Raw genomic sequence first — 272,534 nt, forward strand, 5'->3', positions numbered from 1 at the left:
CGCCCCTGTCAATCACTAGTGAAAGGAAAAAAGTGATCAGTGTAAACTGTCACTTTTTTTTTTCACTGGTATTGACTGTTAGGTTTTAGGGATAGTTTAGGCCCCTTGGTTAGGTAGTTTAGGGATCAGTTAGCGCCCAGCCCACTGCACCGCAGTCACTTATTCGCTAATCAGCATTTGTACTTTTATAGTATCTGTAAGTGATCAAAACTGATCACGGTCAGATCTATAATAGTATTAGTGTCACCTTAGCTCGCCCTCCACCCAAAACGCAGTGTTTGCCCGATCAGGCCTGATCGGTCGCCCACACGTGCGTTCACCCACGCCCGCCCCACCGCAGTGACAAAAAATTTATTTTTTGTGATCACTGCACATTCACTTTACACGCGCTGCGGCGATAAAAAAATCTGTTTTGATATTTTTTATCAACCGCAGCGGCCTCCGGTACTTCGGTAGCCTCCCATTTGTAAGACAGGCTTGCTTTTTTTCTTGGGTAGTCTCAGGGAATACCCCTAAATTTAGTTGCCCAAATGTCAAACAGGGGGTATTCTTCTGAAGAGGCCTACAGGATTCTGACCCAGTCGGATGAGGAGTGGGAACCCTCATCTGATGAATCTAGCGGGTCAGAATATGAACCTGTAGAAAGCAGTGGCTCTCTGACCCAAAGTTCGGACGAGGAGGCTGAGGTCCCTGATAGCACCAGGCGTACCCGGCCCCGTGTCGCTAGACCACAGGTTGCGCAGGATCCGCTTCAAGAGCAGCAGAGTGGGGCTGGCGCTGCCGGATCACGTGGTGAGGCATACACCAGCAGCGCAGCCCTTCCTGGACCTAGTACCAGCACTGCCGTACAACATGGTGAAGTAGCGAGCACCAGAAGGGCAGTTGAAGCTGGTACGGTGGCATGTGCAGTAGTTACTCCGTCGCAGCCACCGCACAGACAGGCCCGTAGAGCCCCTAGAATCCCTGAGGTGCTGGCAAACCCTGATTGGCAGTCACCAACTTCAGCCGCACCATTAGTTCCCCCTTTCACCGCCCAGTCTGGAGTTCGGGTTGAGACGGCTCAGATCGGTTCGGCCCTGGGATTTTTTGAGCTGTTCTTGACTGCGGAGCTCTTAGACTTAGTTGTGGCAGAAACAAATCGGTATGCCACACAATTTATAACCGCCAACCCGGGAAGCTTTTATGCCCAGCCTTTCCGGTGGAAACCAGTCCAAGTTTCCGAAATTAAAATTTTTCTGGGCCTTCTCCTCAACATGGGTCTAACTAAAAAGCATGAATTGCGGTCATATTGGTCCACGAACCCAATTCATCACATGCCCATGTTTTCTGCTGCTATGTCCAGGACACGATTTGAGACCATCCTGCGTTTCCTGCATTTTAGCGACACCACCACCTCCCGTCCCAGAGGCCACCCAGCTTTTGACCGGCTCCACAAAATTCGGCCCCTCATAGACCATTTCAACCAGAAATTTGCAGATTTGTATACCCCTGAGCAAAACATCTGCATAGACGAGTCCCTAATACATTTTACCGGGCGCCTTGGCTTCAAACAATACATCCCAAGCAAGCGTGCCCGGTATGGGGTCAAATTGTATAAGCTCTGTGAAAGGGCCACAGGCTATACCCACAAATTTCGTGTCTATGAGGGAAAAGATCAGACCCTGGAGCCGGTCGGTTGCCCTGACTACCTGGGGAGCAGTGGGAAGACAGTCTGGGACTTGGTGTCACCCTTATTCGGCAAGGGGTACCATCTTTATGTGGACAATTTCTACACAAGTGTGGCCCTCTTTATGCATTTGTTTCTAGAACAGATTTGCGCCTGTGGCACCGTGCAACCTAGTCGCCGGGGCTTCCCCCAACGGCTCGTTACCACCCGTCTTGCAAGGGGGGAGAGGGCTGCCTTGTGTAACGAAGAACTGCTCGCGGTGAAATGGAGAGACAAGCGTGACGTTTACATGCTCTCCTCCATTCACGCAGACACGACAATCCAAATTGAGCGAGCAACCCGTGTCATTGAAAAGCCCCTCTCAGTCCACGACTATAATGCGCTCATGGGAGGGGTGGACTTCAATGACCAGATGTTGTCTCCGTATTTAGTGTCCCGCAGAACCAGACGCTGGTATAAGAACGTGTCTGTATATTTGATTCAATTGGCTCTGTATAATAGTTTTGTTCTCTACAGTAAGGCTGGGAGAACACGATCCTTCCTAAAATTCCAGGAAGAGATCATCGAGAACCTCCTGTATCCAGAAGGTTCCGTGGCCCCATCCACCAGTGTAGTTAGCCGTCTACACGAGCGACATTTCCCTAATGTCGTTGCCGGTACCTCAACCCAACCGTCACCCCGAAAAAGATGCTGTGTCTGTAGCAGGAGTGGAATAAGGCGTGACACCCGCTATTTCTGTCCTGACTGTCCTGACCACCCTGCCCTATGCTTAGGGGAGTGTTTCCGGAAGTACAAACACCAGTAAGCAAAAAGGTTAATGTTCAGTTCAAAAAGTTAAAGTTTATATGTTCTGTTCCAAAGTTAATAAAATTATTGCGTTGCGGTCTGTTTTTTTTTTTTTTTACCTCTTGGTGGACCAACCGATCGACTAGCTGCAGCACTGATGTGCATTCTGACAGAAGCATTGCGCTGCTGTCAGATTACACGCAAGTCGGTGTATGCGGCGCTGCAAGACGAGATTTCTCCTCTGCAGTAAAAGATACGTTTGCCAAGGCATATGAGCTGAGGAGGTGGCGGTGTTCCTATGCTTTGGCAAACACTTTGTATATAAAAAATAAATAAAAAAATCCCGGCAATGATTTATTCATCCACATCGATTGATGTGAATGGAGAAATCTGGTTTGCCAGGGCATACGAGCTAAGTGGGTATGGATGTTGGGCGGAGCTCCTATGTTCTGGCAGACGCCTTTCCCCTCCTTTTTTTTTTTGGCAGAGATTTTTTCATCCACATTGATCGATGCGAATGAAGAAATCTGTGCCGTTCATTTTTTTCTTTCAGTCCAGAGGCTGAACGGAAAACAAAAATCTCATTACCTGTATGCTCAATATAAGGAGAATAGCAGAAACTCCGAATGCTGGCCATACATGTAATGATTGCGGAGACCCTCAAATGCCAGGGCAGTACAAACACCCCACAACTGACCCCATTTTGGAAAGAAGACACCCCAAGGTATTCGCTGAGGGGCATATTGAGTCCATGAAAGATTTAAATTTTTGTCCCAAGTTAGCGGAATGTGAGACTTTGTGAGAAAAAATAAAATAAAAATCAATTTCCGCTAACTTATGCCAAAAAAAAATATTTCTATGAACTCGCCAGGCCCCTCATTGAATACCTTGGGGTGTCTTCTTTCCAAAATGGGGTCACATGTGGGGTATTTATACTGCCCTGGCTTTTTAGGGGCCCTAAAGCGTGAGAAGAAGTCTGGGATCCAAATGTCTAAAAATGCCCTCCAAAAAGGAATTTGGGCACCTTTGCGCATCTAGGCTGCATAAAAGTGTCACACATGTGGTATCTCCGTACTCAGGAGAAGTTGGGCAATGTGTTTTGGGGTGTCATTTTACATATACCCATGCTGGGTGAGAGAAATATCTTGGTCAAATGCCAACTTTGTATAAAAAATGGGAAAAGTTGTCTTTTGCCGAGATATTTCTCTCACCCAGCATGGGTATATGTAAAATGACACCCCAAAACACATTGCCCAACTTCTCCTGAGTACGGAGATACCACATGTGTGACACTTTTTTGCAGCCTAGGTGGGCAAAGGGGCCCACATTCCAAAGAGCACCTTTCGGATTTCACCGGTCATTTTTTACACATTTTGATTTCAAACTTCTTACCACACATTTGGGCCCCTAGAATGCCAGGGCAGTATAACTACCCCACAAGTGACCCCATTTTGGAAAGAAGACACCCCAAGGTATTCCGTGAGGGGCATGGCGAGTTCCTAGAATTTTTTATTTTTTGTCACAAGTTAGTGGAATATGAGACTTTGTAAGAAAAAAATAGAAAAAATCCTCATTTTCCACTAACTTGTGACAAAAAATAAAAAGTTCTATGAACTCACTATGCCCATCAGCGAATACCTTAGGGTGTCTACTTTCCGAAATGGGGTCATTTGTGGGGTGTTTGTACTGTCTGGGCATTGTAGAACCTCAGGAAACATGACAGGTGCTCAGAAAGTCAGAGCTGCTTCAAAAAGCGGAAATTCACATTTTTGTACCATAGTTTGTAAACGCTATAACTTTTACCCAAACCATTTTTTTTTTACCCAAACATTTTTTTTTATCAAAGCCATGTAGAACAATAAATTTAGAGAAAAATTTATATATGGATGTCGTTTTTTTTGCAAAATTTTACAACTGAAAAATGTCATTTTTTTGCAAAAAAATCGTTAAATTTCGATTAATAACAAAAAAAGTAAAAATGTCAGCAGCAATGAAATACCACCAAATGAAAGCTCTATTAGTGAGAAGAAAAGGAGGTAAAATTCATTTGGGTGGTAAGTTGCATGACTGAGCAATAAACGGTGAAAGTAGTGTAGGTCAGAAGTGTAAAAAGTGGCCTGGTCATTAAGGGTGTTTAAGCTATAGGGGCTGAGGTGGTTAAGAAAAAGTGGTTAACTTCTTAAGACCAGTGTTTGATATAATGATTATAGTAAGCCCATGTGCCAGTTGTGGTTTTGCAAAGTTTTGGACAGCCGCTGGCTCATACATTACTAGGACACTTCCCCCAACCTTTCCAAAGGTCGGTCAGCTAACTTGCAGACATACCTTATAACCATTATCTACTACTAATGGATGTCTTAAACGATTAATGAGACATTCGTGCCGGACCCTTCCCTTAACCACACATGCCACGCTGACTTTATAAAACCTATTGTGAGTGTGCAAGAAAGAAGACTAAGGCCTCTTTCACACGGGCGAGATTTCCGCCCGGGTGCAATGCGTGAGGTGAACGCATTTCACCCGCACTGAATCCGGGCCTATTCATTTCTATGGGGCTGTGCACATGAGCGGTGATTTTCACGCATCATACTCTATTTTTTGCATTTTTCACGCAACGCAGGCCCCATAGAAGTGAATGGGGCTGGGTGAAAATCGCAAGCACCCGCAAGCAAGTGCGGATGCGGTGCGATTTTCACGCATGGTTGCTAGGAGATGATCGGGATGGGGACCCGATCATTATTATTTTCCCTTATAAAATGGTTATAAGGAAAAATAAAAGAATTCTTAATATAGAATGCATAGTAAAATAGCGCTGGAGGGGTTAAAAAAAAAAAATAATAATTTAACTCACCTTAATCCACTTGTTCGCGCAGCCCGGCTTCTCTTCTGTCTTCTTCTTTGCTGTGCAGGAGGAAAAGGACCTGTGGTGACATCACTGCGCTCATCACATGATCCATCACCATGGTGATGGATCATGTGACGGACCATGTGATGAGCGCAGTGACGTCACCACAGGTCCTTTTCCTCCTGCACAGCAAAGAAGAAGACAGAACAGAAGCCGGGCTGCGTGAACAAGTGGATTAAGGTGAGTTAAATTATTTTTTATCTTTTTTTAACCCCTCCAGCCCTATTTTACTAAGCATTCTGTATTAAGAATACTATTATTTTCCATTATAACCATGTTATAAGGGAAAATAATAAAATCTACACAACACCTAATCCAAAACATTCAGATTTTTCTCATGCGCGTTCAAAATGCATTAAAATGTTTTGCACTCGTGCAGAAAAATTGTGCATTTTACCGCGGTGCACCCGCATCTTATCCGGCCCTAATCCATGACACCCGTGTGAAAGAGGCCTAAGATTAAAGGCAGACCATGTTGTGCAACTAAATGTGCGCACGATATACACATCCATAGTTATATATTATTTTTGTAAAAGATTACTTTAAATTCAGGAAGAAAACAACAGACAGTATATTTTTTTCAACAAATTGCCTTTAATCACAAATCCATTAACTCTCTGGAATAACTACCCATTGGGTAAGTAAAAATGGTGGAGCCCTCTGTAAACTCGAGTTCGGTCGACCTAGATGTAGGTGGCTGATACCTCGATTCAGCCAAACAAGGTGCAGTGGAAGTTTGTGGTTCATTAAGCCGCTGTCGCTCAAACTCTTAAAAGCGATGTCTTTCAAAGGGCCAGGGGTGATGCAAAAATGTTGATAACTGCGTGCAAACTTGACGCACATAAGTTTTGGCGATCAGGATGAAATATTTACAAAAATGATGCCAGCCCACACACCATATTGTCCCCCCGGCACTTAATCCTGTTTCGGTTCAAATACTTCAGAATATGCGAATCAATCATCTCTCGAGTTGTTTGACCCGAAACAGGATGAGGCTGGGAATGTCTTCTTGGTGGCCAGCTAGGAAGTGTACCTCCTTGTTCCTCTGCTTGAGGTGTTGTTAGAATAGGTGGTGTTGATGGTATTGGTAGAGTTGAAGGTATAGGTGGTGGCAAATTGGCAATGGTGATGGTCCTGGTGACATTCTTGCCCGTAGGCTTTCCTGTCCCAGTGGATTTTCTGCTACACATTGGCTCTAGCTCTATCCCTCTGGTTCATCTAGTAAGTCTACTTTCACACTGGCGTTTTGGCTTTCCATTTGTTAGATCCGTTCAGGGCTCTCACAAGCGGTCCAAATCTGATCAGTTTGCATTCTAATGCATTCTGAATGGAAAAGGATCCGCTCAGAATGCATCAGTTTGCCTGCGTTCCATCTCCATTCCGCTCTGGAGGCGGACACCAAAACGTCTGATGAAACTGAGCCAAACGGATCCGTTCTGACACACAATGTAAGTCAATAGGGACGGATCCGTTTTCACTGACACAATCTGGCACAATAGAAAACTGATCCGTTCTCCATTGACTTTTAATGGTGTTCAAGACGGATTCGTCATGGCTTTGTTATAGATAATACAAACGGATCCGTTCAGAACGGATCCAGGCGGTTGAATTATCTGAACGGATCTGTCCATGACGGATCCGCACAAAACACTGGCGTTTCTGCGTTCGATTGTGAGATCCGTTTCAGGGCTCTCACAAGCGGCCCAAAATGGATCAGTTAAGCCCCAATGCATTCTGAATGGATAAGGATCCGTTTAGAATGCATAAATTTGGCTGCGTTTGGTTTCCGTTGCGTTTTTTAGACGGTCACTAAAACGCAGCTTGCTGCGTTTTGGTGACCGTCTGACTATGCAGAGCCAAATAAGTCAATGTAAGTCAAGACGGATCCGTTTTGACGTAGACTTTTTTTTTATGAATAATGCAAATGGATCCGTTATGAACGGATACAAGCGTTTGCATTATTGGTGCGGATCCGTCTGTGCAGATACAAGACGGATCCGCACCAAACGCAGTGTGAAAGTAGCCTAAGCTGTATATAGTCCTATGGAATTGAAAACAATTAAATTTTTTGAATAAACATTTCCAATATTTTTTTTTAAGGGGTTCTGCACTGATCTGGCGATCAGCTGTTTGAGAAGGCAGCGCCGCGGCCTTCTCACTGTTTACCGCCGGCCCACTGACGTCACGACTAGTATCAACTAGCGTGGGCGTGGCTAAGCTCCATTCAAGTGAACAGATCAAGCCCACGCGGTAAACAGTGAGAAGGCCGCGGCGCTGCTGGAGCGCCGCTACCTTCTCAAACAGCTGATCGGCGGGAGTCGGACCCCCGCCGATCAGAAGCTGATGATCTATCCAGAGTATAGATCATCAGTTAAATTAAAGTGCAGAACCCCTTTAAATAAGCGATGTTGGGCACTTGACAATGGCCAAACTTGAGGATTGTTCATGCTAGGGATCAGCCCGCTGTATCAAAAATACCGTGTTCTGATAATAGTTCATCAAGCCAACTAAATACTGTCACTTAGCGGTTTGTGGCGGACATCTGGATGCAACACTGCAAATGTTCTGCTAAGTGCATATTACACAACAGCTAAATAATTTTTTTGGTTTAAAGAGGACCTTTCACCGATTATTACACTATGAACTAAGTATACAGACATGTAGAGCGGCGCCCGGAGATAATACCGGAGGGAATAGCGGGAGAACGGAGCGGCGCCCGGGGATAATAGTAAGTGCAGTGAGATCCCCGGGCGCCGCTCTCCATGTCTGTATAGTTAGTTCATAGTGTAATAATCGGTGAAAGGTCCTCTTTAAGCACACTTCTTCTCATACTTACTTGGTTTCTGCAGGATCGCTACCTTTTCTGCTTTAAATTTGGGACACACATTTAAACAACTATTTTATAAAAATATATCATTCTGATATTATCAAAAATAAACTTACGGATGCATTTCCAGAACCGGGTTGAGAAATTGTAAGGCCTCTTTTCTGCACTGGTGCGATGCATGAAGTGAACACATAGCACCCGCACTGAATCTTGACCCATTTATAGGACATGTTCTCTATTTTTTGTGGTACCGCGGAACGGAACAATGGATGCTGTCCGCATCTTTTGCGGTCCTATCGAAATTAATGGGTCCGCACCCATTCCTCAAAAATGCGGAACGGGTTCGGAACAAAACATACAGCCGTCTGAATGAGCCCTTAGAGCAGTGAGACTATGGAACTCTCTGCCTGAGGAGGTGGTGATGGTGAGTACAATAAAGGAATTCAAGAGGGGCCTGGATGTATTTCTGGAGTGTAATAATATTACAGGCTATAGCTACTAGAGAGGGGTCGTTGATCCAGGGAGTTATTCTGATTGCCTGATTGGAGTCCGGAAGGAAGTTTTTCCCCTAAAGTGAGGAAAATTGGCTTTTACCTCACAGGGTTTTTTTTCCTTCCTCTGGATCAAGTTGCAGGGTAACAGGTTGAACTGGATGATGGACAGATGTCTTTTTTCAGCCTTACAAACTATGTTAATATGTCTAAAATAAGATGTGAAAAATTAGTAAATGTGTAAATAACTTCTTGCCTTTTTTGATCATTTTCCACATTTACCCAAAAGGAGGTTATTGATCCTTGCGGCTCTTGAAAAACAAAAGAGAAAGACAAGTCAACTGGTATATAATCTATGCATGTTTAAACTGACGGCCCAGGCTTTCTTTTCTATGTGTGCCTGTATCTTTAAGAGGAAGCATGCAGTAGCTGAGAGGCGTATCAGGAATTAACCAATCAGGAGCTTCCTCTCTGTCCTTTGCTGCATGCAAAACCAGCTGCGGTCATCTTGCTGTGTGCATCTGAACCTCATCATGCCTTTCTTGGATTTTGATACCAACCTTCCCCATTTACCAGAAGACTTTGCTGAAAAGCTTTCTTCAGCTGCTGCGTCAATTCTCGGCAAACCTAAGGAAGTGAGTAAAAGGCTTGGAAGTGCAGACTGAACCCTTCTCACTAGGCGTTGTGTACTTGGGACTGAAAAACACTAATTTAGGACGGTTTCACACAGAATTTTTTAAAGCTGCAATTTTTGGAGCAAAAGCCAGAAGCGGATTCAGAAGGAATGAGAAATATAAAGTAAGGACATCTACTACTCCTTCCTGCTGAGTCAAATCCTGGCTTTCGCTCAAAAAAACGTTATCAAAAGATATGGCTTTTTTTTTAAAAAGCTATGGGTGAAATCAGTTCACATCAGCGTTCAGCCTTTCCGTTCTCCTGTTCCGTTATAGGAGCAGGAGGACGGAAAGGACGGATTCGGCACATAACGGAGCCTAAGGACGCCATAGACTATAATGGGGTCAGTTAGGTTTATGCTCAGAAGATGATTTTGGAGCGGAGACAAAAGTTGTGCGCACAGGACTTTAGACCTTATTTCTAAAACGGAGGTGTTCTAAAGGATCACTCCAAGAAAAACGTACAAATTGGCAAGATTTATTAAAGGGGTTTGCCAGTTTCTAAAAAACACACTATTATCTATTGTTATGTATGACTTAAGGGTGGATTCACATCACGTTTTATGCATCCATTTGACGTAAACTTTACCAAAAAAAAAGATACAAAAATGCAGCACACCATGTTATTGTATCCTGCCCAGACCAGTAAAAAATAAAGTATACTTTTTTTTTTTTTTACAATGGAACTCTATGTATGGCATCAGTCTGAGGCATCCCTTTAACGTATACGTTTTTTGTATACGTTGAAAGGATGGGGAAAAACGTGATGTGAACCCACCCTAAGGCCTTATTCACACGTCCGTTGTTTCTTTCCTGATCTGTTCCGTTTTTTGCTGAACAGATCTGGACCAGATCTGGACCCATTCATTTTCAATGGGTCCTGAAAAAAAACGGACAGCTCAATGTCTGGGTTTTTTTCAGGACCCATTGAAAATGAATGGGTCCAGATCTGTTCAGCAAAAAACGGAACAGATCAGGAAAGAAACAACGGACGTGTCAATAAGGCCTAAGTCAAATCATAACTTACCCCCACTGTGCAGCAAAAGGCCGCTGGGAGCCAATCCTCGGGCATTGTGCACACAGGGCGATGGTGATGTACTTCCCCCAACTGACCCTCTTTTGCGCTTGCACTGAAATGTTCATTTACTGTTCAGCAAATTCAGAAAAGAGGATCGGCCCAGGGACAGCACAGAAAGCGGTGTTGTGGGTCTCCGTCACCATCTAATCCTCTATGGACACAGTGGGTGAGAATCATAGGACCTTTTATAGCCCACAGGTGAGGACCTTGGGACCTTCAGCTGCACCATGGGGGTAAGGTATGATATGACATACAGATGACACCCAAAAAATATATTATGGGGCATTGGGAGATATTTTTACAAATTGGTCAACCCTTTAATACTGGCACACCCCACATATCCAACTACAACTATAGCTGACAACAGACTTGTTATTAGGTGGCATTTCGTATTTATGCACTTTCACAGGGGTCTTATCAGGAGGAAATTAGGTTGTTTATGTCACTTTTTTGCTATAATTTATGCAATCCCTGCAAAAGGCATGGAGCAATTTTTACAAAAACATTGTTTTGCTGCAACTATGAAAATCGGGACAAAAAAAACCCAAATACCTGTAATTATTAAAGAATTGGGACATAGTTCAGTGTTGCTTGAAATGGAGTTAGGAACCAGCAAAACAAGTTATCATTAAATGGACGGTGCTCAAAAATGTCATGGACTTAGGTGACATTGATATCGTCGAGTTGAAATACCTTTTTAGTTGCAACATATTTGTTTTAGGTTGCTTTCACACTTAGGGTACTTTCACACTAGCGTTTTTCTTTTCCGGGGCTCTTGAGTTCCGTCCTCGGGGCTCTATACCGGAAAAGAACTGATCAGTTTTATCCTAATGCATTCTGAATGGAGAGCAATCCGCATGCTGCGGTTTTATCTCCGTCCAAAATTCCGCCATTTTTTCCCATTGAAATGGGATCCGGCCCCGAGTGTTCCGGCAAAACGGATCCTGCATTGCGGTCTGCGCATGCTCAGACCGCATAAAATATGAAAAAATAAAAATAAATGCCGGATCCGTTTTTCCGGATGACACCGGAGAGACTGATCCGGCATTTCAATGCATTTGTCATACGGATCAGGATCCTATTCAGTCTGACAAATGCCATCAGTTTGCATACGTTTTGACGGATCCGGCAGGCAGTTCCGGCGACAGAACTGCCTGCCGGATTCCCTTTTCGCAAGTGTGAAAGTACCCTTAGCTTACTGTGGCATTTTTCTGCACTTTTGCATGTCCACACATAACTTCACATGACGTGTGGATTTTAACTCCCTCAGTTATCATCCCAAATGGGGCGGGGGAGGTACTACAGAGCCTGGGATACTAAGAGTTAAATTAGCCCTCCCCCTTCAGTTGGCAGTGATGTCAGCTAGCCTGGAGGAGAAGGGGGGGGAAGCTGCTGACAGGCTGCAGGAGACATAGATCCTGCTCTTTCCCTGTATATACATATTAACAAAGAAGTGCTGCAAAAGTAAGAACAGACCATTGGTGTCAAATAACTCCCCATGTTAAGAATTGTCTCTACCTAAACATTTTTGCAGCCATGACCACAACATCACAGACATGAAAGTATTGATATTAAAGGGACAGAGGGACAGGATAATCTGGAAATACAAGTTCATGATAACCTTTGACACAATCAGATCAGGAATAAGTGTGTCTCATGGATTTATATCCGTCTACATGTCTTAAAGAAGGTGGCTCTCAGATCTCCTGGATTCATAGCATTCACAGACACAACATCAATTAGAGGACAATAAAACTTTCACACTTATCTATAAGGGTACTTTCACACTTGTGGCAGAGGATTCCGGCAGGCAGTTCCGTCGCCGGAACTGCCTGCCGGATTCTGCCATCTGGACGCAAACTGATGGCATTTGTCAGATGGATCCGGATCCGTCTGACAAATGCATTGCAATACTGGATCCGTTTCTCCGGTGTCATCCGGAATGACGGATCCGGTATAAAAAAAAAAATTTTGGCCTTTTTTTAAAGTCTGAGCATGAGCAGACCGAAAAGCCGGATCCGTTTTGCCGGAACACTTAATGCCGGATCCGGCCCTAATACACTTCAATGTAAATTAATGCCGGATCTGGCATTCCGGCAAGTGTTCAGTATTTTTGGCCGGAGAGAAAACTGCAGCATGCTGCGGTATTTTCTCCGGCCAAAAAATGTAAAAAGGGACTGAACTGATGCATCCTGAACGGAATGCTCTCCATTCAGAATACATTAGGATAAATCTGATCAGTTTTTTTCCGTTATTGAGCCCCTAGGATGGAACTCAATGCCGGAAAACAAAAATGCTAGTGTGAAAGTACCCTAATCCTCATGTATAATTGCTCTAACAAATTACTATTACAACAGTTTGTTTCCTCCTCCACTCACATTGATCTGCTTTCCATCACTTGTCTCATCTACCTCATTAGTCCTATGCACTTTGGTGTATAAATATGTGAATCTTTAGACACTGTCTTGATGCCTGATAAAGAGGCCCAAGTAGCCTTGAAAGCTTGCAATTTTGTCATCCATTTTTTTCATTTAGCCATTAAAAGGCATCAACCACTGAGGAATCTCAATCTACTTTCATCTCATGTTAATCTGTGCATCAATACAGTAGTCCCTCAAGATACAGTGGCCTCGGGATACACTTTCAACATACAATGGTCTTTTCTCACCCATTGTAAATTGAAACTCAACATACAATGCCTCAGACTCAGATCCAACCAATCAAGGCCACTTCTCTAGTAAAATAGTTGTATTAGTTACTATTGAGCAGCTTTTCCTGACTGTTATACACTACTCACAAAAACTTAGGAATATTTGGCTTGTGGGTGAAGTTTCAGGGTGAACCTAAAATGCACTCTAACCTTTAGGCCTCTTTCACACGGGCGTCATGTTTTTTGCCAGGATAAGATGTGGGTGTGTTGCGGGAAAATGCGCGATTTTTCCGCGCGAGTGCAAAACATTGTAATGCGTTTTGCACGCGCGTGAGAAAAATTGCCATGTTTGGTACCCAGACCCGAACCCGGACTTCTTCACAGAAGTTCGGGCTTGGGATCGGTGTTGTGTAGATTGTATTATTTTCCCTTATAACATGGTTATAAGGGAAAATAATAGCATTCTTAATACAGAATGCATAGTACAATAGGGCTGGAGGGGTTAAAAAAAAATAAAAAATCATTTAACTCACCTTAATCCACTTGATCGCGCAGCCGGCATCTCTTCTGACTTCTTCTTTGCTGTGCACAGGAATAGGACCTTTGATGACGTCACTGTGCTCATCACATGGTCCAATCACATGGTTCATCACCATGGTGAGGGACCATGTGATGTGACATCACCACAGGTCCTTAGCCGGCAGCTCAACATTACAGAAGAAGACAGAGATCCGCAACTACGCGATCAAGTGGACTCGGTGAGTTAATTTTTTTAAAATTTTTAACCCCTCCATCTCTATTGTACTATGCATTCTGTATTCAGAATGCTATTATTTTCCCTTATAACCATGTTATAAGGGAAAATAATACAGATCGGGTCCCCATCCCGATCGTCTCCTAGCAACCATGTGTGAAAATCGCACCACATCCGCACTTGCTTGCGATTTTCACGTGGCCCCATTCACTTCTATGGGGCCTGCGTTGCGTGAAAAACGCTGAATATAGAGCTTGCTGCGATTTTCACGCAACGCACAAGTGCTGTGTGAAAATCACTGCTTATGTGCACAGCCCCATATAAGTGAATGGGTCCGGATTCAGTGCGGGTGCAATGCGTTCAACTCACGCATTGTACCCGCGCGGAAATCTCGCCCGTGTGAAAGGGGCCTCACAGGTCAACTTAATGTGACCTTCTCTAAACTTTTGAATGCACATGTCCAACTGTTCAATGTCAGTACTTTTTGCACAACGTGCTGTTCTCTAACACGTCTCTTAACGGCAAAATTCACAACAGGTGTTTTGATCCGTGAATCACCCAAAAAATGTACTGGTTCAATTATAATTGGTATTTAAACTGTCCTTCTCATCATGCTGTTCATATTTTGACATCATGAGACAAAGATAACTCCTAAATATTGATCAACAGTATCTCGCCATTGCAAGGCTTCAAGCAGGATGTTCTCAGACAGACGTGGCCACTGAGCTTCCAGAGTGTCATCAGCAGGTTGCAGCAGAGATACAGAGAGACTGGAAGAGTAACAGGAAGGCATAGAAGTGGACGTCCTTTGGCCTCATCCCACACTGATGACAACTTCATTGTGAACAATGACCTGCGAAACCAGATGATGAATGCCACACATCTCCAGGCTCATTTAAGGGAGGTGAGAGGCACCGAAGTGTCATGTCAGACCATTCAAAACCATTTACATCAGCATGGTCTGTGTGCTAGATGACCTGCAAGGGTACCTGATCATACCACCAGGCGCAGTCTTGCATGGCCTACGGAGCATCTTCGCTGGAAGAGGGGCCAGTGGGCCTCAGCGCTGTTCACTGATAAAAGTCGATTCACGCTAAGCAGAAATGATGGCCGCCAACGATGTTGGTGATGACAAGGAGAGTGTTATGCATTAGTCACTGTCACCAGATGAGCATTTTGTGGTGGTGTTACAATGTGGGCAGGTGTGTCTAGTCAATACAGAACTGCCCTACACTTTGCGAATGGTACCGTGACAAGCCCATACTACTTGAATAACAACATTAATCCAGTCATTATGCCTCTGCATGAACAACACAGGCCTAATTTAATCTTCATGGACGACAATGCGCCAGCTCATCAAGGTCGCATCATTAGGGAACGGCTGCTGGGGACTGGGGGACCTCAAATGGAATGGCCTGCACTTTCTCCAGACTTGAATCCCATTGAAACCCTATGGGATCATCTGAGTCACAGTGTAGACGCTCAAAACTGTGTACCCCAGAACCTCAATGGTCTGAGGGCCACTCTTTAAGATGAGTGGGATGCCATGCCTCAGCAGACAATAAGTCGACTTATGAACTGCATGAGACGTCAAGCTGTAATTGATGCTCAAGTTATTGAGACATTGACATTTTTTGTGGGGGTATACCCACCACTGTTGTTGGCTTTTGTTTCAATAAATAGTTTGAGATGAGGAAATAACCATTGCATGCTTCTACTTAAATGCCTTACTTTCATGATATAACATCACTGTAGCGTGAACATTTTACGTTTTCCATAAATTACACACGAAACCCAAACATTTCTAACTTTTTGTGAGTAGTGTATGCAAGGACTTCTTGTATGTGGTTTAGTTATCTGCTTATTTTTTTATTTTTTGGATGAAGTTTTGGGGTTTTGGAACTGATTACTCAACTTAGAATGGTTTCTACATACAATGGTCGTCCTGGAACCAATTAATATTGTAACTTGAGGGACCACTGTACTAGAAAATTAGTAGAAAACCCATGGTGGACCTGCTATGTATGGCTGTACCCTTAGGCCTTCTTAACATGACAGTATTTGGTTTGTTTTTATAATTGGCATTGGTAAACCAATGCAAAGAGTGGTTCCATAACTTGCAAATATTTCCATTATAATTTTTCTTTGTGTATTTTGCTCATCCGCAAATTGCGGATCAACATAACACAGATACCGGCCGTGTGCATTCCATATATTGCAGAACACAATGTCCTGGCCATAATAAAACAGTCCTGTCTGTAATGCGAACAAGAATAGGACATGTTCTACATTTTTGTGGTCGCCACGGAACAGACATACAGAGGTGGACAGCACACGGTGTGCTGTCTGCATCTTTTGCTGCCCATACGTTTGTGTGCATGAGCCTCAATTGTGTGAAAGTGGCCTTGGGAACCATTTACACAGGTAATCAGTCCAATTATCAGGAACGAACATTTGTGCGAATGCTCGTTCCCTATAATTGACTCCTGTCTGGTTCAGTCGTTTGTGCAGCATACAGTATCATCATATGTTGGCAGCACATTGCCTTGTGTAAACAGGGAAATGTGGCTGACAAGCAAACTGTATGAGGGATGAATGATCGTATTAGTGATTACTCATCCCTATACAGCAGTGATGATTACTCAGTCTACATGCAGGTAATGAGAAGGCAATTATTGAGAATAGGGTTCCTATAAACATTTGCTACTGATCATGCCTCACTGTATCGGCCCATATAAATGGCCGCTTAGTCACACAAGTCTGTGTGTGTGTGACAGCCAGGACTGGCTCCTGTCAAGGGAGAGCATGAAAACCTTTTGTATAAGGCTACCTGCACAAGATACAGATTTTCTACGCAGACAAACTGCAGTGTTATACAGTATCATTAATGTGAATGATCAAACATGTGTGCACAAATTGACCTGCCGTGCGGATTTAGAAATCTACAGCATGTCAACTACATTTGCGGATCTTTTGTGTGGATTTCACCCTTTTCAATGGAAGGGTGCGGTAACACCCAGACCAGTGGGACCAGTTATTTCTAACAACATTCCCTGTTTTTGAATTTATTTTATTTTTATATCCTGGACAAACCCTTTAAAGTGACCCATTGGTTCAAGAAAAAAAATTCACATAAACAGGGAACAAACAGACCACTTCCCTGGTGCTCTCTCAATTCCCAGGCTCCTCGTCTGCTATTCAAGATGGCCTCACTGCTGGTCAGACGACCTGTCGCGTACTATGCATTTTATAGCCCAAGACACTTCCTGCTGCTCTTGGATTGGCCAGCACTGCTCATGTCAACAGTGCAGGCCAATTCAAGGAGTGCCTTGCGCTACCGATGCATAGTCTGCAAAGGGGTGGATGGCCCAAAATTTGAGGATCTGCACTAAAAGATGAAAAGGAGGGTACCAGGTAAGTGTTCTGATAACTTCCCACTCCCAGTTAATTAAAAATTTTTCTCTTGAACTGGAGGGAGGCTTTTAAGGTAAAAAATCACTGAGCTTTCCAAAAACTTTGATATGTCGTAGCAACATATCAAAGGTTTTGATCGGTGGAGGTCAAGCACTGAGACCCCCATTGATTGCTAGAACGAATAGGGGGAGAGAGACACTTACATAGTGCACTCTCTCTCCTCACTAATCGATGACTATGAGCCCACCTTGATTCCATCTCCTGCAGCGAGGAGAGAAAGCATGATATGTGAGCTCTTCTCTATGCTCACCCTAGGGTGCGGCGAAGTTCTCAGGATTAGACCCCCACCAATCAAAACCTCTGATATGTTGCTAGGATATAACAAAAGTTTTTTGTTTTTTTTTGAAAGCTCAGTGACCCTTTAACAACAACTGTAGCATAAAAAAAGCTGTGTTCTATGAAATGACCTGCTTTAATTTGTCTCCACAGCGAGTCAATGCAACTGTGAGGAGTGGCTTGTCAATGGTGATAGGGGGCTCATCAGCCCCATGCGCTCAACTGATAATCTCTTCCATCGGAGTTGTGGGCACTGCCGAGCAGAACAAGGAGCACAGTGCTAAGTTTTTTGAGTTTCTAACACAAGAACTATACTTGGCACAAGACAGGTAACAGCACATACTGGAGAGAAAAAAAACTGCTGGATATGAATCAATGTTCAAGAATATATTCTTGGGAGATTATACCCCATACGTCTCATGCATAATGCCATATTATGGGTCCAGTTTGGAAATTGGGGGGGTATACGTGCATGTATGCGTCAGATTTCATAATATAGGCTTGTCTGTCAGATTTGACTCTGGCTGGATAAAAAAAAAAAGTAGCATGGGGAGAGTATGCCATACATATGACTTGTGACAAAAAAAATCAGTAGGTATGGATTTTTGGAGAGTTGTGCCATGGTTGCATTATGTGTTGACCACATTGACAATCATTAGATGTGATGTTCCAATGCTACATTGGCACCTTCTTGCTGTGTTTGACCAAAATCGCCATGCAGCCCTGGCCCAAAGGTGGCCATACATACAGCTGCAGACCATGAAATGTGTATCAGGATGCCCTTGATTTCCCCTGATGTCAGGCTGTAAGTGACTGGGCTGGTGGATTTTCATATGCCCAACCCTGTTGTCCTCAGGAAAGATACGCCACTGCCTTCAGAACGAGCCAAGCATGCATGTGCATGGGGGCATCAGGGCAAATGCTTGGCAGCCAAAGAACTATCTGCCAGTCTATGTATGATGCAATAAGTGTTGATGCTGGAACTGATACTATTATAATGATTACATATAATACTATTTTAAAATTCTTAATGTTCTTTTTCTAAAGGATTTTAATACGCTTTCACCCTCTGGAGCCTTGGCAGATAGGAAAACATGGAACAGTTATGACCTTTTTGTGATGCCTTCATCAGTCCACAGTGGGACCATTTCCTAGAACCTATTCCTGCCTCTTGTTTTACGGGTCTAACATAACATCTATGATTATCAACTAAGAAAATGTGTAATAGTGGAAGACTTCAACGTTATGCAATCACACTCATCACTTTCTAATACTGGATGTTGGAAGGAATTAGTAGCTGTATAATAAAAAGAATAAAGTATGGTTTATCTGGATTCCATCTGCTCTATCTAGATATCTGTATTCATGAATATGTTTTGTGGAGGGGATTCTATGAGAACATTTTATTAATAAGGTGCCAGGAAATGAAAGGTAACGAAACAGTTACTTTTTTCCCCTGCAGTTTATACAGTTGGGTTATAACGCTGGGTGTCCACAGTCGGGTTTTGTTATGCAGATTTTGAAGCCAAAGCCATGAGTGGTTTCAAAAAGAGCATAAGGCCTCATTCTTTTCACTGATGATTCATTTCTGTCTTTGGCTTCAAAAACTGCAAATTTATACATGCACAGCTCCTCTAGTGTCTATATTGCCTTTCACAAGACGGAAAATGCACATTGTGCAGTAGGGCTGCACGATATGGGAATTTTGTGCGATTGCGATTAGGGCCCTAAAAATTGCGATAACAATATGCGATGCGATATTTTAAGGGAATTGTGCTAGAGGTCTATTTGCTTGGATTTTCCCATATGAGCCGCTGACGCGGCTGGGTATGACATAGTTATGGGGGATCTGTGGATGATGTACTGTTATGTGAGGGATCTGTGGAGGGCGCTGTTATGTGGGGGATCTGTGGATGACGCTGTTATGTGGGGGATCTGTGGATGACGCTGTTATGTGGGGGATCTGTGGGTGACGCTGTTGTGGGGATCTGTGGATGAAGCTGTTATGTGGGGGATCTGTGGAGGACACTTATGGGGGACCTGTGGATGACGCTGTTATAGGGGATGTGTGCTATGACACATAGGGCCATGAGGGGGGCCAGCATAAGACACACATATAGCATCTTATGCTGGTCCCCCTCATGGCCCTATGTGTCCTAAACTGCGCACATAACTTTCCTATTGATAAAATGGCCAGCCTCTGTACTCACTTTCACTATGAATGCACTGTAGCGAGCGGGCCGGCCGGCGCGTGACTGACGTCCCTGTCACGCTCCTCCCACTTAGTCACGCTCCTGCTTCCTGAATTAAGTGACGTCAGTCACGCGCCGGCTCGCTCGCTGCAGTGCATTCATCGTGAAAGTGAGTACAGAGGCTGGCCATTTTATCAATAAGGGCCCCTTCATATATAATCGTGGCATTATCGGGTCGGCCATATCGCATTTGGCGACTATCACGATCAGATTTTTTTTTTTCGATATATCGTGCAGCATGCCAGACCAAACAGGGGAATTATGTGTGAGGTCACGTTGTGAGCAATAGGTGGGCCGAGGTAAATACAGTTCTGGTTAAGTCGTCCCTGGGCAGGCCTGCATAAGTGAAGAGGAGAACGGCACAAGAATTCTCTGGGGCACACTCTGGTGTAAGGGACACAAGCCAGATGGTAGTTTGAGGTGCCCTTGATGGTCTGTATTAATGTGCCAGTGGCAAGGTACCTTGTAGTCGTGACGCCAGTACCTTTTGTGGTGGTACAACCAATTACTGTAGTGTTAATTGAGGAACTGAAGACGGAGACAAGGATGGTGTAATTCAACTGACAACTTTTACTGAACGTTGCTCCTGGTAACAGTAACATCCAAGTATAGTACAGACTCATTAAGATGGACAGGGGAAAAACTGCAACAGGTCCACTGCTGACAGGTGTAATGGGTGTTTCTCTAGCTATTAAATGATATAGGTTTGTAGCCTTACTGGTAGAGGACTTCTAGGCCGGTCCTGGTTATCCCAGTGCAGGTTAGTGAGGTTGGTTGAATCCAAAGGTCCTAAGGCGCTTGTGGAGATGGCCGTAACCCTTTGGGGGTCTCCTTCTTTAGAATTTAATATCCTACTGAGTGAATGGAGCCCTTCAACTCAGGGATAAAGACTCCAGACTGAACTGGACAGAACTAGACTCTAGACTGACACACCCAGACTGCACACTTCTGCTAGACTGAACACTCCTAGACCAGGCCTGAGCTAAGCTACATATATATGGGAGGTATTATCTCCCCCTAGTAGTAGGCTCAGTGTAATGCAATCTAAATACACCTGTAAGCAGGGATTATACATAAAGATGCATTGCAGCATAAAAACAGGATATATAAGAAATACAAAGCATTACACAACAACTTTGCAGTACCCACAAGGGTAGTGGGACACTGCAATTGGAAAAAACATAATGTGTATTTTCCAAAGCAGAAATCTGAGACTGACCCTTGGCTATCTGTAGTTTGAATGCAGCAGATCCTAACACGGATTAGCACCATTCAATAGAAACTGACATGTTGCTTCTTGACACAGTTTGGAAATCCATGTAGAAAAAAATCCACCGCTGTGTAAACGGCAGCACGGATTTCCAATGGGTGGCAGATTCTGTGCATAGTAAATCCACCCTGTGAACAAGCCCTAAGGATTCCTTAACGTCTACACTAGAATTTCCATTGTTCTGTTCCAGGAGCAGAACAATGGAAATAACGAAAGTACCGGATTAGCTGCATGACAATCACAAACGGTGCCCGGCGGAACCATTGGATCCCAGCATTTTATCTGACAAAATAGAGTTACATGCTACAGTGTTCTGTCCACAATGGAGGCTAGCGGAACGGCTAATGCAGATGTGAATGAAGCACCATGGATCTCACCGGGCTTGCTCTGTTATCTAACCATACTCTGGCCAGTAAAGAGGTGAAAAGGAGGTGAACTACTTGTGCCATGCTGCAGTGTATTCTTCACCATGCTTCAAAACTGGGGCATAATTGGGCGCTGTTAGAAGTTGCATCAAATTTGTTAAGGATGTCCTGCAATTTCTGATGAATAGGGGATCGTTTTCAATATACAGCATATGTTGGAGCATGCAGACACTTAAAGTTGTTATCTCACCTCTGGGACACACTCCTATCTCCAGAACAGGGCCCCCAAAGTGGGGGAGAGTGCACTGCGGAGGCACGGCCACCCTCCATTCACAGGTGTAGGTGTTTTTCAAAAATAGCCGAGTGCTGGCTCAGCTATTTCCGGCAGTCTCATAGCGGTAAATGGAGAGGTGGCCGTGCATGTTTGCTGCACTTACATTCACCACAATGGAACTTCCGAAAAAGGCTGAGCACGTTTCCCATCGTAATGAATGGTTGTCATGCCGTGCATGCGTGGTGCACTCTCCTCCATTTTGGGGGCCCCGTTCTGGGGATAAGAGCGGGTCCCAGAGGTGGGACCCCCACCCGATATTGGTGGCATACATTAGCCTGATATGTATTCAGTGTCTGTATCACACAAATCCCAAATATACTCATCTACATAGCCTTTAAGCTAACCAACATGACAACTATGTTGCACAGGATCCAGACATAAACCTGCCAAAAGGATGCACATTTGGTATATGGCATGTCTGCAGTATACATTTCTTTGGTATACACTTGCTTGGCCCCATTATTCTTGGGATTGATGGTGGTCCCAGCAGTAGGACCCCCTACTGATCTGAAAGTGATGATGTACTGCTTTCTGTGATTTGAATATCCCTTTAATGAGTAAAAAATAAATGCAAACACCGCATGTAAAACTGTGTGAAACCCGCTCCACACAACTGCGCTGTAGCATCTGTATTACAGCCGTAAAGCCCACGGTTTTTCTGATTCAAACTTAGAGCGTTGGTTATTTTCTTATGTGTGTATTCACACGTAGCAGTTAAGGTGTGGTTAAAAATATATCCAGTTTTTACTGCAATTTGCTATACAAAAAGTGTGGCAAATTAAGCGGTTTTAATGCTGCTATGCCACAGCTATGTGCAAATACACCCTAAGGCCACCTGCACACGTTGTGGAACACACGCGGTTTACCACACGGATTCCCGTGCAGACAAACCGCGGCGTAGTACGGTAGCAGCAAATCTTATGTACACTTTGCAGATTGTTTGTGTGGAAATTGTCCTGCATTTCGGATTTCCAAACCCGCAGCATGTCAAATACGTTTGCGGTTTTAGCTGCGGATTTCACCCTTTTTCAATGGCAAAGAGGGAAAAAAGAGCACATATCCAGAGAATGCTGTGATTTAAAAAAAATATGCCATTGACCAAAAAAAAAATGCAAAAGTGAAAAAAAAAGAGACTGTTTGCTCTCCGTTTAACCCCTTCCCGATGGCGGATATCAGGTCTTTAAAAGATGGCTGGTGGGTCCCTGCTTTTTTGCATGTGACCATGGCATTGCAGCGACTATTTACCTGGAGTGCAACGCTCCTGGTGACCGAGAATGTGGGAGTCGTTTGATTCTTATGGCAGTGTAGGGCCTTCTGAAGGCTCCCAGGCCTGCCATAAGCCGCATTCACAAAAAAGTATGGAAATCTGTGCGTATTCCTCCTCCGGAATTCATATGGATTCCAGATAATATACCATCCAGGACTGCCATCAGTATTGAATCAGTAATTCATCCACATTTACGTGCGTATCCCGTCCTTTATTTTTGAAGCACAGCCATAGACAATAATGTGTGTATTTGGAAACAAATACGCACAAAACTCGGACATGCTGTGGATTTCGCATACTGACGGAAATTATTCGCCATGTGAATAGCCCTATTCATTATCATTAGCAGCGGGTTCCAGTACATAGAATCCAGGCCATGTACAGCTTACAAATACGCTCGTGTGAAAGAGGACATAGTAACGTTTTTGCACTGCGATTTTCCCACTGTCGGCACTGATCACGTTAGTCCCCTGGAGGGTCTAAAACTAAAAGGAAAGAAAGCTTTTACAACAAAACGCATTACAAATTCAACTAATCCTCCCCTTCCCCATATAACCAATAAAACGAACAACAAAGAAATAAAAAAATGTCATTACTAGCGCTGGGTCCGAAAATGCCCAAACTATTAAAATATAATAGTATTTTTCTTGCACAGTGAATGGCGTAACGGGAAAAAAAATAGAATAAAAAAAGAACAAAAAGTAATCAAAAAGTCATACATGCTCCAAAATGGTATTAATAAAACCTACAGATCGTCCAGTAAAAACGGAGCCCTCATACAACACCGTAGACGTAAATATAAAGATAAAGGCAGAATATGCCAATACAAAGCCAGTTTTTTCGTTTTTCAAAGTATTAAAACACAAGATAAACTATAAAAATGTGGTATCGCTGTAATGGTACTGACTGGAGGAATTATGCTACCATGTAGTTTTCCATAGGCTTTCATGCACCTCTGGAAAAAACGCAGCATAAAACAGCAGGAACCACATGTACAACTTCCCTGTACGTGGCCTGGACCGTTCCAGGAACAATGCATTTTGGCAGGCTTCTAGCGCCCTCTACTGGAAGTCACAAAACTGCTATTTGCGGAGACTTCCTCTAGAGGGCGATGTTGCTTCCGTCGCTTTCACACAGTATAGGTATTTCCGGGCGAAGGCTTTTGACGTCCTTTGCGCCTCACGATTTGGTTGGCTTGCAAAAAAAGGAAGGCTTTGATTGGTCACGTTGTGTCTGGGAGCCTTAGCCTACAGGTCGCCGCGATACTGCTGAGTGCAAATGGTCCTGCACGGATGAATGCAGGAGGCGGTTGCCGTGGTGACCAGAGGTGAGCTTTACGGTTTCATCCCGGTAAATAATTCTTTATTCTTGAGGAGAAGATACAGCTGTGAGTGCTACGGAAGCCGGAGGCAGCCAGGTGCACCGGGGAGAGGGGGAGGTGCTCCCAGACTGAGCGCCCTCATTTACTTCACTTGTTGAGAGCTGGCGTCATACAGCAGCAGCAATGTATCTCCTGGGCTGTGACGTCACACCTGATCGTGTGTGCAGGAGGTCATCATGGGACTGACTGGTGGCTACCTACCTGTCCATCTACTAGCTAGCTATCCCGTATGTCTGACTACAATCTGCCTGTCTATTGTCACTGTCCATCTTAAATCCGTCTATCATCTACCTACAGATCTCTCTGTCCGGTCATCTGTCTATTGTCTATCTGTCTGTCCATTAATTTGTCCATCTATTGTCTACCTGTCTGTCTCTGTCCATCTATTATCTAGCTAGCTATCTTATATCCGTCTATCTACAATCTACCTACATATCTGTCTGTCTTTCCATCAGTCTGTCTATCTCCTATCATCTACCTACTTCTCTCTCTCTCTCTCTCTCATCTACACTTGTTGTGTATGGCATGCATTTCTTCTGCAGGGCCAGTGACTGCGCTGTCTAATTACTAATTGGTAGCGATGAGCGAACTTGTGGTTTGAAGCTCGGCGTACAAGGTTCAGATTATCTAAGAACGCCATAATGGCTTCCGCTACCACGGACCATAACTTATGCTCCGCTGCAGTGGACCCATAACTGAATTCTTCGATAACCCGAACCTTGTACGCCGAACTTGAAACCACAAGTTCGCTCATCGCTACCAATGAGGCTACTTTCACACTTGCGTTGTTCTTTTCCGGCATAGAGTTCCGTCACAGGGGCTCTATACCGGAAAAGAACTGATCAGTTATATCCCCATGCATTCTGAATGGAGAGTAATCCGTTCAGGATGCATCAGGATGTCTTCAGTTCAGTCGTTTTGACTGATCAGGCAAAAGAGAAAACCGCAGCATGCTACGGTTTTATCTCCGGCTAAAAAAACTGAAGACTTGCCTGAATGCCGGATCAGGCATTTTTTCCCATAGGAATGTATTAGTGCCGGATCCGGCATTCAGAATACCGGAATGCCGGATCCGTCCTTCCGGTATGCGCATGCGCAGACTGAAAAAAAGGTGAAAAAATAAATGCCGGATCCGTTTTTGCCGGATGACACCGGAAAGACGGATCCGGCATTTCAATGCATTTTTTCGACTGATCAGGCATTTTTAAGACTGATCAGGATCCTGATCAGTCTTACTAATGCCATCAGTTAGCATACATTTTGCCTGATCCGGCAGGCAGTTCCGGCGACGGAACTGCTTGCCGGATCTCTCTGCCGCAAGTGTGAAAGTAGCCTGAGCTGGTGGTGTTATTTTTCTGCGCTGCATCAGGTAATTGCAGGGGAGATTACCCGATGAGCCTTGGGAAATGTCCGGAAGCAGATGTCTTCTCTGATTGCTTGCATTCATATAATCCCTTTAGGACTGATTAGGGTTGGGCGATATCAAAAATATTCAGACGATAACGATATTAAGAAATTTATCATGATAACGATATATATCGCGATAAATACCCGTTTAAAAGAAAAAAACACAAGGAGAGGTTATACTGTATGGGGGCAGCTACAAGGAGACGTTATACTGTATGGGGGCAGCCACAAGGAGACGTTATACTGTATGGGAGCAGCCACAAGGAGAGGTTATACTGTATGGGGGCAGCTACAAGGAGAGGTTATACTGTATGGGGGGCAACCACAAGGAGAGGTTATACTGTATGGGGCAGCCACAAGGAGAGGTTATACTGTATGGGGGCGGCCACAAGGAGACGGTACACTGTATGGGGGCAGCTACAAGGAGAGGTTATACTGTATGGGGGGCAGCCACAAGGAGACATTATACTGTATGGGGCAGCCACAAGGAGATGTTATACTGTATGGGGCAGCCACAAGGAGAGGTTATACTGTATGGGGGCGGCCACAAGGAGACGTTATACTGTATGGGGACGGCCACAAGGAGACGTTATACTGTATGGGGGCAGCCACAAGGAGACGTTATACTGTATGGGGGCAGCCACAAGGAGACGTTATACTGTATGGGGCAGCCACAAGGAGAGGTTATACTGTATGGGAGCAGCCACAAGGAGAGGTTATACTGTATGGGGGCAGCTACAAGGAGAGGTTACACTGTATGGGGGCAGCTACAAGGAGAGGTTACACTGTATGGGGGCAGCTACAAGGAGAGGTTATACTGTATGGGAGCAGCCACAAGGAGACATTATACTGTATGGGGGCAGCCACAAGGAGACGTTATACTGTATGGGGGGCAACCACAAGGAGAGGTTATACTGTATGGGGGCAGCTACAAGGAGACGTTATACTGTATGGGGGCAGCTACAAGGAGACGTTATACTGTATGGGGGCAGCCACAAGGAGACGTTATACTGTATGGGAGCAGCCACAAGGAGACGTTATACTGTATGGGGGCAGCCACAAGGAGAGGTTATACTGTATGGGGGCAGCCACAAGGAGAGGTTACACTGTATGGGGGCAGCCACAAGGAGACATTACACTGTATGGGGGCAGCCACAAGGAGACGTTATACTGTATGGGGGCAGCCACAAGGAGACGTTATACTGTATGGGGGCAGCCACAAGGAGAGGTTACACTGTATGGGGGCAGCCACAAGGAGAGGTTATACTGTATGGGGGCAGCCACAAGGAGAGGTTACACTGTATGGGGGCAGCCACAAGGAGACGTTATACTGTATGGGGGCAGCCACAAGGAGACGTTATACTGTATGGGGGCAGCCACAAGGAGAGGTTACACTGTATGGGGGCAGCCACAAGGAGACGTTTTACTGTATGGGGGCAGCCACAAGGAGACGTTATACTGTATGGGGGCAGCCACAAGGAGACGTTATACTGTATGGGGGCAGCCACAAGGAGAGGTTACACTGTATGGGGGCAGCCACAAGGAGAGGTTATACTGTATGGGGGCAGCCACAAGGAGAGGTTACACTGTATGGGGGCAGCCACAAGGAGACGTTATACTGTATGGGGGCAGCCACAAGGAGACGTTATACTGTATGGGGGCAGCCACAAGGAGAGGTTACACTGTATGGGGGCAGCCACAAGGAGACGTTTTACTGTATGGGGGCAGCCACAAGGAGACGTTATACTGTATGGGGGCAGCTACAAGGAGACGTTATACTGTATGGGGGCAGCCACAAGGAGACGTTATACTGTATGGGGGCAGCCACAAGGAGACTATATACTGTATGGGGGCAGCCACAAGGAGACGTTATACTGTATGGGGGCAGCCACAAGGAGACATTATACTGTATGGGGCAGCCACAAGGAGACGTTATACTGTATGGGGGCAGCCACAAGGAGATGTTATACTGTATGGGGGCAGCCACAAGGAGATGTTATACTGTATGGGGGCAGCCACAAGGAGATGTTATACTGTATGGGGGCAGCCACAAGGAGATGTTATACTGTATGAGAGGGGCCACAAGGAGAGGTTATGATAAAGTCTTGTGGCCACAGGCCACCATACATACAATAATACTTTACAATATACTTTTCCCGCTGCTGCTTCGCTTGTGTGCTCCGATTCTGACATCAGATGTCGGTGGGCGGAGATTTGAATATGGGAGCAAGGAGGAGGGAGAGCCGGGGGCTGCGGGAAGTAGTAAGTTTGTAATTTTGTAATCAGAGCAGACGAGCGAGGCAGCCGCAGGAAAAGTCTCTCCAGAGACACCCAGTACTCACATAGAACCGGCACGGGTGGGTGACGGACGGTGATGTCAGATGGTGGGTGGAGTCTGGAGATTTGAATAAGGGAGGCGAAGCAAGAAGGAGCCAGGAGCGGGAGGAAGTAATGTGTTGTACTTCTCAGCGCTATGCAAGGTGCAGGGGTGGGCGGACGCAGATTTAGAAGCGGTCAGCGCACATGAACGTTTTGATGACGTCATAAAATACAGCGGTAATTAGGAAACAATGATATCGTCGTTTTTTAATACCGCGGTATATATCGTGAACACCGTTATCGCCCAACCCTAGGACTGATTCACATTACCGGTCCGCATATCGGTCGTATCTCCCATGTATCTGTTCACAGGTCTAATGTGAGTACAGTATAATAGATCAGCAATCTGATAGCGTTTTATGACGTAGTCAGTTCCTATGATGCATTCAGTTCAGGTCAAGGAAGCCGCAGTCACTGCTGGAGATGCGGCCGACACATGGACTGTGTTTCCCGGACAACGCTCAATGAGTGCAGTGCAGTGATTACAGGGAGTGGCAACGTAAAAATAAATACATTTAAAAAAAAAATATCTCTATCTATCACAGGGCTGTGGAGTCGGAGTCGAGGAGTCTGAGTTGGAGGCAATTTTGGGTACCTGGAGTCGGAGTCGGCAAAAAATGAACCGACTCCGACTCCTACTAGATTTAAATTGGAATAAATAAAAAAAAGCAAGTTTATATGTCCCAATTCACAAAAAGTTATAATTAATTACCGTATTTTTCGCCCTATAAGACGCACCTAGGTTTTTGAGGAGGAAAATAAGAAAAAAATATATTTTGAACCAAAAGGTGTGCTTTTGGTGGGTTTTGAACTAATGGTGGTCTGTGGATGACACTATTATGGGGGATCTGTGGATGGCACTGATATGGGGGATCATTGTGGGGGCATCTGTGGATGACACATATATAGCATCTTATCTTATGTGTCATCCACAGACCCCCCCCCCTCCCCCATAACAGTGTCCCTGTGTAGTGAATGGGGGCCGGCATCTGTTTCTGTAATGGCAGCGGGGCCCGGTGCCTGCTTCATTCATACAGTGGGTGAAGCAGGCGCGTGACGTAGTGAGCTACGCTACAAGGGCCCACCTGGCCTCTTGACTGCCAAGAAGTTAGTAGTAAGTAGTACAGTGCTAGATTTAAGATGATTATAATACTTTAACAATACCCACAAGTTAGATATGATTACCGTATACTACAGTGAGCGGGGCCCGGTGTAGTACAGGGTGGGCCATTTATATGGATACACCTTAATGAAATGGGAATGGTTGGTGATATTAACTTCCTGTTTGTGGCACATTAGTATATGTGAGGGGGGAAACTTTTCATGATGGGTGGTGACCATGGCGGCTATTTTGAAGTCGGCCATTTTGATTCCAACTTTTGTTTTTTCAATAGGAAGAGGGTCATGTGACACATCAAACTTATTGGGAATTTCACAAGAAAAACAATGGCGTGCTTGGTTTTAACGTAACTTTATTCTTTCATGAGTTATTTACAAGTTTCTGACCACTTATAAAATGTGTTCAATGTGCTGCCCATTGTGTTTGATTGTCAATGCAACCCTCTTCTCCCACTCTTCACACACTGATAGCAACACCGCAGGAGAAATGCTAGCACAGGCTTCCAGTATCCGTAGTTTCAGGTGCTGCACATCTCGTATCTTCACAGCATAGACAATTGCCTTCAGATGACCCCAAAGATAAAAGTCTAAGGGGGTCAGATCGGGAGACCTTGGGGGCCATTCAACTGGCCCACGACGACTAATCCACTTTCCAGGAAACTGTTCATCTAGGAATGCTCGGACCTGACACCAATAATGTGGTGGTGCACCATCTTGCTGGAAAAACTCAGGGAACGTGCCAGGTTCAGTGCATAAAGAGGGAAACACATCATCATGTAGCAATTTTGCATATCCAGTGGCCTTGAGGTTTCCATTGATGAAGAATGGCCCCACTATCTTTGTACCCCATATACCACACCATACCATCAATTTTTTCTTCCAACAGTCTTGGAGGGATCTATCCAATGTGGGTTAGTGTCAGACCAATAGCGGTGGTTTTGTTTGTTAACTTCACCATTCACATAAAAGTTTGCCTTATCACTAAACAAAATCTTCTGCGTAAACTGAGGGTCCTGTTCCAATTTTTGTTTTGCCCATTCTGCAAATTCAGTGCGCCGATCTGGGTCATCGTCGTTGAGATGCTGCAGTAGCTGGAGTTTGTAAGGGTGCCATTTGTGAGTAGCTAATATCCGCCGAAGGGATGTTCGACTAATGCCACTCTCCAGTGACATGCGGCGAGTGCTACGCTGTAGGCTCTTGCTGAATGAAGCTAGGACAGCCACTGATGTTTCTTCATTAGAGACAGATTTCATGCGTCCACATTTTGGCAAATCCAACACTGAACCAGTTTCACGAAACTTAGCAAGCAGTTTGCTAACTGTAGCATGGGAGATGGGTGGTCTCGTAGGGTGTCTTGCATTGAAATCTGCTGCAATGACCCGGTTACTGCGTTCACCAGACATCAACACAATTTCTATCCGCTCCTCACGTGTTAACCTCAACGACATGTCAATGGCTGTAAACAAAGAGAAACTTGTAAATAACTCATGAAAGAATAAAGTTACGTTACAACCAAGCACACCATTGTTTTTCGTGTGAAATTCCCAATAAGTTTGATGTGTCACATGACTCTTCCTATTGAAATAACAAAAGTTAGATTCAAAATGGCCGACTTCAAAATGGCCGCCATGGTCACCACCCATCTTGAAAAGTTTCCCCCCTCACATATACTAATGTGCCACAAACAGGAAGTTAATATCACCAACCATTCCCATTTTATGTATCCATATAAATGGCCCACCCTGTAGAATACAGTGACTGCACCGGGCCCCGCTGCCATTACAGAAACAGATGCCGGCCCCCAGCCCCTCCTCCCTCTCAGCCTATTCACCGGACGGTCGCAGCATTCGCCCCCATAAGACGCACTGCTATTTTTCCCCCACTTTTGCGAAAAATACGGTACTTCTATACTGTAAGAATAAAGGCCAATGCATGCAGTGCGTCACGTTACCGTAAAACGAAGACGTTAAGTGACCATGAAGAAGCATGCTTTTCATATGCTTCACTATATGGCACGCAACGCACAGTATACCTATACTTTCCCTTGTGTTGTGTTCCGCTGTTACAGGGAACGCAACGCCCATGGTTAACCTAGCCTCTCACTGATAACTGATTAAGGCCTCATGCACACGACCGTTGTGTGCATCCGCGGCCGTTGTTCCTTTCTCCCTTTTTTCTCGCGGACCCATTGGCTTTCAATGGGTCCGTGGAAAAATCGGAAAATGCAACGTTTGGCTTCTGCGTCCGTGATCCGTTTTTCCAGTCCGTGAAAAAAATATGACCTGTCCTATTTTTTTCACTGACAACGGTTCATGGACCCATTCAAGTCAATGGGTCCGTGAAAAATCACGGATGCACACAAGATAGTCGTCCGTGTCCGTGATCCGTGTCCGTTTTACCTATCATTTTCAATGCAAACTTGACTTAGTTTTTTTTTTTCACTTTTCATGTCCGCGGATCCTCCAAAAATCAAGGAAGACCCACGGAAGAAAAAACGGTCACGGAACAACGGAAATCCGTTTTGCGGACCGCAAAAAAACACGGTCGTGTGCATGAGGCCTAAGTAAATATGTTTTTTGCAGGACTAGAGACACTTGTATAAGTGAAGGGAATGGATAGTCAATAGTTCAAGACTGAAGCTGTAAACCATTTGAAAAACTGCTGTCATTCAGCTAAGGCTATAAAAACTTGTAAACTCAGATTGTTAGCTTAAACTTTGAACATGACTATGGGATTCTACTAGGGAAGTCAAGTTTTACAATAAATGCCCCGTCCTGGATCCCCCCACTGCCCGATCAGCAGAAGATCAGCACACAAAGGAGAAGGCAGCAGCTTCCTGGCCAGCAGTTCTGTGGGAATGACATGTATGTTGCCTTTCTTTCCTTCAAGGAATGTATAAAATACATTCGCATATTAAATACAGAGGAGTCGGGGAGTTGGAGTCGGAAGTACCAAAAACTGAGGAGTCGGACCATTTATCTTACCAACTCCACAGCCCTTATCTATCTATCTATCTATCATATACATCATATCTATCTATCATATACATCATATCTATCATATACATCATATCTATATCATATACATCATATCTATATCATATACATCATATCTATCTATCATATACATCATATCTATCATATACATCATATCTATCTATCTTATACATCATATCTATCTATCATATACATCATATCTATCTATCATATACATCATATCTATCTATCATATACATCATATCTATCTATCATATACATCATATCTATCTATCATATACATCATATCTATCTATCATATACATCATATCTATCTATCATATACATCAAATCTATCTATCATATACATCAAATCTATCATATACATCATATCTATCATATACATCATATCTATCTATCATATACATCATATCTATCTTATACATCATATCTATCATATACATCATATCTATCTATCATATACATCATATCTATCTATCATATACATCATATCTATCATATACATCATATCTATCATATACATCATATCTATCATATACATCATATCTATCTTATACATCATATCTATCATATACATCATATCTATCTATCATATACATCATATCTATCTATCATATACATCATATCTATCTATCATATACATCATATCTATCTATCATATACATCATATCTATCTATCATATACATCATATCTATCTATCATATACATCATATCTATCTATCATATACATCATATCTATCTATCATATACATCATATCTATCTATCATATACATCAAATCTATCTATCATATACATCAAATCTATCATATACATCATATCTATCATATACATCATATCTATCTATCATATACATCATATCTATCTTATACATCATATCTATCATATACATCATATCTATCTATCATATACATCATATCTATCTTATACATCATATCTATCATATACATCATATCTATCATATACATCATATCTATCTTATACATCATATCTATCTTATACATCATATCTATCATATACATCATATCTATCTATCATATACATCATATCTATCTATCATATACATCATATCTATCTATCATATACATCATATCTATCTATCATATACATCAAATCTATCTATCATATACATCAAATCTATCATATACATCATATCTATCTATCTTATACATCATATCTATCTATCATATACATCATATCTATCATATACATCATATCTATCTATCATATACATCATATCTATCAATCATATACATCAAATCTATCAATCATATACATCAAATCTATCATATACATCAAATCTATCATATACATCAAATCTATCATATACATCAAATCTATCATATACATCAAATCTATCATATACATCAAATCTATCATATACATCATATCTATCTTATACATCATATCTATCTTATACATCATATCTATCTTATACATCATATCTATCTTATACATCATATCTATCTATCATATACATCATATCTATCTATCATATACATCATATCTATCTTATACATCATATACATCATATCTATCTATCATATACATCATATACATCATATCTATCTATCATATACATCATATCTATCTTATACATCATATCTATCTATCATATATATCTATCTATCATATACATCATATCTATCATATACATCATATCTATCTATCATATACATCATATCTATCTATCATATACCGTATATACTCGAGTATAAGACGAGTTTTTTGGCACATATTTTTGTGCTCAAAAAGCCCCCTCGTCTTATACTCGAGTCTAGGTCTGTATTATGGCAACTTACATTGCCATAATACAGACCATGACATGTTGGGGGCCGGAGAAGCTGTTACTTACCTTTACAGCTGCTCCGGTCAGCTCCCAGCACGTCCGCGCGGCACCTCTGTTAAGCTCCCAGTAGGAGCGATTTGGCCGACCCGAAAATTATATGGCCGCGATTATATATGAAGGGGCCCCGCTCACATAACTGGCTTTGTGTGTAAAGTATTTTACTAGTGTGTAAAACAAGCTCTCTCCTATTGATAACAGGCCCAGCCTCTGTACTCACTTTCACGATGAATGCACTGCAGCGAGCGGCCCGGCCGGCGCGTGACTGACGTCACTTAGTAACGCTCCTGCTTCCTGAAGTGGGAGGAGCGTAACTAAGTGACGTCAGTCACGCGCCGGCCGGCCAGCTCGCTCCCGCTCGCTGTAGTGCATTCATAGTGACAGTGAGTACAGAGGCTGGCCATGTTATCAATAGGAGAGAGCTTGTTTTACACACTAGTAAAATACTTTACACACAAAGCCAGTTATGTGCGCAGTTTAGGACACATGAGGGGACACATAGGGCCATGAGAGGGACCAGCATATGATGCTATATGTACCCTAGTCTTATACTCGAGTCAATAATTTTTCCCATTTTTTGGGGGTAAAATTAGGGGCCTCGGCTTATATTCGGGTCGGCTTATACTGGAGTATATACGGTACATCATATCTATCATATACATCATATCTATCATATACATCATATCTATCTATCATATACATCATATCTATCATATACATCATATCTATCTATCAATCTGTCTCAAATTTGAATGTTCGACAAAGGTGTTTTATGAAAAATAAAAAAATAAAAGGTTTAAGAAAAAAAAAGCATACTGGCAAACCAAATCATAGCGACCCCATTGACTATACATAACATTTATTAATATGGCTATACATTTGGGAACCAAAGGTTATACTGTGTAGCCTACACTTCCAAATGTAAAAAAAAATAATTAAAGAAATAAAAATCTAAAGTCACAGGGTGAATTTTCTGCAGCTGATATTCTGCTTTCTTTTATATTCTGCACCGTACGTCCATTGGTGCTAGATTCCTCTACATGTGGATGAGATTACTTGAAATCATCCAAATTGTTGCTACTATAAGACGTTACAGATTTGCCACAAGTAAGCCCTCGGCAGCACGTGCACAGCGTCTCCATCTCGTATGGACGCACCCTACTGTGCTTTTTTTAACTATTTTTTTATTGAGGCAGTACTTGTACAAAAGTATCATGCATGTAATACATAGGCTTGTCATTCCAGTATGCATATATCATACAAGTCTGTCTCATATTTTCTATTTTAAAACAAAGAAAACATCAGAACAAAAAAGAAGTAGTTATGAATAGAGCAGAAACTATGTATTAGATAGCACAATGAACACAGAACCATACCTCATAGTATTTTCTCTCCCCGCGTGGTAGACCACTCAGATCTAGGGATTAAGGCTCAGTTCACACCTGAGCGTTCTGAAAGGAGCGCTCTGTATGCGCGATTGTACGGGCGTTTACAAGCGCGCATACAGAGACTAGTGTGCACACAGTGTCGCGCGTTCCCGAAAGTCTATGTACGGGAACGCGCGACAAGCGCCCAAAAAAACGCTCCTGTACTTGTGTGAGCGTCGGGCGTTTTACAGCGCGATCGTACGCGCTGTAAAACGCCCAGGTGAGAACCATTCCCATAGGGAAGCATTGGTTTCTCCTTGTTGAGCGTTTTACAGCGCGTAGGAACGCGCTGTAAAACGCTCAGGTGTGAACTGAGCCTAAGGGTACTTTCACACTAGCGTTTTTCTTTTCCGGCGCTGAGTTCCGTCCTAGGGGCTCAAATCTGGAAAAGAACTGATCAGTTTTATCCCCATGCATTCTGAATGGAGAGTAATCCGTTCAGGACGTCTTCAGTTCAGTCTTATTGACTGATCAGGCTTTTCAGAAAACCGTAGCATGTTGTATTTTTACCTCCGGTCAAAAATCCTGAACACTTTGATTGAACGCCAGATCCGGCCTTTTTCCCATTGACTTGGATTAATGCCGGATCCGGCGCCGCGTGTTCCGTCAAACCGGATCCAGCTTTTGCATGTTAAACCCGAACAATGTGAAAAAAAAGTTAAAGTCCATAAATGGCGGATCCGTTTTTTCCAATGCATTTTTTCATTGTGATCAAAATCCTGATCAGGATTCAAATGTAATCCGTTTTCACACGTTTTTCCGGATCCGGCGGGCAGTTCCGGCGACGGAATTGCACGCCAGATTCAAACAACACTAGTGTGAAAGTAGCCTAAGCCCAACCTGCGGCCCTCCAGCTGTTGCAAAACTGCAACTCCCAGCATGCTTGGATAGCCTACAGCTATTTTAGGCTATCCAGGCATGCTAGGAGTTGCCGCAGGTTGAGCATCCCTGGTTTTAGCAATAGAGACTTGACTCCCTATAAACCAGGTTACCCAATGCTTCTCAAATTTGTCTATGCAATGATTTCTAAGGGCCATGATCCTTTCATATGTACATGTCCAATATATTCTGGACTTATTTCCGCTATACAGGGGATGTCAGGTGATTTCCAGTGAGAGACAATTGCTAATTTAGTGGCAAGACATAGATGTGCGCTGATTACCCTCCCTTTTAGGGCTCATGCACATGACCGTATGTAGTTAGCAGTCCGCAAAACGCAGTTCCGCAAAAGAAAAAAAAATCCGGGATTTTTTTTTTGTGGATCCATTATAACAATGCCCGTCCTCGAAGAATAGGACATGTTCTATTTTTTTGTGGAACAGACATGCGGGTGTACGGAAACAGAATGCACACAGAGACATTTCCGTTTTTTGCGGACCCATAGATGTGAATGGTTCCGCATACGGACCTGTAAAAAAAAAAAAGGAAACGGAAAAAAAATATTGGGATATTATCTAAACCGATAAACAAAAGTGGGAGGGAGAAATCAGAAGAAAGAAAAGACCTCTTGCCATAATTGAGTGATGTGTGGGCATCCCCTTAGTATAAGGAACAGGGTTCCTCGACCCCCGCAGTCTCTTCAGCACTCCGCAGAAACTCCTGGAAACATACGTTGTAGTCTTTCTGGGGGGGTAATACCAACTCAGTTTTCACGTCTGACGGGGCTACCTTTTTAAGCTATTCCTGCAAGTACAAGTGGAAAGAAAGGGATGCAAATGAGCTCTTAACAAGCTCTACCTCTGATGCCACCAGATGTAAGGCAGCTATCCTATAAGTCAATGTTCGACCCTTTAGATAGGCCTTGAGACATGACTCGGATATTAAATAAGCCAGCATCTCATCTGCAGACAGCTGTTTCGGGTGATTGCCACTCATCAGTGCAGAGCAGAGAGTACTGGCTTAGGCTACTTTCACACTCGCGTTTGGTGCGGCTCCATCATGGATCTGCACAGACGGATCCGTTCAGATAATACAAACGTCTGAATCCGTCTCCTCACACCGATTAAGGCGCTCTCTCCACAAGGAGAGATAGTACCCCTCAAGTACAAGAGGAAACATGGTCATTTTAGCTTCTTATTGTTAAAATGATCCATTACCAAACAGATTGTGGGGGATCCGAGCTCTGGAGCCTTCTGCAGTCAGCTGAGATTTTCCTTACTTATTTTCCTTACATGGTGGCTGATAAAATAAGTCTGCTAACTTTTAACTGTTCTGGGTATTAGCATTATTTTGAATCTGCCTATAATATTAGTAATATAATTCTTTGTTATTTGACAATATCATTAGTGGAGCACAGTAACATTCCTCTAAACCTGTTTCTCTCTTTTAGAATGGATTCCTGTCCATAGCTGGAACAAGCCCCACTGACTCCTTCAGAATGGTAATTTAAGTAGCTATCAAGTTTTACATTAGAGGGGTTGTCCAAGTTATTTTTGTTATCAATGACCTATCCTCAGGTCCTCGTTGGGGTTCCAACCCCTGCGGATTAGCTGGTTGAAGAGAAGACCACGCGCTGTGCCAGCGCTGCCTTGTTCTCCTGCTCACCGCCGCAACTGCAGCGGTGAGCGTGTTTAAAGGTACTCTGTCACCTCGGTTTAGCTTATAGAGCTGCGGACATGCACGGATAGATCGCCGCTAGCACGTCCGCAATATACCTGTCCCATAAAGCGGTGTCCTTTTATTGTGTTTAAAAAATGATTTTATAGATATGTAAATGAGCCCAAGGGGCTGTACTAACCTTCTTGGAGCCCAGCCACGCCCCCCTGTGGAGGAGCCCAGCACCGCTTTATCTCCTCCTTGCTCACAGTTAGATTGCCGTAATCGCGCGATCTGTGGGGTCGCGCATGCGCAGTACCAGCATAGTGTTCCTTCCCTGTGCTGGCATCAGCCTCAGGGAAGGAACTGTGCATGCGCGAGCTCGCAGCGATCTAACTGTGAGCAAGGAGGAGATTCGGAGGACGCAGGCGGTGCTGGGCTCCAAGAAGGTTAGTACAGCCCCTTGGACTCCTTACCAGGCTCATTTACATATCTAAAAATCATTTTTTAAACACAATAAAAGGACACCGCTTTATGGGACAGGTATATTGCGGACATGCTAGCGGCGATCTAGCCATGCATGTCCGCAGCTCTATAGGCTAAAACGAGATGACAGAATCCCTTTAATTAAACCTAAGCTGTCCCATTCACTTCAATGGGACGGCTCGTTCTTATACACCTGAATAGGAAGAGCCTTCCCATTGAAGTGAATGAGATGACTTCTTGTAATTACACCTGCTCACCACTGTGGTTGCGACTGCGAGCAGGTAAACAATGAAGGGAAGGTTGCGCTGGCACGGTGCGTGCCTTCTCTTCAACCAGCTGATCGTCGGGGATGTCGGACCCCCAGCGATCTGATATTGATGACCTATCCTGAGTATAGGTCATCAATAAAAATAACTTGGACAACCCTTTCAATGTTCTTTTTTTTGCCATCTTACTTATTTGCATTATTTTGCTGTCAGATTCGAATTGCAGCCTTAAACGCTGCCTCAACTGTAGAAGGAGAACATGAAGAAACTTTTAAAGGTCACAAAACACAAACCAAAGAGGCCCAAGTAAGTGGAGCAATGTCATTCTTTGAAGTTGCCATTGTATGCCAATATATGCAGTATTAGTGATTTGTCTTTTGTTTGTAGGAAGCAGAAGCATTTGCACTTTATCACAAGGCTTTGGATCTACAGAAGCTTGACCGCTATGATGAGTCCTCACAGGCCTATCACCAGCTGCTAGATACCCGTCTTCTTCAGGAAGTGAGTGGAATGATTTCTGGTCACGTACATGTACCGCAGTGACAAGCATTGGCGATAACACAGAACCCAGTCTTTTAAACCCTCAAATACCATTGTCAGTAGGGACCGTGGCATCTTTGGGGTTAGGCCGAAGGAGGGGGTTCCCTCTGCCTTCTAGTAGTAGCCCCCTCGCGGTGGAATCGCAGTGCTCCAATTGGTTGCCCTGGCAGCCTATGGCGGTTCCCAGTGCTGTCATAGATTTTACATGTTAAACCTAGCAGACCCTATCTGGGTATACGTATGTTGCCCAACACCCCTGAGGAAGCCAGTTTAGCTGGTGAAACATGTTGGGGGGGCAGTTTATAGGTTTTTAGATTTCTGTCCCTTGTCTATGTTTGCACAGTTAGCAGTGGTCTGTAGAGATGCCGAACTATCAGTGTGATATTAGTTGCCAGTGGAGTAACTGGTAAATTGTCAAATGTATCCAGAAAACGTGATATCATAGCAGGGAGAGTGCACATCCCTGCATGGGGAAAAGAGAAACGAAACACACATCTATTAGGTATCATAGACAGGGCACAGTTTATTTTTAACCCTTTATTTGCTCACCTAGCTATTTTAGTAACACGATTAAAAGTTATGTTTTATTGAGAGATATATGTCTGGGTCAAGTTAGGTATTCAGCCATTCAGGCTCCTATTTATATTAATTCAGTCCTGTCATAGCCAACTGCCTGAAAGGCTGTGCCTCTGGCACAGCTCGGCTGGCAGTTTCTCAGAATCCAATAGAATGCAATAATACTCTCTTGCAGTATGTCCAATAAAAAGTGATTAAAAAGGTGTCAATAAAAACTGCAGTTTGCCCCACAAAAAAACAAGCCCTCATACAGCTGTGTAGACAGAAAAAAATAAAATTAAAAGTTATGGGTGGCAGAAAATGGCAATGCAAAAAAAAAAATATGAACAGCTTACCGTTGTCTATAATGTATGGTCAGCTTACCGCTGCAGTGCTCCAGGTGGCGACCAAAATGGTTGCCAATGCGACTTAGAATTGCAAAATGGCGACAAGACTTTGTAGTCTTGTCGCCATTTGCGCCTAGACCTTCCGTTGCTCTGCGTCTAAGAAAAAAAAGGCTTTCATCCAGCAGACGTCTGCTGGGTGAAGATCCGCCCCTCACACTACCTGGCATAGAGGCAGGGCCGTCTTTAATATTGATTGGACCCTGGGCAAGAATTTCCTTGGGCCCCCTGAAATGCTAAGGTCCATCCGTCTTCTTGAGTGATTATCGCAGGGAAGGCAGGTTAGTTAGTGTACCCGAGCATTAGATTTTAAGACGCCTCTGGCCACCGCGGGGGCACAGGAGGCAGAAGCACAGCTCCCGCACAGACCGTCTCCCCTTTTCAAATAGAAGACGGGTGGCCCTTAGCAACGCTCATTTCAGAGAGCGCTGCTAAGGGCCATTTCAGCCACAGTTTTCTACTAAAATTAAAAGTTTTGGCTAAATAAACTATATTCTAAAAATGTTACTTATCACTTGCCCTACACTTTAGCAAAAAAAATAATTAAATGGCAGTTACACTTTAGGCTCTTCCAAGCGACGGTCGTCCTGAGGATCGGTGATAAACGCCTGTCATACGGTTGCTAATCACTGCAGGGACTGTAAGCACATGCAGTCTCAGGAGTGGTCCACACCACACCCCTGCCTTGCAGCCTCACAGGAGTACAGGACCAGTATCTGTACACGTATGTATGGCTTAATTAATGGAATGACACATCACACATAACATGACATGAGTTACCAGGCTGCCTGGTAAAGACCTGTGTCATTCCATTAAAGGGCTTCTGTCACCCCACTAAACTTTTTTTTTTGGGTACTTATAATCCCTATACTGCGATTTATCCATACATAATGTAATTAATCATTTTAGTTCAGTAGATACTGCAAAAAACGTACTTTTATAATATGCAAATTACCTGTCTACCAGCAAGTAGGGCGGCTACTTGCTGGTAGCAGCCGCATCCTCCTCTCATAAAGACGCCCCCTCCTCATGTTTATTGACAGGGCCAGCGGACGCGCTCGTTCTGTGCTGGCCCTATCTGCATTCAAAATCTGGCGCCTGCGCCGTTCCTGTCTTCAGTCGGCGCAGGCTCACTGAGGGGAGGACGCTCGCTTGGCCGCTCCTTCCTCAGTGCACCTGCCCCGGGTGTAGATGTGACATCATCGACGCAGGCGCATTCAGGATGGAGCGGCCGAGCGAGCGTCCTCCCCTCTGTGAGCCTGCGCCGACTCAAGACAGGTACAGCGCAGGCGCCAGATTTTGAATGGTGTCACCCGGTACGGTAGAAAATGGTGTCACCCCCCCCCCCCCCCCCCCTTCCAGATTATTTTCTGTCCGCCGCCACAAAACAATGGTGCTTATAGAACAGACTACACAGTGTAGAGGTATACTGTATATTGTGTAGCACAGTGTAGCGGTATACTGTATATTGTGTGGCACAGTGTAGAGGTATACTGTATATTGTGGGGCACAGCGTAGGCTATATGTGTATAACATAAACATATTTCACATGAAAACTTACAATTACTTGGCTTGGCCCTTGGGGATCTCGGACGCCACTTCAACACTTTGGCCGGGGGCTCGGTGGAGCTGATGTTGTGTTTTATCCTAATGAGAAAGATTTCATAATAAGGATTTGGGGAAGGGGCAGAGGGATAGCAGAGCAGGGAGAGGCTGGTGCTGCTACTAGGGGGCTCATACCATGGGGGAGTAAAAAAAAGCCCACCATAATGCCCCCCCAGTAGAAATAATTCTCCTTTTAATGTGACAGTGCAAAAAATACCCCCTTGTAATGCCCCCAGTTGAGCTAATGTCCCCATAGTGCCCCCATAATGTCCCAGTATAAAATACCCCTATATAGTGCCCCCAGTAAATTCCCCCATAGTGCTCCTCTCCCTCCTTCCTGCTAGTGCCCCTCATAATGTACCAGTATAAAATGCCCCATATATAGTGCCCCAGTAGATGCCCTCAGTATCCGGCCTCTGATAGGCTGCCGGCCTAGTGTCCCCCATAATGCCCCCCAATAATGTGCCAGTAAGTGTCCCCATAGATGCCCCCCCCATGTGCCAGTATCAAGTGCCTCTCTCCCCCCCCATGTCCCAGTATCATAGTGCCATCTCCCCCCCCCAAAAAAAAGTGCCAGTATCAAGAGCCTCTCTCCCCCCCCATGTCCCAGTATCATAGTGCCATCTTCCCCCCCCCCAAAAGTGCCAGTATTAAGTGCCTCTCTCCTCCCCCCCATGTCCCAGTATCATAGTGCCATCTCCCCCCCCCCCCCCAAAGTGCCAGTATCAAGTGCCTCTCTTCGCCCCCCCCATGTCCCAGTATCATACTATAGTGCCATCTCCCTCCCCCCCCCCCAAAAGTGCCAGTATCAAGTGCCTCTCTCCTTCCCCCCAAGTGCCAGTATCATAGTGCCAACCCTCCCCCCCATGTGCCAGTATTAGGTGCCAACCCCCCTCCCCCCCACATGTGCCAGTATCGGGTACCTCCCCATGTGCCAGTATCATAGTGCCAACCCTCCTTCCCATCCCCCCATGGCAGTAACAGTCGGGTATTAAAAAAAAACAACACACTTTTATACTTGCCTCCATGTCAGCGATGCGATGCAGCCTCTTCCTGTATATCCATATATGGAATCAGTGCTTGTGTATTCTAATTTAGCCTGTATTTCAGAAAAGTTTCTGCTGGGATTCAAACCCACGACCTTCTGTATCAGAAGCAAAGCACTTACCCACACAGCCATAAGAGAGGCATTGCCACTGACTGAAAAAATATGAGACTTCTACTGTTATAAGTGGCTAACTGTACATCTATACACATGACAGCTGCCCTAACACACCCAGCACTGCTATATCTCTATATGACAGCTGTCCCAGCACACTCAGCTCTGCTATATCTCTATATATGATAGCTGCCCCAGCACACCCAGCCCTGCTACAACTATTACACATGAAAGCTGCACCAGCACACTCAGCTCTACTATATCTCTATATATGACAGCTGCCCCAGCACACCCAGCTCTGCTACATCTAAATATCTCTAAGTATTGCTATACAGTAGATAGATATATAGAGATATAGCAGAGCTGAGTGTGCTGGGGCAGCTGTCATGTGTATAGATGTAGCAGAGCTGGGTGTGTTTGGGCAGCCGTCATGTGTATAGATATAGCAGTGCTGGGTGTGTTTGGGCAGCCGTCATGTGTATAGAAGTAGCAGAGCTGGGTGTGTTTGGGCAGCTGTCATGTGTATAGAAGTAGCAGAGCTGGGTGTGTTTGGGCAGCTGTCATGTGTATAGAAGTAGCAGAGCTGGGTGTGTTTGGGCAGCTGTCATGTGTATAGATGTAGCAGAGCTGGGTGTGTTTGGGCAGCTGTCATGTGTATAGATGTAGCAGAGCTGGGTGTGTTTAGGCAGCTGTCATGTGTATCTCTATATATGACAGCTGCCCCAGCACACCCAGCTCTGCTACATCTATATATCTCTAAGTATTGCTATACAGTAGATAGATATATATAGATATAGCAGAGCTGAGTGTGCTGGGGCAGCTGTCATGTGTATAGATGTAGCAGAGCTGGGTGTGTTTGGGCAGCTGTCATTGTGTATAGATGTAGCAGAGCTGGGTGTGTTTGGGCAGCTGTCATTTGTATAGATATAGCAGAGCTGGGTGTGTTTGGGCAGCTGTCATGTGTATAGAAGTAGCAGAGCTGGGTGTGTTTGGGCAGCTGTCATGTGTATAGATGTAGCAGAGCTGGGTGTGTTTGGGCAGCTGTCATGTGTATAGAAGTAGCAGAGCTGGGTGTGTTTGGGCAGCTGTCATGTGTATAGATGTAGCAGAGCTGGGTGTGTTTGGGCAGCTGTCATGTGTATAGATGTAGCAGAGCTGGGTTTGCTGGGACAGCTGTTATATAGAGATATAGCAGTGCTGGATGTGTTAGGGCAGCTGTCATGTGGTAATGCAGCTCTTATAGCTGTGTGGTTAGGTGCTTTGCCTCTGATACAGAAGGTTGTGGGTTCGAATCCCAGACACATCTCTTCCTCTCCTGAGGACGGCAATACAAATTACTATGCCTGAGCGTCCATACCGTAGGGACGCAAGGGCAGGGTCGGGAGGAGGAGCTAGCATGGCACTGGCCGGCAGACTAGGCAGTAAGTAATTGTAAGTAACAGACAAGTCCTTCACTTCTAATGCGAGCAGCGAGCCACACGCCGCTCGCTTACATAGACAACAAGTGAATGTGGGGGTCGGGAAACGAAGCTGCCTTGGGCCCCCAGGAGCAACTGGGGCCGGGGCAGCTGCCCCTTTTGCCCTGCGGCAAAGACGGCCCTGCATAGAGGGTGGGCGTGGCTTGGGTTCCTGCGTCTTGGGCTCCTGACGGCGCCTTCAGCAGTCTGGCAAGTATGAATCCGTGCTGTGGAGCTGAGCTGCTGGTCGAAGTGAGCTTCTGGAGACATGTCAACTAGGGACGCACAGATCTCCCGCACAGTCCGTGGCTGATAACAAATCATATAATCTATTATCATTATTCAACAAGACAAGTGTCCCCCCCCCCCCAAGGGATTCGCTCAGCAGTCCCAAGGCATGCAGATTAACAAGGAGAGATTGACGCCTATACAGGGACAGCTATGTTAGTGCACGGCTCCTTACTGACATGTGAGGTGATGGGCAGATGGTTAGGTGCTCCTTTCTGCTCCATAGACATGTAGTGAAGTTAAAAAGAGGGATAATTACACTAAAGCAGCCTATAAGGGGTTAAGCACAGGCTAGTTTAGCTGCCAGAGGAGGTCTCCTACCTTTCCCACACCTTGTGTTATTGAAGAACCATGTGTTATTGAAGAAGGTTCTGATCCACACTTGCATTCACTCTGCCATGTAGCTGTATGAGGGGTCCAACTCCTGCTGCAGAAAACATTCCCCAAACCATGACACTTCCTCCTCCATCTTTCACTGACTTCTTTACACACTTTGTTGTTCAATCTCTTTATTAAGGACAAAAAGTAAGTGCATAGGCATACAACCACAGGCCAAAATAACATACCAGTTCAATGACACAGCAGTATGAAAATACAGAGAGTGGTTGCGTGCATATTATACATAAGGCGGTCCGTTAATAAGGAATCGCAATTCCCATACAATCAGACCCCCACCCGAAAAGAGGACAAGAACACAAGGGAACATATAACAGACACAACGAGGACAGAAAGAAGGGAGAGGGAAGGGTGCCTAAACCAGTACAGGACAAACAATATCATGCATTGGTAGAAACGTTGCTCAGCCACGTTTGATAAGTCTGGGAACCCTTGAAGAGCAACCAAGGAGACCAGATCTTAAGATATTTAGCCACATGATCCCCATCCTCAGCAATGAGCTCTTCCGTTCTATGAATCTTTTCAAATGTGTTAAGCCATTCCCCGAAACGTGGAGTCTCCGTAGACTTCCAATGTCTAGGGATAACCAGGCGGGCAGCCTGTACAAAAAAATCTCAGGAGACCTCCCTTCAGGGAGGAGAGGGAACCGGGAAACATGGACAATAATGCGCCCTCAAACGACCATCTTGCGGTGTTACCGCTAACTAGACCATACAGCTCATTTATTTTCTCCCAAAATGGGGATATGCGATCACACTGCCACCGCACGTGTGCCATAGTGCCCTTCTCCCTCTCACAACGCCAGCAAATATCCGGGCATGTGGGGTAGTAGGAATGCAACAAAACAGGGGTCTTGTACCATCTGGAAAGAATCTTGAAATTCTTTTCTTGTAAACTACAACTGACGGACGATTTGTGTGACAGTATGAACGCCCTCTCCCACTGTTCGGAAGAAAAAGATTTACCCAACTCCCTCTCCCATGCTCCCACATAAGGTAGGGATGAAAGGGGTCCTCCCCCCTCCTGGAGTAGCCCGTAAACCAGTGACACTAAATGTGTGGGTGGCGTATTCTGGAGACAAAGAGACTCGAAGGCGGTAAGATCTCTAGAAAGGATTTCTAAGGGGCCTAATGTGTGCAAAAACTTTTTTATGCTGTGATAATGTAACCACGCCCCCCCAGAGGTTGGGTCAGCGAACGATTCCAAAGGTCTAACGGCCCCACCAACTATCAACTGCCTAACCTGTGGGTTTTCTTCGCTTCGGAGCCCCAACACAATCCGATTACCCTTCCTCAGTGGGAACCCTGGATTATTGAATATGGGGACCATCGGTCCCGGGAAAGTGGTAAGCCCTAGGGCTACCGCGTGCCTGTCCCAAACCTTGCGGACAAGAATAGGACATGTTCTATATTTTTGCGGAACGGAAGTGCGGACCCGGAAGTGCAGATCCGCAATTCCGGATCCGAGCGGGACAAAGTCTGTCCCCATAGAAATGAATGAGTCCGCAATTACATTCCGCAAAATGCGGAACAGAATTGCGGACGTGTGAATGGGGCCTAAGGGTCCCTTATCACCGCCAGTTAGTTAGCCACTTTTTAGGTAGTTAGCGCCCACCGCACCGCAGTCACTGATTAGCGTCATCGCTGTCGCTAATCAGCACTAGTACTATATAGTATCTGTAAGTGATTAAGACTGATCGCATTCAGATCTATATCAGTACATTAGGGTCACCTTAGGCTCTGCGGTGGGGCTCCCCCAGATTTGCCACTATATTTCTGTGTTTGTGTCTTGTTTTATATGTATTGAATGTGCCTTTACCATTCAAACACTCTTTTGCACCTGGTAACCTCCATCACACGGTCTGATATGGGTGTGGCTTACAAGTCTGGCTTTATCCACATTGCATTAGTTGTCCTGCTATGCGGTTGTGTGGAAGCTTGGCTGTGAGCTGGATTTAATCACCTTCAGACCTTGTTCACACCATAGGTAGCTTAGTGGTAGGACCCTTGCCATGCTGAGTGACCGTGACGTGGTGCATGATGGGCTCCGATGTGTTCCTGACAGGAATATATTGGCAAAAGTCTCAGCTTTTAAAATCTGCATATATGACTAGCGAGTATAGTCAGTGGCATATCCGTTTTGGTGCATTTTTTTCTGTGATTTATATGATTATATTTTCATCCGCACAATGCGTTTTGTGTAGGATGCCTTTGTGGTGCATGTGGACCGCGCCGACATCCTCCACCGTATGCATTTTTTTGCTGGGGATAGTCATTTGCTGCGGTCCACATGCGGTGGGGCTGTTCCCCAATGAAAAACACGCTACAGTGTTAGGGGTTGAGCAGCTCCCCCAGATTTGCCACTATATTTCTGTGTTTGTCACCTTAGGCTCTACAAAAAACGCAGTGTTCATCCGATCAGGCCTGATCTTGTGCGCACACTTGCGTTCAGTCCGCCCCACCGCAGTGACAGAAATGTTTTTTTTCTGATCACTGCAAAAACACCGTAAAATCGCTGCGGCGCTATAAAGATCACTTTTGAGCTTTTTGGATCTTTATTAGCGATCGCAGCTTCTTTTTTTTTTGCATATTTTTGGGCAGAAATTTTTTAATCCACATTGATCGATGCGAATGAAGAAATCTGTGCCGTCCATTTTTTTCTTTCAGCCCAGAGGAAAAAAAAAATCTCATTACCCGTATGCTCAATATAAGGCCTCATGCACACGACCGTGCCGTTTTTTGCGATCCGCAAACTGCGGATGCGCAAAAAACGGAAGGCGCCCGTGTTGACTTCTGCAATTTGCGGAACGGAACGGGCGCTGGCAATATAAATGCCTATTCTTGTCCGCAAAGCGCGGACAGGAATAGGACATGTTATATTTTTTTAGCGGGGCCGCGGAACGGAGTGCTGTCCGCATCTTTTGCGGCCCCATTGAAAGGAGGGCATTTTTAGGCCATTTTTTTGTTTTTTCTCACAAAGTCTCCCTTTCCGCTAACTTGTGACAAAAATTTCAATCTTTCATGGACTCAATATGCCCCTCAGCGAATACCTTGGGATGTCTTCTTTCCAAAATGGGGTCATTTGTGGGGTGTTTGTACTGCCCTGGCATTTGAGGGTCTCCGCAATCATTACATGTATGGCCAGCATTAGAAGTTTCTGCTATTCTCCTTAGGCCTCATGCACACGACCGTTGTTTGGGTCCGCATCCGAGCCGCCGTTTGGAATATGAGACTTTGTAAGAGAAAAAAATAAAAATAAATCGTTTTCCGCTAACTTGTGCCAAAAAAAAATATTCTAGGAACTCGCCATGCCCCTCACGGAATACCTTGGGGTGTCTTCTTCTTTCCAAAATGGGGTCACTTGTGGGGTATTTATACTGCCCTGGTATTTTAGGGGCCCTAAAGCGTGAGAAGTAGTTTGGAATCCAAATGCGTAAAAAATGCCCTGTGAAATCCTAAAGATTCTCATTGGAATTTGGGCCCCTTTGTGCACCTAGGCTGCAAAAAAGTGTCACACATGTGGTATCGCCGTACTCAGGAGAAGTAGGGCAATGTGTTCTGGGGTGTATTTTTACATATACCCATACTGTGTGTGAGAAATATCTCTGTAAATGACAACTTTTTAAAAAAAAATTATACAAAGTTGTCAATTTACTGAGATATTTCTCTCACCCAGCATGAGTATATGTAAAAAGACACCAAAACACATTGCCCTACTTCTCCTGAGTACGGCGATACCACATGTGTGACACTTTTTTGCAGCCTAGGTGCGTAAAGGGGCCGAAAGTCCAACGAGTACCTTTAGGCTTTACAGGGTTGCTCACAATTTAGCCGCCCAAAATGCCAGAACAGTAAACACACCCCACAAATGACCCCATTTTGGAAAGTCGACACCCCAAGGTATTCACTGAGGGGCATAGTGAGTCCGTGGGAGATTTATTTATTTTTTTTTGCCAGAAGTTAGCAGAAATGGAAACTTTATATATATATTTTTTTTTTCTCAAAAAAGTGTCATTTTCCGCTAACTTGTGAAAAAAAAATTAAATCATACATGAACTTACCATGCCCCTCCGCGAATACTTTATGGGGGTCTTCTTTCTAAAATGGGGTCATTTGGGGGGTATTTATACTATCCTGGCATTCTAGCACCTCAAGAAACATGACAGGTGCTCAGAAAGTCAGAGCTGCTTCAAAATGCGAAAATTCACATTTTTGTACCATAGTTTGTAAATGCTATAACTTTTGCGCAAACCAATAAATATACACTTATTGGATTTTTTTTTTAATCAAATTCTGCACAATAAATTCTGACACAAACTTGTATAGAAATATATAATTATATTTGAACAATTTAACCAGAGAAAGTTAAAAATACCTTTTTTTTGAGAAAATTGTGGCCTATTTTGATTAATATCGGAAAAATGAAAAATCTTAGCAGCAATCAAATACCACCAAAAGAAAGCTGTATTTGTTAGAAAAAAAGGAGGTAAAATTCATTTGGGTGGTAAGTTGTAGGACCGAGCAATAAACCGTGAAAGTAGTGTAGTGCAGAATTGTAAAAAGTGGTCTGGTCATTAAGGGGGTTTAAGCTAGGGGAGCTGAGGTGGTTAATGGAGGAACAGTGAAGGGGTGTGATGAAGTACGGTGAGCCCCAAGATTAATGGGGTTAGAAGAACGAATCCAAAGGAGAGACATATGGGAAACTGCACAAGGTAAGACAAGTCTTTTAGCTCTGTCTATAACGTATGGCCAGCTGAGTCCGTCTATAACGTTTTGGCTTTCCGTTTGTGAGATCCGTCATGGGCTCTCACAAGCGGTCCAAAACGGATCAGTTTGGCCCTAATGCATTCTGAATGGAAATAGATCCGCTCAGAATGCATCAGTTTACCTTCGATCAGTCACCATTCCGCTTTGAAGGCGGACACCAAAACGCTACTTGCAGCGTATTGCTGTCCGCCTGACGAAACTGAGCCAAGCGAATCCGTTCTGGCACACAATGTAAGTCACTGGGGACGATTCCGTTTTCTCTGACCCAATCTGGCACAATAGAAAACTGATCCGTCTTCTATTGACTTTCAATGGAGTTCATGACGGATCCGTCTTGGCTATGTTACAGGTAATACAAACGGATCCGTTCATGACGGATGCCTGCGGTTGTATTATTGTAACGGATCCGTTTTTGCAGATCCATGACTGATCCGCCCGAAACGCGAGTGTGAAAGTAGCCTCAGCTCTCTATTGTTTATCATTTTTACATTTGGATCTTTTACTATGACTTCCTGGGTCTATCAGAATTCTTTGTTAACCCCTTAGTGACCAAGCACATTTTTTAAAAATTGCATTCCAAGAGCTAGAACTTTTTTGTTTTTTCATAAATGTACTTGTAGGAGGTCTTATTTTTTGCAGGACAAGTTATAGTTTTTAATACACCATTTTAAGTACATGTAATGATTGATTAAAGCCAGCCGTTTAGCTAAAACCCCCTTTGTTTACGTCAGTAAAAACACGTATGGGTGGTCACTAAGGGGTGGCCATTATAAGTAAACTCCTTATGGAGTAGACAGAACTTGCAGTAAGGCATTTGCAGTCCATTATTTGATCCCTTCTTCTTGGGTGTGGTCCATGCTGTATCTTATCCTTGGTCTGTTTTCAGTTGTCTTCCATAGACGTAATATCAGACTGCTCTAAAGTAATCTATGTGGACGCACTGATCACATTTTCAACCTTAATTTTATTTTTCCTTTACTTTAGTTTTTCATGATATTATCTAAATCACTTGGATTTGAATACTTGCTATGAAAAGGATTAAACTGGGTGATAAATGGGATCTTTGTTTCAGCAGGTCCCTTTGAGTGAAGAAAGAGAGCGTCTGAAGCATCCTGGATTAATGCTAAAGTATTCAACCTTTAAGAACTTAGCTCAGCTTGCTGCAAAACGAGATGACTTGGAGACTGCAATGGAATATAACCTAGAAGTATGTACTGATCACCTGCTTCTGTGGCCCACATGATCATTGGAGTTGTCCCTTTTGGCATTTCCTCTGCCCTGTGCTTCTCCTATTCTGGCACTGTGTAGAGAACAGCAACACCATCCTACTGAAATGGAGCAGAGTTATAGTACCTCCTTCCACCTAGTGACTGTGGATTTTTCAGTGGTCATACGCCCACGATCAGGAAGTAATGGTGTATCTTGGTGTTATGCCATGATTTACTATGGTGGAAAAACTCTTTTTTTTTACCCCCTAACAGCTTTGAGAAAAGGCACTAGCTGTTCAGCCTGAGCAGGGGGAGTGGGAAGGCCTGTTTAGGCTTTAAAACGAGACCAGAATCGCAGCATGATCACCTCTACAACCTGGAAGGTGGCTGTTAGAAATTGCTTGGGAGTGATAGCAGCCTAAAGTGAAAGCAGGTTTCAGCTGCTGCTTTATTTCCCGACCTGATTTCTAACAGCTACATGTCCCGATGTGGAGTAGATAATACAGCCATGATCTGTCAGCTTTCACACAAGACCAGTTCCATATCACTAGCTGTAAACAAGCCTGAGATATGAAGAGCTAAATCAGCCCTCCCCTCTTCAGCTGGCTGTGGGAGAGCTGATAGGCTGCAGGGAGAAGAGAAAAACATATATACATTTTGCAGCATAATCATACTGACCCACAGTATAAGCTTATCATGTTATTTATACCACACAGTAAACGCCGCAAAAATAAATCCCACAAAATAATGTTAAATTTGCATTTTATTTTTTTCCCCCTTAAATGGAACGAGTACTTGTAATCAAACTACCAAATAGGTTCACTTCAGACATAAATTCAAAATTTACAATAAAAAAGTTATATTTTTTGTAGGGTTTTTCCAATATTAAAAGGGTTGTCTCACTTCAGCAAATAGCAATTATTATGTAGAGAAAGTGAATACAAACCACTTACTAATGTATTGTGATTGTCCATATTGCTTCCTTTGCTGGCTACATTCATTTTTCTATCACAATATACACAGTTTTTTCCATGGTTACGACCTCCCTGCAATCGAGCAGCAGTAGCCATGTTTGCACACAAGAGCTCCCACGGTCCCAGCCACCAGAGAGGCCAACACTTTATTCTATTGTATGCAAGTACGACCACTGCTGTCTGATTGCAGGGTGGCCGTAACCATGTAAACGAGCAGTGTATAATGTGATGGAAAAATGAATCCCGCCAGTAAAGGAGGCAATATGGCTAATAACAATACATTAGTAAATGCCTTGTGTTAACTTTCTCTACATGATAAATGCCACTTACTGAAGTGAGACAACCCCTTTAATGTTAGTTAAGGGGGTTAAAGTCTCCAATTTTAATATGACTGTTGAGGGGTTAAAGTGGTTAACATTTTTAGCAAATAATGGTTATTTCTTTTGTAATAAAAAGTCATACGGTATTTCAATACACTTTCAAGATCACTGCTTGCTCCTTTTTTTTTTACTTTCCGGTTTGACAATTTTAACGTTTTTAATGTGCAACATGCAGTAAAGCAAAAGGAAAAATATAAATGGCACCTAATTTTATTTACAGTGTTAAATCAGCTCACATCAAAAAAATACTAGATATTTATTTTATTCAATATTTCTATATTGCTAATTTTTATTTTATCTCAGGCTGTCATGTTGGACTCCACTGATGTTAATCTGTGGTATAAAATCGGTTGTCTGGCTCTTCGCCTCGTGCGCATTCCACTAGCAAGACATGCATTTGAAGAAGGACTTCAGTGTAATCCGGATCATTGGCCTTGCCTGGATAACCTGGTCACTGTCCTATATACTATCTGTGATTATAGCAGTAAGTAGTTACGCGGGCTCACTGTGAGGCAATGGTGGTGGACTCGATAAGTGTCAAGGGTAGTTGATGGTGCCGAGAGATTGCAAGTGGACCGAGTCAGTAGAAAGACTTGTTAATTGCCCATTAGGACAACTTCTCTCCATATGCTTTTAGGGCATATGGACCCCATGGAAAGGGTCTACCTGATTGGGACCCTATTCTATCAGGCAGAGTGAAGAGCCACTGCAAAGTCCGTATCTTGCTCTGGAGGACTTACTACGACCGTGTCTTGGTCTTACCCAGTGTCTTTGTTTGCAGCCTGTTTGTACTTCATCTGCAAGGCTTTAGAGAGAGACTGTCGTTACAGCAAAGGTCTAGTACTAAAAGAGAAGATCTTTGAAGAGCAGCCATGTCTAAGAAAGGATTCTTTCCGCATGTTCCTGAAATGGTAAGTTTTTTGGGGTAAATGTAACCTCTTTGTACAGCACATGGCATTGGTATTCTCAGTAGAAAAATACTGCTTTTGTTTTGTGATAAGACTCGGATAAGTGTAAATGGTTACATAAAATACAGATAAATAAAATATTTAGGTCTTTAGTATTGCGTTTAGCAACAATGCTAGCTGTTATAGAAAACTGAAGCTGGTGTCACCATTCCCAGACCTGGAAAGACTCCGGATATTCCACAAAGTTTAGACCCATCTCTCTGCTGAATACAAATTTTAAAATATATGCGAAAAGCATTGACAGCGATCAATCTGGTTTCTTTAAAGGTTGACAAATTATAGGAAGTATGAGAAGGGTGTTAAACATAGTGGACTTTGGGCTTGAGGCGGTCCTGGTCACACTGGATGCCGAGAAGACTTTCGACCACGTTAACTGGTCATTTGCCTTTTCGGTGTTGCAAAAGATGGGAATCTGTAGTGCCTATTTGGGAGCTATTCAAGGTTTATATAGTAACCCCGCAGCAAGGGTATATGTTAATAACACCCTGTAGTCAGATTTTACTATCGCGAATGGCACCTGTCAGAGTTGTCCTTATCTCCCCTAATGTTTATCCTCTCAATTGAACCTTTGGCGCAGACCATTAGACTTTCAGATCAGGTCCCAGGTGTCAGTATTGGAGGGAGAAATCATAAACTTTCCCTATATGCAGTATTGATCTTGCAGTAGAATCATGATGTGATCTTGATCCTTAGCTCCCCGGAGAAATCTCTCACTGCTGCGATGAAGATTATCCAACAGTTCAGTTCTTTATCCTATTATAAAGTCAATAAAAATAAATTCCAAACCTTACCTGTTAACATCCCGAATGCTTCCCTGATTACCCTTCAATCTTGCTTTTCACTGGATTGGCAAACTGTTCAATATTTAGGCATGCAGGTCCCCAATAAGATTAAACACTTGTGTCACCTCAGTTACCTTCCAATATTAGACAGGGGAAAGACACCTGCGTGCAGTATTCCTTACTCTGGATAGATCATCATTATCTGATAGGTAGGGGTCCGACACCCCGGACTCCTGATGATCAGCTGTTTGAGAAGGCATCGGCGCTCCTCTTAGTGCCGTGGCATTCCCACAGTTTACCATACATTATATAGCGGGTGTGCTTGGTATCGTGCTCAGCCCGATTCACTTGAATGAGCTGTTCCTGGGCCACGTGAGCAATGAACGTGACATCACTGACCTTGGAAAAGCAGAGAGAAGGCCTCAGTGCTCACAGGAGCGCCAGTGCCTTCTCGAACAGCTGATCGGCGGGGGTCCCAGGTTTCGGACCCCCAACGTTCAGATACTGATCATCATTAAAAAAAAATCTCGAAAAAAAACCCTATAAGATAAACGATAGTAGCTCTTTTATATTAATGTATGTGGGTTGTATGTATCTCATTTAGTGACTTGTCCATTCATGATGTGGATGTTTGTGAGGAGGAAGCAAACAGAATTGTGGAGGAGGCATTAGAATTACGCAGGAAGAGACGAGCTCTGTCTGTAAAGGAGGAAGAGCCTGATTTGAAGCTGCCTCAGCCTCTCCCGTTTTTCACGTAAGGATGATATATGATAGCTGATGAGACGGGTATGACTGCAGATATTATTGTCTGACGCAATCTGCTTTTTGTTCATAGGTGGAAATGTCTTGGAGAGAGTCTGCTGGCCATGTATCGCCACCTTACAACATGTGAACCCCCTCGTCCAAGTTTGGGGAAAAGGATTGACCTCACAGACTACAAAGATGTAACACAACAGGATCATGTTCCGCCAAATCCCCCCCTTACAGACAAAGTCGCAGACACACCCAGCACCTCCACTCTTTCAGCTCCAGCTGTGCCAGTAACAGAGCCGACCCCCATTATTTCTACCCCTAATCCAGTTGTGTCCTCCCAAACCATAAATGATTCTACATCTGTCCAAGGTGAGCACCATGCCACATATTAAGAAGCGGCTTAGCCCTAGGAACCAGTTTACCATTGTTCAGCTTGGTTTTCTGTGGGTCTCTCTTCTTGTTGAGCTAGTTACCCCAAAAACCCAGTGATCTGGTTCTTTTAGCTCCACTAGCTCGTTTCTGTGAAATGCTCTTATATTCACATTGGAATACACTGCAGATTACCTGTTTGTGTATGCATTGTCTGAAGCGTGCTTTTGCTCATCTATACGTATGCGGTTTGTATTTATGTGAAAGGGTCACGATCTAGCCTTTTTGCAGAGATGAATAACATAGCATAAAAGACCATTTAGGCCAATTTCACATCTGCGGCTATCTTCTACGGCAGGCTGTTCAGGCACAGAACAGCCTGCCAGAGTTCTCCAGATCCGGCATTGGCAGATACTGCCACCTGCCCGCTATAATGGGGTCCAGCCGCTACTTCTGTCTGGAATCAATCAGACAAAAAATGGTTTTTCTAGCCATTTGTGCCGGCACAGCCTCCGGAGAGGACAGCCGCAGGAGTGAAACTAGCCTAAGTAAAATGAATGTCTATGGTAGTGAATGTCTGGAAACATTTGGTTGAATTTTATATACACATAGATTCCCTGCTTATAGTGAACACCGACTCACCATATGCAGGTCGATTGGTGCTCATTATTACTTTCATTCTGTTCTGTGATTGTGAGGGGGGTTGAACTCCATTCCTGTTGTACACTTTACATTATTTTACATCGGGAAGTGTGCTGCCAATAAGCAAGCATTTTTTGCGGCATAAAAGATGTGATCACCTATGCTAATCCTCATTTGTCAGCTAATCGATGGACTTTTCACACAAGGCAATAATCACAGACGAACATTCCTATGAAGGTTTGTCCATCCAACCATCTGCCCATGTAAAAGGCCTTTAAAGGCGGTATTACACATCCTGATGTTCTGGCAGTGCGAGTGCTGGATGGTTACACAGACCAATGCAAAGTGAATATGGGAGAGAGAATTTCTACTCCCTCGTTTAGTTCGATTAATTATTGTCAGGACATCCCTAATGACACAGGGAGATGTGCTGCTGATAATCAGGAAGCTGTCATCCTGATGGAAGAAGCCCATCAACCGACAAGTGAGCGTTTGCTCATTTATCCACCGACTGGCTGCTCGGTTATACAGGCCAGTGATCGAAAACGCGCTTCTTGTGGGCGCTTGTTTCCAATAATTGGCTGAAAATCACGCTGTCTAATAGGGGCTTTAGTGTTCTTGTTTCATACAGTGTTAGATTTTGGCTCTGCTACAGATCAGTCCAGTGCAGATAAGATCAAGAAAGGAGTGAAAAGGAGGAGAATCACGGAGGACGCAGGAGAGACTGCCAAGAGACGCTCTGCTCGTGTGCGCAACACTAAATGCAAGAAGGAGGAAAGAATTGATTTTCAAGAATTACTGATAAAGTTCTTACCATCCAGGTAAAATAGTCTTTGCTATGGTAAAGGCTTCCTTTTGGAAAGAGGTCATTGTTTAGAGAGTACTTTTTCCAGATGGCCATTGACTGTTCAATATGCTCCGATCCACTATTCGCTATGTTGTAATTGGTTGTTTTCACTTTACAATATATCTGCAACAGTTAATTTTTTTCTGTGAAGAATAATTCCAAATTCAGTTTATTTGCTTGGCTGCGCATGCATTTCCTTGTAGCACAACCAGTTATATGCCACAGTGTTTAAAGGATAACTGTCGTATTTATATATATATATATATATATTTTTTTTTGAGTATTGGATTGTGGTGATTAATATCTCCTTGGTGGCCCTATTTCAACTTTTCACTGTGTATTCAATTACCCCTTAATTCCACATTTTTGTTCCCTGTACTGCCTGCTTTTACCTCTGCTTAAAATAGGGTTGCTAGGCATGGTCCGTCCTGAAGGACGGAGGACGCGTGCAAGGTCAGATTACTGACAGCCAGGGACTGTAAGTAAATGATTAAAGCCAGGTCCTCCCCAGCAGCTGATAACAGTGCCTGGGCTGTGTGCACTTCTCCCTGTCCCTGCGCTTGGCAGACGCTCCCTCACTCAGCAGAGCTGGAGAATGCAGGGTGGAAGCAGCGCACACCAGGGAAGGGAGATCTGCCATCTGCTAAGTGTATAAATGAGAGCAACATGTGGTAAGAGGACCCCTTTATGCTGCAGGAGATTAACCCTTTAGGGGGGAGCTCTGGTTACTGACACTTTTGGGGGGCTATTGTTACTGGCTAGTGAGGGCAGGCGGGATTAGTCTCAGGGTGAGGGCAGTGGCGGCCATCTTAACTGAATAGTGAAATTGCAGTTTTATGCAGACTGGTTGCTAAGGGCTGAATCTTATTAAATATGGGGTAAGTCAGTCTAATAGTAACTGATTCTGGAATATCATGTTATTTGTAACTACATATATGAAAATTGAAATTAGGGTCTAAGTGTGACAGTTATCCTTTAAAAGCACCCTGTCAGCTCTGTTATGTTTCCCCTCCTCTGTACGTTAACATGAAGCAGTTCTAGATAAATGATGTTAAAATTGTGCCCTATGTGACGGTGTGTATATGAAGAAAACAGGGGGCAGGGGTAGCGTGTATATCGTTAGACTCCTCTCTGGTAGTGCTGGCAAGAAGTTCTGAGGACCTTTCACTAGAATAAAACATCTAAACTAACTATACAGTATACTATTATACCTGGGCGCCGCTCCGTTCTCCGGTTATAGCCTCCGGTATCTTCATAGTTAGGCTCCACCCAGGCGAACCTGCCGGGGTCTCCTTCTCCCATGCTGTAGCGCTGGCCAATCGCAGCGCTCAGCTCATAGCCTGAGAGAAAAAAAAGCCTCTCAGGCTATGAGCTGAGCGCTGCGATTGGCCAGCGCTACAGCATGGGAGAATGAGACGCCGGCAGGTTCCACTGGGTGGAGCCTAACTATGAAGATACCGGAGGCTATACCGGGAGAATGGAGCGGCGCCCAGGTATAATAGTAAGTGCAGGGGGATCCCTGGGCGCCGCTCTACATGTCTGTATAGTTAGTTTTGAGGTTTTATTCTAGTGAAAGGTCCTCTTTAAAACTACTTAATGTTAACACACGATTGCAGGACCGTCACTATAATATGCCTTCTTCAGAGAGGGACTCTTTTTAATCTGCTCAGACACAGTTCTAAAGCAAGCCCCCAATATGTCACAGATCTTTCCCAAACATATCATTAACCCTTTTGTGGCCAGGCCTAAAAAAAAAAAGGGCCTTAATGGTCAGGCAATTTTTTGTGATTTTGTGCACTTGGTGGTTTAGTGACCCCAACTTTATTTGTTTGACTACCAAAATAATTTTTTGCAATGTCTTTTTACTTGACACTTAGGATTTTTTTATCAGCATGTTTTTTATTTAGAGATTTTTTTTTTTCCCTTTTTTTTTTTTTTTTTTTTTGGTTTAATTTGGGGAAAATCTTTTTTTTTATTATAGCTTTATATTTCTTAAATATTAAAACTGACACAAAAATGTATTATTGCAGTGGGTTCCCTATTTTGTGACGATCGTTTTTGATATATAACATGTATAGGTTTGAGTCAACAGGAAGACTGTGGTGACTGTTTCCATTAGTGATGGCATTTTTTTTTAAAAAAATTACTTTTTTTTTACATTTTTATTTATTTTTGGCACATAATATGTACAGTACAGACCAAAAGTTTGGACACACCTTCTCATTCAAAGAGTTTTCTTTATTTTCATGACTATGAAGGCATCAAAACTATGAATTAACACATGTGGAATTGTATACATAACAAACAAGTGTGAAAGAACTGAAAATATGTCATATTCTAGGTTCTTCAAAGTAGCCACCTTTTGCTTTGATTACTGCTTTGCACACTCTTGGCATTCTCTTGATGAGCTTCAAGAGGTAGTCCCCTGAAATGGTCTTCCAACAGTCTTGAAGGAGTTCCCAGAGATGCTTAGCACTTGTTGGCCCTTTTGCCTTCACTCTGCGGTCCAGCTCACCCAAAACCATCTCGATTGGGTTCAGGTCCGGTGACTGTGGAGGTCAGTTCATCTGGCGCAGCACCCCATCACTCTCCTTCATGGTCAAATAGCCCTTACTTTCAAAGTTTTCCCAATTTATCGGCTGACTGACTGACCTTTATTTCTTAAAGTAATGATGGCCACTCGTTTTTCTTTACTTAGCTGCTTTTTTCCTGCCATAATACAAATTCTAGTCTATTCAGTAGGACTATCAGCTGTGTATCCACCTGACTTCTCCTCAATGCAACTGATGGTCCCAACCCCATTTATAAGGCAAGAAATCCCACTTATTAAACCTGACAGGGCACACCTGTGAAGTGAAAACCATTTCAGGGGACTACCTCTTGAAGCTCATCAAGAGAATGCCAAGAGTGTGCAAAGCAGTAATCAAAGCAAAAGGTGGCTACTTTGAAGAACCTAGAATATGACATATTTTCAGTTGTTTCACACTTGTTTGTTATGTATATAATTCCACATGTGTTAATTCTTAGTTTTGATGCCTTCAGTGTGAATCTACAATTTTCATAGTCATGAAAATAAAGAAAACTCTTTGAATGAGAAGGTGTGTCCAAACTTTTGGTCAGTACTGTATGTCCCCCAAGAGGTCATTAAAGGGCTTTTTTCCTTTTTTTTTTTTACTTGCACAGTTTCCACTGTACCCGGGTCAGCCACAGGAGCCCCAGCTATAGGGGAAAACAGCCACCTGAGGGGGCATTACACACAGGCAGAGCTGATCAGGGTCTCCTTAGACCCTGCGGCTCGGCCACTTCCTGCGCACATGCAGCGCTCTTCTGCTGGCACTGGAGAAGGCAAGAGCAGTAATAAACCGCTCCTGTCTTCTCCTTTAGAGTCCTCACTGTGTCTGACAGCCAGGACCCCACCTGCTCCTGGTAGATTGCTGTACAGAGCTGGGATTAAAGAGCTGCCTGACCGGTTATATACGTGCTATCTGCACGGGGTATGTGCAGATAGGACGTATATAGTCAGTGGGCAGTCGAGAAGGGGTTAAAGGGGTTGTCCCATCCACAAGATAGGGTATAAGTGTCTGATCAGTGGAGGTCCAACCGATAGAGCCCCCACTTATCATTAGAACGGGGCCCTATCTTCTACGTTTTAATGGATCAGCAGACATCCATACATGTCCGCTGCTCCATTCAGCTCTATGGGGCTGCTGGAGATAAGCCAAGTACTTGTAGTAGACATCTCTAGCAGCCACATAGGCTTTAATGGAGTGATGGACACGCATCATTAAAATGGGGAACATGGGTCCCCATTCTAGTGATCGATGGGGCCCAGGAAGCCGGACCCTTGCAGATCAGACACTTATCCCCTATTCTGTAGATAGGAAATACGTTTTACAATTATTGTTCTATCTTAGATAATTGTGTAGCTTGGTTATTATCTCTTTCACCTCATAAGTGAAGACTTCTTTTTTTTTTTTTTTTTTTTTATATACTTAATATTGTTAGTGCTGGTGGCTGTTTTCAGTTGCGGACTCAGATATTGAGTGTTTGCTGCTATTGGCAGAATGTGATATTCACATTAGTGTCTTCTTGTTTATTGATACATTTTTAATGTATAATCACTTACATGAATTTAAAAAAGTGATATATTGTTTTAGAGTACTTCATATACACGACTTTTGGATCGGTTCACCTTATAGTTTGCGTTTCCATGGGAGTGTACATAATTGTCTCTTGCATCCGATATAGGCTCCGTAAACCTGATTCAGAGGAGGAGGAGGATTCTTTTGGCAACTATGAGATGCAATCGGATTCAAAACCAGGAAATTTCCCAACTGGAGACCAAGCCATGTCTTTTGATTCCACTACTTTCATGGAATCAGGTTAGTACTGAGCTTGATGCTGTAAATGGGCTAAATACCGGACTGAGAAGTGTTTGGTCATTTCATGAAAAGTATCTGCTGTTTGGTGTTTGACTACACTGTCTATACTGATGCGGTTAAAGGATATCGGCAGAAGAAAGCTCCCCTTTTGAAGTATGTCTCTCAGTAAACGTAGTTTTCTGGAAAGCAGGTCAAAATAATTAATGGGGTTGCCCATCACTAGAAGTGGCAAGAAACAGTCTAGTAACGCAATACTGGGCAGCTTTGCCAAACCTTGTTGTTTAATTTTTGCCCTTTCCATCATACGCTGGGTTGTCACAGCACCACCTGCTGTTCAGTAAGTATACCTACATGCAGATCCTGCTATTGATGCCTGTGGTCCTGGTCATGCATGCACTGGTCAAGTTATTGGTTCAGCTGGATTCTCCAAGAGCAGCGCAACGATATATATGTACTTAGTAGATAAGCTGTCTCTGCTACATCAGCAGTACTCTAATGAGGAGGGAGACACTAATGCTGTAAGCAGCAGTACTCTAATGAGGAGGGAGACACTAATGCTGGCAGCAGCAGTACTCTAATGAGGAGGGAGACACTAATGCTGGCAGCAGCAGTACTCTAATGAGGAGGGAGACACTAATGCTGGCAGCAGCAGTACTCTAATGAGGAGGGAGACACTAATGCTGGCAGCAGCAGTACTCTAATGAGGAGGGAGACACTAATGCTGGCAGCAGCAGTACTCTAATGAGGAGGGAGACACTAATGCTGTCAGCAGCAGTACTCTAATGAGGAGGGAGACACTAATGCTGGCAGCAGCAGTACTCTAACGAGGAGGGACACACTAATGCTGGCAGCAGCAGTACTCTAATGAGGAGGGAGACACTAATGCTGTCAGCAGACAGCAGCAGTACTCTAATGAGGAGGGAGACACTAATGCTGGCAGCAGCAGTACTCTAATGAGGAGGGAGATACTAATGCTGTCAGCAGCAGTACTCTAATGAGGAGGGAGACACTAATGCTGTCAGCAGCAGTACTCTAATGAGGAGGGAGACACTAATGCTGTCAGCAGCAGTACTCTAATGAGGAGGGAGACACTAATGCTGTCAGCAGCAGTACTCTAATGAGGAGGGAGACACTAATGCTGTCAGCAGCAGTACTCTAACGAGGAGGGACACACTAATGCTGGCAGCAGCAGTACTCTAATGAGGAGGGAGACACTAATGCTGTCAGCAGACAGCAGCAGTACTCTAATGAGGAGGGAGACACTAATGCTGGCAGCAGCAGTACTCTAATGAGGAGGGAGATACTAATGCTGTCAGCAGCAGTACTCTAAAGAGGAGGGAGACACTAATGCTGTCAGCAGCAGTACTCTAATGAGGAGGGAGACACTAATGCTGTCAGCAGCAGTACTCTAATGAGGAGGGAGACACTAATGCTGTCAGCAGAAATTGAGTTTGCTGAGAAACTGTAAGTGCATGATGAGATTTGTAGTGTGAACAGACTGAGTTGGAGGTCACGGGTGCCACATCTTCATCCAGGCTACAGCTTTCCCCTTCAGCATTGGGGGGAGTGGGGGGTTGATAGAGTGAAACATACACTAAGAAGCTTAGAAAGTTCTGGTGTGAAAGTGCATAATGGGAAAACCCCTTTTAGTTCGTGAAACATTCCCTTAGCAACCTGCTTGTGCAAAATGTTATAAAACAAGGGCATATAATCAAACAAAAAGTACAAAAGTTTTTTCTCGCCCAGTTTCCTTGGGGGACACAGAAGACCTTGGGTATAGCTCATCTCCCTAGGAGGCGTGACACTAAGTGAAGACTGTTAAGCCCCTCCTCCACAGCTATACCCTCAGCCTGGAGAGAGAGACTGACAGTTTTTTGCTTAGTGTCCAAGGAGGCAAGACACTCCCTGCTCTGCAGGGCTGTTTTTCTCCTTGTTTAAATTTTAGATTTTTACTTTTTTATTTTCTTTTTGTTCCAGATCATCAGGGACAACAGAGACGCACTAGACCTCTCTGTTTCTCCCGGGGTTGAGCTGCGCCAGTGCCGGTCACCCGCACTGCTGCCTCCCCCACAGAAGGCAAGGTGGATCAGGGCAGCCCAGCTCCCCTACATCCCGCCAGCGCAAGGGTCGCCCGCACGCCAAGTCCCTCTTCCAGCGTCTTGCCACTACGGTGCCAGTAGCTGAAGGGGCGACCCTGCTGGAACGGACCGAGGGTGAAGACGGCTGTGGTAAGAGAGAGGCTTCTCCAGCCCTACGTCCCCGTCCCCCCCGGTCTCCTGCGTGCCTGACCCCCATACTGGGCCTATGGACCCTTCTGTCCCTGCTAGACCTAGGCTGGCCCCTGGGCTGCCGCAGGGCGACATTCTGCTCCCTCTCTCCTGGCCTCCATAGGTCATTGGCACCCTTCTCCCTACAAGAAGAATGCCTGGGGAGCTGCAGAGGTCCGCAACTAGCTGCCCCTGACGGAGGGGTTATGCAGGCGTCCCACCCTCACAGGCACCCGGTCTCAGGGTCCCCCTCCCTCTTACCGGCTACTGCTTCAGGGCCAGAGCCTTGCTGCCCCTGACCCTCCTCTGCCCTCACTGGCACCGGCCCAAGGGCAAGGTGGTTGTGGCTGTCGGCCACATGGGGCGCTGTTATAAGCCAGGGCCCGCTCCATGGGTAAAATGGCTGCCGAACGCAGGGTCCTCGCTTCCGGGCAGCGTGGTGGGCACCCGCGGCCTGCAATATGAGCGCTATGCTCCAACAGCCCCAGGCCGACCGTCGGAACATTCCGGTCGGCCGGGCACCGCAGGCTTTGCGGCCGCGATCCCGGCGCTCTATCCGGGTCCCCGGCTCTTCCGGCCCGCGGGGTGGGCACCCGCGGCCGGCATGTGCATGCGCCGCTTCGTTCCCCGGCCGGTACTTGAATACTGTGCGGCCCCGGTCAGCCGGGCGCCGCTAGAAATTTAGGCCCCGGCTTCACGGCCTAGTAACTGTTACTAGGCCGCAAAATTCCGGCCTCTGTTGGAGGGGGCTGGAACTTCTCCAGGCGGGAATTCTTCCCGCCGTGAGGTTCCGCCGCCCTCCAGGCCGGATCCCTGTTAACCCTTTGGGTACAGGCCGGCTTCAGATGGGCCTGTATGGCTGCCCCCAGGGGATCGCAGCGCCGCCCTCCAGGCCGGATCCCTGTTTAACCCTTTGGGTACAGGCCGGCTCCAGATGGGCCTGTATGGCTGCCACCCCCCCCCCCCCCGTGCCCCTGTAGGTGGCTCCCCTTTCTGCCTCAGTGAGGCTGTTATATATATATATATATATATAAAAAAACAAACAAAAAAAAACATTTTTTATTTTTAATATATATATATATATATATATATATATATATATATATATATATATATATATATATATATATAACTTGTGGGCTGCGCAGGACGCTGCAGCCTCATGTCAGTACATGCCCCCCTTCCGTAGGCGGCATGTCGCGCTCCCCGGCTGCGGCGCTGCCAGGGTCATTTTACCCTCCTAGCCCTCTCTCACGATACGGCGCTGGTCAAGTGCATGCGGCCCTTTCTGTAGGCAGCATTCGTCACCCTCTCCAGTTATGGTGCTTGCCATGTGCAGGACCCCCCTCCTGGGCGGGATACTGTACTCTCCCTGGCTGCGGGTTGGCCTTGTGCATGATCCCCCTTTCATTGGCGGACTACTGCAGTTTCACCGGATACGGTGCTGGCCATGTGCACGACCTCCTTCCATAGGCGGAACGCTACACTCACTAGATTCGTTGCGATCTGTGCATGACCCCCTTTCTTAGGCGGAATACTGCACTCTCACCAGATACGGTGCTGGCCATGTGCACGATCCCCTTCCATTGGTGGAACGCTGCACTCTCACTGGATTCGTTGCCGATCATGTGCGTGATCCCCTTCCATAGGCGGAACGCTGCACTCTCTGGATTCGCTGACGCCCATAGGCATGACTCCCTTCCGTGGACGGCATTCGGCACTCTCACTGGATTCACTGCCAGCCATGTGCATGACCACTTTCCATAGGTAGTATGATGCACTCTCATTGGATTCACTGCCGGCCTTGGGCATGCCTCCTTCCCTGTGGCGGCATACATACACTCCTTCGGTCGGTGATGTTCTCTCGCCGGTACGTTGTTGGCCATGTGCATCAACCCCATACATGGCGGGGTGCTTGCACTCTCACTGGATCCGCTGCCGGCCATATGCATGACCCCTCTTCCGTGGGCGGTGTACGCACTTTCACTGGATTCGCTGCCGGCCATGGGCATGCCTCCTTCAGGTGACATACACACATTCTCACCGACTGATCGCACTCTCCCTGGATGCGATCCTGGCCATGTGCATGACCCCCCCCTCTTTTCTGGGCGGCATACTACACTCTCACCGGATACGTTGCTGGCCTTGAGCATGGCCCTCTAACATGGGTGGAACGCTTGCGCTCCATTGGATACCGTGCTGGCCGTGTGCGTGACCACCCCTCATTCCATGGGCGGAATTTTGCACGCTCACGAGATTCAAGGCTGTCCTTGTATGTGCCGTATTGGACTTGCCCATGTTCCCCTTCATTGGGAGTAGTTACACTCTCACGAAGTTTCGGTGTTGGGTGAATTGTTGCACACTCACTTAATGCTAGGATAGCCCTGTGCATGTCCCCCTTTCACTAGGTGGACCTCCTGCATTCCTGCTGGATACTGTGTGGCTATGTGCATGGCGCCCTTCGGGGCGAATGGTATGCCCTACTTCTCTGACGTAGGTACGGCCTTGGGCATTCCCCCCTTTTTTGGGGCGGGCTTTTGCACCCTTGCCGACTGCAATTTGCCAGGTACATTTCCCCCCTTTCGGGGCGGTCAGTTTTGCTTTCCATCGCATACCATACTAGTCTTGTGCATAACTCCTTTTCAGTTTGCACTTTGCACTTCCGTAGATACTGTGGCACTCTGGCTGGCCTTCTTCGCTGAGTGCTATTTTTGCAGTGAGCGGACGTTCTTGTGCGTTGTTTGGGCCGTGTATACCTTCTCGTCCCGTAGGTGGGTTGGCCTTCTCACTGCTTACGGGGCTACTCGTACGTATGCCTCCTTTCCTCCTGCGACATATTTTTTTTTTTTTCTCTTGGGAGACTGTGTTTGCAGCAAGCCTTGCACTATTCTCTAAAGAGATCATTCTGTCCACCTGTGTAAGCCTAAGGTGTTGTCCAACAAACAATAAATGAATGCCTTATATATAAGTAGACGGCCTCTACCTGCTCGCTACTGCTCCGAGCTGGGCGGTGCTCATTCATTTCATTGGCCCTTCCGCCGGGGAGTGTTCGTGGTTCCTAGACACGTACCCATTCGTCTTCCCGCAGCATTGTTTCCCTGCGCTAGTGGTCACATGGTCGAGAGTGCTGTCTGCAGCGCCCTTCGCATTCTATGTTGGCTCTGGCGGGACTACGGTCCCCTTGCCTACTACTATTTCCTCCTACCAGGTTCGGGCCGCTCTTCTTGTGAAGGTCACCCAACTTCTCTTGGGTGCTCGCTTACCCAGGTCCGGAGGACCTCCACCTTGAGTTCTTCAGGGTATTCGCCTTCTGCGAGGCGGTGAACCGGGCGTCTCAGTGTAGCGGGGTTCTGCTTTTGAGCTGTCCTATGGCTTCTCTGTTGCCCACTCCTCCTTTCTTTTGGAGGGTGTTATCCCGGCCTCTGTCTCGACTGCCTTTTCTCGCCGGTTCTGTTTGGCTCCCACTCGGTTCGGATCTCTCCGATGTGGCTTCTGTTCCGGCCACGCTTCAGAGGATGTTCCTTCTCTGCCCTCCCCTCTGGGAAGAGCATGGTTGTTCATGTGGATGGTTCTGGTGTTCCTTTTGGCCTCGTACTGTCCCCCTTGTCCACACTGACTGTACTAGCTGTGTGCCTATCTAACGGGTCTACCGCGTTCTGTCCTCCCGCTGGGTGCAGATTGCGTTTTTTCCATTCTAGGCAATGTTTCTGCTATGGATTTACCTTCTCGGTAACTTGGGAGGACTACCATTTAGTCCGTCCTCCTGTGGTGGCTACATCGGCTTGGGCTTTAGCCTGTCTTGTCCTGGCATCGGGCGGTTGCTGGGCGGACCCTTCGGTTCCTGTCCGTCTGCTCCCCCACTCCGGGTGGATACGGGACAACTTTGCTCGGGGCCAACGGGACCAGTTCTACCGACCGTTCTGCCCGTGTTACTGATCATTGGGTTTTCGCCCGCTTGCCCAGGCGACTCTAGTGGGCTCGCTAGTGTTCGCTTCTAGCCGAGTTTTCGTCCAGGATCTGTGGTAGGACTTAGGGCTTTACCTGGGGTTCTGTGGGAAGCTGGGCGTTCCCCCACTCTGCCTTTCTCTCCATGGTTCTGTCTTTCTCCAGTCCGGCCTGGACCTGGGGCTGGGACTCTGTTGCTTGAGTTATCAAGTGTCGTTCCTGTCCTTCCTCTTTCAGCGTTCCCCGACCCTCTGGGCCTGTCAGGAACTTCTTCCATGGAGCGGCTCTTGGGTTCCTTTGTACTGCCCTCCGTTACCGTCCTGGGAACTACATACTGGGCTCTTGGCGCTCCAATTTTTCCTTGGAGCCGTTACAGAAGTCCTCTCTACTCCTTCTGTCCTGTACAGTTGGGTTTCTGTAGCCATCGTGTCTCTGACGGGTGCCTGAGTGGCGGCCCTTCTTGTTCCGAGCCTTCTGTCTTCCCCCAGGACAGGGATGTTCTCCATTCCGTCTCTTCCTTCCTTCTGAAGGTGGTGTTTGTCCTTCATTTCATTGAGGCAGTCGTCCTCCCCTTCCCACCCCCGGGAACGGACACTTCACCGATTTGGACGTTGTTTGGGCCTTGCAGTTTTTACTTGGAGATCTCCGACTCTTGTCGACGTTCGGTCTCTTGTGTTTCCAGGAGGTCCGCGCAAAGGGTTGACGGCCTCCAGGGTGGCTTTCCTCCGCTTTCTCAGAGTGGCTCTTGCTGTGGTTGCCGCACCAAGGGCAGGGTTCTGCTTTTGGTGTCACCATTCATTTTGCCAGAGCTGTCGGTTTTTCCTGGGCCGGAGGCATTAGGCTTCGGCCATGCATTTGTGCAAGGCGGTCACTGGTCTTCCTTGCACACCTTACCGAGTTCTACAGGGTGCATACTCGGTCTTCGGCGTATGCTGCCTTGGGCCGCCTCGTCTGCAGGCGGCGGTTTTTTGATTCCTTCGGGTGCTTCGCCTTGGTGCTGTGGTCCCTCCCCTTTTGGACTGCTTTTGAACGTCCCAAGGTCTTCTGTGTCCCCCAAGGAAACTGGGCGAGAAAACGAGATTTTTGTATAACTTACCAGTAAAATCTCTTTCTCGCTCTTTCCTTGGGGGACACAGCACCCACCCATTCTTTGTTCTTCTCTGACTGTTTCCGAGTTTGTTTTACCCTTTGGGTAGTTGGCTTGTTGGTTCCACTTTTTGGACTTTGCCTTTTCTCACTACTTGGACACGCAACTGGCAGTCTCTCTCTCCAGGCTGAGGGTATAGCTGTGGAGGAGGGGCTTAACAGTCTTCACTTAGTGTCACGCCTCCTAGGGAGATGAGCTATACCCAAGGTCTTCTGTGTCCCCCAAGGAAAGAGCGAGAAAAGGAGACTTTTGTATTACTTACCAGTAAAGTCTCTTTCTCGCTCTTCCTTGGGGGACACAGGAAACCATGGGTATAGCTCTGCTCCCTAGGAGGCGTGACACTAAGTGAAAGCTGTAAGCCCCTCCTCCATCAGCTATACCCTTCAGCCTGGAGAAGAGACTGCCAGTTGCGTGTCCAAGTAGTGAAAGATAACCACCAACCGGAAAAAAGAACTGTCGAGCCCCAACGGGGGCAACCAAGCCGGAACCACAACTGTAACCCAAATGAAGGGCGGGTGCTGTGTCCCCCAAGGAAGAGCGAGAAAGAGACTTTACTGGTAAGTAATACAAAAGTCTCTCCTTTTCTCGCCCATATTCCTTGGGGGACACAGGAAACCATGGGACGTTCCAGAGCAGTCCCAGAAGGGAGGGACCAGAACAAACTAGACCAACACCAGAGGCATCAATCAACTGCCGCCTGCAACACCAGACGGCCTAAAGCAGCGTCAGCCGACGCATGAGTATGCACCCTGTAGAACTTGGTGAAGGTGTGCAAGGAGGACCAAGTGGCCGCCTTGCAAATCTGCTCCGTAGAAGCCCGATTCCTCTGAGCCCAGGAAGCCCCGACCGCTCTAGTGGAGTGAGCGGTAACACCGAGGGGCGGAACCTTGCCCTTGGCGAGATAAGCCTCAGTAACAGCCATCTTGACAAAACGGGCGATAGCAACTTTGGATGCCGCCATCCCTCTGCGCGACCCCTCCGGAACCACAAAGAGCGAGTCAGTACGCCTGAAAGAGCTGGTTACCTCCAGGTAAACCTTGAGCGCCCTGACAACGTCCAGGCGATGAAGCTTCCTCTCCCGCGGGTGGGAAGGGGAAGGACACAAAGAGGGGAGAACGATGTCCTCGTTCAGATGAAAGGCGGAGACCACCTTAGGAAGGAAGGAAGGGACCGGGCGAAGAACTACCTTGTCCTGGTGGAACACTAGGAAAGGTTCCAGATAGGAGAGTGCAGCCAATTCGGACACCCTCCGAAGAGAGGTGACGGCTACAAGGAAAATAACCTTGCAGGACAGAAGTCGCAAGGAAACCGTCCGCAGAGGCTCGAAAGGAGAAGCCTGGAGCGCTGAGAGAACCAGGTTCAGGTCCCAGGGCGGTACCGGAGGGCGGTACGGGGGAACCGCGTGAGCCACGCCCTGAAGGAAGGTCTTGACAGGACCAAGGGGGGCCAGTGGGCGCTGAAACAAAATGGACAGCGCAGACACCTGACCCTTCAAAGAACTAAGGCCCAGACCTTGGGCAAGTCCGCTCTGCAGGAAGGACAAAACGGTGGGGAGAGAAAAGCGGAGCGGAGGAATCCCCAGATCGGCACAGAACCCCAAATAGGTCCTCCAGGTCCTATAATAGATCCTAGAAGAGGACGGCTTACGGGCGCGGATCATGGTGCGGACGACGTCCGCAGAAAAACCCCTACGTGTCAGGACGGTGGTCTCAACAACCACGCCGTCAAACGTAGGGACCTTAAACGCGGGTGGAAGATTGGTCCCTGAGAGAGAAGATCTTCCCTGGCGGGCAGCGGCCAGGGCGCGTCTGCCAGGAGCAGCATGAGGTCGGCATACCAAGACCGGCGGGGCCAGTCCGGAGCGACCATAATCACCGAGACGCCTTCCGCCGCGATCTTCCGAAGGACCTTGGGCAGGAGAGGGATGGGAGGGAATATGTATGGACGCGCGAAGCCTCGCCAAGGAAGAACGAGGGCGTCGGCTCCGCAGGCTCCCGGATCCCTGGCCCTGGACAGATAGGCGGGGACCTTGTGATTGAATTTGGAGGCCCTGAGGTCCACGTCCGGTATGCCCCAACGAAGGCAAATGGCCTCGAACACCTCCGGGTGAAGAGACCACTCGCCGGGGTCGACGGTGGTGCGACTGAGGAAGTCCGCCGCCCAATTGTCCACCCCTGGAATAAAAATTGCAGATAGGGCCGGGACGTGGGCTTCCGCCCAACGGAGAATGCTGGTGACCTCCCGCATTGCTGCAACGCTGCGAGTGCCCCCCTGGTGGTTTATGTACGCCACGGCCGTGGCGTTGTCCGATTGCACACGAACTGGATGACCCTTCAGCAGATGAGTCCAGTGTCGCAGAGACAGAAGGGCCGCTCTCAGCTCCAGGACATTGATCGAGAGTTTGGACTCCGATGGAGACCAAATGCCCTGGACGGATCGGGGAGGAAACACGCCTCCCCAGCCCAAGAGACTGGCATCGGTTGTAACCACCAACCAGTTGAGCGGCAGAAAGGACCTGCCCAGAAGAGGGGACTGCAACCACCAGCGGAGAGATGACCGCACCGGAGGCGATAGATGGAAGAGATGATCCAGAGACTCCGGCGATTTGTCCCAGGAGGAGAGGATCGCCCGTTGGAGAGGGCGGGAGTGAAACTGCGCAAATGGGATCGCCTCGAAGCAGGCAACCATCTGCCCCAAGACCCGCATGCAGAAGCGGAAGGACGGTCGACGGTGGAGAAGGAGACCCCGAATCGCCCGACGGAGGGTCAGTCGTTTTTCCGAGGGAAGACTTACCTCCGCCGCTTCCGTGTCTAAAAGCATTCCCAGGAAGACCAGTTGTCTGGCGGGAGGAAGGGAGGACTTGGGGAAGTTGATGACCCAACCGAATCTCGCCAGAGTCTCTAGAGTGAGATCCACGCTGGCAACCGCTTGGGAAAGGGACGGAGCCTAGATGAGGATATCGTCCAAGTACGGTAGCAGAAAAACACCCCTGGAACGGAGTAAGGCCAAAACCGGGGCCAGGACCTTGGTGAACACCCGGGGGGCTGTTGCCAGCCCAAAGGGAAGGGCGACAAACTGGAAGTGGAGGTCCCCCACGGCGAATCGGAGGAAGCGATGGTGACACCGGGCTACCGGAACATGGAGGTAGGCATCCTGTATATCGATGGAAGACATGAAATCTCCCTGCTCCAGGGAAGCCACCGCGGAACGGAGGGACTCCATCCGAAACCGTCGAAGGAGGAGAAAACGGTTGAGCTTTTTGAGGTCCAAAATGGGCCGCACCGAACCTCCCTTCTTGGGAACTACAAAGAGGTTCGAATAGAACCCTTGGAACCTTTCCTCTAGAGGGACGGGGGTAATCACCCCCCTGTCCAGTAAGGCTTGAACAGCCGCGGAGAACGCAGCCGCGCTTTTCGGGTCCCGCGGGGGGCGGGAGCGAAAGAACCGATCTGGAGGGAAGGACGCAAATTCGATTTTGTATCCTGAGGACACAATTTCGAGAGCCCAGGCGTCGGAGACGTGAGCCATCCAGATGTCCCTGAAAAGGAGGAGCCGGCCCCCCACCCGGGTGGGTGGGGGCGCGCCTTCAGGCAGAGGACTGCTTTGCTGCGGGTGTGCGGGCAGCCTGCGGCCTGCGCCAGGAGGGCTGCGCCCGAAAAAACGGCTTCCTACGCTTATCCTGGGGAGGGGCCGAAGCGGCAGCTGTGGGGGGAGCCCCAGAGGTCCTGCGGGAGGACCGAAAACGAGACGCACCGGGGCGTCCGCGGGGGGCGCCCCTGGCTTGGGGTTGAGGAAGATGGGTGCTTTTACCACCCGTGGCCTCCGAAATAAGCTCGTCTAGGCGGACCCCGAAAAGGCGGGAACCCGCAAACGCTAGCCCCGCCAAGGAACGTTTGGAGGCAGCGTCCGCTTTCCAAACCTTCAGCCAGAGTTCCCTCCTGACGGAAACCGCCAGGGCGGAGGAGCGTGCAATAAGGGCTCCCGCATCAAGGGAGGCCTCACAAACAAAATTCCCGGCCCGAATAATAAGCTGGGCCAAGGAACGTAGGTCCTGGATGGGGACGTCCGAGTCCAACTCCTGTTCCAGCTGCGCACCCCAAGCAGAGATTGCTTTACCTGCCCAAGCAGAGGCAAAAACCGGTCTGAGGGCAGAACCGGAGGCAGCAAAAATGCCCTTGGAAAGGGTCTCCATGCGACGGTCCTCCGCTGACTGAAGAGAGGACCCGTCGGGAACAGGGATGGCCGTGTTCTTTGACAGACGGGCCACAGGGGGGTCCACCTTGGGTGGGGACGACCAGGTGGCCACGACATCGGCTGGAAAAGGATAGCAAATGTCCAGCTTCTTGGGATTGACAAAACGGGCGTCCGGGCGAGCCCAAGCCTTAGACACCACGGAGGAGAAATCAGAGTGGATTGGAAAGACTTTTGAGGCCTGCCTGGGTCTGATAAAGGAGACGCTAGCTGCGTCAGAGCTAGGGGGGTCATCTTGCACCTTAAAGGTGTCACGAATATCCGAGATGAGTTGACCCATCGCTGAGGCTAGCTTGGACGGCAGGGCCGAGTCCATTTCCAAATCTGAAACCGCCAATTCACCTTCAGAGAGCGAATCCTTTGGAGAGGAGAGGCTCGTCTGAGTGCGCACGCGTGGCGGGGAGAGGGAGGCATCCGAGGAGGAGGCTCGCTCTACTCTAAGACGCTTCTGAGAGTGCCTAGCTCGGGAGGGGTCACTAAGAAGGGGTGAACCCGCTGCAGCGGCAGAAGCGGTGGACCCGGAGGGCGCGACAGTAAGAGTGGCGTCCTGCGGGGTAGGCGGCCTGTCTATTAGGCGGCCCACGACATGAGTGAGGCTTTCCACGGCCTGGGACAGGGATCTAGCCCAGTCAGGCGGGTCAGAGGAAGCAGGGAGCGACACAGCGGGCGACTGAGGCTGCGGTGGAACTCGGCATGCAGGACAGTGCGGATCAGACTGCCCCCGGGGAAAGGGTTCCCTACAAGCAGTACAGGCATGGTACCAAGGCTTGGCGGCTGCAGAAGGGTCTGACATGGTGGAAAAAATGTTGCCTTAAAGTGGGAGACCCCAGGGCAAAAGGAACGGGGATTACACCCAACAACAGTACTGGTGGCACGGAGGGGGTTAACAGTCCTACCAGACCCGGATGATGCAAGCGGCAGCAGCAAGGGGAGCAGACTGAAGGAGGCTGTGGAGGAGAGGCAGCAGGCACGGGGATGAATAGCTTCAGGATCGGACGCAGAGAGGATTCCACGCAGCACTATGCGATGTGGAGCCCGACGAAACCGGAAGTAGGGGAGCGCTGTGAAGCTCCGCCCACCCCTTGCCGCGCTGAAAGAGACGCAGAGCCGCGCGCGCGGCAAAATGATTTTAACCCCCGAGGTGGATGAGTGCCGGCCAGATGAAATGGCGCCGTTCGCGCCAAGAAAACGGCCCCCGCCGCGCCTGATGTGGCAGACGGCCTCCTGCATACAGCCGTCCCCTGAAGGCAGAGTTCGTGCCCTGCCGCTAAATAAAGGATTTTTCCCAGATAAAGTCCCCCCCAAATGATACCCGGTAAGGTTGCCGGTACGATATGCCCATGGGGGGGGGAGGGGGGATGTAGCAGCGGTGGGAGGAAGGAAGGGGAGGCTGGAGCAGCCACTCTCACCATACGCTGTCTTCGCCCTCAATCCATCCAGCAGGGTCGCCCCTTCAGCTACTGGCACCGCAGTGGCAGGAAGCCGGGGGAGGGACTTGGCGTGCGGGCGACCCTTGAGCTGGCGGGACGCAGGGGAGCGCCTCGTCTTCTTGTCTTCTGTGGGGGAGGCGGCAGTGCGGAATTACCGGCACTGGCGCAACTCAACCCCGGGAGAAACAGAGGGGTCTAATGCGCCTCTGTTGTCCCTGTAAGTAGAAAAAAATCGAATTAAAACAACAAAAAACGCAAAAATAAAAATTATAGGAAAACAACCCTGCATAAGCAGGGGGTGTCTTGCCTCCTTGGACACTAAGCAAAAACTGGCAGTCTCTTCTCCAGGCTGAAGGGTATAGCTGATGGAGGAGGGGCTTACAGCTTTCACTTAGTGTCACGCCTCCTAGGGAGCAGAGCTATACCCATGGTTTCCTGTGTCCCCCAAGGAATATGGGCGAGAAAGAGATTTTACTGGTAAGTTATACAAAAATCTCGTTTTTCTAATTGCAAATCATTACCTCATGTCAGATAAATAAATTAGAAGACTGGGATCTATGGCTCCAGGACCAGGGGTGGCAGCTACCCAGGAATATCTGGACCCGGAGCCACCCAAAGACAACATACAGTCAGGTCCATAAATATTGGGACATCGACACAATTCTAACATTTTTGGCTCTATACACCACCACAATGGATTTTAAATGAAACTAACAAGATGTGCTTTAACTGCAGACTGTCAGCTTTAATTTGAGGGTATTTACATCCAAATCAGGTGAACGGTGTAGGAAGTACAACAGTTTGCATATTTGCCTCCCACTTGTTAAGGAACCAAAAGTAATGGGACAAAATAATAATCATAAATCAAATTTTCACTTTTTTATACTTGGTTGCAAATCCTTTGCAGTCAATTACAGCCTGAAGTCTGGAACACATAGACATCAACAGACGCTGGGTTTCATCCCTGGTGATGCTCTGCCAGGCCTCTACTGCAACTGTCTTCAGTTCCTGCTTGTTCTTGGGGCATTTTCCCTTCAGTTTTGTCTTCAGCAAGTGAAATGCAAGCTCAATCGGATTCAGGTCAGGTGATTGACGTGGCCATTGCATAACATTCCACTTCTTTCCCCTAAAAAACTCTTTGGTTGCTTTTGCAGTATGCTTTGGGTCATTGTCCATCTGCACTGTGAAACGCCATCCAATGAGTTCTGAAGCATTTGGCTGAATATGAGCAGATAATATTGCCCGAAACACTTCAGAATTCATCCTGCTGCTTTTGTCAGCAGTCACATCATCAATAAATACAAGAGAACCAGTTCCATTGGCAGCCATACATGCCCATGTCATGACACTACCACCTCCATGCTTCACTGATGAGGTGGTATGCTTAGGATCATGAGCAGTTCCTTTCCTTTTCCATACTCTTCTCTTCCCATCACTCTGGTACAAGTTGATCTTGGTCTCATCTGTCCATAGGATGTTGTTCCAGAACTGTGAAGGCTTTTTTTAGATGTCGTTTGGCAAACTCTAATCTGGCCTTCCTGTTTTTGAGGCTCACCAATGGTTTACATCTTGTGGTGAACCCTTTGTATTCACTCTGGTGAAGTCTTCTCTTGATTTGTTGACTTTGACACACATACACCTACCTCCTGGAGAGTGTTCTTTATCTGGCCAACTCTTGTGAAGGGTGTTTTCTTCACCAGGGAAAGAATTCTTCGGTCATCCACCACAGTTGTTTTCCGGGGTCTTCCGGGTCTTTTGGTATTGCTGAGCTCACCGGTGCGTTCCTTCTTTTTAAGAATGTTCCAAACAGTTGTTTTGGCCACACCTAATGTTTTTGCTATCTCTCTGATGGGTTTGTTGTGTTTTTTCAGCCTAATGATGGCTTGCTTCACTGATAGTGACAGCTCTTTGGATCTCATCTTGAGAGTTGACAGCAACAGATTCCAAATGCAAATAGCACACTTGAAATGAACTCTGGACCTTTTATCTGCTCATTGTAATTGGGATAATGAGGGAATAACACACACCTGGCCATGGAACAGCGGAGAAGCCAAATGTCCCATTACTTTTGGCCCCTTAACAAGTGGGAGGCACATATGCAAACTGTTGTAATTCCTACACCGTTCACCTGATTTGGATGTAAATACCCTCAAATTAAATCAGTCTGCAGTTAAATCACATCTTGTTCGTTTCATTTCAAATCCATTGTGGTGGTGTATAGAGCCAAAAATGTTAGAATGGTGTTGATGTCCCAATATTTATGGACCTGGCTGTATACCAGCCCCCAGTAGGAAAGTTAGTGCCATATAGCACCTAATGTTTCACTATAAAAAATAAGGACTTAAACTGCGACCATTTCCTAACGCTTCCTCTGCTAGCTTTTTGTATTCTCATATATTTTGCTCTTATGTTGTCTATCTAGAGAAGCAAGATGTGCACCAATTCCTTTTGGATAACCTAGAAAATGGGGGCATATTGGAGCTTATGATGAGGTATCTGAAAGTGATTGCTCAGAAGTTTTTGGTGAAGTGGCCCCCTGCTCTGACGGATGTTGTGCTCAATATATACACTAGCTGGAGAAAGCACAGCAGTGGTCTTCCCAATCCTTTGCTTAGGGACTGCAAGAACCAGCACATTCGAGTAAGTGTTTGCTCCCAGTCAGCTTTATTTCTAATCTACTGTTCGTTCTATATCATAGTTCTTATTGATTTGTGACCCAACATTTTACTTCTCCAACTACTGGTATACGTAATAAACAAGATACCAAAGTGATACCAAATTCTGCTTGCTTCTGAATGCTATTATGAGTGTTACTGAGCTTTACCACCTATGTAGCTGCATAAGTTGAAAAAGATATTTACTTGTGTCGGCAACAGATTCCAATGTCTTTTTTGAAAATTCAAAAAGAAATAATTGTAGTCGACTAACTATAGAAATCTTCCAAAATCCAGTAAAAGTGGGTTAATGTATTCCAAACTAGTAAAATCCATCAACCAGAAGTTAAAGGGAACCTGTCATCAACTTTATGCTGACCTCGATGAGGACAGCATAAAATAGTGACAGAAATGCTGGTGTCAGCGATGTGTCACTCATGAGCTAATAGTAAGTGGTTGCTGAGAACCAGCATCACAATCACTGGAGACCAGGCCCTGAAAAGAGTCACATCTACCTGAGAAGAGTCAGAGTTATTCATAAGCTCCTTCTCTCCACTTATCTGCTGATGATTGGCAGTTCTCTTCTAGGGAGAAAACTAGGTAGAAGTCTGTCAGTCATCAGCAGGTGGGCCGGGAGAGCAGGAATTCATGAATAACCATGACTCTTCTCAGGTGGCCGTGACTCTTTTCCAGGCCCCTTCTGCAATGATTGTGATGTTGCTTCTCGGCAACCACTTACTTTTAACTTATAAATGACAGACCGCTGAAATCAACTCGCCTGTCTCTACTTTACTTTATGATGCCGTTAGTATGGGCAGCATAAAGTTGATGACAGGTTCCCTTTAAAAAACCCTCATTATGCCTTTAGGTGTCAGTCATAGCAAGACCACACCTAGAATGGGGCATAACCATCTAAGTTGTGTTTTATTTCTATCTGGATTCTTCACTACTTTTCCTTAGCGGTTCTTATGTTATTCTTTAATAGGACATGATGGTTATGAGTTTGACCTGTTTGGAACTGCAGCTTGATCAGTGGCTTTTGGCCAAGGTGAAGACTGGAACAGGTAATGTTGGACGACTGAATTTCTCTTATTTTCCACGTGATTTATCATGTGTTCTTTTTTTCATTACCGTAATTGCTTGTCTTTTTTTATTTTTTGGAATTTTCACCTTATATTTTTAGTGTCTCCACGCAAGTGTCCTGCTGGTATCCCTGACGAGAACTTAGGACCAGACTTTCCTGGCCCTCACTTTCTGGAAGATCAAATGATGATGGGATTTGCAGCCTCTCAGCGTGACCTGTTTCCAGATGGGTGGTTAAATTATGTAGTGAGAGTATACTGGCTGAAAGCAAGGTTTTTGGCTTTGCAGGTGACTTATGTGATAAAATGCATTCATGCATGTATTGCAGGGGTACATTTAAAAATAATTGAGAAGAGAAACAAAAGAAATGCCCATAGAAACCTATCTGCTTTTATTTTTCTACACAAGCGGTGTAATCTGATTGGTTACTATAATTATAGCCACTGTGTACTATGTAAACTCCTTATTATGTAATTCCTGGTCTGCCACTATTTATTTGTGAAGTAACATGCAAATCAAGAGTGTAAATACTACAGGGGATTTATTTTATATGGGGCCCTTAGAAAAGTGGACCCAGATCTGGTTTGCTCCATCCTTGTTTCCGTTGCATGAGAACCTAAGCAAGGCTTCCCTTTTAACATGGTGTTTAATGGTTTAACCACATTACATGTTGTACATGGCAGATCAGAGTGTGGAGAGGGGGAAAGCATCCAAGGAGGGCAGCTCACGCAAGGTGTATATTAGGAGGGAGCACACACAGCTGCCAGTCAGAGGCTGACACTAGGACAGAATAAGTGTTGGCTCCACCCAGGTGGGTTATACACTGTCCATAGATGCTAGTCTAACCAGTTTTAATCTAGTGTCCATAGGCACACACCATCTGATTTTTCCTTTAGGTATTACTGCAATTTTTCTTTTTTTTTTCTAACTCTCTGCAGGCTTTCAGACTGCGGCAAAGTATTTTCATCATGGGCCACCACTTTAGTAGTACCCCTGTGGGCGCGTACTTTAGTGCCCCACTAGTCACCCAGTCCCCCTTACTGCATCCACAGTGGATTGATGGTAATCCCACTCTGGTGCGAGGGGTGATCCTGTGGCGCCTGAAGATGCCAGAAGGCAAGTATGCTTCCTACCCCGGTTAGAGACTCTCTTCTCCCCTCCAGGGCCCCTTCCCTTTCTACTCTAGGGTATTTTCCCCTTTCCAGGGTTGCCTGGCCGCCATTTCCCCCTCCCTTTTGGGCTGCCCTTGGTCTCCAGTCCCCAGCTCCTTCCTGGGCTAGTCCTGATTGCTCCTTCCATCCTCCTTTGGCCCCCCCTGTCACTGGATTCCGCCTGGGTTAGGCTGCACAGTTTCCCATCTCCACTCCAACTCCTGGATCATCCTTTCTCTTGTGCAGGGAGGGTCGCTAGGTCCAAGCTACCCCATCTAGCCTTCAACCTTAATATTTCCCTTTTATACCTCCAACAGTGCCCCAGCCATCCCACTGCCTCAGGCCCCTGGGAGTGCCTAGTTTTCTTCCTTTCTAACTACTCTAGCCCCTGGCTTTTGCTGGGGCTGGCCACATTTTGTCCCTCCCTCTCTCCGTCTTTCTGGGCTTCCAAGGGGGCTGGTCTTCTTCCTGTTGGACATCGGGAAAGCTTTCCTCTCCTGCCCAGTCCTGCTTTAGCACAGGCTTTGAGGAGGGAGTTTTCTTCTATTTTCATTTTTCCTGGGCACCATTTCTCTTCATATCTTCAGACGACAGCTACTCCATCTTTTGTCTTCTGTGGGCTCTCTCAGCACCTTCAGCTTCACTTAGTGGGACACAGCATCTCTGAGTCTGGTAGTCTAACCTCTGACTGCTCTTTTTTTTTTTTTTCTTTCCTGTGGACTTATTTTTCTTAGCTTCATGTCCTTCTCTAGGGAAGACCCCCAGAGATGGCAAAACCCCCGTCTCCCTTTCCCCGGGGTGCTATATACATCATAAGTGCCCGCATGTGAAGTTACCATGCAGACATACTGAGCCCATTTGCTCTCAGGGCCTTACTACCAGGCCCCACTGTCTAGGAGTTGGTTCCCTTTGGATTAGTCTCTTCCCTCTCTCTGGCCATAGGCAACATTTCTCAGCTCTTCCAATCCACTCTTGCCCACTCATATTGCAGTAGGTTTTACCCTTCCCAGGGAGTCACCTTTTGAAACGCCTTGCTCTGTATCCAGGAGCAGGTCCCATAAACATCCTAGAGCCTCCCAGCATTAGGTACTAGTCATCCTCAGCAGCGTCAGACCATTCACAGGACAGAATCGACACTGGTGGCACCACCCCTCCTACAGCTCACTCCACCTCTTTCTTTCACTGTACCCGGCATTCATTTCTGATCTTCTAGCCAAATAATGGAACCATCCAGTCAGCTCCTCCTCGTTTAGACCCTCAGGTGGCCCACCCTTCTAGAGCCACTACTTTTCGCCTTGCTACCACCACTTTCCTCTCTGATCCTTTGGACAAAAAGATTGATTCTGTGTCCAAATCGACATTTCTCGCCCATATTCCTTGGGGGACACAGGAAACCATGGGTATAGCTCTGCTCCCTAGGAGGCGTGACACTAAGTGAAAGCTGTAAGCCCCTCCTCCATCAGCTATACCCTTCAGCCTGGAGAGAGAGACTGACAGTTTTTTGCTTAGTGTCCAAGGAGGCAAGACACTCCCTGCTTAGGCAGGGTTGCTTTCCTATAATTTTTTTATTTTTTTGCGTTATTTGTTGTTTTTAATTCGGATTTTTTCTACTTACAGGGACAACAGAGGCGCACTAGACCCCTCTGTTTCTCCCGGGGTTGAGTTGCGCCAGTACCGGTAATTCCGCACTGCCGCCTCCCCCACAGAAGACAAGGTGGACCAGGGCAGCCTCGCTCCCCTGCGTCCCGCCAGCTCAAGGGTCGCCCGCACGCCAAGTCCCTCCCCCGGCTTCCTGCCACCGCGGTGCCAGTAGCTGAAGGGGCCACCCTGGATTGAGGGCGAAGACAGCGTATGGTGAGAGTGGCTGCTCCAGCCTCCCCTTCCCTCCCTCCCACCGCTGCTACATCTACGCTTGAAGCCAAGCGTTTTTTCCATCATCAACCCCCCCCCCCCCGCCCCCCCCCCCCCCCCCCCCCACATGGGCATATCGGGGCCGGCAACTTTACCGGGCATCATTTGGGGGGGACTTCGTCTTCTTTAGCGGCAGGGCATCAGGGGGACGGCTGTAGGCAGGAGGCCGTCTGCCACATCCAGGCGCGGCGGGGGCCGCTTACTTGGCGCGAACGGCGCCATTTCACTTGGCCGGCACTTCACTACCTCGGGGGTTAAATCATTTTGCCGCACGCGCGGCTCTGCTTCTCCTTCAGCGCGGCAGGGGGGGGCGGAGCTTCCTACATGAGCTCCGCTACTTCCTGTTTCGTCGGGCTCCACATCTCTAGTGCTGCGTGGAATCCTCTCTGCCGTCCGATCCTGAAGCTATTCATCTCCGTGCCTGCTGCCTCTCCTCCACAGCCTCCTTCAGTCTGCTGCCCTTGCTGCTGCCGCTTGCATCATCCGGGTAGGACTGTTAACCCCCTCCGTGCCACCAGTACTGTTGCTTGTGTGTAATCCCCGTTCTGTTTTTTCCCTGGGGTCTCCCACTTTAAGCGCAACATTTTTTCCACCATGTCAGACCCTTCTGCAGCTGCCAAGCCTTGGTACCATGCCTGTACCGCTTGTAGGGAACCTTTTCCCCGGGGGCAGTCTGATCCGCACTGTCCTGCATGCCGAGCTCCACCGCAGCCTCAGTCGCCCGCTGTGTCGCTCCCTGCTTCCTCTGACCCGCCTGACTGGGCTAGATCCCTGTCCCAGGCCGTGGAAAGCCTCACTCATGTCGTGGGCCGCCTAATAGACAGGCCGCCTACCCCGCAGGACGCCACTCTTACTGTCGCGCCCTCCGGGTCCACCGCTTCTGCCGCTGCAGCGGGTTCACCCTCTCTTAGTGACCCCTCCCGAGCTAGGCACTCTCAGAAGCGTTTTTAGAGTAGTGCGAGCCTCCTCCTCGGATGCCTCCCTCTCCCCGCCACGCGTGCGCACTCAGACGGGCCTCTCCTCTCCAAAGGATTCGCCCTCTGAAGGTGAATTGGCGTCTTCAGATTTGGAAATGGACTCGGCCCTGCCGTCCAAGCTAGCCTCAGCGATGGGTCAACTCATCTCTGATATTCGTGACACCTTTAAGGTGCAAGATGACCCCCCTAGCTCTGACGCAGCTAGCGTCTCCTTTATCAGACCCAGGCAGGCCTCAAAAGTCTTTCCAATCCACTCTGATTTCTCCTCCGTGGTGTCTAAGGCTTGGGCTCGCCCGGACGCCCGTTTTGTCAACCCCAAGAAGCTGGACATTTGCTATCCTTTTCCAGCCGATGTCGTGGCCACCTGGTCGTCCCCACCCAAGGTGGACCCCACTGTGGCCCGTCTGTCAAAGAACACGGCCATCCCTGTTCCCGACGGGTCCTCTCTTCAGTCAGCGGAGGACCGTCGCATGGAGACCCTTTCCAAGGGCATTTTTGCTGCCTCCGGTTCTGCCCTCAGACCGGTTTTTGCCTCTGCTTGGGCAGGTAAAGCAATCTCTGCTTGGGGTGCGCAGCTGGAACAGGAGTTGGACTCGGACGTCCCCATCCAGGACCTACGTTCCTTGGCCCAGCTTATTATTCGGGCCGGGAATTTTGTTTGTGAGGCCTCCCTTGATGCGGGAGCCCTTATAGCACGCTCCTCCGCCCTGGCAGTTTCCGTCAGGAGGGAACTCTGGCTGAAGGTTTGGAAAGCGGACGCTGCCTCCAAACGTTCCTTGGCGGGGCTACCGTTTGCGGGTTCCCGCCTTTTCGGGGTCCGCCTAGACGAGCTTATTTCGGAGGCCACGGGTGGTAAAAGCACCCATCTTCCTCAACCCCAAGCCAGGGGCGCCCCCCACGGACGCCCTGGTGCATCTCGTTTCCGGTCCTCCCGCAGGACCTCTGGGGCTCCCCCCACAGCTGCCGCTTCGGCCCCTCCCCAGGATAAGCGTAGGAAGCCGTTTTTTCGGGCGCAGCCCTCCTGGCGCAGGCCGCAGGCTGCCCGCACACCCGCAGCAAAGCAGTCCTCTGCCTGAAGGCGCGCCCCCACCCACCCGGGTGGGGGGCCGGCTCCTCCTTTTCAGGGACGTCTGGATGGCTCACGTCTCCGACGCCTGGGCTCTCGAAATTGTGTCCTCCGGATACAAAATCGAATTCGCGTCCTTCCCTCCAGATCGGTTCTTTCGCTCCCGCCCGCCGCGGGACGCGAAAAGCGCGGCTGCGTTCTCCGCGGCTGTTCAAGCCTTACTGGACAGGGGGGTGATTACCCCCGTTCCTCTAGAGGAAAGGTTCCAAGGGTTCTATTCAAACCTCTTTGTAGTTCCCAAGAAGGGAGGTTCGGTGCGGCCCATTTTGGACCTCAAAAAGCTCAACCGTTTTCTCCTCCTTCGACGGTTTCGGATGGAGTCCCTCCGTTCCGTGGTGGCTTCCCTGGAGCGGGGAGATTTCATGTCTTCCATCGATATACAGGATGCCTACCTCCATGTTCCGGTAGCCCGGTGTCACCATCGCTTCCTCCGTTTCGCCGTGGGGGACCTCCACTTCCAATTTGTCGCCCTTCCCTTTGGGCTGGCAACAGCCCCCCGGGTGTTCACCAAGGTCCTGGCCCCGGTTTTGGCCTTACTCCTTTCCAGGGGTGTTTTTCTGCTACCGTACTTGGACGATATCCTCATCAAGGCTCCGTCCTTTCCTCAAGCGGTTGCCAGCGTGGATCTCACTCTAGAGACTCTGGCGAGGTTCGGTTGGGTCATCAACTTCCCCAAGTCCTCCCTTCCCCCCTCCAGACAACTGGTCTTCCTGGGAATGCTTTTAGACACGGGAGCGGCGGAGGTACGTCTTCCCTCGGAAAAACGACTGACCCTCCGTCGGGCGATTCAAGGTCTCCTTCTCCACCGTCGACCGTCCTTCCGCTTCTGCATGCGGGTCTTGGGGCAGACTGTTGCCTGCTTCGAGGCGATCCCATTTGCGCAGTTTCACTCCCGCCCTCTCCAACGGGCGATCCTCTCCTCCTGGGACAAATCGCCGGAGTCTCTGGATCATCCCTTCCATCTATCGCCTCCGGTGCGGTCATCTCTCCGCTGGTGGTTACAGTCCCCTCTTCTGGGCAGGTCCTTTCTGCCGCTCAACTGGTTGGTGGTTACAACCGATGCCAGTCTCTTGGGCTGGGGAGGCGTGTTTCCTCCCCAATCCGGCCAGGGCATTTGGTCTCCATCGGAGTCCAAACTCTCGATCAATGTCCTGGAGCTGAGAGCGGCCCTTCTGTCTCTGCGACACTGGACTCATCTGCTGAAGGGTCATCCAGTTCGTGTGCAATCGGACAACGCCACGGCCGTGGCGTACATAAACCACCAGGGGGGCACTCGCAGCGCTGCAGCAATGCGGGAGGTCACCAGCATTCTCCGTTGGGCGGAAGCCCACGTCCCGGCCCTATCTGCAATTTTTATTCCAGGGGTGGACAATTGGGCGGCGGACTTCCTCAGTCGCACCACCGTCGACCCCGGCGAGTGGTCTCTTCACCCGGAGGTGTTCGAGGCCATTTGCCTTCGTTGGGGCATACCGGATGTGGACCTCATGGCCTCCAAATTCAATCACAAGGTCCCCGCCTATCTGTCCAGGGCCAGGGATCCGGGAGCTTGCGGAGCCGACGCCCTCGTTCTTCCTTGGCGAGGCTTCGCGCGTCCATACATATTCCCTCCCATCCCTCTCCTGCCCAAGGTCCTTCGGAAGATCGCGGCGGAAGGCGTCTCGGTGATTCTGGTCGCTCCGGACTGGCCCCGCCGGTCTTGGTATGCCGACCTCATGCTGCTCCTGGCAGACGCGCCCTGGCCGCTGCCCGCCAGGGAAGATCTTCTCTCTCAGGGACCGATCTTCCACCCGCGTTTAAGGTCCCTACGTTTGACGGCGTGGTTGTTGAGACCACCGTCCTGACACGTAGGGGTTTTTCTGCGGACGTCGTCCGCACCATGATCCGCGCCCGTAAGCCGTCCTCTTCTAGGATCTATTATAGGACCTGGAGGACCTATTTGGGGTTCTGTGCCGATCTGGGGATTCCTCCGCTTTTCTCTCCCCACCGTTTTGTCCTTCCTGCAGAGCGGACTTGCCCAAGGTCTGGGTCTTAGTTCTTTGAAGGGTCAGGTGTCTGCGCTGTCCATTTTGTTTCAGCGCCCACTGGCCCCCCTTGGTCCTGTCAAGACCTTCCTTCAGGGCGTGGCTCACGCGGTTCCCCCGTACCGCCCTCCGGTACTGCCCTGGGACCTGAACCTGGTTCTCTCAGCGCTCCAGGCTTCTCCTTTCGAGCCTCTGCGGACGGTTTCCTTGCGACTTCTGTCCTGCAAGGTTATTTTCCTTGTAGCCGTCACCTCTCTTCGGAGGGTGTCCGAATTGGCTGCACTCTCCTGTCTGGAACCTTTCCTAGTGTTCCACCAGGACAAGGTAGTTCTTCGTCCGGTCCCTTCCTTCCTTCCTAAGGTGGTCTCCGCCTTTCATCTGAACGAGGACATCGTTCTCCCCTCTTTGTGTCCTTCCCCTTCGCACCCCCGGGAGAGGAAGCTTCATCGCCTGGACGTTGTCAGGGCGCTCAAGGTTTATCTGGAGGTAACCAGCTCTTTCAGGCGTACTGACTCGCTCTTTGTGGTTCCAGAGGAGTCGCGCAGAGGGATGGCGGCGTCCAAAGTTGCTATCGCCCGTTTTGTCAAGATGGCTGTTACTGAGGCTTATCTCGCCAAGGGCAAGGTTCCGCCCCTTGGTGTTACCGCTCACTCCACTAGAGCGGTCGGGGCTTCCTGGGCTCAGAGGAATCGGGCTTCTACGGAGCAGATTTGCAAGGCGGCCACTTGGTCCTCCTTGCACACCTTCACCAAGTTCTACAGGGTGCATACTCATGCGTCGGCTGACGCTGCTTTAGGCCGTCTGGTGTTGCAGGCGGCAGTTGATTGATGCCTCTAGTGTTGGTCTAATTTATTCTGGTCCCTCCCTTCTGGTACTGCTCTGGAACGTCCCATGGTTTCCTGTGTCCCCCAAGGAATATGGGCGAGAAAAGGAGACTTTTGTATTACTTACCAGTAAAGTCTCTTTCTCGCTCTTCCTTGGGGGACACAGCACCCGCCCTTCATTTGGGTTTACAGTTGTGGTTCCGGCTTGGTTGCCCCCGTTGGGGCTCGACAGTTCTTTTTTCCGGTTGGTGGTTATCTTTCACTACTTGGACACGCAACTGGCAGTCTCTCTCTCCAGGCTGAAGGGTATAGCTGATGGAGGAGGGGCTTACAGCTTTCACTTAGTGTCACGCCTCCTAGGGAGCAGAGCTATACCCATGGTTTCCTGTGTCCCCCAAGGAAGAGCGAGAAAGAGACTTTACTGGTAAGTAATACAAAAGTCTCCTTTTCTGGCAGTGGGCTCAGGTCTCCACCCTGCCTTCACTGCCTGCTAGGACACTAGGGCATGTACCAAACGACTTCTCGACTTTTCCACAGTTTGTCCTCAGAGGTCCTTCTGGAGGATCTCTCTCTTCTTGCTTCCCAGTTGCTTCAGGCATCTAAGTATCTCTATGATACATCCCTAGAGTCCTCCCGCTGCCCCAGCAGGGCTGTGGCTAATTCTGTAGCCATTCATCACTCTGTACTGCTACATTCCTGGGCGACCTATGCTGCGTCTAAAAAGCCCTTAGGTGAAAATCTGGAAAGCGCCTGAAAGAGCTTATTTCTGAGGCTACAAAAGGCTAAAGCTTCCTTCTGCCCCAGAACCACCCTCGGCGCCATACAGTTTTGAGACGGTCACAAAGTTTGCTTCTTCAATTCTTATGGTGGCACTGGCAAATTGCATTAAGTTATCAGATGAATTGCAATTAATTGCAAAGTCATTCCTTGTCATGAAAATTAGCTTAATCACAAAAAACTCATTTCCACGACATCTCAGCCTTGCCGCACCTCCAAATACATACTGCAAAAACAAAAGTAATGAAAGAAATGCGGTGTACGTTACCGTGGCTGAAAATACAAACTGAACATAATGCAACAGCACTCTGCAAGCATTGACTTTATGAGTGAATGCTATATGCACTATATAGATGAATATGTGGTACTGTTCTTTCTCTTCAAACAGCTGATCGTCCGTATAGTTCTGGGAGTCGGCCCCCGCCAATCTGTGTTGATAACCTATCCTGAGACTAGGTCGTCAACATAAAAAAAGCTGACAACTCTTTTAAGGCCTCTTTCACACTTGCGTTGTCCGGATCCGGCATGTACTCCACTTGCCGGAATTACACTCCGGATCCGGAAAAACGCAAGTGTACTGAAAGCATTTGAAGACGGAACAGTCTTTCAAATGCGTTCAGTGTTACTATGGCACCCAGGACGCTATTAAAGTCCTGGTTGCCATAGTAGTAGTGGGGAGCGGGGGAGCAGTATACTTACAGTCCGTGCGGCTCCCGGGGCGCTCCAGAGTGACGTCAGAGCGCCCCATGCGCATGGATGACGTGATCCATGTGATCACGTGATCCATGCGCTTGGGGCGCCCTGACGTCACTCTGGAGCGCCCGGGGAGCCGCACGGACGGTAAGTACACTGCTCCCCGCTCCCCACTACACTTTACCATGGCTGCCAGGACTTTAGCGTCCCGGCAGCCATGGTAACCACTCTGAAAAAGCTAAATGTCGGATGCGGCAATGCGCCGAAACGACGTTTAGCTTAAGGCCGGATCCGGATTGATGCCTTTCAATGGGCATTAATTCCGGATCCGGCCTTGCGGCAAGTGTTCCGGATTTTTGGCCGGAGCAAAAAGCGAAGCATGCTGCGGTATTTTCTCCGGCCAAAAAACGTTCCGTTCCGGAACTGAAGACATCCTGATGCATCCTGAACGGATTTCTCTCCATTCAGAATGCATTAGGATAATCCTGATCAGGATTCTTCCGGCATAGAGCCCCGACGACGGAACTCTATGCCGGAAGACAACAACGCAGGTGTGAAAGAGCCCTAAGGAGGTCATATCTGGATACTTTTTGTTACTATCATAATTCTATTAAATAAACTTGTCATAAGAGGGGTAGAAGAGAGTGAGTTAATTCCGAATGCTATGTGATGTGAAATGCAATAGATGTCATCATTGATTGCTTTATTAATGTGCTTATTAAATGTAAAGGGTTGTCGTTAAGAAGTAATCATTCCCCTTTTGTTGTTTGCAATGTAGGGGGACATGGAGCAGGCTTTAGAAAACTTTGATATATGCACGGACTTGCTACAGAGTTCAGAGGCTAAAGCGTACAAAGGGAAAGAAAACGAAGACGTCATTGTTATCAAACTACCCAACCTGCAGCTTGACTCCACAGTATCTGTAGAGGAGGTGAGGTTTTAAGTCATTGAATCAGTACAGATTCCTCCAAATTGTGTTTGCAACAAACCAACCTTTATTGCATGTTAAGCCAGAAAACCTGAAAGTCTAAAACTAGGAAAACACTCGCACTATGGACTAATTTATCCCAAACCAGTAATTAGAACCAGAGCCAGCGACACCATGGTGTAGCTTATGGGCCTCGTTCATGCCACAGATCGATCCCCAGATCTCTCCCTCATCAACAATGTCTGGGACTGGATGGGGTGAAGGATCTCCCATGCACGACAGCCAGCAACCACTTTAGCTGAACTACAGCTCCCAATTTAAAAAACCTCAAAATGACATACCACAGGAGGATATCCAGCATCTGTATGACCGTTTGATGGGGAGATGCCACCTAATAGTAATGGGACCCTACCTCAATATACAGTATACCCTGCTGCAGAACCCAAAATTAAGGGTGCACCACCCTGGTTGTGTGATCATTTACCAAGCACCACTAGCAGTTTATACTTTGTCAATCTCAGCTCAGTTGCATAAAGTTTTCCAGGTAGTCATTTTTTCACTTTCTGCCAGTTTCTCTTTGGGAATGTTTGCCTATTCATCCAGAAGAGTGAGGTCAGACACTGATGGTGGACAAGACGGAATGGCTCACAGTCTCAATTCTAGTTCATCTGAAAGGCGTTTCATGGGGTTGAGGTCAAGGCCCTGTGAGGACCAGACAAGTCCTTCCACACCAAATTCACCCAACCATGCCTTTATAGACCTTGCTGTGTACACTGCGGAGTAGCCATGCTGGAACAGAAAAGGACCTTCCCAAACTGCTCCCACAAACTTGGAAGCATGCAATTGTCCAAAATGTCTTGATATGCTGAAGCATTAGGGTACATCTACATGGTGAATTTGGCTGTGACACATGTCGTACACCGTGTTACGCCCAAGTATCGCAGCGTAGCAAGGCAGCCATCGCAGCAAGGCTCGCATGTTTGCTGAGACTGCGACATGCGAATCACAAAATGTACAGCAGTGTTGGATTTTTTGCGGTTTGCGTGTCATGGTCACAGCAAAAGTGAGTCACACCATAGCATTATCCCTCTTCCACCAAACTTTACACATGGCACAATGCAGTCAGGCAGGTGATGTTCTCCTGGTATTATTCAGCCCTAGACTCATCCATCAGAGAATTGTGATTCACGTTTCCACTGCTCCAGAGTCCAGTGGCGGCATGCTTTACACCACTCCATCCAATGCTTGTCATTGTGCTTGGTGATGTGTGGCTGGCATGCAGCTCACCATAGAAATCCATGCCATGAAGCTCGCAACACACAATTTTTGTGCTGAGGAGGAGTTTGGGAATTCTGTAGTTATTTGGAAGAGATTTATCAAACTGGTGTAAAGGAAAACTGGCCTATAGCACCCAATCAGATTACACCTGTCATTTTGCCAAGGAGCGCTGAAAAATTAAAGGTGGAATCTTATTGGTTGCTATGGGCAACTAAGCCAGGTTTTTTGACCCCAGTTTTGATAAATCTCCCCCATTGAGTCAGCAGAGTGTTGTCGACTTTTGTACACTGTGACTCAGCACTTGGGGCCGCAATATGCTTTACATGACGTGTTTGATGTGTCCACCATTCTGCCGGATGCACATGGGGAAAAGTTTGATCCAGTCTTCATGAACTTCTTCATAGCACTTTTGGATTCGCCATTTCTGGTAAGCCATATTGGCCCAACTAAAATGGCGAATCCTGCAGTGCCGTGAAAAAGTGTCCCCTGCGGTTCCTCAGCGTGTTCATGAAGACTGGATTAAACGTTAAACCATGTGCATCCAGCAGAATGGCGGACACATCGAACACCTCATATAAAGCACTTTAGGAAAAGGAAACTCGCGTAACCCCTAAACAGGTAAAGATGGGTCAAACTGTGTTTCGGAGTAAATTCTAGCCAAGACTAATATATTACATGACCCCCCCCCTTTCTACTAGAAAAATCTGGGCTGAATTCAATACGGTGGATTTCAAGATGGAGGCAGAAAACGTTTCCTCCACCAAATAATGCAGTCTCCCTTCAAATACTTTCTCACAGTGGAAGTCAAATTTCAAAAATTAAACCAGTTTAAAGGGTGTGACCAGACCTTTGCCTCCCCCCTGAATATGAATATATATATAAATATGAATGAATATATATATATATATATATATATATATATATATATATTATATTCTTTAGAAATATACATTTGTAACCAGCTAGAGGTTAATGCTTTGGCTGTATTTTCTTCTAGATTGAAAACAGTCTTAAGTCCCTGGAGAGATGCCAGTCACTGGAGGAGATTCAGAGATTGCATGACATGGGGGATTATTCATCAGTGGTCCGTCTCGTGTGCCCTACCTTGTGTTCGAGTGGTTACAACAGAAATAAGCACCTTGATTTGATGACTTCTCCTCCAGAGAGACCGACTCAGCTACTTCTTATGCAGGTGAGGAGCAGCAAGTAATCATAGCCATGAATTCATATGCCTGAAATCTTCATCTTTGTGCTCCTGTGAAGCCGAAACCACAATTTACTTCTGCATAGCGATAGTAAATGAATACTTGAGATTCTGCGGGAACAGAGAACGTATCCTCATACCCACATACGGTGGATCTGATCCGGGGGCATAATGCACGAGTTCTGAACTTAGGTGTCAGCCTTCCTTGCAGGATGCAGCATTTTGGGAGACAAACAGTCCATAGCCTGTCCAATCCATCCCTAGATCTGACCAAATCAGAAATGTGCTATTCCAGGAGGCCTTTGTGAGCGTTGTGACAAAATAGCAGACTGCTTGGCTCTCTTATTAAGAGACAGCGTGGTGTAATGCATCTTTCTGAATCTCCTTAAAGAGACCAGTCCTGTATGGAGAATTATTGGCAGTGCTCCATGGGAAACAAACGTGCAAAATGTGTTGCCATTTGAAAAACACCGACTTGATTCTGTAAATTACATGGCATCTGTGAGATCTAAAATGTCTTCTTCTTGATGGCCAGGATTCCCTGTTGAAGCTGTCAGATTTCAAGCAGTGCTTCCAGTGTTCAGAGGTTGCTCTGAATGAAGCTCTTCAGCAGATGATGAACTCAACGTCTGGAGCGCCCAAGGAGGAATGGGTTGCCACAGCAGCCCAGTTACTTACAGGGATAGACCTTTCCCTGTCGTCAGACAGTTGTGCTTTACAGGTGTCCACAGTCGCCCATCTCGTACGTCTCTGCAGTAACCTCATACAGGTAACCGCCAACTATGCACACTAAATATACAATGCATAAAAATGCTTATGCCGTATCTGACCAGTAAGTGTCCATGCATATCAATGTAGTGATGCCAGCTTTACCCATTATGTACCAACATGTAATGGCCTTGAAGGCTGGCTGCACTCTGACCTGTATAGTCAAAGGAATTCACAAATATACTAGTATTTAGCTTGGCTTGTAAACAGGGCTGCCAACCTAAATTTTTTTTTTTTTCTGGACAATTTATTAAAAAATCACAGACAAATTGGAAAAGTATAATAAACTATAAAGATTATCCATAAGACATGTCGATAGGTCACATACTAATACTGAACACATTACCAGCCTTTACGGTGAGCTTTAAAATGCTGAGAATTACAAAGTGACCTGCTCCAGTACCCAAAAAAATCACGGACACATGTCATTTTTTTATGGAGAATGGGAAAAAGTCCCCTTTATTTATGGACTGTCCAGGAAATTCTGGACGGTTGGCAACCCTGCTTGCAAATGGGGAATTGAATCTGAAAGTATAAGGCTAGTTTCACATTAGCGTTTTCAATTCCGCTATTGAGATCCGTCATAGGATCTCAATAGCGGAAGAAAACGCTTCAGTTTTGTCCCCATTCATTGTCAAGGGGGACAAAAGTGAACTGAACGAAACGGAGTGCACTACAATTCTGTTGGTTGCGCTCCCATCACGGACAGAATAACGCTGCAAGCAGCGTTTTTCTGTCCGCAATGTGGTGCGGAGCAAGACAATGTAAGTCAATGGGGACGGATCCGTTTTCTCTGACACAATAGAAAACGGATCCGTCCCCCATTGACTTTCAATGGTGTTCATGATGGATCCGTCATGGCTATAGAAGACGTAATACAACCGGATCCGTTCATGACGGATGCATGCTCTTGTGTTATGGTAACTGAAGCGTTTTTGCAGATCCATGACGAATCCCAAAAAAAGGCTAATGTGAAAGTAACCTAAATTGTAGATTATGGAGCAAGGGAGGTTTCCCTTCACCCAGTGGTGAATTTGTGTATTGCACTAGTGCCGAACATCTGGTTTCTATAGTGAGCAGTTTTTAAGTCCCACAACTCCTTATTGCCTATAGAAAATGATGATACACTGCGTGCAGAATTATTAGGCAAATGAGTATTTTGACCACATCATCCTCTTTATGCATGTTGTCTTACTCCAAGCTGTATAGGCTCGAAAGCCTACTACCAATTAAGCATATTAGGTGATGTGCATCTCTGTAATGATAAGGGGTGTGGTCTAATGACATCAACACCCTATATCAGGTGTGCATAATTATTAGGCAACTTCCTTTCCTTTGGCAAAATGGGTCAAAAGAAGGACTTGACAGGCTCAGAAAAGTCAAAAATAGTGAGATATCTTGCAGAGGGATGCAGCACTCTTAAAATTGCAAAGCTTCTGAAGCGTGATCATCGAATAATCAAGCGTTTCATTCAAAATAGTCAACAGGGTCGCAAGAAGTGTGTGGAAAAACCAAGGCGCAAAATAACTGCCCATGAACTGAGAAAAGTCAAGCGTGCAGCTGCCAAGATGCCACTTGCCACCAGTTTGGCCATATTTCAGAGCTGCAACATCACTGGAGTGCCCAAAAGCACAAGGTGTGCAATACTCAGAGACATGGCCAAGGTAAGAAAGGCTGAAAGACAACCACCACTGAACAAGACACACAAGCTGAAACGTCAAGACTGGGCCAAGAAATATCTCAAGACTGATTTTTCTAAGGTTTTATGGACTGATGAAATGAGAGTGAGTCTTGATGGGCCAGATGGATGGGCCCGTGGCTGGATTGGTAAAGGGCAGAGAGCTCCAGTCCGACTCAGACGCCAGCAAGGTGGAGGTGGAGTACTGGTTTGGGCTGGTATCATCAAAGATGAGCTTGTGGGGCCTTTTCGGGTTGAGGATGGAGTCAAGCTCAACTCCCAGTCCTACTGCCAGTTTCTGGAAGACACCTTCTTCAAGCAGTGGTACAGGAAGAAGTCTGCATCCTTCAAGAAAAACATGATTTTCATGCAGGACAATGCTCATCACACGCGTCCAAGTACTCCACAGCGTGGCTGGCAAGAAAGGGTATAAAAGAAGAAAATCTAATGACATGGCCTCCTTGTTCACCTGATCTGAACCCCATTGAGAACCTGTGGTCCATCATCAAATGTGAGATTTACAAGGAGGGAAAACAGTACACCTCTCTGAACAGTGTCTGGGAGGCTGTGGTTGCTGCTGCACGCAATGTTGATGGTGAACAGATCAAAACACTGACAGAATCCATGGATGGCAGGCTTTTGAGTGTCCTTGCAAAGAAAGGTGGCTATATTGGTCACTGATTTGTTTTTGTTTTGTTTTTGAATGTCAGAAATGTATATTTGTGAATGTTGAGATGTTATATTGGTTTCACTGGTAAAAATAAATAATTGAAATGGGTATATATTTGTTTTTTGTTAAGTTGCCTAATAATTATGCACAGTAATAGTCACCTGCACACACAGATATCCCCCTAAAATAGCTAAAACTAAAAACAAACTAAAAACTACTTCCAAAAATATTCAGCTTTGATATTAATGAGTTTTTTGGGTTCATTGAGAACATGGTTGTTGTTCAATAATAAAATTAATCCTCAAAAATACAACTTGCCTAATAATTCTGCACTCCCTGTATACTGTCATTATCTTCTGCTTTTAATCTTTATGATCAGCTGGTTGTGGAGGAACGCCCTGAATCCTTGTAATGTACATATGAGCTGGATCCTCGAGAGGGAGAGTCACTCTTTGGAGCAACTCTTATCTCTGTTATTGAGGACCTGTCAGTTCTTCTGACATGTCTGTTTTTAGCAAATAATTGTATTCCATATGAGATTGCAATTCTGGATCATTTTATTCTTGTGACTGTATTTTTTGCTGTTCCTCTTTAATTCCTGCTAGAAGTTTATGAATAAAGGTACAACTAGGTGTTACCAGTTAAGGGTGCATCTCCTGCACAGTCTGACATTGTCCAATTAGTTCCAGCAGTGTCACACTGCAGGAACATCCCACCAACTGGACACAGTATTGCTAAACCTCTAGCAGGAATAATAGAGGAACAGCACAACATAGAGATATAAAAATAATGTTATCTGACCAGTAAGAGTTATAAGAGTAGACGCTCCAGAATAGTTATTACATGAAGAATGGAAGTAGATAGTAAAACAGACATGTATGGAGAGGTGACAGGTCCACTTTATGGTGTGTTCATGCTTAGGTTTTTAGAAGTAATTGTGTGCACTTGTTTTTGGTGGTGTTTTTTCCGATACAGACTCCAGCTCAATGTTAGCTGAAAGTATGTGGGAAATCTGAAAAGCAGGAAACATAACATAAGCGTTTGTTTACTACTATTTTCCATTTCATCCACCATGACGGCTACAAATGAGATTGACCCCTTGACCTCTATAGGGGCAGGAATACACCAGTGATAGAGAGTTTAAGCCCCCACCCACTCTCTCCCTTCAGTGTTTCCTGTCCCTACGTGGGCATTACACAGAGAGGCCTCCCAAAAGGGAGGTGGATGAGTTTTAGTTTTATTAATTTGTTCTTTTTTTATTTTTATTTTTTCCTTTAAATATAACTGGAGGTTGGCTTATTACCAATCTTCTCCTCTGCCCTCCCGCTGCTGCTGCTATAGCTGGGCAGAGGAAATTAGGGTTAATCTCGTCCCTGAGATCGGAGGCCTGTTCTCACCCCTTGCTGCATGGTCTCCCTTCCCTCGGGTGAGGAAGCAGATCTGTAAGAGCAGGACGCCAAGATCTAGCTCTGGGATTCCCGGCGAGGTCCGGAGGGGGCGGAGCTCCGGGACACGTGTGGGGACACGTCATCGCGCCTGGGATGTGGGTTAATGACGTCAGACGCCACTCCATGTGAAAAAGAGCAGGCAATTCTGACAATGCTGTCTCCACTGACTCCAGCAGCATGTCAGCTCCTGGGACCCGCATGGACAGCACAGACCCACCTTCGGACGCTCCTTCCGTGAGTTCCCCTGTCGGGAATGTGCAAATGTTTTCTTTTTTACTTTTTTTTTACTTTCTGATACCTGGTTGCTCTTCTCTTTTTAGGGAGTGAAAGAAACTAAAATCAAATCTAAATATATTAAATGTACTACTTGTGCTAAGAAACTCCTAGAAAGTTACAAAAAGAAACTATGGAAATCTTGCATTACGATTTACGATCGGTACAGGACGAAATGTTTGGGGGATTGCATGCAAAAAGATCCAAAGTAGTTCCCATTAACGAGAATATTAAGGACATGATCCTCGATAAATGGACAGATCCAGAAAAGATGACGCACTGTTATGGGGGATCTGTGGATGACGCACTGTTATGCGGGGATCTGTGGATGACGCACTGTTATGGGGGGATCTGTGGATGACGCACTGTTATGGGGGGATCTGTGGATGATGCACTGTTATGGGGGGATCTGTGGATGACGCACTGTTATGGGGATCTGTGGATGACGCACTGTTATGGGGTATCCGTGGATGACGCACTGTTATGGGGTATCTGTGGATGACGCACTGTTATGGGGTATCTGTGGATGACACTGATGGGGGGTATCTGTGGATGACACTGATGGGGGGTATCTGTGGATGACACTGATGGGGGGTATCTGTGGATGACACTGATGGGGGGTATCTGTGGATGACACTGATGGGGGGTATCTGTGGATGACACTGATGGGGGGTATCTGTGGATGACACTGATGGGGGGGTATCTGTGGATGACACTGATGGGGGGGTATCTGTGGATGACACTGATGGGGGGGTATCTGTGGATGACACTGATGGGGGGGTATCTGTGGATGACACTGATGGGGGGGTATCTGTGGATGACACTGATGGGGGGGTATCTGTGGATGACACTGATGGGGGGGTATCTGTGGATGACACTGATGGGGGGGTATCTGTGGATGACACTGATGGGGGGTATCTGTGGATGACACTGATGGGGGGGTATCTGTGGATGACACTGATGGGGGGGTATCTGTGGATGACACTGATGGGGGGGGTATCTGTGGATGACACTTATGTCATCCACAGATCCCCATAAGTGTCATATACAGATCCCCTATCAGATGCATCAGTGTGGAGGGAGGAGTCGGAGACACTCACGGCGGGGCCCGGTGCGGTGACTCTACTCTAATACACCGGGCCCCGCAACTGTTAAATACATTCAATTCGATCTATATCTAAATGTATACCGCACTGTTCGGTACTTACTGTAGTACCGTAAGTATAGCATTAAGATGGCGCACACTGGCAGCTTCCTCGGTCATGCACCGCCTGCCGCAGCTCCCTCCTCATGCGCCGCCTGCCTGCTTATCTCACTTTATGAATGAACAGGCAGGCGGCGCATGAGGAGGAAGCTGGGGCAGGCGGCGCATGACCGCGGGAGCTGCCGGTCTGCGCCGTCTTAATGCTATACTTACGGTACTACAGTAAGTACCGAACAGTGCGGTATACATTTAGATATAGATCGGATTGAATGTATTTAACAGTTGCGGGGCCCGGTGTATTAGAGTAGAGTCACTGCACCGGGCCCTGCCATGAGTGTCCCCGCCTCCTCCCTCCACACTGATACTTCGCTAGCCGTGCTGTGCAGCATAGCGGCCAGCGAAGTATCCGCTTTATAAGATGCACGGCCATTTCCCCCCCACTTTTTTGGGGGGGGGGGGAGTGCGTCTTATAAAGCGAAAAATACGGTAAATTTCCTCAACTCTCCCAAGAAGATTTCAGACCACCTCCCACAGTTCCACCATTTTATCAAAGATATGGCAGGGCGTTCTAGAATTAAAAAAAATCAGGCGTAGGGAAAAATGTTCCCGAAACAGAAAAAGGAAAAGGTTTCTATTCAAGGCTATTTCTAGTCCAAAAACCAGATGGATCTTTCCGTACTATCATAAACTTAAAGGATCTAAGCAAATCTATAATATACAGAAAGTTCAAGATGGAATCAATTTCGTCCATCGTCCCCTTAATCAAAAAGGGAGCCTACATGACATCTATCACGCTGAAAAACGCATACTATCCTATTCCCATCCATCTAAACTCACAAAAGTATCTCAGATTTGCACTAAGAGACCCCGAGGGCATATTGCATCATTTCCAATTCTCCTCCCTTCCATTCGGTATTTCCTCAGCCCCAAGAATCTTCACAAAGTTGGTACTTGAGATGATATCACCTCTCAGACAGGAAGGACTCTTAATCTTCCCATACTAGGATTATTTCCTTAGGTCCCTTTCACACGAGCGAGTTTTCCGCGCGGGTGCAATGCGTGTCGTGAACACATAGCACCCGCACTGAATCCTGACCCATTCATTTCAACGGGTCTGTGTACATGAGCGTTGTTTTTACGCATCAGTTCTGCGTTGCGTGAAAATCGCAGCATGTTCTATATTCTGCGTTTTTCACGCAGCCCTGGCCCCATAGAAGTGAATGGGGTTGCGTGAAAAACGCATTGCATCCGCAAGCAAGTGCGGGTGCGATGCGTTTTTCACTGATGGTTGCTAAGAGATGTTTTTTGTAAACATTCAGTTTTTTATCACGCGCGTGAAAAACGCATCAAAACGCATTGCACCCGCGTGGAAAAAACTGAACAACTAAACGCAACCGCAGACAAAACTGACTGAACTTGCTTGCAAAATAGTGCGAGTTTCACTGAACGCACTCTGAACGCATCCGGACCCAATCCGCAACGCCCGTGTGAAACCAGCCTTATAGTAGGAAGTTCAGAAACAGAAGCAGTCAGACAAACAGACTATTTTTTTGCAAATGATATCAGACTAGTTGGGATATCGGGTTGGTTAATAAACATAAAAAAGTCTTACTTAATCCCATCATCCAATAGAAAGTTTCTGGGAGTACTGTTGGACTCGGTATCCCAAACATCATCTCTCCCGCAGGAAAAGATAGAAGCTATCATAGCAAAGATAGAAAACTTCCAATCTCTAAACTGGTGCTCTACCAGGATGGCTATGAGCATTCTAGGTCTTATGACATCCTGCATAACAGCTGTAGCTTGGTGTCAGGCCCACACCAGAATTATGCAAACCTGGATCCTAGGGAGTTGGAACAAAAAACAGTTGTCCCTAGACAGAAAGATAGTCATTCCATATCCAGTAAAGTCAGATCTAAATTGGTGGAAGAAAAAGATAAATCTATCAAAGGGCGTCCTTTGGCTGAAAGACCCAGAGATACAGATTGTGACAGACGTAAGCAGTGTGGGTTGGGGAGCCAAAGTAGCCTCCTCAACCTGGCAGGGAAGGTGGTCAGAAAAAAAACAGATCCTCAAATTACAGAGAGTTGCGTGCGATCTGGGAGACTCGAAAGGTGACTCAAGGTCTTCTAAGCAAAAAACATCAAAAAATATTTTCAGACAATACAACAGCAGTCGTCTAATTAAAACATCGGGAGGGTACAAGGTCCCCAAGTTTGAGATATCTAGCGAAAAAAAAAAATTCTGGGCAGAAAAAATGTCCTATCCATTACAGCGGTTCATATCAGGGGATCAGAAAATTATAGATGCAGATTTCTTGAGCAGAAAAACCCTAGACCCGGGGGAATGGTCTTTAAATCAAAGAATCTTTCAAGAAATATCCGCCAAATGGGGCTTACTGCAAATAGACCTGTTCGCCTCAAAAAGAAATGCAAAAGTCAAGCGTTTTTGCTCCTTAGATCCCAGAAAAAAGCCATGGGCAGTAGACGTTTTTTTTTCCATAAAATGGACATGGGATCTAGCATACGCCTTCCCTCCTTGGGCTCTAATCCCTCGTGTTCTACAGAAAATTCTAACAGACCCAGTAACGGTGATATTAATAACCCTCTACTGGCCCAAAAGAAGCTGGTACTCCATTCTAAAGAAAATAGCGCTGGAGGATCCTTGGTTAATACCCTTTCAGAAGGATATTCTTTCTCAGGGCCCAATTCTTCATCAAAATCTAAGTCTTGGATCCTGAGAGCGAGGTCTTAAGGAGTAAGGGACTCTCAGACAAAGTTATATGTACATTAAAGGCCGGTAGAAAGAAGGTTACTTCAGCTATCTACCTAAAATCTGGAAGAAGTACTGTAGTTGGTTGTGGGAAGACTCTCCAAATATGTCCTCCCCATGTATTCAAAAGATTTTAGATTTTCTTCAGAAAGGGCTAAACCTAGGTCTTAGGCCAAGTACCCTAAAAGTACAGATCTCCGCCCTAGGTGCATTCTATGATACAAATGTAGCTGATCATAGATGAGTTAGAAGGTTCATAAGAGCAGCATTCATACTTAGACCATCATTAAATCCTAAGGTTCCTCAATGGGATTGAAATTTAGTCTTAAATGGGTTGACAAGAGCACCTTTTGCTCCCATTTCAGACATTTCCATTAAGCACCTCTTCTTTAAAGGGGTTGTCCGGGATTGGGGACATTGTTCTAAGTGTACAACAGTGACACAAATATTACACACATGCCTATCCTACCTTTGCCACACATGTCTGATGCCCCTTTTTCATATAGCAAGTTCTCGGCCGGAAGTGCCTATTTTCTCATAGTCAGTGACGAGGGATTGGCGGTAACTAAGCTGGAAGACATCGCGCTAAGCCACGCCCCCCCTCCGGCCCAGTGACTCACCATCAGCCTCAGTAATTATGCAGATTGCAGGGAGGGGCGGTGACTTGGCTGGAAGACATTGTGCTAAGCCACGCCCCTCCGGTGATGTCACCGGGCATGGCACTTTCTAATGAATGAAGGAGGCGGAATATTAATGAGGGGGCAGAGTTACGGCGGAGATGGTAGCTGTAACCACGTGATGCCGCGCTGCGCTGGGATCCACAGGGCAGTGCGGCAGGAAGTTAGGCAAAGATAAACCTAGATGTAAACAATGCGTGGGAGACCGTCGGAGCCCTTTAGAAGTGGTGAAAATATTAAAAACATATTGGGGAAACTTTAATCAGCTCTTAATAGTGAGTACTCTTTAAAAAAAATTATAATAATTGATCCTGGACAACCCCTTTTTAAGACTGCTTTCTTAATAGCCATAACATCAGCTAGACGCCTGGGAGAAATCCAGGCCCTCTCATGTAGGGAATCTTATCTTTCAGTTTTTTCCGACAGTATAGTTCTAAAATTAGACCCGGGGTTCCTTCCTAAAGTGGTTTCAAACTTCCATAGGGACCAGGAAATTGTCTTACCATCTTTCTGTAGTGACCCAATACCCCCACAGAAGAACAATTTTATCTTTTAGATGTGAGGGAGACTATTATCCAGTACCTGGCGGCCACTAAAGCTTTTAGAAAGATGACAATCTATTGATTCAGTTTGCAGGACGCAATATGGGGAAGAGGCTTTCCAAAGCATCCATAGGTCGCTGGATAAAATCCACTATATCATGTTGTTATTCCCTATTGGGTCTCACTGGTCCTAGAAGAATAAAAGCCCACTCCACCAGAGCTATGGCTTCTTCATGGGCAGAGAAAGCTGGTGTGTCTCTTGATCAGATATGTAAAGCCGCTACATGGTCCAGTATCAATAGATTTAGAAAACATTATCATCTAAATATCTTGGCTTCTACAGATCTAGCCTTTGGCCAGAAAGTTCTGCAAGCAGTAGCCCCCCCTCCCCCCCTACTGTATAATCTGTTAGTTCTTATCTGTAGCTGTCATGGTGGATGAAATGGAAAACCGTAATTAGACTTACCAGTAATTCTGTTTCCTTGAATCCACCATGATGGCGCGTATATTCCCTCCCAAAATAAATTTGTGTATAAATATATATAGATATATAGATATTGTTAACACTTGATAGCACCCACTTAGGTAATTTGTAAACACTGAAGGGAGTGAGTGGGTGGGGTCTTTTAAACTCTCTATCTCTGTGTATTCCTGCCCCTACAGAGGTGAAGGGGTCAATCTCATCTGTAGCTGTCATGGTAGATTCAAGGAAACAGAATTACTGTATTTTTTTGGGGGGGGGGGGGGGTGTTTGGTATTTTTTTTTATTTTTTATGCAGATTATTGAAGCTTTTGTAATTTTTTTTTTCTGGAGTTATGCCCCCGTTTTCGTGTAATTTTAACTTTTATTAAATGCAAATGAGCCTCTAGGAGCAAGGCTCATTTGCATATAATAAAAGTTAAAATGATACAAAAACATGGGGGGATACTTAAATAAAAGAAATGCAGAGTTAAATTCAGGTGACCTTTTCACATCACATCCCCCATTGACTTTCATTGGTGTTCATGACGGATCCGTCATGGCTATATAAGACATAATACAACCAGATCGTTCATATATTATTGTAACGGAAGCGTTTTTGCATATCCATGACGGATCCACAAAAAACGCTAGTGTGAAAGTAGCCTAACAGGTCAGCCAGTTTCATAGGTACAAATCTATATACACACACACACACGGTGAGGCTCCGGTGGTGGTATTCCCATTGAAACTGGGGCTATTATGTCAGCTTGTAGCCCCGCTCTTGGCGACCACAAACCATATGTCCCCTTTATCATATCTCTTTAAAAATATTCTCTAGTATAAAAAAATAAACCAAAAAATACTCATTTAAAATTACATTATAAATAAAGCCTATGTATCACTGAGAAAAAAAATAATATATTGAAACAACAACCGAAAAAAAAGTTATGGCTGTTTAGGTTCCATGATAAAAAATAAAAAAAGTTACTGTGTCTGTCTGGTCAAGAAGGGGAAGAATGACCCAATGTCTTTTGTTTTTCTTGATATTTAAACAAGCCTTTTACTTTTTATCAGCTAATTGACTGCAGCATGGCGGTCCATGAAGAGGCCAAGGAACCTTCATTGTCCTCTGTATTGCCATGGATAATTTTACACCGAGTTATCAAGCATGAAGAAGAGACCTTACATTCCATGCGCCAAAAGTCCGATTTTAAGGAAGGTAATTGTTGAATTTGATGAATTGAAAAAAATTTAAGCACAATGGCTTCTTCTATTACTTTGCAGAAAACATGCTGATACCCAGAAAACTGATGTTTTTGAATATTGTTCAATATATACAGTTGAAAGAAAAAGTATGTGAACCCTTTGGAATGATATGGATTTCTGCACAAATTGGTCATAAAATGTGATCTGATCTTCATCTAAGTCACAACAATAGACAACCACAGTCTGCTTAAACTAATTACAACAAAGAATTAAATGTTACCATGTTTTTATTGAACACACCATGTAAACATTCACAGTGCAGGTGGAAAAAGTATGTGAACCCCTAGACTAATGACATCTCCAAGAGCTAATTGGAGTGAGGTGTCAGCCAACTGGAGTCCAATCAATGAGATGAGATTGGAGGTGTTGGCTACAGCTGCCCTGCCCTATAAAAAACACACACCAGTTCTGGGTTTGCTTTTCACAAGAAGCATTGCCTGATGTGAATGATGCCTCGCACAAAAGAGCTCTCAGAAGACCTACGATTAAGAATTGTTGACTTGCATAAAGCTGGAAAGGGTTATAAAAGTATTTTCAAAAGCCTTGCTGTTCATCAGTCCACAGTAAGACAAATTGTCTATAAATGGAGAAAGTTTAGCACTGCTGCTACTCTCCCTAGGAGTGGCCGTCCTGTAAAGATGACTGCAAGAGCACAGTGCAGACTGCTCAATGAGGTGAAGAAGAATCCTAGAGTGTCAGCTAAAAACTTACAAAAGTCTCTGGCATATTCTAACATCCCTGTTAGCGAATCTATGATACGTAAAACACTAAACAAGAATGGATTTTATGGAAGGATACCACAGAGGAAGCCACTGCTGTCCAAAAAAACCCATTGCTGCACGTTTACAGTTTGCACAAGAGCACCTGGATGTTCCACAGCAGTACTGCCAAAATATTCCGTGGACAGATGAAACCAAAGTTGAGTTGTTTGGAAGAAACACACAACACTATGTGTGGAGAAAAAGAGGCACAGCACACCAACATCAAAACCTTATTTCAGCTGTGAAGTATGGTGGTAGGGTCACCATGGTTTGGGGCTGCTTTGCTGCGTCAGGGCCTGGATGGATTGCTATCATCGAAGGAAAAATGAATTCCCAAGTTTATCAAGACATTTTGCAGGAGAACTTAAGGCCACCTGTCCACCAGCTGAAGCTCAACAGAAGATGGGTGTTGCAACAGGACAACGACCCAAAGCATAGAAGTAAATCAACAACAGAATGGCTTAAACAGAAGAAAATACGCCTTCTGGAGTGGCCCAGTCAGAGTCCTGACCTCAACCCGATTAAGATGCCGTGGCATGACCTCAAGAAAGTGATTCACACCAGACGTCCCAAGAATATTGCTGAACTGAAACAGTTCTGTAAAGAGGAATGGTGAAGAATTACTCCTGACCGTTGTGCACGTCTGATCTGCAACTACAGGAAACGTTTGGTTGAAGTTATTGCTGCCAAAAGAGATTCAACCAGTTATTAAATCCAAGGGTTCACATACTTTTTCCACCTGCACTGTGAATGTTTACATGGTGTGTTCAATAAAAACATGGTAACATTTAATTCTTTGTGTGTTATTAGTTTAAGCAGACTGTGATTGTCTATTGTTGTGACTTAGATGAAGATCAGATCACATTTTATGACCAATTTGCAGAAATCCATATCATTCCAAAGGGTTCACATACTTTTTCTTGCAACTGTGTGTGTGTGAATATCTATATATATATATATATATATATCTATATCTATACATCTAATCACTGTTTAGGTTTGAGATGTGAGATGGACACTATACGCAATGATTTAATAAACTGAAGCCCCCTGGTTTGTCAATTTCTCCAGTTTTTTTTTATTAATTTCTAATCTGGAAATTAATATTGCATTCTCAATGGGCACGAAGTCTTAAAGTGCCACTAAACCATACAAAAAATATAAATCACATAAATGCATTCAATGCATAGTTCTCACACCACTATGTCTACAAAGTGTTCCCCAAACTACTCTCATAAGCAGTTTAGGAGAGATCTTGCAGATAAAGCATTTTGGGGGTTATTTACTATATTAGGCGTATTTCTGGCACAGATTGCTGCGCAAAGGTTCTTTTTGTCGCAATCTGTGACTTTTCCCTGCTCATGCCAGGTCTACAAAAATGAGGAGGGAGGTTAACGGGCCAGTAGGCCTGTCTCATTCATTGTTTTGTACGCCTGTTTTAAATGTAGAAAATCGTGTAAATCTATACCAACAAAGGAGCTGGCGTAGATTTAGAAGGGGCGGTGGATCTGCCGAAGTTATGTAGAGGCTAGTGCCTCTACATAACTTCGGCAGATCCACTGCCAGCGCAGGGCCTTTAGACCAGCGTCTAAAATGCTGGTCTTAATAAATGACCGCCTTTGTCTTCCCCTAGTCCTACCCTATCTTTGGCTACAGAATGGCTGGATAAAAGAGCCTGACGTCACATACACCTAACGGGAAGTTCAGCCTTCACCAGACAGAAATGCTAGCAAATTGCGGATCTGCAAAACACTGGCACCGGCAATGTGCGTTCTGTATTTTGCGGACCGCACATCGCCGGCACTCTCATAGAAAATGCGTTTTCTTGTCCGCAGTTGTGGACAAGAATAGGACATGTTCTATTTTTTTGCGGATCCGCGGATGCGGACAGCACATTCCGGCTTCATTGAAAATAAATGCGTCCGCACCTGTTCTGCTTGCAGAACGGATGCGGACCCATTTTGCGGACTTGTGAATGGACCCTTAGGAGTCTCTCTGGCATTCAAGTAACATTCCTCAGTGTGTGGAGTGGCGGGGCTGCCTGTCTCCGGGAATTACAGTCACAGTGCTTAGAAGAGGCGGCCGTGGCAGATAGGATCAGTGACAGCAACGTCACTGGAGCACTGATCATCATGCCTGATCCTGGGAAGTAAAGTGGAGAGGGCCTGGCAATAGCAGGGAAAGCTGAACCTTTAGGAGTAACTACAACGCCCCCGTTGCTCCTAGAGGCTCATTTGCATATATTAAAACATCATTTTTTTCAGCATAGAGCCAACACAGATACCTTCAGCTGCCAAGCACACATGCAACAGGTCAGCCAGTTTTACAAATCTGCTTACAGATGCCCATTAAAAACGTTATTTTCATATTAATATAATCTAGTTCATTTTTGAGGAGATGTAATAATGTATTGCCTCCCAGTCTGAGACTAGTTTCTATGGGCAGCAATGTTCCTTTTTCTCTAAAGCAGTTTTGGTAGATGGGACCTATAAAGTATAATTGGAAGCACTGTAAAGGTCCACAAAGTGCTTTTTAAATTGCTGATGTTGACTATAGCTACAGCTACATTGGTATTCCAGAGTAAAGAGGATTTTCGACTTTCCTTCTCTATTCATGGGCTGCTCAGGGTGTGTTAAATTGTCTTATTTGAATTTAGTCGTCTAATTTGAAAATCTGTGCTTTTCATTGTAGAGGATTCAGGTACTCCACTGCTTCCGTCATCTCTTATGCTTCTCAACACAGCCCATGAGTATTTGGGCAGGAGGTCGTGGTGTTGTAACTCAGAAGGAGCCCTTCTCAAATTCTATGTGAGTTTTGCATTTGTGGATATTCATGGTTGTATTTGATGTGCTTTAAAACAGGGTGGATTTGATTTAAATCAAACTGATGTAAATCACGATTTAAATCACTAGTCAGTAAGGCTTGATTTAAATCATAGTTTTCTACATAAAGACTAATTCTTGCTGGTATAACTTATAATATGTAAGTAGATGAAGATTTTTAGAATGACAACTTTTCATATTAGTTTGATTAGGTTGATTCTGTATTCATTGGTTTGTGTAGAAGTTAGGATTAAGGTTTTTTTCTCAACTCTGTTCATGTTATAACATTTTTGCTGTGAAGAAGAGGCATGTGATCTCTGCTGAGTCAAATTCAGTTTTGAGAACTGCAAAAGTAAACCAAGCATCTGTGATAATATCTTGTAGGCAGAGAAACTGCCCAATAATCTTACAAAAACCTCTGGAAGAGCATGACATTGTGAATGGATTAATGGAATTTATTTACCAAAAAAATTAAACATATACAGCCTTATTCTACATAATTAAAAAACGAATCTTTATTTCATGATGGAATAACCTTTGGATGGTAATATATTTTCCTCAAAAAGCATTTTATATAAAAAAAAAATCCAATAAAAAAAAAATCCAAATTAAATTAATAAATTTTTTTTTTTTTTTAAATCATTGATTTTTATCCACCCTGCTTTAAAACCTTTGAAACTAGCAAGTATCTATGATGTCCACATTGTGTATGGGCAGCCTTATATTTGGTAGGAAATAATTGAGGTAAATCTATTCATTTTCATTGTGAGGTGACTTACCATCTAGTCCAAAAGCAAATTTGTGTTTATATTACTCCCCTTTGCAATTCTAGAAGACATTATGTAAACTGTGTTCTTAATGGAATCTCTCCTGTGATGAGCTAGGCAAATATTGTGTAGTATAGCTGGGGAAATGCAAATCTGCAACTTGAATAAGCAGCTTTATGATTATGGACAGTTTTCTAAAGAGCCTCTGTCAGCATGATCAACCCTATTAAACTAGGCATATTGTCTGGTAGGCTTGATCATGCTGAGTAAAAGGCTATATTTCTTTGGTGTAACTTAAAGGGAACCTGTCACCTCCCAAAACCATCCCAAGCCGCCAGCAGTGTGTTTCTGATGATGCCTTTCTTCCTGAAGGCAGATGCAGCAAAAGTACTGAAAACGTTGTTTTATCCCCTGCCCGGCGCGCTTCTCCACACATGATTGAAGTCACGGTAACCATGCCCCCTTCCCTGCCCCTTCACTGTGACTGACAGCGCTTATGCAGAGAGTTCGGCAAACCAGCTGAACTGCCAGTCACAGCGAAGGGGCAGGGAAGGGGATGTGGTTACCGTGACTTGAAGCAAGGAGGCCGCTGCCTCCTTGACTTCAATCATGTGTGGAGAAGCACGCCGGGCAGGGGATAAAACAACGTTTTCAGTACTTTTGCTGCATCGTCCTTCAAGAAGGAAAGGCATCATCAGATACACACTGCTCAATACTCTCCCCCTCCACTTTGATTGACAGGGCTAGACAAGGTAGCCCTGTCTTCTCATGCCACTGTGCCTACCAATAAGATTTTTTGTAAATATAATTGTAAATCATTGGTGGCAGTGTATTTGGGCAAATCATGCATTTTGCTAATGCTGTATGGCTCATATTTCGATGTATATGCTGATTGGTGGTGTTGTAGAAATATAAATAGTTGTAATCTGCTCTCCAATGTCTTTGTGTAAGGAAAGGTAAAAATCCCTCAACCACAGTCAGAGTCAGACACAGGTGTTACCATCTTGCTGAATTCTTGCTGAGCACTCCTCCTCCTCCTCCTGCCCAGTCTGTTTCTTTTATTTACTCACAAAAGGTGTAAAAGGGGCTGGCCCATGACAAGGATGCAGGAAGTGATGACAGACAGGAAGTGATGACATAGGAAGACAAGACACCATCATTTAGAATAACCTAGCCAGCTAACAAACACATGTATACAATAATCTACCATTACCACTGGAGTTAATTTTATCCAGCCTTGCTCAGAGATCAATGCCAGATAAAATTACTATGATCCTCATGCATGTTTATTTACAGGACAACGTCATTATCTCCAGCGGCTGATCAGGCGCACTAGAGACAACAAACGCACGTTCCTTTCATTATATTGTTCTCTTAACAAATGCATACACGCCAAGCCAATAAATCCGCTTCTTGCGCGGGGCCATAGCCGGCGTCCATACATCAGCCAACAAAACACTGCTCTGCTGAACACATCAGTCTACCCCGGCCCACAGCCCAGTGCTTAGCACATGGACCATTCGCTGACGGAGACCTCTGCACCCAGCAGCTGTGACAGGACATACACGGGAAGATATCCATTCCAATGGTTTACCCTGACACTGAGAGACATGATGACAATACACAATATATTAAATACACATCCTAATAAAATTTCCACAACAGTGGCTGTGAAGCCTCCACAGAGGAGAGCGAACGCTGTGCGGAGACAAGAGAACATTTAAAATCCTGTCGCTTCCCACATAGACTGCAATGATTGAACATTGCAGCATATGGGAGATTCAGCAAATGCCTATCAAGCCCTGCCACAGGCACAGCTGGATGTGAACTTTGCTGTGGCAGGCTCGGAGCCTTCAGAAGGCAGGAGGCTGCCATAACAACTGAATGGCTCCCTCGATTTCAGAAAGGGGAAAAGACAGCTCAGATGCCGTGGTCGAAATTGACCACTTTATCTGAGTCTATTAAATAACTCGGCCTCTGGGTATCTGCTGTGTAAAACAGCAAGCCTCTGGTACTTATTGCGTCCACTCAGGTTCTGAGCGGGCACCATCTTTGAAGACCCGACTTTTTGTCGAAGTTCCAGAGATAGCCGAGCACATGCCTGACCAACCACACATGGAATATGGGGCCCCCATTCTAATCTGTAGAAAGGGAATAACTTTATATTACTGTATTAGTCCTTTAAAGGGATATGTTTGGAATGGGCTGCAAATCGTGTTAAAAAAAACCAAAGCCTATGTTGTCCCCGCCGATTCTCATCGCTGTCCTTCCAACGATGCAAAGCTTCCCACTGCACACCACTTCCTTTTCCTGCCCTGACACAGCAGAAAATGACTGTGAATGATGTTAAGCGCGTCTCTGGTTGAGTTGGGTCATCGCTCCTTCTAGTGATTGGCTGTGCGGTATTCAGCAGCAGGAGTTCCGTCTGAGGAGTATAAGCTTTGTTTGTTTTTTTGGGTGTTTGCAGCCCGTAACAAGCCTATTTTTCCACTGGAATATCCCTTTTAAGTGTTATCCCATGACTAATGCTAAAACTGAAAATCAGTTTATTACATGCAATTGCAAAAGTGTTCAGATCCAGGTGCTGGTTTGAAAACTGTAAAATATTTTTCGTGGGACAACCCCTTTAAGGACTGTTAGCATTACTAGCCATTACTAGCTGATTTTAAATAATAGCGGCTCAAAACACCAATAATAAATAATACATCCTTCTTTTATTGCTCTATTTCTCTTATATGCTTCTTTAACACTGAAAGGCAAAAAAAAGTCTGCATAGTATAGAAACAGGTCTACTCTCCTATTAGCCAAAATGGCACAAAAATACTATGCTATTGGCTAATAGGAGAGATCAGAGAATACCCTGGTTCACTTTACATTCTTGCGTACTGACAATTTCTTCTTTGTTGGCAGTTTTCTGACATTTCTTTGCAGAATCCAACATTCTGCTGCTGTGTGTACTGTACTGTAATTGAATCCCATATCTTTCCTATGTGTATACAGTTACGTGTTCTGTTGAAAGAACTGGCGGCGTCCACAAAGGATGATTACCATCCCTTTAAGGAGGAGCTGGAGACTACACTAGAACAGTGCTTCTACTGTCTGTACGGCTACCCCAGCAAGAAGAGCAAGGCTCGGTACTTAGAGGAGCATTCTGTGCAACCGGTAACTGCAGGCATTTAACAATTAACTGGCATATTACTTATTAGCCTGGCACCTAAGCGTGTAGGCTCACCTTTGTACTTGTATATTTTAGCAGGGCAGCAGCAGTGGATTTAAATTTGTTATCCCTACAGTGCGAGTCTAAGGAGTTGTCCAGCACCTAAGTAGTGATGACCATCCTCAGGATGGGTCATGAAAGGGGTCATCCAGGAATGGATAATGATGACCTATCCTCAGGTTAGCTGTTTCAGGGAGCAGCCGGCTCCTGGCAACTCTCCAAGCACAGCGCCGTACATTGCACCGTCGCCATGCATGGTATTGCAGCTCAGCCCCATTCGCTTCAATGGGACTAAGCTGCAAATAGGCCATGTGACCGATCAACGGTGATGTCACATGGCCCAGTAAGAGGTCGCTTCTAACAGCTGATCAGCAGGGGTCTCGTGTCGGACCCCCTCTAATCTGATATTGATGACCTATTCTGAGGATAGGTCATCAATATTAATTACCGGATAACCCTTTTAATATCAGATTATGGGGGTCCAACTCCTGACCACCTTCATTTTGAGGGGATGAGCTGCAGAAAGACCATGTGACCAATGGACGTGAAGTCACAGGCTGAGCAAGAGGCCGCAGCATTTGCCGAGCATCTCTGGCCTTTCCAACAGCCTATCAGCGGGGATGCCAGGATTTAAACCCCCAGTGTTTAGATATTAAAGGGGTTGTGCAGTGTCAGGATATTGATGATCTGTCCTCTAGATAGATCATCAATATCAGATCGATTAAGGTCCCATTCCTGGCGCCCGGACCAATCAGCTGTTTGAAGAGGCCGTGGCGTTCTTCAAAGTTTACCTGTATTCTGTCTGCCTTATAGCGGCGATACAGGTTAATTACACTTTCCTCTCCCATTCACTTGAAGGAGGGCGTAATTACACTGCACCATTGCTACAAGGGAGACAGAACGCAGGTAAACTTTGAAGAGGATGCAGCGCTTAAACGAGCGGTATGACCTTTTCAAACAGCAGATCAGTGGAGGTGCCAGGAGTGGGACCCCCGCTGATCTGATGTTGATGACCTACCCTGAGCATAGGTCATCAATATCCTGAAAATGCACAACCTCTTTTATGTAAAGACCTATCCAGAGGACAGGTTGTCAATATTTAACACTGACCTTTGGCACTATGTAATTACATGGCGGTGTGCACCCTATTTCCCAGGATAACATTCATGGGTTTTCTCTCACTATTCTTTTCAATGCTATTACACCAGTAAACTGTAGTCATTATTACTTCTTTTATATGATGGAACAGAAGGTAAGAAATGGTCTCCTTGGCTTTTATGGAATTGATCTTTCTTATAAGGAGCAAAACCTAAAATATAATAGCCTATAGCTATATTTGCTCTTACAGATAAATCTGCAGGGCTAGAATTGCGGGTGACATCATGTGTAATTGCTCTAGACCTAAAGACAGAATGTCTCAGTAAGGTCCCTTTCTCTGCAGGTGGAGTTGCTCTGGGAAGATGCCCTCATTTTGTTTGACTATTTCAAGCCAAAGTCTCTTCCTGAATTTGACAGCTATAAAACCAGCACCGTCTCTGCAGACCTGGCTAACCTGTTGAAAAAAATGGCCACCATAATACCTCCCTCAGATAAGCCGAAGCTAAGAATGGACAGTGTGGCAGCTTACATCGAAGGCACAAGCAACAAGGTACAAGTTTAGTGCGTTCTTCTGACTTAAACCTCATTCACACATCAGTGTTCCACAGACGTGTGCTCCACGGACAGCACTTGTCCCCATTCATTTTAATGTGTGTATTCACACATCATTGTTTTAGCAAGGTCCGTGGGTCCATGTTTTAAGCACGAAAGCATGCTCTATTTTGTCCGTGTTCATGGATCAATCATGCTCATTAAAGTCTATGGGTCCGTGAAAATCACGGATGCAACAAAGATGCCATCCGTGTTTCAAGGATCATTAGGAAGAGATGCTTTAAAAATTAGTTTTCAGCTGTGCATTGTCAGTGAAACACGGATGGCACACGGACAGGAAAAAAACGGACACGTGGACCCAACACGGACCCTTCATGGACATCTTCACTGAGACATCACTGACCACCTTCTCACGGATTTAAGCATGGACGTGTAAATGAGGCTTTATTTTGTGCTTTCAGGACTGGATGATTCCCCCCCCCCCTCCCCCCCCCCCCACTACATAGTTTTTTTTTTAGAACTTTGTTTTAGTACTTTAGCACAATAAAAGCTTGTTTCACCAAAAATAATCTTTGTCAGTGCTTTCCAAGAACTAGGAGGTTCCTCAGATCCAAGCAGTGCCAGTGGGACTTTGGCTGTCAATCACAGCCTTACTTCCACTCAGGAATGTACTTTTACTTTGTATTTCATTTAGAAATGATATACTTTAATTTGCATCATGCATATTATTTTTGCTTGCTGTCACTAAATGGAAGCATAGTTCTATGTTTCCAGATACTGGATAACTCTCCTGATGTCTAGTGACATAGGTGAAGGGTTTGTTCAGTGAGTTAGGCCAGACACGCGCGAGCGAGTTGGATGCGATAAACTCACAGCGTCCTGACCTCCGCTCCTCTGACAGGATTGCACAGCATTATACCGATTTATACAGTCAGGTCCATAAAAATTTGGGACATCAACACAATTCTAAAATTTTTGGCTCTATACACCACCACAATGGATTTGAAATGAAACGAACAAGGTGTGCTTTACCTGCAGACCCGTCAGCTTTAATTTAAAGGTATTTACATCCAAATCAGGTGAACGGTGTAGGAATTATAACAGTTTGCATATGTGCCTCCCACTTGTTAAATGACCAAAAGTAATGGGACAGAATAATAATCATAAATCAAACTTTCACTTTTTAATACTTGGTTGCAAATCCTTTGCAGTCAATTACAGCCTGAAGTCTGGAACACATAGACATCACCAGACGCTGGGTTTCATCCCTGGTGATGCTCTGCCAGGCGTCTACTGAAACTGTCTTCAGTTCCTGCTTGTTCTTGGGGCATTTTCCCTTCAGTTTTGTCTTCAGCAAGTGAAATGCACGCTCAATCGGATTCAGGTCAGGTGATTGACTTGGCCATTGCATAACATTCCACTTCTTTCCCTTAAAAAACTCTTTGGTTGCTTTTGCAGTATGCTTTGGGTCATTGTCCATCTGTACTGTGAAGCGCCGTCCAATGAGTTCTGTAGCATTTGGCTGAATATGAGCAGATAATATTGCCCGAAACACTTCAGAATTCATCCTGCTGCTTTTGTCAGCAGTCACATCATCAATAAATACAAGAGAACCAGTTCCATTGGCAGTGATACATGCCCACGCCATGACACTACCACCACCATGCTTCACTGATGAGGTGGTATGCTTAGGATCATGAGCAGTTCCTTTCCTCCTCCATACTCTTCTCTTCCCATTACTCTGGTACAAGTTGATCTTGGTCTCATCTGTCCATAGGATGTTGTTCCAGAACTGTGAAGGCTTTTTTAGATGTCGTTTGGCAAACTTTAATCTGGCCTTCCTGTGTTTGAGGCTCACCAATGGTTCACATCTTGTGGTGAACCCTCTGTATTCACTCTGGTGAAGTCTTCTCTTGATTGTTGACTTTGACACACATACACCTACCTCCTGGAGAGTGTTCTTGATCTGGCCAACTGTTGTGAAGGGTGTTTTATTCACCAGGAAAATAATTCTTCGGTCATCCACCACAGTTGTTTTCCGTGGTCTTCCAGGTCTTTTGGTGTTGATGAGCTCACCGGTGCGTTCCTTTTTAAGAATGTTCCAAACAGTTGTTTTGGCCACGCCTAATGTTTTTGCTATCTCTCTGATGGGTTTGTTTTGTTTTTTCAGCCCAATGATGGCTTGCTTCACTGATAGTGACAGCTCTTTGGATCTCATCTTGAGAGTAGACAGCAACAGATTCCAAATGCAAATAGCACACTTGAAATGAACTCTGGACCTTTTATCTGCTCATTGTAATTAGGATAATGAGGGAATGACACACACCTGGCCATGGAACAGCTGGAAAGCCAATTGTCCCATTACATTTGGTTCCTTAACAAGTGGGAGGCACATATGCAAACTGTTGTAATTCCTACACCGTTCACCTGATTTGGATGTAAATACCCTCAAATTAAAGCTGACGGTCTGCAGCTAAAGCACATCTTGTTTGTTTCATTTCAAATCCATTGTGGTGGTGTATAGAGCCAAAAATGTTAGCATTGTGTGGATGTCCCAATATTTATGGACCTGACTGTAATGCTGTGTAACCCTTCCTAGAGTCTACTTAATTCCATTGATACAATGCTGTCAGTGTAATGCAATAGATTTCTGGACTCTCAGGGTTAGGGGCTCATGTGCCGGCCGGGCCCGTGCCGTGGAATTTACTTGGGGCAGTCAGGAAGGGGTTAATCTTCTAACTGGTTTAACTCGCTGACATTAAGCTGAGATCTTGAAAATGGTGAGAAATAAGATTGAAATTACAGTATATATATTTCCATAGAACAGAAACCCCCTTCAAATTTGGCCTCTCTATACAGAATTGTGGACCTATCTTGTTGGCAATGTTACTAATGTTTGCAAAGCTTTTGTCAGAAACGACAGCCTGATTTCAGCTTCATCATTGATATCTGAAATTAATTGCAGGCGCCACAACTCCCGGAAGGAGCAGAAGACTCACCTGAGGTCGTGAATGAGCTGTTTTACCTTATCGCTGACTACCATTTTAAAAACAAGGAACCGACCAAAGCCATTAAATTCTACATGCATGATATCTGCAAGTGTCCCAACAGGTAAGTAGTTTTTTTTTGTCTTTTCTTAAAATGTATATGTCCATTTATAAATGTTTCCGTATTTTAATGTTTAATGTCCTTGTTTACTTCCTACCATTCAAGGTTTGATTCTTGGGCTGGCATGGCCTTGGCAAGAGCAAGCCGTATCCAGGACAAACTAAACTCCAATGAACTGAAGAATGATGGCCCCATATGGAAACATGCCACTCCTGTACTAAACTGCTTTAAACGAGCCCTGGAAATTGATGCCTCAAACCTGTCCTTATGGATTGAATATGGCACAATGTCTTATGCTCTCCACTCGTTTGCTTCCCGACAGCTTAAACAGTGGGCGACTGAGCTGTCCTCTGAGGCGGTGGCACATGTGAGTTGCTATATGACGTTTTATAATACTCAAAATATACAATAATACTACGATCGTTATTTTAGTATACTTCAGCATGAAAAACGAGTTAATTTACTTTGTTACACAAATGTGAGACATTCTCTTTGCGTCATTATGATGGCAACCCCTGTAGAGTAATGTGCACGTCCACCCACAGAGCTGGTCACACATGCTGTGATAGCGAGAGAGATGCAGCAGAAAGGTCATGCCCCCTGATCTGTGATAAAGTGAGAGGAGCTGCAGCAGAAAGGACACGCCCCTGAGCTTGTAGCTTGGAAAGAATCTAGCTTAGCAACTAGAGCAATGAATGGGGATATCGTTGCCTCCATTTGTGGTACAGGGCTGGTTCTACTCTTTTTAGTAAGGTATTGTCATGTACTATATGATGTCTGATTTTCATTTCTTATATCAATCGTGTCATAACCCCTCTAAAAAGTTAGATGTAATCACACAGTAAAATACATTACCCAGACTACTTTGCACCAATAAGGCACTCCTATACATAATATAATTGTTGGACAAAAGGCAGTGATTTTATTCTAGTGCTTCTTCTAAAGAGGAAACGTGATCACAACTTCTATGATCTGTGTGTCAGATTTAGGCAAGAGGCTGCAGACATTATATCGTGTCTGGATATTTAAAGGACTTATCCCACAAACAGTATGTATTACCTGTCCACGAGACTTGTTGGGGATCCGACCACTGTAGACTCAAGTCAAACCCACAGTGATCCGACATTTATTACTGTGATAAATACTGCTCATGGTATAACCCCATTAATGTGCTGACACATTCGTTCTCAGATACGAGCAGGCATCTTGAATACACATCACAATAAATCATTTCCACAGAAAATTGCCGCCTTTGCTTCTTTGTTGGCAGAAAATCCTGGCATGTTTGGCAGATCTTGACAATTGTGGTCGGACTCACCAGCAGTAAAACCTAAAGAGCTTACTGTCCCTACATTGGACATATTGATTTTGTTTTAGTGAATATAAACGGTTTAAAAGGGTTTTTCTGTGATTCTCATATTGATGACCTATCCTCAGGATGGATAAAAAAGAAAATGGCTGCACACCATTATAAACATAGAAACATAGAATGTGTTGGCAGATAAGAACCATTTGGCCCATCTAGTCTGCCCAATATATCTGAATCCTATGAATAGTCCCTGGCCCTATCTTATATGAAGGATGGCCTTATGCCTATCCCATGCATGCTTAAACCCCTTCACTGTATTTGCAGCTACCACTTCTGCAGGAAGGCTATTCCATGCATCCACTACTCTCTCAGTAAAGTAATACTTCCTGATATTACTTTTAAACCTTTGCCCCTCTAATTTAAAACTGTGTCCTCTTGTGGTAGTTTTTCTTCTTTTAAGTATGCTCTCCTCCTTTACCGAGTTGATTCCCTTTATGTATTTAAAAGTTTCTATCATATCCCCTCTGTCTCTTCTTTCTTCCAAGCTATACATATTAAGGTCCTTTAACCTTTCCTGGTAAGTTTTATCCTGCAATCCATGTACTAGTTTAGTAGCTCTTCTCTGAACTCTCTCTAGAGTATCTATATCCTTCTGGAGATATGGCCTCCAGTACTGCGCACAATACTCCAAGTGAGGTCTCACCAGTGTTCTGTACAGCGGCATTATACATACAAACAATAGAGCTAAGAAATGGGGATCGGTCTAAATAAAAGTGGTATTATACCTACTATAAATGAGTCAATGGAAGCTCTTAGCGCACATATTTGATCAAACGTTTGTCGGGCCCATCTACCAGGCGTCAAGGTGGCTTCCGCAGATGGGTCCCTAACACTAGTATACTGCCTCCTCAGGATAGGTCATCAATACCTTACAATATCAGATCATTGGGGATCCACACCGATCAGCTGTTTGAAGAGGTTGCAGCGCTCCAGTAACCAACATTGTATAGCGGCTGTGCTTTGTATTCCAGCTCGGGTCCTTTCACTTGAATGGGACTGAGCTGCCCCTAGGCCATGTGATTGATGAACGTGACATGACTGGCATAGGAAGAGGCCACAGTGCCCACCAGAGTGCCACGGCCTCTTCAAACAGCTGATCGGTGAAGGTCCTGGGAGTCGGACCCTGTCGATCTGATATTGATGGCCTATCCCAAGCAACCCCTTTAAAAATCTCTGTCAGATGCTTTATCTACTGCTTCTATATAGTCTTCCTGTCATTTCAGTGAGGGGGATTAATCATTTCAGTATAATTAGGCTCCAAGGAAAGCTCTGCCAGACTAAATTTGGAGCAACATTTGGTCGATTTGAAGCTGAAAAGAAAGAAAATACACGAATTTGGGCACAGTCTTTGAAGTTACTAGCAGTTGTTGGAAAGATTGCTGATTTAGTATCCCTTAGTGGGTGATGCTATGGGTGCTGACAGTTTGTGCAGATTTAGATTGTATATTTAGATCAGAAGCTTCTCTGAATGTGATAGACTTTTATAGTACAGTGTGTCAGCGAGGTCGGAATTTGTCAGCGCTATATTTATGATTTACCAGAGATATCCTACTTGGATGAACCCTTAAAAGTTATAAGTAACTTTATAAAACGTCTTAAAGAGGACCTTTCACTAGAATAAAAAATCTAAACTAAGCATACAGACATGGAGAGCGGCGCCCAGGGATCTCCCTGCACTTACTATTATCCCTGGGCGCCGCTCCGTTCTCCCGGTATAGGCTCCGGTATCTTCACATGTTAGGCTCCACCCAGTGGAACCTGCCGGCGTCTCCTTCTCCCATGCTGTAGCGCTGGCCAATCGCAGCGCTCAGCTCATAGCCCGAGAGAAAAAAAAACCTCTTAGGCTATGAGCTGAGCGCTGCGATTGGCCAGCGCTACAGCATGGGAGAAGGAGACGCGGCAGGTTCAACTGGGTGGAGCCTAACTATGAAGATACCGGAGGCTATAACGGGAGAACGGAGCGGCGCCCGGGGATAATAGTAAGTGCAGGGGGATCCCTGGGCACTGCTCTACATGTCTGTATACTTACTTTAGATTTTTTATTCTAGTGAAAGGTCCTCTTTAAGTATGCATTTCTTTGCAATTGCACCACTCAGACATGTCATTATGTCATTCACATGACTTTTATGCTTTTTTTTTTTTTTTTATTTCAAATTAGTTTCTAGAAAACTCCTTTCCTATAGCATCAATGTTATACAGTATAACGCTGTGATTTATGGTCTTGATTAATATTAAGGTTATTGTTTTGCTTTATTTGCAGTTGAAAGAGCGTCGGAATAGCATGCTTGAGACGGCCAAGCAGTGTTTCACCTCTGCTTCCCTCTGTGAGGGAGACGGTGATGAAGAAGAATGGTTAATTCACTATATGTTAGGCAAAATCTGTGAAAAGCAAAAGGTGGCTCCAGAGTTGTATCTGCTGCACTACAAGCAAGCAGCACACTACCTGCATGAGGAAGCTGCTCACTATCCTAAGAAGATTCATTACCATAACCCTCCGGAGTTAGCCATGGAGGCTTTAGAGGTAAGAAGGGGTTAATATTGATTTTAATGGCTTTTCTCCTTAAAGCGGTTTTCCCATCTCAGACAATGGGGGCATATCGCTATAATATTCCCCTGCTGTCTGATAGGTGCGGGTGCCACTGTTGGGACCCACACCTACACCGAGAATGGAGCCCTGAAAGTTGTGGAGGGCGCACTTTGCATGCACAGCCGCCCTCCGTTCATTTCTGTGGGGCCGCCGAAAATAGCTGAGCGTCGGCCCCATAGAAATGAATGGGAGTGGTGGCCACGCAAGAGTGGTGCGCTCCCATTCAATACTATGAGGAGAGCGTTTGGTGGTGGCCGGACCCGGGGAAACCCGGGGTCCTCCAGCTACCATCTTCGCCATTCCATACTCGTGTAGGTGCGGGTCACAGAGGTGGAACCCGCACCTATTAGACAATGAGGGCATATCCTACTGATATGCCCCCATTGTCTCATATGGGAATGTGGCCGAAAGTGACCCATAGTTTAAACTTTGTTTTTATGTTAAATGTATTTTTGAAGAATTTTTGGTAATGTGATTTTTAATTTTCCATGTCATTATCTATAAAAAAAAAAAATCCTAAAATCTTCCAGTTTTCACACTGGCCACTAAGCCTAATTATAGCTTTACAGATCATTTTTCAGCAGTCACCTCATTATCATTACAGACAATTGCTGTGACAAATACCACCTCTATATATAATATATATATATATATATATATATATATATATATAAATATACAGAGAGAGAGAGATAAAACAGGATCTACCATTTGCAGTAGGTGATTCTCACAGCTTATCTACTCCCTCCTGACGTCTGGACAGGTCAGAGCATGGTTAGAAAAACTTGCCATAGAAGTCAATGAGGTCATCTCCTGTCCTGCTGTCCATGCCACCATGGGCCCTACTATGGCTCATGGTGGCTGCTGTAAAGCATATCTCTAAATGCGGTTTAAAAACGCTAGCATTCTCCGTTAGTCGCACAGAGCAACTAAGTTACCCAAATTCCTTGCCTCCTTGAAGGCATCTGTAGAGGAACGTGTGATGTCACACTGAAGATCGTTTTGGGAAAACCTGCTGGCTCCCCCACGTGTGTGCTAGCCACCGGGCGGGGCTGCGCCGCTACAGGTAGCAGCTGAACATTACTAGGACTGTGCATTTCTCTGTGCTTGGAAGGAACTCCAGGATTGTAGTAACAGCAAGTATATTGTCAGTATTATCATACTAAGCAGGTAGTCTCTCTGTCGGTGGTACGATCGGGATGTAAGGATGTAGTGAAATATATATGATTATCCAGGGATATACTCCAAATCAGTAGTTAGATTGTAAGAGGTCCGCATGAGTATTTATTATAGTGTTTTGAAGAAGGTTTTTTAATACAGGGTAAGAGGCAGGTACTGTATTTTAATACTCAGCAGCGACTGCTATAGGGTTGTATTTTATTTAATTTCTTCTTTAACTACTTCTCTTTGGTATCTAAGAACGGGAGCGCAGGTGTGATTTTATTCATTGAATACTTAGTAGTAAGAAACACAAGTAGCGGCACTCACCATAATGTTCACTTAAGGTGCGCGAAACGGCTGTTGCCTGGTTTTTGTGCAGTGCCTGTGTCCGATCCTTTGTTACTTCCAATAAAGCTGCAAAGTGAACATTATGGGGAGTGCCGCTACTTGTGTTTCTTACTAAGTATTTATATGAATCTTTTGAGCAGAGCACCACCGAATATCGCTTTTGATCCAGTGCTGATAAGAGTCTATTCAGATTGACCACACATCGGGTAGTGCCGACTGCGGTTTTTTCTTGATAGATTTATTCATTGAATTAAATAGAATAGAATTAACAAAAATCTGCAATCAGAAAATTAAAAACAGATAGGGATAGGTGTCGCTCTGGTTTTAACTGGCAGAAAAAAAAAAATTGTTGACACATTCCCTTTAATTCCCTTTCGTTGTCGTCATACTGCATAGGTGGCTGTTTCTGACCGCAACTATTAGCAATAATGGTTTCAGTCCTGAGGGAGCCATATCCATCACTGCAAATTAGTGAGAGAATCATTTGATTATGAGGTTGAGTAAAAACGCATTTAGATTTTTCAGGAGATTTTAGAAAGGGATTTCTTATACGTTCTTTAAAACGGAGGTTCTTGGATGCTGCTTTGATGATTATTTCCTTAAAATGGTTGTTTATACAGTATATAGGGCAGAATGGGCTCAACACGCAGGAAGTGTCTGGAGAGCCATTCGCTCACTGAGGTGGGCATGCATCTCCTAGCATTTCCTGTGTGTCAAGCCAAGATCATGAAGCAAAGACCCAATAAGCCTCAGAATGGAAGCAGTGAGGTGAGTCATTTAGTTTTTTTGCCCATTCAGTCCAATATACAGGGTGGCCCACAAAAAAGTATCCTGCCTCCAGCTATAGTATGACAAGATGAACGAGCAAGTGGATAGTTTTTTTTTTAAATTACCCACAAGTCACAAAAAATGCTAAAAGTGGTCCCCGTTCACGTCTCTGCATCTTTGGGCACGTTGGATTATGCTGGCTGGTACGGCTAGTGATGCTGCGGATGGTGTTTGTGAGGTTCATCTAGGGCAGGGGTGCACAACCTTTTTTGGTCTGAGGGCCGCATTGTCACATCGCTCTATTTCAAGGGGCCGCAAAGTACACAGGCCGATGTAAAGTGACTGGGGAGGAATGATCGCTATCACAGTCATTCCTCCTTCATTTAGTTACATTGACTATCAGTAGCACATCCCTGATCACACAGAGATGTGCGGCACGATTATACTGCCCTATGAAGACGTGTTTCCAATAATTGACCTGAATATCTCGCTGCTGGCCCTGGAAAAATACTAACAGTGGCCCCGTTTTGCAGTCGGGTACAAATTGATGGAAGTCCGGGCCAACAATACCATATTGTGGCACATTATACCGCCCCACAGTTCATTACACAATACTGCCCCCATGAGCACAAAATACATCCCCAAAAACTCTCACTGGCTGGCCGTGAGGAGGGCCCAGGCAGCCCCCTGGGAAGTTTCCCTGTGAGATCTATGGCTAATCCACCCTGGCTTAAAGGAATTTCCCAGTAAAAATGAATTTTTAACATGTTCTTGCAGCATGGCCCCTTAAACCGAAGAGTTATACTTACCTGCTCCCGGCACTGATTACACCTGTCAGTGCATGGCCATGGTCACATTTACCTCTGCAGCCAATCACTGGCTTCAGCGGTGATGTGGCCACAAGCAGCCTGTCACTGCTGCAGCCAGTCATTGACTGGAGCGGTGTATGTGACCAGGGTCATGCACGGACAGGGCAGCGGGGGCAGGGCAGAATGGAGCAGGTAAGTATGCATCTTCTGGTTCAGGGGCCACGCTGAAGGAACTTGTTCATAAATAAGTGATTTTCCTCACTGCAGAGGCCGTGCTCCCTGGTTATTACCGCTTCCTGCCAGTTACAGGCGCCCTGCAATAACCAGTAAGCACTTTCTCTTACTAGTGGGGAAAGCGCTTATTGGTTAACACTTTAATAACCAGGCCTGAAAAGACACTTTTTTTGTGTTTTTGTGCACCTGGTGGTTCGAACGGTTGTAACTTTTTTATGTGTTGGGACTGCCAAAATAATTTTTGCAACAATTTCTCACTTGACAGATAGGGACTTTTTTTTCAAACTATAGCTTCTTATTCTTTAAATATGCAAACGGACACCAAAATAAATTATTATAATTAGTTCCCTATTTTGTGTCGGTCGTTTTGTTATATTTATATGTATAGTTAGTTTCACATGAATGGGGCGATAATGGCAACGGTTTTGGTTGGTGTGGGTGTTTTTTCTTTTATGTATTTTATTATTTTTCATCTTTTTTAACTTAATTTTTTATATATTTCTGCTACAAATAATATCCCCCAAGAGGTCATAAAAAGACCTTTTGGGGGACACTGACACTTTTTGTGAATTTTTCACTATTTTTATTTTTTATTTATTACTTTTATTTGTATTTTAATATTTTATTGTATTCTTTTTTTTATAATTGGTTTATTACTTATTATTTAAATATATTTTTGCCACATAATATCTCCCCCAAGAGGTCACAAAAAGACTGTTGGGGGACAATAAACACTCTACTATTTTGCATTTTTCTTTTTCTTTTATTTGCATTTTATTATTTTTTTATTTTTCATTTTCTATATTTATTTTTAAATATATTTTTGCCACATAATGACAAGGGATCATAAAAGGACTGTTAGGGGGCAGTGAACACTCTTTTATTTTTCCTTTTATTTGTATAATAATTTTTTTTTATAATTTTCAATTTTTTTGCCACATCATATTTTATTTTATTTTTTATTTTATTTGTGATTTATTATATTTTTAAAATAATTTTTTAACTTATTTAATATATTTTTTTCCACATAATTTGTCCCCAAGAGGTCACTGAAAGACCTTTGGGGACACAGACTTTTTTTTTGCACTATTTCCACTGTAACTGGGGCATCCAAAGGAGCCCCAGTTACAGGGGAAACCAGCCTGCGGTGGGGGCATTGTACACAGGCATAGCTGATCAGGTCACCTAACCCTGCAGCTCAGCGCTCCTCTGCCCCCAAGCCGGGTCCACCCTACATAGCGCTCACCTGTGTGAGGAGAAGGCAGAAGCGCTGATAAACTGCTTCTGCCTTCTCCTCGGCTCCCCCGCTGTCACTGACAGCCGACGACCTGTCCTGCTCCTGCTACAGTGCAGGGGCAGGAGCTGTAATGATTCATCGCGCGGCGCTGCGGTCAGAAACACAGCTGATTTTACGATCAGCTGTGTTTCTGTCCAGGAGGACGGGGGCCGCAAATCTTGGCTCTGGGGGCCGCATGCGGCCCGCGGGCCGCAGGTTGTGCACCCCTGATCTAGGGGATGTGGATTGTTAGAGGACACTTTCTGGTTTACATTTCCCCACAGATAAAAATCGCTTGTGGACAAGTCTGGGGGACGTGGTGGGCATAACCCCTTGGTTCCACAATCGCTATTCACTGCTCCAGGGAGAACGCCATCTTTCTGACACAATAGGCCACTTTTATCAAACTGAATAGATGCCTATAGCAACCAATCAGAGCTCAGTTTTTATTTCCTTCAGGGCTCTGAAAAAAATGAAAGCTGAGCTCTGATTGGTGGTTATGGACAACTAAGACAGATTTACTATTAGGCAGTTTGATTTGAAGATATCGGAGGCGGACTACGGTTTCGTGGGCCACCCTGTATAAAAATGTAACTCCTTTAAGTACATTTGTGGAACAAGCTTCCTGCAAATGGAGTTGTTGACTTCAGCATAGTGAAAGGAAACCTGGGAAAGCCAGTGACTGTTTTAAAACTCTCTGTTTGAGACTACAGGTGTACAAGAAATGTAAATTTAAGAAGACTTGCATACTCTCTCCGTTAGGTCAATTTCCGTCTCCATGCGTCAGTCTTGAAGCTGCTGGATAAAAACGACCAGGAACTAGATTCTAAAATGTTGTTCACCGTTATGAAGGATGCCACGGAAGGGCCATTTGCTAAGGGAGAGGAGAAAAATGCACCAAAACCAACAGAGAAGTATGTTTTCTTTGTATAGATATGACTATTTCCTTTATATACATGTGTACACTACTAGTTAATACTCTGCATAGCCCATCACTGTTTCTGTCTGTCCTTGCTGCGCCCTGCTAAAGCCTGGCACAGCACATTGGTGCAGGGTATCAGAGTTTTCAGCGCAGCGGGCACAGGTGGGAGCAGGTATGTGAGCTGTTTTCAGTACGGTACTTGCTGCAGAGCAGATTGTAGAACACAGAATCCATGCACCGCATACATAGGTACAATGTACGGATTCTGTATGTTCTACAGTGAAAAGCGCTGTGGAGTGGACTGAACTTCAGGTGCCTGTTTTGCTAGAAAAACAATAAAATCAATCATGGTAATAAAATACATTTCAAAAATTATATTTAGGGTATTTGTAAACATTTTTCTGAAGGTTTAGTACACTTTAACAATTTTTGCACCAGAAATTTGTCACAATTATACCAGAAAATCTACTGTACAGCAGCTCCTTGCTGGTATAGATTTCATTTTCTGACGCTCAGACTGCATTTTATGACATAAGTGCCAGTCCTTGGTCTAAAAGCCAGTAATGGTGTGGTTTATGTTCCACTTAAATTACATACCTTAAAGGCTATAGATACACGTTCAGGGCAATATTTTTATGATTGCATTTCTTTTTTCATTTTGGGCTAAAGATAATTTTTTCAATTGGTCATTAAAAAAAAATCTGCCATTTTTGAGATACAGGGGTTAAAAATCAGTCTGTTTACAGAGTATCACTTTTAAGTCCTGTAAGCTGGCAGCTCATGTGAAGCATTATCTCTGATCTCCTGACCTTATAAACACTCATTATAACTTAATTTATCAAACTAATAAGGATATGGGTTAAATGAGTGTTTGTTTATGAGGTCAGGAGATTAGAGATAAGGCTTCATATGAGATGTCAGCGATGAGACTGAGAAGTGATACTCTGCAAAGAAACGGACTTTTAACCCCTGTATCTCAAAAATGACTCAAAATGTTTAATATGGACCAACTGAAGAAATTATTTAAATTCAAAGTGAGTGAAATGCAATCATCAAAAGTTGCCCGGAAGGTGTCCATAGCCTTGAAAGAGGTTCTTCATCTAAATAAATGTTATTAAAGCTGAATGGTAACAAATGTTGGGATGAGGAAAGGAATGACGTGACTACCGAGAATGTGCTTTTCCCCTTTTCTGCTGTCATCACAGGCGTTGAGTTTAGCACCTGAATTATTAGAGATGGGCTAGTATTAGGTGTGCGCTGCCTAACAACTGCACTTTTTTGAATAACCCCATTGACCTGCATTGGGTCATGATGATATCCGTTTTAAAGACAGCACGCTGAAGAAAATTATGCTTAAAGAAGTTGCCTGCTTCAGACAACTACTATTCACAGGCCCTGTTAGGGCATTCGTTTGTGGGGGGAAAAAGGCAGTGTATCACACAGTACCCCCTCTATTGGTCCCAGTTCCCACACTCCTGGTAAATAGCACATTTTGGCCAGCCAGACATTGCTGCTGCAGGGGAAATGCAGTATCCCATGTCAGCCGTGCAGATGAATGTTTTGGGTCTACCAGAATGCCAGTCTTTTTTTATAAAACGGTTTTACATTCTGGCTCATAGAGGGGGTTACCAAGCAGAGGACCCTACTCTGTAACATACATATGCCCTAATCTTAAAGATATGATCTCATTAATTAAATGGCTCATTGACTTCAATGTTGTTTTTTGCTTAAGGCTGAGTTCACACGAGCGTGTCCGGATAAGGTCCGGATGCGTTGCGGCAAACCCGCGCGAGTAGGTCCCCAATTGCAGTCAGTTTTGACTGTGATTGCGTTCCGTTGTTCAGTTTTTAAAAAACTGACTGTGGTACCCAGACCTGAACTTCTTCACAGAAGTTCAGGTTCGGTGTTGTGTAGATGTTATTATTTTCCCTTATAACATGGTTATAAGGGAAAATAATAGCATTCTTTAATACAGAATGCATAGTAGGTGGTCAATTGAGGGTTAAAAAATAATTAACTCACCTTCTCCTCTTGATCGCGTAGCTGCCGGTCTCTTCTTACTTCTTTAATCATGAGCTGCCGGCTAAAGGACCTGTGGTGACGTCAGATCACATGGTCCAATCACATGGTCCATCACCACGATGATGGACCATGTGATTGGACCATGTGATGTGATGTCACCACAGGTCCTTTAGCCGGCAGCTCATGATTAAAGAAGTAAGAAGAGACCGGCAGCTACGCGATCAAGAGGAGAAGGTGAGTTAATTATTTTTTATTTTTTATCCCTCAATTGACCACCTACTATGCATTCTATATTAAAGAATGCTATTATTTTCCCTTATAACCATGTTATAAGGGAAAATAATACAGTGAATAGACTGTCAACTAGCAACCATTCGTGAAAATCGCACCGCATCCGCACTTGATTGCGGATGTTTGCGATTTTCACTCAGCCCCATTCACTTCTATGGGGCCTGCGTTGCGTGAAAAACGCACAATATAGAGCATGCTGCGATTTTCACGAAACGCATAAGTGATGCGTGAAAATCACAGCTCATGTGCACAGCCCCATAGAAATGAATGGGTCCAGATTCAGTGCTGGTGCAATGCTTTCACCTCCCGCATTGCACCCGCGCAGAAATCTCGCCCGTGTGAACTCAGCCTAAGTTTCCCCACACTGTCCCATCAAAGGAAATGAGGACTCCTTCTCAGTTCCCCTGGTGATAATAGCTGATCGCTGGGGACCTGTTGTGTTCTAAGAGGTTGTCCAAGTTAGACAAGGCCTTAAAAGGGGGTTTTCCCCATAAGACTTATTGCCTTTTATATAGTCCATTGTAAAAAAAAAAAAAAAATGTTTCCAAAAATTTCAGCTGCTTCTGTGTTACAAATTTACCTGAAACCCATGTCTAAAATCAAGGAAGCCATTTGGAGAACTGTATTTCATCTTGCACAATATGCTGGTCAATGGGGATGGATCCGTTTTCACAAACACAATATGACACAATAGAAAACGGATCCGTCCCCCATTGACTTTCAATGGTGTTCAAGAGGCTATGTTGGCTATGTTAAAGATAATACAAACGGATCCGTTCTGAACGGATGCATGCGGTTGAATTATCTGAACGGATCCATCGGTGCAGATCTATGACGGATCCGCACCAAACGCAAATGTGAAAGAAGCCTTAACTGGAAAATAGAAATGCGCTGACTGCAGCCACGAAGAATGGTCATCAAAGTCTGACTTCTTACCACAACCAAGGGGCTTTTCAGCCATTTTTTCTGGCCACCTGCCACTTGGGCATTTTTCTTACACATTAACATCAGGGGTTAAATGCATCATTAACTACAAGGGTTATGTTGTTAGGGTGCTGTCTCTGACAATCTCAGCTGCTTTATCTGAAGGAGGCTTCATCCTGGTGCCTCCTTAGTGTCAGAATGGCAGTACCAAGCTCATACCACAAATTCCGCTCTAGCACATCTAGATACAAGTAACCCTTCTTTAAAGGGCTCACTAGTTTCATAGCATTAGAACAGGCTCACCTGTGTTCTGGGTAGCAGAATTGATCTGTCTTGGTCCCATCCCAATATGGGGTGTTGTCCTTTCACCTAGAATGTCCGATGTCCGTTCTCCCTGCTGCTACCGCATCCTCTGCACTTTGATTGACATTTCCAGGCACTGTGAACGCCATCACACCTGGCTCTGACTTCCCAAATTCTCGCATCTGCTCCATGTGGTTCAGTAACTGACGCAGGCGCAGTGCAGAGTAGAACTGCCGACCAGCCTCTTCCCTGTAGTAAGCCTGGGGCAGTAACTGAACTTGACTAAGCATACGCGAGACTTGAGAGGTCAAGGCCAGGCGCAATGATGTCTACAATGCCTGGACCTAGCAATCAAAGTGCTGCAGGCGCGGCAGCAGCAAGGAGAACAGATTCTCCTGGGGTATCAGCAATGCCCCGTTGCTCGTAGAGGCTCATTTGCATTTATTAAGACTTCATTTTAGGATTAAAGGGTTTGGAAGCCCCCTTTTAAAAAGGCTGAATTGGCACAGAGATGGGGAATAAGAAGGCCTGGCAGGACTGAAACTGCTTTAACAATTACCAGCATATTATTTAGGTGGGGAACCTTCTAACTTCTTAAGTACTTGACAATTATATCTTATTTATTTTTGTTATTGTGTCTTTTGCCTGTGCTCACAAATTAGGGAGAAGCATAGCACTTTGGATGAAGATTCTCACTCTTCAGCGGGGACGATGCCCGGCCCTGGGAATTCCATTCCTTTCTCCTCTGGTCCAGGTCTGACATCTCCACCTTACACAGCCACTCCGATTGACCACGATTACGTCAAATGTAAACCCCCCCGTCATCAGGCCACGCCGGACGGTACAGTCCCCCTTCTCAATACCACCAGCGCTGGGCACACCTCTGCTGGGGAGATGTGTTCAGGGGAGCATCTTCTGACCATCACCTACAGCTCTGGCTGGCACATTGGGTGACAGGGAAATGTTGCTGCTCACTAACCCACTCCTTACCCCTCTCGGCTGGATGCATTTATAGTGCTTCTGTTGCTGCATATGCCAAACCCAAACGGGACTGTTTTAAATTACTAGTTTATAGCATTTTATAGCAAAATATTTTTTATAGGAAAAAAAATAAGATTATGTTGGACAAAACTCGTGATTAAAGGGACATTGACAGGCCCAATAAGCATATTTAGGTATATATATGACAGTACGGGTCTTCTAAAGTGTATTAAAAGCATATAAGTATACCCCCTGTCCACCTTATAAATACAGTAAACTGAAGTTTTATAACCTGGTTGAATCGTCTTCATTCTGCCCAAGGGGCGGCGTTTCATCTCCACTTCTGCCCAGCCAGCCGCCCCCAACTGCCGTTTTGAAGTGCCGCCCAGCTCATCAATATTCACTTCGCTGGGCGGCTACTACTGTCCCCGACTTCACAAGATCCGGCGCATGCCCAATACAATCCTATGGGCATCGGCCTCCGTCTCATCTTCAGCACTAGTATTAACCCCTTCTGAGGTGTAAGAGAGCAGCGCTCTGAAGCGCTGCTCTGAACAGTGCCCGGCGCATGCGCATAACGCAGAGGCTGTAGCGGCCTCTAAGATGCAGACTGAACGCAGGCGCGATGTGATCCCAGCCAGTGAAGGTGCCGGGCGCATGCGCTGAAGATGAGACGGAGGCCGATGCCCATAGGATTGTATTGGGCATGCGCCGGATCTTGTGAAGGCGGGGACAGTAGTAGCCGCCCAGCGAAGTGAATATTGATGAGCTGGGCGGCGCTTCAAAACGGCAGTTGGGGGCGGCTGGCTGGGCAGAAGTGGAGATGAAACGCCGCCCCTTGGGCAGAATGAAGACGATTCAACCAGGTTATAAAACTTCAGTTTACTGTATTTATAAGGTGGACAGGGGGTATACTTATATGCTTTTAATACACTTTAGAAGACCTGTACTGTCATATATATATATATATACCTAAATATGCTTATTGGGCCTGTCAGTGTCCCTTTAAGGTTAGCTATCTCACTTCAGGTCTTTGTGTAGGCGAAGAATAGAATACCATGCTTGAATGCCTGTATGAAGGAAATTTATTTAGGTGGAAGGTCAGATGTATAGATCTTTATTTTAGCTTATCCCATAGTAATTGTTACTGGTAGAGTTATCCACATTTTATATTCTGTGTTTTCAAAGGTGGTCCTTGTCCCGTTTGGAGGCGGCTCTCACTGTCCTGAATGCCCCTTTCCTTCTGGCTGGTGGGGGGAACGATGCATGCTGATGGATTGGATTGTCCTCTTGCTTGGCCTAGTACAATTAATGCTCTTCTGCAAAATTATGAGATCCAAAGTGCTTTCAGACAATCATAAAGTGCCTATGAAAGATTTCCAAATCAAATACCTACATCACTTGACCCATCATTGTGATCTGAAGGTCTCCTTTATGAATTTCAGACATCCAAATCTCCTAAATATTAATTTACTTATAATTTCAAGCCATATGTTACAGATTTTTCCCCCCAGTTCTTTAATTTACTGAACTGAAGGAGCATGCTACTGGTGGGATTTGCCAGTAGGCCATTCTAGGACATGGACAAGTGCCACCACAGTGTGAAATGTTGCTGAGCTGGGCAATACAATTCTGTACTGTCGGAAATTTGTCACCTGTAGACTTGGCCTCGATTACCCCCTTCTGCCTGATTGTTTGCATCTTTCACGAGAGGATCCAAACCTGTACTTACCTTTTGTTCTTTACCTCCCTGCTTTAACTGGCTGCTTCCAAGCTTAGCCTTCTTGTACTGAGCGATAGAAGATGTATTTGACAGTGATATCATATAGATGTTTTAGAAATGTATTAGGAACGTGTGTGTAGTTGTTTTTGTCTTTACCGTGGCCTTATCTTATACAACGTATATGAAAATGATTTTTGTATTTGAAAGTTTATATTTACATTTCTGACACACTTAGGTCTGTATTTTACACTTTCTGTACATCGATCAGCAATAACATTAAAACCTGATACACCATCGTTTAGGTACCCTTCAAGTCCTGAAAGTTACGAGGTGGGGCCTCCATAGCTACTGGTTTTTCCACCACATGCCACAGGTTGCTTGATCGATTGAGATCTGGGGAATTTGGAGGCCAAGACAACACCTTGAACCCTTTGTCATGTTCCTCAAAACATTTCTAAACAAGTTTTGCAGTATGGCAGAGAGCATAACCTGTTGAAAGAGGCCACTGCTGTTAGGGAATATCATTGCCATGGAGTAGGTGTACAACAATTTCTAGGTAGGGGTACCTAATTTTTCAGACCAGGCCAACTTCATCTCACAAAAACGTATTACAGTTAGTTCCCAGAAATTAGTTGTATTTCTACGGAATAGATAAATCTGAGCTTGAGTTCTCTGAGGAAAGTAGGTGAGCACATCTATTGGGCACATCAGAAATTGTCACTTGTAGCCTACATCCTTGTGTGAAGCCTCCCTTCAGGTACAGATAATAATGAACCCCCTTGTGTACACATACTGTACATGCTTATGATGTGAAAACTTCTCCTGCAATGTGTTTGCAGAAATGCTCTATGGAGAAGTTATTCATTCCAATTAATATCTACCCTCATGTGACTTACCCTCTAATTTACCTATTACTGATGCACCTTGCAGACTCTTGTATTCAAGACCAATGTTAAATATGTTGTCTCACAAAGACATGAGCCCTTTTTAAATAATATCTGTCCAAGGATCAGCTAATCCCCATCAGTCCTACGTCAGCTTAAAGGGGACCTGTCACCTCTCCTGACTTATAACTCTATGTTGTGCTGTCCCTTTGTTATTCGTGCTAGAAGTGTATTAATGAATTCCAAGCAGTCTTCAAGGGGTTTTCTGAGATTTTTATACTGGTGACCTATCATCAGTATCTGATTGGTGGGGGTTTGACATCCGGGACCCGCCGCTGGCGCTCCTGTGATCGCTGCAGCCTTCTCTCTCTCACTTTTCTTAGGCTGAGTGACGACATGTTCATGTGTCACATGGCCTAGGCTCAGCTCAGCCCCATTCAAGTGAATGGGACTGAGCCCGATACCAAGCACAGCTGCTATACAATGTACAACGCTGTGCTTGGTGAGCTTCAAGAAGGCAGCAGTGCTCACAACAGCTGATCGGTGGGGTCCCTGGTGTCAGACCCCCACCGACCTGATACTGATGACCTATCCAGAGGGTAGGAAATCAGTATAAAAATCTCAGAAAATCCTTTTAAGGTCCAACTGTGTGTAACCAGTTATGGGTGTGTCCCTGTACAGTCTGGCACTGGCAGCACTGATTGGATAGTGTCATACTATGCACACCCCCAAGAGGTAATATCCCGAGGGCCCTTTATTGCTAAACTGCTAACAGGAATAATAAAGGAATGGCACAACATAGAGTCATAAAAACAAATTTGCCCAAATTGTTATTTTTATAGGGAATGCAAGTAGTTACTAAAACAGACGTGTTAGGGGAAGTAACAGGTCCTCTTGGTCCTCTATGCAGCCAGCCTTACATTTAGACTACAGCATCTTTTGCAGGACATTAAAGGGGTTGGCCACCTTTTGGGTGCTTTTCTGCAAACCCTCCTCCTGGCTAGACCTGTAAAAGGGAAGCATACTTACCTCCTCCCGCAGCTAGGTCCCGGCTCCTTCACTCCCTGGCCTTTGCTGCCTCAGTCCGGTCCCCTGCTGTAAGCATCTGCTTTGATGTTGCTGCAGCCAGTTGCTGGCCGCAGTAGTGACCTGCTCCCATTGGATCGCATGGCCAATTGACATGATGGAAAAGGAACGCCCAGTTCGGGGCGGGGGGGGGGGGGCATTTGCCAGAAAACCCTCCAAAAGGTGGCCACCCCCTTTAATGGCCAACCATGTAATAAGTGGTAGACTAGGTGTGCCAGAGCAATTGCCACTTTTGTTAAGTCTCGTAGAGATGCATCCCAAAAGAGAGACTCCATTCAATGATTTTTATTTGGAAGGACAAATGTAATGGGGTTGTCTTTATGAGACAGCCACTTAAAACTGGATGTACACATTAGAGCCACTAATAATCTTATCTGTATTGTGCCCATATGAGATACGCCTTAGCAGAGGGGTCTGGCAGTGGTACATTGCCCTACAGTAGATATACATGCTTCTCCAGTACAAATATGCACATTTATGGTGGAGTCTGAGCAGATAGCGGTCTCACAGACAGCGGTTAAGATGTTAACTGCTTTGCATTGCGTACCTTGTAAAGGTACTGGGTTATCCTGAATCCGAGCTGTTTTCTCAATTGTACTTGTCGACAAGCTTCTTAACAAACATTTCTGTGACCTTAGCTGAGCTCATATAATGTAGTGGGAGAATGCCTTTTCATTCATCAGATTACCGTATAAAGTCTGCTGTAAAGCTTGCATTTCCCAGAATGTAAATTGTGAGGATAATTTTAAGTCAGCCTCATTGAAAACATTGAGATAGCAAGAAATGCTTGGAGATTTTTAGCTCTGAAGCCTGCAGAATTGTGATTGCAGCTCTGAACTATAATACAGACTGTAATGCAATGCAGTTTATTCACCATTTATTTATGCACATTACAGGGATTTCCAGGAGTTAGATATTGATGACTTATCTTTAGGATAGGTCGTCAATATCTGTTTGTGGGGGGCTGGCTCCCAGCACCCCTGCCGATAAGTTGTTTGAAGAGGCCGTGGTGCTGACCACTGTGGCCTCTTCCTAGACCAATGATGCCTGGGCTGCAAAACCAAGCACAGCTGCTATACAATGAGCATCGCTGTGAAGAGGCTGCACACCGCCCATGCGAGAGCTGTGTCCGTTTAAACTGCTGATTGGCAGGGATGCTGGGAGTCGGATCCCCACCAGTCAGATATTGATGACCTATCCTGGAGAACCCCTATAAGGCTCCTTTCAAAGTGAATGGGGCCAGAGCGGACTTCCGGCAGCACTCATGGGCTAGCGTTAGCACGGATCCGGCAGCCTGCCGTAACCCTGCTTACGCTAATGGGAAAATAGCGTAATTCTGTAACTACATTGTAAAATGTTGTTCCAGTGTATTATAGGCTTTCAAGAAATACCCGGGGCAAACCAATGCACTACTTTATGCCTACAGCAGGGCCTGAGTTGGTGGGGTATTATTGAGGCATTTCAATAATGCCAAAGGGGGAATCTCTGTACCGTCACCTGAGGGACTGCAGTTTGCAAACCACCTTTTGCACCTCACTCTACAAGGGACTTAGTGGGAAAGGGTCATAAGTTGCACCAAAAGCAACCCAACCAGCAGGTTCTGGGGCTTAGGGGGTGGGCGGGGCTGACTGATTCACGCGCATAACAAAACACAAGGTGCATATTAAAATATATAACACTATATAACGACTATATAAACTTATATAAACTGACAATGGTCTCTGCTGCACTGTACCGTGTTTTTCGCCCTATCAGAGGAGAACAATAAGAAAAAAATATTTTTCATTACACCTCAGGTCAGACCAGCAATCAGACCCCCAATGTTAATCAGACCTCAGATCAGACCCCCCAATGGCTCAGATCAACCCCCAAACCTTTAGCCATCTATCAGCCCCCAATGTCAGCTATAAGCCCCCCCCCCCCCCCCATGTCAGCCATAAGCCCCCCCCCTAATGTCAGCCATAAGCCCCCCCCTAATGTCAGCCATAAGCCCCCCCCTAATGTCAGCCATAAGCCCCCCAATGTCAGCCATAACCCCCCCCAATGTCAGCCATAACCCCCCCCCCCCCCCCAATGTCAGCTATAAGCCCCCCCCCAATGTCAGCCATAAGCCCCCCCCTAATGTCAGCCATAAGCCCCCCTATGTCAGCCATATGCCTGCCCCTCATGTCTGCCCCATGTCCCCCAGGTCAGCCATCAGCCCCCAGTGCAAATACAATAAAATAAAAAAAACACTTACCTCTTCTGCTCCTGGTCACCATCGCGATCCTCTTCATTCTGCTGTCGGCTGGCTGTGTATAGCGGCGCAGCCCTGCACAGCCGATAGCCAAGCCGTGGACCAGGAAGCGGCGAGTACAGATCCTTCACCGCTTCCTGGTCCTTCTGTACTAATGAAGCGCTTCCATAATGGAAGCGCTTCATTAGTACAGAGTTAAAGACTGCCCTGATCGCCGCGGCCCGGCAAACCATCTTCCAGGGCCCGGTCCTGGGCCGCGGCCCGGCGGTTGGGGACCGCTGCATTAGGGCAAAACTGATCCGTTTTGGATCGCTTGTGAGAGCCCTGAACGGATCTCAGAAACGGAAAGCCAAAACGCCAGTGTGAAAGTAGCCTTAGCCCACACCATTATAGATTTAGTTGTAAATGTTTGTAGGTAATATAAAAATAAGAAGTCCCAGTAGTAACCTCTCCTGTGATGTACCCTGAAAATCAGTGACAAAAAATAAGTGTAGTGCATGTAACTATGTTTCATTTCATGCATGTCATATGGTTGGGCCTTTACATAATGTAATTTTTGTTAGAATGTATAAAAAACATTACAATACGTGTTGCCTTTTGTCATGGAGCACAGTCCTAACTATTCTGTCCATTCATCTAACAATCTATGTCCCATGTCTATCTAGGTCTTGTAATATTGGAGCTAATAATTCTCTGTACCTAATGTAAGTGAAAAGGCTTAATGTTCTATAAATGGAGGATACCAGGTGATGTTGAAAGGATGTTTGTTGACTTGTCCTTCCCTGTCCCTTGTCCTTTGCTCTTGCTGCTTCTTTTCACTGCTTGCTGGTGGAGGGGTGTCTATGAGCTGGCTACGTGACTGACGGCACGTCTCCCTTCTCTTAGAACGCAGCCAGGACAGTATGGTGGTTGTCCTTTCAGACTGTAGCTCAACAGAGGACACATTTACTGAGCCAGCTAGCTCGCAGGACAGCACCAGGGGACTCTACTTGGAAAAGAAGTCCAGTTTATCTCACAGTACATCACATGGCAGAGATGTCCAGCTAGCAGCAGATGAGAAAGGTAATCTACGTCAAGGAGGTAGCTTGGCTACCCAGAACCATGATAATTTTTTTTATCTGCCTCACTCTTGGTCATCCTTTTTATTTTATTTTTTTCAAATGTACAATGCATACATTCATTGGAAACTAATATATATTCCCCTGTGGTAGATACTGTATGTACATCAGGTTGTATCAAACTCCCACAAGGTATAAGGACTGCTACTAAATGTTCTGTCTTGTGCACTCCAAACTTGCAGGAAGGACAGAAGAACAAGCGGAACAACCAGAGACCCCTAGCTCGCTGGAGCTGAAGGTTTCTCCTGAAGTTCAGACTTCCCCCACCTGCAGCACTCCTATAAGATCCTTACCACCCCCTTTCCCATTAGGAGATCCCAAAAAGAAACTGGAATCGACAGGAGATATGTCAGAGTACCCCCAATGTCTGCCTGAAGGTGCTGAAGAACAGCGCAAAGTCTTAATTGAGCAGTGCATTACTGCCTTCAAGTTATGTCTAAGCCGTTTCCCCCAGCACTACAAAAGCCTGTACAGGTTGGCTTACCTGTATACTAACGGCCATACTCACCAGGTAAGATCTGTGGAAGGCTCATTAACATAACATAGGGTGTTCATGCGTGCTACTGCGTTACAAATGCTATAGTGCAGTATCCCAGTGCTGTAGTGTGTACTGCCTTAGAATAAGCATCTTTAAGTGTTTCTTTGATGGTCACCATGAAGATCCTGAAACAGATCACTAACTGTCTAACAACTAAAGATGTTGTATGTATGATTTTAGAAACTTAAAGGGTTTTTTCAGAGTTTTATACTGATTACCTATCCTCTGGATAGGTCATCAGTATGTGATCTGTGGGGGTCCGACACCCGGGACCCCCCGCCAGTCAGCTGTTTGAGAAGACACCAGCGCTCACAGCAGCGCCCCTTCTCGCAGCTTACCCTAGGCCATGTGGCATCAATCTCATCGGTCACATGGCCTAGGCGCCACTCATCCCCATTGAGGTGAATAGGGCTGAACTGTGATACTAAGCACAGCCGCTATACAGTGTGCGGTGCTGTGCTTGGTGAGCCACAAGAAGGCCGTGACGCTGCTGCGAGCACTGGTGCCCTTTCAAACAGCTGATCTGCAGGGGTTCCAGGTGCCGGACCCCCACCGATCAGATACTGATTACCTATCTAGAATATATATCATCAGTATAAAAATCAGAAAACCCCTTTAAGTTTTGTCCCTTGGGTGGGACAAGCTCTGTTAATGGCCGAGGCAGGGATTTCAGGATACACCTCACATCCTGTGTACCTAAAATTCAGTATGATAATTGTTGGCTCAGTTCCCTACCACCAATGTCTAGTATTCTTATTTATACATGGAAGCACTGATGAAAATGTGGACAGGCAGAGGACATCAGAAAATGACCTGTTGTTTAAATCAAGTTTTTTTAAAATTTTGGTGCCATATTAGTCCTCATGGGGTTAATATCTTGCCTAGTGCAAAAGGCCTACAATTTTTGTATGTTTATGTTTTTATTTTTTTTCCTCTCTCGGTTGGCTATCAATCATTGTAAGGCAATTCTACCCTCTTACCTCAGACATCTGCGATTGAAGCTACGTCTGCCCCTGTGAGGATATGGCTACATGTTCAGGTTTTTTATGCAGGTTTGGAGGCCAAAATAAGGTGTGGATATAAAAGGAAAGTATAAATCCACTTGTGATTTTGGCTTCAAAAACTGCATCAAAAACCTGAATGTGTGGCTGTACACTTAGGGTGCTGCTAAATGTCGCGTCTGTGCTGAGTATTTGGTTTGGCAAAAAAAACGGGAAAAGGGAAACGCAACAAAACTGGATTACATTAATTACAAAATATATTAAGGTAATTTAAGTCTGCTCTGTGTTTCCTTTGGCTGGAAGAAAACTCACCATAAATGCAGGTAGTCGTTTCAAAAACCGCATTTGTTTTTACGGTGCGTTTTTCTGCCACATCAAAAACATAAAACAGCTACAACGTTTGGCAGCGTCTTTATAGCTAAACTGTTTATTAATATAGAGTTATACCTTTCACATATTTTTACTGCAAATTACCAAATTATGTCATAATGGATCTGGATAGATTGGATTGTAAGGTTATGCGCATGGGAAGGAATAATGCAAGTCACCCGTACATACTAAATGGTAAAACACTGGGTAACACTGACATAGAAAAGGACTTAGGAATTTTAGTGGACAGCAAACTAAGTTGCAGAAACCAGTGTCAGGCAGCTGCTGCCAAGGCCAATAAGATAATGGATTGCATCAAAAGGGGCATAGATGCCCGTGATGAGAACATAGTCCTCCCACTTTACAAATCACTAGTCAGACCACACATGGAGTACTGTGTACAGTTCTGGGCTCCTGTAAACAAGGCAGACAGACATAGAGCTGGAGAGGGTCCAGAGGAGGGCAACTAAAGTAATAACTGGAATAGGTGGAGTACAGTACCCTGAAAGACTATGCAGCACATTTATTAAGACCGTCGTTTTAGACGTCGGTCTTAATAAAGCCTCTGCTCTGGCAGTGGATCCGCCAAAGTTATGAAGAGTTATGTAACCCAGTTTCCTTGCTGTCTTACATTTAGGCCATTTTCTACGCCTAAAACAGGCGTAGAAAATGGTGAATGAAACGGCCCAACCCCCTCCGTGCCCACAGTTTTAGACCTCGCGTGAGCTAACTGTTGCGCAGCCATCTGCGTCCGAAATATGCCTAATTTAAGCGTATTTCAGTATACTAAATGACCCCCTATGTTATGTGCCAATGCAGTAGACTATAAACAGTAATGGATGTGTCTTCTACTTTCATGGAAGAATCAGATGGTCATGCCATGCTGAGACTTGTAGTTGAAAATGAATCTGTCACCAGGAAATTCATTGTTAAAACAGGTAGAATGCCTTGTAGGATTAGTTCAGCCGAATGTAATGATCCTTTTTACTAAGCGATCTGTTGCTTCATTGTGGAGAAAAAGTACATTTAACTAATAATCAAAAGAGCAGTTAAGTGCACCGAGGGACGACCCAAGCCACTCGGTGCACCCTTGACCTTCCTGCTGCCTTTGTCAGCCCCTCCCTCTCCTTGATTGACAGGGTCACGTTGCTGCATAGTCATATTGTACATTTATGAGCATATTTTCTCCTCCTCACCTGAGATGTTTATTGGCTTACATAAAAAGAAATAATAGTAGAAATTCAGTGACGTTATTGAACTGTGGAGCGTACAGTTATAGATCACATAGAAAAACTGCAGCTTTCCGAATTCAGAAAGAAACGGCTGTTTATTCGCCTTTCCCCGATTGTTTTTGTGTCTGCCATACATGCTGAGAAGACGACGTCATTCATTGATTTACTAAAGTTACCCTGTCAATCTGTGATTAGAAGTTCTATCAGCAGCCAGCACATGACAGCTATTGACAGATTCTTTTCTTTTCGACTAGTGTTCCTGCCGGTTTGAACGCTCTCCCATAGCAGCGGTATGTTTGTAGTGATTCATCTTGTATATGGGATGGCAGACCCTTGGGAGCAGAGCTATCCTCCCACAGTCTGTCAAGCCATGACACCGGAGTTAATACAAGCACTGCCTACACATTCTATGAACTAGTAGTTCCAGTGAGAAGGGGGAGCACGGACAAATTAACCTCTCTGCATTCTCTATCTTACATGACTCACTGGATTGTTTCCTTTGCTTTAATTGCTAAAAAATTCTAATTGTAATAGCGAGCATGGTACATCAGAGGTATGTTACTCAAGGATGCCTAATGGACGGTTAATAGAGAGGTCAGCTGTAATTTTTAGGAAAATTACCCACTAGCAGTAAATGGTTTAAATTGAAAATATATTACCATGACGAACCAGTTAAAAGGGGAACAAATGTCATTTAGGCTCCATTCACACGTCCGCAACGTGTTTTGCGGATCCGCAAGACACGGAAAGCGGCAATGTGCGTTCCGCATTTTGCGGACCGCACATTGCCGGCACTAATAGAATATGTCTGTTCTTGTCCACAATTGCGGACAAGAATAGGACATGTTCTATTTTTTTGCGAAACGGAAGTGCGGATCCGCAATTCCGTGTCCGGGCAGCACATCGTGCTGCCCCATAGGAATGAATGGGTCCACAATTCCGTTCCGCAAATTGCGGAACGAAATTGCGGACGTGTGAATGGAGCCTTAATATGTAGATAAAGTTAATACAAGGCACTTAGTAATGTATTGTTATTATCCATATTGCCTCCTTTGCTGGCTGCATTCATTTTTCCATCACATTATACACTGCTCGTTTCCATGGTTACGACCACTGCTTCAGCGCAGATAGGTGGTGACCAGGACAGGAGCTGCTGCGCATTCTCGCCTATGCGTGCTTCCAATGGCCACTAGAGTGCAAGCACAGCCACCACTGATGGATTGCAGGGTGGTCGTAACCATGGAAACGAGCAGTGTATAATCTGATGGAAAAATGAATCCAGCTAGCAAAGGAGGCAATATGGATAATAAAAATACATTAGTAAGTGCCTTGTAATTAGTGTTGAGCGAACTTCTGTTTTAAGTTCGGCGTCTAAAGTTCGGCTTCCGGTTAGCGGAGAATCCCGATATGGATTCCGAATTCCGTTGTGGTCCGTGGTAGCGGAATCAATAATCGGCCATTATTGATTCCGCTACCACGGACCACAACGGAATTCGGAATCCATATCGGGATTCTCCGCTAACCAGAAGCCGAACTTTAGACGCCGAACTTAAAAGAGAAGTTCGCTCAACACTACTTATAATAACTTTGTCTAGATAAAAAAAAACATCTGAGGAAGTAAGATAACCCCTTTAAATATCTTGCTGCCACTCTGGGGGTCCCCGGTGGTCCTGCAATAGTGACATCCCATAAGTAAATCAGGTGGCCGCTGCAGCTAACCTCTGCTTCAATGTATGGCACCTGACCACTGGGGCTAGTGAGTGGCTGCAACATTTAAGCATTAAAAAAGCAAAACGGTAAGCTTTACTTGGTTCATTACATCATTTTGGAGCTCTGTGAGTCAAAGAGAGCATGGTCTGTATGCAGATACTCCCTGCCAGCCAGTGAGAAGCACCGAAGATGCCCACCAGTCTACATCCTCCTGAACCAGACAGGAGGCAGCTATTTTCTGTAACCTTCCCATAGCGATGAGCACTTACCGAGGCATTTCTGAAAAGAGAACCCTTCTGGCAGAACATAGGATCAGGAATGTTGAGATCCAACATACTCAGTCCTCATATTCGCTGTCGAGGGACAGTTGAGATGCACGTTATATTGTCACAGGCAGGATCTGCCACCAGAACAAGTAATTTAGACACTATGGACACCTTTGGGGGGCAGTATTTTAAAATTATTGCATTGTACACATTTTGGGCTAAACACATTTTTTTCAATTGGTCTTTATAAACAAATTGTCAGCAGTTTTCTCTGGACAGCTATCAGATTCTGCCTGTAACCCTTATCTCTGAACGCCTGACAGCTCATAAATACTCATTATAGCTCAATTGTTATCAAATTGATAAGAATATGGCGTAAGGTGGGTTTAGACAGCGTGATGTAAAGCCGATTGTCAGGAAGGAAGCGTTCCTTCCCAACAGTCGGTTGCACATTCAGTGAAGGAGACCTCTTCATTTACATTCAGCAATATCCTTCACAGTATGAGGACGAGGGATCGCTATTGCAGTCGCTTGTCCCCATACAGTATCATTGTTTCTGGGTTGCAGATCACTGTTTAGACAGTGGTGTACCTGCACAACGACAGGATTACCCGGTGAATGAGCGTTTCACTCATCGAGTGATCCAGCTGCACCTTTAGATAAGCAGATTTCTCGCCCAGTTTCCTTGGGGGACACAGAAGACCTTGGGTATAGCTCATCTCCCTAGGAGGCGTGACACTAAGTGAAGACTGTTAAGCCCCTCCTCCACAGCTATACCCTCAGCCTGGAGAGAGAGACTGCCAGTTTTTGCTTAGTGTCCAAGGAGGCAAGACACTCCCTGCTCTGCAGGGCTGCTTTCTCCTTGTTTCAATTTTAGTTTTTTACTTTTTTATTTTATTTTTGTTCCAGATCATCAGGGATAACAGAGACGCACTAGACCTCTCTGTTCTCCCGGGGTTGAGCTGCGCCAGTGCCGGTCACCCGCACTGCTGCCTCCCCCACAGAAGGCAAGGTGGATCAGGGCAGCCTCGCTCCCCTACATCCCGCCAGCGCAAGGGTCGCCCGCACGCCAAGTCCCTCTCCCAGCGTCCTGCCACTACGGTGCCAGTAGCTGAAGGGGCGACCCTGCTGGAACGGACCGAGGGTGAAGACGACTATGGTAAGAGAGAGGCTTCTCCAGCCCTACGTCCCCCGTCCCCCCCCGGTCTCCTGCGTGCCTGACCCTATACTGGGCCTATGGACCCTTCTGCCCATGCTAGACCTAGGCTGGCTCCTGGGCTGTCGCAGGGCGACATTCTGCTCCCTCTCTCCTGGCCTCCAGGACATTGGCACCCTTCTCCCTACAAGAAGAATGCCTAGGGAGCTGCGGAGGTCCGCAACTAGCTGCCCCTGATGGAGGGGTTATGCAGGCGTCCACCCTCACAGACCCGGTCTCAGGGTCCCCCTCCCTCTTACCGGCCACTACTTCAGGGCCAGAGGGCCCGCGCCTTGCTGCCACTGACCCTCTCTACTCTCACGGACACCGTTCCAGGGGAAAGGAGGTTGTAGCTGCCGGCCATATGGAGCGCTGTTCTAGGCAGGTGCCCGCTCCAGGGGTGAAATGGCTGCCGGGTGCAGGGTCCTCACTTCCGGACAGCTGGGTGGGCACCGTGGCCTGCAAAATGAGCGCTTCAACAGCCCCGGCCGACCGTCGGAACAAAACTTGTGTTCCACTTCAAGGCCGCGATCCCGCTCTATCCGGGTCCCCGGCTCGCGGGGTGGGCACCCGCGGCCGGTATGTGCCGCTCCGTAGGCCCGGCTGGTACTTTAAGTACTGTGCGGCCCCGGTCATCCGGGCGCCGCTAAAAATTTAGGCCCCGGCTCTTACGGCCCGCGGGGTGGGCACCCGCGGCCGGTATGTGCCGCTCCGTAGGCCGGCCGGTACTTTAAATACTGTGCGGCCCCGGTCAGCCGGGCGCCGCTAAAAATTTAGGCCCCAGCTTCACGCTACTAGGCCGCAAATTCAGGCCTCTGTTGGAGGGGGCTGGAACTTCTCCAGGCGCGAATTCTTCCCGCCTGGAGGTTCCCCCGCCCCCAGAGGATCGCAGTGCCGCCCCCCAGGCCGGATCCCTGTTAACCCTTTGGGTACAGGCCGGCTTCCGATGAGCCTGTATGGGTGGATCTGTGCCCTGTAGGTGGCCCCCCCCTTTTATTTTATTTTTTTCTGCCTCAGTGAGGCTGTGTGTTAAAAAAAAAAAAAAAAAAAAAAAAAGAAAGTTTTTATTATATATATGACTTGTGGGCTGCGCAGGACGCTGCAGCCTCATCTCAGAGTGCTGCCTGTATACATGCCCCCCTTCCATAGGCGGCATGGTGTCGCGCTCCCCGGCTGCGGCGCTGCCAGGGTCTTTTTTTCCCCTTCTAGGTGGTTTTCTTGCCCTTTCCGCGCTACGGCGCTGGTCAAGTGCATGCCTTTTCTGTAGGCAACATTCGTCACCCTCTCCAGTTATGGTGCCTGCCATGTGCAGGACCCCCCTCCTGGGCGGGATACTGCACTCTCCCTAACTGCGGGTTGGCCTTGTGCATGATCCCCCTTTCATTGGCGGCCTACTGCAGTTTCTCCGGATACAATGCTGGCCATGTGCACGACCCCCTTCCATAGGTGGAACACGGCACTCTCACTGGGTTCGCTGCTGGCCATGTGCGTGCCCCCCTTCCATAGGTGGAACACGGCACTCTCACTGGATTCGCTGCCTGCCATAGGCATGACTCCCTTCTGTGGACGGCATTCGGCACTCTCACTGGATTCACTGTCAGCCATGTGCATGACCACCTTACATAGGCGGTATGATGTACTCTCATTGGATTCACTGCCGGCCTTGGGTATGCCTCCTTCCCGGGTGGCGGCATACATACACTCCCTCGGTCGGTGGTTGTTCTCTCGCCGGTACATTGTTGGCCATGTGCATGACCCCTATACATAGCGGGGTGCTTGCACTCTCTCTGGATCCGCGGCCAGCCATATGCATGACCCCTCTTCTGTGGGCGGTGTACGCACTCTCACTGGATTCGCTGCCGGCCATGGGCATGCCTCCTTCGGTGGCATACACACTTTCTCACCGACTGCTCGCATTCTCCCTGGATGCGATGCTGGACATGTGCCTGACCCCCCCCCCCCCCTTCCTTTTCTGGGCGGCATACTACACTCTCACCAGATACGTTGCTGGCCTTGAGCATGGCCTCTAACATGGGTGGAACGCTTGCGCTTCCATTGGATACGGTGCTGGCCTTGTGCGTGACCACCCCTCATTCCATGGGTGGAATTTTGCACGCTCACAAGATTCAAGGCTGTCCTTGTATGTGCTGTACTGGACTTGCACATGTTCCCCTTCATTGGCGGAGTAGTTACACTCTCACGAAATTTCGGGTTGGGTGAATTGTTGCACACTCACTTAATGCTAAGATAGCCCTGTGCATGCCCCCCTTTTTCACTAGGTGGACCTCCTGCGTTCCTGCTGGATACTGTGTGGCCATGTGCATGGCGCCTTTCTGGGCGAAGTATGGTATGCCCTACTTCTCTGACGTAGGTACGGCCTTGGGCATCACCCCCTTTTTGGGGCAGGCCTTTGCATTCTTGCCCACTGCAGTTTGCCAGGTACATTTCCCCCCTTTTTCGGGGCGGTCAGTTTGCGTTCCATCGCATACCATACTAGTCTTGTGCATAACTCCTTTCAGTTTGCACTCCCGTAGATACTGTGGCACTCTGTGGCTGGCCCTCTTCGCTGAGTGATATATTTTTGCAGTGAGCGGACGTTCTTGTGCGTTGTTTCCTTCTCGTCCCGTAGGTGGGTTGGCCTTCTCACTGCTTACGGGGCTACTCGTACGTATGCCTCCTTTCCTCCTGCGACATACTTTTTCTCTTGGGATACGATGATTGCCGCAAGCCTTGCACTATTCTCTAAGGAGATCATTCTGTCCATCTGTGTAAGCCTAAGGTGTTGTCCAATAAACAACAAATGAATACCTTATATTTAAGTAGACGGGCTCTACTGTTCGCTACTGCACAGAGCTGGGTGGTACTCATCCATTTGTCCTTCCGCGGCATTGTTTCCCTGTGCTAGTGGTCACATGGTCGAGAGCGCTGTCTGCAGCGCCCTTCGCATTTTATGTTGGCTCTGGCGGGACTACGGTCCCCTCGCCTAATACCATTTCCTCCTCTTCGGGTGCAGTGTGGTATGATTCTTTCCGGATTGGCGCCCTCGGTGCTTCAGTCTGATCTGCTACCAGGTTCGGGCCGCTATTCTTGGGAAGGTCACCCAACTTCTCTTGGGTGCTCGCTTATACAGGTCTGGGGGACCTCCACCTTGGGTTCTTCAGGGTATTCGCCTTCTGCGAGGCGGTGAACCGGGCGTCTCTGTGTAGCGGTGTTCTGCTTTTGAGCTGTCCTATGGCCTCTCTGTTGCCCACTCCCCCTTTCGGTTGGAGGGTGTTATACCGGCCTCTGTCTCGCCTGCCTTTTCTCGCCGGCTCTGTTTGGCTCCCACTCGGTACAGATCATTCCGATGTGGCGTCTGTTCCGGCCACGCTTCAGAGGCTGTTCCTTCACTGCCCTTCCCTCTGGGGAAAGCATGGTTGTTCATGTGGATGGTTCTGGTGTTCCTTTTGAGTCTCCCTTGTCCACACTGGCTGTACTAGCTGTGTGCCTAGTTACCGGGTCTACCGTTTTCTGTCCTCCCGCTGGGTGCAGATTGCGTTTTTTTTCCATTTTAGGCAATGTTTCTGCTTTGGATTCACCTTCTCGGTAACTTGGGAGGACTACCAACTGTAGTCCGTCTTCCTGTGGTGGCTACATTGGCTTCGGCTTTAGCCTGTCTTGTCCTGGCGGTTGCTGGGCGGACCCTTCGGTTCCTGTCCGTTTGTCCTTCTGCTTCCCCACTCTGGGGGGATACGGGACAACCTTGCTCGGGGGCCGACGGGACCAGTTCTACCGACTGTTCTACCCGTGTTACGGGTCTGCGCCTGATCATTGGGTTTTCACCCGCTTGCCCAGGCAACTCTAGTGGGCTCGCTAGTGTTCGCTTCTAGCCGAGTTTTTCGTCCAGGATCTGTGGTAGGACTTAGGGTTTTACCTGGGGTTCTGTGGGAAGCTGGGCCGTTCCCCCACTCTGCCTTTCTCCATGGTTCTGTCTTTCTCCAGTCCGGCCTGGACCTGGGGCTGGGACTCTGTTGCTTGAAGTATCAAGTGTCATTCCTGTCCTTCCTCTTTCAGCGTTCCCAGGCCCTCTGGGCCTGTCAGGAACTTCTTCCATGGAGCGGCTCTTGGGTTCCTTTGTACTGTCCTCCGGTACCGTCCTGGGAACTACATACTAGGCTCTTGGCGCTCCAATTTTTCCTTGGAGCCGTTACAGAAGTTCCCTCTACTAACAGTTGGGTTTCTGTAGCCATCGTGTCTCTGATGGGTGCCTGAGTGGCGGCCCTTCTTGTTCTGAGCCTTCTGTCTTCCCCCAGGACAGGGCTGTTCTCCATTCCGTCTCTTCCTTCCTTCTGAAGATGGTGTTTGTCTTTCATTTCATTGAGGCAGTCGTCCTCCCCTTCCCACCCCAGGGAACGTTGGAGATCTCCGACTCTTGTCGACATTCGGTCTCTTGTGTTTCCAGGAGGTCCGTGCAAAGGGTTGACGGCCTCCAGGGTGGCTTTCCTCCGCTTTCTCAGAGTGGCTCTTGTTGTGGTTGCCGCACCAAGGGCAGGGTTCTGCTTTTGGTGTCACCATTCATTTGGCCAGAGTTGTCGGTTTTTTCCTGGGCCGGAGGCATTAGGCTTCGGCCATGCATTTGTGCAAGGCGGTCACTGGTCTTCCTTGCACACCTTACCGAGTTCTACAGGGTGCATACTCGGGCTTCGGCGTATGCTGTTTCGGGCCGCCTGGTCTGCAGGCGGCGGGTTTTTTGATGCCTTCGGGTGCTTCGCCTTGGTGCTGTGGTCCCTCCCCCTTTGGACTGCTTTTGAACGTCCCAAGGTCTTCTGTGTCCCCCAAGGAAACTGGGCGAGAAAACGAGATTTTTGTATAACTTACCAGTAAAATCTCTTTCTCGCTCTTTCCTTGGGGGACACAGCACCCACCCATTCTTTGTTCTTCTCTGACTGTTTCCGAGTTTGTTTACCCTTTGGGTAGTTGGCTTGTTGGTTCCAATTTTTGGACTTTGCCTTTTCTCACTACTTGGACACGCAACTGGCAGTCTCTCTCTCCAGGCTGAGGGTATAGCTGTGGAGGAGGGGCTTAACAGTCTTCACTTAGTGTCACGCCTCCTAGGGAGATGAGCTATACCCAAGGTCTTCTGTGTCCCCCAAGGAAAGAGCGAGAAAGAGATTTTACTGGTAAGTTATACAAAAATCTCGTTTTTCGGGAACGGACGTTCGTAGGACCTTTCGTTCCCCATAATCTGCCCAAATATCAGGCAGTGTAAATCCACCTTTAAATGAGTGTTTATGAGCTGTCAGGAGCTTAGAGATACGTTTTACAGACTGAGACCAATTGAAAAAAGGATTGTAGCCCAAAATGATTAGAATGCAATAATTTGCGTTCGTAGCCTTTGAGTTCCTGCTCTCTCCAGAGTCCAGGAGGCCATCAATGATTGTAAGACCACCCACTGGACTCCCAGTGGTATAAATATATAAAATACAAGTTTTACTGAACATTTTCCCTGCTCCGACATGCTGCCTGCAGATCAGACACAATGTTCAGCCTGACAGATTTCCTTTAAGATAGCAAAGGCTGTGTACCCACTGTTCTCATGTGTATAAACATAGTCCTGCTTGATCATACTGGATATACCTCTAGCTAATCTGAAGAAATAAGACTGGGATTACCACTAGTAACTGTCAGGAAAAGTCAGCGATCCATCCTACTGCTCATTCAGCAACCATCATGATGGGATTGTGCTGATCCTAAATACTCAACCTGAACTGCCTACGACTATTGAGAATGTAGTCAGATGATGGTTCAAGGAAAGAGAATCGGCCACCTTAATCCCATAGTAATGAGGAAGCAGGAAGACACAGGAGCGCTGGTTTACCATATGCTTCACCAGGTTCACTGGCAACTTGCATGTGTGTGTTAGGGCTCATTCAGATGGCTGTCCGCAAAAATGCGGATCCGTTTTTTTGCGGATTAGATGCTGTCCCATTCACTTCTATGGGGCCTTTCTTCCATTGCACGGCTCAGCAAAACAAATGAAACATGTCCTATACTTGTCAGTGAAAATCAGGACATGGCCCCATTGAAGTCTGCAAACGGAATACAATCCATATTTCTGCAGACATGCTGAACTGTCCGCAAAAAAAACGGATCCGCATTTTTGCGGACGCATACGGCCGTCTGAATGAGCCCTTAGTGTAAGGGATGCAGCATTATTTCTGTGTGGGCTCAGTGTGGTTTGTCTGGATGTTTGCCGTACAAAAGCTTTGGCCGACACACTTTACACAGTTTATTACTTGACACAGCCTTGTTTTAGTAACAGAAGGACGGGGGGGTGCAGCTTCTCTCCCTGAGATGGTGGGAAGATGTGGGAATACACAGCACTGCTCAGAAGGACAACTGGAGTCCCAAAACTTTGGAAGAGCCTAGAGGCCAGAGCTACTGGAGGCCTAGCATAGATATCAGCCCGCTATAATGACACAGGAGTGAGTGGGAACGATGAGCAGACTCTTATATTTAGGGAATCAGCTTCTGTAATAGCTTTGAGATTTCTTTTTACTGTCCATCCATGTCAGGGTAGATATTGAATTCCAGATAAAGGGATGACATTGTTCTTGTTACAAAATAATAATATAATAATAGTCTATAATGTAATGGTAATATGGTAATGATCTACAGAATAATAATAATCTATATTTATACAGCACCAGCATAGAGAATGCAGCTGTATCAATGTGTGTACACATAAATCTGTCAATCATCATGTGTGGGCGGGGCCAGCAGGACTCTCACTGTCTTTTGTAGGAGTCCAGTCGGGCTTTACTCTGCTTTTAACTCAGAAATCCTGCCCCAAATCACATAAACCTGTATATCACAGAGCTCAGCTTCTCTTCCTCCATTAAATGCTGATCTATGCAGCAGAAATCACTTGACATGTTCCCTTCTGTCAGCAGATTTGTACCTATGAAACTGGATGACCTGTTACATAAGTGATCCCATGTTCATATGTGCCCGCATTGCTGAGAAACATTATGTTCTAATATAGACAAATGAGCCTCTAGGAGCAATCGGGGCGTTGTCATTACACCTAGAGGCTCTGCTTTTTCTTCAACTGCTGCGCATTGAAAACGTCATCATGCCTGGTCCTTTCAATCAAGAGGGCGCAGCAGTTGCAGAGAAAGCAGAGCCTCTAGGAGTAATGACAACGCCCCCATTGCTCCTAGAGGCTAATTTGCATATATTTAAACATTTTTCTCAGTAATGCAGGCACCTATGAACATGGGACCAACACAGATGCCTTCAGCTGCTAAGCGCACATGTAACAGGTTATCCAGTTTCATAGCTACAAATCTGCTGACAGATTTCCTTTAAGATGTGAACTATGGTCCTAGAAGACCGTTCCTTGACAGATGTAAACCTTTCTGATCCTGAAATTTCACCCAGGTGGATTTTAATCGATCTGACATATTCAATTAAAAGCCACAGAAGTCAACCTGTTTTGTAACAATCCTAGTGTATCCCATTGACTTAGGTTTCTACAGCATTCTCCACTATGTTCATTATTGAGCAAGGGAAACCTGTTGGAAAAGAATAAGAGAACAAGAGACTAATGTGATGCTGGCATTCCTTGCCTACTGGAATCTCCTCTCTCCTTGTCGACATGGAGGCTGCAGTACTTGCCCTGCCCTTCCCCGCATGATCTCTGTATTGACCCTGTGTTATCTGCCCTGACCTTTTGCACAACTACTGTGCTACATGAACTCTGCCTGTCCTAACCTTGGCTTGTCCACTGACCATGCTCTTGCCTGTCTTTTGGGTTCCTCACACCTGTGTCTTTTGACCTGCCTGGGTAAGCAGCTTCTGAACAGAGACCACTTCTATAGGTAGTGACTCGGTGGCCCCTGCAGTGAAGTCCACGTACTCATACGGGAGTGAAAAACAGAGGTCGATCTTGACAACAGCCTCAGCAGTAGCCCCAAGCTAAATCTAGTCCCTAAGCTCAGTGGGTTAATACCTGCCACATTACACCTAGTGTGTTAGAATTTTTTTTATTATAAAGCAGCTACACTAGCTTATGGTCCATCATAGAAGAGCCAACACCTGCGGTCAGAACTTAAGGACAAAGGATACTCAAGGTTTGCATCTTAAAGGATAACTGTCATATTTTCACTCAAAATTCTATTTTCATATATGTTGTTGCTGCTGCGGTGATAATCCATACTCTCTAATTATTGTGTTCATATACCACTTGTTTAATAAGATTCCCTCCATAGCAACCGCTCCTCACAAGATTTCTTTCTGACTATCTTCTCAAGATGGCCGCCGATGCCCTTACCCTGAGGCTAAGACCTCCCTCCCTAACTACCCAGAATTCATTTGGCTCATCTCGGGAACGCGCAGCCTCACCCCAACCAATCGGATTTCTTCAGACTTAAACACGCCCTCTTCCTCCTGAGTAGTTAATCGCAAATTTTTATCGCTAATTTTATTGAGCATATCGGCACTATCCTGGTCTGACGGGAGCGCGCACGCGGAGTTCGGGACTGCCCACTACTACGTCCTCCGTCTTCTGTATATAGGAGACGGAGGACACCTAGCCACGCTGTTTTACCCATACCTCTGAAATGCCTGGAGGAGGAAAGAACATGCTGCAATTACTAGGTAATTCATTACCTATACAAAAGTATTAACTAGTGAACTCAGGTAAACGTAGTCAGACCAATCCAATTACATAAAAAAAAAAATATAAAATGTCGGTGCATAGAACCTGACCAAAAAACCTTAGTATTTCTTACAGCTAGGAAGTGGAAAAAACTGCGACCTATCTATACAACGCTCCGTAAGGCCGCATTACTGCTCACTGTTGGGTACAGTATCCCAGACCATACTCTCATCAGAAGAACGTAATCTAGCACATCTAGAGTTGCGTAACTTACCTTCATCATATAATGGTGATGTCTTAGTAGTATAAGACTGTAAGCTCCGTAACCATTAACCTAATGAATACTGTTTGCTGGGCAATGCCTAAACAAGTTCGGCCTGTTGCTTGGCAATAAGTGCTGCAGCCAGCAGGTGACTACTTTGAACTTCTTGGCCCCTGTGGAGAAGACCACAGCCACCCACTATGCTGCAGACATACATGTGATGCGTATTGATGAGGCATCATCAGCACTGCTGCCCCCTCCATTTCTCATGGGAAGAGTTCTTTCATTACGTGATTTGGAATACTAGTCAAAGCAGTTTTCTTGTAATGCTTCTACCTATGATTCAAGCTAATTGTCCATCACCTCACGCCAGTCACCTTCTTCACAAAACGTGTTATATTAAATATGTTTGATGGTGTCAGTAGGAGTCATTGGTCCCAGACCTCGGTACTAGATGGCTAGATATTGACATGGATGTATATGTATGCACGGCTTATACCCACGGCAGCATCCCTGCCTTATCCTGCCTGTTGTCTCCACAGAACTTGCAGTGGGCCAGAGACGTGTTGCTAGGCAGCAGTATCCCGTGGCAGCAGCTGAAGCACATGCCAGCACAGGGTCTCTTCTACGAGAGGAACAAGACTAATTTCTTCAATGTAAGTTATGGTCATTGACATGGGTGCATGGAATGCAAATGTGAAGAGGAATGGTTTATCACCCAGCTTTCTGAATACTGGCAGCCCAAACTGTGAAAATATCCGCAATGTCATGTAATATAGCTAATTCTGCATCCCCCTGATCTTCAGGTCAGTAGTTTCATTCTTTTCATTGGAAAATGGCTGGTGACAACCCATATAGCTCTGTGTGCTGTCCTCTGGATAGCAGGCTGCATTGGAGCCAGAGGTAAACCAGATGGTCAGAAAATGGTCTTGGTTGGTGGCCAGGATGAAAACCTTCACATGACTCTGTGATGAGGCTGTAAACAAGAAGCCACGTTGCCTGTAGATATCGTTATGCCGTCGTTTCAGCCATGTTGGGAGCTGTGGGTCTTCGATGTATGTTTGCATCACCTGTATTGATCCTGCGTTACTACTGTATTACCATCCTTTCTCATCCAGAGCTGCATTCACAATTCTTCAGGCAGGGTTGGTCCAGTGTCCCAGCATTCTCTGCCGCCTCAGTGTGCACTCACATCATGCTCTGGTTCTTTGCAATGTATTCAGGCCTGTACAGTAATGTAGAAAAAGTTATCTGATCCGCAGCTGTCGGGAGCTCAGCTAAGGCTAGTTTCACACTAGCGCCAAACTGTTCCGGTAGAGGAACAGCCTACCATAGTTCATCATACCTTTCTACCTTTCCCCGCCAGAGCCCATTGAGTATAATGGGATCCGACATCAGTGCCTGGATTCTGCTGGACAAAAAACGCTGCTTGCAGCAGTATTTGTCCGGCCGAATCCTGGCACTAATGCCAGAAACAGGCCGGATCCCCACCGGGTCCCGTTTATAGTCAAGGGGGGCTCCATCAGTTTCCCGTTATGCCGGATGCGATGAACTCTGGCAGGCTGTACCTCTGCTGGAACGGTTTAGCGCAAGTGTGAAACTACCCTAAGCAGTTGAGGGCATCTCTGACAACAAAGGTCTCGACTATTTCCAGCAGAACTGTAAAAGGCAAGTAAAGTCTCCAACTCCTCACTGGATCACTTTTCTTAGAAAATTATTGATTCCTATAATGGACGTACATTAGGGATTTGCTAACAAGATTCCCCTGAACAAAAGAAAGTAGCAAGAAAACCAAGCTATGTTCACATTGTGGCAGCCATTCAAAAAAGACACCTTGATGAATCGGTCTTATGATTGGCTCATAACCATGCCCGTTAAGGCTCTTTGCCAGGCTCCGTCATTTTGACACCAAAAATACTACATATACAGGGCAGATGTGAACAAAGCCTTTCTTGGTATAAAAACCCGTCTTTTTTAAAGTCTGCCTCACGTCTTTGGCATGAAGTTTCAAGTTCTTTAGAAATTGTTCTCAATTTATGTGTTTCATCAGTCCTGGAAATGCTTCTAAGATGTTGGCTTTAGTATAAGCCTTCTGTTGTAGATTTTATTGAGCGTAAATTTATTTTTGTCTAGGGTTTTGGAGCATATGTCTGCATTGGGATCTCCACTATTCCAGTTTAAATATTTTAGTGTAAACCTACTAATAAGCCATAATTGTAATCTACTTATCAGCATTTCATGAATGGGATCACTTTATGAAAATGCTGGAGAAGGACTAAGAAAAGTTAATAACCAGTTTCTCCTCATTCTATGTTAGGATCATTGCTTAAAGCTGACCATACACATTAAAGGGGTTATCCCATGAATAATGTAAAAAATGAAAATCATCATATAGTACATGACAATCTCTTTATAACAAAGCTAGAACCAGCCCTGTACCTCACATGGATCCAGAGATCTCCCAATTCATTGCTCTGCTAGATTTATATCAAGCTCTACCGCTCAAGGGTGTGTCTGTTCTGCTGCAGCTCAGGGGGCGTGTCTGTTCTCTCCCTATCGCAGCTCAGGGGGAGTGTCTGTTCTGCTGCAGCTCAGGGGGCGTGTCTGTTCTCTCCCTATCACAGCTCTGGAGGCACTTGAAAGATGAAACTGAGCATGTGCGGCCTTTTTAATGAGCTGGTCAAAGAAATACGAAATTAAGTGGCGCTATACAGATACATTTTATTGAATAACTCATTGGCTATACAACATTTTTAATTACATGCAATTATAAAAGTATTCAGATCCAGGTGCTGGTTTAAAAACTGTAGAATATTTTTTGTGGGACAGCCCTTTTAAATTAAAGGAACTGTGGGTTTGGTGGACCAAGAAAGTCCAAGAAAGACGGACAGAGTAACAGGCGCAAATCCACAACCAATGGTAAATAACAAATTGGTTTATTCAGGACAACGCGTTTCGGGGTGCATGACCCCTTTGTCAAGTCTACAGAAAGAAATGTATTGATCACATACAGTGAAAATAAATAAGTATGGATAATAAACCGTAGCGAGAGTGAATATACATATACATGTATATGTACATGTATATGTATATTCACTCTCGCTACGGTTTATTATCCATACTTATTTATTTTCACTGTATGTGATCAATACATTTCTTTCTGTAGACTTGACAAAGGGGTCATGCACCCCGAAACGCGTTGTCCTGAATAAACCAATTTGTTATTTACCATTGGTTGTGGATTTGCGCCTGTTACTCTGTCCGTCTTTCTTGGACTTTCTTGGTCCACCAAACCCACAGTTCCTATACTCACCCATTCGGCGGTTCAGCACCGACCGAAGGGTGTTTGGACAAAGTCGGCGGCACCAACCAACCCTCAAGATTACTCAGCTCTCATTGTAGTTGCACCATAGGCGTGTGCAGCCTATTGCATTAGGGTGTGCACCCTAAAGTACAAACACACACGCCCCGCGCACGTGTGTATGTATATATATATTATATACATACACACACAGGCCGGGCCTCACCCTAGCGTTGCCGTGACTCCGCCTCTGCGCAGTAGCGACTCTAGGAACAATATATAGGGGGGGCACATAAGATACCACAGTCAAAAATGAGGTGGGCGGGCACTAATAATTTTCACCACTTAATCATGCTACTGAAAAAACCCGAAATAAGTATATATAAATAAGATTACAAAATAGGAGAGTATTGCGGTATGCAGGGATACCTTTTTATTGTACTATCCTAATACTTAAAAGACAAGCTTTCAAGAGTTTTCCTTTCTTCCTCGGTATTGCTTCAGACCTGAGAAAGAGAGAAACACTCTCCAAAACTTTTCTTTAGAGTTTAAAGCAGTTTCAGCACTATAATAAAATAATTTACTTACAAAAGAAGTCTACTGTACCATCCTCTACTTGCTTCCGCGGATCTTCCCCTGCTTTCAGTCTCTCCTCAGTGCGCAGGTGCACTGTTATGGGGGATCTGTGAATGACACACTGTTATGGGGGACCTGTGGATGATACACTGTTATGGGGGATCTGCGAATGACACACTGTTATGGGGGGGATCTGTGGATGACACTGTTATGGGGGCATCTGTGGATGACACTGTTATGGGGGCATCTGTGGATGACACTGTTATGGGGGCATCTGTGGATGACACTGTTATGGGGGCATCTGTGGATGACACTGTTATGGGGGCATCTGTGGATGACACTGTTATGGGGGCATCTGTGGATGACACTGTTATGGGGGCATCTGTGGATGACACTGTTATGGGGGCATCTGTGGATGACACTGTTATGGGGGCATCTGTGGATGACACTGTTATGGGGGCATCTGTGGATGACACTGTTATGGGGGCATCTGTGGATGACACTGTTATGGGGGCATCTGTGGATGACACTGTTATGGGGGCATCTGTGGATGACACTGTTATGGGGGCATCTGTGGATGACACTGTTATGGGCATCTGAGGATGACACTCCACTGTTATGGGGGCATCTGTGGATGACACTGTTATGGGGGCATCTGTGGATGATACACTGTTATGGGCATTAGTGGATGACACAGGGTTATGGGGGCATCTGTGGATGACACAGGGTTATGGGGGCATCTGTGGATGACACTGTTATTAACAGTGTGTCATCCACAGATCCCCCCCATAACAGTGTCATATTCCACACAGATCCCCCATAACAGTGTCATCCACAGATCCCCCATAACAGTGTCATATTCCATGGATGCCCCCATAACAGTGTCATACACAGACCACAGATATCCCCTTAACAGTCTATTAAAGGGATATCTGTGGATGGCACTGTTATGGGGGCACCTGTGGATGACGCACTGTTATTAACAGTGCGTCATCCACAGATTCCCCCCATAACAGTATCAGCCACAGATCCCACCATAACAGTGTCATCCACAGATCCCCCATAACAGTGTCATATTCCACACAGATGCCCCATTAACAGTGTCATCCACAGATCCCCCATAACAGTGTCATATTCCATAAATGCCCCCATAACAGTGTCATCCACAGACCACAGATATCCCCTTAACAGTGTATTAAGGGGATATCTGTGGATGGTACTGTTATGGGGGGCCGGGGGAAATCTGTGGATGACACATATATAGCAGCATCTTGTGCTATATATGTGTCCACAGATTCCCCCCCCAATAACAGTGTCCCTGACAGGGACCCCCAACAGGGGGGGTGGAGGCCTCAGGCCCGCAACTATAGACCCCGCCGCGTCCCTTTGGTAAAGTGTTGTAAACTTGTAGTTGTACTACTGTTACTAACTTACTGGGACAGTGGGACTCCCTCCAGCTAGTATTCACGCGGGCTCTCAAACATTCAAACTAGGCCGGCGGCAGCGTAACGTGACGTCACTCACGCCGCACGCGCCTGCTCCTCCCACTTTATTAATGAAGCAGGTGAAGCAGGCGCGTGACGTCGGAGTGAGTGACGTTATGCAGCCGGCTGCCGGGACACGGAGCACAGGACTCCCCAGGAGCAGTTGAGCAGATGTTATTGAAGCTGTGCGAGTGTGCGGGGCAGCCGGGGTTTAAGAGGCAGCTGCGGCAGGCGGCGGTGCAGGAGCACAGAGGTGTGATTAGGGTGTGCCCAGGCACACCCCGTGCGCACGCCTATGAGTTGCACCCAATTGGTGCAACTCTAACAGGTGAGCATATTACCTCCCGTCTGAAAGGGGGAAAAATCCATTACATATTCACCCTATGAGCGCCTTCTCTTTCCCTTTTGTCTACAACCGCTTTTAAATTAAAGGAGTTCTGCAGTTTTTTAAAATTGATCTATCCTCTGGCAGGGGTGTCGGACCCCCACCGATCAGATGCTGATGATCTATCCAGAGGATAGATCATCAGTTTAAACAAACTGCAGAACCCTTTAAAGTATACCTACACTTTCAGGTGACTTTTCAGGATAAGCAGCCATGTATGTACATGAGGATTAACACAATATCTGGCAATATCTATTATATTGGAACAGTAAGTACTTACAGTTCTAAAATTAAATGAGAAATACAGTGTGAACAAAGAATATTTGCTGTGATTTATTCTTATTCATAAAACAGGGTCGGAACCCTATGCACAGCAGACATCATACAGGGAGCGACAAAGTTTATTATTTGGAATATCTATTATATGACACATATTCTGTATTTTTAGCATTGTTTCCCTCTGTTGGCTCCATCTCTAATTCTCACTTCTTCCTACACTAGTGGTTGGAGACTAGCTGCTATGATGTCTTCCATGCACTGCACCCAGAAACTAGAGGAAATTGTTCTCCTTTATTACTGTCTTTAATATATGGAGAAGCAACAGAGCATACAACCAAGAACAGAGTTCTGAGCAGTATAGATGTGAAATCATGAAATTAACCTTACAAAAAGGACATCCCTTAATTTCCCTATCGATTTAAAGAACCCGTTCCAAAGGGTACTGGAGAGGGTTATAGGACTGCGTAAATGTAAAACCAGTAGCTGTGAGGCTGTAAAACACTTAAAGGGGTTCTCCGAGAATTAAGAAAATAAAAATACTTAACTATTACATTATTATAAATATATTGCCAAATAATTTTCATTAGTTATAATAGCTTGTTTTGTCTAGGGAGCAATCATCAGGGGCAATAAAATGGCCGCTGTCCTATTAGTACACATACAAAACTGTCTTACTCACACAACAGGACAAGTCTTATGTCTCCTCTTGATCTCCGTTCCTACAGAAATTCAGCTGAAAATCTTATCAGCTGTATTCAGGATCATAATTCCTGACAAGCAGAGAGGAGGATCAGGCAGCTCTTCAGCCCAGTGTTGTGTAGTAACTTGTCCTTTATATGTGATCAGGACAGGTTTTGTGTGTACTAATAGGAAGGTGGTGATTTTATTGCCCCTGATGATTGCTTGGGGCGCATTTACGCACGACAACTGAGCAGGCAATTATCAGGAAGGAACCGTTACTTCCCAGTACTTGGCTGCTCATCAGTGGCGGTTATAGCTGATGGCTACTGCTATCACTTGTCCTCATACAGATTCATTGTTTCTGGGGAGAAGCTCTCTCTCTACACACCACAATCTGCAGCCCAGAAACAGTGATTTCATGAATGATGAGTTCACCCTATGAATGAGTGTTTTGCTTGTTCATTGGGTGATTGGTGGCACCTTTACATGGGCCCATTATCGAGAACAAGTACTCATACTAATGTTCGCTCCCGCTAATCGGCACAATAATAGACCTGTGTGACCCCGCCATCAGTGTTCCTAAGGCGAATGCTTCCTATTAATATAGATTACATTAAATTATCCCCAAGGCTATCATCATACACTGTGTTATCTTTAAAAGAAACGCATCAAGCCACCCTAGAGACATAGGGGGTCATTTATCAAACTGGTGTAAAGTAGAACTGGCTTAGTTGCCCATAGCAACCAATTAGATTCCTCCTTTCATTTTCCAAAGGATTTGTCCAAAATGAAAGGTGGAATCTGATTGATTCCTAGGTAGCGTTGAGCGAGCATGCTCGGCCGAACTGCTGTTCGGCTCGAGCATTGCAGTGCTCGGCCGAATACTGCGTGTGCTCAAGTACAATTTTAATACAATGAAAGTCAATGGGAGACCCGAACATCAAACCAGGCACCCCCTGCTCTGAAGAAGAGAGGGTGTCTGGTTCACAAAAAAAGGTTAGAAATTGATGGAAACCCCATCAAAATGGTTTGGAAACAGCATTAGGAGGATGACTGGATGCATCTTGGACTCCTATTATGTACGACATACAATAGACAACCACACAAAGACTATATGCCAAAAGCCAGGTATGTGCAAGCCAACAATCTATCCATGAGACAGATAACAGTCAGCATACCTTACAATGGCAGCCTTGTGCACTATGAGACATTTCAAACCAGCTCTCATCTGACTGAGAGTCAATAAGCCTCAAAGTTGCTTCATATCTGTTGGATGGCTTGGGTGGACCTGCGCACCTAGATCAATATCATAAGGGTGACAAAAAGTTTTCTGATTGTCCTAACATAATATTCAATAAACTTTCTATACAGTTTTGTCATGTAAACTCATTTTCATAAACATGGGCATATGGGAATGACATTCAAATGAGCAGAATGTGCCTTGTTTTTCAGCTGAAAAACCATTTGCATGGAAAATTTGCAATAAAAATTTGTGATTAGAATATTTGCGATCTACACTACTCATGAACAGCGCCATCTATTGGATTCATAGTCTTGTCATAAGACTATGAAACCAGTAGATGGCACTGTTCATGAGTCATTACAAGCAGGGCAATAGTCCTCAGATACACCCTAGCAAACTTATATTACCGCAGATAAAGTGATAAAAGATGTGTGAATGATAGCAGCAATCCGATATACACCTCAGTGTTAGCGCAGGCTATTATAGGCTGAGTGCTACACGGTGTGTGGACTCTTTTGGGCAGGGTGCCCCACTTACTAGCGCCCCAACAAGATGAACAGTTCCATCTATTGGTTTCATAGTCTTATGATGACTATGAATCCAATAGATGGCGTTGTTCATGAGTAGTCCAGATCGCGAATATTCTAATCGCGAATTTTCCATGCAAATGGTTTTTCAGCTGAAAAACAAGGCACAGTCTGCTCATTTGCATGCCTTTCCTATATGCCCATGTTTATGCAAATGAGTTTACATGACAAAACTGTATAGAAGGGTTATTGAATATTATGTTAGGACAACCAGAAAACTTTTTGTCACCCTTATGATATTGATCTAGGTGTGCAGGTCCACCCAAGCCAATCAAAAGATATGAAGCAACTTTGAGGTTTACTGGCTCTCAGTCAGATGAGAGCTGGTTTGGAATGTTTCATAGTGCACAAGGCTGCCATTGTAAGGTATGCTGGCTGTTATCTATCTCATGGATAGATTGTCAGCTTGCACATACCTGGCTTTTGGCATATAGCTTTTGTGTGGTTGTCTATTGTATGTCATAGGTAATGGGAGTCCAAGATACATCCAGACATCCTCCCAATGCTGTTTCCAAACTATTTTGGTGGGGTTTACATCAATTTTTGGCTTTTTTTTTTTTGTGTGAAACAGACACCCTTTTCTCTTCCGAGCAGGGGGTGCCTGGGGTTTTTCCATTGACTTCCATGGTGATCGGTAGAGCACACGAGCATACCGATGTGTTCAGCCAGAGCACCCGAGCACTTTGGTGCTCGATCAACACTATTCCTATGGGCAACCAAGCCTGTTCTACTTTACACCAGTTTGATAAATTTCCCCCATAGCATCTACACCTTTGAAGTGAAAATATCATCTGTAGACATCCTAGAAGCTGCTAGCAATTGTACCAATTGGAGGGCCACAGGATTTACTATGTATCTACACAATATTCTAAAGCAAAGCTACAGACATGCGAATTCTTGAATCTTTCAGCAGCACTAAAGGGTTTTGAGTGCTCTTTAGAGTCTTTTAGTTCTTGAAACAGTAGTACTTCTTTAACTTGATTTGGGTAAGTTCTGACTGGCAGATTGTGCTAATGGTTGCAGGTCTTGCTAGACCCTGGTGGTCATGTTGTGGTTATTTTCACTATCTTTTATGCAGGAATTGAGTTTCAACAGTGTTGTGTACTGGTAGGAACTCTGTATTTCTACTTTATTTGCTGAAAACTGTAGTAGGTATTTTTGTATCTGAATATGTTCATTTGGAATTTGAGGTTTATTTTTATTTTTTGTGAGATAACTGTCAGCTGAAGGAGCTGTTGAGCTATTTCTCCCAATCCTCTCATACTTATGCACGCTAATATCTGCGGCCATGTATATGTGGTGAATGGGAAAGGGGAGAAACCTGCTGGAAGACACCTCTGACAGTGACTTATCTGCCCAAACACAAAATACCTGATCCTTACCTCACCCAACATCTGCCATCGTGGGGAAAATCAGGAGGCCGCCATACACATTAGATGGTTGGTTGACTTAAAGGGAGTCAGTCCCCTACTCGACATGTTACCTTTGTTTCATTTGTGAGTCTCCAAATCGCCAACATTTTTAAAAGATTTAAAGATATGCAAATGAGCTATCGCAAGTGCCCAGGGGCGGCTCATTTGCTGCAAGTGCCCAGTCTCCCCCCCCCCCCCCCCGGCCTTACTTGTGACATCATTCTTTTTCTGCAGCCAAAATCAGGTGCCTGCACAGTACACTCAGGGCGTCTTTAATATTAATTGGACCCTGGGCAAGGATTTCCTTGGGCCCCCTGGATCCCGCCTTCCCACACCCTAGCATGCAATCACGCCTTCCACATGCAGTCTCATGATTGGTCCACACCCCTGCCTTGCAGCCTCACAGGAGTACAGGAACAGTATCTGCACACGTATGTATGGCATAATTGGGATGCACATCACACATGACATGACACGGGTGACACATTATTATTGCCACATGTGTCACATGCCACTACCGACTGTACAGCCGTTCAGAGTTCAGAGTTCCACTTCCTTCAGAAAAGCGAGCCTGCCGTGCACTCCAGCGACTTACAGATAGAGGCAGTGGCGTTGCTATGGCTGGTGTCACCCTTTGCTCAGGGGGGGCCCTCATGGTGTGGACTTGTCATTTTTTTCTAAGGAATATAGTTTAACCGTTTATGTTCAAAAGAGAAAAAAAGAGGTCACTAAGTCAGCTCCAATCAGATATCTGCATAGACCCAGAGTCTTGGTCTATGTGCAGATATCTGATTGGAGCTGACTTCTTATTTTCTCTTTTGCACATAAATGGTTAAACTATTCCTTAGTGAAAATGACCAGTCCAGTCCACACCATGAGGGCCCCCCTGAGCAAAGATTAGTAAATGTGGCAGGTGGTGGTGGCCCCAGGCCACAGTTCAGCAGACAGAGAGAACTCCTTTGTCTCTCTTCTCTCTAATAATCCACCAGTAATTTAAATAACCCCATTAGTGGGGGATTATTATAGAGATGGGAGACAAAGGAGTTGAGTCTGCTGAACTGTGGCCTGGGGCCGGCCAGCCACATTTACTAATCTTTGCTCAGGGGGGCCCTCATAAATATAGACCCACATGGTGTGGACTGGTCATTTTTTCTAAGGAATATAGTTTAACCGTTTATGTGCAAAAGAGAAAAAAAGAGGTCACTAAGTCAGCTCCAATCAGATATCTGCATAGACCCAGAGTCTTGGTCTATGTGCAGATATCTGATTGGAGCTGACTTCTTATCTTCTCTTTTGCACATAAATGGTTAAACTATATTCCTTAGTAAAAATGACCAGTCCAGTCCACACCATGAGGGCCCCCCTGAGCAAAGATTAGTAAATGTGGCAAGTGATGGCCCCAGGCCACAGTTCAGCAGCAGAGTCAGACAGAGAGAAGAACCCAACCCCTGCCCTTGTCGCCTGGGGCTCTCTATAATAATACCCCACAAATTTATGAATGGTCGGATCTGGTGACCTGAGTCCTGACCGGTTTCTTCAAATATAAAATAAAGTCAATATATATAATGCCTATGCGCAGCGTGCCACTGCTTTTTGCTTACCTCCTCCTCAGTCTTGTCCTCCCCTCCTGGCGCGGCAGTGGCAGGTCGACTCTGGCTGGCTGCCTGACTGTCTGTACTTTTAGGTAGGTCAGGTCAGCAGGTCAGTGAGACTGGTCTGGACTTCTTGTCTGGTAAGTGGTCACAACTCACATCACGTGAGGCTGTGTGTGACTCACTCACCACCGCCAGCCAATCCCTTTAGCCTCTGGACCGGAGGCGGGGACTTAGTCCCTGCTGGTGCCTGCTCCGCCGTGGCGCTTCACCAGGCTGCGGTGATGACTCACACAAGACACTCACACCCCCTTTTACCACGTGAGTGACGGGGGCGGGGGGCCGAAGTGCTTCGCCTTCGGCGCTGTAAGTTCAAGTTGTCTAGACATCTGTGGTGATGAGTAGACTGTCTGTGCTGCGCTGAAGCGCTTCTGCATATTAGATTATAGATAGAGACTGAGTCAGAGTCGCGAGTTGGGCCAGCCGCCAGGGCCCCCATGAGCAACTGGGCCCGGGGCAGCTGCCCCTTTTGCCCTGCGGCAAAGACGGCCCTGAGTACACTGCGCCAGTTAAGTAACCTCAGGGCCTGAAGGTGATGCCTTTAGTCTGCGGATTTCGGCTGCAGAAAAAGAATGATGTCACAAGCATACAGGGCTGGCCGGAGGATACACAGGGGAGGAGTTAGGCGCGAGTAAGGCCGGGGGGAAGACTGGGCACTTGCAGCAAATGAGCTGCCCCTGGGCACTTGCGACAGCTCATTTGCATATCTTTAAAACTAGATTTTGGGCGATTTGGAGACTCTCACAAATGAAACAAAGGTAACATCAGTGTTATGTACTTGTGTCCCACACAGCTTTACAATCAGTTTAAAACATGTCAAGTGGGTGACAGACTCCCTTTAATATATATGGCCAACTTTAAGGGCTCTTTCACACGAGCGGATGCCATGCGGGTAATCCGCTGCGTGAAGGAGTGCCAAGCCCCGTTCCGGACGGCAGAGGCTCGGAGCAGTAACATGATTGATAATGCTCTTTGCTTCTCTGACCTTTTTACTACCAAATCACAGTGAGAAAGTTGTCACCGTGATTTTGTAGTAAAAAGGTCACAGAAAGGCACAGAGCATTATCACTCATGTTACTGCTCCGAGACTCTGCCGTCCAGTGCGGGGCTTGGCACTCTGTCACGCAGCAGATTACCCGCATGGCATCCACTCGTATGAAAGAGCCCTAAGTGTGATACTATGACCTTATAAAGCAGGGATGCCCAACCTGCAGCGCTCCAGCTGTTGTAAAACTATAACTCTCAGCATGCCCTGCTGTAAGCTGATGGCTGTAGGCTGTTCAGGCATGCTGGGAGTTGTAGTTTTGCAACAGCTGGAGGGCCGCAGGTTGGGAATCCCTGTTATACAGATACCAAACAGTAGACCCTTTATCGTCTGCTTCCATTATCTAGACACATTACTCGTGGAGATTTACTGGAATCGCAGATAATAAGGCAGGTGGGCATCCAGAGAGTAGCCTGGTACTTGTGCCATCACTCAGTGCCTGGCATTTAGTAGCTCACTATTCATAAATGTGTAACTTTATCAAAGAGCAGAGGGTTAGCTCCAGTTAAGAGCGACTTGAAGAAGAATGCATGTTGTTGTAGTCTGGACATAATGGGCGCCTGGAAAGTCTTTCTCCAATTTGCCGTCAGTACTGCGTTGGAGTATGTGCGTGCATGCTGTTATACAGTGTTTAGGTGATGGTATATATGATGCGTATTTCTTGTGGAGGGGGCTTCAGGTTTCGTGCATTTTGCTTTTGCTCTCTGATCTACATCCTGTTTTTATTTGCTATAGATTGTGCTACATTTTTGTCACCACAATGTCAGCATCCGGTATTGGTAAACTGATAAATTTATCATTACAGCATCATCAGTCGTCTTTTAACTTCCTTTCTACATTTTTGATGCAGTTTTTAAAGCAGAAGGGAATTAAGAAAGAGAAGACTAGGTCAGATCTACTAATACTGTCCAAATGCAAACAGTCTAAAAATGCGCCAGATTTATCGCCGTGATCCTGAGCAGATTAGACGCAGTTTCATTCTTTGCATTGGAATGAAATTTTCAGTATAAATCGATATGCTGCAGATTTCAAATCCACAATACCGCAGCTTTTCTGCTGCATTCCCCCCGCAGCATATGGATGAAAATACTGAAGTTCTCGTCCGCTCTGGCGGTACTGTACAACTCTGCGGATTTGATGCACGAAAATCTGCAACAGAAAATCTGCAGCTAATCAAGTCTGCACATAAATCTGGAACAATTTTTCATGGTTTTGGCGTGTTTTCTATGCAGTTTTGGTGCTGATTTGATGCAGTTTAGCCACATATCTCACCCTTCCATTGAAAAGGGTGAAATCCGCAAAAAAAACAAAACACACAATTGACATGCTGCGGATTTAAATATCCGCACTGCAGGTCAATTACCACACTTAAAAAAAAAAAAAAATCTAAATGTACATGAGATTTGTCTAATCTCATTCTCTTTGCTGGTACTGTATTATGCTGCGGTTTTTCCGCATAAAATCCGTGCAGAAAAACCATGTGTATGGCACCGGCTTATATCACACGAACAATACGGAATGAGTCAGGATCTTTTTAGGGAAAAAATGATGGCTTTGCATGCAAGTTCAATCCGTTTTTTCTGTGATTGTGTTCAGTGTGTGTGCGTTTTTTCCGTCCAGATTGCATGTGTTTTTCATGCACGTGGAAAATGAAAATCAACATCTCCTAGCCACCATCTGTGAAAAAAACCACTGCATCCAGATGTCTTCCGCTTTTCATGCAAGCCCCATTCACTTATATGGAGCCAGAGCTGCGTGAAAAATGCACAATATAGAACATGCTGCGATTATCAGTAGTAAACTATGCTCATGTGCACAGGCCCATGGAAATGAATAAGGTCAGGATTAGAGATGAGCGAATTTCATTTCTCGTTCATTCCATTGGGGGACACAGACCATGGGTATAGCTTAGAGATATTACTAGGAGGGACACTATGCAAAAAAAGAAGCTCCTCCTCCTCGGGCTATACCCCCAGGCACCTCCAGGAGAACTTTAGTCTTTGCTTAGTGTCCGTTCAAGGAGGTTGACATTTATTCTTCTCCTGTTTGTTATTTTTTTCTGGTTTCAGATGGGGACGCAGGTCAGCATTGTGCTTTCCTGGCCCCTGTGGAGGGTCTGCCACGGTCTTCTGAAGGTTCCTGGCTACCTCCCTTTCCCCCACAGAAGAAAAGTGGATCCAGGCTCGACATGTTAGCTCTGGCATCCCACCAGCTGCTGGGACACCTGCTGCCTACCCTCCACCAGAGCACTGCTCTCCTTGATTGGAGTCAGACATCTGAAGAGGTGAATCCCTGCTGGTCTGGACATCGAGGGAGCATGCTGTGCAGATAAGTATTGCCTGCTTCAATCTCCCTCCTTCCCCCCCCCTCCCCCCACCCCTTCATGTCGTCTGTCTGGCGCTCTGTGACCTGAGGTGAGCTAGAGAAGGACCGGCTGGGGGCATTTTTTCCCGTTGGGAGGGGGCCTTCTGGGGAGGGCTGGTGATTCCACTGACTCTGGGAACAGGTTGCGTTTCCCTACCTGCCTGCAGCTCAGACTATGGCCGCATCGGCGGCAATCTTGGCACTGAAGGAGTGTATTTTATTTTATCTTATGGCCGCTGCGCTCTCTGCAGCTCCCGCCGGCCTGCTCCTCCCGATATTAACCCCCGTTGCGCCGTATCTGGCGAAGGGGTGTATTTTGAAATGCGCGCGCTTATTTCGCGCCGCAATGACGCGTCCAAGGGGGCGGAGCCTCGGCGTCCAGCCCTGTCTCTCCCTACGCCGGGGACTCTGCTGGATTGCGGCCGTGCAGCTCCTCAGTTCTCGGTGACCGGAGACTTCTGCTGTTGCCTGGGTGGTAGGAATTGCAGCAACCTGGTAGGAAATCTTTTTTTTTTTGGAATACCATCATGCCTAAACCTGGGGCCCCTAAGCCTTCCAAGGCTTCCTCTCAGGCTCCACTGGAGTCATGTAAAATATGCCTTAGGCCTTTTTCTGTCACTGGTTCCTGTGACTCATGCCCTGCTCCTGGACAGGATCAGCCTCCTTCTCTTGCTCAGCCCGGTCCTCCCTCTGCCCCTGCGGATCCAGCGGTACCCGCCTGGGCCTCCGCCATGTCTAATGCGGCAGCTGATCTGGCCTTAGTTGCCAAGGCAGCCATGTCCTTCATGGAGCGCATGGCGGCTACTACTCCAGTGGCATCCACCACTCCATCCCCTCTCAGTGACTCTCACAGAGGGCGTCTGACTTCTAAAAGGCAGCGTGAGCGGCAGCATTCCTCCTCGGATGACTCCGCTTCTCCCCCTCGCCTTGAGGCATGCCCGGTTGACTCTCCCCCTCGCAGGGAGCGCAAATCCGATGGGGAATTGTCCGGATCGGACGAAGTCACGGAGCGGGAACCCCTGCCTAAGCTTTCCACCATGGTAACCGAGTTGGTGGCAGCTGTCCGTGACACTTTTAATATACAAGGGGATTCTCCTCCCTCCACTAGTCGGGAGTTCTCCCTTTTTCCACCCAAGAAACAGGAGTCCACCGTGTTCCCTATTCATGAGGAATTCACTGCGGTCCTATCAAAAGCTTGGGATCGACCTAATCAAAAATTTTCGGCCACCAAGCGTATGGATACGCTTTATCCTTTTCCAGCTGACACAGTGGAAAAGTGGACTTCTTCCCCTAAGGTAGATCCTCCGGTGGCCAGGTTAGCCAAGAACACGGCCCTTCCCGTCCTAGACGGTTCCTCTCTGCAGGATGCGGTGGACAGACGTTTGGATTCACTTTCCAAGTCCATCTTCTCGCTGTCGGGCGCTTCCCTGCGACCGGCCTTTGCGTCGGCTTGGGTCGCCAGAGCCCTTACAACGTGGTTGCAGCGCCACCACCAGGATATGTCAGAGCAGGACGCCTCTGCAGATACTCTGGATTTTATCATCCAGATGTCTCAAGCGTCTAAATATCTCTGTGAGGCGTCAATGGACATCGGCTCCCTCTTTGCCCGTATTTCGGCCCTCTCTGTCATTCAGCGCAGGGAGGTCTGGCTGAAGGTGTGGGATGCTGATGCCTCATCCAAGCGTTCCCTCGCTAACCTTCCCTTTGAAGGGTCCAGGCTCTTTGGGGCTCAACTAGATGAATTCATTTCTGCCGCAACAGGGGGCAAGAGCACTCATCTACCCCAGCCCCGGTCTCGGCCTTCAGGTTTCCGGGGCCAGTCCTTTCGTCGCTTCTCCACTGCCAGGACGCCGTCGTCCTCATCAGCAGGGGGATCCCAGGACTCCCGCAAGAAGCCTTTCTTCAAGCCCCAGCCCTCTTGGCGGCCTCGGGCGCAGTCAGCCCGTCCTCCTGCTCCCAAGCAACCCTCCGCATGAAGGAGTGCCCCCATCCCTCGTGGTGGGGGGCCGTCTGCTCTCCTTTCAACAGGTCTGGAGGGCTCACGTTCAGGACGCCTAGGCTCTGGAAGTGGTGACGTCCGGCTACAAGTTGGAGTTCGCGTCCAGCCCGCCGGAACGTTTTTTCCCTTCTCGCGTTCCGGGGGATCCAGCCAGGGCCTCGGACCTCTTTTTTGCGGTCTCCTCTCTTCTGGACCGTGGTGTCATTTCCCCCGTTCCCCCAGAAGAGCAAGGGACAGGTTTTTACTCAAACCTGTTCGTTGTTCCAAAGAAAGAGGGGTCAGTGCGTCCAATCTTGGATCTAAAACTTCTCAACAAGTTTCTACGGGTGCGGAAGTTTCGCATGGAGTCCCTTCGCTCCGTTATTGCTTCTCTGCTTCCAGGAGAATTTCTCGCGTCTGTGGACATTCAAGACGCCTACTTGCACGTCCCTATTGCAGAGTCCCACCATCGTTTTCTGCGCTTTGCCATAGGGGGGCGTCATTACCAGTTCGTCGCCCTACCTTTTGGGTTGGCAACCGCCCCTCGAGTTTTTACGAAGATTCTGGCGCCTCTCATGGCGCTTCTTCGCACCAGGGGCATCTCTTTGTTACCATACCTAGACAACATCTTGATAAAAGCTCCGTCTCTTCCACAGGCCGAGGACAGCGTCCGAATCACGGTTCAATCCCTGGAACGGTTCGGATGGCTGATCAATCTCCCCAAGTCCTCTCTGCACCCCTCCCAGAGACTCTCGTTCCTGGGGATGATCTTGGACACCTCGATTTCTCGGGTGTTTCTTCCAGATTCCAAGGCTTCCCAGATTCGTCTGGCAGTGGTGCTCCTTCTACGCTCTCCACGTCCCACCATTCGGGAGTGCATGCGGGTGCTGGGCCTTATGGTCTCCTCTTTCGAGGCGATTCCGTACGCCCAATTTCACACTCGTCCGCTACAACAGATGATCCTTGCCCTCTGGAACAAGAACCCTCGGGGTCTAGACACTCCTGTTCGTCTGTCCCGGCAAGTTCGAGCGTCTCTCCCTTGGTGGCAGTCTCCCCTGAACCTATCGTCAGGAAAGTCCTTCCTTCCGTTCTCCTGGACGATAGTCACCACCGACGCCAGCCTCATCGGTTGGGGAGGTGTTCTCCGGAACCTCACAGTTCAGGGTGTCTGGTCGACGGAGGAATCCCGTCTCCCGATAAACGTTTTGGAATTGAGGGCGATTTTCCACTCCCTCTCCCATTGGACTCCTCTCCTTGCGACTCGCCCGGTGCGGGTTCAGTCGGACAATGCCACGGCTGTGGCTTATGTCAACCATCAGGGCGGGACTCGCAGTCGGGCAGTAATGCGGGAAGTAGTGAGGATCCTCTTATGGGCGGAGTCTCATGTTCCAGTATTGTTGGCAGTGTACATCCCGGGAGTCGACAATTGGACGGCGGATTTTCTGAGTCGCACCAAGGTGGATCCGGGAGAGTGGTCTCTCCATCCGGAGGTGTTCGAGGACATCTGCCACCGATGGGGCCGTCCGGATGTAGATTTGATGGCTTCCCGGCTCAACCACAAGGTGCCGGTGTATCTTGCCCGCGCTCGAGACCCACGGGCGGGCGGGGTGGACGCGCTGGTATTTCCATGGCAGCGGTTCAGCCTCCTTTACGTCTTCCCTCCGATTCCTCTGTTGCCGAAGGTGCTGCGCAAGATCGAGGCGGAGGGGATACCAACCATTCTCGTCGCTCCGGATTGGCCTCGCCGCGCCTGGTTCTCCAGCGTCGCTCGTATGTTGGCGGACGTTCCGTGGCCTCTGCCCGACAGAGAGGATCTCTTGTCTCAGGGGCCGCTCTTCCACCAGAATTCACGGCAGCTGCGTTTAACGGCGTGGCTGTTGAGACCGCCATCCTGAGGAAGAGAGGCTTCTCTGATGCGGTGGTGAGAACCATGATCAGGGCTCGGAAGCCGGCTTCTTCACGACTCTATTATCGCACCTGGAAGGCCTTCCTGGTTTTTTGTGAGAAATCGGGCTACTCGCCCCTACGTTTCTCTGTCCCAGTGGTGCTGTCCTTTCTCCAGTCCGGCCTCGACATGGGTCTATCGCTCAGTTCTTTGAAGGGTCAGGTTTCTGCTTTGGCTATCTTTTTTCAGAGGTCCATTGCCTTTTTGAGACCTGTAAAAACCTTCCTGCAGGGGGTGGCGCATTCTGTTCCCCCGTATGTGCCTCCCTTGCCCCCCTGGGATCTCAACTTGGTTCTGCGCGCCCTTCAGGCGGCGCCTTTTGAACCTCTGAGGGAGGTCTCTCTGGTTTTACTCACCTGGAAGGTAGTTTTTCTGGTGGCCATAACCTCCATCAGGCGAGTTTCGGAGCTGGCCGCACTTTCCTGCCCTGAACCTTTTCTGGTCTTTCACCAGGATAAGGTGGTGCTCAGACCGGTGCCTTCTTTTTTGCCCAAGGTGGTTTCTCCCTTCCACCTTAACGAGGATCTTGTCCTGCCCTCTTTTTGTCCTTCTCCGGCGAACCCCAAGGAATGCGCTCTCCACTCCCTGGACGTCGTCAGGGCCCTGAAGGTGTACCTGGGGGCTACCGCTTCCTTCCGGCGTTCAGACTCTCTCTTTGTGATTCCTGAAGGGTCCCGTAAGGGCCTGGCGGCTTCCAAGGTCACCGTGGGGCGGTGGATCCGTTCCGCTATTGCTGCGGCATATCGCGCTCGTGGCCATGTTCCGCCGTCGCGGATTACCGCTCACTCCACAAGGGCAGTGGGAGCTTCCTGGGCTAGACGCAATCGCGCATCCGTTTCCCAGTTGTGTAAGGCGGCCACTTGGTCGTCCTTACATACTTTCACAAAGTTTTATCAGTTACACTCTCTGGCCTCGGCTGATGCTGCTCTTGGGCGCAGGGTATTGCAGGCTGTGGTTCCGGTTTGACTACTGGACGTTTATTCCTGGCGGTGTTGGATTTGTTCTTTTTTCCCACCCCATGGACTGCTTTGGGACGTCCCATGGTCTGTGTCCCCCAATGGAATGAACGAGAAAAGGAGATTTTTGTGAAACTCACCTGTAAAATCTTTTTCTCGTAATTTCCATTGGGGGACACAGCTCCCGCCCCTTTTTTGGTTTACGCCTTATGGTGTGCTGTGTGATGGTTTCCATAGTGTTTTGTTTCGGTTCTCCTTATCCTACTGCTTTTGCAACGACTGAAGTTCTCCTGGAGGTGCCTGGGGGTATAGCCCGAGGAGGAGGAGCTTCTTTTTTTGCATAGTGTCCCTCCTAGTAATATCTCTAAGCTATACCCATGGTCTGTGTCCCCCAATGGAAATTACGAGAAAAAGATTTTACAGGTGAGTTTCACAAAAATCTCCTTATTCAGAAATTCGGTCACACTTCATTTGATGGTAAAAGGTGAATTGCGTTATGGATTCAGTTACCACGACCATAACTCAATTCTATGACGGAATGCATAACGAAAATGGGACGGATCCGTTATGCAGCCCATAGACTTCTATTATGACGGAATGCCTCTAAAAGCATTCCGTCATAGAATTGCGTTATGGTCCGTGGTAACGGAATCCATAACGCAATTCACCTTTTACCACCAAACGAAGTGTGAACGAATTTCATAAGCGGAAATTCGCTCATCTCTAGTCAGGATTCAGTCCGGATGCTATCCATTCACAATATGCAAGAATGTTTTGCCTGAAACCGAGCACCCCCACTGATCAAGTGAATGGGAGCAGCACTGCAGTAACCAGCCCTATGGGACACAGCGGGACCACAAGTGTGAGTTAACGGAGTATTCCCATCAACTTCTCTGCGTGTAGGAGGGGTTGCGGCTTCCCCACCCTTATAGTATAGTAGGATCACGCACTATGGCTAAAAGCACTTGGCTAGGCTCCACCTACCCACAGAAGCCAATGCCCATGTGATTTTGCCAGGAAATTGCACGTCCGTAAGCTGCCATAAGTGGGCGTGCTGGCTGTATGAGGTCAATAACACAATGCAGTCTCTGGATTTACACATCGTGGTCTTGTTGGGGTCTAAAAAACAACAAAAACTGCATTGTAAAAACATAGTGTGGATTGTTAATAGTCCAGTAATCCACATTTAGACCTCATGCATACAACCGTATGTGTTTTGCGGTCCGCAAACGGCTTTTGGAGCCCCATTGATATGAATGGGTCTGCATGCGGACCAAAAATATGGTTGCGTGCATGGGCGTAACACCAATTAATAATCTGCTAAATTGGAGGCTATTCGGCCAGTGGTCCTAGGGTCTAGGTCTCCGTTAAAACAAAGCCTCGCCCCAATACATTACACTGTCAGCAGATCCCACAATGGTTTGCTCCCAGATAACAGGAAAGCAATGGTGCTGTAATATTAAGTCATTGATGGTAGCTGCGTTTTATGCCTTACCGGGAGGAGGTTGTATCCATCATGATATACATGTGATTGATCTTCATAGTGTTAGGATCAGGCAGATGTTTGCCTATACTACTATTATGTATATTACCGCATGTTTTCTGCAGAGTCAATGAGCAAGCTGTGTGCATGCACAATATACGGTGTGCGCCCAGCATGCCAGGGGCACATATGTAGCGCTGGCCGTGCAGCACATACAGAGCCTTGTTTGTACACACTGTATGTATGTACACAGCTTGCTAGGTGCATTAGCTCTGTGGCAGTGTGCGTGGGTGTGATGTGGGAGGATACACGGCCTGCGTGTTATTGGTTGCTCCAGGCTCGGGGTGGTGCTAAGGAAGCTCACATACACACAGATCCACACACACTAACAAGCTGGACTAGTGCAGGGTCAGGAGGGAAGAGGGGAGTGCGTGGGTGGGAAGCAGAAGACTCTGCAAGATCCAGACAGCCTGTCAGCCCCTGGTGCTGCTGCTTCCTAGGCTGTGCCAGGCCTCCGCTCCCTGCCAGCCTGAAGTCATTGGGAGGGATGTGCGACTGGAGGGGCCTTTCTTTACTGTGATGGTGAGTTGTTGCTGCTGCTTCTTTCGCCCCCTTCATTACAGATATTGCTGCTGTGCGTTATAGCCTGTGTGGAATATGACACCTACACCCAAGGTATGTCAGTAAGTGGGTCAGCCCTTGCATATGGATCATTTCTATAGATTTCTGTTTGCAAGACATCCCCCCACGGTGCACCCCGCTGAAAGTTTTAGATGCACCATGGGGCAGGTTCACAGTGGTATCAGTGATTATACCTGTGGCACTTGTGGGTATGTATGTATGTCTGGGTGCGTGTGTTGGAAGGGAGACCTCTCCCGTTTTGGCTGAATGATTCCCCCCCCCCTGCTCTATAAATAGCTCTTAGACTTTGCAAAGTTGTGTAGTGACAGGCTCAGCCCCTTGTAAAGGCAGGAAGTGAGGCTTGGAGGAGTAATCAGTGCTGCAGGGATCAGCAAGGGGGACTTTTCCTTTTGTTGCTGCAGACATTTATCATTCCCGTTGTTTTTGCTTTGCCTCATGTTCTCCTCACTTTCTACTGCTCCTTTCTCTTGCGTGATCCTCTAGTTTTCATGTCTTCTCGCTGTAACTGTGACAGGCTCAGCCTTCACCCTTATAAAGGCAGGAAGTGAGGCTTGGAGGAGTAATCAGTGCTGCAGGGATCAGCAAGGGGGACTTTTCCTTTTGTTGCTGCAGACATTGATCATTCCCTTTTTTGTTTTTGTTGTTTTTGCTTTGCCTCGTGTCCTCTAGTTTTCATGTCTTCTCGCTGTAACTGTTTATCTCTCTCCCTTCCCCTCCCTTAGTAGCAGGGCTGGCTGGGTTCCTGTGTTTGCTGTTTGGTTTTCTCTGCGGGTGCAGACACAGGAAAAGAATGAATTATTCAGCAGCATTGGACTCTCTCAGCTCCCTAAAGTCTGGAACCGATGCCTTTCAAGTCTGAGAGCAGGCAAAAGCCAAACCTCTTCCGAAACCTGGCCATCTCTTCCTCCCCCACTGCTCGCCAAGCATATGAATTCTGAGCGTAACATTTTGCAGGTAGCCGAGCGCTGTGCTGTTGCCAGCGAGCTGTGTTCTCGTGCACGGATTTCATGTGTGCAGTGTGTTCAGATGAGGTTATGAACCCACTGGGATCAACTATGGGATTAGAGGATTGAGTGGAAGTGATTGTTTCCAGACCTGTTAATTTTTGGACAGTGGAAAGGAATTTTTATCCAGTTGGAAATGCATGCAACAGATATCACCTGGAATGTAGAAATTTCTCGCTAGCACCAGATGGAAGGCACTAGACGCCATGGTCATCCTGTAGGCTATATAGATGGGTAAGTTAGATACCTAGATGACATTTCGGGTAGTTCTTCTGGGTCCTGCCACCTACTCGGGCAGTGCCGCTTTGTCACCACACTGTGCTGCGCCTATTTGTCAGAGTAGGTCCCACTCTTAGAGGAAACCTTGACGTGGTGAGTGGGCTTATGTCTTTTGATCAAAATGTACACTAATGCCTCTTGTACAGCATGTGGTATGGGGGGCTGTACACTTAAATATGGCGCTGAGAAGCGAGTTTAATTTGATCTAAGCATAGCATTGTGCGATCCAGTTCTGTTTTTCTCCCCTTGATATATGACATTTTGGGTAGGTTCAGACAGAGGATTTTGGGGTTGGGGTTTCAGCATGGATTCAGTGGCAAAAACTCTAACATAACTGTGCTGTAACCACCTCGCATTATTTTTCAATGGGAGACTGCGCTGCAGTTGGCCGTGGGTTTTTGTCGCACGTTTTTCCAGACCACGACAAGAGTGTACAGTTCCATTCTTGGCATGGGGACAGACCCCTCACAAAGCTGCAGCAGGAGCCTGCTCGCCGTTAAGCTCCATTCAGTAGAACAAGACCTAGAGCGGGTCAGCATGAAAACCCACGGCAGAAACCACAGCGCAGCAGTTTCTGCCACAGAATCCTCCATGTGAACCTACCCTTGGAGAACAAAGCTGCACCCTGAAGCAACATAGTGTAAGTTCCCTAATGCTGGTAAAACAAGTGCACAAGGAATGTGTTCATTCCTGCCTCGCCACGGTGTCTGAAGGTAACAGCATTATATAATACAGGAATCCATGCAGAACCTATCCTCTCCTCAGCCTCGCACTGCTGGAGATGACCGTGGACCTACAGGTAACACTATTTACTCACTGCTGTCTCTGTATGCCGCCATTAGGCTCTTCCTATCAATGCAGTGATGGAAAGCGGGTTATAGGTACTACAACATAAATGCCACATGAAAATGGAAAGAGCAGTAGAACCTGTCAGGTGGATTTAGGCCCGCAACCACCACCATGACCATGATGTCCTTGTATATTCAGGTCAATGCAGCTTAATGTAGAAAAAGGACCGTGCGTAGGGTGGTCACACTGGCCAGCTCTGATGACATCCTTGTTCAGAATACACGCACGCTTGGCCGACCTGATCATGCATGTGTATGGGGGGGGGAGAGGATTCAGTCCAGAGAGCATTTGGCCAACAGGTATCTCATGTGTATGGCCAGCCTTAGGAGTCCTGCAGTAACAGAACAGAGCTTTCTAGGCTAGGTTTTTATGGTCCTTTCCCCAAAATAAAACATTTCAGCAAATAGCCATGACTTTGGGATGTGCTTTATTATACTTCCACAGACTTTGCCGTTTGGCCCTCAGATTCCTAGTTTGTGGATTAGACGTAGCACCCTTGCATCTGGTGCCGCATAAATATAGAGTGAGAATTAGAAGTAAACGCTAGTCTTTTATCCCCCCACTGTCTCCCTCCTCCCACCCCCCCTGCCTCCCACGCCAGCTCGATCAAGATGTTTGGGTGGCTTACTAATTAGACACAATCTCACTAACCCACAAACGATTAGGAGAGCCAGCTAGATAATGCTTTATATTTGAGGCTCGGTGTAGATGGTGGAGAGTAGGAGTAGTTGAAAATACCTCTGGACGCCAAATGCCTTCTGGTTTCACAGAAAGATATGGTTTAGTATAACGGATCCTCCAGCACTGAAAGGGTTTACCTGTGTACATGCACACAGCACGAACTGTGCTTCTTATTTGTCTCCTGGGCATTGGATATTCTGAAGATGCCAGTCCGCCGTCACATGGGAATTGCTTGTAAGCTCTGACTCTTAACATCAAAAAAAAGAAATAATATTTTATATATATATATATATATATATATATATAGAAAATAAAAATCTGACTGCACTCCAAGCGTTTCTTCAAAGAAGTTGGTTTTTATTCACCCATATGGTGGCAAAAGCGACGTTTCGGCTCAAGCATGAGCCTTTCCCTTGAGAAAGGCTCATGCTTGAGCCGAAACGTCGCTTTTGCCACCATATGGGTGAATAAAAACCAACTTCTTTGAAGAAACGCTTGGAGTGCAGTCCGATTTTTATTTTCTATAAGTGGGTAAGCACCTTTTACCATACTTGGACATTGCACCCGTCTATTTTCCACACTCTTTTAGGGTGGTGCTGCCAGTGGTTTTTTCCTATATATATATATATATATATATATATATATATATATATATAATTAAAGCTCCTGAGCAGCACCACCAAACCTTTTACCACTGCTTGAAAAAGGTTCCAGGGAGTGAACCGAAACGTAGCGCCTATTTGGTGAATAAAGCACATGTCACTTTATTGGAGGTGCAGCAGGATTCTTTATATATATATATATATATATATATATATATATATATATATATATATATTATAATATAATATACACACTGCTCCAAAAAATAAAGGGAACACTTAAACAACACAATGTAACTCCAAGTCAATCACACTTCTGTGAAATCAAACTGTCCACTTAGGAAGCAACACTGAGTGACAATCAAGTTCAAATGCTGTTGTGCAAATGGGATAGACAACAGGTGGAAATTATAGGCAATTAGCAAGACACCCCTAATAAAGGAGTGGTTCTGCAGGTGGTGACCAGACCACTTCTCAGTTCCTATGCTTCCTGGCTGATGTTTTGGTCACTTTTGAATGCTGGCAGTGCTTTCACTCTAGTGGTAGCATGAGACGGAGTCTACAACCCACACAAGTGGCTCAGGTAGTGCAGCTTATCCAGGATGGCACATCAATGCGAGCTGTGGCAAGAAGGTTTGCTGTGTCTGTCAGCGTAGTGTCCAGAGCATGGAGGCGCTACCAGGAGACAGGCCAGTACATCAGGAGACGTGGAGGAGGCCGTAGGAGGGCAACAACCCAGCAGCAGGACCGCTACCTCCGCCTTTGTGCAAGGAGGAACAGGAGCAGCACTGCCAGAGCCCTGCAAAATGACCTCCAGCAGGCCACAAATGTGCATGTGTCTGCTCAAACGGTCAGAAACAGACTCCATGAGGGTGACATGAGGGCCCGACGTCCACAGGTGGGGGTTGTGCTTACAGCCCAACACCGTGCAGGACGTTTGGCATTTGCCAGAAAACACCAAGATTGGCAAATTCGCCACTGGCGCCCTGTGCTCTTCACAGATGAAAGCAGGTTCACACTGAGCACATGTGACAGACGTGACAGAGTCTGGAGACGCCGTGGAGAACGTTCTGCTGCCTGCAACATCCTCCAGCATGACCGGTTTGGCAGAGGGTCAGTAATGGTGTGGGGTGGCATTTCTTTAGAGGGCCGCACAGCCCTCCATGTGCTCGCCAGAGGTAGCCTGACTGCCATTAGGTACCAAGATGAGATCCTCAGACCCCTTGTGAGACCATATGCTGGTGCGGTTGGCCCTGGGTTCCTCCTAATGCAAGACAATGCTAGACCTCATGTGGCTGGAGTGTGTCAGCAGTTCCTGCAAGACGAAGGCATTGATGCTATGGACTGGCCCGCCCGTTCCCCAGACCTGAATCCAATTGAGCACATCTGGGACATCACGTCTCGCTCTATCCATCACGTTGCACCACAGACTGTCCAGGAGTTGGCAGATGCTTTAGTCAAGGTCTGGGAGGAGATCCCTCAGGAGACCGTCCGCCACCTCATCAGGAGCATGCACAGGCGTTGTAGGGAGGTCATACAGGCACGTGGAGGCCACACACACTACTGAGCCTCATTTTGACTTGTTTTAAGGACATTACATTACTTTAATTTTGAGGGTGACTCCAAATCCAGACCTCCATTGGTTAAAAAAATTGATTTCCATTTTTTTTTTGTGTGTGATTTTGTTGTCAGCACATTCAACTATGTAAAGAACAAAGTATTTCAGAAGAATATTTAATTAACTCAGATCTAGGATGTGTTAGTTTTATGTTCCCTTTATTTTTTTGAGCAGTGTATATATTTTTTTTATTATTATTATTATTATTCTCTTTTCTAACTGTTTGAACTTCACTGGCTTTTAGGGAATCTGGCGGATACCGGTGGATGAGATAGATCGCCCTGGCAGCTTTGCTTCTCATATGAACCGTTCCATTGTTCTACTTCTGAACGTTTTAGCTCAACTTAAAGACTCCAACACTCTGCTGAAGATCTCTTGTATGCTACAGAGGACCCCCGATCAGGGGAAGTAAGTATCAGTCTAACAATTTGCTGAAGTACACATTCACCCTGCTACTACTTCAGCTGGGTCTCGGGATTTTCTTTCTTCTCAGAGTGAAGCACCTGCAGCTTCTGGGAGCCTGAGGACATGCAGATGTCTTGCAGACATTCTGGGTAGAATAACTATTGAAAGTGCACCGTTTTTGCACAGTTTGCACCAGAAAAACGGCGTACTTACTTTGCACTGCATTTATCAAATGTTTCAGACAATTTTCTGATCTTTTATTGCCTTGTCTCACAAGGGCATGGCTTAATGGGAAAGGCTTAGCAGTAAATGGGGTGGGGTTTAAATGTGCCTCTGCGCGCCAACGTTTTGGCACATTTTTGGAGTAAAATTAAACCAACTCATCAGGCAGTGTAAACAGACTAGACAGTATAAAGCTACAACAGAATTATCACCCAGCATCAGCCGCTGCGATAAATCTGCTGCAGTCTTCCTTTTTAGACAGTATTGTAAATCTGCCCCATGTGCTTGGTATACAGCTAACTGTATTTGGGTGACATAGGCATTGACCTAGTTGAACTCTCCAGTGTCTATCATTGGATAATTTACAGTAACCCTCAAGTTAAATAGCAGCCGCCATGATATTTGCTGTAACTGGCAGAAGGCAGATGTAGTCTGCTGATTCGTTGCATTGAAAGACTATGCCAGGCATGGCCAACATGCGGCTCTCCAGCTGTTGTAAAACTACAATTCCCACCATGCCCTGCTGCAGGCTGATAGCCGTAGGCTGTGGGAGACGCAGGTTGGCCATCCCTGGACTATGCCAAAAGGTTAGGTTACATTGCTTCCCCACCAAAATAATAATCCAGATCTGCCGTTCCTTTTTAATGGAGGGCTGGAAATTGCAACCATTGTCAGCTATTTTGAAGGTTATAGAGAACTGCATTTGGCCTGCTAGTTGTCACCTACACGAGTATATACAGTACACACACTTCCTTGCCCCTTCGTTCCCCCTCATCGTTTCTGTCAGTGTGTGACTTCTGTACATAAGCAAGAGGTACTTTTAGGCTAATTTCAGACGAGCGTGTCCACTGCGGGAAACGCACTTTGTGGAAGGGTGGTTTCCCATTATGGACACTGCTCCTGTGACTTGAGCGCACAGCATTATAATGATTTATAATGCTGTGTGTCTCTGCCCGACCTCCACTATAATGATATGTTCCCACATAATAGTCGGGCAGAGACACACATCATTATAAATCATTTATAATGCCGTGCACTGATGTCACAGGAGCAGTGTCCATAACGGGAAATCATGCCTTCACGCGTCTCAAATTAGCCTTAGGGTGGCCATACGCATGAATGACTGCCAGATCATCGAATGTGTATGGTGGTGCCCTGATTCTCCCTCTGCTGCAGATGTTGGGCAAAAGAAGGATCTGGCATGTTGAATTTCAGGGAGATAAGCTACTGCCAGAAGTGCCTGGCAGCACTAACTCCCCTTTCCCCGTTAAAAACACATGAACATACAGCCAAGCCAAGCATGCATGTGTATGGGGGAGTTGAAAGCATTGTTCAGCCAACATCTGTCTGAAGTGTACCAGCTTTACAGAGGTATGCAAATTGCTTTTATGATTTACGTTCAGTTCAGTGTCAGGCAAAAGTTAGAATATGGGAGCACACATACATTTTTAACTAAAGAAAAAATATATTAAAGCCAAATAATTTAAGCAAAAGCAGAGGAGTTATACAGTGCAGCCAGTCAGGATGTCGGTTTGATTTTCCCGAAGGCCAGGGAGAAATAAACTAGAATCTACTTACCATGGGGAGAGGCCCGTCTCATTTACCATTTTCTATGCCTGTTTTAGTAGAAAATGGTCTAAATGTAAGACAGCTAGGAAGCGATCTTACATTTAGAAGCGCCGGTGGATACACTGAAGTTATATAGAAGCCGGCGTCTCTTCAAAACTCCGGGGGATCCACCGCCAGGTATAGGGCTTATTACGAGGTGCGGCTAAAACGCTGGTATTAATAAATGTGCCCCATAATTTCTATTTTTTTTCAGTATAGTATATTCTTGCTAACAGCATACCTGCTCCTTTGTTTGCAGGAAGTATTTGCGGGATGTGGACCGGCAGGTTCTGGCACAGCGAGCTTTCATTCTTACCGTAAAAGTATTAGAGGACATGCTGAGTGACTTGTCTGGGGTAAGTAAACAAAAAGTGCTACTTAAATCAAATTCTTTTGTGTGTTATTTTTGTTTTGTTTTTTTTTGTTTTGTTTTTCCTGTCCATCCTCTGGTTCAGGATCTGGAGTCTTAACCTCTGCTTACAATATTTGTTAAAGGGGTTGTCTCACTTCAGTAAGTGGCATTTATCATGTAGAAAAAGTTAATACAAGCCATTTACTAATGTATTGTTATTAGCCATATTGCTTCCTTTACTAGGCTAGACTCATTTTTTCCATCTCATTATACACTGCTCGTTTCCATGGCTACGACCACCCTGCCATCCATCAGTGGTGGCCATGTTCGCACACTATAGAAAAAAGCACCAGCCTATGTGCGCTCCCATGGTCCTGGCGCTGGTTCCTACAGTGTGCAAGCATGACCACCACTGTTGGATTGCAGGGTGGTCGTAACCATGGAAACGAGCAGTGTATAATGTGATGGAAAAATGAATGCAGCCAGCAAAGAAAGCAATATGGACAATCGCAATACATTAGTAAATGGCTTGTATTAACTTTGTCTTCATGATGAATAGTATTTGCTGAAGTGACAAAACCCCTTTTAAGGCCCTTTTATATGAGCCAACCAATAAGGCAACTATCAGAAACGAACAGTTTGTTTCTGATAATTGCCTGCTCACCAGAGGAGGTGAGAGCTACATTTTCATGCAGCAGTCATCTCCTCTGGATGGGCACTAGGGATCGCTACTGTGATCGCTCATCCCCATATTGAATCATTGCTTCTGGGAAGCAGATCGTTGTTTAGACAGGACAATCTACTGCCCAAAAACAATGATTTAGGTCACTGCCTCAACAATGCTTTCATCCAATGAAATAGCGTTTGCTCGTTAATTGGGTGATTGGCAGCACCTTTACTCGGGGCAGTTATCAGGAATGAGCCAGATAATTGTCCCGATTTGTCGGCCTGTATAAAGGTACCTTATTTCACAATATTGTAAGTTTAGCAACATTTCGACTAGGCCCTGCGATGGAACCACTGAGACTAGTGCTCTCTCATGTGCGGCTATATAATTGCCTTCTCAATTTGAATGAATTATTCACCTTCTTACAATTGCCTGTGTGTGGACTGAAAGATAAATTACCAGTATAATCTTGAAATCATTATAAGAATATTGGGGAGAAACTGGGTTTCTGAAAGATCCTTTGTCTCACCATGATATCACATCTGAAAATGAGGCCGATCAGGTCCAGCTTCTAAAACCCTGCTTGTTCATCTGTTATTGCTGGGTCTATTAGCCATACATTTCATGTGCTCCTGCCGAATCTAAGCTGTTGGTGGCATATCACTAGCCTTGCGGGTTTTGGCCATCCATGTAGATGCCAGAATGGATCCAAGAGGATCCAACAAAAGATGAAGAGGCACAGCACATTCCTTACGCTGTTTCGACTTCATTCTTGTGGTCAATTGGGTCACAGCGATAAGACTTCTACTAAATGGACTTGATGGCATATCCAGCCATACTCTATGCCACCAATGTCTTTAGCAGAAAACCCCTTTAAAGAAAATTTCCTGTTTTCATGCGAAATTCACTTGAAAGCAGCAGTGGGTAGCCGCAGAGTTAATCCACGTTTCAGTCCTCACCATGACAATCTGCAGATCCACGTCAGAAGTTCACTGACTGACCACAGCCTATTTTTTTTAAGCACAGGACTATGGACCTTACTAATTTCAAGAGCAGATCAATGATAAATGATGTCGCATTTTTGGTCGTAATTTAAATAAAAGGAGAATGAGTCTTTTGAGGCGTTTTTTTTTTTTTTTTTTGTTCTATATATATATATATATATATATATATATATATATATATATATATATATATTATATATTATATATATGCTAAAAGATATATGTAAAATGTTTGTATATTAGACTTCACATATCATAATGTATGTAGAATTTATGACCTGGTTATATGTAGTTTAATTGATGTGTCTTTCACCAGGATCCCAAAAGTACGGACCCCAGCCCGTTCTTAGCAGCTTCTATGACAACAGACGTCACCGGCCGGCCTGCATCAGAGGACAGGAAAGATGTAGCACCCAGAAAGAACTTGGTTTTAGGTGAAGGGGTAGCTTCAGGACCGTCTGAGAATGGGGGAAAAGAGACAGTACAGGGTTCTGCTTCTCAGGCAATGGAAACTGGCGAAATCAGGATTATGAAAGAGACTGGAAAGCCGCAGTCTTCAGAACCAATGGACCATGATGGACACTCATGCCACCCAGATAAACGTTTGGACCAGCATCGCAAGGATTCTCCTAGGATCATCAAGGATAAGGGACTCGAAGGTCCAGAATTATCACTAGAAGACCTGAGTATAAGCTCTAAGCATCATCTTCCTGCGGGTAGCAGAGGCCCGGGACAGCACACACCTCAACACATGGAGGATACTCCACACCGAGTCAGTCGCAAGCGGAAGCTGTTAGATGACACTGAGAGCAGCAAAAACTTGCTCCTTGAGGCTTATCGTGTTTGGCAGCAGGGGCAAAAAGTCACCACATATGATCTGGCCAGTATCGAAGCGATCATGTGTAAAACGTACATGCTGATCAAACAGGTGAGCGGTTCATTCTTGTGTTCAGTGCTGGAGATCCTACTGTCTGATTGTGGCTCCTAGACAGATCTGTGTGCCTGCTAAAAGTTGCATGACGTAATTGGTCATTATTGTCAATGAGATATTGAGTGAATGTGGATCATGTAACAGATGAGTCATTTATTATGTAAAATTCCCCATGAAGAGTGTTTGCCGAAATTGTGTACAGCAGAGTGCGGCTGGGTAAGAATATAGGCACGTTCTATACAAACTTATATCAGAGTTACTTGAAGTAAATTAAGAATACCTAATGGTGACAAGCTATGAGTTATGCATATGTGCTTGCAAAAGTCGGACCATAAATGATTGCCTTCGGAAACTACAGCGGAGGAAAATTAGAGGACTTGCCCGTAGCAGTCTTCCAGGTCACCTCCTAAATTTCATAATCTGCTCAAAACAAGTAGAAGATGAAATCTGGTTGCTTAAACGCCCGTTTTTTCTGGCACCTGGGATTGGTTCTCATATATAAATAAGCGAGATCCATTCCTGAGAACCAGGATTTGGAGCTTAGCACGTGCTGTCTCCTACAACTAAGATGCCCGCCTGTTGTGGAGTAGCTAGCATATGCTGATGAACAACACCAAATCTAGCACCTGCTTAGAAAAGTCGGTGTTGAAGCCATGCTTCTTTCCGGCAGAAAGCTGGTAGCTCTGCCTTTGTAAATCTACGCATATTGACAAGTATTGCACTGCTCTTGCTTTCTAATTCTGCTCCGTTCTACTGGTGGCAGTGGCATGGCATAGTGGGCCGTCAGGCGTGATCCTTGGAGGCCTCACAGTGAGCTCATTTGTGGCACATAAGTGATGTCCTCCCCATAGGGATGGACGTTTCACGGCTTCAGGCCCCTCGGCAGAAGCTAGTAAACATGTTTCCCAGGGTTAAGCCTTATGCAGGTATGTCTGGAACATCTAGAGACCTAGCTGCTGCACAGCTGGAAGCCAAGGAACCATGCCTCTTAAAGAGAACCCATCACCTGTTTTTTAACAGCTATGGACATCTTTTAATGCCTCTTTATTATTGCATTGTACTTCTCTTGAGCTAAAGAAAAACATTTTCTGTTAGGTCTTTTTTACGATTTTTCCACCATTTGCCTTCTGCAGACTACATCTATTCATATATAGTGCAGGCTGCTCTGTCGCCTTCACTGTGAAATCCATCAGAAGTGTTCTCTAGCCCTTATCTCCGTACCTATCTCTACACTCAAAAATCCCATTTAAAGTGGACCTGTCACCTCTCCTGACTTGTCTGTTTTAGTAACTACTTGCATTCCCCATGTAAAAATTCTGGGGCATCTTTTCTTATGACTTTGTCGTGCCGTTTCTCTCTTATACTTGCTAAAAGTTTATGAATAACTGGTTGTTACAAGTTAGGTGTATGTGCCTGCAGCTGCACTGGTTGGTTAGTGTCACACTGTGCCGGGACACAAGCCATTTGTACATTTATTCTTAAACTTTGCTTAGGAATAATAGAGGAACAGCACAGCATAAGAATAAAAACTCCAGAATTGTCATTTCATGTAGATACAATTCTTTACTAAAACATAAATGTCTGGAGGGGTGACAGGTCCTCTCTAAGCTGAGTTCTTTTCACTTTGAGAAGGAGTTAGTTGGCGTTTTTAGTTGTTTCTTTTTTTTTTTTATAGATCTAGAATTGCAGGAATTTCATACGGTTTGTTGCCATTTTTGGACATGTATTTTAGTAGATTTTTAGGCTCTGTTCACTTCTTTACTATGTCTTTTCTTTACAAAGGAAGACAAAACGTTGTTCTGGTTCTGCTGCATGATTTTTATTATGGGGTTTGTTGTGGTTCAGTGATCTTGGGATTAACAGTGAGTGGAGCCCCTGACCCGTTTCAGAAGATGGCAGAGTCTTCGGAGGGGTACTAATGCTGTGCTGGCCTAATGGTGGGCTAGCAAAACTGCTGTCCTTGTTGTCCATAGCAACCAATCGGTGCTCAGCTTTTATTTCCTAAACTGCCTCAGAATAATTCAATCTGCACTGTGATTGGTTAGAGGGGCAACAGCAGCAATGTTTCTGTAAGGGTACTTTCACACTTGTGGCAGAGTGATCCGGCAAGCAGTTTCGTCGCCGGAACTGCCTGCCAGATCCGTCAAAACGTATGCCAACTGATGGCATTTGTAAGACTGATCAGGATCCTGATTCGTATTTCCGGTGTCCTCCGGAGAAACGGATCCGGCATTTATTTTTTTTGCATTTTTTTTTTTTTCAGTCTGAGCATGCGCAGACCGGAAGGACAGATTCAGCATTCCGGTATTTTGAATGCCGGATCATACATTGCTATGGTATTTTAAATGCCGGATCTGGCATTCAGGCAAGTGTTCAGTTTTTTTGGGCCGGAGATAAAACCGTAGCATGCTGCGGTATTATCTCTGTCCTGAAAAGTCAAAAAGACTGAACTGAAGACATCCTGATGCCTCCTGAACGGATTACTCTCCATTCAGAATGCATGGGGATAAAACTGTTCTTTTCCAGTATAGAGCCCCTAGGACGGAACTCTATGCCGGAAAAGAATAACACTAGTGTGAGAGTACCCTTAGGTATATATGTTCATACTTATCTGCTCCACGTCACCCCCGCTGTCTCCACCTTCCAGTCTCGGCACTGTTTACATCCGGTTGGCCATGGACATGGTCAGCCAATTACTGGCTTCAGTGGGGACATGCTGCTCGTGACGACCTCACCGCTGAAGCTGTGAATTTGACCATGCCCATGCAGCGCAGGAAGAAAACAGTGTGTGGACCAGAAGATGTAGGCGGGGAGCAGGTAAGTAGGAATTTTTTGTTTCAGGTTTCTGGAAAACCCCTTTAAAGAGAAACTGCATTCCTCATACCGCGCATACCTGTTACAGCAGTGAAACTACCCGATTATATAGGCATAACGCACAAGTTCATCTTTGGTCAGCCTATGAGAATAAAATATAATGCAATTGCCCAAATGAAAGTCCCCTAACATGGAGTGAGCAGCTTTTTTAGGCAGACAAGGGGCGCTGTCTACTCCAGGTCTAATGTGTCAGCTGACTACAGGCTATGCCAGTAATGGAAGAATATTGGGGAAGTGTCTTTTAAGCCTGTACATGATATATTCTCAGAGACTGAGCTGATGTGAGTGGCTTCAGTGCAGATTTCCCATGCCTGTACACAGCTCATTCATTCGATTTGTTGTTGTGTTTACGCTCGTTAAAGCGGCAGAAATCTTAACAGTAAAAAAATCTAAAAAATTATTTTCTACTATTGAAAAATGCTCTTTTAAGAGTGAATAGAAGAACCCAGTTCAGCCTCATCACATTTGGCTAAATACTGCAAAAAAGCCAAAAACCACTTCATTACATGCTGGACTGAGAGAGAGGTGTGTCATAGTACTATATGTCCATGTTGTGTTTTTATTTTTTGTTTTGTTTTTTTACTGTTTTTGACTTTTACGATTTCTTTTCTTTACACAACCATACCCTCAGTCCAAATTCTGTCACATTTCACAGAAGGTACACCCATATATCAGGGTAATGCAATCAAATCGTACATGCATCAGCGGGCAGAGCCCTATGTCGGATAAAGTGAAGAAAATGAAATTATAAAGCAAATGACACAACTACGCTCTCATTTCCCTTTTCTGTTCCATTTCCTGTGTTGTTTTTTTAGAGCTTTTAACAAGATTATATTGCTATTCCATCATGTTATTGTCAGGGGTAGGCTGCGACGACTTCATGGAAATTAGAGTGGTTGTCAACATTAGACCTGAATGCCTAAGCGAAGATACGTAGACGTACAACATGATCATAAAGAATGTGACCTAGTGGACACTATAGCCCAGATTTACTAAGCAGATTCATCACAGGGGCTCGGTCTGGGTGACACATGTGGTGCAGGGAGAGACACTATACCAACTGTACAATCGGTTGACTTCCTTTGAGAAGGATTTTTATGCCAGAATTGTGTTGCAATCTTGACGCAAAATGGCGCTTCTTAGTAGGGATCGACCGATATTGATTTTTTTTTTTTTTTTTTAGAGCCGATACCGATAATCTGTGAACTTTCAGGCTGATAGCTGATATTTTATACTGATAATATTTATTATATTAGTTGGTAGTCACTGAGGTGGTGGACATTTGCATTTGCCACTAGTATATTATAAATGTAAATGATAAATTAATAAAGCCCTTAGTTGGTAGTCAATTTATAATTTACATTTATAGGAAACTAGTGCCAAATGCCAATTTCTACACCATCCCCCCCTCCTCACTGACTTTATTAACCCCCATTAGACCTCAGATCAGCCCTTTATTAACGCCTATCAGACCTTTATTAACCCCTATCAGACCTCAGATAATAAAAAAACTCCTCACTTCTCCTGCGCCGCAGCTCCTCTTCATCTCCGAGTCCGCCGTCTCGCTCCCTTGTCTTCTCCGGCCCGCGCTGCGCTGTCACCTGACAGTGTGCACCGCCAGGTCATAGTACGCTGTACGGGGTCAGGACGGTGAAGCGCGGGCCCCATCAAAGAAGACCAGGGAGGGTGAGTATCAGAAGCGCTTGCTGCGCTTCTTCCCAACACCCGATGCATACTAGTGCGCGCTTCCATAATGGAAGTGCTCACTAGTATTCGCTTTATACGCATTATCGGTATATTGGCAAGGTTAGATGCCGATAATGTGCAAAATCCTGAATATCAGCTGATAATATCGGTACTTCCGATAATCGGTTGATCCCTGCTTCTTAGGCCCCGTCCCTTTCTTCTATGTCAGTCCCCTCATTGAGCATTCTTAAAAAAAGAATGATGGGCCAAACTATGCTAATTTGCACCACTTTTTAAACAGATTTTTGGATACATGGGCACCCAGTTAAACGAAATGTGTCATCAGAAAATTATGTAGATCAATTTTTTTTTTTTTTTTTTTTTTTTTTTTTTTTAAACATTGTTTTTAAATAATTTTTGGTGACTTTAGATTTTTCGTGTCAGTACCTATATTTTAAAAAATATTAAAATCCTGCAGTTTTTGCACTGGCGAGTAAGCCGAATAATAGGCGGCACTTTACAGCAGTAACATAGTTTATAAGGCTGAAAAAGACATCCATCCAGGTTATCCTGCAAGGTTTATCCAGAGGAAGCCAAAAAAAACAAACTGTGAAGTAGAAGCCAATTTTTCTCTTTTTAGGGAAGAAAATTCCTTCCCGACTCCAATCAGGCAATCGGAATAACTGAACTGCACACAGTACTCCATGTGCGGTCTGACTAGTGATCTGTAAAGTGGCAGGACTGGGGACGAGATCATCTCCCGGCTCCTGATTTCTGACCTAAAAAAAATAATAATTACAAACATTGTAATTGCAACTTTTTAAATGCCATTGTGACAAATTATTATTGCAAGTGGTGTTTTTACGCCGCCGTCGCCACTTTTCCAAAAGCCAGTGTATGCGACAAATTTATCTCCGTTTTTTTGATGCACAGACTGCCGGAGGATGCCTCTAATATATGGCGGGAAATGCATCACATCATATAACCCCCATAGTTCTCATTACCTGCATCCATGCCCCTTTTAATGCACCCCATAATCTTATTGGTCTTGGCAGGAGCTGCCTGATATTGGTTGCTACAGGCCTTTTCCATGTCCGTGTTTTACCATTTAGTATGTTCGAGTAATCCACCATTCACAATGGGTGATATCACAGCTTAGCAGCTCCTCCTGACCTCTGCACATGTCGCAGATCATGCCTTGAAAACTCCCCCATAGAAGTCGAGTCCCCTCCAGTCTTTTGGGTCTATGGCCCCTGGCAGCTGCTGTAAAGCATCTCTGTAAATGCTGGTAACAGCTGAGGCAAAATGGCCGCCCCCATAATCATGTTCAGGAAATAGAATTAAAAAAATCTGCAATCAGAAAATAAAAAGAGATAAGGAAAACAAAGGATATGTGTCTGGTGATGCATTCCCTTTAAATCAGTGCACTGTCTGTGTAATTCATGGGCTCTTTGGGTTCTCTAAAGATGCTTTTTGTGACCTCTCTCCGCACTAAGACCCCATTCACACGACCGTATGACCGCTGTGGCCATGTTGCGGACTGCAAACAACGGGTCCGCAATACATGGGCACCGGCCATGTGAACTCCGTGCTGCGGTGCGGACACATTGACTTGAATGGGTCCGCGATCCTCAAGATATGGTAAAATATAGGACATGTCCTATCTTTTGTGGTACAGAGGCACGGATCGGAAGCCCTTCTGTGGGCTTTTGGGTCCGTGCCTCCGCACGGCAAATGATAGGACATGTCCGATCTTTTGCCATATCTTGCGGACTGCGGATCCATTCAAATCAATGGGTCCTCTCCACAGCACAAAGTTCACATGGCCGGTGCCCGTGTTTTGCGGACTTCTTTTTGCATTCCACAACATGGCACGGCAGCCATATGATGGTGTGAATGGGCCCTAATTGATGGCTGCTCTGAATGGGGGGCATTCCTGCTAATAACTGATGATGCCCTAATAGGGCACTTGAAAACCACTTTTGTAACCCAGACTTATAACATGGGACTGTACAATATTCAGCCAGCTGCACAGGTAAACTACCACACGAGCGTGACCGATTAGGTCCGGGAGCGTTCAGTGAAACTCGCACCATTTTGCAAGCAAGTTCAGTCAGTTTTGTCTGCAATTGCGTTCAGTTGTTCAGTTTTTTCCGTGCGAGTGCAATGCGTTTTTCACGCGTGTGATAAAAAACCGGAAGGTTTACAAACAACATCTCTTAGCAATCATCAGTGAAAATTGCATCGCATCCACACTTGCTTGCGGATGCAATGCGTTTTTCACTGAAGCCCCATTCACTTCTATGGGGCCAGGGCTGTGTGACAAAAAGCAGAATATAGAACATGCTGCGATTTTCACGCAATGCAGAACAGATGCTTGAAAAAAAATAATGTACACAGACCTATTGGGTCAGGATTCAGTGCGGGTGCTAGGCGTTCACGTCACGCATTGACCCGCGTGGAAAACTCGCTCATGTGAAAGGGGCCTAAGGAATGTGTGGTACCCCCTCTGCATTTATATTGCCGTAAATGGTCAGATCTTAGGTTCCCCTATAATGATGTAGAGTTACAGGATTTGTATCATTCACCTCTTCCCCATAGATCATCTATGACCTTGTACATACTATACTGCACTCTTACCAGTATACAGAAGACAGTTAAGCATGTTTTACATTAGTATATTTCCTAATAGAAGTGCATAAAAAGTTCCGCAAACTGAACGTAAAGAACCCCCCCCCCCTTCCCCGAAGCTCAGTTCCTCTTTTGCGGAGCATGTTTTGTCATTTTGCTCTGATAATCTCAGTGAATGTTCTTATTTGCTCTATTCCCTTGAGACATGATGTATGTTTCTTTGTATGTGATGCATCCAGGCAACCAGAGGATGTCTCCATCCCTATGTGGTTACTGCAGCCTGGTTATAATTGTAGCCTGCTGTTTGGCGGTAAACGCTACTTTTATCCTTTCACATTCAGGGATCCCGGAAGATGAGGTGTCAGGGTCCTCACACTGGGGAGTTGGTCAGAAATGTTCTTCTAGCGATATGGCAGCTTTAGAAAAATTGAAATGACCATCGGCTTCACAGTGTGATGACTGAAGTTTCATCTTTCTGGCCCCCAGTGGGTAAGATATGGGATGAAAATGTAAGATATTAGGATTAACTAAAGTCATCCTTATGTTCGGTTTTTGAGTGAAATTGGGGGGAAAAGGGTTTTTTCAGGGGAATTATTTTTTATTTTTTTATTCCTGTAATCCTCCTAAAAACCTTTCTTTTTCTGTATTATATTTCAGTGGTCGTTTGAAACTAAGTAGCTGCTCCACAAATGTATCGCTTTATTTAAAAAATAAATTAATTAATTAAAAGGGTTTTCTGGGGAACACATAAAAAAAAAAAAAGGGAGAGAGTAGGTTACAAAAGATTTTTACTCAGTATACCGATCACCTGCTACTGCTGTTCTAACACTGCTCGGGTCTCTGCTTCCCTCCACTCCCTGGTTTCCGGCTCGATACGCAAGAAATGGCTTTAGGGGCCAGCTCAACCAGTGACTGCAACCAGTAAGGGTGGCGCTATATCACGACACTGGTCGCAGCCAGGATCACAGAGCAGTGGCGATGCCATAGAAATGAATGAGATCGCAACACTGCTGGATTTTTTGCGACTTGCGCTGAGATCCTATTTATTTCTATGGGATCACCGCTACTCTGCAATGCTGGCCGCAACCAGCGTCTGCATGTAGCCAAACCCTAAGTGGTCAAGTGAGCCGTCCAAGCCAGTTCCTTTGTGTTGAACAAGAAGTGGAGAGGAGCAGGGTCCGGAACAGCAGTGGCAGGGGATCGGTATGGTGACTAATAATTTGGTTCTTATTTTTAACCCTTTCCACCCCTTAAAAAAAAAAAAAGTTTATTCCCCTTGAAAATGACGTTAATAAAAAAAAAAAAAAGCCTAAAGTCAGCCAATGCAGTTGTGCAGCAGCTACTCAGTTTCAAAAGACCATTGAAAGATGACGAAAAAAGAGGCTATTCAGGAGGTTAAAGGAATACTCCGGGTAAAACTGCTGCACTGTGTTATGCCTATTGCAAGACCGGAGGGGTGGTGTGCATAAGGCAGGGAATCTCCCTGGCCTGGTGATGCAGACTCATTTAATCTTCTTAGGTGACTTGTAAGTGGATGTAGCTGGACAATGGACAGCTTCTAGATAATCTCCATCCTCTGACAGTATACTGTCTTCATCCATGAGCCGGACAAGCTGTGCCTGTCCCCATGGAGGAAAACAGACCTAAGAAGAAAGGGTGCAAATGAGCTCTTAACAAGCTCTACCTCTGATGCCACCAGATGTAAGGCAGCTATCCTATGAGTCAGTGTTAAACCCTTTACATAGGCCTTGACACATGACTCGGATATTAAATAAGCCAGCATCTCATCTGCAGACAGCTGTTTCAGGGTGATTGCCACTCATCAGTGCAGAGTACTGGCTTAAGTGGGTGAGAGGGTGAATCAGGATTTGGGGGGTACTATCTCTCCTTGTGGAGAGAGCGCCTTAGTCGGCGTGAGGAGACTTATAGGCCATACATGCTCCTCTGGAATTCTGGGAAGAAAAGGATGCATATGAGCTCTTAACAAGCTCTGCCTCTGATGCCCCCCAAATCCTGACTTAGGCATCTTAGCCAGTTAAGCCAATACTCTGATGCCCCCAAAATCCTGACTTAGGCATCTTAGCCAGTTAAGCCAATACCCTGATGCCCCCCAAATCCTGACTTGGGCCTCTTACCCAGTTAAGCCAGTACTCTCTGCGTGGTATCCCTTTTATGATGGATTGGGCACTGCATTGCGGCATCCGTTATAAAGGAGAACTATGATGCGTTTGTGAACAGGTCTGTAAGCTAATAAAAATAATTGGTGCACATTCATTCCTCGGTGACTGCCCACAATACTGTTCATTTACCATATTTCTGTGTTATTTGGGAGATTTTAAGGAATTCTGATGAGACCCTTGATGGTGGCAGGTGTATGAGGGATCCCATGATTACACATAATTGTTTCAGTACAGCATGTATAAATTAAGTGTTAAGTGTGTCATCAAAAAATTAACTATTGTTTAAAACAAGTTGTATGTTAAACAGATTTTGTAGAATTTTTGGTGATTTTTTTTGTTTTTATTTTCCCTGTCATCTTCCAAAAACATCTAAAATCCTGCAGTTTTCGCACTGACCACTATTTGTTCTGTACAGGTATGTTTTCAGTAGCCATTGCATTATCATCACAGGCAGGATTACAATGACAGATATCACCTCTGTATAAATTAAACAGGATCCATCATTCACAATAGGTGATATTACAGCTTATCTACTCCCTCCTGACCTCTGCACAGGTCGCAGAGCATGCCTACAAAAATCTGCCATAGAAGTCATTGAGGTCCCCTCCTGACCATTGTATCTGTGGCCCATGGTGGCTGCTTTCAAAGAAAAGGTAGTTTTGACATATTTTAGGCCTAGTGCCCAGTGTGAAAACTTTCGAGTTATGTTAATATAGATAGGGATATGGAAAAAATAAATAAAAAAATCACCAAGAATACAAAAAAAGTTTAACATAAAAACTTGATTTAGGAATAGGCATTTTATAATGACCCATTCCCTTTAGGCCTCATGCACACGACCGTTGTTTTGGTCCACATCCGAGCCGCAGTATTTGCGGCTTGGATGCGGACCCATTCACTTCAATGGGGCCGCAAAAGAGGCAGACAGCACTCCGTGTACTGTCCACATCCGTTGCTCCGTTCCGTGGTCCGTAAAAAAAAAAATATAACCTGTCCTATTCTTGTCTGTTTTGCGGACAAGAATAGGTAGTTATATTAATGGCTGTCCGCGCCGTTCCGCAAATTGCGGAACGCACATGGACACCATTCGTGTTTTGCGAATCCGCAATTTGCGGACAGCAAAACACACAACAGTCGTGTGCATGTAGCCTTAAGTAGAAAAAAAATAACTAAACAGAAAATACATATTCTGGGATGTGTGAGGGAGTCACTATGAGGCTTACATATTTGGGATCCATATGTGAGAAGTGACTACGCTTTCCATCTGATACTGGCACGTGACCATGAGGAGAGTGTGAACCATCTGTCGGAGGCAGTCATAGTCTTTCGTGTTTCTGTTTTATAACATTGTCATTAATAAGGGTCTATATTATTGGAGGAAGTCCTATTTGTTTTCCGTTGCCTGCGTGTTCAGATTTAGCACATAAGTAGCCTCTTGTAGTGTAAATGCATGTCTGCTAGTAGATAAATGCTAGAGGATTAGCTGGATTGACACCCATTTCTGACCAATCGGACCTCATTGCCGATCATCGCCCTGTGACTTGGCGGCGAACAGCAAGCTCGTTTGTTTGCTGGTCACAACTTTTATGCGGGGAATAAACATAAACAGGGAATTGTGGTGCGGACATAATTTGCAGTACATATTGGTCTGAGGTAGCCATTTACACCCCCAGATACAGTATTATGTTAGGATAGAACCTGTTTTCATGTTCCTCATCTATAAGGGACTTCTGCCAGTAACATGTGGTGATTGACAATTCAGCAGGTTGATGGGCACTCATTTAAAGGGGTTGTATCATCAGAAAATACTAGCCTTTATTATGTAGAGGAATTTAATACAAACTACTTCCTAATGTACTGTGATTGTCCATATTGTTTCCTTTGCTGGCTGGATTCATTTTTCCATCACATTATACACTGCTCGTTTCCATGGTTACAACCAGCCTGCAGTCCATCAGGGGTGGTCATGTTTGCACATATAGAAAGAAAAGTGCCAGCCTCTCTGGTGGCGGGGACCATGGGACGGTACATAGGCTGGTGCTTTTTCCTATAGCGTACAAGCCCGGCCACTGCTGCTGGATTGCACGGTGGTCGTAGCTCCTCGAAACGAGCAGTGTATAATGTGATGGAAAAATGAATCCAGCCAGCAAAGGAGGCAATATGGACAATCCCCATACATTAGTAAGAGGTTCGCATTCATTTCCTCTATATAATGTTATTTGCTGAAGTGACACAACCCCTTTAAGGACCTTTTACATAGGCAGATTATTGACGAAACGATCAGCCGCATAAACGATCATTCCCTACTTATAATTGTGGCTGATGGTCTACATTATTTTCGCCAGATGATCTGCGTGCAGTTTTATGTCCACATAAAAGATCCAATAAGCCGGCGGACAAGCACTTGATTATTTGTCTTCTGACTAGTGAGATTATCAGCCTGTGTAAAATTAAGCTGGCGATACATAGATATATTTCTGCAGGACCGGCTGATAATCTAATCTAAGTATGGGGCTCCTCAACCCTCCCTGAGGGCAGATGTCTGTGGGGATAAGGATTTCACCTGCCTGGTTTCCTTACAGATAAACTGAGCACATGTATGGGGGGATCAGGTGAGACAGCATGTTCGTAATGTGTATGGCCAGCCTTATGATCATCCTAAAATAAAACCTGCGCTCACTCCACTCTGCTAATAGCATGCATACCACATCGGTACAGGCCATCGGCGGAGCAAGCGCAGGGCAGAAGCGCCATACCACATCGCCCCTCTGCCTGGTCTGATCAAGCCTGACATAGCCCATCTATACTAGCATTTAGCAGTGGACTGGAGTATGGATTCTAAAGCGGAAGAGGCCTGAACTAAGAAAAGTGAAAAATATAAATAATTAAAGCACATTACAAAAATTATTTTAGTTACATTTAGAGTAGGTTTCAGTTAAGTTAATTTAGTTGCTGGACTGATCGTTCCCAACCATTGTGAACATGTAGCAAGTAAATGGGGAACAATAAATCGCTTGTGTGATGTTGATTGCATCTTATATGCTGACCTAACAATGATCGGGAGTTGTTGTACATCCCCTGGTATAACCAGGTGCCATCTACCTGTCGTTTGTAACAGAATGAGAAGAGGCAAGACAGCTATTGAAGGTGTATGGGCACCCTATGGTCATATGCACTAGATTTTGCCAGGAGATGAGCAGTTTCAGATAACCGCTTATCTGACATGTTCTATATTCAAACAGTTTGACTATGGTGAACATACTGTTGTCAGGGAAAATTTCTTAAAAAGATTGGGGAAAAAAAAGTTTGTGTTTTTTGCCAGACATTGTGCCACTCTTTTTGTCCATTTATTATATGTGATAATGAGGCCGAATAGGGCAACGAGTGGCACTGCCTATTCTTATAATCCTCTTTAAAGGGGACCTGTAACCTTTCCTGACATGTCTATCTTAGCAACTACTTGCACCCCCTTGTAATAATAATTCTAGAGCATGTATTGATATAACTGTTTGTTGTTTAATCCCTTTATTATTCCCGCTAGAAATTATGAATGAATTGCTAGCAGTTTGCAATGAAGGTCCAGATGGGTGTTACCAGTTGGAGGTGTGTCCCTGCACAGTCTGATACTATCCAATCAATGCTGCGAGTGGCACACTATACAGGGGCACACACCCAGCTGGTAACACCCAGCTGGACTTTCATTGCAAACTGCTAGTAATTCATTTAGAACTTCTAGCAGGAATAATAAAGGAATGGCACAACATATAGTCATAAGACTAGATGCTGCAGAATTGTTATTACATGGGGAATGCAAGTAGTTAATAAAACACATGTCAGGAGAGGTGACAGGTCCTCTTTAAGATCATAATCTGTGCATATAAGAAGGCAGTGGTGGGTATGTCTGACATTCAGAAGTGCTCATCATCAGTCTACATGTAAACTTTCCTGCAATGTAACTTTCTTCCCTTTTCTATAGAGCTACTAGCAAAGCAAGGAGTTCCAGGTTTGGGCTGGTGTCTTTAGTATATCATCTGTTGTTAATGGGGCATTAACTGGCTCGTAATGCTTGACTGAAGTAAAATGATGTTCTATAATGATTCATTGTTTTTCCTTTAGGTGGATGAAGGTGCTGCGTTGGAACAAGCTATTAAATTCTGCCAACTTCAGATGGGAGCTTCTGCCCAGAAACAGGTGTGTGACCCCTGCACATGCATGCATGCATGCATGCAAATCTACAATGCAGGTAGATGTAAATTACAATGATACATCACCTATGTCCATGAAACTGGGTATAGTGCAGTAAGGACTGTGGGTATGGGTTAGGACTGTGAGCATATGTCCTTAAAGTAGTGGTTCTGTGAGATGAGGCTTATGGGATCTATGTGTGAAGCAATTCAATGATTCAAAGCCTAAATTATTCACATCCTTTAATTTGGAGCAATGACAGCCTCTGTGGTACTGAATGGATCTCCTTGTGGTAACGTACCCATGTAGTCTAACCAAAGAAACCCTATATTGTACTATACAAAATAGCTGACAAGTTCCAGGACTAGTGAATACATTAGCGCAGCGTGCTGTCTTCTGCTCGCAGGAAAGAGCATGTGATCATTTTAGAGTTCACTGTGAAAAGCTCGGAAATCCTAAGATGAATGTATTAATGTATTGTAGTACAGAGCACACAGAATACCAGGGAACAGGACACAAATAGCCAAACAAGAATTTACAAAGAATCTTGTATGAGAGTTTAAGCAGATTATGACTTATTATTCCAGAGTTCTCCCTGTACCCTTCTCTGCTCTTGGTGACTATGTGTGAAATTAAAGTCACAGTATGTATATTTGCAGATGAATAAACAACTGTAGACATGGGAGGTCATTCTAGAGACAATTGGATTCTTTTGGGGGCCTAGTAGAAATGAAAAAGAAACAGCCCAAAAAAAGCTGAGGGCACAACCTAACTTCTAAGCCCATTGGCTACATGGCATTTAGGATTTGTCCAGCTATTATATAAGTGTAAGTCTAGTCATATACATTAGACTGACCACTATTATATCTCCCCATCAATAAAAGGATCTGGTTTGTTGAAATCCAGTAACCCAGTCTGTGTCTGAAAGATAAGACACCCCCATAGTCAGTAGATGGTCATCATGTCCTTCTGAGATCAGTAGGCTTAGCTCACATTAACCTCCTAACAGATTTGCATGTGCTCTGCTTGGTCTTTGGTAAAAAAGAACCTAACAGTTCAGCCCGAGCAGAGTGAGGAGGGAGGCCTGCTTTAACCATTTATATCTTGTGCTGTGTAGCAGCTAGAAATATACTGGTCTTATTTGAAATCTGTCAGTCTAAGCTTTGAAACAAGACTAGCAAGACTAAACATAGCATTATCTCCTCTACATCGAGAGATATAGCCTTTATAAATCTAGTTGGGAGTGATAGCAGCTGAAAGTGAAAGTAGGTGTCAGCTGCTTTCACTAACTACCCGATTTCTAAAGGCTATATCTCCCGATTGTGGTCTTGTTTGAAAGTTTAGATTTCTAGCTTTCAAACAAGACCCATATCTTTTTGCTACAGAGCCTCAGATATGATGGGTTAAAGTAGCCCTCCAACTTCAGCTGCCTGTGGTCTCAAACAGTCTGGAAGAGAAAAGTGGGGCAGTGGGAAAGATGATAGCCTGCAGTAGTAGAGAAAAAACATTCTCTCTCATGAGACCAGGGGGAGGGTAACATGGACTTGCATGCTACCTATCCCCCTCTCCTCCATCAATCAGAAAGCATACTTGCTATTTTATTGTCACATATGGAGCTTTTTGATCCAGGAAAGGGATGAGAAGATGAGTGCTTGGCTGTCTACTTACTGTTTTTCAAAAAATTAGGTCATGTATTGAAGCCAAGACCCCGATGTTTACCAAGGTCCGGATCATGGCATCAATTAAGTCAAACGTTCTAGTCTTTGCAGTGACACAAAAACAGAATATTTTGTAAAAACTTACGTTTTTATTATGCAAGTATTATAACAAAAAAATATATATAAATGTGGCATCATCATAATTGTACTGACCCACAGAACAAAGTTACATATTACTTATACCTCTGCCAAAAAATAAAAAATAAAGGTTATTTAAAACACCCTAAAATGGTTACAAAAAAAATGCAACTCGTCCTGCAATATTCAAGGACTTGTATAGCTAAAATGAAGAAAAAAAATTAAAAGCTGGAACATATAGGGGGAAAATGTTACTGGTTTTTAAGGCTAAAATTTGTTGTCATTAAGGGGTTAAAATACACTTCAGTTACCCGAGTTGTGCGCCTATATTTAATGTGACTGTTGGGTGGGGGGGGGGGGGGGTTAATTTAGTTTGTATGGCAACCTTAAAGGTGTATTCCTATCTGGGGCATTTAAAGCATATTGATATGCCATAAATGTTAATCTCTTGGACCAGATTCTTATCAAGAAGGGGACCCCACCGTGAAGGAAGAACATACCGTGCATGTGCCAGTCCAATAACAGTGCACATGTTCATCCACCCCTTCATTCATCCCTATGGGACTTTGAAAATGGATGGGTGGCCGTGCACGCATAGCTTATTCTCTGTTCACTTCAAGGCCTTGTTCTTGAGATAGATGTAAGTCTCACTTCTCCTATCAGACATGTATGGCCTATCTTATCAGTAATAATGATAACAAGGTTTATTTCAGCTACTTATTTTTACTTTAGAAAATTGAACATGTGCCCTTTGACTAGTAATCCAGATCTGATCACTTTCCTGAACACTGCTTATCACCCATTCAGGGAGCAATGCACTGATGCTATCCTATGGGAGTAAAGCATTCATAGGGAAATTGAAGATTTAGCTTTAGTAAACCCTTGCCTTGCTGTTTCCTGGAGTACTTTTGCTTATTTCCTAATAATCCCCTTCAATTTGAGTAACTCTTTCTACAACTCCATTTAGACACCATTTTAGTATACACACCACTATCTAGAGGTCAAGTGTGTAGATACAGTTAGTATAATAGATATGGGTAAAGCAAAAAAAATATAAAAACTATGAAGAAACGTCCAAAAGTGGGTCCATGTCTCATGCCTAGGTGGATTATCACACTGCAAATGCTCCCACGTTTTGTATATTAATGCTTCATGAAAAATGAAAGAAATAACTCACAAGAGCCCATTGACTTTTTGCACAATGGGCCTCCAGGGGACCGAGTGGTGGCCTCCAGGGGACCGAGTGGTGGCCTCCAGGGGACACCGTTTTCTAGAGCCTGTTGTATTTTTCACACAACAGCTTTATTGCTAGTTCCGTATAATCCTGCTCAAATATCAGTGAACCCTGCTGAGATCTAGAGACAGATCCTACTGTACATTGTAATGAAGGATACGTAGATTGTTTCAGTGTCACCAGCCAGTTGCTGGTTTTACCTGTGCAGTTCTGAAAGTAAAGGTTATAAACCTATAGTATAAGCCAAGCCGCAGAGTCTGAGGGTGACACATGGCATGTGACAAAGAGATGAGAGCATAAGCGACTCATTTCACTGTCTAGGCGAAACCTTCCCTACAAACAGGATATGCTCTTGAATCTTCTGTGGCTTGTGGTCTGCTCTGAGAACGCCATTTGTAGAGCTACTGATAGATTTACCATTTCCTGACTGATGATACGGGTCTGAAATGGCTGCAGAAATATGAGCCCACAAATTGTGATAACTAAACAAATGCTGTCTACCTTTCTACAGCTGCGGTCCAGTATCGGGCCACATTCACGTTTGTATATTTTTGTAAAACATAGCTTGCTAGGTAGTGAAATAGGCATACTCCTGCCCACATTGTGCAGTGACTTAAAAAAAACTGTGTGGCTCCATGGGACTCTCTCCGGGTCAGATATAGTCTCCCCTAGAAGCACAATCTGATGGACCAGACCACAATGTACGTCCACGTATGAGATTAGAGGTACAGTAGAGGGCTCCTGGTCCTCTGTGGCAGCCCGGTTATGGCTCTGTACCAAAGGCAGCTGTGATGTGACTGTGTGCATAGGCTCTCTTACGTCAGGGCTGTGAATATAAAGAGACATTGGCACTGTAGTATCTTTCAGATCATAGCGCTGTTATACCGGGTGGCCCGCGAAAAAGTAGCCCGCCTACAGCTATTGTAAGACAAGAAAAACAAGCAAGTGGATTGTTCTTTTTTTAATTACCCACAAGTCACAAAAGATGCTGAAAGTGGTTCCTATTCACGTCTCTGCATCTTTGGGCACTTCGGATTATGCTGGTTGATACTGCTTGTGATGCTGCAGAAGTAAAAAGGTCCTGCTTTTTTCCAATAAGATGGGGCAACTTGCCGCACCTCTGGGAACTCGCTGGCAAGGGGTTATGGCCACCACGTTCGTCCACATGACATTTTTATCTGTGGGGAAATGTAAACCAGAAAGTGTCCTCTAACAATCCACATCCCCTGGATGAACCTCACAAACACCATCCGCAGCATCACTAGCCGTACCAGCCAGCATAATCCAACGTGCCCAAAGATGCAAAGTCCTGAATGGGGACCACTTTCAGCATCTTTTGAGACTTGTGGGTTTTAAAAAAAAACAACAATCCACTTTCTTGTTCATCTCGCCATACTATCGATGGAGGCGAGCTACTTTTTTGCGGGCCACCCTGTACTTACCATTGCTAGGATGGAAACACAATGTAGTTTTTTCTGCTGCCCATATGTTTGTATAGGCAGAACATCAAGCATGGCATCAGTTCAGTGTAAATAATGGGACCCCCACACCAAGACATTTAATATTCTTCCCAAAGTCACTTTCTCCAAGTTTACTTTAATAAATGGATGGGTTAGAGAGCGCGCCCCCTAAAACTCACCAGGAATTTTAGGTCTTCAAGTAGTTCCCTACTCTCAGGTGGTGATAAAAAAAAATTAAGAATCGCCCATTTCTGAATTATCCGTTTCTAGGAAAGCTGGGTGACAACCAGTAGGGGCAATTTTACAGGATGGTTGGATTCCTTGAAAAGTCTAGTTACAGAGGAGTACAGTTGTAGAGCATGAATAATAACATAATCGGGAAGGTTTGCCATTCAGGAAAGCTGGGTGCTGACTGCTGTGGGTGCTGTAATGGTAGCCCAAAAACAGATGTAAAGAATAAAATCGCTTAAAGGGTTTCTATCACTTGGTATGACATAATTAGCTGTCAGACACTAGCGATCTGCTAGTGTCTGCTCTGGCCAACCATCCTACTATAATCACTTGTGGGGCAGCGGTTTTGCTAAAAAACTAACTTTTATAAATATGCTAATGAGCCTCTAGGTGCTATGTGGGCGTCATTAGCACCTAGAGGCTCCGTCTACCTTCATACACAGCCGCCGCCCAGCGCGTCCGTTCCGCCCGCCCATGTCCTCCTCCGTGTGACGCGGCGGACGAATTCTCGCGCATGCGCCGTGCGCGGCTGTATTCGGCGCATTTGAGATGTCTGAGCTCGGAGCGGTCAGACATTCAATGCGCATGCGCGGATGTATTCGGCGCATGCGCATTGAATGTCTGACCGCTCCGAGCTCACATCTCAAATGCGCCGAATACAGCCGCGCACGGCGCATGCGCGAGAATTCGGCCGCCGCGTCACACGGAGGAGGACATGGGCGGGCTGGAGGGACGCGCTGGGCGGCGGCTGTGTATGAAGGTAGACGGAGCCTCTAGGTGCTAATGACGCCCACATAGCACCTAGAGGCTCATTAGCATATTTATTAAAGTTAGTTTTTTAGCAAAACCGCTGCCCCACAAGTGATTATAGTAGGATGGTTGGCCAGAGCAGACACTAGCGGATCGCTAGTGTCTGACAGCTAATTATGTCATACCAAGTGATAGAAACCCTTTAACAGAAAAGAACTGGATTTCCTGCTTACTTCAGGCAATAATCCCATTAATAAACTACAAATTGGCGTGGTAATGAAAAGCAGGAAGTGCTCAACCCCATATGCAGTGGTGCATCTATACCGGAGAGATTAGCCAACATATCCTACTGTGGAGGACATGTCTGAGCCCGAGCACCGCGCCAAGGTTTCTCAAGTAGCTCGGGACCTAACGCTAAACCTACCTGTGCTGTATGGGCAATATCAGGAGCCAGTGGGCGAATTACAGGTGCGCAAGGTCCGACACAAAGCAATCTCCAGTAACCTCCAGCATGTGACCATGCTTACAATGGGAGGAGGCAGAGAGCTCTGAGCCCTACCCAAGACTGGCTGATATAGCCCGGGCCTCACATGTGCACCAGAATGCTGCCTGTAGATGGAAATAAAGGCACATTCAGACTAGGAGTTTTTACACCGCCAAACAATTCTATGATAAACTACAAATTGGCGTGGTGATGAAAAGCAGGAAGTGCTCAACCCCATATGCAGTGGTGCATCTATACCGGGGAGGGGGGCAGATCCTGCACTTGTGGTCCGCTGCTAATGGCAATCCCCAGCAAAAATACATACAATGGAGGATGCCCGCAGCGAACCACAAGTACCACAATAGACATCCTACACAGGATAGCAAATGTGTGGATGTGATCAACAATAAAACAAAATAACAATAACCTTTACAAAGACAGGTGCACTCTGCACCTCTCTGTAAAATTGAGAGATTAACCAACATATCCTACTGTGGAGGACATGTCTGAGCCCGAGCACCGCGCCAAGGTTTCTCAAGTAGCTCGGGACCTAACGCTAAACCTACCTGTGCCGTATGGGCAATACCAGGGGCCAGTGGGCGAATTACAGGAGCGCAAGGTTTGAGTCACAGCAAACTCCCAGTTACCGCCATGCTTCTAATGGGAGGAATCCCATTAATCCATTAATTGTGACCTAGCAGCGGTATAACACATTGGATGCTGTGTGTTCTCCCTCCCGGCAGTATACAGGTAGATTACAGTACAGGTTCGCCTCTCTCTGTGATGGACTCTGGGGACCTGCGTTCTGTGTTATCATCCGCCCCTCCTCACTCATGCACAGCGTATAGTATGTGCCAAGGGGATCTGTGACTACCATTTCTTACTATATCCCTGTTGCCATGGTGCCCTCTGTCTTATACGGGGGCTCATGGTCCTCTGTGGCAGCCCACTCTTTTTCCCTTAGCATTGGAAACCTATCTCAACACCACAGAGGGATATAATGAAGGGGGAAAGCTTTTCTCCTTTTTTTCTCTTGTTTTTTTTTCCCAGTGATGCCCAGACAGCTGGCACTTTGCCAGCTGGGAACAGTGACTGCTGTGGAGACAGTTCTAGCTGGGAGAGTGAGTCACCGAAGTGAGCGCAGAGGCTCAGAAATGGGACAGATGAGTGTGCATGTGTATAGCTGTCATTCTGCTATATATATGCATATGTCATAGCTTGTCCAGAGCCTTATGTAATTGTACGTTGTGCTAAACGTACTCACCAGCGCCACCATAAGGATACATCTATATTGTAAGCAGTTTAAAACAGAGGAGATTATAATACAGATGTAAACTGATGTAACAAGTGAGAATCAGACCTAATATAGTACATGATCATCTTTCTTCTAACAAAGCTAGAACCAGACCTGTATGTCACATGAATCCAGAGACCCATCCCCCCCATTCATTGCTCCAGTTCTGCTAGATTTCAGGCTGACAGCTCAGGGGGCTTGTCCTTTCTGCTGCAGCTCTTTTCCAATTATAGCTCAGGAGTCATGTCCTTTCTGCTGCAGCTGTTTCCCTGTAACTGCCACACCTTCTAACAGAAGATACAGCTGGTAACAGTTGAAGATTTAAACTGAGCACGTGCGACCACCTCAGTTAAAAAAAAAAAAAAAACTGAGAATTAAAGGGGTTGTCTCACTTCAGTAAATGGCATTTATCATGCAGAGAAAGTTAATACAAGACACTTACTAATGTATTGTGATTGTCCATATTGCCTCCCTTTGTTGACTTTCATTTTTCCATCACATTATACACTGTTTGTTTCCATGGTTACGACCACCCGCAACCCAGCATCGGTGACCGTGTTTGCACGCTATAGGAAAAAGCACCAGCCTATAGCTGTGGTCCCTGCCACCAGAGAGGTCGCTACTTTTAACTATACTGTGCAAGCACGACCACCACTGATGGATTGCAGGGTGGTCGTAACCATGGAAAGAGCAGTGTATAATGTAATGGGAAAAATGAATAAAGTCAGCACAGGAGGCAATATGAATAATAACAATACAATTCTTCACCATCGCGCGCGGCGGTCACCCGCGGTCAGGCAGCGCAGTAAATGGAAGCAGAGAGCCCAGAGGAACCGGAGTTCACCCTGAAGACAGCCTATATACAGCTTATGTCGGCGATATCCTCCTGCCAGACATCGCTTACCCGCAAGATTGAGTTGGTGAGGGTGGACCTGGACCTGCTTCGGCATGATGTTCAGCTGCTTAGAGACCGTGTCAAGAACACTGAGGACAGGGTATCCTCACTTGAAGACCTGACCAGGTCCTTGGTGGGAAAGATACAAGATCTAGAGCACTCTGTGAATCAGTGACATCAGAAGTGTGATGATCTGAAGAACAGAGCCAGACGAAACAACGTCCGAATCCTGGGTCTTCCGGAAAAAGCAGAGGGTCGGGATCCTGCCACTTTCCTCGAGCTTTGGTTCAAAGCACTATTCCCAGAAGCGCCATTTTCCAACACATACGCCATAGAAAGGGCGCCAAATCCCCTCCTCCCGGAGATCCACCGAGGCCTCTCCTTGCAAGATAATTAAATTGGAAGGACAGAGATCTCATCCTTAGCCAAGCGAGGATCAAGCAAGTAATCAAGCATGAAAATGCGACAATCTCTTTATTTCCGGATTTCTCAGCCGATCTACAAAAGAAGAGAGCCATATTTGTCTGTCAGGCGGCGCCTACGGGACCTGAATTTGCAGTATTCTATGGCATATGCAGCCCGCCTGCGAGTTGTGGATGGTGAGAAAACCATATTCTTCGCTGACCCCAAAGAAGCGGAAGATTGGGTCTCCAGAAAATCGCGACGTTCAGGACTACACTGATGCACTGGATGCGTACATTGCGCAAGTGTTCCTGCTGTTTGGTGACTTACTGATCGTTATATCACCCACTTGTTACTGTGCCTTCAGATATGGGACTCGCTATTCGTTAGCTGCAGATTTCATTCATGTGGGAGTTATGTTATAGCTTATCTCACCTTATAGTGACAAGGCATGCACCATATGCGAACACATGTTGTATGTTGCTCATAATAAGTTGGGGTGGGAGCACTACCTGCATAGGTACTCCATCTAATTGCACTATGCAGGTCCCCAAAATATGGGCCCATATACTAGTTGGATCAGATTCCAACGACCATATACTTACCTTGTTACTTAAACGCACTAAGTTATGTTCCTTTAGGATTTGTTTTTTTCAGGTATGGATTTCTCTTCTAGCAGGGTTAGATAGAGGAATGACAGGGCAGTGGTATCTAGTAATGGTTCGCTTCTCTCCAGTGGAAAGAGTAGGAAGACATCCTATAAGATCAGAGATAAACCTGAAATGGCCTCCATGAAAGTCTTGTCATGGAATGTAAGGGGATTGGGGGACCCAAAGAAAAGGATTGCGGTATTCTCACACATTCGTTCCTTTAACCCTCACATTATCGGCCTACAGGAGACCCACCTGACGCCAGAGACCGGGAGCAGACTTAAAAAACCCTGGGTTCAATACTTAGCTAACGCATTTGGAAGCTTACACTCTAGGGGGGTTGCTATTATGGTTCATAGTAGTCTTAGGACTCTTTCACACTTGTGTTGTCCGGATCCGGCGTGTACTCTATTTGCCGGAATTACACGCCGGATCCGGAAAAACGCAAGTGAACTGAAAGCATTTGAAGGCGGATCCGTTTTCAAAATGCGTTCAGTGTTACTATGGCAGCCAGGACGCTATTAAAGTCCTGGCTACCATAGTAGTAGTGGGGAGTGGAGGAGCAGTATACTTACAGTCCGTGTGGCTCCCGGGGCGCTCCAGAATGACGTCAGAGCGCCCCATGCGCATGGATGACGTGTCCGTGCGATCACGTCATCCATGCTCCCCACTACACTTTACCATGGCTGCCAGGACTTTAGCGTCCTGGCAGCCATGGTAACCATTCAGAAAAAGCTAAACGTCGGATCCGGCAATGCGCCGAAACGACGTTTAGCTTAAGGCTGGATCCGGATTAATGCCTTTCACTGGGCATTAATTCCGGATCCGGCCTTGCGGCAAGTGTTCAGGATTTTTGGCCGGAGCAAAAAGCGCAGCATGCTGCAGTATTTTCTCCGGCCAAAAAACGTTCCGTTCCGGAACTGAAGACATCCTGATGCATCCTGAACGGATTTCTCTCCATTCAGAATGCATTAGGATAATCCTGATCAGGATTCTTCCGGCATAGAGCCCCGACGACGGAACTCTATGCCGGAAGACAAGAACGCAAGTGTGAAAGAGCCCTTAGATGGGAGGTGCATCAATTGGTTACTGATCCAGAGGGCCAATATATTTTCCTATATGTGCATATCAACTGTACCCCCTACGTAGTGATTAATGTATATAATCCGCCGCCTGCTTCTATCTCCCTACTGCAAACTGTGATTGGATTTGTCGCGCAATACCCTAATGTTAGACTGCTTTGCATGGGCGATTTTAATGTGGTTATGCATTGTGAGATGGATAGATTTTGCGGGGATACTAGGGGGAATGATGATTCTCCTCCTGACACTGTTCTTTCCAGAGTGGCTGCTGAGATGGGGTGGCTGGATTTGTGGAGGATCAGACATCCACTCCTACAGGAATACTCATGCTTCACCCCATCCAGGGGAGCTCTTTCCCGGATTGATTATATTCTAGGGAATGCTCTGGTCTACACCGATCTTAATGATGTGAGTTATGGGCCCCAGGGTCCATCGGACCACGCCCCGATATTGGCCGAGCTTAAACTCCCTGATGTTGCTAGACAGGGAAGAAAGATGCGCATCCACCCCTTCTGGTTATCTCTTTTTACCATCAACGACAGGGTTCCTGATCAGTTGCTAATGTTTTTGGAGGTGCAGGATATTGACACAGATGGCTTGCTGTTATGGGAAACGATGAAGGCGTATCTGAGAGGTTGTCTCAAATCATCAATATCCTTCATCAAGAAAGACACGCAGCGCAAAGAGGTGGAACTACACACTAGATGCAAGGAGGCAGAAAATGCTTTCACATCCTCCCCAACTGAGACGAATAGACTAGAATGGCTTAACAGGGGCAGGCTATACATGATGCATCTGTCAGAAAAAAGTAACCACAAATCATTCTTTCTCAAACAGCAGTCTTTTGAGATGGATAATCAGGCTGGCAAGCTCCCCCCCAGTTATCAGAATTAGGGGCCCTGATGGGATAATGAAGGAGTCAGCAGATGGTATCCTAGAATGCTTTGAGAGGTTTTACACAGATCTATTTGATTCCGTTGTGACCTACATCGCGCGCGAGATGGAGGAATACCTTCTTGAGTGATCTAGATAGGTGTCTTGGAGGATGATATCACTTTGGATGAGATTAAACTAACAATCACGGACCTCCCTGCTGGGAAGGCCCCTGGCCCGGATGGCATCCCAATAGAGGTATACTCCATATACACTGACATATTAGGCCCGCAACTTCACAAATTATATAAGACTGCTCATACCCGTGGATGTTTGTCGGACTCTATGTATGACGCCACAATTGTGGTTATTCTGAAGCCCGATAAAGACCCGCTGGAATGCGGATCATGCCGTCCTATTTCCCTTTTGAATCTAACTTATAAGATTCTCACCAGAGTTCTAGCAACTCGTCTTAATAGAGTGGTCACTTCAGTAGTGCACAGTGATCAATCATTTTCCCTGAAGGGCATCAGAAAGTAAAATTTATATCACAACAGATGTGGTGTTATTTGGGGAGAATAAGAGTCTGTCTCCAAGCCAACAAAGAATGCCTTACATTTTGTAGATTTTTTATGTTTTTGTATCAGCTTTTAGTTTTTAAACACTCCATCATATAACAAGGGTTTTCCAACAGTGATAATATTCTCACTGTTGTATAATATAAGCCCTTGTCAATATACATTTTTTCGTTGACATGAAGGACTCAATATACGTATTTTTATAGTGTATTTTAACATATTTTATATATGTAGAGATTTATATATGTTATTTATGTTTTGGTTATGTTGTAGATGTTTTTATGGAAAACGCATTAATATCGCATATGCGTTTTTTAGGATATTTTGAGTTTTTTAGGATATTTTGAGTTTTTTGGTGCAATACAATTTAGGGTACTTGTTCAATATGCCTGATGAAAATTTATGAGGAAAAGTGTAATTATGGAAATTATATGAAAGAAATCAGTAATGCTCGATCCAGGTCAAATCCATCACATTGTTTGATGGAAGCTGGATCCATTGTATGTTTTGTATGTTACAAATCCCCTATATAAGGACACTGATTATGGAGGACAGTTTAACCACTGAGGAAGGGGCCACTTAGAGCCCCGAAACGCGTTTGGTTTGGCTCCTCCTGCTTAACATAAAGACCACTGGCATTTACAGTTACGAACATTCTGAGAGAGAAAAAAACGCAATCAGATCGTACAAGCCTGTGCCAGTCGGAGAACCGGAAATACTCAAAGAAGCCACTGGCGCCAGTGAGACAAAGCTATATTCGCCAAAAGCGGACGATTAAGAACACTATAGTCGAGACGCCCTCGATATCCCAGTAGAAACTATAAAGAATCGTATACTACTAACCTCTGGTGAAGTCGATACTCACGTGAGTAAGCAGTAGTGGGGGATCTGGTTTAATCACCACACAGTCTCGATTTGTTGATGGATATTGCACAAACCGCATAGACGAATTCAAAATTATTTACGAACATTTATTGTCGCGGCAATTATATGCGATTATTTCCACAAATTTTATAAAATATTTAGGTGAAATTTTTGCATATTGGATCGAGAACTATATTCATCCTCAAAGATCTGGTTTTACTGGAGAACCTACACTTTTAACTTCACTATTGTATTGTACATTGCATATTTATTTATTATTTATCACTTTTTAGTCTGGCCAGACTTGTCACACATATATATTTAAGATTTTATGGATGGATTAATAAAGTACCACTTACTCCAGATATAGTGAGTGCCCAGCCTTTTCTTGATATATTTATTTCGTTTTATAGATTGGGTGAATCTGTAGGATGAGAGCACCCATGCGGGGAACCTGACGTAGAAGTGCTGCCTTTTTTGATTTTTCAATCCCTTTTGAATCTAGATTTATACGATTCTCACCAGAGTTCTAGCAACTCTTCTTAATAGAGTGGTCACTTCAGTAGTGCACAGTGATCAATCGGGCTTCATGCCGGGCAGGTCCACCTCTGATAACATCAGGAGAGCCCAGGTGATTGCACAGATAGGGGTGGCTGAGGGTGAGCATTGGGCTATGGCTTCCTTGGACACCGCCAAGGCCTTCGATTCGATTGAGTGGACATTTCTGCTTACCGTGTTGAAGAGCTTTGGCTTTGGTCCGAAATTCATCAGGTGGGTTGAGCTATTATACAAACAACTGAGGGCAGATATATTAATAAATGGTCATCACTCCGGCTCCTTCCCACTGAATAGGGGCACGAGGCAGGGCTGCCCTTTGTCGCCTCTGCTATTCGCAGTAGCTATAGAACATCTAGCTCTAAGAATAAGACAGGATCAGATATATATGGGTATCTTCATGGGTTGCAGGATAGATAAAATAGGACTTTATGCGGACGATTTGCTTCTATTTATGTCTGACCCCGAGGCATCGCTCCCTAGAGCAATCAAGATTATTGAACAGTTTGGTAGATTCTCGGGGTTGCGCATAAACTGGACCAAATCAGCTATTATGCCTCTCTGGGATCACACTTTGCTGCCCCACTACCACAACCTACCTGTGGTGGATCGTTTTAAGTACTTAGGGATAGTAATCACTAGAAATGCGCAACTATCATACAGTTTAAACATTGAACCCCTGGTGGCTCTCTTTGTAGACAAATTCAAGTCGTGAAGATCCCTCCCCCTTTCCATTATGGGAAGACTGAATCTAGTTAAAATGATATTACTTCCCAAGGGCCTATACATTCTAGCTTATGCTTATATCTAAAGGCTTCTTTGATCCTGTTGATGCCATGATTGCCTCGTTTGTGTAGGGTGGAGCTAGAAGGAAACTATCCTTGGCTGTGCTTCAGAGGCCTAAGACGCAAGGGGGTGCCTCTCTCCCGGACTTATTTCTCTACTTTTTGGCTGGTCAGCTTAAGTTCCTGAGGTCTTGGGTATCATCGGCTGATTTGCCTAATGCTGAGTATTTTCTACAGGAATACTTGCGTCTGGGTACTCTTTGGCCAGTCCTGGAGAATTCAAACTGCCCTCGCGGTCGTTTGCTCCCCCTACACAGGCTGGCACATCAAGTGTGGCAGGCTTCTAAACTACATTCATATAAGGATCTGCCTGATGCCGTCCCCTTGTGGGATAATCCCATGTTCGCTCATATGAGTCTAGTGGATGGGGCTGATATGTGGAAGCTCCATGGGGTCTGCACACTGGAAGATCTGTATGAGGGTGGGCATTTACGCTCCTTCTCGCAGATTCAGGACAAATTTGGTGTGCCTCGCAATATGTTTTTCAGATACCTGCAATTGAGACACTCCCTGCTGGCTCAGCTAAGAGTGTCGGGGAGGGTTATCTCAAAATACCCTTTGTTAGGCGTGATGAGATCGCAGGGCCCGAGAGGGATTATCTCCGTCCTGTACACCCATCTGCTATGCAACCGTATGACAATGAACCCCCTTGCCATTGAGAACAAATGGAAGCTGTCCATACCCTCCCTGACGGAAGATGATTGGAGTGAGGCGCTCCTTACTCCGACCAGGGTTTCACCCTCTATTAATAATAGACTGATTCAGATGTTTATTCTGAATAGGAGCTACCTCACTCCAACCAGGCTACATAAGATGGGAAGGATCTCCCATAGTAGGTATCACAGATGCTCGACAGATAGTGCCGACTTTTGGCATATGTTTTGGGAATGCAGCTATATCCGCCGCTTCTGGACTTCGGTCCTGGGGGTGCTATCTACAATGGTCCCTGTCGCGATCCCTCTCTGCCCCAAACTGTGTATACTTGGTGTGCTGGATTAGGAGTCGTGGTCCCATCACAGCAGAATATTTTTAGGGGAAGCATTATTCCTAGCTCGGAAGGCTATTGCGCTCCGATGGATGGGAGACAGACCACCGTCTCTGGGTCAGTGGAAGTCCGTTGTTAATCACGTAGTGTCCATGGAAAACATGGTCTTTAAACACAGGAAGTGTCCGCAAAAATTCCAGAAAGTTTGGGGAGAGTGGTGTTCTTCCACATTAACATTGCAAAATTCACATATGTACTCAGCGATTGAAAATCCAAGTTTGGGTTAGAGGAGATGTGATTAGTTTCTTATCACTGCATGAAGCTGTACGCTCCCATTCTCAGCACTCTTCCACATGGTTTATTTTGACTCAAATTGTATGCCCTGTATCTTGCATAAGGCCTCATGCACACGACAGTTGTGTGCATCCGTGGCCGTTGTGCAATTTTCCGTTTTTTTTCGCTGACCCATTGACTTTCAATGGGTCCGTGGAAAAATCAGAAAATGCACCGTTTTGCAGCCGCATCCGTGATCCGTGTTTCCTGTCAGTCAAAAAAATAAGACCTGTCCTATTTTTTTTGACTGACAACGGTTCACGGACCCATTCAAGTCAATGGGTCTGTGAAAGAACACAGATGCACACAAGATTGGCATCCGTGTCCATGATCCGTGGCCGTAGGTTACTTTCATACAGACTGATCCGAAGATCCGTCTGCATAAAAGCTTTTTCAGAGCTGTGTTTTCACTTCGTGAAAACTCATATCCGACAGTATATTCTAACACAGAGGCGTTCCCATAGTGATGGGGACGCTTCTAGTTAGAATATACTACGAACTGTGTACATGACTGCCCCCTGCTGCCTGGCAACACCCGATCTCTTACAGGGGGCTGTGATCCGCACAATTAACCCCCCAGATGCTGCACCTAAAGGGTTAATTGTGCATATCATATACCCCTATAAGAGATCAGGGGCTGCCAGGCAGCAGGGGGCAGACCCCCCTCCCTCCCCAGTTTTAATTTCATTGGTGGCCAGTGCGGCCCCCCCTCCCTCCCTCTATTGTATTATTTTCATTGGTGGCACAGTGTGCGGCCCCCCTCCCTCCCTCTATTGTATTATTTTCATTGGTGGCACAGTGTGCGGCCCCCCCGATCATTTGTGGCAGCGGAGAGTTCTGATCGGAGTCCCAGTTTAATCGCTGGGGCTCCGATCGGTAACCATAGCAACCAGGACGCTACTGCAGTCCTGGTTGCCATGGTTACTTAGCAATATTAGAAGCATCATACTTACCTGCTGCGCTGTCTGTGACCGGCCGGGAGCTCCTCCTACTGGTAAATGACAGATCATTAAGCAATGCGCCGCACAGACCTGTCACTTACCAGTAGGAGGAGCTCCCGGCTGGTCACAGACAGCGCAGCAGGTAAGTATGATGCTTCTAATAATGCTAAGTAACCATGGCAACCAGGACTGCAGTAGCGTCCTGGTTGCCATGGTTACCGATCGGAGCCCTAGCGATTAAACTGGGACTCCGATCAGAACTCTCCGCTGCCACCAATGATCGGGGGGGAGAGGGGAGGCCGCACACTTTGCCACCAATGAAAATAATACAATAGAGGGAGGGAGGGGGGACCGGACACTGTGCCACCAATGAAAATAATACAATAGAGGGAGGGGGGGGGGGCCGCACACTGTGCCACCAATGAAAATAATACAATAGAGGGAGGGAGGGGGGTCTTCCCCCTGCTGCCTGGCAGCCCCTGGTCTCTTACAGGGGACTATGATACGCACAATTAACCCTTTAGGTGCGGCACCTGAGAGGTTAATTGTGCGTATCACAGCCCCCTGTAAGAGATCGGGTGCTGCCAGGCAGCAGGGGGCAGTCATGTACAGAGTTCTTAGTATATTCTAACTTGAAGCGTCCCCATCACCATGGGAACCCCTCTGTGTTAGAATATACTGTTGGATATGAGTTTCACGATCTAACTCAAATCCGATGGTATATTCTAACATAGAGGCGTTCCCATGGTGATGGGGACGCTTCAAGTTAAAATATACCATCGGATTGGAGAAAACTCCCATGGTATATTAACTCCTGACTTTACATTGAAAGTCAATGGGGGACGGATCCGTTTGCAATTGCACCATATTGTGTCAAACGGATCCGTCCACATTGACTTGCATTGTAAGTCAGGACGGATCCGTTTGGCTCCGCACGGCCAGGCGGACACCAAAACGACATTTTTTTCATGTCCGTGGATCCTCCAAAAATCAAGGAAGACCCACGGACAAAAAAACGGTCACGGATCACGGACCCCGTTTTTGCGGACCTTAAAAAAAAAAACGGTTGTGTGCATGAGGCCTAACTCTGTGCTTGTATCATGTCATATTAGTCCCCTGCGTGGGAAACTACTGTGGATTATCCTACTTGATTCATACCTGAATGGTTAATCGTTAATAAAACAAGTTTAAAAAAAAAAGGGGCAGGGCGCTATGGGAGTCACAGTTAAGGGGGCAGGGGGCGCTATTAACGGGGCAGCTGCTGTGGAGGTCACTGTTAAAGGGGCAGCTGCTGTGGAGGTCACTGTTAAAGGGGCAGCCACTATGAAGTTCACTGTTAAAGGGGTGGTCATTGTTAAAGGTGCGGGCGCTGTGAAGGTCAATGTTAAAGGGGCGGCCATTGTGGAGGTCACTGTTAAAGGGGCAGGCACTGTAAAGGTCACTGTTAAAGGGGCGGGAACTGTGGAAGTCATTGTTAAAGGGGTGGGTACTGTAGAGGTCACTGTTATGGGGGAAACTGTTGATATCTTTTTACGACACACGGAAACATAAAATTAAATAGATTAAATATACCCACGCGAAGCCGGGTCCTTCTGCTAGTTGACTATAAACATCCTGGGCGGTCGGGTTAATCTCTGAATGGACGTTCTGGAACGTCCTTTCAGCGATGGCAGCTTTACGCTAATCGTGCAGCTGCCGAGTGGTGGGCCCGCTGTCAGTGACAGCAAGGCACCCCAGAGAGAAGGCAGGGACAGTTCCTGTGTGTCCCTACCTTCTACATCGCTGTATACACAGCTGAGGAAGCGATCTGCCACTTCCTGTCCCGGGCCGGGTGAGTGCAGGAGCTGTCGGGTCTTCCATAGGCCTCGATTAGCCCTGCACTGAGGCTATACAGCGTCTCTGGGGTATGTATTTCCCCTGTAACTGGGGCTACTATGTCAGCCCTAGTTACAGGAGAAGTCAATAGTTAAAAAATAAAATGAAGTTAAATGTCCCCCAGAGGTCTTGTATGCGCTTATGGAGTACACAAAGTGTAAAATAAAAAAATGAAGTATTTTGAAAAAGAAAATGAAAAAAAAAAGTTTCCCCCCAAATCCGTTATTTAAAAAATGGTAAAAATAGAAGAAAAAAAATTAAGAGACATATTTGGTAGCATTTAAAGGGGGGCAGTATCATATTAAAACTTTGCTAGGTAGGTATAAAAATACACAAAAGGGACAAGCATAGAAAATCCCTTAGTGTAATGAACCCCCAAACAAAACGAACAAACAAAAAAACAAAAACAAAAAAAACACCAGAACCAAAAAGAAATATGCTAGCAACGCAAACATATACAGAAGCCCCCGAAGGGGTATCTTTAAACTGGACTGGGAGCCAAGGTCTAAGTTGATGTGTGTTTCTACACAGAGAGGTATGCTGTCTCCTGAGAAGCACGAGATGAAGAAAAGTGTCCCAACGCGTTTCATTGGATTTTAGCAGCCCCAACAATCATCAGGGAACACGGGACTGAATTGTCTTAGTTACATGGAGTGCAGCGTGCATGTGGCAGGGCTCATCCATGCAGGGACACCCAGTGGTTCCAATGTCCCTGCTTTCTTGTTGGCGTGTTGAGCAGCCTTGGGCACACTGCACTCCAGGTCCATAAAGTAGACATATGGGTAATGTTAATTAATGAATATTTTATGAGGCATCACTATCTGTCTTCGGGTCCATTCACACTTCCGTGTGTGTTTTGTGGATCCGCAAAACACGGACACCGGCAATGTGCGTTCCGCATTTTGCGGACACTATAATAGAGTATGCCTAGTCTTGTCCGCAATTGTGGACAAGAATAGGACATGTTCTATTTTTTTCGGGAACAGAAATGCGGACCCAGAAGTGCGGATCCGGGCAGCACATCGTGCGGCCCCATAGAAATGAATGGGTCCGCAATTCCGTTCCGCGAAATGCGGAACAGAATTGCGGACATGTGAATGGACCCTTAAAAGCAGAGAGATTCAAATTTAGAAAACAGTGAATTTTTTCAAATGTTTGTTACCTTTTTGGATTTTTTTTATAAATAAAGGTAAAACATATTGACTCAAATTTACCAATAACATAAAGTGCAATGTGTCACGAGAAAACAATCTCTGAATGGCTTGGATAAGTAAAAGTGTTCCAAAGTTATTGCCACATAAACTGACACATGTCAGATTTGCTAAATTAGGCCTGGTCAGGAAGGGGGTAAATGGCCCGGTCTAGAAGAGGTTAAGGAAAAGAACAGCAGGTGGCGCTATACAGATACAATTTATTGAATAGCTCAGTGGCTATACTAAATTTTTAATTACAGGCAATTACAAAAGTGTTGAGATCCAGGTGCTTTGAAAATGTAAAGTATTTTTTGTGGGACAACCCCTTTAATGTTTGGTATATTCATGTCTTGTGAAGTGTCATTATTAAAATGATGGAACTGACCACAAAAAAAAGGTTTTCATCTCTTTTTGGTAATTATCCACTAATATTTGGCCCTTTTTCTTTTACAGCAACCTTCAGACACACCCAGCACCCCAAAAAGTACAAAGGACCCCCGTGAGATTGCGTTGTCTTTGCCTGCTGTCTCAGTGCAGCTAACCCCTCTCAATCTGGCCACATTCAGCTCTGAGAACGTGTTGCGGTTATCTGAGCATCAATTCAAAATTAAGTACACGCCACCCGTTTCATCATCGTCCTCACCACCAGAGACTAGTCGGGGGCCCAGGGTGTGCTTTACCACGTCACAAGTTAACCGTGGTGAGTTACCCATATAGCGGGAGCTATTGGATTTAATTTGTCCTTGTTATGCCATCAATGTCTCCGTTACATTGTGCCTAGAATATCTGCAGTCTCTACTTCTTTCCTTTCCCTGTCTATTCGCATAATTCTGCTTATTGATAACCTTATTGTGCAGAAGAAGAGCACATTGGCGACGCATCATTTCCTCATCAGGAGCCACGTTTATGCCAACCAACTAAACCCACAACAGTTGCCACCGCTTCAGACTCTTCCCATTGGCAGCCAGAAGCAGTGCCGAGTTTTGCTGGTTCCAGCCTCTCTGAAACAGGTAATCCAGAATAAATGGCCACTCCTAAATGGGAAGTTCACTGTTCAGGGTTAGAAAACAGGGCTGCTTTCTTTTAAAAACCGTTCCACACTTGTCCAGGTTATTTGTGGCATTGCAGCTCAGTGCAGTTTCCTTCGGTGATGCCAGACACAACCCATGGACAGGTGTAATGCTGTTTTTGCAAGAAAGCAGATGTGGGTTTTTTTTTCAAATCCTGTATAGAAAACATTGTGTGGTTTGTGCAATAAATGGCAGTAAAAATCCTCTAGAGAGTTCTGAAATTTTTTGTGTTCCACCTCTCAATGGCATCCAAGCTTTCCAAATTGTAGCTGGAACGCAGCTAAATGTATCAAGTGCACGCCTGAGAATATTCGGATCCATAGTCCATAGTCCAGCAGTATCATGGAGATAAAGGGTGACTTTAAAATGTGCACCAAAAAACACACATAAATCCATACTGTTTGTCACAATTTTTGTGAGGTTTTTGTTGAGGATTTTTGTGTGGTTTTTCTGTTTTATATTAGGAACCCCATTGCAGGTGTGGAATCGCACAAACAATTGACATGCTGTGGATTTGAAAATCCGCACGACAGGTCAATTTCTGCACCTAAGGAAAAAAGCATAGTGTACGTGAAATTTATCAAATCTCATTACCCTTTGCTGGTACTTTATTACACAGCTGTTTTTCCAACCTAAATCCACGCAGAAGTACCACATGTAATCCGCAATGTGTGCAAGTACCCAAAGGCAGCACTCTATATAAATGATTCTTTATCCACCCTTACATGGTTTCTGCTACCATGTGAGCCTTTCTCAAGTAAGGCACATGCGCAGTATATAACTATAAAATGATTACAGCAATTAACTATATCAGTTGAGCAACATTATAAAAATACAATGGGGCACGTTTATTAAGACCGGCGTTTTAGATGCCGTTCTTGATAAAGGCCCTGCACTGGCGGTGGATCCGCCAAAGTCATGAAGAGGTCCTCTCCTTAACTTCAGCGCATCCAGCGCCAGTTCTAAATGTAACGTCCCCGCCCACAAATTTTATAGCTGGTGTAAGTGAGGTGAAGTCGCAGATAGCGGTGCAACTAACCATTGCGCTGACATCTGCACCTAAAATACGCCTAATTTAGCCGTATTTCAGTATAGTAGATGACCACCAGTGTGTATAACTGAAACCAGTGTATAAGAAGCACATTCATAATATGACACATAACAGATCCATAAGTATACAGTATATACAGTGTTAACACAACTGTGCAGCATTAAAGGGGTTGGTTTATTTTCTGCGGGTCTTCCCTCCCCCTTGTGGCCAGACCTGCAGAGGGAAGCATACATAGTTGCTCACTGACGCAGGGTCCCGGCTGATTCGCTCCCCTGCCGCCGCTGCAGCACCCAGATCCCCGCTGGCAACATCTGGTTTGACACTGCTGCAGAGATGACACATGGGAGGGGCAGGTCACCGCTGCAGCCATTCATGGGCTGCAGCTGTATCAAACTGGATGGGGACATGAGCACTGCAGTGGGAGCCGGGACCCAGCGACAGGGAGCTGGTTAGTACGTTTCCCTCCAAAGGTCCAACCACGAGGTGGAAGTTTGCCAAAAGACACCCAGAATATAAACAACCCCTTTAAAAAAGTCAGTTACCATCAGGTGTTATCCAAAATCAGGGGTCTGCATCCTCCAGCTGTTGTGAAACTACAACTCCCGGCATGGTGCCTTCACTTGTATGGGAATTTCGACTACATGAGAGCAAGTGTGCAGGGAGTTGTAGTTACATAACAGTGCTGGCGGTTGTAACAATATACAGGGGGAATTTATTACTGTACCCTGTTTTGAGGTAAATTCAGCTTGTTTACATCACTTTACTTAGTCCACTGCATTTATTGTTTTTCATCGCTCTCGTCATGATCTGGTCCTGTGCGCTCTTCTGGGTGTGGTTTGAGTGCTGTATTTCTGACAGATTTATGAATCCTTCATTTTTTTAAACCTTTTTTTTTTTTTTACATTTTTGTGCAATTTCACTTTAAGGTTGGAGTGATGGCAGGAACTGGTGTAAATTATAGTTCATATCTATAATTAAACTTTTTGGGACTCAGAGAGCCAGAGATAAATTAGGCATATTTCAATCCGTCGCAAAGTAGATCAAGACTGGCGAAGGAAATATCAGTCTTCATATATATCATGTGGTAGAGCCTCAAAGCCAAATACCACAAGGAATACTCATGGAGATCTGGGGTAATGCTGCATGTTATTTAGTCACACAGCACATTACTACAGGGTCAGTGGTACATGTGATGAAAAGGAGTCAGATTGCACACACAATTGAGTGTAAACCCACCGTACTGTCTGATAGGAAATATGTGCTGACCATGAGGATGTTCAGTTACTATAGAGCATATTATTGTTCTGTTGCTATATGCTTGTCAGAAGAGTCATTCTGTTCCTCTCCTGCTCTTTCTTTCTAAGTAGTCTATACCTTTTCTTGATTTTAGCTTGCAGCTCCAGACCTCCACCACCTCCAGAACCAAGTGTCCAGCCCAGCAAAGCGGATGGTGCACGAAACAAGTCAAAGGTCCACCCACATGTGCCAAAGCTCTTCATTCCCTCCTCAAGTGTTACCAAATTCCCCCCAGAGATCACAGTAACACCTCCAACTCCAACCCTCCTCTCTCCTAAAGGCAGTATCTCTGAAGAAACCAAACAGAAACTAAAGGTGAGGACTCTCGAGTAAGAACGTATGGATTTATGGATAGCTATTGTCTATCATCCAGTTTTAGGAGATTGGTGTCAGCGTTGAAGGTAGGAAGCAATTTACTCGGTAGCTTCACCTCATTTCTCTTTTCTTTCACAGTCTGTTATCCTATCTTCACAGTCTGCTGCCAATGTCAAGAAGGAGACTCTGTGCCAGCCAGCTCTTGAGATCCTAGACATCTCAAGCCAAGAGTCATCCCTTGAAAGTGACACAGATGAGGATGATGACTACATGGACATATGAAGATTCTACAGCAGTAGCTTCTCACCATCTGCCAACTGCAAATTCTGCATCTGACTCCCGCCAGATTGTGCTTGCATGCTACAGCTCTTAGCATGCGGATTGCTTTTGCTGCCAGTAGCCAAACCATTGTTTTACAGTATGCCAGTTCTATATACTGACCCACGTGACTGTGGATTGGGCAGCAGGGTGGGGTCACTGAAAACTTTACATTAGACCCAAAAGGTCAAGTGGCGGATACAACAGAGCGAATTAAGGTTTGAGGTTTACAGCTGATGTTGGAAAAAAAACTGTATTTGAGTGTTTTGCAGCTCCACCCTTGGTGCTGAAAATGGGACTTTTGTATTGGTGGGGTTGCGAGAGCTCACAGGCTTTGCCTTCTTTTAAGGTCCATATTTTTTGTAATACAGATTGTGATGTTTATAAAATTAAAGAGACGTGTATATGAAATGACATTTGAGATAAATAACGGGGTTCCAAATAAGAACATAAACATTGCACATTTTTGCAAAAAAAGAAAAGAAAGAAAAAAATAAAACTATTATAATTTTCATGAGTATTTTCTGGCTTCAGCATCACCTCTAAAAGTGGACTGGGTGTACTGCAGGGGATGCAAATTCTGCAGACGGCATTGCTTTATTGAGGGTTCTGTTTATGAAGAACATCATCGTTGGGTAGCCATACTGCTAAGCAGAAGTGGTCCTTGACCATGCGGCACATTACATTTCGTTTATGTACAGCAACATGCGAATCATAAAGATTATTGCCCAGTATAAACAGGCCTGTATTCTACCAATGTTTCAAATCTTTCATATATACTGTATGTATATCTGGAGCAGTAGATATATACAGCCGAGTCCATACAATTTTCATAGGTTTAGCCTCTGTATACCAACAGGATAGATTTGAAACAAAGCAGTCAAGATATGATTGACATGTAGACTTCAGGCTTTACTTCAAGGGGTTTAACAAAAATATTGCATTAAAAAGGGGTTGTCCACACTGGTCCTGCAGCAGTGACGTCACTTCCATCATGAAAGGGTGCCTGAACAGCATGTGACTGCTAAGGCTGGTGACTGGCTGCAGCAGTCATATGAAAGATGTATGGCACGTAATCACTCCAAGACCAGCAGAGCCTGGCGCAGCAGCACATATAAAGGGTGAGTCATTTTCTGTCTATTTTATACAGGTTCCTGCTCTTGCTAAATTTTTTTAAAAGTCTCGGACATCCCCTTTAACTGTTTAGGCATTACTTCCAGTTTCACTGGCTCAGAACTAATGGGACTAACATAATAAAAATATAAAGGTTATTTTTAATACTTGGATGCAAATTCCTTGCAGTTAATTTGACTACTTTAAAGGGGTTGTGCACTTATTTTCACACCACTGAGACTGGCATGACCCTCATTGGTGATCATACTTACCTGATCCCTGGCATTGGGTCCCGGCTCATCAACTTTCTGCTGCTTGTCTCAGGTCCCTCCATGTAAACTTCCAGTTTGACGCTGCTGCAGCCAATAACTATGCAGACAGCTGATCGGAAGGGTGCCAGGAGTCTGTCCCCCACCAATCTGATATTGTTGAGGATAGGTCATCAATATCAAAATTTCCAACAATCCCTTTAATGCAATATTGAATGAAAGCTGAAAGTCTACACTTCAGTCACTTATTGCTAAGGCTTTTACTTGAAATCAATTGTAGTAGTGTACAGAAGCTAAATTATAAAAATTCTGTCGCTGTCCAAATATTTGTGGGACCCACTTTATTCCCGTATAGACAGAGTATATATACTGCCTGTGTGTATATAGCATTGAGAAGAAGTTTTAGGCAGGTGTGGAAAAATGCTGCAAACTAAGAATTCTTTCCAAAATATGAGTGTTAATAGTTTATTTTTTATTAATTAACAAAATGCAAAGTGAATGAACAAAGGAGGAATCTAAATTGTATAAATATTTGGTGTGACCACTCTCTGCCTTCAAAGTCAAATTGCACACACAATTGAGTGTAAACCCACCGTACAGTCTGATAGGAAATATGTGCTGACCATGAGGATTTTCAAGTGATGTTCAGTTACTATAGAGCATATTATTGTTGTGTTGCTACAGGGAGTGCAGAATTATTAGGCAAGTTGTATTTTTGAGGATTAATTTTATTATTGAACAACAACCATGTTCTAAATGAACCCAAAAAACTCATTAATATCAAAGCTGAATATTTTTGGAAGTAGTTTTTAGTTTGTTTTTAGTTTTAGCTATTTTAGGGGGATATCTGTGTGTGCAGGTGACTATTACTGTGCATAATTATTAGGCAACTTAACAAAAAACAAATATATACCCATTTCAATTATTTATTTTTACCAGTGAAACCAATATAACATCTCAACATTCACAAATATACATTTCTGACATTCAAAAACAAAACAAAAACAAATCAGTGACCAATATAGCCACCTTTCTTTGCAAGGACACTCAAAAGCCTGCCATCCATGGATTCTGTCAGTGTTTTGATCTGTTCACCATCAACATAGCGTGCAGCAGCAACCACAGCCTCCCAGACACTGTTCAGAGAGGTGTACTGTTTTCCCTCCTTGTAAATCTCACATTTGATGATGGACCACAGGTTCTCAATGGGGTTCAGATCAGGTGAACAAGGAGGCCATGTCATTAGATTTTATTCTTTTATACCCTTTCTTGCCAGCCACGCTGTGGAGTACTTGGACGCGTGTGATGGAGCATTGTCCTGCATGAAAATCATGTTTTTCTTGAAGGATGCAGACTTCTTCCTGTACCACTGCTTGAAGAAGGTGTCTTCCAGAAACTGGCAGTAGGACTGGGAGGTGAGCTTGACTCCATCCTCAACCCGAAAAGGCCCCACAAGCTCATCTTTGATGATACCAGCCCAAACCAGTACTCCACCTCCACCTTGCTGGCGTCTGAGTCGGACTGGAGCTCTCTGCCCTTTACCAATCCAGCCACGGGCCCATCCATCTGGCCCATCAAGACTCACTCTCATTTCATCAGTCCATAAAACCTTAGAAAAATCAGTCTTGAGATATTTCTTAGCCCAGTCTTGACGTTTCAGCTTGTGTGTCTTGTTCAGTGGTGGTCGTCTTTCAGCCTTTCTTACCTTGGCCATGTCTCTGAGTATTGCACACCTTGTGCTTTTGGGCACTCCAGTGATGTTGCAGCTCTGAAATATGGCCAAACTGGTGGCAAGTGGCATCTTGGCAGCTGCACGCTTGACTTTTCTCAGTTCATGGGCAGTTATTTTGCGCCTTGGTTTTTCCACACGCTTCTTGCGACCCTGTTGACTATTTTGAATGAAACGCTTGATTGTTCGATGATCACGCTTCAGAAGCTTTGCAATTTTAAGAGTGCTGCATCCCTCTGCAAGATATCTCACTATTTTTGACTTTTCTGAGCCTGTCAAGTCCTTCTTTTGACCCATTTTGCCAAAGGAAAGGAAGTTGCCTAATAATTATGCACACCTAATATAGGGTGTTGATGTCATTAGACCACACCCCTTCTCATTACAGAGATGCACATCACCTAATATGCTTAATTGGTAGTAGGCTTCCGAGCCTATACAGCTTGGAGTAAGACAACATGCATAAAGAGGATGATGTGGTCAAAATACTCATTTGCCTAATAATTCTGCACGCAGTGTATATGCTTGTCAGAAGAGTAATTCTGTCCCTCTCCTGCTCTTTCTTTCTAAGTAGTCTATACCTTTTCTTGATTTTAGCTTGCAGCTCCAGACCTCCACCACCTCCAGAACCAAGTGTCCAGCCCAGCAAAGCGGATGGTACACGAAACAAGTCAAGGGCTCACCCACATGTGCCAAAGCTCTTCATTCCCTCCTCAAGTGTTACCAAATTCCCATCAATTCTTCTAGGTACGCTTGCACACAGTATTTGATGGAACTCAGCAGAGAGGAGGTTCTAAACATTTTGGAGAACTAACCACAGCTCCTCTAGTGATGTAGGCTTGCTCAGATCCTTCTGTCTCTTCATGTAATCCCAGATAGGCTTGATGATCTATGTGGGGGTCATATCATCACTTCCAGCACACTTTTTTCTTCTATATGCTGAAGATAGTTCTTAATGACATTGGGGACATTGGGGCCGTTGCCCTGCATCACAGTAAATCTGGAGCCAATCAGACAGCTCAGTGATGGTATTGCATAATAGACATTTATCTGCCTGTGTTTCTCAGCATTGAGAACTCCATTAATCCTGAACAAATTCCCAACTCCATTTGCTGAAATGCAGCCCTGTTTGCTCAGAACTGTCAGAAACCAGTGGGGCCCGGGTACACGCATCTACTGTTTGGAGAAGTGGTCTTCGTGGAACAATTGTGGCCAAAAAGCCATAATTTCAATGTGGAAACAAGACCAAGCGACTCAACAATGCACAAAAACATAGGACCTGGGGTGCAGAAAAATGTTAGCAGGTGCTCTGAACTGATGAGTCAAAATGTAAAATATTAGGCTATACAAGAAGGCAATTTATTCAGTGAAGGGCCAGAGAGCAGTACAATGAGTTTCTGCATGCAACAGTGAAGCATGGTAGAGGTTCCTTGCAAGTTTGGGGCTGCATTTCAGCAAATGGAGTTGGGTCAGGATTAATGGTGTTCTCAGTGCTGAGAAATAGCCAGAAGGTGCCTGATTGACTCCAAATTTATTCTGCAGCAGGACAACAACCCCAAACATACAGCCAATGTCATAAAGAAGTATCTTCAGTGTAAAGAACAACCAAGGAGTCCTGGAAGTGATGATATAGCTCCCAGAGCCCTGATCTCAATGTTATAGAGCCTCTCTCTGATTACATAAAGAGACAGAAGGATTTGAGCAAGCTTACATCCACAGAACGGTAAGTTCTGCAACCTCTCTGCTGAGTGCCTTCAAATACTGTGTACAAGTATACCTAGAAGAATTGATGCCGTTTTGAACCCAAAGAGTGGTCACACCAAATATTAATTTGTTTTAGATTTCTCCTTTATTCATTCACTTTGCATTTTGTTACTTGATAAAAATAAACTGCCTAAAACATTTGCACAGCACTGTGTGTGTATGTACAGGTGCATCTGAATAAATTAGAATATCATCAAAAAATTAATTTATTTCAGTAATTCAATTCAAAAAGTGAAACTCATACATTATATAGATTCATTACATACAGAGTGACAGTTTTCACGTGTTTATTTCTTTTAATGTTGATGATAATGGCTTACAGCTAATGAAAACCCAAGAGTCAGTAAACACCCCCTATAATGAAAAGAATGTTAAACATCAAGGAAATGAAAGTAAAATGTAACTCCGGTGTAAAGGAAGGTATACATACATGGTATAGGTATGATGATGCGTATACACCACCATATATGTATCGTCATGCTAAGATCACCCTGAGTTATGACATCCTAACTGAGTTTAAGTTAGAAAACAGGAGGACCAACTGGAGATAAAACCCAAACCTGTAAAATATAATGAAGATAAGTTCTGATCAGAAACTGCATACAGTACCAGTTTAAAGAATGAAGTATCATAGAAACGATGAAAGGTCAGGGTAATCCAGCTAAGAGTCCGCGCCTGCGTTGATAACGCGATAGAATAGAAGCGGAGGTCTCGCGGCAACGCAGTGGAACATGACCATAGTGACGTGACATGCAAATGCAAGTCACGATCACATGAGGGACCGGAGCCAATTGAAAAAGAGGGCGTGAATAAATTACAATGCCGTGCATTACGATCCCAGTGACGTGATGCGTGCCTGTGAGTCACCAGCACATGACGGAGGGTAGCCAATTAAAAAAGAGGGTGTGAATCAAAGACACATATAGCCATGACGTACCAGTAAACGATTAGAAGCTGAAAGCATGTGACCCTACTAAAAGCGCATAGGAGATGGAGATAGATTGATATGAAGTGAGAGGAGGAACGTATATAGGAGATAGAGAGTGACTGATAAGAAGTGAGAGGAGGAACGTCTCAATAAAGAAAAACAATAGGTGTTACCACTAGTGTAATAGCATGATACATGTCCCTATATCTAAGGGAACAGCAACAGCTAATAGATCGTGACGCTCCTCTAACATATCGTCGCAATAGCGAGGGTAATAGATAATATCCCCCCCACCCTCCCTCCTCCCCATTGTCCCCCTCTCTTCTTTCCCACTCCCCTTCCCCTGTTCAAAATAGTTGCCACACATGAATAGGAAGGAAGAAAGAGCCATCTATTAAGAAGGTCGCAATAAATGATATGCACCAATATAAGAATATATATCACCAAGAGTAAAGAATTCAGAGATATTCCGCATCACTGATAGTTTTAAACATGTCTGTAACATAGTAACAATATAAATATTCGAATAAAAGGATTGTATTTATTAAAATAATGAAATAAAAGTGAAGTTTTAAAAGAAAAAACAGTACTGGATCCAAAAACGTAAATAGGGACCACCAGTTAGCAAATGTAAAGTCTAAAACGTTGACAAGTACTGTGAGGTCAAAAGCTTTAAAAATTTGCAAAAGCCACTCATTAGTCATAGACAACATCAGGAGCACATTACCTGGGCTAAGGAGAAAAAGGACCGGACTGTTGCTCAGTGGTCCAGTCCTATTTTCCAATTAAAGGAAATTTTGGAAATCAGGGTCAAGTCTTGAGGAAAGTGGAGAGGCACACAATCTAAGTTGCTTGAGGTCCAGTGTGAAGTTTCCACAGTCAGTGATGGTTTGAGGAGCCATGTCATCTCCTGGTTTTGGTCCACTGTGTTATATCATATCCAGAGTCAGGGCAGCCGTCTACTAGGAAATTTTAGAGCACTCCATGCTTCTGTCTGCTTATATGGAGAGGTTGATTTTATTTTCCAGCAGAACTTGGCACCTGCCCACACTGCCAAAAGTACCACTACCTGGTTTAATAACCACAGTTTTACTGTACTTGATTGGCAAGCACACTCTCCTGACCTAAACCCATAGAGATTCCATGGGGTATTGTCAAGAGGAAGATGAGACACCAGACCCAACAATGCAGACGAGCTGAAGGCCACTATCAAAGCAACCTGGGCTTCCATAACACCTCAGCAGTGCCATGATCGTCTCCATGCCACATCACATTGATGCCGTAATTCATGCAAAAGGAGCCCCAACCAAGTATTGAGTCATATAAGGTACATGCTTTTCAGTAGGCCAACATTTCTGTATTAAAAATCATGTGGGTTTTTTTATGAGCTGTAAGCCATAATCATCAACATAAAAAAAAAAAAATGCTTGAAATAGATCTCTCTGTGTGTAATGAATCTATGTAATATATGAAGTTTAAATTAAATTACTGAAATAAATTAACTTTCTGATGCTATTCTAATTTGAGATGCACCTGTATGTGTGTGTATATAATAGATATATATATTACACACACACACACACACACATAGTATCTCACAAAAGTGAGTACACCCCTCAAGTTTTTGTAAATATTTTATTATATTTTGTTCTTGGGACTACACTAAAGATAAGACACTTTGATACAATGTGAAGTAGTCGGTGTGCAGCTTGTATAACAGTGTAAATTTGGTGCACACTCAAAATAACTCAACACACAGCCATTAATGTCTAAACCGCTGGCAACAAAAGTGAGTACACCCCTAAGTGAAAATGGTCAAATTGTGCCCAATTAGCCATTATCCCTCCCCGGTGTCATGTGACTTGTTAGTTTTGCAAGGTCTGTGTTAAATTTGGAATAAATCGCTCTCTCATACTGGTCACTGGAAGTTCAACATGGCACCTCATGGTAAAGAACTCTCTGAGGATCTGAAAAAAAGAATTGTTTCTCCACATAAAGATGGCCTAGGCTATAAGAAGATTACCAACACCCTGAAACTGAGCTGCAGCACGTGGCTAAGACCATACAGCGGTTTAACAAGACAGGTTCCACTCAGAACAGGCGTCGAGACCAAAGAAGTTGAGTGCACGTGTCTTTTCAAAATTGACATATGACTGCTGCCAGCATTGCTGCAGAGGTTAATGGGGTTTGGGGGATCAGCCTGTCAGTGCACAGACCTTAAGCCGGACACTGCATCTGTCGTCCCGGAAGGAAGACTCTTCTAAAGATGCTAAAAAAACTGAGGGTAAAGGTGCTGGACTGGCCAAGCATGTCTCCAAACCTAAACCATATTGAGCATCTGTGGGGCCTCCTCAAACGGAAGGTGGAGAAGAGCAAGGTCTCTAACATCCACCAGCTATGTGATGTCGTCATGGAGGAGTGGAAGAGGATTCCATTGTAAACCTGTGAAGCTCTAGTGAACTCCATGCCCAAGAGAGTTAAGGTAGTGCTGATAAATAATGGTGGCCACAGAAAATATTGACACTTTGGCACAATTTGGCCATTTTCACTTAGGGGTGTACTCACTTTTGTTGTCAGTGGTTTAGACATTAATGGCTGTGTTGAGTAATTTTGAGGACACACCAAATTTACAGTTATACAAGCTGTACACCGACTACTTCACATTGTATCAAAGTGTCATATCTGCAGGGTTGTCCCATGAAAAGATAGAATAAAATATTTACAAAAATGTGTGGGGTGTACTCACTTTTGTGAGATACTGTATGTGTGTATAATATATATATATATATATATATATTTGGAATTTTTATTCAAAAATGTATCCTCATGTTCTCCTGCATTCTGTTGTACACTGTCTATTATCTATTGTAAGATGTACCTCCATTAGCTTTTCACACAGCCAATGAACCTTGTATTCATGACATTTTTACTACGTTTATGGAATCATTTATCAAACTGGTGTAAAGTAGAACTGGCTTAGTTGCCCATAGCAACCAATCAGATTCCACCTTTTATTTTCCAAAGGAGCTGTCAAAAATGATACTTGATAAATGGTCCCATTATTTTATACTGTAATTCTTAGGGTAGTAGTATGTTTTCCCTACTATTCAAAGGTAGTCAGAGCAGCTCTCACCTGTCTGGAAACTTCAATCATGGAGGCACGGACCGCTTCCTCACCCGGACTGGAAGCAAAGTTTAAATGAATGAAAAAAGGGGGGGTTGTCCAGCCTTTCTTTGAGAAGTTCCAATAGCACTTTATTTCGTATCAAAATTTAAAAACATCCAGGTACAGATAATGTTGGTCTACGCGTTTCAGGCAACAAAACAGTTACAGCCCTTACTCATGACCATTGAACAAACATTAAGTCCGCACATTTATAGGAGGAGAAAACCGCATCTGGACCAATGAAGGGGTCATGCGGCCACTCCCTTCTACAAAGATATATAACAATAAAACACTTTTAAACTTAAATTAAAACAACACAGGGCTCACTTTTGATCTATGTCAACAATCCGGAATTTTCTAAGTTTGATGATGAATTGAAAGAGGACCTTGAGCAAACTGAAGACATGCTTATACAAATGAAACAAACCAAATTCAGCAGCGATCTGTTGGATTACAGTCGCAAGGAAGTCTATACCTGGGCTCAGATGAGAGCCCATACACCGCACTCAATACTAAGAGGTTTACGTTCTAAAAAAGCAAATCGCCGCAAGGTATCCTTTAGCTCTACCGAGACTGAATCTCCGGAATCTGAGTGTGATTTGGATCAACTCCAGGTGAAGGAGGCTGTCAATTCTCCTGCAATAGAATCCGGTTCACACAAGCAGGCAGCAAAAAAACGCCGGGCGGGCCGAAAACACCACAAATCGCCGATATCCCGCGAGGTTCAAAAAAGGAAGGATGAACTACAAATAATAAATTTATGCGCTAGCATATTGTCTCAATATGAGCTAAGTATTCTGGAAAAAGGACTGACATTTTCCCCAACATGCCATTTCGATTTATATAAAACTAGATGTGATGTAAACAGGCTGGCCCGCAATTTAACACTGCGGCAACACTTCGTCATTTAAGCCCCATGTTGATAATATGGGAGAAGATACAACCAGCCTGACTGCCTCCAATACAGTTACTAACACTGATGATGCCAACTCACAAATTGTTTTTGCTGATAAATATGCTACAGCAGATATGTATTTCTCTGAAATGATATGTGTATATGAATTGCAAGAATTACAAAACACGAGTTCTCCACCACAGTTAACCCATTGCTCGCAGAACTTTAACCCCTCCAACTGGGACTTCTATCCAATCCAGTCAAGATCTCATGCGCTGGACAGGTTCCAAGAATTAGTTGAGAGTGATTTAGTTCTGCTGAGCAATAAAGTTATCTCCAGTGAAAATAACCCCAGTATGAGCAATCTCTCCAAAAATGAATCCATAGCCCTTCGGGGATTAGCTGATATCGTGGTCAAACAGGCTGATATGGGGGGAGCAGTTGTCATTCTAGATAGAGAATTATATAGGCTCCTGATTCACCAGATGCTACAGGACGACAAAACTTATAAGGCTGGGTTCGCACCTGAGCGTTTCCTACACGCTGTAAAACGCTCAACAGGCAAGAACCAATGATTCCCTATCGGCATGGTTCTCACCTGAGCGTTTTACAGCGCGTACGAACGCGCTGTAAAACGCCCTACGCCCCAAGAAGTACAGGAGCTTCTTTGGGGCGTATTGTCACGCGTTCCCGTACATAGACTTCCGGGAACGCGCGACAATGGGCGTTTGCTTGTTGCCGGCCGCGAATAGTAAACGCCCGATAAAATCGCGCATACAGAGCGCTCCTTCAGTACGCTTAGGTGTGAACCCAGCGTAAGACCTTATCTGGCAATCTGCTCCCCTCCTTTCAAGCAGAACTCAAGGAGTTGTTATTCCGAGGGCTAAATATTGGTGCCCTCAACCAAAAAGAATTTGATTATATTTATGTTGACCATCCTGTTATTTCTATTTTACATGCCCTCCCCAAAGTACATAAACAGATTTTCCCTCCACCTCTCAGACCCATTGTATCGGGGATAGGGTCATATTCAGAACACTTATTTCAATGGGTGGATTCGCTGTTACAGCCATTAATTCCCCACATCCCAGGCTTTTTAAGAGACACCAAGGCAGTTTTACAAGCCGTAAAAGAGTTAAAGTGGTTTGACCATTATTCATGGATAATGTGATTGTGCTCTGGATATGGACAGTGAAGGGTACTATAGTGTGTATGGTCAGGGCACTTGTGCTCTGGATTTTGACACTGAGGGATGTCGTAGTTGGTATGCTCAGGGCACTTGTGCTTTGGATATGGGCAGTGAGCGGTGTTATAATTGGTATGGTCAGGAAACTTGTGCTCTAGATATGGGCCGTGAAGGGTATTATAGTGTTTTATGGTCAGGGCACTTGTGCTCTGGATATGGACAGTGAAGGGTATTATAGTGTGTATGGTCAGGGAACTTGTGCTCTGGATTTTGGCACTGAAGGATGTAGTAGTTAGTATGCTCGGGGCACTTGTGCTCTGGATATGGACAGTGAAGGGTATTATAGTTTGTATGGGGATGGTACTTGTGCTCTGAATATGGACAGTGATGGGTATTATAGTTTGTATGGCCAGGGCACTTATGCTCTGGATATGGGCAGTGAAGGGTACACACTATAATCAGTGTGTACGGTCAGGGCACTTGTACCCTGGATTTTGGCAGTGAGGGATGTAGTAGTTTGTATGGTCAGGACACTTGGCTTTGGATATGGGCAGTGAGCGGTTTAATAGGTTGTATGGTCAGGGCACTATATGTTCTGGCTGTTTCTTTGTTTTGTCATCCATTTTATTTGGAACTGGATCTTGGCAGAGGAAGTGGAAAAGCATCACAGAAAGAACACAATCCAATGCCCTGCTGGCGAAAAATTACTCAACTCAAGGAGCTGAGTTTTTTTTATCCCAGCCGGTCAAACTGCCGGCGGATGCGCATAAAGGGTTGCCACCTTTCCCAACAAAAAAATACCGGCCACGTTAAGCCACACCCCAAAGGGCATGGCTCAATAATATTAATGCCCCCATTAGTGCCGTCCAGAATTAATAATGCCCCCCATTAGTGCCCCAGTTAGAATACTGCCCCCAGTTAAAATAATGCCCCCATTAGTGCCCCCAGTTAGAATAATGCCCCCATTAGTGCCCCGAGTTAGAATAATTCCCCCTATTAGTGCCCCTAGTTACAATAATGCCCCCTTTTAGTGCCCCCAGTTAGAAAAATGCCCCCATTAGTGCCCCCTTCTCTGTTTTAAAAAGAGGAGGTGAGTGCTTTTTTTTTTTTTTATATTAACACAAGGGGGGAAGGTAAGAAATTGCCGGTAGAAATTAACGGCAGGGTCACTAAAATACTGGCCTTGCCGGTGAGCATACCTCCCCATTGTCCTGAATCCGGCAGGACAGTCCCGAATTGCAGAGGCTGTCCCGCTGTCCCAGTACAGGGGAGGTATGTCCTGCTTTCTGGCAGCTGTCTCTGCCTTCATAGGAAGCAGAGGCAGTTGCCTTAATGAAGCAGAAAGCCATCACCAGCATTGGCTCCCTGCTTCATCATCCCTCCCCCCTGCCAGCTCTCCACACCTCTGGTCTTTGGGGGGGCAGCCAGCAGTCAGCCTAGGCTCCGCCTCCTTCACAGACTACAGCAGCCGATGTCCTGCTGCTGCTGCTAGGAAGGAGGTAAGTATGTGGTGTTTATTTTTTTTTTACTTTCGGTGAGGGGCACAATGTGGGCATATTACTGGGTGGCACAATATGGGCATATTACTGGGGGCACAATGAGCATATTACTGGGGGGCACAATGTGGGCATACTACTTTGGGCACAATGTGGGCATATTACTGGGGGCACAGCTGGGCATATTACTGGGGCACAATATTGGGCATATTACTGGGGGCACAATGTGGGCATACTACTGGGGGCATATTACTGTGGCACAATGTGGGCATAATTCTGTGAAGACACAATGTGGGCATAAATACTATGTGGTGGCATGAAGGGGGAATAATTACTATGTGGGGGCATTAAAGGGGTTCTCCGGGAATTAAGAAAATGAAAATACTTAAATATTACTTTATTATAAATATATTCTCAAATACCTTTCATTAGTTATAATGGCTCGTTTTGTCTAGGGAGCCATCATCAGGGGAAACAAAATGGCCGCTGTCCCATTAGTTCACACAAATGCAGTCCTGATCACACATGAGGACAAGTTACTTTACAACACTGAGGTAAAGAGCTGCCTCATCCTCCTCTCTGCTCTACTTGTCAGGGATTATGATCCTGAATACAGATGATAAAAACTTTGGTTGAATCTCTGGGGAATTTAGTTCATGAGGAGACATGAAGTACAGAGAGAAAGGACAGGACAGACTGTGGTAATGTGTTGCTGTGGTAATGGAGACTGTAAACAAGTGCTGCTGCTCATTAGCTGCACCTCACCCTCCTCTCATGTCTCCTCATCATCTCCATTCTCACAGAGATTCACCTGTATTCAGGATCATGATTCCTGACAATCAGAGCAGAGAGGAGGATGAGGCAGCTCTTTAGCTCCGTGTTTTAAAGTAACTTGTCCTTCTGTGTGATTAGGACAGGATTTGTGTGTACTAATAGGACGGAGGCCATTTTATTTCTCCTAGTGATTGCTCCCTAGACAAAATGAGCCACTATAACTAATAAAAGGTATTCGGGAACATATTTATTATAAAATAATATTTAAGAATTTTTTTTTTTTAATTCCTGGAGAACCCCTTTAAGGGGACTGGGTGGGATTAGGCGTATAGTTATGTTTTTGGCGGAGTTAGAGGCGTGGCCTAGTGCTGAAAAAATTGGAGCACAATGTGTCCCTCTTTATTCATTTTCAAAGTTGGGAGGTATGGGTGAGGTACCGGACGGGTGGCAACCCTAATGAGGCATGCGCCTCGTCTTAAATTAGACGCATCCTTTAGCAGTGTATGTGTGTGTGTGTGTAGGAGGTAATCAAAGACCTCCGATATTTCCATACATATGGCATCCGATGGGTGGAAGTCGGAGGCATACAGAGGTACAGTAGAGGACTCATGCAGACCGCCATATCCAGACGTCCAGGCTTGTTTGAAAATACCTACAATAGTGTTGTGCCTATATCCACACAACCACATAAGGTGAGCCTTGCCAATTCTTTTTGTTCACCATTATACACCCACATATACACCCTATGGTGCGCCCATCTGTTTCTCTACAGATTTAAAACCAGCCTGCTACATCTCATGCAATTTTATGGCACATCTGTTATGATTTCCTACAAAACAGAGCTTTCATTTTAGAAAAAAAAAGAAAGGTAGACATGTGTGGTAAAATATATGCAGACATAGGGGGATATTTATCAATCTGGTGTAAAGTACAACTTGCTTAGTTGCCCATAGCAACCAATCCGATTCCACCTTTCATTTTCCAAAGGTGCTGTGAAAAATAAAAGGTGGAATCTGATTGGTTGCTATGGGCAACTTAGGCCTCTTTCACACTTGCGTTGTCCGGATCCGGCGTGTACTCCACTTGCCGGAATTACACTCCGGATCCGGAAAAACGCAAGTGTACTGAAAGCATTTGAAGACGGAACCGTCTTCCAAATGCTTTCAGTGTTACTATGGCACCCAGGACGCTATTAAAGTCCTGGTTGCCATAGTAGGAGCGGGGAGCGGGGGAGCGGTTTACTTACAGTCCGTGCGGCTCCCGGGGCGCTCCAGAATGACGTCAGAGCGCCCCATGCGCATGGATGACGTGATCCATGCGATCACGTGATCCATGCGCTTGGGGCGCCCTGACGTCACTCTGGAGCGCCCGGGGAGCCGCACGGACGGTAAGTACACTGCTCCCCCGCTCCCCGCTACACTTACCATGGCTGTCAGGACTTTAGCGTCCCGGCAGCCATGGTAACCACTCTGAAAAAGCTAAATGTCGGCTCCGGCAATGCGCCGAAACGACGTTTAGCTTAAGGCCGGATCCGGATCAATGCCTTCCAATGGGCATTAATTCCGGATCCGGCCTTGCGGCAAGTGTTCCGGATTTTTGGCCGGAGCAAAAAGCGCAGCATGCTGCGGTATTTTCTCCGGCCAACAAACGTTCCGTACCGGAACTGAAGACATCCTGATGCATCCTGAACGGATTACTCTCCATTCAGAATGCATTAGGATAATCCTGATCAGGATTCTTCCGGCATAGAGCCCCGACGACGGAACTCTATGCCGGAAGACAATAACGCAGGTGTGAAAGAGCCCTAAGCCAGTTCTACTTTACACCAGTTTAATAAATCTCCCCCATATTTGTTTTAAGAAAATTTATTATGCCTTGCACAGTATCTAGCAGCTAAAACACTGCAGCCAGATCTTTGTTGGGAGTGTGTACGACGTATAGGAAAGTCTGCTACATACACATCACTTTAGCTTTTTAGGATTAATGGCCTTTTTTTTATATTATACACATCATGTTGAATGTACGGTGTTTTTCTTTATGCTCTATATTACATAGCATCAATATATTGTTCTACTTATGTCCCTCACACCTATGTATATTTATAATGTACTTTTACCACTAGGTGGCGTACGTCAGTTGTATACCACAGACAATACATGCATTCTATAGGGCTACCTGCACACGGGTGTGGGCTGTCTTGCTGAAATTCTGCATGCAAATTTCCACATCAAGTCCACAACAAAATCAACACGTGTAACTTGCGAATTGGATGCGGTTTTGCTACTGATCTCACCCCTGCTGATCTCACCCTTTCATTGAAAAGGGTGAAATCCGAACAAAGGAACCGCACAAAGGATTTACATGCTGAAGATTAAAAAATCTGCACAGCAGGTCAATTTCCACACAAAGCAAAAAAAAGCTAAGTGTACATGAAATTTGGGAAATTTAATACACTTTGCTGGTACTTTATTAGGGCTGATGCACACGGCCGTTGGTGTTTTGCGGTCCGAAATTGCGCATCTGCATAACACAGATACCGGGCATTTTGCGGAACAGAACAGCTGGCCCATAATAGAATAGTCCTACCCTTGTCCATAATGCGGGCAATAATAGGACATGTTTTATCTTCTTGCGGACATAGGGACACGGAATGTGCACAGAGTCATTTCCATTTTCTCCGCCCCATTGAAGTTAATGGTTCCGCATACAGACTGCAAAAAAAAAAAAGGAACGAACACAGACAAAGAAATATGTGTGCGTGCACACAAGCGTATTTTCTTTCCATGTCCGTTCCATTTTTTTTGCGGACCGTATGCTGAACCATTCATTTCAATGGGTCTGCAAAAAAAAACGGAAGCTACTCCGTGTACATTCCGTTTCCGTATGTCCGTATTTCCGTTCCTCGAAAAATAGAACATGTCCTATTATTGTCCGCATTATGGACAAGGATAGTACTGTTCTATAAGGGGGCCAGCTGTTCCGTTCCACAAAATACAGAATGCACACTGATGTCATTCGTATTTTTTGCAGATCCGTTTTTTGTGGACTGCAAAATACATACAGTCGTGTGCATGAGCCCTTAGAGTTTTTTCCACACGGGAATCCGTGTTGAGAAATCCTGTGTAATGCCTCATTCACACAGTCAGTGTTTGGTCAGTGATTTCCATCAGTGATTGTGAGCCAAAACCAGGATTGGAGCCTCCACAGACATTAGGTATAAGGCCTCATGCACACGACAGTTGCTTTTTGCGTCCGCAAATTGTGAGTCCGCCAAAAAAAACGGATGCGGCATCCGTTTTTTTTTGGAGGATCCGTTTTTTTTGGAGGATCCCTTGTAATAAATGCCTATCCTTATCCGCAAATGTGAAAAAAGTAGGACATGTACTATTTGAACTATCAGCATTTTTTTGCAAAAAAACGGAACGGAGGCCGAGAAAAACAACTGTTGTGTGCATGAGGCCTTAGGCTACGTCTACACAACGACATTTGTCGCGCGACAATAAGTCGTGCGACAGATAGGGCACAACTACACTGCAATATTTGTAGCGCAACATTTTGTTGCACTAATGTCGCGCGACAATTTTTATAATGGCAGTCTATGGTGTCGCACTGCAACATGCAACATTCTGCGACTGCGACGCAACAGTCGCAGAAAAATCCATCTCAAATGGATTTTCTGCGACTGTTGCGTCGCAGTCGCAGCATGTTGCATGTTGCAGTGAAACACCATAGACTGCCATTATAAAAATTGTCGCGCGACATTAGTGCAACAAAATGTCGCGCGACAAATGTCGTCGTGTAGACGTAGCCTTAGGGAAAGATCTGCACCTGCTCTGTATTTAGAGCCGCACCTGGTTTTGGCTCAAAATCACTGATGCAAATCACTGACCAAACACTGACTGTGTATATGAGGCATAATCCGCAAAGTGTGCAAGTGGCCTAAATATAAGGGATCATGCACGCGATCATTGCGCATCTCTGCAAACCCGGAGATGCGGTGCGAAGGCACGGCCAGAACCACCACGGAAGCACTCCATAGTGCTTCCGTGGGTTTCCGATCCATGCTTCCGCACCGCATCTCCGGGTTTGCGGGGTGCACACGGCCGATGCCCCGTGTATTGCGGACCCGCCGTTCCAGTTGAGTTGCATCTGGTAACTGAGTGGAAACCTGCATGCTGTTTTACTGTCATTTTCTGTTGCAATTTGCAATGCTTGATGGCAACATTTTTGATGGTGAAAAGTCTCATCCACTTCCACTGTAAACACTGCAGATTTCCGCATGCATTTCCACTGCAGCAAATCCACAGTGTTTACCGTATACTACACCTTACCCTGGTCATACATCATACTGGTCATACTCTAAAACATGCAGGAGACACGTTTGTTATTATTGCTGGTGGTGCAAGTTAAGGAGGTATTCCCATCTTGGACATTGGGGGCATATCGCTAGGATGGCGATAGTGCTGGCTCGCTATTTCTATAAGGCCTCTTGCACACGAACGTGTGCTGCCCGTGCTGCGGACGGCAAATTGAGGTCCGCAATGCACTGGCACCGACCCTGGGTCAACCACATGCGGATTGCGACCCCATTCACTTAAATGGGTTCCGCAATCCCTCCGTTCCGCAAAAAGATAGAACAAGTTCTATCTTTTTGCGGAACGGAACTCCACAAAAGTAGTGCATCTCCAGATTTTCGGACCCACTCAAGTGAATAGGTCCGCATCCGTGATGCGGAATGCACGCGGCTGGTGCCCTGTGTATTGCGGACCCGCCGTATGAGGGCCGCAATACGGCCACGGGGGACACACGGTCATGTGCAAAAGGCCTAAGACCCATAGAATTGAATGGAGTGGTGGCTGCGCTTGTGCGGTATGCTTCCCTTCCAATGGGACTTCTGAAAATAGCCAAGCCCTCCATAGAAATGAATGGAGGGCGGCCGCCCATGCGCGGTGTAGTCTCCGGCACTTTTTGCTCTCCGTTCTAAGTATAGGTGCGGGTCCCAGAGGTAGGACCTGCACCTATCAAACATTGGGAGCTTATCTTAGTGATATGCCTACAATGTCCAAGATGGGCATACCTCTTTAGGGGCTCATGCACATCCACATTAGTCTACTTTCACACTGGCGTTTTGGCTTTCCGTTTGTGAGATCCGTTCAGGGCTCTGACAAGCGGTCCAAAACGGATCAGTTTGCATTCTAATGCATTCTGAATGGATAAGGATCCGTTCAGAACGCATCAGTTTGCCTCCGATCAGTCTCCATTCCGCTTTGGAGGCGGACACCAAAACGCTGCTTGCAGCGTTTTTGTGTCCTTCTGATGAAACTGAGTCAAACGGATCCGTCCTGACACACAATGTAAGTCAATGGGGACGGATACGTTTTCACTGACACAATCTGGCACAATAGAAAACGGATCCGTCCTCTATTGACTTTCAATGGTGTTCAAGACAGATCAGTCTTGGCTATGTTACAGATAATACAAAGGGATCCGTTCTGAACGGATGCAGACGGCCGTATTATCTGAACGGATCCGCACAAAACGCGAGTGTGAAAGTAGCCTTACGGACAAGGATAGGACTATTCTATTATGGGCCTGACGTTCTGTTCTGCAAAATGCAGAATGCACACAGCTGACATCCGTGTTTTGCGGATCCACAATTTGCGGACCACAAAACAGGCAACCGTGGAGTGCTTGAGCCCTAAGTCCTAGGGTTTTACCAAGGTCATTACCAAGTGATCACAGATAGGCATGGAGCATTATCACTCATGTTACTGCTCCGTGTCTCTGCTGTCCGGAACGGGGCTTGGCACTCTTTCACGCAGCAGATTACCCGCATGGCATCCGCTCCTGTGAAAGAGCCCTTAGAAATCTGCAGCATGTCAATTTTTTGTGTGGATTTCGCCCTTTGCAGCTCAAAGGGTAAGATCTGCGGCAAAACAGCATCAAATCCGCAAGTTAAACGTGGATTTTGTTGAGGATTTGGTGCAGGAAACGCAGAGATATAGGCACGGAAATCTGTGGAGAAGTTCTGTTTGTAAATATGTACAAAGGCACAGCGCGGTCGTGCCACAATTACAACCAAGCTGCCCTGTGGTTGAGTACCGCGCAGCAGTATGAGCCGCAATGGGCTCCGATTAACTAATTAGAACCACACTGTTTAGGCGTACACTGACGGCTCCATGCGGTCCTAGCCTAAATCCTATTATTTTCAAACAGAATATTATTGCACTTTTTACCTTAAAGGGGTTCTGCAGTTTGTTTTAACTGATGATCTATCCTCTGGATAGATCATCAGCATCTGATCGGTGGGGGTCCGACACCCAGCACCCCTGCCGATCAGCTGTTTGAGAAGGCAGCTCCAGGATCGCCGCGGCCTTCTCACTGTTTACCGCCGGCCCACTGACGTCAGGACTAGTATCACTGGCCTGGGCGGGGCTAAGATCCATTCAAGTGAACAGAGCTTAGCCCCGCCCAGGCAAGTTGATACTAGTCGTGACGTCACTGGGCCAGCGGTAAACAGTGAGAAGGCCGCGGCGCTGCTGGAACGCCGCTGCCTTCTCAAACAGCTGATCGGCGGGGGTCCCGGGTGTCGGACCCCCGCCGATCAGATGCTGATGATAAAACAAAGTGCAGAACCCCTTTAATTACAAACTGAGAAAAAAATAACCCAGGGAACAGTGTTCAAAACGCATTTCAGATTATTTTATTGTTTCATTTTTAAATCAAAACCAGTATTGTATTCTTTCGTATATTCTAGTACAGAGGAATGGTGTAAGGGTAGGGCCACAAGGTAGCTTTAAACTTAAGGCTCATGCACACCAATGTATTTTTTGCCCGTGTCCGTTATTTTGTGGCCCAAATGCAGAACCATTCATTTCAATGGGGCCGGGAAAAAAAACTGAAATAACTCTGTGTGCATTCCGTATCCATATGTCCACAAGTCCGTTCCGCGAAAAAATGTAACATGTCCTATTCTTGTCCGTTTTGAGGACAAAAACAGGTATTGTTAGAATGGATCCGCAAAAAAAAAAAACGAATGTATCACGGATGTCATCAGTTTAGTTTTTTTGTCGGATCTATGTTTTGCGGACCGTAAAATACATATGGTCGTGTGCATGAGTCCTTAGACTACTTTCACAGCCTGAACTTACAACATCATAGCCAGATCTGATGCTGCACATTTGGGTCATTGAACCTTTGGTTGGGCCAGGAAGTGCAGTCACAACACAGAAGTTAAGATGCATCCATATCATTGTTGTCTTATGCAGTGGGGGTCATTTATCAAGGGACTTGCTCATTTTTTTCCTTAAGGATATTTAGTTGTACCGCCAGTTTTACACCGCGTTCAACAGTTTAGCAATACAGGGGCTTGTTAGCGCATACTAACATTTACACCTGGAAACAGCCGTAAATCTTGGCAAAAAACTACTCCAGACTGCTGTACATGCGCCTAGTCTATGATGAGGCAGTGTAGAGTGGTATCTAAGACTGGCATCTAAGACTGGCGTAAAAAGCCAGTCTTAGTAACTGACCCCCAGTGTTTCTAGGAGTGAATACCTTGATAATTCAGCATGGAATGGAACAGAGTCCAACAGAGAAAAACTCTGTATGAAATGTGGAGGCACACTAGGGTTACACAGATTCCTATGGGCGTTCTACATCTCCAAGTTTATGCAGCATAATACAGCCATGTGCATATAAAGTGGGCTATCCTTGGGATAGGTCATCAATATGAGACCAACTCCCTGCACCCTCGCTGATTAGAAGAGGCCACGGTGCTCTAGTGAGCGCTGCAGCCTCCTCACAGCTTACCAAGCACAGTGACATACACTTTATAGTGGTTGTACTTGGTATTGCAGCTCAGGTCCATGTGATCAATGAATGTGACACCTCTGGCCTAGAAAGAGGCCACAGCACTCATCAGAGCACTGCAGCCTCTTCAAATAGCTGATCGGCAGGGGTGCTGGGAGTCGGAGCCTCGCTGATCAGATATCTATCCTATCCTGAGGAAAGGCCATCAATATCAAAATCTCAGACAACCCCTTTAGGCCTCTTGCACACAAAAGTTTTTATTTTTTCCATTTCCGTTCCGTTTGCGGTCCATATGTGGAACCATTCATTTCAATAGTACCACAAAAAAAAACGGAATGTACTCTGTATGCATTCCGTTTCCGTATTTCAGTATTTCCATTCCATTCAAACATAGAACATGTCCTATCATTGGCCGCAAATCACGCTCCGTGGCTCCATTCAAGGCAATGGATCCGCAAAAAAAACGGAATGCATACGGAATGCATCCGTATGTCTTCCGTATCCGTTCCGTTTTTGCGGAACCATCTATTGAAAATTTTATGCCCAGACCAACTTTTTTATGTACTTACTGTTTCAACATGATTGTATGCTTCCGTTTCCGTTTGCAATCCGCAAAAAACGGATCACAAATGGAAACCAAACTGAAAAACGGAACAGAAACACTACTGAAACAAATAACGGATCAGTGAAAAACGGACCGCAAAACACAGCAAAATACATATGGTCATGTGCAAGAGGCCTTAAGGAAACATTGGGGTAAATTTATCAAACTGGTGTAAAGGAAAATGGGCTTAGTTGCCCATAGCAACCAATTTGAGTCCACCTTTCATTTTTCAGAGCTCCTCTGGAAAATGAAAGGTGGAATCTGATTGGTCGCTATGGGCAACTAAGCCAGTTTTCCTTTACACCAGTTTGATAAATCTCCCCCATTTTCTTTTTGATCCACTCTTTGGCACCAAATCTTTAGTGTAAGGGCTCATGGACACGACTGTATGTATTTTGCGGTGCGCAAAAAATACGGATGGAACAGCTGGCCCTTCATAGAACAGTCCTATCCTTGTCCGTAATGTTGACAATAATTGGACATTATTCTTGCGGAACGGAAATACGGACATACAGTAACGGAATGCACACGGGGTAACTTCCGTTTGTTTGTTTTTTTGCGGACCCATTGAAGTAAATGGTTCTGCATACGGTCCGCAAAAAAACGGAACGGACACGGAAAGAAAATAAGTTTGTGTACATGATCCCCATACTTGTGAATCCTGAAAAAAATACACTGCAAACCCAGAACTTGAAGGGGGTCATTTATCAAAGTCACAAAATGTGGTCTTGCAACTTTTTTTTTATGCCAAAAACTGCCGTAACACTGACAGTAAATGACTCCTAAAGGGGTTATCCATAAGTTTGCTATTGATGGCCTATCCTGGGGACAGGTCATCTAAATTAGATCAGTGAAGGTCCGACTCCCAGGGCCGCCCCCCCACCAATCAGCTTTTTGAAGAGGTCGCTGTGGTTTCTTCAAGGCTTATGGTGATAACGGACTTTGCCTCACCAAAGTGCATACATTTTAATGCTGTATAGAGAAGAATCTCCGTACAGCATTAGGCCTCCTGCACACGACCGTTTTTTTTCCCCGTTTACTGGCCGTTTTTTGCGTTCCGTATACGGTCCGTAAACGGAACCATTCATTTCAATGGTTCCGCAAAAAAAACGGAATGTACCCCGTATGCATTCGGTTTCCGTATTCCCGTTTTTCCGTTCCGTTTAAAGATAGAACATGTCCTATTATTGCCTGCAAATCACGTTCCGTGGCTCCATTCAAGTTAATGGGTCCGCAAAAAAACGGAACACATACGGAAATGCATCCGTATGTCTTCCGTTTCCGTTCCGTTTTTTGCTAAAACATCTATTGAAAATGTTATGCCCAGCCCAATTTTATCTATGTAATTACTGTATACTGTATATGCCATACGGAAAAACGGAACAGAAACGGAAACACAACGGAAACAAAAAACGGAACAACGGATCCGTGAAAAACGGACCGCAAAACACTGAAAAAGCCATACGGTCGTGTGCAATAGGCCTAAGGGAAAGATTTCCTCCTGTTCTATGTTTTTGACCCGAACCTGGTTTTGGCTCACAATAAGGGCTCATCCACACGGCCCTATAAATGGGGCCGCAAAACGGGTGCGGACCCATTCATGTCAATGGAGATGCAAAAGATGCGGACAGCACACCGAGTTCTGTCCGCATCCGTACTTCCGTTCCGCGGCCCCGCAAAAAATATAGAGCATGTCCTATTCTTGTCCGGCATTTTCTATGAGAGTGGCAGCCATTAGGGATAAGAGAATCGATTTAGGATGAAACATCCAAAGTCGATTCGCATAAAACTACGTTCTAATACTGTACGGAGCAGGAGCTCCGTACAGTATTAGAATGTATTGGCTCCGATGAGCCGAAGTTATCACGAGATTTTGTGTAATAACTTCATAAATTAATTTGTATTGTAAAAAAACATTTCCCGAACTCAGGTTCGGTTCCAAATGGTACCTTGGAACGCAAACGGGCTGGTATCCGTGTTTTGCGGATCCACAATTTGTAGACCGCAAAACACATACAGCCGTCTGAATGAGCCCTAACTGACCAAATAACTAGTGTGAACTTGGCCTATGATGTTTCCACCGCAGAACCACCACATAACTTGGCCTCCGCTTTCCAGCCTGCCCTACTACACCTGCAGCAGAGCTTTTATAATAAGGCCTGCAAGCATGGCCCCCTGGAATAGTTTGAGGGAGAGGTAGGTTGGGCGTCTGCCCTAATACACAGGTGTGAAGCGGATCTCATTAATATTCAGTGACTCGTGTTAAATTCAAGTTTAAGCTGCAAGCTCTTCAGGTTAGTCATGGCTCATTGTCCGTTTGTTGTATTTGATTGTGCTAAGCCTTCTACGATTTGCTTATTGCTGTTTATAAGTAGATAAAAAAATTGTACAATGCATAAAAAGCCATGATGGTAACTTTCTCCATCCCGTCGGGTTCCTTTGGCTAACAGCACTGTGATTTCATGGTACATAAGGGCAGAGCTCCTTATTTTACTTCTGTCATGTATCCTTGAGGGCAGACATGTCTGAAAAGGCCAAACTGTAATACACATGGGACTGAATGTTGTCCTTCTCCATTACAAAGCACAAACCCCTGCACGGCCCAGTTGACTCCACACATCGCCATCAATGAGGCTTTAAGTGGAAGGAATCCGCTAAACAGTGGATTGCATCTGTCTGGAACTGTTAATGGTATGTGACTTAGGCCTCATGCACACGACCGTTGTGTGTTTTGCGGTCCGCAAAACACAGATGGCGTCCGTGTGCGTTCCGCAATTTGCGGAACGGCACGGACAGCCATTGATATAACTGCCTATTCTCATTCGCAAAACGGACAAGAATAGGACAGGTAGTATATTTTTTTACAGATGCGGACAGCACACGGAGCGCTGTCCGCATCTTTTGAGGCCCCATTGAAGTGAATAGGTACGCATCCAAGCTGCAAAAACTGCGGCTCAGATGCGGACCAAAACAACGGTCGTGTGCATGAGGCCTAAAGGGGCTGCAAGGGGAACATTGGGGGCTTAAAGCATGAATCAAAGTGCTGTTGCTAAATACCTGGTTTTCAGGGATGTTCACACAGCTAAAATTCATCGTAATCCGCAAACAAAATGCCAACAATGGGGAAAATGCCGCTATGTACACGTGGTGGCGTTTTTCTTCCGCTGCTGATTTTCAATCTGCTTCAGAAGTGGCATGTTACTTCTTTAAAGTTGGTTGTTAGTAGTGTTGAGCAAACTTGTGTTTCAAGTTCGGCGTACAAGGTTCAGGTTATCTAAGAATTCTGTTGTGGATTCCCGCAAAATGCCCCAAATGATATTTATCGCATATCTCAAAGGGGGTAAAAAACGATAAAAATTATGCATATTGCTCCAATTTTAGGAAAATGGTACATGTCGCAAAAGATAGGACATGTCCTGTACTCCCACAGCAACATGTGGAGCATGGACCCATTGAAGTCAATGGGGGAGATTTATCAAAACTGGTGTAAAGGAAAACTGGCTTAGTTCACGATAGCAACCAATCGGATTCCACCTTTTATCTTTCAGAGCACGTTGGGAAAATGAAAGGTGGAATCTGATTGGTTGCTATGGGCGACTAGGCCAGTTTTCCTTTACACCAGTTTGATAAATCTTCCCCAGTGGGTCCGCACCATGATGCCATGTGCAGATGGCCGGTAACACATGTTTTTGCCCCGTGTGAAGGTAGCCTAATTTAAAGGGGTTGTCTCACTTCAGCAAGTGGCATTTATCATGTAGAGAAAGTTAATACATATTGCCTCCTTTGCTGGCTAGAATTATTTTTGCATCGCACTATACACTGCTTGTTTACTTGGTTACAACCACCCTGTAAGGCTATATTCACACGACCATAAGTAGTGTTTCGCCGTCCGCAAATTACAGATACCGGCCATGGGTGTTCTGCATTTTTCAGACCACACATGGCAAGCGCTATATAAAAAATGGCTATTCTTCTCCAAGATTTGCGGACAAAAATAGGACATGCCCTATATATTTGCGAGGCCGCGGAACGGAACTACGAATGCGGACAGCACAAAATTGTGGAATGGATGCGGACCCTTTCAAACGGTCGTGTGAATGGACCCTTATCCAGAAACGGGGGCCGTGCTGGCACAATATAGGAAAAAGTGCCAGCCTCTCTAGTGGCCGGGAGTGCGCATAGTCGAACACTTTTTTCTATAGAGTGCAAGCAGGGCCACTGTGCTAATTTTTTGTGGCGCGTTTTGTAGTTTTTATTGATGCTATTTTGGGGTGTATGACTTTTTGATCACTTTTTTAATTCAAATTTTTTGGGGGTGGGTGAAGCGACAAAAAAACTGCAAATCAGCTGTTTTAATTTTTTCCCCCTGTTGTGCTGCTATTCACTATACAGGATAAATATTTTTACATTTTAATAGTATGGGCTTTTGTTATGTGGAGATGGTAATGATTTTGTATTTTTTATTTATTTAAATTTTTTTAAATATGGGGAAAGGGATTTGTATTTCTATATATTAAATCCCACTGATTTAAAGGGGTTGTCCGCTTTTTTATATTGATGACCTATTCTCAGGATACATCATCAATATCAGATCTGTGGGGGTCCGACAGCCACTTGAAGAGGATGCAGCGCTCGTATGAGCATTACCTTCTCCACATTGTTTACTTGCTTGCTGTTGCAACGGCAGTGGTGCGCAGAATCAAAGAGAAAGTAGCACTCATACGAGCACTTCGGTCTCTTCAAATGGCTGCTAGGCTGGGGGGGGGGGGGGGCGGGCGCTGGAGTCGGCCCCCTACTGATCTGATATTAATTGCCTTTCCTGATGGCTTCTGAGCCGGCACCATCTTTAAAGTCCTGACTTCCGCCATTCATGCGGAGGTCAGGAAGGGGGTAATAATTGTGGAGCGTCTCAAGCTGTCCAGAGAACTGAAATGCATGGTATTTGGGGGTTTCAGGTATACCGTAATATACGCCAGTTTTCTGGCATAATGAGGGAGATTTGTCAAACTGGTGTAAAGTGGAACTGGCTTAGTTTCCCATGGCAACCAATGAGATTATAGTTTATTTTTTTTACAACTCCTTTGGAAAATGAAAGGTGGAAGCTGATTGGTTGCTATGGGCAACTAAGCCAGTTTTCCTTTACACCAGTTTGATAAATCTCCCCCAATGTATCATGAATGTGCTGGGCTGGCCACACGTTTTTCTTATATATATTGGCCGAATTGGAAACGTGGTGAGGGTGTTGAAAAAAACTAAAAAGCCGCAAATCTTGTTGTCAAACCGACACTTGTGGCAAAATGCGCAACTTTTCTGTGCCAGAAAACTGTCCTACTGCCATTCTACATCTCCCCCATGGTGTACTGCTGCACTGTGTGACTGGGAAATCATATGGGATTGTTCTACTTTTATCACAGGGATCAGCAACCTTCGGCACTCCAGCTGTTGTGAGACTACAATTCCCAGCATGCTCCATTCATTTCTATGTGAGCTCTTAGAAGAGCAGAGCAAGTATGCATGCTGGGTGTTGTAGTTTCACAACAGCTAGAGTTCCAGGGGTTGCCTACGCCTGTTTTATCAAACGAATACACTAGCCAGATCTGCAAAGTCTGTTCCAGGGTCCCTAGCCACCGGGTGGGCTTTACAATACTGGCATCTTCTTCTAGTGGCAGAGGGCCTTTGGGCCTGACCGATCGTATACAACAAGCACATTTGAGGTTTAGGCTATGCACTAAATGAAGCTGCTGGGGATTAACCCTTTTGTTCCCATCCACAAGGAGCCCTGTAAGACTACCTGTCACAGAGGCAGGTAACAGACATAAATAAACGTCCTCCCTCCAAATCGCACAGGTACTCGCACAATGCAGTCTGATGCTTTGTCACATTACAATAGAGCTTCCACATTTTCACTTTTCTTCCCAGCCTCAGGAAACCCATTTCTTGGCAGCTTTAATCTATTCCAATCAATGGCCATTGTTTCCCAGCGGGAGCACTGAGCGAGGTGTTAAAGTTGTTGGCATCTTTCCCCAGCTCCTGATGGCTCCCCTAGCCCCCATCAGCTGCTTGTGGATTGAGCACTCTTAGATATCAGACAGCGGCTTCATTAACACACAAACCCACATCAAACATAGGCTCATTGTAATGACACTATATGCTGCCAACAGTGTTAACCCTTATATTTCCTGTTGGAAAAAGCAATCCTAATGAAAGACCTTTTTAGGGCTGTCGATATGAAATCACTTTCTTTTACCCAGTTATTGTTAAAGCCCCATTTACACCATATCGTTGATATACAATTTTATTTTCTCATTTACATCCCTAAGGGAATAAAAAAATATCTATGTGATACACAGTAAGGCCCCCTGCACACAAACGTGTGCTTCCCGTTGCCGTATTGCGGATCCGCAATTCACGGGTTCCGTTCCGTGGGCATTCCGCATCACGGATGCGGACCCATTCACTTGAATGGGTCCGTGTGAATGAGCCCTTACATGGAGCGTTCATAGGAATGCTCATTAGCGATTATCTGGCAGTGTAAATGTACCGCTGAGTGAGCGAAATCGGGTAATTCGATAGTTTGTGCGCACACAAAAACTATCGTTTACTGGCAGCAGATCGTGCTGTGTAAACACAATCTGCTGCCAGAAAAAAAAACGAGTCGGTATGGGGAAGAATGATTGCCTTAGCGATCACTCCTCCACATACTGTAGAGGAGCTCTCCTCCACTGACGAGCAGATGACTGTCGGGAAAGAACGCTTCCTTCCTGACAATCTGCTGCTCTGCCATCCCGTGTGAAGGGACCTTTAGACACAGGACATGCTTATCTCTGATGAGATATCTCCGCTCATCCAATAGCTAGCAGCCTGGAGGTCTCCGCAGATTTAGGATTATTAGAATATACCAAAATCCATAGAATAAGCAGACCTAAATTTGACGTCTATTGCCTCATGTACACAGAATAATCTGGCAGTAAGGAGAAGCAATACTTTTAGTCAGGGCTTTTTTTCTCAGAGAAAAGGTGGTGGAACTCAGCCCCCCTCCCCTGGCCACGCCCCTACCCACCCCTAGGACCGCCCCCTAAAACCGCCCCTTTAGAGAACAGGGATGCAAGTAAAATTTGGGGGGACTATAAAAGTCCAGCCCAGCAAAGAAACCCCCCAGATGGGGATGGCACTGTTAATGGGGGATCTGGGGATGGCACTGTTAATGGGGGATCTGGGGATGGCATCCGCAGATCCCCCATCCTATAACAGTGCCATCCACAGACCCCCCCATCCTATAACAGTGCAATCCACAGACCCCCCCCCCCCCACTCCATAACAGTGCCATCCACAGACCCCCCTTAACAGTGCCATCCACAGACTCCCCCCTTAACAGTGCTATCCACAGACCCCCCCCCACCCCATAACCGTGCCATCCACAGACCCCCCCACCCCATAACAGTGCCATCCACAGACCCCCCCACCCCATAACAGTGCCATCCACAGACCCCCCCACCCCATAAAAGTGCCATCCACAGACCCCCCCATAACAGTGCCATCCACAGACCCCCCCACCCCATAACAGTGCCATCCACAGACCCCCCCTTAACAGTGCAATCCACAGCCCCTCCACCCCATAACAGTGCCATCCACAGACCCCCCCACCCCATAAGTGCCATCCACAGACCCCTCCCTTAACAGTGCCCCCCACAGCCCCCCCACCCCATAACAGTGCCATCCACAGACCCCCCCCCATTGCCGCTCCAGTACAGCTATAAAATGTATAAAATTAATAATGATTCTATTCATGAGGCCCCCTCTGTAGTAGAACATTCAATATATCCATCCTACTCACAGGGCTGTTATCGTAATCCAGGCCGGTTGGGCAGACGAGCAGCAGCGTCACTGAATCACGTGCCTGCGCCGCCTGCTTCATTCATAAAGTAGGCCGGGCAGGCACGTGTCATCAGTCAGTGACGCTGCCGCTCGTCTGCCCAGCCGGCCTGGATTACGATAACAGCCCTGTGAGTAGGATGGATATATTGAATGTTCTACTACAGAGGGGGCCTCATGAATAGAATCATTATTAATTTTACACATTCTATAACTGTACTGGAGCGGCGGGGCCGGAGCACAGTGAACGCACCGGTCCCCAGCTCCTCCTCTCAGTCCCTCCCCGCTGATACATCGCAGCCTGCGATGCTGGAGCATGGCAGGCTGCGATGTCAAAAGGTGGCGGAACGCCGTTCCGGTGCGTTCCGCCAGAAAAAAAGCCCTGCTTTTAGTGGATAATACCTCTGTTAAGGGTATGTTCACACATAATCGTTAATTAAAATTCCAATTAAGTTTTTTGCAATGGTGTTTGATGTGATTGTTACTTGTGAAACACATTTATTTAACGTTTCACCTATAAAAATCGCAACTGTGTTGAAAATGATAGTTAAAAATTTGTGCAGTTTTTTTTTTTTTTTTCTCATGATGCGGCACCTCAACTGTTAGATGTGAATAAACCCCAATCAAGCAGATCCACAAAAAAACGCAGCTTATTACAGTTACCAGCAAAGTGCATGAGATCACACAAATCTCATGTACACCGCGAAGATTACTTCTGTGTGGAAAATGACCTGTGGCGCAGATTTGCAAATCCGCAGCACGTCAATTAGGTTTGCGGTTTTAGCTGCGGATTTCACCCTTTTCCAATGTACACTGCGAATTATTATTTTTTACATGCAAATTTTCATGGGGAAAAACCATGTGTAATACAGTACCAGCATAGTGAATGAGATTTGCAAAATCTCATGTACACTTTGCGTATTTTTCCACGCAGAAATTGACCTGCTGTGCAGATTTTAGCCCCTTCCCTTTAAAGGGTCTTTAAAGATGGCTCCCGCTCCAGAGCACAGCTGTTGGGTGCCTGGTATACCACAGGCACCCAGAGCTAATGTCTATGATTGGTGATAATGCCGATCACTCACATTTAACCCCCTGAGGTGCCATAGTCAGTTGTGCCCATGGCATCTGACAGGCTTTTCCCTGGGAGCAGTGCACTCCCTGGGCCCAAACTGCTCCCTCAAACGGAGGTTGAGGAAACCATTAATTTGTTGTGGTAGCTTTGAGCCTGCTAGAGGCTACCATGAGTACCACCGCAATGTTCCTCCCCCCAAAATATCAATGAATGCTACAGTTCACCCTACAAATAATGAGCTCCGCAGACATAACTATAAAGTTATTGTTGATCAGAATATGGCTTTCCAAAGTTTAAATTTATATATTTTTTCCAGTATTCAAACATAAGAAACACTATATAAATGTGTTAACACTAAGGCCTCATGCACACGGCCGTTGTTTTGGTCCGCATCCGAGCCACCGTTTGTGCGGCTCGGATGCGGACCCATTCACTTCAATGGGGCCTCAAAACATGCGGACAGCACTCTGTGTGCTGTCCACATCCATTGCTCCGTTCCGTGGCCCCGCTAAAAAAATATAACCTGTCCTATTCTTGTCCGCGCTTTGCGGACAAGAATAGGCATTTATATTGAAAGCTGTCCATGCTGTTCCACAAATTGCGGAACGCGCATCGGATGCCATCTGCGATTTGTGGACCGCAAAACACACCGCGGTCGTGTGCATGAGGCCTAATTGTACTGACCTGGAGAATGAAGGTAACTGGTCAGTTTTACAGCCCAAGCAATGCCATAAAAACAAAATCCATCCCGCTTGGAGTTTGTTTTTCCAGCTTCCCACTATGTGATTGTATGCAATATTAAACGCTGCCATTAGAAAGTACAACTACAAATAAAAAATCTGCGAAGTTTTTTTTTTTTGTTTTTTTTATGTGATTTTGGTGCATATTTCATGTGGAGTTTCTACAAATGCGCAAAGTGTGCAGGCAGCCTTGGATTCACTTGATTACTTAGATGCTTTTTTTTGGGGGGGGGGGGGGGTGTAACAAACACCATGATTTTTGTTGTTTTTGCATTTTATTTTTTTTGGGGGGGGGGGGGGTTGGGAGTGGCATATTTTAGTCTTGCAACGTTTAGCTTTAGTTTTTTGGGGATTTTTCTTCCTATAGAGAAAATTCCTGAAGAGAAATCCAGAAAACTCCATTACCACAACATGCTGTGATTTGGGGGAACAAAAAAAAAAGCGTAAGGGACAAAAAAAATGCCAGGAAAAACAGCGAATTATTGTGGGGCATTTTAGAATTTATTGGCCAACATATAACATTGAGCAGCTCATTCTATTTTGCTCCAGAAAACAGGTAAACCTGCATCAGACTGGACGCTTTTGCGTTTTTCCCATCGCTATGACTTGTTCAGCACAAGTGCGGTGTGTGTGATGCATTTACCACATGTCAGTTAATCAGTGTCATGATCGCAGTTTTACCTATGCATTAGAGGGATCTTCCAAGCTTTGGTGACAGAGGACGAGTCTGTGAGACCTGATTCTCAGAGACTGTTGTGTTTGCTAAGCTGTTAGCTGTGGTGTTAATGGTTTTAGCGCGTTCTCTCTTCATGTCACTTCTGTTCAGGTTCTATCAATGACTTACTATATGAAGTCTCCAATATAAAAGCTCTACTGCATCAGATGACCACCAACGATAATATGCTTCCCAGAGGTGTCTGGCATCGGCTTTCGCTGCTCTCTATAAAATATAACGTATGTGTATGGGGGGCAGGCGAGGGTGTCCAGAGAGACAGAGAGCTGTCAGGTGAACAGTTGTTTGGCAGACAACTTTTGAATTTGTATGCCCGGCCTAAAGGGGTTGCCGGGATTTTAACATTGATGACCTATCCTCAGGATAAGTTGTCAATATCAGATCAGCAGAGATCCGACACCTGGAACCCCTGCCGATCAGCTGGTTGAAGAGAAGGCCACACTCCGTATGAGCCCTGCCGTCCCGTCATTGCAGGTGTAATTACAAGCCGTCCCATTCACGTCTATGGAGCAACTTGTTCCTATTCACTTGAATAGGAAGGAGCCGTCCCACTTAAGTGAATGGGATGGCTGGGGTGTAATTGTCGACAGCGAGCAGGTAAACAATGACTGGAAAGCTGCACTCATACGGAGCGTGGCCTTCTCTTCAACCAGCTGATCGGCGGGGGTTCCAGGTGTCGGATCTCTGATTAGTGGGGGTGTCAGTTGTTGGACCCCGCTGATCTGATATTGATTACTTATCCTGCAGATAGGTCATCAATATTAAAATCCCAGAAAACCCCTTTTAAAGGTTTGTTCAAATGGTGCAAAGCATCTAAACTGCATTAAAAACCACAATAAAAATGCATGCAGTACTTTATGCTTTATGATTTTTAACTCTACCCAATGTACAGTTTAAAGGGAGCCTGTCACCATGAAAGTGCAATGTAAGCTTGAGGCAGCATGTTATAGAGCAGGAGGAGCTGAGCAGATTGATATATAATTTTGTATTTTATTCATTTATATTCCTGCTCAGTCCTGGCTTTGAAGTCAAGGAGACGGTCCTATCAGTGATTGGCATCTATCTGTGTATGTACAGTCATAGAGGGAAGGCCGTCAGTCACTGATAGGACCGTCTGTGTATGTACAGTCATAGAGGGAAGGCCGTCAGTCACTGATAGGACCACCTCCGGGACTTCAAAGCCCAGAATGAGCCAGAATATAAATGAATGAAATACAAGTTATACAGAATCTTTTCCCATAAAACTATACATCAATCTGCTCAGCTCCTCCTGCTCTATAACATTCTGCCTGTAGTTCAGACACCACATTCAACATGACGGGTTCCCTTTAAATACACCCTAATTCTCAAATCTGTCACTTTTGGGCACTAGGATTTTGTGATGTGTAAAACCTTCCTACGATAGAAAGTCACCTCTCAGTAGAAGGCTGGATCACAACTGGCACATAACAGAATTCTAGCCCAAAACCTTTGGTAGCATTTCTGTCGCCATGACTCTTATGGAGGCTGTGCATTATAAATCACTTTTTTTTTAAACGAGGAAATGGCAAATGTACAGTGATCTCTAAAAGATGTGAGCTGATTCACACCACTCGAGGAAGGACAGCTTCTGTGAGAAACAACAGATGAACCATGAAAAGAAGAGACCGCAATTAGCATGCCACGAAATGGACAGAAGATGCTGCCTGAATACTGGCTTACTATAAATTACTAGGAATGGCTCCTATATTGCCATTCCTGTAGTGTAATGCCCCGGACTCAACCACAAAGATGATAAAAAGGGGCTCTGGAGGGGCCTGGCATGCAAATGAATGTATTTCACACATTGTAATGTGTTTCTAAATGGCACTTACATATTCCTAGAAGGCAACCACCCCCCCGCCCCAAGGGAAGTAACATTTTGCTGTTTACTCTAAATTAAACGGCTCTCGTGTACTGCCTAGGTTACACCTGCCTTTTGGGATGAGATGCTCTGGGTGCAATTTATCAAAACAAGTGCAATAGATGAGAAGAGGAATTGCTCAGGGTTTTTAAATGAGAGCTGGAAACTAACTGATTAACATGGGCAACTTGACCACGATTAAGAATTTTTAAAAAGAACCTGTCACCTCTCGGGACCTGTCAGTTTTAGTAACTACCTGCATTCCCTATGTATCAACAATTCTGGGACATCTATTCCTATGACTCTGTGTTGTACCAACCAACCAACTGCTAGAAGTTGTGAATGAATTACCAGCAGTTTACAATGAAGGTCCAGAATGGGTGTCCCTCAGTCCCAGTATTAGACTGTGCAGGAACTTCCCTCCCAAACTGGTAACACCCAGCTGGACCTTCATTGCAAATGTGTGGGCAATTCCTTTGTAACTTCTAGCAGGAATAATAAGAGTGACACAAAAATAATCATAAGAATAGATGCTTCAGAATTGCCTATTATATGGTTTTTAAAATGGACATGTTAGTTAAGATTACAAGACCTTCTTAAATACCTGTCTCCCATCTGAGTCACTATAATATACAGTTATATGTGATTAAATTAACTCACGTTTTCTTCTTTTCTGATTTGTGTACTTCTATACAAGACTTAGTTAGGGCTCATGCATACAAACAAATTTTATTTCTTTGTCCATTCCGTTTTTTGTTTTTTTTGCGGCGCGTATACAGAACCATTCATTTCAATGGGTCTGCAAAAAAAATAAAAATAAAATAAGTGTGCATTCAGTTTCCGTATGTCCGTTCCGCAAAAGGGTAGAACATGTCCTATTATTGTCCGCATTACAGACAAGGATAGGACTGGTCTATTAGGGGTCAGCTGTTCCATTCCGCAAAATACAGAATGCACACGGACGTCATCCGTATTTTTTGCGGATGGCAAAATACATACGGTTGTGTGCATGAGCCCTAAGGCTGAGTTCACACTTCAGTTATTGTGAGCCAAAGCCAGGCACGGGTCAAAAACACAGAACAGGTACATATCTTTCCATTACACCTGATCTGTCTAGCCTTCACTACTGGTTTTGACTCACAACAAGTGATCGAAATAACTGACCAAATAAGTGAAGTGTGAACTTGGCCAAATACAATTGTGCTTCCCTGTTTTGCACTTATAGCAGAGCTACTAAATTATTTTGTAAATCAACTGAATGGTAGGTGGGGCCCCGTTACAGTTTGCATTTGAGCCTAGGAGCTTAATCGGCCACACGGTAGCCATGCTTTACCATACTGTGCAAGTTTCTGTCATTTGCGGCAGGGAAACTGCTATATTTTTTCTTGTATTGGTAGTGTTAATGCCAGGGGCGTAACTACCATAGCGGCAGACCATGCGACTGCTATAGTCCCCAGGGCAAGAGGGGGCACAGTCTTAGTTGGGATTATCTCCTCTTCTACTGGAGATGACAACTTGGTCAGGACTCTACCCTCTAAGGCTGGATTCACACGGGCGTTGGGGGAAAAGATGCGGGTGCGTTGCGTTTTAATGCGTTTTGCACGCGCGTGAGAAAAATCAGCATGTTTGGTACCCAGACCCGAACCCGGACTTCTAACATGGTTATAAGGGAAAATAATAGCATTCTTTAATACAGAATGCTTAGTAGGTCAATTGAGGGTTAAAAAAATAATTAACTCACCACCTCCAATTGATCGCGTAGCTGCTGGTCTCCTGTTCTTTTTTTAGGACCTGTCAAAGGATCTGTGGTGACATCACTGAGCTCATCAAATGGTCCATCACCATGGTGATGGACCATGTGATGAGTGCAGTGATGTCACCAGGTCCTGAAGAAAGAACAGGAGACCGCCAGCTACGCGATCAATTGGAGGAGGTGAGTTAATTTTATTTTTTTAACCCTCAATTGACCTTCTACTAAGCATTCTGTATTAAAGAATGCTATTATTTTCCCTTTATAACCATGTTATAAGGGAAAATAACAAAGGTCGGGTCCCCATCCCGATTGTCTCCTAGCAACCGTGGGTGAAAATCGCATTGCATCCGCACTTGCTTGCGATTTTTACGCAGCCCCATTCACAGCCTGCGTTGCGTGAAAAATGCACAAAATAGAGCATGCTGCGATTTTCACACAACGCACAAGCGATGCGTGAAAATCGCCGCTCATGTGCACAGCCCCAAAGAAATGAATGGGTCGGGATTCAGTGCGGGTGCAATGCGTTCCCCTCACGCATTGTACCCTCGCAGAAATCTCGCCTGTATGAAAGGGGCACAAAGGAACAACTTTTAGAAAACGAGGCAGTAGAAAAATGGCACGAGGGTCATTGAAAAGGGTTTAGGCAGAACCTTTCTGTCCTGTGTGGGGGGCCTGGTTAGATCCTTGCTATTAGGCCCTGACTTCTATATGTACGCCACTGGCTAATGCATAAATGATCATTAATAAAGCACATGGGACTGATGGACATCATTGCCCTGATTTGTTTACAGTGGAAAAGTTGTAGTCTTCCAGTTATCCCATGAAAAATATTCTGCAGTTTTAAAACCATCACATGGACCTGTACTCTTTAGTAATTGCATGTAATAAAAAAAATTGTATAGCCACTGAGTTATTCAATAAAAATTATTTATATAGTGCCAGCTGCTTTTTTCTTTATTTCTGTCTCCCTTGTTGAGGTGGACTCACATGCTCAGTTCCATCCTTCAACTACCTCCTCAACTTTTATAGGGAGAGAACAGACACGCCCCCTCAGCTTCAGCAGAAAGGACACACCCCCTGAGCTGCCAGCTTGATATAAATCTATCAAACCACTTGACCAATGAATGGGGAGATCTTTGGATTCATGTGAGGTACAGGGCTGGTTCTAGCTTTGTTAGAAAGAGATTATGTACTATGTGATGTCTGCCTTTTATTTTTTCGCATTAATCATAGATGACCCTTTTAACAACTAAACAATATGTAAATTTAACCAGCTCCCGACCGCCTAACGCAGGGATGCGTCCTGCGGGCGGCCGGGTTATTCCTCATTGACGCATCGGCGCGTCATCTCGCAAAAGTTTCAGAAGGAGTTGGTCATCAGCCTGCCAGCCAATGATCAGCGCTGGCAGGTTGGTGACTTTTAAATAAACGAACCAAAAGCCATATAACACATTATATTTATAAATATAATGTGTTATATGGCTTCTGTGCTCTCTGCTGGGTCCTTTTCGTCGGTTGGTCCCAGCAGAGAGCACAGATCACAGTGAGTACACCAAGCACTACACATTTAGCCCCAGATCACCCCCCAATCACCCCAATTAACCCCTTGATCACCCCTGTCAGTCACAGTCACTAGTGAAAGGGAAAAAAAGTGATCAGTGTAAACTGTCACATTTTTTTTTTCCCCACTAGTATGGACTCTTAGGTTTAGGTTAGTTTAGGCCCCATTTGGTAGGTAGTTAGCTTCAGTTAGCGCCCAGCCCACCGCACCGCAGTCACTGATTCGCTGATTAGCGTATCGCTAATCAGCATTGGTACTTTATAGTATCTGTAAGTGATCAGAACTGATCACAGTCAGATCTATAATAGTATTAGTGTCACCTTAGCTCGCCCTCCACCCAAAACGCAGTGTTTGACCGATCAGGCCTTTTTTTTTTATCACTGCACAATCACTACACAAGCGCTGCGGCGATAAAAAAAAATCTCTTTTGATATTTTTTATCAATCGCAGCGGCTTCCTGTACTTCGCTAGCCTCCCATTTGTAAGACAGGCTTGCTTTCTTTCTTGGGTAGTCTTAGGGAATACCCCCTAAATTTAGTTGACCAAATAGCAAGGGGTATTCTTCGGAAGAGGCCTACAGGCTTCTGACCCAGTCGGATGAGGAATGGGAACCCTCATCTGACGAATCCAGCGGGTCAGAATACGAACCTGTAGAAAGCAGTGGCAGTCTGACCCAAAGTTCGGACGATGAGGTCCCTGATACCACCAGGCGTACCCGGCCCCGTGTTGCTAGACCACAGGTTGCGCAGGATCCGCTTCAAGGGCAGCAGAGTGGGGCTGGCGCTGTCAGATTACGTCGTGAGGCATACACCAGCAGCGCAGCCCATCCTGGACCTAGTACCAGAACTGCTGTAGAACATGGTGAAGTGGCGAGCACCAGAAGGGCAGTTGAAGCTGGTACGGTGGCACGTGCAGTAGTTCCCCCGTCGCAGCCACCGCACAGACAGGCCCGTAGAGCCCCTAGAGTCCCTGAGGTGCTGGCAAACCCTGATTGGCAGCTCCCAACTTTAGCCGCACCAATAGTTCCCCCTTTCACCGCCCAGTCTGGAGTTCGGGTTGAGACAGCTCAGATCGGATCGGCACTGGGGTTTTTTGAGCTGTTCTTCACTGCGGAGCTCTTTGACTTAGTCGTGGCAGAAACAAACCGGTAAGCCACTCAATTTATAGCCGCCAACCCGGGAAGCTTTTATGCCCAGTCTTTCCGGTGGAAACCCGTCCAAGTTTCCGAACTTAAAACTTTTCTGGGCCTTCTCCTCAACATGGGCCTCACAAAAAAGCATGAATTGCGGTCATATTGGTCCACGAACCCAATTCATCACATGCCCATGTTCTCTGCTGCCATGTCCAGGGCACGATTTGAGGCCATTCTGCGTTTCCTGCACTGTAGTGATAATAGCACCTCTCGTCCCAGAGGCCACCCTGCTTTCGACCGGCTCCACAAAATTCGGCCCCTCGTAGACCACTTTAACACCAAATTTGCAGATTTGTATACCCCTGAGCAAAACATCTGCATAGACGAGTCCCTCATACATTTTACCGGGCGCCTTGACTTCAAACAATACATCCCAAGCAAGCGTGCCTGGTATGGGGTCAAATTGTATAAGCTCTGTGAAAGGGCCACAGGCTATACGCACAAATTTCGTGTCTGAGGGTAAAGATCAGACCCTGGAGCCGGTCGGTTGCCCTGACTACCTGGGGAGCAGTGGGAAGACAGTCTGGGACTTGGTGTCACCCTTATTTGGCAAGGGGTACCACCTTTATGTGGACAATTTCTACACAAGTGTGCACCTCTTCAGGCATTTGTTTCTAGAACAGATTGGCTGCTGTGGCACCGCGCGACCTAGTCGCCGGGGCTTCCCCCAACGGCTCGTTGCCACCCGTCTTGCAAGGGGGAAGAGGGCTGCCTTGTGTAACGAAGAACTGCTCGTGGTGAAATGGAGAGACAACCGTGACGTTTACATGCTCTCCTCCATTCACGCAGACACGACAGTCCAAATTGAACGGGCAACCAGTGTGAAAAGCCCCTCTTGGTCCACGACTATAATTTGCTCATGGGAGGGGTGGACTTCAATGACCAGATGCTGGCTCCTTATTTACTCTCCCGCAGGACCAGACGCTGGTATAAGAAGGTGTCTGTATACCTAATTCAATTGGCTATGTACAATAGTTTTGTTCTCTACAGTAAGGCTGGGAGAACAAGATCCTTCCTCAAATTTCAGGAAGAGATCATCGAGAACCTCCTGTATCCAGCATTGCGCTGCTGTCAGATTACACAAAAGTCGGCGTATGCGGCGCTGCAAGACGATATTTCTCCTCTGCAGTAACAAACATACGTTTGCCGAGGCATATGAGCTGAGGGGCGGTGTTCATATGCTTTGGCAAACACTTTGTATATAAAAATAAAAAATAAAAAAATTCCGGCAATGATTTATTCATCCATATCGATTGATGTGAATGGAGAAATCGGGTTTGCCAGGGCATACGAGCTGAGTGGGTTTGGATGTTGGGCGGAGCTCCTATGTCCTGGCTGACGCCTTTCCCCTCTTTTTTTTTTTTTTTTTTGCACATTTTTTGGCTGAGATTTTTTCATCCACATTGATCGATGCGAATGAAGAAATCTGTGCCGTTCATTCTTTCTTTCAGCCCACAGGCTGAACAAAAAAAATAAATCTCATTACCCGTATGCTCAATATAAGGAGAATAGCAGAAACTCCTAATGCTGGCCATACATGTAATGATTGCGGAGACCCTCAAATGCCAGGGCAGTACAAACACCCCACAAATGACCCCATTTTGGAAAGAAGACACCCCAAGGTATTCGCTGAGGGGCATATTGAGTCCATGAAAGATTGAACTTTTTGTCCCAAGTTAGCGGAAAGGGAGACTTTGTGAGAAAAAAAATAATAATAAAAATTTCCGCTAACTTGTGCCAAAAAGAAAAATCTTCTATGAACTCGCCATGCCCCTCACGGAATACCTTGGGGTGTCTTCTTTCCAAAATAGGGGTCACATGTGGGGTATTTATACTGCCCTGTCATTTTAGGGGCCCTAAAGCGTGAGTAGAAGTCTGGAATCCAAATGTCTAAAAATGCCCTCCTAAAATGTACTCATTGGAATTTGGGCCCCTTTGCGCACCTAGGCTGCAAAAAAGTGTCACACGTGGTATCGCCGTACTCAGGAGAAGTAGGGAAATGTGTTTTGGGGTGTATTTTTACATATACCCATGCTGGGTGAGAGAAATATCTCTGTAAAATGACAACTTTGTATAAAAAAATGGGAAAAGTTGTCTTTTACAGAGATATATTTATCTCACCCAGCATGGGTATATGTAAAAATACACCCCAAAACACATTGCCCTACTTCTCCTGGGTACGGCGATACCACATGTGTGACACTTTTTTGCAGCCTAGGTGCGCAAAGGGGCCCAAATTCCAATGAGTACCTTTACGATTTCACAGGGCATTTTTTACGCATTTGGATTCCAAACTACTTCTCACGCTTTAGGTCCCCTAAAATGCCAGGGCAGTATAAATACCCCACAAGTGACCCCATTTTGGAAAGAAGACACCCCAAGGTATTTCGTGAGGGGCATGGCGAGTTCATGTAAAATTGTATTTTTTGTCACAAGTTAGTGGAATATGAGACTTTGTAAGAAAAAAAGAAATATCATTTTCCGCTAACTTGTGACAAAAAATAAAAACTTCCATGAACTCACTATGCCCATCAACGAATACCTTAGGGTGTCTACTTTCTGAAATGGGGTCATTTGTGGGGTGTTTCTACTGTCTGGGCAATGTAGAACCTCAGGAAACATGACAGGTGCTCAGAAAGTCAAAGTGTGTAAATAAATTTTTTTGCACCATAGTTTGTAAACGCTATAACTTTTACCCAAACCAATAAATATACACTTATTGCATTTTTTTTTTATCAAAGACATGTAGAACAATACATTTAGAGAAAAATGTATATAGAAATGTAGTTTTATTTGAAAAATTATACAACAGAAAGTAAAAAATTTCATTTTTTTGCAAAAATTTCGGTCAATTTTTATTAATATGAAAAAAAGTAAAAATTTCAGCAGCAATGAAATACCACCAAATGAAAGCTCTATTAGTGAGAAGAAAAGGAGGTAAAATTCATTTGGGTGGTAAGTTGTAGGACCGAGCAATAAACCGTGAAAGTAGTGTAGTGCAGAATTGTAAAAAGTGGTCTGGTCATTAAGGGGGTTTAAAGAGGACCTTTCACTAGATTAAAAAAATCTAAACTAAGCATACAGACATGGAGAGCGGCGCCCAGGGATCTCCCTGCACTTACTATTATCCCTGGGCGCCGCTCCGTTCTCCCGGTATAGCCTCCGGTATCTTCACATGTTAGGCTCCACCCGGTGGAACCTGCCGGCGTCTCCTTCTCCCATGCTGTAACGCTGGCCAATCGCTGCGCTCAGCTTATAGCCTGAGAGAAAAAAAAACCTCTCAGGCTATGAGCTGAGCGCTGCGATTGGCCAGCGCTACAGCATGGGAGAAGGAGACGCCGGCAGGTTCCACCGGGTGGAGCCTAACATGTGAAGATACCGGAGGCTATACCGGGAGAACGGAGCGGCGCCCAGGTATAATAGTAAGTGCAGGGAGATCCCTGGGCGCCGCTCTACATGGCTGTATAGTTAGTTTAGATTTTTTAATCTAGTGAAAGGTCCTCTTTAAGCTAGGGGAGCTGAGGTGGTTAAAGGGACTATATCAAGGTATTTTTTTTTTATTTTTATGTTAAACGTATTTTATCGGCAACCTCTGGGACTCCAGCTGTAATGAAACTCCTCCTTTCACTTCAATAGAAGTTACAAGAACAGCTGAGTAAGTGCACTTGCTGGGAGATGCAGTTTCACAGCAGCTGGAATGCCTTTAGCATATTTAAAAGACAAAATCATAAAATCCTGCAGTTTCACATTGGGCATGAAGTGTAATAACAGATGCCACTTATTGGTCTATTCAAATCGCCTATTAGCATTCATCTCATTATCCTTAAAAAAATTATAGCTGAGACATTTCGTAAAGAGGTTTTAAAATGGGGATTGATCCAAAGTTATTAAAGATCTTCCACAGCACAATTTGCAAGAATAACACGATAACATCCATAGTTTACAACCTAATCAATTTTGTTTCCAGCACACGCAGGGTTTTGGGCTATGCCAAAGCTGTTTGCCACCTGTGGGGAAAAACATCTGCCTTCAATGTATTGTTCAAGAACTTAAAATATATGATGACCTTTGACTAAGGCTACTTTCACACCTGCGTTCGGTGTGGATCCGTCTTGTATCTGCACAGACTGATCCGCACCTATAATGCAAACGCTTGTATCAGTTAATAACTGATCTGTTTGCATTATTCATTAAAAAAAAAAGTCTAAATCAAAATAAATCCATCTTGACTTACATTGAAAGTCAATGGGGGACGGATCCGTTTTCAATTGCATCAAATTGTGTCAGTGAAAAACGGATCCGTCCTCATTGACTTACATTGTAAGTCTAGATGGATCCGTTTGGCTCCGCATCGTCAGACGGTCTCCAAAACGCTGCAAGCTGCGTTTTAGTGACCGTCTAAAAAACGCAACGGAGACCAAACGCAGCCAAATTGATGCATTCTGAACGGATCCTTATCCGTTCAGAGTGCATTGGGGCTTAACTGATCCGTTTTGGGCCGCTTGTGAGATCTCTGAAATGGATCTTACAAGCGGACCCAGAAACTCCAGTGTGAAAGTAGCCTAAGCCACACTGTAACAGAAAAGAAACAATATTTTTTATTTGAAGAACTGCAGTAGGAATGATTGCCTGGTGAGTGATCGCTATGCTAGTGCGGCCATACACCCTTCAGTCCATAGTGATCACTGCAGTCATTCAGACTGGCCATCCATGTTCAATGACACTGGGTGATGGACGCATATTCTTTTACAAAAAAGATCGTTCATGAGCTATGGACCTTCGGACAAAATTTAACGCACGGGACCCCATTCCAGGTGACTGTTTGTCATTGGTTGGCTAAAACTATAATTTGTTGTTTTTAGTTGCCTGTTCAGGTTAAAAATCATCCATTCTGATCAACTTTACTTTAGACTAATGTGTATTGGTACCTTAAGGACATCCTGTGCTTTGTTATAGGCAGAATACAGGTTGCTGTAAATAGTGCATGTCATTCTACTGACTGAGACGCACAGCAACAGTAGGGGATTGATGTCCAGGCTACTTTTCCAGCTTTTATGGTATTGGATCACTCAAAATGGACACGCAATGTATTAAACTTAAACATATGAAACATGCATTTACTTTTATTGAGTGGCATAAATTAGCTCTCACTTTTATATGGCCAGTTTACATTTCCAATACCCTATACCCAGGATGGGCATATACCTGTCCTTTAATACGACATATATTAGATAGATCAGTGCTAATATGACATTTGCATGGCTGTGGAATAGACCGTGGAGGAGACAAATGGTTGTATTATGCAGGGATTGTGCCTGGTGCATTGGTCACTGCTGTACCAGAATCTGGGCACTGCTACGTTGTTTTACGGATACTGGTATTGTGCTTCTGGCACAAGTTTACTGGTTGATCTGCGTAGTCGGCACCCCTTGTGGATGCTATTGCTGGGCTGGCATGAATGTTTGGTGTACGCTACTTTATAGGCACTACAGTAAGAAATATTTACTGGCGGACTGCTTGCTTCTAGTGAATAGCTCTGTACATTAAGCATCATGTACCTCCACACAGACTGTGCATGAGGCCTATGGGAATTTGGTCAAACATCTTTTAGAACTATGTTTCTTAAAAGTACTTAGACCCAGATTGATAATCCAAGTATAAACTGCCAATTTTGCATTTAACGGTGTGTAATAAATCACTTTCTAGCCTAACACATTTACATTGTGTCCCTGTATTGATGTCCCAGTGCTTTGTGCACAGTCATAAAGATGCATTTGAGAACACTCATCAATTTGCTGATCTACGAGTCAATCTGCGCCGACCGTTTCTAAAGTGTTAAGAGCAAAGAGCAGCAACATTGTTCAAACCGCTTTCTTAGGAGGCCCTGGAGGATGACTAATGCACCAACCTTTCATGAGTGAGACATGCGCACGCAAGGGGAGAAAAACAAGGTTGGAAGGCTGTTACAGGTTGGGTGTACTTGCACAGAACTGCAAATATCAAAGTAGAACCTACTAAATGGTTTGCTAGTGTCAGAATTAATTAGCGTAGTTTAGCTCCATACGGTATGCACAAATGGTGTCATCTTTGATGCTCTCCAAGTCACTGGCCAAATCTCTTTGCTTGATACATACCACTGGATCTCCACTCTTCTTCTCTGCTTTGAGTTAATTTGGTCATATGCAAAAAAAAATGCCAGCAGAATATAAAGCTATAACCAGCTGCTATCATCCCTGTTCCTAACATATTCACATTTTTTATGTATCCTCATGGAACGTAATCTACATGTATTTTGCTGTGGATCTGTGCCAAAATCCACAATAAATCTGCTGCAAAATCTGCTTGAGTGACGCACCGTTTCTGCTGGATCTCATCCAGGCCATTGCTGAAATCCACAGGATGAATAGACATGCTGCTTTTGTTTGTTTTATCCACTTATCAGTGGAGGAGACTGCTGCAATTACATGCAGTGATCTCCTCCACAGTATAAGGAGGATTGATCACTAATGCCATAACCTGTCCCCATAATCATTTTTTGCTGGCACCAGAGGCTGTTTAGACACTATGATCGGCTGCTGGCAAAGGATGATTTAAAATGACTGCTGAAACAATCTATAGCATTTCGCTCGTTCGAGTAATGTGCAGCACTTTTACACTGGCAGATTCATACGAATGTTCATTAGTGATAATCTCAACAGAAAAAAATCGAGCAAGGCAAGATATAAAAATATCACTTTTGTTTATTAGTCCAAAATCTCAATTAAAATATATATCTCAGAAACATGCTGGATATTGTTGAAGATAACCTCAACCTTGCAGAGTATACATAGGGTGCAGTCCACCATCCATGTCATAGCAGGTAAGTATAATGCAGAATGATGACAACTCAAAAATGATGAAAAAAGTGTACACAATAAGGAATAATGGTACGGTAAGTAGGTCAAGAAACGTGCAGAATAATGTACTAATAATAAATGGAAAGAAACCATCTATAGTGCTAAATCAATAATAATAATCAATAAATGGTTTGTGTGTGTGTTTTTATTGAACACACCATGTAAACATTCACAGTGCAGGTGGAAAAAGTATGTGAACCCTTGGATTTAATAACTGGTTGAACCTCCTTTGGCAGCAATAACTTCTACCAAACGTTTCCTGTAGTTGCAGATCAGACGTGTACAACGGTCAGGAGTAATTCTTGACCATTCTTCTTTACAGAACTGTTTCAGTTCAGCAATATTCTTTGGACGTCTGGTGTGAATCGTTTTTTTGGTCATGCCACAGCATCTCAATCGGTTTGAGGTCAGGACTCTGACTGGGCCACTCCAGAAGGCGTATTTTCTTCTGTTTAAGCCATTCTGTTGTTGATTTACTTCTATGCTTTGGGTCGTTGTCCTGTTGCAACACCCATCTTCTGTTGAGCTTCAGCTGGTGGACAGATTGCCTTAAGTTCTCCTGCAAAATGTCTTGATAAACTTGGGAATTCATTTTTCCTTTGATGATAGCAATCCGTCCAGGCCCTGACGTAGCAAAGCAGCCCCAAACCATGATGCCCCCACCACCATACTTCACAGTTGGGATGAGGTTTTGATGTTGGTGTGCTGTGCCTCTTTTTCTCCACACATAGCGTTGTGTGTTTCTTCCAAACAACTCAACTTTGGTTTAATCTGTCCACAGAATATTTTGCCAGTGCTGCTGTGGAACATCCAGGTGCTCTTGTGCAAACTGTAAACGTGCAGCAATGTATTTTTGGGACAGCAGTGGCTTCCTCTGTGGTATCCTCCCATGAATCCATTCTTGTTTAGTGTTTTACGTATCATAGATTCGCAAACAGGGATGTTAGTATATGCCAGAGACTTTTGTAAGTCTTTAGCTGACACTCTAGGATTCTTCTTCACCTCATTGAGCAGTCTGCGCTGTGCTCTTGCAGTCATCTTTACTGGACGGCCACTCCTAGGGAGAGTAGCAGCAGTGCTGAACTTTCTCCATTTATAGACAATTTGTCTTACCATGGACTGATGAACAGAAAGGCTTTTGGAGATACTTTTATAACCCTTTCCAGCTTTATGCAAGTCAACAATTCTTAATCGTAGGTCTTCTGAGAGCTCTTTTGTGCGAGGCATCATTCACATCAGGCAATGCTTCTTGTGAAAAGCAAACCCAGAACTAGTGTATGTTTTTTATAGGACAGGGCAGCTGTAACCAACACCTCCAATCTCATCTCATTGATTGGACTCCAGTTGGCTGACACCTCACTCCAATTAGCTCTTGGAGATGTCACTAGTCTAGGGGTTCACATACTTTTTCCACCTGCATTGTGAATGTTTACAAGGTGTGTTCAATAAAAACATGGTAACATTTAATTCTTTGTGTGTTATTAGTTTAAGCAGACTGTGATTGTCTATTGTTGTGACTTAGATGAAGATCAGATCCCATTTTATGACCAATTTGTGCAGAAATCCATATCATTCCAAAGGGTTCACATACTTTTTCTTGCAACTGTATATATTATAGATAAATGCACATTTCCTAACCAACTTACTGTTGGGGATCAGAAAATAAACTGATATCCACAACTACATGAGTAAAAAGGAAAAAATTAAATACACAATATCAATAATGCCTATCCTGTGACATGATTTACATGTACATCATGTCACAGGGTAGGCATTATTAATATTGTGTGTAATTTTTTCTTTACTTTTACTCATGTAGTTGTGGATATCAGTTTTTTTTTCTGATCCCCCCCAACAGTAAGTTGGTTAGGAAATGTGCATTCATCTATATTGTGTGTGTATATATACACCATTTATTGCTTATTATGATTTAGCACTATAGATGGTTTCTTTCCATTTATTATTAGTACATTATTTTGCACGTTTCTTGACCTACTTACCGTACCATTATTCCTTATTGTGTACACTTTTTTTCATCATTTTTGAGTTTTCATCATTCTGCATTATACTTACCTGTTATGACATTGATGGTGGACGGTATACTCTGCAGTGTTGGTTATCTTCAACAATATCCAGCAAGTTTCTGAGATGCATGTTTTAATTGAGATTTTGGACTAATAAACAAAGCGATAATATTTTTCTATCTTGCCTTGCTCGATTATTATTATTTTTTTATTTCCCCCCCCCCCCCCCCCCCCACCCTGTTGTGGTCTTGTGTATGTTGTGGAGCAAGACTTCTCACTTTTCATGTGGGCACATGTAGGTGTTATCATTAGTGATAATCTGCCTGAACATCAGGCAGTCTAAAGGGCCCTTTACATTGTCCAGACTGCATCATTTCTGAACTCGTAGTGAAGCATGAAATCTAGAGATGTTCTATAGACCATTTAAATAAAGCCTAACACTTTTTATATCAAATCATTTTATTATGCAATTGAAAGGTCATAACTGAATAAAAGCGGTTGTTTACGCATATCCATATACCGTATGCACCTGAAGTACGCCTAATATAGGCGTATTTCGGTATAATAAATGACCCCCTATATTACCAATATACAATATTGTCTAACTTCGCAAATGTCTTGCATTCCTACATACCTGCTAGAGGTGCTGAACAACAAGAAGTGGTGCCAGGTCCATCATATGACTGACACCAATGGGACCCAACTGATCCCATGGGGTCAGTTAGGTTTCAGGCAAGGTGTCAATCACTTTGCATGCTGCACTATTTTCTCTAGGAACTTAATAGAATCTGAAATGCAGACTACTAAAGGTTCATCAACAAGACCGCTCCCTGTTTTGCAGTCCGCAAATTGCGGATCCGCAAAACGCGAATGCTGCCGGTGTGCGTTCCGCAATTTGCAGAATGTAACGGGCCGCCTATAATAGAAATGCCTATTCTTTTCGCAAAATTGAGTTGTGTTTTTTTTGCTTTTGTTTTTTTGCGGCCCCGCAGAACGGAGCAACGGATGCGGACAGCATCTGTGAATGGGTCCGCATCCGAGCCGCAAAAAATGCAGCTCGGATGTGGAACCAAACCACGTTCATGTGCATGAGCCCTAAGGCTAGGTTCACACAGAATATTTTCAATGTTAAAAAAAAAATCCTGAATTCGCATCAGGATTTTTTGCATGTTTTATTTTTTTTTCTTGTTTCCTGACACAATTTTAGCACAGTTTTTGGTGATTATTTTCATTCCTGGCCAATTTTAATAGAAATTCTGACCGCATAATCCGCATCAAGAATCAATGCGGAAGTTCTGCATGTGTTTTTGGCACAGAACCCACACCAAAATCAACACCCGAAATACTCTGTGTGAACCTAGTCTAATAATAATAATAATCTTTATTTATATAGCGCCAACATATTCCGCAGCGCCTTACAATTCTGAGTCATAAATAACATAGCAACAGACAAGTTCATTATTACAACAAGAGGAATGAGGGCCCTCCTCGCAAGAGCTTACAATCTGAGGGGATAGGGGTGACGCAGAAGGTAGAAGTGCTTGTTATGTACGATAGTCCAGCCATCTTGGGAGAATAGGGGAGCAGATATAAAGCCACATGAGCAGCCAATATACGAAGTGCTTCTGGGTGCAGTGGAGGCTCAGCTTCAGGGAATGATAAATGGGCTATGGGGAGGTTAGATCAAGGGAGGTGATAGGCCACCCTGAAAAGAGGTGTTTTTAGCGAACGCTTAAAACTGTGCATGTTGAGATTAAGCCTGATTTCTTGGGGTAGGGCATTCCAGAGAATCGGTGCAGCTCGGGAGAAATCTTGGAGCCGGGAGTGAGGTTCGGATTATGGTGGAAGTCAGTTGTAAGTCATTGGCTGAACGGAGAGCACGGGTAGGGTGGTAGACAGAGATGTAGGGTGGTAGACAGAGATGAGGGAAGAGATGTAGGGTGGTAGACAGAGATGAGGGAAGAGATGTAGGGTGGTGCAGCACTGTGGAGGGCTTTGTGGGTGAGGGCGAGCAGTTTGAATTTGAAGTCTAACACAGCTTCCAATGCAGATGTGAACGAAACCATATCTGAGAACTATTGTTTTCATGGCTCCTACACCATTTTTCTAGCTAGAACACCTAAATCTGCCCCAGAAGCCAGGATGTCTACCAAATGGTGCAAACGTCACTGAGTCTGCTTGCTGCCATCCAGTAATGCTTTTGTGTATTTCAGGACAATATGTCCAGCCCTGTGTTTTTAGACAATAGGAGGCTACCTGCCTCATTTAGGAACATTAGGAGTTGAAAGAGATTTGAAGTTTCTGAGTCAGTCTAGATTTGTCTCGATCAGTGTCCATGGCCTGGGGCTGCTACACAGAGACACCCTTGTGTATGTAATGAGAGGCTCCAGTTCCTGCACTTGGGACAGGGAACTTGGGTAGCTTTCCCAATTCACAAAACTTCTCTTGTGTGTCTAGACCCTACAATACACAATCAGACTGCTACAGGCAATTGTAAGGACATGTCCACAGAAGGAAACCACATCCTTGATACAGTATGTGGAAGAAACTCCATGTTGATTACACGTCTATTTTTATATAGTCATACATTTTGCATGTAGTTATAGATATAGATAGGCTATTTTTACACTTGTGTTGTTGTTTTCTAGTATTGAGATACGGCAGAGGATCTCAATACTGGAAAAAAAAGTTTCCGTTTAGTCCTCATGCATTCTGAATGGAAAGAGATCCGTCCAGGATGTCTTCCATTCTGGCAGCTTTCCGTTTTGTGACCGGACATAAAACTGCTGGGAGAAGAAAAAAAAAAACGGATCCGGCACTGAAAACAATGCAAGTCAATGGTGACGGATTTTTTTATTTTTTTAAATATAGGAGCCTTTCAATGCATTTGGTGATGGATCTGTTTTTTTTTTTTTTCCGGTTTGATTTCACACCACCGCATCCTAATGGAACTGATGCATCCTGATGTGTACTGAGGGTAATGCTATAGATCAGATCATTTGGAAACAATAATTGCTTTACATGCATGGTGATCAGTTGCACATGATGACAGTGGTTAAAGGCCTTATTTTACAAAATACAATAAGGTAATTGTTCACATCCTAGCAAAATATATATAGATATTATTATTGCTAGCTCAGATTCCTAGGATGCATGTTTGATTGGGGTCTCAAATATGACATGATTACAATTTTCTTTCATGACCAACTGACTTGTAAGTTGTGAAGTCTATGTAGATATATGGCCTTTTTGATCATAAAGAAACATTAGAACACGTTACTAAATGCTTTCACATTAGAGTATTTTTGGCCAATCTTGCAAATGTTGGTAACAATCTAATGTGTCCAGCTTTTCCCTGACAGATGATATTGGGGAGAAAAGGGTCTGATGCACTGAATTTCAGAGATTTGGCAAAGGCTTTCTACTTCCCCCCCCCCCAATTGAAAACGCATAAATGTTCAGCCAAGCGTATATGAGGGAGTCGGAAATGATGGGGAGTAGGCGTGCATATGAATTGGCAATTCCTGCCATAGACTTGCATTTTCAACTGACAATGGCAGAAAAAAAAAATCCAACCTGACATCACATGCTTCATACAGAACAGTCTGCAGGCAGCCATCGTGAACAAATATTGGTGCTTAATCTCTAAACGATCATTGGCCAAAAAGTTCAAAAATGTTTTCTTCATGTAAGGACAGGGCAAGTGTCGGTTTGGTTAAAGGACACCACAGAGCCTTACCTCAGTCCAGAATAACATGCGTGTGCATGGCTGAATAGCTGATGGCGATCTATGTGTTTGGTCACTTGCGTCTATGGTTGTTTTAATGATGATGCAGCCAATTAGGTGAGGTTACAGTAGCCTGCCTAAAAGCTCCTTTACACAAGTAATTGTTTGAAAAATCGTAAAATCGAGCAAAAGTGGTCAATTGAGTGGTGTAAAAGCATTGAACGATCAAACGACAAGCAATAACAGTTTCGCTTGTCGTTCTTGCTATCACTGATGTAGACCCCTAAATCATCATTCATCGTCCAGAACTCAAGTGTAGACAGGTATGGTTTACAGCACAGACGATACCACAGTGGGGGGGTGCCCCCCAAATGATATCACACAATACTCTGCGCATCTAAAGGGTTGTTGGTTGAACGTTAACGAATCAATGATCTACCTATGTAAAGGGCCCTTAACACTATACATATACACCCTGGAAAATATATATATATATATAAATTATTATTTTAGCCTATATATGTAATGTAAATAGTACGTGTACGCTTATAAAAGAGCATCCAGGGACTGGATTTAGGTCACTACATGTGACCTCATTGATCAACCCCTTTAAAAGCTTATTGTAGGCAGCATACGGTCATAAGCACAACTACTCCCCACTAAAACAGGGTTTTCTAAATCAGATTACCTGTAGAACCATGTAATCCCATATTAACTATGCAGGTGTATATTTTGCCTTTTTTTTTTTTTTTTTTTTTTTAAGCTGTCCTGGTCAGCCTTATGCCCCATGCATA

The 272,534-nt window shown here is 45.2% G+C and overlaps 2 protein-coding genes across 7 annotated transcripts; both read left to right on the forward strand.

Annotated features, from left to right (window-relative positions):
- Positions 1-9,140: 9,140 nt before the first annotated feature.
- DDT (D-dopachrome tautomerase) lies at positions 9,141-18,911 on the forward strand. The gene is made up of 4 exons (XM_040420243.1): positions 9,141-9,310; positions 17,735-17,910; positions 18,629-18,782; positions 18,816-18,911. Exons 1-3 carry the CDS (start codon positions 9,161-9,163, stop codon positions 18,699-18,701), a joined length of 399 nt encoding a protein of 132 aa, XP_040276177.1. The 5' UTR covers positions 9,141-9,160; the 3' UTR covers positions 18,702-18,782; positions 18,816-18,911.
- Positions 18,912-24,281: 5,370 nt separating this feature from the next.
- CABIN1 (calcineurin binding protein 1) lies at positions 24,282-221,067 on the forward strand. Of its 6 annotated transcripts, none has more exons than XM_040416393.1 (37): positions 24,282-24,396; positions 37,953-38,003; positions 39,124-39,216; positions 39,298-39,411; positions 51,153-51,287; positions 52,946-53,126; positions 53,424-53,553; positions 54,997-55,146; positions 55,228-55,514; positions 56,794-56,977; positions 61,252-61,385; positions 76,848-77,065; positions 78,065-78,143; positions 78,263-78,450; positions 88,421-88,573; positions 90,846-91,040; positions 91,588-91,821; positions 102,622-102,766; positions 106,266-106,381; positions 110,164-110,325; positions 111,822-112,028; positions 114,996-115,141; positions 115,244-115,505; positions 118,768-119,028; positions 124,453-124,604; positions 128,815-128,993; positions 135,948-136,124; positions 136,363-136,691; positions 151,937-152,050; positions 178,685-178,848; positions 180,935-181,031; positions 183,015-183,626; positions 197,117-197,191; positions 216,959-217,205; positions 217,363-217,515; positions 220,017-220,237; positions 220,376-221,067. In XM_040416393.1, the coding sequence occupies exons 2-37, from the start codon at positions 38,001-38,003 to the stop codon at positions 220,517-220,519; spliced, it is 6,441 nt and encodes a 2,146-aa protein (XP_040272327.1). In that variant the 5' UTR covers positions 24,282-24,396; positions 37,953-38,000; the 3' UTR covers positions 220,520-221,067. The 6 variants fall into 6 exon arrangements, with proteins under 6 accessions (XP_040272327.1, XP_040272330.1, XP_040272331.1 ...); XM_040416396.1 differs by having other exon boundaries at positions 220,397-221,067; XM_040416397.1 differs by having other exon boundaries at positions 128,815-128,906.
- Positions 221,068-272,534: the final 51,467 nt, after the last annotated feature.

Source organism: Bufo bufo, chromosome 2 (genome assembly GCF_905171765.1).
Source record: "Bufo bufo chromosome 2, aBufBuf1.1, whole genome shotgun sequence".
NCBI lineage: Eukaryota > Metazoa > Chordata > Amphibia > Anura > Bufonidae > Bufo > Bufo bufo.

What these genes read in the sequence shown, in the direction of transcription:
- DDT (XM_040420243.1), top strand. Translation starts at nt 9,161, where the DNA reads ATGCAAAACCAGCTGCGGTCATCTTGCTGTGTGCATCTGAACCTCATC. An exon ending in TTCTCGGCAAACCTAAGGAA is followed by an intron (nt 9,311 to 17,734) that starts GTGAGTAAAAGG and finishes TTGTCTCCACAG; the next exon opens with CGAGTCAATGCAACTGTGAG. An exon ending in CTATACTTGGCACAAGACAG is followed by an intron (nt 17,911 to 18,628) that starts GTAACAGCACAT and finishes CTTTTTCTAAAG; the next exon opens with GATTTTAATACGCTTTCACC.
- CABIN1 (XM_040416393.1), top strand. An exon ending in CAGCCTCTCCCGTTTTTCAC is followed by an intron (nt 55,147 to 55,227) that starts GTAAGGATGATA and finishes TTTTGTTCATAG; the next exon opens with GTGGAAATGTCTTGGAGAGA. An exon ending in GCACCAAAACCAACAGAGAA is followed by an intron (nt 124,605 to 128,814) that starts GTATGTTTTCTT and finishes CTCACAAATTAG; the next exon opens with GGAGAAGCATAGCACTTTGG.